We start from the raw sequence: 288,358 nt of genomic DNA on the forward strand, positions 1-288,358 counted from the left end.
ATTGCATAGATAAATGTGAGCTTGCCCAGTCTGCATCTGTGTAACCCAAAGAGAAACATATTGCATAAAATTCGATGTTAGGTTTTGTTGATAGACCAAACCAAAATTTGTAGTGCCTTTTAAGTATTTCAATACACACTTTGCTTCAGACCAATGCTTAAGAGAAAGACGTGCAAGATATTTTCCAAGACAATTAGCAACAAACAAAATATCAGGGCGAGTGTTTATGCCAACAAACTGAAGACATCCAATCAAGCTAGCATAAGGTTGATTTGTGACAAGTTGACCACCACTGTCAGAAGTGTTCTTTGTAGAACTCACAAGACAAGGTATGTTGGCCAAATGTGTTGATTCCATACCAAATTTTTGAATAGTATCTGTAATAAACTTTGATTATCAAAGGAATAAAATACCTTTGTGCAGTTCCTTTGAATCCAAATGCCAAGACACGAGTGAATCTCTCCCAGATTCACCATATCAAATGCAGAAGACAATAACTTTTTCACTTGCTGAAGAAATCCCAAATCATTGGAAACAAGGATACGATCATCCACATAAAGAGCAAGAATCACAAAACTGCTACCTTGGCACTTTATGTATAAGTTGGGGTCTAAAGAGCAACAAATGAATCCTTTAGAGGTGAGAAAAAGATTAAATTTTGTATACCAGGCTCAGGAAGCTTGTTTGAGACCATATAGTGCCTTATGGAGTTGAGCAATAAGGTCTTCGTTATCTGGAATAAGAAACCCTTATGGCTGTTCCATATAAATTTCCTCTTCCAAGTCACCATTAAGAAAAGCAGTTCTCACATCTATTTGATGAGCTTCTAAATCAAATTGAATATCAAATGCAATTAAAACTCGAAAACTTGTAATGTGAACAACTGGTGAAAAGGTCTCTTGATAATCAACACCAGCAACTTGAGAGTAACGTTTTGCAACTAAACATGCCTTGAACTTGTCAAAAGATCCATCTTCTTTTACCTTTGTCTTATACACCCCCTTATACTTAATAGTTGTACGACCAGCAGGTAGTTCAATTAGTATCCATGTACCTTAAGAGATAAGAGAGTCGTATGTTGATTCCATAGCCTCTTGCCATTGATACTTTTGTGGTGAAGAGATAGCTTAATTATAAGTAACGGGATCTTCAAAAGTAGAGAAAGCGTTATCAACAATATCGTCATCATAAACATGACATGAGCCATGTTCAAAATCAATAGGCTAATCAACAAAAATATCAATATCATCATTGGCCACATATGGAATGGATGGTTGTGAAGAGGAAAGCTGCTCTATAGGAAGAGTCTCATCATCTGAAAGAAATGGAAAAGCCTGAAGCAATGATTTTGTATCATCAAAATCATCCATGGACCATGAGCCTCCCATAAGCTGTTCATTAAAGGTAGCACCACGATTCACGATTACTTTCTTGAAGGAAGGGTCATAGAATTTGTAGCCTGTGGAGGTGTCATAATATCCAATAAAAATAACTTTAAGACCAAGAGCATCAAGATTTGTTCGTGTTTGTTTGGGAACATGAATCTAAGCAATACATCCGAAAGTTTGAAAATGAGATAGAGAAGGAATGTCACATGTCCATGCTGTGATGGGTATTTTACCAGAGGGTGCAGTAGTAGGAAGATGATTCTGAGTAAATATTGTTGTCAAAGTAGCTTCAGTCCAAAAAAACACTAGATGAGCCAGAATAAATCAGCATACATCTTACAGCATTGATAATAGTGCGATTCTTTTGTTTAGCAATGCCGTTCTGTTGAGGTGATATGGAATAGTGTGTTCATGATGAATTCCAATGTCAGCACAGTAACTCACAAACTCTCGAGAAACACATTTGTCTCCATTGTCACTACAAAGATTCTTGAGGCGACGACTAGTTTAAAGTTCTGCAGCCTTATGGAATTGTTTGAAAATAGATAAGCCCTCAGATTTTTGTCTAAGTAGAAATATAGTCGTATATCGTGAGAAATCACAATGAAGGTAATAAAGTAGTGATATTATGATCTCAAAGAAGGTAGAGGTCCACATATATCAGTATGAACATTCAATATGTCATGGGAATGAGTTGTATTTAAGAGAGAAAAGGATTTAAAATTATGTTTTCCAAGAGCACAAAACTCGCAAATTCCCATCTGTGGATGAGCTTTAAGATCCATTCCATGAACAATATCGCAACTGAAGATCAAGGAGTTTTGAGAAATCAACATGAACAAATTGGTGATGACATACTTTGCAATCATGATCACTTGGAGCAATGACAACATTTGCTACAGCATCATTGAGAGAGAGTTCAAAAATTACCGTTTCAAGGAGCAGTGGCTATAGTTTGTGCATCTTTCTCAATTCGGCAGTTAATATGATCAAATCCAACATAGAGGCCAAGATCAACAAGTTTAACAGCTGAAAGAAGACTATATTGAAGATCTGGTACATGTAATACTCCTTGCAAAATTCAAGTGGAAGAAGATAAGGTACTCCAATACCCTTTACTTGACAAGATGTATCATTATCAAGATAAACAACACGTTGAACTGGTAGTGGATGGTAGTTATAGAGTCACTTAGAGTGATATGTCATATTTCCTGTAGCACCAAATTGACACTAAAAAGTGATCCATCACGTACATGAAGTATTATGTCTGCGCAACTAAACATAGGATGCAGCTTATTTCTGGTACACTATTGTTTCGATGTTCAGTAGCATATGCTCTATTATGATCTGTGTCAAATTGACACTTCTAGCACATATGAGTGGGATGATCGGATCATTTATAATATTCACAAGAAGAAGAAGAATCTCTAGATAAACGTGGTTGTTTAGTGATAATATTGTGTCCTTCATCATATTGACGTGCCCAACAATCATCTTCGGTATGAACATTTTTGTTGCAGTAAGAACATTTCTTATTAGGGAAGTTGAGACGAGAGAAAATATTACCACGACGACCACCTCTTCGGTTTCCTCGTTGAAATGGATGCCTTTGAGCATAAAAAGCACGTTCCATCTGTTGTGACTCATTCTCCTCTTGTGAAATCATAGTTGTATCATGACCAGCATTACGTCGTTCTTGACGTTGAGAGTATTCAATTAAAGACATGCAAGCTTGGTCGAAATCGAGATCATCTTTATTAGAAAGAATGGTAACAATGTTATCAGAAGAGTCCTTCATCGTGTCCAGAAGAAGTGTAATCAATTGTTTTTGTGGAACAGGATCACTGGCAGCAGTAAGTTGATTAATAATGGATTTGAAAGACTCAATATGTCCCGTCATGGCAGCACCAACTTCATATTGTAACATGTTAAGCAAACCTCTCAAATAAAGTATTTTTGTAACAGATTTCTTCTTAAAGTTTGCAATAAGGTACTTCCATACATCGTGGGAAGTAGGCAGTTCATACACATCAAGCAAAAGGAAATCAGTAAGAGCAAAAAGAATATATCAACGAGTTGCTTTATCACGTCGTTGCCAATTTGTATATGCAACATGCCAATCTTCACATAAAGGTCCTTCAGTGATATGCACGTTGTCATGATCCGTATCAACCGGTTGAGGCAAACATACACAATTTCCAAGGAAAATATCAGAGAGTTCATCGCCTTCAAGAAGTAACAACATATTTGCTTTTCAACATGAAAATCCTTGGCCTTGGAAAGAAGGAACAGAACGTTGGCCAGAAGGAAAATGGTTGACGAGAATAGTCATAGCCATATCTGGTTGTGAGAAGACGTATAAGATAAGATCCTAGAATCTGCACATCATATATGGTGAAGGCTGCAATTAAGGATGAGAGAAATATCATGACTGTGTTCAGTCAATAATAAACACAAGAAGGATTCTCAATAAACGTCAAAATATGTGAGCAACGTCACCCAAAAAAGCAAGGAAAGAAGATGTTGATAATAAAAGAGTCATCAAAATAGAGTGACATGAGACGTGACGTGAGACTAAGATTGACGGTCAAAATATGAATTAAAAAAAGCTAAATTTATTGAAAAAAGTTGACACCAAAATTTAAAAAACAATCACAGACGCACGAGGACGAAACCTGTGTCAAGCTCGATTGTAGTAAAAACAGTATAACTTTTTGTTGTGAACTCCTATTGATGCAAACTTAGAACTCAAATCAAAGAGCTCAAGGAGACGAACAAGTTTTGGATGAAAAGTGCCATTGTACTACGCTCCATCATGCTTTTTTTGTTTCTCCAAATTTTGAGCAAAAGACCCTCGAAAATTGAGACGAAGTTGAAGGTGTCAAAAGATAGATCAACAAGAAAACATAATCAACAATTCATTATATCGATTAGCAATAAACTTCACAAAAAACACTCATCATATTCTTCTTAATATAAAACAACCACAATCAACAAGAATCAATCCTAAAAATAAGATTTGTAGCAATTTTGAATCTTACATGCGAATTGCATACACATACTCTGTTTTGTCACCATGAATTGAATTGTGGCGTGATTGTTATTGATACCATGTTGAGATGAAGAGAGAAAGAGAGAGACAAGACAAGAGACACACCATGTACACTCCCAAAGACTGATTCATATTGAGGACAAGATACAAATATATAGGTGAGACCAAGTTGAGTAGAGTGGGCCATATATAGCTCCAGCAGCCTAAACCAACATAGGAGTTCATAGACATGTTCATCTAGCTTAGGATCAACCCCCTATCAAGCCTTGTAAGACCATATTAGGTAAAGTGGGTCCCAATTCCAAGATTGGACAGCTTTCAATATATCATGTACAAGGTGTTGACGTTTTGTACTAGACTAAACATTTGAAGGAAACATTGGCCAAGAAAAACTATGGTTTTGGGTGGTTGCACCATCAAGAGACTAGTACATTGATTCCATTTTCATTGTTTATACTCTATTGTCCTACCTACAACTTATCTTAACATGGAGACATTGGTTTGAAGGCCCACAACTTGTTCAAGATAAGGTCAAATGGAGTACCTGAATTTTTAGTTCAAGGTCCACCACTTGTCCAAGCTAGCACCCATTGAGAAATAAACCCACTTGTGCATGACATCAAAGCAACACACACCTCTAATCTAGAAAATATTCACTTAAGGTACGAGCCATTTATAAAATGTGTAGCATATGTCAATTGCAACATAGGAGGGCTAGTTTCAAGGTGCGTTTGTCTAGGATAGGCTATGGAGGAATGCAAAGTCCACTTCTTATCTAAGCTACAATTAGTGAAAGGGTAAGCCAACGTGTTTACATAAAAATTTCTCTAAGTACTTCTCTGTTGCAACATAGAAGGTTTAATTTGAAGTTCAAGAAATTAGGCTAAAAACATATATAATGAAATAAATACTACTCACAAGAAAACATTAAATATGTTATTTTATACCAAATTGGAGAAGTTAACATCCAGAAGCATCCAATTATTCATAGACCCTAATAAAGGTATGCATGCATACATTGAAATCTCAATACATGCACTTAGACTCCATGGTTATCCTCTCAGCATATTTTAGTTTCCAAAACTCTCTTACATGGAGGATGTAAAATAACCATTTTTTATTCAAACATTTTTCTCCACAAACAAGGTCTCTCACACAATTCAAAGTCCATGATTTCTTTTCTCCCAATGCAAACAATTAAACTTTATATTTTTCCTTTCAAAGACCTGTAGGTTCTAAAACTCTTTTATATGAAGGACACAAAAATAAATGTTTTAGGCAAACATTCGTGCCAAGACCAAGATATTTCTTGCACATCCATGAATTCTCTATTCCATACTTGTAAGGTTTATTTTGATATCAAATATAAGTTTCTCCTAGTTACAAATCATGGATGCAACCTTGAGATGGAATGGTATAGAATTTCTAAAGAACAAAAATAATTTTTTTTAAATACATCATGATGAAACACAACCATAATCTAGTAAAATAAGTCCCCAAAAACAAGGTGCAATCTAGAACTGCATTGAAATCTCCTTAGACTTGAATACACTCTAGTAATATAGTGAAGTCCCCTTAGACTAGGGTACAATTCATCGACACATTTTTGTTCTAAAGCAGGATGCTTTGTCATTCCATTGGATTCTCCTTGTAAGTGGATACACTCTAGTAATACATGGAAGTCCTCTTAGAGTAGAGTCCACTCCATTACAAGTCCCTTAGAACATAGCATGATCCATCACATAGGATTCTCCTTATAATAGCATACACTGGAGTAATACATGGAAGTCCCCTTAAAGAAGGGTGCACTCCGTGTACAAATAACTTTCTTTATAATAGGATACCCTATAGAATACATGCAAGTCCCCTTAGATTAGGGTGCACTCCATGCAAGTGTTCATCAAATTGACGCGTCTTTGTTTAAAAATAACCTTTGAATTATATAGTAATACAAATACACATCATACTAAAAGGACATCATCTGGCCATAAAAAGGATCATTCTCAACCTTCTTTAATGTTATCGCCTTGGCACATACACATGGAGTACATGATTTGTCTCAAGATCACTATATTGATTACAATTGTGTTACGAGTATAATCTCTCTTGTCTCTTGTATAGAACCATCCAAGTAACCATGGAATAATAATTTCTTGCAAGAATATTTGAAGCTACTCAGGTGTTTGCCTCCACATCTTTGGAAATATAAGATATGTTCCTGTCATATTCCACATCATCCTATATGGACTATCATCAAAAATCAAGGTATTCTTTGCATCGAAGTCCTGAGTCAAACATCTTCCAAATATCGCTCAAGTTTTTATGATAAACCTTTCTAAATCCTAACATGATGTTTGGATTTTGGCAACACTTGTTACTCATAAAGATCTTGAACTTGCTATAATGCTTTGGGAAACATTTTTGTGTGAGTGTTGCACTCTTGTTAGGTTATAGCAACTCCATATCCACAGCTCACAGTATTCACCACAGAAATCCAAAAACATTTATGCGTCTAGGCGCACTACATGATAAACTTCATCTTTGTCCTCCACAAGACGCATCTGTTGAGCCCAAGATGGCATAGAATCTCCATTTTTTGTTTCAATTGTCTTCAAAAGTAGTCCTTCAAGGTCCAAAACAAGCACTCTTTTGATATTCTTGACAACAAGTGGCAGGTGACAAGGAGGTGATTGATATATACAACAAGGCCTTGGATGAGGCTGGTTGGGTGCTTCAAAACCTTCCTTCAAATCATGCCTACAGATAGTCGACCCACTTACCTGTAGTGATGACTTTGCAATTGAAAAACAAGAAATTTATTATGTTTCAAAGAATACAAACAGTGTCTACATTTTCTACACTATGGTATTATTAGATGCCAAAGTCCATCTTCAACTTCCTCATTGCTATAAACAAATCCCAATTGAAAATCTTACAAAGCTTCACCATTTCTCCAAGCTATGCCTCTTTGAAGCATGGAGAAAAGTAAGGTCTACCACCTGGCTAGGCTAGGCTCCACTATGAATGGGAGAAAAGTAAGATCTACCATAGCTCCAAACTAGGCTCAATGATGAGGGGTCTGTTGTTTCAAGGTCTACCACTTGTCCAAGCTACACTTCATACAATATAGTGGTGGATAGCTAGACTCAATTGGGAATGGGAGAAAAGGTGCAAGGTCCACAACCTGTCCAACCTCTTAGGCTCTTTGTTTAAATGTTTTCCTTCTCACTGCATGGAGGACTTGTGATATGTTTCCCATGAGGGGCTTTACCAAAAGGTCCACCACATGTCCAAGCTTGCTCCATGGAATATCTAGAAATATATTTTTTTGAGATCTACAAGAAGAAACAAAAAGAAAAATTTGATACCATGCACATGTATATTCAAGTATGTGAAACAAGGTTCAAGTCATAAAAGGTACCTTAGGGTGTTTTATTTAGCCTTAGAAGATTGTTCTCAGCTTTGACCTTGTTTATATAAGCCTTTGTAGTGGTTGCCTTCAATGGCCCCTTTGTAGTACATCCCAATTGCCTAGCTAGATTGATCAATTGTGTTGCCTTCATGCTTTCAACAGTTATATGTTTCTTTTCGAGTATCTCTTGTACTTGGGCTCATCTAGTGTCATTGTTGTCGGTTTTGTCACTTGCTCGATTGTGTTTGCCTTCAAGGATAGCTTCACCTTTGTCATATTTTGCAAGAGTTATCCTTCTTGTAAAGAACACCTTGGCTGACCAAGCATCATTTTTTTGCTTCCAATTATCTTTGATTTCTTTATATTCACTCTCATTTGTCAATGCTGGTTGTCCGTAATGACTAGAGGCAATGAAATTCCGCACATCCTTTGTCTCATCCAGCTCAAACAAGTAGGGAAACAACTCCTCCGAGAGCATATTGTCAACCAGTTTTTCACCACCAAATTGGGAAGGAAAAATACAATTATTTGCAAGGGAAATGAATCCCTAGTAAGGAGAGTCATCAATAAGCACTATTCTTTGTGGGTCACATTCATACACCATGGCAATTTTAGCTAGAGGCTTGAACATTGCTTGAAGGGTTGGATTGTCAGGTCTAAATAATTTATTGCTTTGACAAGTGTAGCAACCTTCTTGATTCCAAATTACAAAGAAAGGCAATGTACCTTTTGCTAAGCTCTCTAGTGCTTTAAGAATTTGAAGCACATTGTTCCTAGTAGCCGTTGACCAAATTGCAACATTAAACCTCTATAATATAGTCTTCAAGAATTGAATGCAACTTAGCCTAAGTATAATATATCTTTTTGGATCTAGTTGCACTGATTGGTGGTGTGAGGACCGATGAGGGGAATGTTTCAATAGCAGACCATTTAAGTCCAAAATAATTATGAGTATGGACTTCTCAACATCTGCACTAGATGAAGTAGCAACAAATGGAAGTGGCTATTGAGCAGACGTTTTAGTCTCTTTTAAAGTAGGTTATATTGTTGGAGTAGGCAATTCTTTATTCTCACTGTTGCAAGCTTGCTCAAGGTGCACATCACCAGACTTTGGTATAGACGTATCATCCACCTTGGGCATGTCAGAAATAATAGAATCAAGGGGTTCAACTATTGCGGACTCAACCACAAGGGCCTTATCTATCCCAATTTGTGAATCTAAAAAACACAAATAACATTGGTTTCTTAAAAATCACTAGAATTTACATCACATGTGGAAGTTGAACTAGGAGTTTATTCAAGGTAAAATCAATATTATAATCCTTGCAACTATTGGTACACAAGGCAACACTAGTCTATACTACAATCTTTTGTGGCAAACTTGTACACTCTACACCTTTAATAAAAATTAGTACTTAAGTGAATACTGAAGGCTAGATAAAGTTAGCAACAACCATGATTTACTGGATTGAGATTTGATCCATTAAAAGTCATATTAACACATGTAATTAAGACTTCTATCCATATAAATACTTGAAAACATCAAATAAAGTCATAGTTAACAAACTATGTGTCTCCTAATAGTCTCAACACATGTATAGCCATAACCTCTCGAATTAATGTCTAAAGATAAGCCTTTATCCAAAGGTGTTAATTTTGGATGAAATATATAGCTACGTTTTGGACACTCGTACGATGAGAGGTATTTTTGTAATCCAACACGTTTCCCTTTTCTACAAATTTACAAATCTATGCCTAGTTATTCTCTCTCTTCTTCTATATTCAATTCTTCTCTCAATAGAGACCTTAATAGAAGCAAGGTCTACCACTTGTCCAAGCTAGTGCAAGGAAATGGCTATTGTTTTAAGTCTACCACAATAGACTCCACAGAAGGTTCACCACCACACTTGTTTGAATTAGCCTCCATGGAAGGTCCACCACTTGTCCAAGCTATATGGGGTCATTTGAAGATCTAACACACTTCTTGAGATTGGGATCTATGTATGGTTCACCTACCCATGCTATCCTTGAAGGTATAAAATAAAGGGGATAGTACGAGGTCTAAAACTCATCAATTCAATCTCTTAAGTCTAGACTGGTGTGTTTTTTTAATCTAAGGGTTCATCATGTTGGAATTAGGGTTGCAGAGAAACGCACACAGCTTGGAGGAGACGAAGGAAGCTCAAGGTACACAATAGAGAGTGTATTACTTAGTGTGCAATGGAAAGATAAATAGCCCTAGAGTGATGGGCGTATATACAATGCACGGGGGAAAAAACCTCCTAAAGAGGGAAAAAATGCCCCGGCGGTCCTAGTGTGTTCACACACATCACTACCACATGTATATGGTAACAAATCCCCCCTAGAGTGATGCGGTGAATGAGAGTTGGCACATGAGTAAAGGGAAGTGCCATGCCCTGAGGACATGATCAGTCCACAAAGGGGAGTAAGCCCAAAGCTTTGCGGAAAGCTTCAAGCTTCTCACGAGACAATGCCTTTGTGAAAAGATCTGCAACGTTGTCCTATGTTGGCACATAAGCCAAGCTGATCTCTCTTGCTGAGAGCCTCTCCCTGACATAGTGGTACTGCACCTCAATATGCTTTGTGCGAGCATGAAAAACTGGGTTCCTTGCAACTGCCAATGCGCTCTGACTATGAGTGTAGATAGTGTTGGCAATGTCCTATCCAACACCCAAATCAGCCATAAGGCATCTGAGCCATACACACTCAATTGTAGTTGTGAAGACTGCCATGTACTCAGCCTCACAACTGGAAGTGGCCACAATAGGTTGCTTCTTGCTCAACCATGATATACATGAACTGCCAAGCATGAAACAAAAACCACTTGTGGACACTCGTGTGTCAAAACAACCAGCCCAATCTGAGTCCGAAAAAGCATGTAAGTCTGGCGGCAATGATCCCCCCTTGGGATAAAACAAGCCATGGTGTAAAGTACCACTAAGGTAGCGGAAACTCCTCTTGACAACCTGCCAATGCTTAAACCCTGGGCTATGCATGAATCTGCTCACCTGTGAGACTGCAAACTAAATATCTAGCCTCGTGTTGCATACATAAATGAGGCAACCAACATCAGTTTGGTAAAGGGTGACATTAGCAGGATTGCTAGCATCATGTAGACTCAACTTCAAACCTGTTTCCATGGGAGTGGCAATAGGTTTGCGATCCTCAAGTCCAAACTTACATAGCAATGTCTCTATGTAACTTTTCTCACACAAGGAATTACCACCATCACACTACTTAAACTGTATACCCAAGTAATGATGCAACCACCCCAAATCTTTCATCTTGAAAGTAGCATTCAAATCAACCTTAAATTCAGCAATATGTCTCTCATTTGGTCCAGTGATCAGCAAATCATCAACATAAAGAACCAAACGAGAAGTACATCACCCTCACGCTTTACATACAATGTGCTTTTTGTTGGACTGTTTTACGAAAGCCTCGTTTAACCAAATGAGTGTCAGCTTTCTCACACCAAGCACAAGGAGATTGCTTCAACCCATACAAAGCCTTCTTACATTTTCACACTTTGTCCTCTTGTCCTTTTATGAAAAAACCGCGAGGCTACGTTACATAAACTTCCTCAAATATGTCACCATTCAAGAAAGCAGTAACAATGTCTGATTGACGTACATCCCAACCAAAATGAGCTATTAATGCACATAGAAAACGCACATTAGTCATACGAAAAGTGGGAGCAAAAGTCTCTTCATGATCTATGCCTTTTTTCTATGCATAACCCTTTGCAACAAGTCGAGCCTTATGGCGATCAATCTCACCATCCGACTTGCGTTTCGACTTGTAAACCCACTTCGTACCAATGGCCTTTTGCCAGGAGGCAAATCACATAAAGTCCATGTGTCATTTTCTATAAGTGCATCATATTCTGATTGCATGGCAGCCATCCAATTTTCTGAATTCTATCCTTCATCAAAACACAGAGGCTCCTCAACATCATGTAAACTAGACACAGCCAAAGCATAACAATCTGATGCATAAGATGTATGGCGAGAGCCTGAACGAGTATGACTAGACAAAGGTGCATCCAATTTACTGTCACTCAAAGTGTGCACCAGCCATTTTGGCATACCTCTAGCGTGCTCATTTTCAGCCCTTTCCTCATCAAGTACATCATGTACATCTGCATCAGTAATAGGTTGATCTGTAACATTTTCAGAAACCCCCATAGGCTATACATTTGCCTCATTGGAAATTACATTCATATTTCCACCACTGAAAAGAGGCAACAAAGTGTTATAAATGTCATGTGAGCTTACTTTACTGTCTCTAGTACATGACAGCAAGGGCTGAACAGAATCTCCACAAACACTACATCCCGTGAAACCAGAATACGTTTTGTTTGCGGATGATACAACCTGTAACATTTGCTTTCAGCACTATAACCAACAAAAATACATTTGACAGCCTTATCATCCAATTTTCTGCGCTGTGTTTGTGGCACCAAAGCATATGCCAAATAGCCAAAAACACGCATGTGCTCAATAGAAGGCTTTCTATCATGCCATGCTTCATATGGAGTAATAGACTACAAAGCCTTCGTAGGGCATCTGTTAAGTACATAAGTGGCACACATGATAGCCTCAAGCCAAAAAGAATGCGACAAAGCTTGACTTTTGACCATACATCGTGCCATTTCCGTAAGTGGCCCGTTTTTCCTCTCAGCAACACCATTTTGCTGAGGTGTATAAGGCACTATACATTGGTGTTTTATCCCACGACTAGCCAGAAATGCATTAAATTCATGAGACATATACTCCCCCCCTCGATCGGAACGAAGGGTGCCCATAGTACATTTTGAGAGATTTTCAGCCATACCCAGAAATTGTTTGAAGCACATAAAAACTTCGGACTTCGCTTTAAGCGGATACCCATGCATGCCTGGAGTAATCATCAATGAAAGTCACGAAGTACAGCTAATTGCCCAAGGACGGAGTTTGCATGGGCCCACAAACATCACTATGCACAAGCTGCAACCTGCATGTGGCCCGAACTGAACCATCCTTTGGCAACTTAGAACACTGCATCTTACCCAAAATACAGCCTTCACAAACATGTTTGACAGGTGCTTCAAGAGGCGGCCAATAAGCAACCATATCAGATTTCTGCAAACGCAGCAAACTGGCAAAATTCAGATGACCAAAACGTGCATGCCAAAGTTTTGCATCTGAAATAGCCCTTGAATCTGCAACAGCATTTGCAAAATTTTGTCCACACTTGTCATACAAAGTGAGCTTATACAGCCCACGGCACAAAAGGCCAGATGCAACAATTTCATCACCAAAACTGAGATCATGAACTGTACATCTGTCATCCACAAATTTGACTACAAGTCCAATTCTAGCAAGTGCGGATACAGACAAGAGATTCTTCTTGATCCTACGTACATAAAGTGCATCAACAAGTGTGAAAGAACTGCCATTAGCAGCAGTAAGCACAATCTTTCCAACTCCCTGAACTGGATAAGAGGCATTGTTGGCACAAGTGACTGAATTCCCATGAGGGACAGACTCGAGAGAGGTAAACAATTCACGATGTGAGGTAATGCGCTTTGTAGCACCACTGTCAAAATACCACACATGTGAATCTGCAGCAACTGACAAGCATGCATCATGGACAGCAGGATTGTAAGTGCACTCTACGCTAAAAGCCCATTCTACATCAACATCAGCATTATAGTCTCCTTTCACAGAAGACTCAATAATGGCTGCATTTGTAGTGGAACCAGCATTTGCAGTGGAACCACCCTCTTTCTTCTTAGCCTCTTTGGCCTTCAACTTAGGACACAACTTGATCAAGTGATCATTAGCTTTACAATAATGGCAACGCATCTTCTTTTTGCCCTTATCACCAGAATTTCCAGACGAATTGCTGCCAGCAGAAGCATTAGGAACAGAATTTTTGCCACTCGCAGCAGAACCATAAGAAGTGGTTGCATTACTATTATTACCACCCTTTCTTTGAGAAGCAATAAAAGCCTGTTCAACTGCACGCTACCTAGTGCTGTTTTTTTTAGAAAGTGACTCTTGCAACAACAATGTTCATAATGCATCAAACTTGACAACTTCAGGATTTCCTTGGGTCATCAGTCTTCAAGTACTAGCAAAAGTCTGCTAGGAATCTGGTAAGGCATCAAGAACAGTCTACACAAGGGAACTGTCTGAAATGACTTCACCTGCAGAAATAAGTTGCTCATTGATATCCTTGAGACTAGCAAGGAAAGTGTCCATATCATCTTCCTCATGCATAATCTTCAACTCCAGCTCTTTACGCAGCAAAGCAATTTTAGCCTCATTGCGACTTGCATAAAGACCTGCTAGAATATCCCAAGCCTATTTTGCAGATTTTGTTGAACGGATGTGAGGAACAATGGTGCGCTTCACAGACAACGCAATCAATGCATGAGCCTGCGCATCCTTTATATCCCAACGAGCTTGTTCTATCGTAGGCAAAACAACTCTAACAACAGCAATCCTTGTAGCAAGACCTGCAACATCCTCAACATCGCCTACATCCTCAGAACCAGGACGTACATCAATGCCCTGCACAATGTTCCAGACGCCCTTTGACACAAGAACATGTTGCATCATATAAGCCCACATAGGGTATTTGTCCCCATCCAACCTGTCCTCAACAGCAAACATCTTGAACACATCTGTGTTGTTGTTGTCAGCCATGGTAAATGCTGCACCTGATGTGAAAACTATCCGAAAATAGGAAAAACGGAGCGGGAACAACACGTGCTATATAGCATAAACCGTAGAAGACTATAAGGCACTTGTTATGCAGAAAACGGCACTGACAAAAACTTTGCACAAAATGACAAAATAGCTTGTACAGTACTGCCTGTAGTGGAAACGGAGGCGAAAATGAGCCCAAATCAAAAATCGGAGCAGACCAAGCTCTTCGAGCGAGCCCGAAATATTTGTTGACCTGTGAAAGAACGCTCACCAAAGCTCACTGAAATCAAAGAAAGTGAGAAGGCATGTACTGGAGCAGCTGGAAACTAAGCCCGGGAGGATGCAACCTGCTCTGATACCAATTTTTCGAATTAGGGTTGCAGAGAAACGCACACAGCTTGGAGGAGACAAAGGAAGCTCAAGGCACACAATAAAGAGTGTATTACTTAGTGTGCAATGGAAAGATAGATAGCCCTAGAGTGATGGGCGTATATACAATGCACGGGGGGAAAAAACCTCCTAAAGAGGGAAAAAATGCCCCGGCGGTCCTAGTGTGTTCACACACATCACTACCACATGTATATGGTAACACATCACTCAAAAATTGTAATATTATTCTCTACATTTAAAGCTTTAATTCTTGAAGATGAAAAAGATGGACTCAAAAAGTACTACATAAAACAAAACCTAACATTAAGAGTATCAAATCAACAAGAATAGATGTTAACATATACAAGAAGTTCAAAACATACGTCCTTCCATTTCCAAGTAGGCCTCCATTGACAAAGGAGGTTGGTCTTCTTCTTCTTGTGGAGAAATCTCTTCTCCGATGGTCACATCGTCAGCTAATCGCAAAGTAGGTTGTTGATCTTGAAGGCCAGCCCACTTTTCTATATCAACATGGGCCTTAGCAAATTCGAGAAGCCTGGTTGCTAAAGTTCCTTGCTCTTGCACGCTCTCAACTAATCAGATGACATCTTTTTTTTTTTGTAATCCTTCTTGTGCAACCAGAGAGCCATCACTAAAGAGATCTACAAGCTTGCGATATTCAAAACAATATGTATGAATGTAGTGCTTGACGAAAACTCTTTTTTTGGCTCTTAAATATTGCAAATCTGACATGCCTTCATTTTCTACTTGAAGCAAAGAGCAATCAATTGGCATGGGATGTTGTTCTGATCTCCTTCTCATGTCTTGAAATGTATTACCTTGTCCCACGAAGGCAATAACCACAAGGAATTGAATTGCTCCTTTGCAAGGTGCAAATGGAAAGTGATGCAAGGCACCACAACAATGGTAGCTCACATTATCTCCCATACTCAGGAATTCACATTGCAATTTTGTGAGTTTAGAGAAATCTATAAATGCAAGAAACACAAATCCAGGATCAATTGAGCCTCCAAAAATAGCCAACATCCCATCCAAAGCATTGCTAAATATCTCCTCACTCCATTGCAAGTTGTCCCCATAGTGTTTTGTCAAGTCTAAAATGCATAAGCCAATAGGAATTTGGTTGTTGAAGTGGCACTTCAAGTAGAGATTTCCTTCCATCTGTAGGTTCACCACATAGATGGACCATGGAAAATCAAGAGACTCAATTTTCTCCTTGTGAAGGTGAATTGCCCATTGCCATTTCCTTCCATCTGTAGGTTCACCACATAGATGGACCATGGAAAATCAAGAGACTCAATTTTCTCCTTGTGAAGGTGAAGCAATTTTTGAGCCATTGCTCACATAGCATTAGAATGGTTTTATAAAATGCATCATTGATTTTATACATGCTGACTATTTCCTCCCAATCTTTACATGGTGATGACTCATTCAAAGCATTGAACCCTTCAAGAAGTGCGTCTTGAATGAGTTTGTCTTGTCTGAATTGCTTGATTCGATCATACATATCAATTACATCACCATCTTTTGCACTCTTTGACAATAAAACCTTCTCATCTTTAATTTCTTCTTCAATGATCTTTACCTGTGATTCCTCAAGACCGCAAAGAAATCTGAATACTGTTGTTGGGGGTTTCTTGTTCTCCTCCTCAAGCCTTTTAATAATTTCTAGCCAACAATCATAAACTTGATCGGAATGTGTACCCATGTGTGCCTGTTTAGAAATCCAACTTGGTCCTGCATTCATTCTTGCCAATTGAAGAAAAGTCTAGAAAGAAATATAACACCAATGAGAATATTGAACTCAACTGTTCAATTAAAGACAAGAAGAAAGAAGAAGAAAGACACTTACATCCCATCCAGCACGAGATGTATGTCCCTCTACAAGTCCAGTTGCTGTCCTTGATGGTCATCTTGAAGAGATCCATTGACTTTGCAAATGCCGCAATATTTGACTGTAAGGTTGCTTGACATACAATGCTTTAGCCTCATCATTTGCAATGACAGATATAGAAGTTGCAACCATTGGAGGAGCATTTACAACAATACGAGCCTTTCAAAATTTATACACGTCAATCAATCTTTAAAATATCTCATTGTTTTTTTGTTCATTGTGAAGCAAAACTTTTGCAGCATAAATTGAATGTTGGCCATCAAGAATCCAATAAAGATAATCTTGTAGTTTGCCCTCTTGTACCTATTCTACTGCCCAAGGTATACCCTTCTTTGCCTTTGCATTTTGAACAGGCATTAAATATGCACACGCTGCAGGCTTAGTTATACTCCGATGCCCCAAACCATCCATGGTAATAGAGATAGTAGCTACACTCCATTCACACATTGACCTTGAAACATTAGAGATAGCTTAAACAAGTGGTCCACCTTGAAACCACCCAGGGCTAAAACCTCCATAACACAATGGATAGTAGGTTGGACAAGTGGTGGACCTCTGCCCCATAATATCCATGGTAATAAACATAGTAGTTACACTCCATTCACACATTGACCTTCAAATAATGGAGATAGCTTCTTTCAATAGACCTAGCTTGGACAAGTGGTGGACCTTAAAACAACCTTGGACTAAAACCTCCATAACACAATGGATTGTACGTTGGACAAGTGGTGGACCTCTACTCCAAACCATCCATGGTAGTAAACAAAGTAGATACACTCCATTCATACATTGACCTTGAAACAATAGAGATAGCTTCTTTCAATGGAGCTAGCTTGAATAGGTGGTGGACCTTCAAAAAATCTTAAGCTAAAACCTCCATACCACAATGGATAGTAGGTTGGAAAATTGGTGGAGCTTTGCCCCAAACCATCCATGGTAGTAAACAAAGTAGCTACACTCCATTCACACATTGAATTTGAAACAATAGAGATAGCTTTGTGCAATTTATCTAGCTTGGACAGGTAGTGGACCTTCTAACCAACCGCGGCTAAAACCTCAAGAACACAATGGATAGTAGGTTGGACAACTGGTGGACCTCTCCCCCAAACCATCCATGGTAGTAAATCTAGTAGCTACACTCCATTCACAATATGACCTTCAAACAATAGAGATAGGACTAGTCATTAGAGCTAGCTTGGACAAATGGTGGACCCTTAAATCACCTTGGGCTAAAACTTCCATAACACAATAATTAGTAGGTTGGAGAAGGGGTGGACCTCTGTACCAAGCCATCCATGGTAGTAAACATAGTATCTCCACTCCTTTCACACATTGACCTTGAAACAATAGAGATAGCTGCTTTCAATAGATCTAGCTTGGACCCCGGGGCGGTCACTTATCAAAAGCTTCCTATATCACGTGCATTCAAGAGGTTATTAATAATACCTCAATATACATACTATATTTACACTACGTGCCTATTTTAAAAAAACCCACCCCCCTCTGTATGTATACAGTTTGATACATTTTGATCTTTTAATAATCCTCTCCGGTTAACTCACGTGATAGCATACACATTCTAAAAAGTGACCGCCCCGGGGCTTGGACAAGTCGTGGACCTTCAAACCACCTAGGGAAAAAACCTCCATAACACAATGGATAGTAGGTTGGACAAGTGGTGGACCTCTTTCTCAAACCATCCATGCTAATAGATATAGTAGCTACACTCCATTCACTCATTGACCTTAAAACAACATAGATAGTTTGTTTCAATAGAACTATCTTGGACAGGTGGTGGACCTTCAAACCACCTTGGGCTAAAACCTCCATAACGCAATGGATAGTAGGTTGGACAAGGGGTGGACCTATGTCCCAAACCATCCATGGTAGTAAACATAGTAGCTACACTCCATTTACACATTGACCTTCAAACAATAGAGATAGGACTATTTAATAGAGCTAGCTTGGACAGGTGGTGGACCTTCAAGCCACCTTGGTCTAAAGCCTCCATAACACAATGGATAGTAGGTTGGACAAGTGGTGGAGCTTTGCCCCAAACCATTCATGCTAATAGACGTAGTAGCTACACTCCATTCACACATTGACCTTGAAACAATAGAGATATCTTGCTTCAGTAGAGCTAGCTTGGACAAGTGGTGAACCTACAAACCACCTTGAAGGTAGGTTGGACAAGTGGTGGACTGTATTATTTAGTAACAACTAAATGCATTTTTTTTTCCAAGAAGATATGGCACCAAAAAGAAATGTTACAAGGGTGGCTGTCTCAGTTGACTATACTTATAATGATCAAAGGAATTGGTATCTGGATATACATGGTATGGAGGGTGCACAATTTCATAAGGTGCATTTGTTTATTGCAAAGAAAGAGAATGACATTCTATTTGAAGATGTTGGCCAAGTAGTGGAAGCCTCTATCTCTGCAGTTGATGGTCATCCACCACAGGTGGAATGCATTGATATTGTAGTCCCAATGAATCAAGAATTCCAATTATCTCCAGGAGCATATGCATTTTCACTCATGTCTCAAATTAAAGATGACACAATGTTTTCTCAAGGATGGAAGATTGAAGAGTCAACTCGAGGTGGCACAGCAGATCAACTTACTACCATGGATGGTTTGGGGTAGAGCTCCACCACTTGTCGAACCTACTATCCATTGTGTTATGGAGGTTTAAGTCCAAAGTGATTTGAAAGAACACTACCTGTCCAAGCTAGCTCTATTGAAAACTTCTATCTCTATTGTTTGAAGGTCAATTTTTGAATGGAGTGTAACTACTATGTTTACTACCGTGGATGGTTTGGAGTAGAGGTCCACCACTTGTCCAACCTACTTTCCATTGTGTTCTGGAGGTTTTAGCCTCGGTTAGTTTGAAGGTCCATCACCTATCCAAACTAAATTTATTAAACAAAGCTATCTCTATTGTTTCAAAGTCAATGTGTGGGAATGGAGTGTAGCTACTTTGTTTACTACCATGGATGGTCTGGGGTAAAGATCCACCACTTGTTCAACCTACTATCCATTGTGCTATGAAGGTTTTAGCCCAAGATTGTTTAAAGGTCCACCACCTGTCCAAGCTAGCTCTTTTGAAAGAAGCTATCTCTATTTTTTCAAGGTCAATGTGTGAATGAAGTGTAGCTAATTTTTTTTACTATCATGGATGGTTTGGGGTAGAGGTCCACCACTTGTCCAACCTACTATCTATTGTGTTATTGAGGTTTTAGCCTAAGGTTGTTTGTAGGTCCACCACCTGTCCAAGCTAGCTCTATTGAATAGTCATATCTCTAGTATGATCACTTGGATGGTTTGGGGTACTTGTTCAACCTATTATCCATTGTGTTATGGAGGTTTTAGCCCAAGGTGGTTTGAAGGTCCACCACCTGTCCAAGCTAGCTCTATTGAATAGTCCTATCTCTAATCTGATCACGTTGACGGTTTGGGGTAGAGTTCCATCACTTTTCCGACCTACTATTCATTGTGTTATTGAGGTTTTAGCCCAAGGTGGTTTGAAAGTCCACCACCTGGTCCACCACCTGTCCAAGTTTGATCTATTGAAGAAGCTATCTGTTTTGTTTGAAGGTCAATGTGTGAATAAAGTGGAGCTACTATGTTTACTACCATGGATGGTTTGGGAAAGAGGTCCACAACTTGTCCAACCTAGTAACCATTGCATTATGGAGGTTATAGCCCAAAGTTGTTTGAAGTTCCACCACCTATCCAAGCTAGCTCTATTGAAAGAATCTATTGCTATTGTTTGAAGGTCAATGTTTGAATGGAGTGTAACTACTCTGTTTACTACCATGGATGGTTTAGGGTAGAGGTCCATCACTTGTCAAACCTACTAACCATTGTGTTATGGTGGTTTTAGCCCAACGTGGTTCGAAGGCCGAACACTTGTCTAAGCTAGCTTTATTGAATAGTCCTATCTCTACTCCAATAGCGTGGATGGTTTGGGGTAGAGGTCCAACACTTGTCCAACCTATTATCCATTGTGTAGCTGAGGTTTTAGCCCAAGGTCGTTTGAAAGAATTTATCTATATTGTTTGAAGATCAAAGTGTAAATGGAGTGTAGCTACTATGTTTACTACCATAGATGGTTTGGGCTACTAACCATTGTGCTGTGGAGGTTTTAGCCCAAGGTGGTTTGAAAGTCCACCACCTGTCCAAGCTAGCTCTATTGAATATTCCTATCTCTACTTTGATAGCATGGATGGTTTTGGGTAGAGGTCCAACACTTGTCCAACCTACTATCCATTGTGTTATGGAGGTTTTATCACAAGGTGGTTTGCAGGTCTACCACTTATCCAAGCTAGATCTATTGAAAAAAGCTATCTCTATTGTTTAAAGGTCAATGTGTGAATAAAGTGTAGCTACTATGTTTACTACCATGAATGGTCTGGGGTAGAACTCCGCCATTTGTCCAACCTAGTAGCCATTTTGTTGTGGAGGTTTCAGCCCACGGTTGTTTGAAGGTCAACCACTTGTCCAAGCTAGCTCTATTGAAAGAAGTTAATGAGCTATTGTTTGAAGGTCAAAAGTTAAATGGAGTCTAGCTACTATATTTAATACCATGGAGGGTTTGGGATAGAGGTTTATCACTTGTCCAACCTACTAACCATTGTGTTATGGAGGTTTTAGCCCAAAGTGGTTTGAAGGTCCACCACCTGTCCAAGCTAGCTCTATTGAATAATTCTATCTCTACTTTGAAGCGTGGATGGTTTTGGTTAGAGGTCAATCACTTGTTCAATTTACTATCCCTTGTGTTATAAAGGTTTTAGTCCAAGGTGGTTTGAAGGTCCATCACCTGTCTAAGCTAAATCTATTGAAAGAAGCTTTCTCTATTGTTTGAAGGTCATGTCCAAGCTAGATCTATTGAAAGCTGTTATCTCTATTGTTTGAAGGTTAATGTGTGAATGGAGTGTCTACTATGTTTACTACCAGGGATGGTTTGGGGCAGAGGTCCACCACTTGTCCAACCTACTAACCATTGTGTTATGCAGGTTTTAGCCCAAGGTAGTTTGAAGGTCCACCACCTCTACAAGCTAGCTCTTTTTAAAGAAGTTATCTCTATTGTTTGAAGATCAATGTGTGCATGGAGTGTAGCTACTATGCTTACTACCATGGTTGGTTTGGGGCATAGGTCCATCACTTGTCCGACCTACTAACCATTGTGTTATGGAGGTTTTAGCCGAAGGTGGTTTGAAGGTCCACCACCTATCCAAGCTATCTCTATTGAATAGTTCTATCTCTACTCTGATAGCGTGGATGGTTTGGAGTAGAGGTCCAACACTGCTCCAACCCACTATCCACTGTGTTATCGAGGTTTTAGACCAAGGTGGTTTGAAGGTCCACCACCTGTCAAAGCTAGATCTATTGAAAGAATCTATCTCTATTGTTTGAAGATCAATTTGTGAATGGAGAGGTCCACCACTTGTCCAACCTGCTTACCATTGTGTTAGGGAGGTTTTAGCCCAAGGTTGTTTGATGGTCCACCATCTGGACAAGCTAGCTCTATTGAAAGAAGCTATCTCTATTGTTTGAAGGTCAATGTGTGAATAAAGGGTAGCTACTACGTTTACTACCATCTATGGTTTGGGATAGAGGTCCACCACTTGTCTAACCTACTAGCCATTTTGTTATGGAGGTTTTAGCCCAAGGTGGTTTGACGGTCCACCACCTGTCCAACCTAGCTCTATTGAATAGTCCTATCTCTAATGTCATAGAATGGATGGTTTCGGGTAGAGGTCCAACACTTGTCCAACCTACTATCCATTGTGTTATGGAGGCCTTAGCCCAACGTGGTTTGAAGGTCCACCACCTGTCCAAGCTAGCTCTATTGAATAGTCCTATCTCTATTATTTGAAGGTCAATGTGTGAATGGAGTGTAGTTACTATATTTACTACTAGGGATGGTCTGGGCAGAGGTCCACCACTTGTCCAACCTACTAACCATTGTGTTATGGAGGTTTTAGCCTAAGGTGGTTTTAAGGTCCACCACTTGTCCAAGATAGCTCTATTGAATAGTCCTATTGTTGGGAGAAGAGGGGGAGATCGACCGCTTAGAATATTCAACACAAGCTTTCAAGCCATCACCATCAAACTGTCCATCTCTTCTTCCAATTTCCAAGAACACACACTCACATAGACTATGACACACACACACACACACAAAGTAAACATAGGATTGACATAGACAAACTTGTAAGAGAGTGTAAGAGAGGTGTAAGAGATGGAGACTAGATTAGAGAGTACACAGCAAAATAACCATAGCTTAAGAGAGTAGAGAAGAGAATCTACAAGAGAAAGGCCTAAATCTAACCCCAAACTCCACGGCACCTCTCTTGTGGAGTTGGTATTTAATATATTACTTTGAGTTTAAGGTGCCAAAAATTGAGGCCCCTCTTTTACAACCACTTTACTTTTGCAAATAAGTGAAGCTCATTAGTTCTTGCATGACCCATAAGGGGAGTTCCCACTACAACTATTTACAGAGCCATAGTGGCTTATTGAAATGATGTTCTAAGATACTGTGCAAATATAAAGTGGCCAAGAGTAGTTGTCGTCGCCTCTTCATCAACTCCCTGCATTCCACCCTACAAAATCATCATCAACTCAATTAGTAAAATAAATAGATAGCACATAATTAACCATTACGCCTAGCTATCCCAATTGCAGCTAACCACTACAACAGGAGGGTGCCCAGTCTCGTAACATCCCTCCCACCGGGGATAGCAACTGTCCTCAGTTGCTCATTAGAGAAATCAACTGGACCGTGAGTGATGGAAAGTGTGGAGAAGGTCGGGAAAGTTGCGAAAAAACTTTTCAGGCATCCATTTGGCATCCTCTCTAGGGTGGCCCTTGAAAGTCAAAAGGTAACGCTTATAAACCATTCCAGTGCGTGTAGTGGTGGTCTCATGGTCAACTATTTTGTCAGGGATGAGTTTCTCTTCTTGGTCTACAAGTGAAGGTGGGTCTTCATAAATGTGGTGTGTAGGTAGTGGTCCTGGGTATGGGCGTAAAAGACTAATGTGAAAGGCATTGTGAATGTGCTAATGTGCAAGTAGATCTAAACGAAAAGAAACATCATTAATGACAGCTGAAATTTTGAAAGGTCCATAAAAACGAGGAGCAAGTTTAACAAAGACATTAGTATCAACACTTTTGATCCTTCGTTTTTCGATGCGAAGTAAAACATGATCACCTTCTTTGAATTGGTGTGCCTTGCGGTGCTTGTTAGCATGCTTGGTGTAAAGTTCTTGTGAGTGTTTAATGGCAGAATGCACACTTGCATAAATATCATGAAAGTCAGTAGTGAAATCATCAGCGGTAGGCACAACATTAGAAAGATGTGAAGCAGGAGTAGGAAGTGAGTGACCATATACAATTTCAAAGGGAGATTTACCCGTGGCAGTGTGAGTGGTGTTGTTGTATGCAAATTGCAAAATATGTAGGTAGTCATCCCATTTCTTAGGTTGAGAGGAAACATAAGCCTTCAACAAGTCAATAATAGTGCGGTTGGTGACTTCGGTTTGACCATTAGATTCAGGATGAAATGCAAAAGTGAAGTCAAGTGTAGTGCCAAGATTTTCAAATACAGTAGTCCAAAAAGCACTACAAAATTTTGAGTTTCGATCAAATATAATCACTTTAGGCAAACCATGATGTGGAAAAACAGTCTTCAGAAACAAAAGTGCAGCTTGATGTGATGTGAGTGTTTTCTTACATGGAACAAAGTGCGCTTGTTTAGAGAAACAATCAATAATAGTCCATATCATGTCATGTTTGTGTGTTGTGAGTGGGAAACCAGTAACAAAATCCATGGAAATATGTTCCCAAGGTCTGGCAAGAATGGGGAGAGGGTGTAAAAGTCCCAATTTCTTACCTGTAGTAGCTGCTTTGATTTTTTGACAAATCAAAAAAGTTGACACATACTGTTTAACATCCATTCTCATAGCAGGCCAATAGAAATCACGACATAAATTTTGAGAAGTTGCGGCAAATCCTCTATGTCCAGCATAAGGTGGTTTGTGCAATTCTTCAATAATTAATGTACAAAAAGGTTTAGTCACACACAATTTTTGTTTGAAATAAAGGAAGTTTTCTTGAATAGTGTATTCGAGAAATGTGTGTACAGAATTATCAAGCATGTGCAACCATGTCGTTTTGAAGTCATCATCATGTGCATAAGTGTCAAGCATAGTGTCAAAGGAAGTTCCCGTAATGGTTGATAGATGATTAAGTGAGGGTCTTCTACTCAAAGCATCAGCTACAACGTTTTCTTTACCAGGTTGGTATTGAATGTTGGGCTGGAAACTTTGAATAAAATCGGCCCACTTAATATGTCTATCATCTATTAAGGGCTGAGAAAGTAAATATTTGATACTTTGTTGATCAGTTTTAATGATCAAGTCAGTACCCATTACATAATGTTGCCAAATTTTCAACGCATGTACCACAGCAGTCAACTCTTTATCATAAGTACTGAAATTTGTTTCAGACGGTTTGAATTTACGACTTTCGAAAGCAATTGGATGGTTATCTTGCATAAGGACCGCACCGATACCTTTCCCACTAGCATCAGTGACTACCACAAAGAATGGTCTTTCAAAATCAGGCAATTGCAATACAGGTGCATTAGTCAAAGCATGTTTAAGTGCATTAAATGAGCTTTCTTGCAAATCATTCCATTCATAAGGCGTGTTTTTCTTCAATAAGAGAGTCAAATAATGTGCTTTGTAAGCGAAATTACGAACAAATTTCTTGTAATAGCTACAAAGACCAACAAAAGATCGTAGCTCATGCAAGTTTTTGGGTCTAGGCCAGAATTGAATGGCTTCAATTTTCTTTGGATCGACATGTATTCCCTTACCCGATACAATATGTCCCAAATATTCAATTTCAGATTGGAAAAATGAACTCTTTTCAGGATTCAAATACAAGTGATTTTGTGTAAGCAGATCAAATACACGTGTTAAATGTTGCTTATGCTCTTCTTCAGATTTACTGAATACCAAAATGTCATCAAAAAATACAATCACAAAATCTTGATGGTCAATGAAAATGCGATTCATCATGCGTGTGAATGTAGCTGGTGCATTTGTCAAACCAAATGGCATAACAAGAAATAGTGTCCAGTTTGTGTTCTGAAAGCAGTTTTGTCGACATCATGTTCAAACATTTTGACTTGGTGATACCCTGATTTAAGGTCAATTTTACTAAAGATGTGTGCCCCTTTCAGTTTGTCTAGTACATCATCCACTCTAGGAATAGGAAACCTATTCTTAATGGTGATCTTGTTTAAAGCCCTGTAGTCGATACACATACGAAAGGTTCCATTTTTCTTCTTGACAAGAAGTACTGGAGCTCCGTCTTGTGAACTACTATGTCAGATTAGGCATCGGTCAAGTAAATCAATGATTTGAGTTTGTATTTCCCTGTGTGCGGTAGGATTTACACGATAAGGTGCTCTACAAGGAGGTTCGCTACCCGGTATGATGTCAATTTTGTTGTCTTCGAGGTGTGATGGTGGAATTCCAGGTGGCAGATCACGCATGAAACAGTCTTTAAATTGTGAGAGAAATACATCGTGTGTGGAATTACGTGAAGTTTCAGTTTCAGCAGAAATTTGATTTACCAATACTAGATATGTTTTTCCCTGTTTTCGAATTGCTCGTTTGGCTTGAGTGTGAGAGAGGAGTGGAAATTTTTGTTGTGCCAGTGTTGCTTGGATGGAGAAAGTTTTATTATTATGAGTGAGAGACATTGTACGTGTTTTATAATTGATCAACGGGTCAAATTCATGACGAAATGGCATTCCCAAAATCATATCAAGACCATGCAATGGTGCTACCAAAAATGTACGTGCTTGTGTGAATTCACCAACGCAAATTCAACAGTGACTTGAGTTTTACAATTAAAACGTTGATTATTAAAAACAGTTTTGACCTTATGAGGTGATGAAATTTCAGAGAGTGATAGTTGTTGTGCCAATCGTGTGGAAATGAAATCATGGCTACTACCATCATCTAGCAGAATGGTGACATTTTCACCCTTAACAGTGCCTTGCACTTTAAACAAAGTGTGAGGAGATATAGGAGTACCTGAGGATGGGTTGTCATCGTTATCATAATCAGAATCATATCCCTCACCGTAGTTAACTTCCACTTCGTTGTCGTCGGGTATAGCATCTTCGATGAGGTTAAGAGTAGCTCCGTTGGGGCGGTTGTTGTTGAAGGGTTTCTGGTTTGAATTCCTGTTGACTCCATTTGAATGGCCATTGGATTGACCATTGCCCTTAGCATGACCATTTGGGCACTTGTCTGCATAGTGACCATATTGAAAGTATTTAAAACACTTCACCTTTTTGTTACCATTAGAATTTGGAGGAGAACGCTGATTGAAAGGATGTTGGTTGCCTCGTTGCTAAGTGTTGTTGTGGTTGTTACTCATATGAGGTTGAGCAGTGGTAGGAGGATTGTCAAATCTTCGTCTTTTGAAAAAGGTACGACTTTGGTGTTTACTTATGTCAAAGTTAGGAGAAAAAGGAGGTCTCTTGTTGCGGTTAGTGTTAGCAGGTTGATCAGTGTGAGAGGAATGTCCACCTTTCTTCTTTTCTGCGTTGAGAGCCAAGTTAATGGCCTTTGACAGAGAATCTGGTTCGAACATATCTACCTCAGCACTAATTTGTAGTGCCAAGCCTGATATGTACTTATGCTTCAATTTCCTGCGACTGACATGTTCAATAGCTTGCAATTGAATTAGACAATTCCAAAAACGGTCAATGTAACCCTGTACATCTTCATTTCTACCCTGTCGAATTAAATCCCATTGACGTCGTGCTTTAGCTTTGTAATGAGTGGGCAAAACTTGAGGTAAATTTTTTTTTTTAATGCATTCCATGTGCGTGGTCTTCTTCCATGTTGTTTGGTGGTGTTCCACCACAATGCAGTGCTGCTAGTGAGATGATTGGATGCACACTTTACCATTTCACGCTCGGAAAAGTCTTCATCATGAAAATAGTCATCTAGTTGACTAACCCATGCTAGAACCGTGCTAGCATCTTTAGTGCCATCAAAATCTTTGAAAGTGAAGGCTTTTCTGCTAATTTTGTTTTTCTTGGGTGCCGGTGCAGATTCGGTGCGTGCAGAATGCAATAATTTATCTTCAAGTTCTTGCCTTCGCATGCGTTCATATGTGAGTGACTGCTGTAAATTTTGAAGTTGCTCTGCAATCGTGGGTGCATGAGGAAGATGTGCCATGATGGCGTGCTTTTGTTTTTCTTTTCTTTTTTTTCTTTTTTTTCTTTTATATATATATATATATATAATAAATAATTAAGTGGTAATCCTTAAAAAGGCTATTTGGTGATATTCACAGATGCAATGTGCGGAATAAAATAAAATAAATAATAGAAATGTAATGTACTTAGCTGAGAACGAGCGGTGGCGTCCAGTCCAAAATGGCGATGCGCTAGGAAATTGCCAGAGAATAGACAGTCCGACGATGCATCACCGAGCCAGTTGAATTTGTAGCGTCCGGTCTCCCTTACCCCCAAAATAATAATACACTGACAATTTTACGTTATGGTCACTTCCTGATTTGTGCCCAGTCTCGTGGCGGATGGTCGTTTAATTACACCCGGCCTTTGATCGCCTCCAGTTTCGAACTTGAGATGCAAGTGATTCAATTTGGCTCTGGTCAAATCGCCAACTTTGACTTTGCAATGGCCGAGTAATGATGATGTATGGGTGCCCTTCAAGAATGTCGGAATTTTTAAATTTTTTTTATTTAAAAAAACTTGGGGCTTTTGGCGGTGGACGTCCGAGTAGAGCAGTGGGTGGCCAAATTAGGAAGGGAGTGCTTTAAGGATTTTGAGCAAAGCCTTGGAGGATAAGTTTGTTTTTCTTTTTGTTTGTGTTTTGTAAAGGTTTGAGTATTGGGCGGCCGAACAATTGTAGGCCACTCTTAATTTTTTTTTTTAAGGTGTGTGGGAATGCCTTCAAAAAGCCTTGCATGGCGAATTCAGGAGCTGCAGGCAGCGCACAGAGACGACAGACGCTCAGAACGACGCACAGAGCGGGTCTCGGACCGCGAGGGGGTGATGGCCTTGACCCAACGTGCCTAGGCGACGCCAACTGAGGCGGTTGCAGTTGTTTTCATGCAAGTCGACTTCTCGACTTAGGGGTCCTTCCCACGGCCGAAAACTTCGAGCGAAACTTACTACTAGGCAGCCCTTCCCACAGCAGAATTGAACCGGTGGAGTTTGGGAATGAGGAAGCTCAAGGCAAGGAAGATTACCGAATTTTCAAATTGCCGAACTTAAGAGTGTCAACTACTCGTTCGAAGCCAAAAACCGTCCGATTCTCCAAGCTTTTTACCTTCTTCTTGCCGATTTCAAAGCCTTGCCTATTTCTTTTGAATTGTGGTCGACATAGCTGTCTTTGATCCTTGAGCGGATTCGACAATTCCTTGCTACTTTCTTCTTGCCTTCACAATCTGCAATGATTATGCATTAAATTGGAAAATTGAGACTCGACATACCGTCTTTTGACCATCATGAAGCCGAAATTGAAAATCAGTTGCTGATTAGCCACCAATTAACAATCGAGTTTTCTTCTGCGAACTCGATCAATTATACTTCAAATTTCCACGAGCCCTTGAATTCTTGAATTGCAAAGTCGATGAATTGCAATTGGGGTTTTGTCGATTAGAGGAAACTCCTTCTTAAAACTAAAATCTGGTGCCGATTAATCCTCGAGCACCTCGCTCTGATACCACTGTTGGGAGAAGAGGGGGAGATCGACCGCTTAGAATATTCAACACAAGCTTTCAAGCCATCACCATCAAACTGTCCATCTCTTCTTCCAATTTCCAGGCACACACACTCACTTAGACTATCACACACACACACACACACACACACACACACACACACACACACACACACACACACACACACACAGTAAACATAGGATTGACGTAGACAAACTTGTAAGAGAGTGTAAGAGAGGTGTAAGAGATGGAGACTAGATTAGAGAGTACACAGCAAAATAACCATAGCTTAAGAGAGTAGAGAAGAGAATCTACAAGAGAAAGGCCTAAATCTAGCCCCAAACTCCACGGCACCTCTCTTGTGGAGTTGGTATTTAATATATTACTTTGAGTTTAAGGTGCCAAAAATTGAGGCCCCTCTTTTACAACCACTTTACTTTTGCAAATGAGTGAAGCTCATTAGTTCTTGTATGACCCATAAGGGGAGTTCCCACTACAACTATTTACAGAGCCATAGTGGCTTATTGAAATGATGTTCTAAGATATTGTGCAAATATAAAGTGGCCAAGATTAGTTGCCGTCGCCTCTTCATCAACTCCCCGCATTCCACTCTACAAAATCATCATCAACTCAATTAGTAAAATAAATAGACAACACATAATTAACCATTACGCCCAGCTATCCCAATTGCAGGTAACCACTACAACAGGAGGGTGCCCAGTCTCGTAACACCTATCTCCGATGTGATAGCATGGATGGTTTTGGGTAGAGGTCCAACACTTGTCCAACCTACTATCCATTGTGTTATTTAAGTCTTAGCCCAAGGTGGTTTGAAGGTCCACCACCTGTCCAAGCTAGCTCTATTGAGTAGTTCTATCTCTATTGTTTGAAGATCAATGTGTGAATGGAGTGTAGCTACTATGTTTACTACTAGGGATGGTCCTACGCAGAGGTCCACCACTTGTCCAACCTACTATCCCTTGTGTTATAAATGTTTTAGCCCAAGTTGGTTTGAAGGTCCACCACTTGTCCAAGCTAGCTCTATTGAAAGAAGCTATCTCTATTTTTTGAAGGTCAATGTGAATGGAGTGTAACTACCATATTTACCCCCATGGACGGTTTGGGAAAGAGGTCCACCACTTGTCCAACCTATTATCCATTGTGTTTTGTTTTAAGGTCCACAACTTGTCCAAGCTAGCTCGTTTAAAATGAAACTGCCAAAATTTAAATAATCCCGTCTAATTTTGAATAAAACTGCCCAAATTTAAATAGTCCCGTCTAAATTCAAATCAAGCCGCTCAAATTTAAATAGTCCCACCTAAGTCTACTTCACCGTCGCCGCTTAAATTCAAATTTTCCCATCCAGATTCAAATTTGAAAGAAAGTTTAGTTAAAAGGATGTCTTTGTCTCGCCTAAATTCTAATATGCCCTTGTTGAATCACATTTTTTGCATCTATAGCCAAACAAGGTCCACCACTTGCCCAACCAGTAACACCAAGAAAAACCACAACATTATACATCCACCAAAATTCTAGCTCACATATTTCATATTTCAACCATTTCAAAGACAACAAACAAAGAAAGTAGCCATCAGCAACAACTAAACAAATACCAACCATTTGGCCAAACCAAGATTTAAGCAATTGACACAAGTAAGTCAACTTGTCATTCACGTTTATTGTTAATACACTATGTATTTAATATTACACAAATAATATATTTGCATATCTCTGTATCTTTGAAATATGTATATTTGCATAGTAATACAATTGTGTATTTGCATAATAACAATACTAAACCATAAAACCTAAAAACGTAAATTATATCTCTCTGAAAAAAGAATGACAGAGAATTGATGAGAGAGAGTGCGAGAGAGGGAGAGAGAGAGAGACAGAGAGGGGGGGAGGAGAGAGAGAGCGAGAGAAAGATGTACCTATTATGTTGTGTCGACCTGTTTTGCTGTGTCAATGTGTTCCACAATAGCGACCTGCTCTACAATAACGACCTGCTATGTGATTGTGCAACCTGCTCTGTGATGGAGACCTGCTCGACGATGGCAATAGCGACTTGATTTTCTTAGATGGTGATGACGAACTATTTTGCGGTGTCGACTTGTTTTGTGATGGCGATAGCCGGGGGATTCACCATGGAAAACTTATCGCACCACGTAAGTGCAGGGGAGGGGGGTTTTTTTAACAAGTTACATAAGCGTATAAGTTAGGGGTAGGCCCCCAATAATTTATCTCCTAAGCTTAAAAATAAGGGAGGGGGTATCATATTTAGGGGGGTGGGGGGGGGGGAGGGATTGAGAAAAGGGAAAAATGAAAGGAAGTTTTTGTGTTTCAAAGTCATGCATCCCAAAAGAATCTTCCCTCAAATATGTGAGTCAATAGCTACCAAGATACATGCAAGAACCAACATTGCTTTCTATCAATTGCATTTTTTGCTATTATAGCTCATTTTATGAGGGATGAAAGCTATAAAGAGCTTGTATAGATGCAAATTTACACGGAGAATCTAACACAACTTTATAACCATTTTTTTGAGTAGTTTAGATGGGTCAGAATTGGACGAGTAGCTAGAGTGCAGGCTGAATGGGCACATAGTTTGAAAGTCAAACTAAGACACATTGAGGGTATATCTAGTTATCAACAAAAGTGGTTCCTTAGTACATTGCTAGTCACTATGCTACACGCTCTTTGACTAGTTTTACTTAGTTAGATCATGTGACACCTAAATTTTATATGTAAAATAGGGGTATGATAGTTTTTTGCATTGCATTTCATATAAGCGTAGAAAAGGGGGTCATATTCCCTAATATGAGTCGTATATAGGGGTTTTATCAAAGTTGTCCACTCGCAGGTGGCATCCCATTTTGTATATAGAGTGAATCCCCCGGGTGGCGATACCACCTGCAATAGCGAACTGGTCTGCAATAGTGACCTGCTCTACGATGGCGACCTGCTCAATGATGGAAATAGTGACCTATTCCTCTGATGACGACCTCTGCAGCAATACCTATTTCGTGTTGTGCGTGAAAGCGACCCTAGGTTTGTGTTTTTTGTGTGTGAATGCCATGTAAGCAGCGAACGCGTCCATCCTAACCCTAAAAAGTCTAGAGAGACACAAGTTTCATACAGTTTCAAAGGCCACCTGCATAGAATTAAAGCACAAAAAGGGACAATTAAGTTGTTCATATTCCCAAAAGCTATCACATGGCTTCACTTGAAAACCAATCTAGTAATGACGTGATGAAAGGACGAATGGTCAGGGAATTGGTGGAAGCAGCACCGCTCTTAAACCTTCCTATAGCATATAACTTCTTGGCCAAAAGGGTAATCAAAATAGAGACAAGTCACATTATTAAACCGGTCTTAAACTCTTCCATGACTGCTTCTGTTGCTTTCCAAGCCCTTCCCATCGAAAAACAAGATCTTAGCCCAAAACCTACACGACTCACTTGTTCAACATGTAGTCTAACATAGTAGGCCTAGTCCATTATCTGCCCCATCGGGACCCACCGTCAATTGTCCAACCAGTTTGTTATTGAGCATTGGCTATTAAAACTAAGTCCACCACTTGTCCAAGCTATATTGTGGCAATACCCTATCCATTGCCACCACTTGTTCCGCCTGCCAACCACTTTGTTTTTACATTAGTAGTTCACCTTAGTCATGGACTTAGGTCCACCACTTGTCCAACATAACACTATCCGCCACTGGGTTCCACTGCCAATTGTCCAACCTTTTTGTTCTTGCATTAATATTTCACCTTCGACATTGGCCTTTTAAATCAGGTCCACCACTTGTCCAAGCTATACTTCTAGTAGGCCTCGTCCACTTCCACCACTTGTTCTACTCGCCAACCACTTTGTTTTTGCATTAGTAGTTCACCTTAGTCATGGGCAATTAAAACTAGTTCCACCACTTGTCCAAGTTGCACTACTCTAAAATAGCACTATCCGCGAGTGGGTTCCACCTCGCCAATTGTCCAACCACTTTGTTCTTGCATTAATAGTTCACCTTTGGAATTGGCCATTAAAACTAGATAGTAAAACCGGTCCACTATCCACCACTTGGTCCACCACCAACCAACTCCTTGCATTTGTAGTTCATTGTTGGCATTGGCCATTAAAACTAGTCCACCACTTGTCCAGACTATTTTCTTAGTAGGCCTGATCCACTTTCCACCGCTTGGTCTTTCCACCAACCATTTTGCGTTTGCATTAATATTTCACCTTAGTCATTGGCCATTAAAGCTAAGTCCACCACTTGTCCAAACTATGCTTGAACATAGTAACCCTAGTCCACTATCCACCACCAACCACTTTGTTCTTGCATTAGTAGTTCAGCTTCAACAAGGGCTACTTGGAGATTGGAAATTGAAATTGGTCATTAAAAGTAGGTCCACCACTTGTCCAAGCTATGTCACTAAAATAGGGAGGGGTTCTTGAGCCAATATCCACCACTTCTCAAACCTCGCTTCCATTGAAAGAATTAAGGCCTACTTGGACATTGAGATGCAAGTTCTATAGTAGTTTAGTGATTACATTAGAACTAGGTCCAACCTACTACCCGTTATCTTATGGAGGCTTTAGCCCTAGGTGGTTTTAAGGTCCACCATCTCTCCAAGCTAGCTCTCTTGAAAGAATCTATCTCTATTGTTTCAAGGTCAATGTGTTAATGGAGTGTAGCTACTATGTTTACTGCCATGGATGGTTTGGGCAGAGGTCCACCGCTTGTCCAACCTACTATCCGTTGTGTCATGGAGGCTTTAGCACAAGGTGGTTTGAAGTTCCAACACATGTCCAAGCTAGCTCTACTAAAACAACCTATCTCTATTGTTTCAAGGTCAATGTGTGAATGGAGTGTACCTACTATGTTTACTACCATGGATGGTTTGAAGTAAAGGTCCACCACTTGTCCAACCTACTATCCACTATGTTATGGATGCTTTAGCCCAAGATGGTTTGAAGGTCCACCACCTGTCCAATCTAGCTGTACTGAAACAAGCTATCTCTATTGTTTCAAGGTCAATGTGTAAATGGAGTGTAGCTACTATGTCTATTAGCATGGAAGGTTTCAGGGAGAGGTCCACCACTTCTCCAACCTACTATCCATTGTGTTATGGAGTATTTAACCCAAGGTGGTTTATTGAAGTTCCACCACATGTCCAAGCTAGATATTTTGAAAGAAGCTATCTCTATTGTTTCAAGGTCAGTGAAAGAATGGATTTGGAGCTACTATGTTTACCATGGATGGTTTGGAGCAGAGGTCCACCACTTGTCCAACCTACTAAACACTGTGTTATGGAGGTTTTAGCCCAAGGTGGTTGAAGGTCCTCCACCTATCTATTGAAAGAAGCTATCTCTATTGTTTCAAGGTCACTGTGTGAATGGAGCTGAGCTACTATGTTTACTACCATGGATGGTTTGGGGTAGAGGTCCACCACTTGCCCAACCTACTAATCATTGTGTTGGAGGTTTTAGCCCATGGTGGCTTGAAGGTTCACCACATGTCCAAGCTAGTTCTATTGAATAGTCCTATCTCTATTGTTTGAAGGTCAAAGTTTGAATGGAGTGTAGCTACTATGTTTACTACCATGGATGGTTTGGACAGAGGTCCACCACTTGTCCAACCCACTATCCATTCATGTCCAAGCTAGCTCTATTGAAAATTCCTACCTCTATTGTTTGAATGTCAATCTGTGAATGGAGTGTAGCTACTATGTTTACTACCATGGATGGTTTGGGGTAGAGGTCCACCACTTTTCCAACCTACTAACCATTGTGTTATGGAGGTTTTAGCCCAAGGTGCTTTGAAGGTCCACCACCTGTCCAAGCTAGCTCTTTTGAATAGTCCTATCTCTATTGTTTGAAGGTCAATGTGTGAATGGAGTGTAGCTACTATGTTTACTACCAAGGATGGTCTGGGCAGAGGTCCACCACTTGTCCAACCTACTAACCATTGTGTTATGGAGGTTTTAGCCCAAGGTGGTTTTAAGGTCCACCACTTGTCCAAGCTAGCTCTATTGAAAGAAGCTATCTCTATTGTTTCAAGGTCAATAGCTAAATGGGGTGGAGCTACTATGTTTACTACCATGGATGGTTTGGGGCAATGACTACTTGGACACTAGGAAGCAGGGTCATGCACTAGTTCACCTTGGAGATTGAGTTTTAAAACTAGGTCCACCACTTGTCCAAGCTATGCCACTAATATAGGGAGGGAGTTCTTGAGCCAATATGCACCACTTCTAAAATGTTGCTTCCATTGAAATAATTAAGGATTACTTGGACATTGAGATGCAAGTTGGATAGTCATTTAGTGATGACATTAGAACTAGGTCCACCACTTTGATTGTCCAAGCTATGCCACTAATATAGGGAGGGAGTTCTTGAGCCAATATGCACCACTTCTAAAATGTTGCTTCCATTGAAATAATTAAGGATTACTTGGACATTGAGATGCAAGTTGGATAGTCATTTAGTGATGACATTAGAACTAGGTCCACCACTTTGATTGGGGCTCCTCAAATTGAAAGTCGCCAGACTATTAACATTCATAACCCTTGGAAATTATAAAATTTTGCTCAAAGAGAAGTACCTATGAGTATGAACTTGACAACGTATTTTTTTTCAAAAGCATTTGTTTTCAAAAGCCAGCGCTTGGTCCTCGAGAAAAGCAGCCATCATAATTTTCACAAATCCGTACTGTTGTCCACGTCGCATGTTAGCGCGAAATACGGCCGTCCGTACAGCTGCCACGTCAGCAGGCCATTGCCATTCATGGAAGACCGTACAGTTTCTGCCACGTCATCTACCGTGGGCAATCTTGCCACGTCATCAATTTGTGACATACCCCCCTCTTGAAAGATTGTAATCGCCCTCCATTACACTTGCAAAATCAGACACTAAGCCATAAACCAGTTTAGTAGACATTGACTCTAAGTACCGACGCACTAGACGACACAAATCCATCACTTGTACAAAGACGACAGTCACATCACATTCACATGACATTCAGATCATATCACATAGAATCCATTTTGATCTAGGACCATGATTCCTGGCAACGTATTTAGCAATCGCATCTAGATCCACATTGGACCTCACTGATGTCGGATTAACTAATCCTTATTGCGATCATGTCCATAAATTTCTCGAGATTGAAATGCTGCAATCATTTCGTTAATCATTCCATCTACACTCAAACACAATCATGTGTGAGTAATCATTTTCGGAAATTCCAATTCATCAATCAGACATTGAGTTCATAGCTAATCTCCCCTCCCAGGAGTAACACTTCGGTATCTTCACCGCTAGGATTGTTTAACTGCCGTCCAGCATGTTCCAAACAGGGTCGTATTGAGCTTCTGAGATTGTCCAGTTCAGGGCACTGTATCAACAGGTGCGTAAGTGACCTTGAACCTTCTTCCATTCCGCACAACGGGCAAGTCCTCGACTGTGCCCGTTCAATCTTATCCTTAAGCATTAAGCCATCCACTCTTGCTAGTAACAAGACTTTCTCCTCCATCCCACCGGGGTTCTTCCCAATGCTCTGCCTAAAGAGGTATCCACGCGTGTCCTCATACTTCCTCTCGATATAAGGATCCAGGGAGACACATTGATGTGAGTGTTCCCAAAGCTTCCAGCTCTCCTGTCTTGCGGTTTCAACAGAAGCGCCGTTGATATACCTCTCCCCCCAAAACTTTGTCCTTTTACACCAAGTCCACTTCTTGAATTGGTTCCATTCTGGTATATTGTTAACCAAATCTGCAATCCAAGTCTTTAGACCTGCGTATTTGGTAAAAGCTCGTACCCTCTTTCCTGCACAATAAGTTGGTACGGGGGGGAGCCCTAACTCCCGATGAAGAGTTGCTGCTGCCACAGAACTCGACTTCGCGGCCTTACCGACTACCCACCTCATTCCAGTTGCTATAAGCGTCTCTAATGGGTTCAACTTCCTCATGTCATGTGAACCCATAATCTCCGCTCCATAAGTCGCCACTGGGAAGACGCACGCCTTGAGAAAGGCCAACCTTGACCACATCGGAATTTTCTTAGAGCACAGAAGATGTTTATGGGCATACAAAGACTTACGTGCACTTTCAATCCTATCCTTAAGGATAGTATCGATCGAGACTTTGTTGTCTATTAATATACCCAAGTACCTATACTCCGAAGCTACCTGAATCTCCTCAAGTCCGATGTGAGGCTTGAAGGCAATAAGTTCCTCAAGGTCCCCGTTGAACACGGTCGCCTGGCATTTCTTTATGCCGAACTTCATCCCCCACTTCTCCGCCCAACTATGCAATCTATCTAAACTAGCCTGCAACTCCTCCTTAGACTCCGCAAATAAAACTAAATCATCTGCAAAAAGCAGACCCTGGATCTTCAGGAGTAGGCCTGGAATAGCCACCCCAAGGTCAGTCGCACTCTCATCCAAGATGTCATTAATGAATATATTAAAGAGAGTAGGCGACGCGAGACACCCTTGACGCACGCCACGGGCGATTTGGACCTCCTCACTCAACTTCGCTCCCACCCGCACTCTGACCTTGGAAGATTGGTACAAGGCTCGAAAGAAATTCAAGCAACGACCTCCAATCCCTATGGCTTCCATCTTTAAAAAGAGCGCCTCGTGTGGCACTGTATCGTACGCCTTTTCAAAGTCAATATATGCCACAAACGTCGGTTTCTTAACAACCTTTCGTCTGAGCACAATCTCTCTCAAGGCAATCACTTGTGCCACACATTCCTCCTGAGTCCGAAATCCGGCTTGACCACGCAAGAAGAAGTTTCTTTCCTCAAGTTTCACTGAGATCTTATTGATCACGAGTGAGGTCAAGAGCTTCAGAGAGATTGGAATAAGAGATATCCCTCTGTAGTTGTCCGGATTAGAAAGATCACCCTTCTTCGGGATATACACCACTACCGAGGTAGATGATGCCTCCAGCAACTTCCCTGAATCAAACCAAGTACATAGCAGTAGGGTGTGGATTCTAAAGCCTTGCTAACCACGGGATCGTTATGGACCACACCCAGATCAAGGACCCGCTTGTCCCTCGGCCTCGCCCACCGATTGAGAAGCAAAACGTTGTGCGGATTGTACCGATACTACATGTGAATCCACGAGTTTAGAGGATGGAGTTGATTCGTGAACACGTTGGCAGTTGTGACCATGAAATCTTACATGCAGGACAACCACAGTCCGGAAAGTGGGTTGTCGATCCCCCGGGAACGACATACCTAACCCGGACCCCTCCAAATTAAAGGTGAGCAACCTGTTCGTTAAGTATAGTCGTGCATTTTCTATGAATTCACAACCATATTATATAAACGATCCAGGAGCACCAGTTAAGGGTACCTGGGCTGACGTGGAAGAGGGCTGCTACCAGGTACCCTCGGGGAGGCGAGCGCTGGGCTTCTCCGAGTACTGCGAGCGACAGCACCCCAGAAAATGGGGAGCGGGACCCCGCTGGTCGCTGCTACGATGAACCCGAACTCACAGAAACCGGGAAGGACGAGATGAACCAGTGCGTAGCGGGGCAGCGAAACTCACTAGCTATGGCTGAGACTGGACGCCTCACAGTTAACTCGGAAGGGCAACCATCTGAGGAGCTGAAGGGCGGGGGCATAGACCAAGATGGACCGAGCTCAACAAGGGAAGTACGGTACATTGAGGTCATGAATGCCGATCAACTTCAAAACAACAGGCTAAGATCGTTGTCGATACCCGAGATTGACCCGGTCGCCGCCCCAAGCAGACCGGCTAGAGAGGAACGGGTAATGATGAGAGGCAGGCTTGGGAGGGGTGTTTCAGAAGGGACGGTTGGCAAGCTGTGCATTTGGGGCACTAATGAACACACCGAAGTGTCATTCAACAAGGCCTTGAGACGCGCACTAAGACCAACCTCCCTGTTTGCAAGTATTGAGCTTTTGGATCGATTCCTTAACAATCGGACGGGGAGCACCCGCTTTGATGTTTTCACTTCTAGTAAACAAGCAGCCCTAGATATCCTCCAGATCATCCAAGCGGAGAGTAGGATTAGGTGGTTTGCTAAGATCTCGCTTCCTTTCGTTAGGAGAGACAGGAACCGTTTGAGGCCGGTGATGGAAGTGTTGAAATCGCCGATCTTTGCCACGCTTAACATTAATGGACTCCGGTCGAAGCGGGGGGAGTTGGAGTACGTAATGTTACAAAAGACTTGGAATGTGGTGGGTCTCCAAGAGACTCGACTATTCCAGGGTGCATGGCCCCTTAGAATGGCGGGGTATTCGACATTCCAAGTGCCAGGGTCTGATAAGCCAGGGGCCAGGGGACTTGTGACCTTGGTCTCCCAGGAACTCAGAGCCTTTGAGTTGGGAATGTCGGACGTAAACTCCTAACTCTTTCCTTTAAATATGAAGGATGGTTGGATTTATGGAAATGTTTATGTCCCGCAGAGGCAATTAGTGGATGAGCGAGCAGACGTTTTAAGCGCGTTAGCTTCAAAGCTTCGTAGGTTGGGCAGAAAGGGCCTTCCTCTCCTGATCGGAGGGGATTGGAATCTTAGACGGCACCCGATGAAGAGATGGTTGGGGAGTGAAGACCTTGATTTTAAGATTGTCCAAACGAGAGGCTCTGGACTCTCGTATCACTCTTCCCGTGGTAAAGGGCGATCAGACATTGACTTCTTTTTGGCCAATGATCTGGCCCTTCAGTTCCTCGGCCATGCCAGTGTCCAGAGATCGGTGGATGTGTCGGACCATTGGCCTGTTAAGGTGAAGTTGGTTTGTGATGCGGTGTGTGCGGAGCCTCCCCCACCACCCCCCCCCCTCCATTGATGCGACTAGAATTGAGCTAGCGGCTCAACTCTTTTTGCACCACAACTTCTGGGATTCCCTACCAGAAGCAACGGAGGAAGGGGAAATCACGCAGGCGGCGGTGAACCGCCAGTCGAAGAGCTTTGAGGAGGCAGCTGAAAGAGTCTCTCGAGATGTTGGTGCGTTCTCCGTAAGGCCTCCCAAGAGGCCTAATAGAGGCTTTAGGCTAGACCCGAGAGCCCGGAGATCCATCAACCGAAGACGGGAAGCTTGGAAGTCTCTGCGGGATGCAGAGAGTGATTCCTCTAGTGAAGATAGGGCGTGGAGGAAGTTTGTTGAGTGCCGAAAAGAGGCGCGAGCTGAAACGAAGAGAAGCGAGAGAGAGGCTCTAAAACGATTCATGCTCAAGAGCGTCGAATTGGCAAGACGCAAGGAGTGGTATGCTTGGTGGAATCATATGAAAGCCGTTCTAGGGGGGAGCAGAAAAGGAGGGCCCGCTCAACCCCTAAGAGACCAGAACGGCGAGCTGCAGGCGGACGAAGAGAAGATCCGAGACATTTGGAAGGATCATGCTTCTCGCGTCTTCGCCGATCCCTCCAGATTCCACATGTGGTGGTACAAAGATAGGCCAAGGAAATGTATCTATACTGGTGGAGAAATGTTCGAAGGATGTGGTGCTCCCTTTTCCTACAATGGATACTACATCTCTCCAAAGCTCATTATGGAGTGCCGTTCGATCGCCCAAGCTTCTTTTGCAGTCTTCCATGATAAATGACAACCCAATTGACACAAATGAAAGCTACAGTGGTGATGAACAAGGGTATCAACCTCATCCTCTACTTATAGATGCAATACCTATAGCAAGCCCAGAGTTTGAAACATTGATACGAGAATCTTGGAGAAATCAAAGGGTACTTTTAAAGGATGACAAAATGATGCAAATTGTACATGAAGGGACCATCTTATATGTATTTCCAAATGATTATGTTAGCTTCCATGTACTTGGTGATGATTCTGTGGGTGTGGGTATTGAAAGGGAGAATGAAATTAGTCAGAACATGCCTCATGTGGCTAGCATCACTTTGGTAAAGTGGCCCATCAAGCAGACAACCATGTTGGATGGAATCCTATTACAACGCTTTGTTCCTATTAATGGGATGCATGCTAGATGTGCAGAAACTAATGTATCCAATGATGATAATGCTAGAAAATATGGTAATGGGAATACCATTGCTACATCATTAAGGAAGCGACGCTACACTTTCAACAGATCTCGGAAAACAAGAGCAGCACCAGCTTCTGCTTTTTATCTTGCAGCTGAGTCAATTCAAAGGGTTTCATGTATTGATTGTTGTGGACAAAAATGCTGTCAGTTTGCAGATCGGGATATGCTGACAAGGTTACGACAAGAATTTTGGGGAGAGTCTCAGAAATCACGCACTAATTATGTTTATATGTCCTATCTATATGCTATCAAAAAGATGAAAAGATGCGATATCAATTCAAGATAAACGGCTCGATTGTTTATTGTAGAGCATGGTATGAGCTACATGGAATACCAAAGACATCATTTTACCGCTACAAGGAAAATTTTGAAAATGGTGTGCGCCATTATGTGCATGGTAACACATGCACATTGAGACAAGGACTTCAACATACTAATTTAGCAAGAGCATTACTAAATGAGTTTGTGGATAACAACTCTGAGAAGATGCCACGCAGAAGTAGAACACTACCAGATGGCTCAAGAGACACTCACTTAGTGATTCCATTAATGTACAAATAGGTTGACATTTGAAGCAAAATCAACACGACACTTGACCAAATGGGTTATGAGAAGAAGTTATCTCAGTCTTCTTTTGGTAGGATGTGGAACAAAGAGTATCCACATGTCACTTAAACAAAGACAAGTGAGTTCTCTAAGTGCAATGTTTGCAGTTCAATCAAGGCAAGGCTAGGAGCTAAAACTTCTCTTGATGATGAGAGATCTCTTCTCTTGAGAGAGAGAGAGAGAGAGAGAGAGAGAGAGAGAGAGAGAGAGAGAGAGAGAGAGAAGTTCACATGGCACAACAAAAGAGTTGCAAGAGACTATATTATGCATGGTGCACATATTCAGAAACTCAACCACAAAAGTATGTATGCATAATTCATGATAAGATGGATCAAAAGAAGACTGCAGTTCCTAGATTATGCGTTGTTCCTAAGGGTGTGGACTCCGGATACAATTTGCAAGTGGCATTGATAGGTATGATCACTCATGGACATGGAGAAGGTCATTACGGTCACTTTGTCTTGAATGGTTTGTGGCCAGCTGATCCAAATCTTACAATTGGCTCAATTGCTAATTGTTTACATAACCTAGAGAGGATAGATAAGCATCCTCTTGGTGATCTAGCAACCAACGGACTACCAAGGAGCTCTATCTTACTACTAAATGCTTTGAACTCAAGGGATGCTTTGGACTACCACAACTTGAGTGACGAAAAAGAGCCCATTGTGCAAACATCAAAAACTATAGACGAGGAATTGGGGTCATCATGTTGCAAGTTACCGGAGAACTTGTTACTACAATTAGATAAGTGTGTAGGGGAGAACAAAAATCGATTCTTATTTTCCTATTTGTCCATGCTTGTTGCAAAGGGAATTTTCAAAACCATTCAACTAGGATTTTTGATGGTTGGGCATACACATGAGGACATAGATGCAATGTTTAGTAAGTTTTCAGAGAACTTGAGGGTTACACAAACTTATACTTTGCCTCATTTGATGGATACACTAAGGAATAGCTCATCTTCATCTCCAGCTCCATTTATGCTCACAAAGGTCCCTGATTTCAAGCAATATTTTGATGGCTATCTTTGTGATGGACAAGACATACTTGTTGGCCATTCCAAATCTCTTCAATACAGGTTTTTTATGCAAGATGAGACACCCATGATGCAATATAAGGCACATGTAGGTGTATCAAATTGGAGTGGAAGTATTCGCCTTTGGAAAACTGACATAGAAGGAAATCCAATGTTACCACATGGAGATCCACCTTTGGTACCAATGTTACCACATGTTACCACATGGAGATCCACCTTTGGTACCAATGGCAGAGTATGTCAAGGCCCATGAAGAATTGATTTCAGGGTTGAAGAATTATATTAAGTTTTGGCAAAATTTAGGAAATGGTTCAAGTGTGCCACGATATTATAGGCCCGTGATAGATTACTGGACTAAGGTAATTGACAAGCTTGGTAGAGCAATCATATCAGAGGGCGTCTTGTACGAACAATTTTGGCCAAAAATGCAAGAATCTTGTCACGAACAATGCACCACAAGGAGCCGAAAGATTCCTAGGTCTTGAAGAGCTAAATGATCATTTTTGTGGTCCTCAACGAGATAGACCAAGGGAAGAGTTTGACCCTCTATCTGATGTGCACCAAGGTTACTTTGTTATGATACTTCCAAGTGACATGGATATCTATCTAGTTTGGCTTGCAATGGCTTTATCAAACATTGACAACGAGCCTACATCACCAAACTACAGAAAAGTTTTGATTCAATATTGGGCACCTTGTGCAAGAAAGAGTGGGATGATAGATACTCGAGCTTACACTAATTGTTGGAAGGGTTTTTGGGCTGTCAACTATAAGGACCCGCAAGTGTGGGAATCTGTAGATGCGATTGTTTGGTCTTGGAGACCCAACAAAGAAGGTCCATTTTCAAGGATTAAGATTCCAGAAAGACATGCTCTAAAAGCTAAAACTGGTCTTGCTCGTGCACATCATCAACCACACTTGGATCAAAATTTGGACATGGCATCCAATTTGGAGTAGATTATATGGAGCTTCTATTGTTACTATAATGGTTTTAAACAAGACCTTTGATTGTAGTGATCTTTCTTTCTTTTATTTCATTACTAGTATTTATTCAAATTCATGCTTTGTGCATCCTCAAATTTTGGTGTTTATCAACACCACAATTCTTTAAGATTTCACTCTACCCCATCAACAAGTATATCAACATTTTTCCCACTTTAAATAGAAAATTCCCAAATTACATGAATTTAGTCAATTTGGAGATTCCCATAATGAGGGATTTTTACCATAATACCTAATATGGTCTTTTGTAGCTGTTGGGTTAGTAGTGGTTGCATTACAATCCCGTTTTGGCATCTTCATCACTATGTTGCATTGTCGTTTTCGTAGGTTTTTCACGATGAAGTAAGCATACAACAAGGAGGGAACATGGTGACGAGCCTACCTCTCATGTCTAGCACCGGTCGGTGTCTTGTGTGCGTCGTACAAAGCCATCAAAGTTCACACGCTCTAGGTCTCTCTAGCTCTCTCTCTCTCTCACTCTAAATGTAGTAGAAATGAAATAGTAAGTGGGGCCCAAAATATCTTATATTGGTGGTCCTCGGACCCCTTTCCATGAGATTTGACATGTGCTCCTATCTCGTCGTGAAATGCACTTTAGGCTCAATTTTTCCAATTTGGACTTCTTTTGATCCATTTTTGGATAATTTGGCTTTTGTCTAAAAACTGGCCGGATTGGGCTTTCGCAACCTTTTTTCATAATTGCACCCAGGCTTCACCATAGGATGTTCATTACTTATTGATCACTCGTGTATTTTTTTTTGTCGTTCCGACTCCATCTCACTTGCTTTTTCTATTTTCTTTATTAATTTTTTAAAATGAAAATAACTAAAGTAACTCAAAAAATACCAATAAATTAAAAAAAACAAGAGACCATTATGTACAATCATTTCTAATATTTTTGGCCGGATTGCTTTATTTTTCTCCCCTTTATGTATAAAAACTGTTACTTTTACATATATACACACACTTAGAGGCTCATTACTGGCGTTTGTCCTCATGTCTTTGTAGAATCACATTAGATAAGGGCATATATACTTGAGTTCACCAAATTTTTGCAATCAAACGCAATCAAAACCCAAAAACATAGAAAACTGTGCTCTTTTAGTACTTTTCTTAGTTTGTCGGGTTTGCATTGAGAATGCCTCCCCCCCTCCTAGTCGGAGTCACAACTCTCTCTCTCTCTCTCTCTCTCTCTCTCTCTCTCTCTCTCTCTGCTTTCGCATCGTTGACTTTGATATGGTATCAGAGATTTGGTTGAGAAACAACACGCATGGAAGAAGAGGAGCTTTGATCCTCATTTTAGGCGGCTCTTGGATCCCTTACTATCGACATTTTGGGCAGCTCTTGGATCTCAAGCATTTTGAAATGTGGAGATCAGTATTGTTCTTCAGTAGCATTTCCGAACAGCGCTCCCTTGTGGTGGCTTCTATCATTAGGGTTTTAAAATGTTGGACTTAGAGGCCCCTCATCAACAACGCCTTTCCTCTCCAGCCTTATGTTTTGAAACGCGGGTGCTTGTGCTACTGAGCGACGGTGACGATGACGATGACTTCCCCCTTGATCACGTTTTGAGATGAATAGCGGCAACTGTGTCCAATTTCAAAGGCATTTTGAAATGTCAGCTAGATCAAGACACCGATTGCTACAGAGGATCTTATTTACCAGTGGGTGGCTCTTTGAAATGTTATGGCCCTTAGTGGCTTGGGAGGTAGGGACAGTGGTGCCCAATTTTTTTTTGAAAGCATAATAAAAACCCTCTTTTGGAGTGGCTTGGGGGGTTTTTGGAGGCCTTTTGGATGCGACGAGGAAGACAATTTTTTTCTAGATCTTGTACCTGCAAAATGGCACCCCCTTGCTCAAGCACCAACCACATATTGAATGAGGATATATGCTCATTGAAACTTAATCATGCAACACATTGCAAAGGTGATGTCAACCATTGCAAAGTTTTTCATGAAGGTAATTTCTCTAGCCATACAAACTTTGAAGATTGCCAATTCAATGTGATCCAAGCTCATGAGAATGTTTGATTGAGATTCTATGATGCGAGCGGTCACCCTCCTTGGACATTTATTTTCCATCAAGTTTGAAACTGAAAGTTCCATGCAGTTTTTTTCTAATGAAGGCAAATGTTACTCATGATCAACTATTAACTATGAAAAGTGCATTGACTAATATTCAATTAGCTATGTACTCATGAAATTTCATGAGGAGTGTGAAACAATGTCTAGGACACTACGCTTGCAAATCATGAAGGCAAGCCTGGAATTCGACGATCTTAGCTCTTTTCTCATTGAGGAGGAAGCTATTTCAATTAAGGCAAAACTCAAATTTCTAACAAAGGTGGTGAAGCAGTTGCTGCTTTGGATTCAAGAAAGAAGTCCACTAGCCGTTGTTACAATTGTGGAAAGTGTGATCATTTATCTTGGGATTGTAGATCCAAAGACACAGGCAAGCATGATGAGGAAAGCGGTGACAGTGACTTAGGGAAGGACACAAGGGGATCTGCCAATGTGGTAGAGACTACATTGTCAAGGGATCCGGCCTTCTAGTAAGGTGGTAGTAAGGTTGTCGTTGCCACAACTAGCTTTAGCCAGAGGCAGGCTTGTGAGTGGCAAAGAGGGGCAAATATAGCTCCCTACAAATGATTTGGACCCATTCAAGTTATCGATGTTCGAACCCCCGGGTCAAAGTTCAAGGCATATGCATCTAGCAAGGAACCAACACGTCTCATACAAAATGAAGTGCACGTGCGAGAGCGTGTGTGTGTGTGTGCAGCAATGGAGAAGAGAGGAGACACATTCACCCTCTTTTTGTTTGAATCTATGAATTTGTGAGAGTGTATTGTGAGCTATGCACTTCAGGCCTTCAAGCTCAGTGTTAGTTCCCGATCGTCTCCGGCCGCCCAACACTTAGGTGCGGCACATTGGGCTTTACCACCCCAACAACCTCCCACTTAAAGGACAATGTGCCTTTAAGTTGGGGTGACAATGTATATATACATACAATACAGGTAGACAATGACCATGATCATCTACCCAATGCCCATGAGTGCCCGATAATGTGCAAACCGCTCTGAAGGTAATCCCTTTGTCAGAAGATCAGCAAGATTTTTAGTGGTGTGAATCTTGGCAAGCTGCAATCGCTTGTCCTCAAGCACCTCACGAATGAAGTGATACTTCACATCCACATGCTTTGTCTTTGCATGAAACACTGGATTCTTTGCCAATTGTATAGCACTTTGGCTATCACGATGTAACACATGCATCTCAACATTGATTCCCAAGTCTCTCACTAGCCGACCAAGCCATATAGCTTCCTTGCAAACTTCTGAAGCTGCAACATATTCAGCCTCTGTAGTAGACAAGGTAACACAATCTTGCAAACGAGATCGCCATGAAACTGCACCTCCAATGAATTCAAAAACATAGCCCGAAGTGGACCGTCTCTTGTCCAAGTCTCCTACATAATCTGCATCTGTGTAACCCATTACACATGCTTCCTTTCTTCCAAAGCAAATGCACATATCTTTTGTACCATTCAAATATCGCATAACCCCTTTTACTACCTCCCAATGTTTCTTTCCTAGATTTGACATATATCTGCTAACAACTCCCATTGCAAAAGCAATATCAGGACGTGTAGCAATCATAGTATACATCAAACTCCCGACTGCAGATGAATAAGGCACTTGTGCCATTTCAGCCTCTTCCTCTTCAGACTTAGGCCAATCATTTTTAGAGAGTTTCACATATGGAGGCAATGGAGTACTCAATGCCTTCCCCTTCTCCATATTAAAACGCTTGAGCACTTTAGCAATGTACGTAGATTGAGACAAATAAACCAATTTCTTGCATCGGTCTCGCTTAATGTGCATGCCAAGGATATGGCTTGCTTCACCCACGTCTTTCATTTTAAAGTTTGCATGTAACTCTGACTTCAAGGCTGAAATCTCATCTCTGCATTTCTCGGCAATTAACATATCATCCACATAAAGGACCAAAATCAGCAAACTACCATCTTTAGCTCGCTTAGTGTAGAGGCAATGGTCCATAGCGCTATGTTTGTAGCCTTGAGAGAGCATGAACGAGTAGAATTTACGATACCACTCCCTTGATGACTGTTTTAGACCGTAAAGAGTCTTTTCTAACTAACACACCAAGTCTTCATTGCCCTTCTCAACAAAACCTTCTGGCTGCTGCATATAAACTTCTTCTTGAATATCATCATGCAAGAATGTCGTCTTGACATCCATCTGGGCAAGTTCCATGTCGTCTTTAGCAACCAGCACAAGTACACACCGTAGAGTAGTCATCTTGACAATCGAAGAAAAGATCTCATCAAAGTCAATACCCTGCTATGTTGCTTAAATCCTTTAGCAACAAGTCGTGCCTTGTACTTGGGTTTATTATCATAAGGTGTAATTTTTTGCTTATACACCCATTTGCATGGCAACGCTTTTTTATCGTTAGGCAATCAAACCAACTTCCAAGTTTGATTCTTATGCAATGAGTCCATTTCTGATTGCATAGCTTTCTCCCACTTTGCCTTGTCATCCATTGGCATGGCTTCCTTATAGGAAGGCTCTCTGCAATCTGTCAACATAATGTAGTCCAACGAGGGAGTAAATCTATCAGAAGGCCTTGAAACTCTTATAGACCTTCTAATAACTGCTTGAGCCGGTTGTCCCTCAGCAACATCTTGTACTGCGGGAGGATTCTGTACTTGTTGACTGACATTAGGCACTTTAGCCCTATTGTGGACAATTCCATCTTCTTGGAAGATAACTCTCATGACCTCCACTGCATGCACATGCTTCTTATGCATCTTTTCTTCATTGAAGTATACGTCATTACTGCGAACTATCTTTTTAGCTTCAGGATCCCATAACCAAAATCCCATCTCGCCAGGATTGCCATAACCAAGAAATATGCATTTCTTTGACTTAGGAGCCAACTTGCTTCGAAACTCCTTTGGAACATGACAATACGCTTCACAGCCAAAGACTCTAAGATGGTTGTAAGAAGGTGGCTTCCCACACCAAAGCTCTTCAGGTACCTTGTCATCTAAAGCTTTGTTAGGAGATCTATTAATAAGATGGAAAGCAGTTGCTAACGCTTCTGCCCAAAATCCATTAGGCAACTCTGCATTAGACAACATGCTACGTAACTTCTCTTGTATGGTACGATTCATCCTCTCAGCAACACCATTTTGTGGAGGGTTATAAGGAGCAGTCAACTCTCTTTTGATGCCTTTGGAATCACAAAATTTTTGAAAGGCTTTAGTGACATACACACCACCATTGTCTGACCTTAAGCACTTGACTTTCTTGCCAGACTGATTCTCCCCTAATGCCACAAAATTCTCCCTTTTGAAACATATGTCCTAACCGGTAATGCCACAAAGAAACACTTGGCTGCTCGGTTACACAAACTACATGGTTTTTAACATTGGATACATGTAGCATGTTCAAAGTCCCAAACTTTGAACCATGTGCTACCACTAAAGATCTTCCACGAACTATTACCAAATGTGCAATAATATCCTGCGTCATCCAATTGTCCTATACTAATCAAGCTTTTGGTAAGCTTCGGCACATGTCTCACATTCTTGAGCATGAATGAAGAACCATTCTGAAATTTCAGCTGCACATCGCCGACACCAACTATGTCGCAAGCAAAATCATTCCCAAGACGAACACGACCTTTACGGGCTGCATCATATGTACTGAACCACTCTCTGTGAGGAGTCATATGAAACGATGCACCCGAGTCAATAACCCAATCCTATAAAGTATAGTCATCAGTGGAAACAAAAAATGCTTAATCCATGGCATATGTGAGATAAATGTCTCCATCAGAATCTTCAACAAAAACATTGTTGATCTCTTCAATCTTTATACTGCTTTCCTTAGTCTTGCCTTTACCTTTCTCTTGTTTCCACTTTTGACAGTCTTTCTTCATATGACCCTTTTTGTGACAATGATAGCACTCAATGTCTTTTCGGCCACGTGATTTGCTACGAGATTTTCCTCTCTGATTCTGCTTGACCTTTTCTTGTGATCGACCACGAACAACGAGAGCATTGCTAGTACCACGAGAAGTATCAAGATTCTTCTTGCTAACCTCTTCAGTAAACAAACTGCCCTCAACATCAGCACATGTTAAACCATCAGGAGGTGTTGAGTTACTTATGGCTGTGCGAAAAGTATCCCAACTTTCTGGCAACGTAACTAGCAAGAACATTGCTTTGGCCGAATTGTCAAAATTGACTCCCTGCGTAGAAAGCTGGCTGAAAATTGTGTTGAACTCATTGAGATGATTGCACATGGGTGTGCCCTCATCCATCTTCAAATCAACTAACTTTTTCAGCCAATAAACATGTGATGCTACACTTTGCTTCTCACACGGGTCACATAACTTCTTCCACAGCTCATAGCTAGTCTTTTCCATGTTCACATTGAAGTACACATTCTTTGACAAAGTCAACATGATGGTGGACCTGGCAAGCTCATCCAACTCCTGCCAATCATACTCATCCATATCCTCAGGCTTTATCCCTTTCATCTTTATCGATCGGACTTGCTTCTTCTATACTAAGACATTGTAAATTTGTTCCTTCCAAAATGGGAAGTTAGCGCCATCTAACTTCTCAATGTTGAACAAAGAGTTCTTCGATGATGAAGCCATCACTCGACAAGGAACAAAAGTAATAGATCCGCTGCACTAAAGAAGATGATAGAAAACCTGAAAAAATTTCGACAGAGTTTCCCCTACAAAACTGACTTCTGAACCCAAAATAAATGTGTACAATGACTGAAACACTGATCAAAGTGGCTAAATTGGCAAGATAGAATCTCAAGAACTATCACTGTCAATGTCTCCAACTCTAGAAGAGTGTATGTGACCAACTGATCACTGTCAAACGCATATGCATAAAGATGATAGCAATGCAGACAATCGTGGCAGATGCACACCAATACTGCACTAACCGCATAAACATACATCCTATGTCGATGCCGAAACTATGGGGATGTCGGAGGCTTGCTCCAAAACCTGTATCACCGAAAGGATCTCCACATTTGAGAATCCCCCAGCTCAATAAAACCTTACCACGACCCTCAACAATAGGCTTTGCATATTTCTATGTTGCTTCTCCGTCTGCCTCCCCGCTAAGCTCAAATGGTGCTCCCAATCCCTGAGCTCTGATACCAGTTGAAGTGCCATGCGAGAGCGTGTGTGTGTGCAACAATGGAGAAGAGAGGAGACATAGGTTTGGGTGGACTCCAAACACAATAGTGTTAGGGTTATGAGTCCTTATTCTATTATGTAGAATGAATGGTCAGTGTTAGTTCCCGGTAGTCTCCGACCGCCCAACACTCAAGCGCAACACATTGGGCTTTACCACCCCAACACAAAACACTATGGATGTGCGCACCAATCCATTGTTGTTGGCCAGATTATGGACATGATGAGTTCCAAAAGTTCATTGTCTAGGAATGTTTGGGACGTGATGTGTTCACAGTTCACGAATGGGAATTCTTGGATGTAGTGTGGTCTACAATTCATTTTTTTGAAAGGCAACTGGTGCTCAAGATGGTATTCTTCTCATGTGATAGGTTGGTGGTAGCAAATCCTAGCTGTATCCAAATGACAACTACTTTTGGGGTTTCCATGGTAGCTTCTTCATTGACTTGGTTTTCCTACATATGTCCACTATGAGTTGCAGAGAGGGTGTTAAAGTTATAACATCTCAAGTGAATGGCCCAATGTGATCCCGATATTTATTTTGGATTAAGATATTTATTTTTACTTATTTTTCAAATTCTTGGGTAGGGATATTTGCTAAGGTGAGTATATAAGCACACCTAGCCCACCCCATTGTATAATCATCAATTCATCACTCAATTGGTTGGGTCAATAGTATTTCTCTCTCTCTCTTGGCTTTGCGCTTTTGCATCGTCGACTTTGACACAGCTTGCTTCGTGCTCCATACTCAGAGGTCTCGAAAGATATCTTCTCTCTCTTTTTCTTTCTCGTAGACAACATGGCTCCATGGCCATTAATTTGCTTTGTTAAGCTCAAGGTAGAGGGACAATTTTAAAATTCAAAGGCCTATGTTGTAAATGACTATGATGCTTATACTTTATGCTTTACTATGTAAAGCTTGACGGGATGTGTGTGGTCCGTATTGAGATTGACAGGGAACGACCCTTGAAGTCTTGCAATCAACATGACTACCTACGACCTTCTACGATCCTTGAAGTCCCTATTGCACCTTCCAAACAAATCAACTCTCTAGGAGAGAGTTGTCTGTAACAAAGTTGACTAACAATTGCAACAATTAAATTCACCTAAAGCTATAGTAAGTTGTAATTGCATCTCGCCTTTCTTTTTTCTCTTCGAGGTACCAAGGATGAGGTCCAAGGAGGTAGCACACGATTCTTCTCTTGCTGTAAGCAAAGGGAAAATCAACCGAAGATCTAGAAGGAATGGACAACAATATGTTTCCATCTCTACATGATCTGCAAAGTTATAAATATCTCATCTTCACTGTTGTAAAATGTTTCGGCATGCAATGCAACGTGCATATTTGCCTACACCAAATCGAATGTCCTTACGCTAAGATAAACCCTGTATAATACCTTGTAGTAAATTTGATATTGTTTGTACGTACTTGCTTACATCAAATAAAATCTCCGTGCGATAAGATAAGCTTTGTATACTATGTTTGTATGACTTTCTTGTAAGTTGCTTCGATTACCATTTTTTTCTCCATGAAGCTGCTTGAGTATATGCCCAACGGAATTGGATATTATTATTATTATAGCCAATCTTTTACATGCTTTAAGAGAGAGAGAGAGAGAGAGAGAGAGAGAGGGAGAGAGAGAGAGAGAGAGAGGAAAGTTGCATGTGGACATAGAGTCCTCTATTCGTTATAGTGCCCATCTCAATACGCGAGAGAGAGAGAGAGAGAGAGAGAGAGAGAGAGAGAGAGAGAGAGAGAGAGAGAGAGAATGAGAATCTATGTAGATCCCCCCTCTTATTTAGCATAGAAAGGAGCCTCATGAGGCCCCTATATAATGTAATGTAATTAGTTTATCGTAGCCGACCATTTATAGGCAGGCCTTCTGATTTCATCACGTGTTCTAAATGACACTAAATTTTGTAGGTTTCAGGTGGACTACACTAAACCTACGAATAGTTTGAACTGGCTAGCCGAGGTCCTCCGGGCTCCTACCTAGACGCTTTAATTTCACGTGTGAAAGCCATGCGCCAGAGTAAAGTGGAAGCGAGCCCATGAATTGGTACTCAAAGCGATGCACGGATTGCACGGGTTCCTGCTTGTCGTTGTCCTGTCTCTTAGTATTACAAAAGCTCTCGTCTTCTGCATATTGTGAGATTTCCTCCTTTGCTTTAACGTAGCCTGCCGCCCATTTTTACCGCAAAGAGCAGCAGCACTTTCTTGAGCTCCTTCCTGACTGGTGGTACGTGGAGTTTTATGTGTCTCAATTTTTTCTGCGTTGAGTGGTGTTGTGCTATGATGATACTGGCTCTTGCAGTCATGGATGAGCTCTGGAGAAAGAGGCTCTTCGGAGGTGGTAGCTTGAAGGAAGTGTCGAAATGGACAGGGTTAGTAGCAGCCATCTGGGTCCAAGCTTTCGCAGGAAATTCAGCTGCATATGCAAACTATTCGTCCAAGCTAAAGTCAGTTCTAAGCCTGACTCAGGTGCAGCTCAATTACCTTGCACTTTGCAAAGATTTGGGAGAGAACGTGGGCATCTTGGCCGGTCTTGTTTGCAATAAAGTGCCTCCTTGGGTTATTCTCTTAGTTGCTGCTCTCGAAGGCTTTCTTGGTTTCGGCTCTCTTTGGCTTGTGGCTAGTGGCACTATCGACCCTCGTCCCCTTTGGCAGGTAACTTTTCCAGGCCATTGCATTTGTCCACTTGGGATTGTTCCTCCGAGTTGAACTTTGCAGGGGTCACTTCTACTTGTTTTTTTGGCTTGAAGTCTTGCAAGTTACTTTGGCCTATCTCAATTGTTGGAGCTATTTAGTAATCATTGCATCATTTTTAAAGCATTTGTTGAGTTATTGTAGTTCCATCGTTTGCTATCGTGTATGACGTATAGCAATATATTCTGATAGTATGCCTTTTCCATCTCTACTACTTCTTTATGGAGCATAAAAATTCCAAAGAAGGAGAGGACCTCCACGTGTCACACATTGGTTCTCTTAAAAAAAAAGTAAACTTTACAAAACATTTAATCTAATCAAAAGTGAGGGGTCCTTTACAAAACATCTAATCAAAAGTGAAGGGTAAAAAGTGGTTTTTTTGGGGGTGGGGGTGAGGGCAAGGCGCGCAGTCTGGACCACTAGTTTCTTTTATATGTATTGATTTGCAATGAGTGCAATACCTTCATTTGCCTTCCTTTTTGGATGTACAATCTATTGAGACTAGCGATTTTGATTATTTTGCTGGAGGCATCACATGTAGTTTTCATGTTGTTTGGAGCTGAAGTGGATTTCTGCAATGGTATCTCTCCAAGTTGGGAATCTACCACAACACAGATGAGAAAATTGAAAGAACTGAACAAAACTAAGAGAGAGACGACACGGCATGGCGAAGTTCCGCTCCGAGAGAGATTGGCCCCAAAGATTGGTGGTGTCCCTTTCGGTATTTCTTTATTATTAATGCTTCACAAAGTACAATGTCCGAGGGTCCTCGTCTCAGTAGTGCTCCCAAGCTTATCTGCTTGAGACTGAGGCCCTGCCACTTTATTTATAGGCCCTGGGCCTTTCAAAAGCAATGTACATAAAAAGCTTCAAGTCTAAAAGCATCTGGGTCCCAAAAGCTAGCACTTGGGCAGCCAACACGTTTTGCGGAAATCCGTACAAGTACCACACCAGCAGCTCAAATTGTGGAGGTCCGTACAACTACCACGTCATGAACCTTTTACGCATGTCTTTTTAGCCTTTGTCCCTTTTGGGCCCCATCGGACATGACTCCATATGTTGGTACAACTTATAAAAATAAGTGTCCTTTTATTTTTGGCCTCTCGGATTGGTTTTGCAAGTTGTCACAACTTCTTCTGCATCTTTCAGTGGGGCTTTGATCTCTTTCTATCCGGAGTTTGTCCTGTAGGTCATGCCACATCATCACTTTGTGACTATGTAATCGCCCTCGATTTCGCTTGCAAAACCAACATAAGCCAATAACCGACTCAATATATATTGACTCTCACTAGACAATACATATCGAGTACTTGCACGAAGACGACATTCACTAAACATTCACATCACTATCCCTATCAAGATCTTTAATGAGAATCATGATCAGTGTAATGTATTCAGTACTCACATCCAAAACTTATCGATCTCTAGCAGATGTCAGGATTGACTAAATTTTGTTACTATCATACCCGTCAGGTGAATAAGACTGAAATGTTGCAGTCATTTTTGTCTTTCAATCATGCACTCAAACATCACACACATGAGAGAGCACATCTATCAAAATCATTTAAGGAATTCCCATTTCAAAGTACTTCTTTTCTTAAACTCATACAATAGAATATTGTCAGCCCATCAGTACCCCTAAAAACTGAAGAGAAATCAATGATTTTAATCCATCAGGGTAATTTGTGACAAAGGAGTGGAGTAACTCCCCTCTTGTGCATTCGACACCGCACCAGATTCATCCCGTTGATCATCGGTAACTCTTGGAATAGTTGAAGCTAGACCAAAAGCCTCAAGGTGAAGCTCTAAAATCCAAGGAGTATCTGCTAGGTCCTCCTTCTCCATCATTTTGCATCCAATGCCGGATAGTTCTTGAACTTGATTAAATACCGGTGTAACAGCTTACCTTTCACTTTCCTTTCCTTGTGAGCCAGTATCCGTTTTGGAACCAGAATCTCCTCTTCTCTCTTCCACTTCAAATTGCTCCTCAGTTCCCTGTCCATTGGCACCTCACCTTCGAAAGGTTTCAACAGACTCACATGAAATGCATTGTGAATCTTCCAAGTATTTGGTAACCTCGGTTTGAAGGATACATCGTTTATCTCTTAGCACCCTCAATGATCTCAAATGGCGCCTTGTCCGTAGACATATGCACTGTGTTGTTGTAGGCAAACTCCACCAAGGGGAAAAAAATTCTCCCACTGAGCTTTTTGATCAGAGATGTAAGACTTCAACAAGTCCAGAACCACTGAATTTGTAATCTCCGATTGCCCATCAATCTACGAGTGGAAATCAATTTAGCCAAATGATCTGGCTTAATCGTCTTCTTGACCGGAATAAAGTGAGCTTGCTTGCTAAATCTGTCGATGACTGTCCAGATACCATCGTGTCCACTCTAAGTCTTGGGAAGATAAAAAGAAAATCCATTGCTATACTTTCCCAAGGTCGGCTAGGTAAAGGTTGCAAAAGACTGGTGTCACAAAGTGATGACGTGGCGGACAGCAGAAACCCTAATTTCTGGCTGAAACCCTAAAATTCCTGCAAACCCTAATTTCTGCCAATAATCCTAATTTACAGAAACCCTAACCCTAACTGCTGGCTGAAACCCTAATTGTGGTGGAAACCCTAATTTGGCAGCTGAAAATGCCACGTGGCAGCAGTGTACGGATCTCTGGAAATTTCGGCGTGATTTGCGGTGCGATTTACGGCAGGCAGCTTTTAGGGCGTTGCTTTTCTCCATGCTTTGTGTGTGAGAGGGAGAGAGAAAAAGATATTGCTTTGTTTTTTTTTATTAAAGCAACACAGAGAGAGAGAGAGAGTTTGTGAGAAGCTTTTATGCTTTTGGATTTTGAAGCTTTTGGGGCTCTGCTTTTGGGCATCCCTTGTAACCTTTAAATAAGTGGGGAGGGCTTCACTTCTCAGAGCATCTGGACGCGGAGTCTGAGAGTGAAACCCTAGCCACTCTCTTGTACTTTGATCTGATTAATATTAAAAAAAATACCGAAAGGGGCGCCAGTCTTTGGGGCCAATATCTCTAGGCACGGAACTCCGCCGGGCCAGTGCAAATCTATTGTGATCTGTGAATTGTTTTGAAGTGGTTATTTGGTGCTGTCGCGGTTGATTCTTGACTTGGAGTGTCCAAGTCCGTTACAGTGGTATCAGAGCACGGCCGATTTCTCTTCTACGGGAAATCCGATCCCTAATTGTTTTCCCGCGGCACTTATGGCTTCAAGGAAAGACCAGTCGACTCCCTTTGCATCCGGAGATGCGGGAAGGGATCACAACGAAGATTTCGGCAAGGAGTATGGCCCGCCTCTGCCTACTAAAGCGGAGCGTCGAGAGATGGAGCGTCGTCAATCGATCGGCGATGCAACAAAGATGATGCTCAATTTTGTGAAGGACCCAAAATTTGCAAAATATATGAGCGAGACTTCTTTTCAGGAAGTGCACGAGCAGTGGCAAAACACCACACCACCCCCGAAACCCGCCCTCAAGAAACCTTCTGCTCACAAGAAATATTCAGATAAGGAATTAGAAGAGGTGGTTGATGCACGGAATTGCTCAGCTTTTTGACGTGTAGAACAAAGCTAAAAAGCACGGCAAAAAGTAGAAGAAAGGCACTGACTTCCCGGGTTATTTGGGTCGTCAGTCGACATTTGATAAGGCAAAGAAACAGAAGAAGCGTGTTCGATTTGAAGGAGTGTCCAGTTCTTCTTCTTCTTCTGGCAGTTCTTCTAGCTCTTCGGATTCCAGCGAAGAAGACAGAAAAGGCAAAAAGCGAAGCAAGAAACAACTTCGGAAAGGGCAAGAAAAAGGCAAAAAAGTCTAAATCTCGCCCAGTGAGAGACAGTTCTACGGAGGACTCGTCTACAGACAATTCAGACTCTGATGAGAGCAACTTTTATTGCAAAAAAGAAGAATTTTTACAAAGCCAACCAATATGCTTTCTTGAAGACAAAAGCAAGAAAGTCCGAGAATTTAAGGAAGGGGTGGATAGTCAATTAAATTTGACACGTTTTCGGGATATAGAGATGCTTCGAAGGCTTTATCTTTGTCCAGCAGTTTGACATCGCTTTCGCGGGAGGATGCTACTCCGAGCACTCTTAAGATTCGGAGAGCTGCCTCTTACTTTGAAGGGAATGCTCGAAGTTGGTGGTCCATGCTTCTTTTAAACAAGACTGCGCCAATTAAATGGCTGAAATTCAAGAGGCTTTTTATTTCTTCTTGGTTGACTGGAGAGTATGAACGTGATATACGAACTGCTTGGAACTATCTTCGGATGGCCAAGAAAGATACAGTGGATGCTTATTTGCGAGAGATTCTGGAGCTCTTTTCTACCTACCTCTTCATTCAAGAAGATCTTGTTTAGAGAACAGATTTGAGCGGTTTACCTTGAGTCTACCTACAGCAATCCGAGATCACTGCTTGGAACAGAAGTCAGCTTCTATTCAGGAGTTGATGAGTCATGCGAAACGGGGTTTTTCCATTCACTTTGGCAGTCTGACCTACCGCACCAATGAGGTCATGACACAAAGAGCCAAACAGACTTCGACGAATGAAAGTAGAAAGAGAAAGAGCAACTCAGAAAAGAAAGATGCACGACCCAAGCTTACTCCTCAGGAGCGGGCTCGCTTCGTCAGGGAGGGGAAGTGCTTTGGATGCGGGGACATGGACATGTCTTTGCGAAGTGCCCTAGCAAGGCACCGAATGAACAGGATGAAGAAAGGCCAGAAAATTCTAAAGCAGCTGAGAGATGTGGCAGAAAAGGCAGATAGATAAAAAGCAGAACTGGTACCACATTGCGTGGGGCGTGAACCGAATCAAGTGAATGAAAGTACAAACTTTGCTGCTTCTGGAGCAAAGTGAAAGATCAGGAAGCTCTTTTGAAGGAGCTAAGGCCAACTTCTTTTGACTTGGAATTGGCGGCTTGATTTGGAATTACGCTCGACAGGCTGAGGCCACAGGCGGAGGTAGTTCGAGTGGCACCGGACGGGATGTTGCCATTACACCGAGCATTGGCAAACTTCGTTTGCAATGATAGGGGTGTTTTAGGGCACGCGGAGTGACGTTCTACTCGAAATCCCTTGGTACCACAAGAACAACGCCGTGGTTGACTACTGGGCCGAGAATGCGACTTTGACAAATGAAGGGCTTAGAGATTGTACTTGATGAATTTCAGTTTCTTTACTCACTTTTTTTTGGGAGAACTGAACGATGAATGAAGGTCGAATATGTTTTGATGTGAACAAAAGAACGCCAAGATTTTCTCCATACTCATACCGATTGCTTTTCAGAGGGCCTGTAAGGCGAGTTACCGCCCGCTCGTCTTGAAGATCATACCATTGATCTGATACCTGGAAGCACACCACCGAACCGGCCACCTTACCACGTGAGCCGAGCACAAAATGAAGAGATTATGAACCAAGTGAAAGACCTCTTGGAAAAGGGTCTTGTCCAGCCTAGTACTTCACCGTATTGCTCTCCAGTGTTGTTGGTTTTGAAGAAAGACGGATCTTGGAGAATGTGCATCGATTATCGAGCTCTCAACAAAATCACCATCAAGAACAGATTTCCGATTCCTAGGATCGATGATATACTCGACAGATTACAGGGATCCTCGTGCTTTAGCAGAATTGATCTGAAGAGTGAATATCATCAAATCAGAATCGCGTCGGCAGACGTCTACAAGACAGCTTTTCGGACTACTTTTGGGTTATTTGAGTTTTTGGTGATGCCTTTTGGCTTAATCAATGCTCCTGCGACATTTAACCGGATGATGGACATGATTTTTCGAGAGTACAGGCTATTTGTTGGCACTTTCTTTGACAATATCATTGTTTTCTCCAAGAATGAGGCAGAACACACAGATAATCTGCTTCAGGTCTTTCAGGCATTACGAGATCACAAGTTAGTGATTAATGCAAAGAAAAGTGAAATTTTCCTACCAGAGATACACTTTTTGGGACACATTGTGTCAGCAGCAGGAGTGCAAATGGATCCGGCCAAGATAGAGACTATCCATGATTGGCCCGACTTGAGGAATGTCCATGAAGTTAGAAGCTTCTTGGGACTGTGTTCGTACTACAGACGGTTCATAAGAAAGTTTGCAGAGGTTGCTTCTCCTTTGCATATCTTGACACAGAAAGGAGTACCTTTTTCGTGGGGACCCACAGAGGTGACTGCCTTTCAGACATTGAAAGAGAAATTGACTACAGGATCAATTTTGACTTTGCCGGACTTGCAGAAGTCATTCGAAGTATATTGTGATGCTTGTGGTCGTAGTCTGGGTGCGGTCTTGATGCAAGAAGGCCATGCCATAGCTTACGAGAGCCGTTTGTTCTCTAGGCCGGAGATGACAGCACAGATCTATGAGAAAGAGCTTTTGGCGGTTATCCATGCTCTTACTCAGTGGCGGCATTACCTACTTGAAGCGGATTTTACTGTCTTTACAGACCATCAGAGTTTGCGCTACTTCTTGTCATAGAAGCAGCTTTCGGAAAAGCAGATGCGGTGGGCGAACATCTTGTCACAGTTCCACTTCCAGATTGTCCACATGCAGGGACAGAAGAATGTGGTGGCAGATGCTTTGTCTCGGAAACCGTTGGTTTTGGCTATTTCCGCGATACATCATAGGAGCTTTGAGGATATGGTCGATCAGTATGCCACAGATACAGATTTTGCAGATATTTTCACACGGATACGGGATGGGGAGATAGTAGCTGGATACTCCCTTCGGGAAGGCTACTTGATGAAAAAGACTATGTTGTGCGTTACACAGCCGTTGAGGGAAAAGGTTATGACTGAATGCCACTGTCCACCTTTTACGGGTCACCGCGGCATTGATACCACCATGAAAGGGGTAGAGAGATACTTCTTTTGGCCGAGACTCAAGAAGGATGTGGAAGAGTTTGTGCGCAGTTGCTTGGTATGCCAGAAGGTCAAGTTTGATAGGCATAAGGCACAGGGATTGTTACAGCCTTTACCCATACCCACCCGCCCCTGGGAAAGTATAGCGATGGATTTCGTTTTTGATCTCCCGAGAACACAGAGTGGTCACGATGGTATCTGGATTGTTATTGACAGATTTAGCAAACAGGCTCATTTCATTCCAGTGAAGAAAACAGTCAAGCCGGATCATTTAGCAAGACTGTTTGTGGCCCAGATTTTTAGATCACATGGCATGCCTGAGACGATTGTCTCCGACAGAGACCCCAGATTTACGAGTTTGTTTTCGAAGGCAATTTGGGAGAACATTGGCACGCGGTTGCAGTTCTCGTCATCGTTCCACCCGCAGATTGACGGGCAATCCGAGATTGCCAATTCAGTGGTTCTAGATTTATTGAAGTCTTATATCTCAGATCAGAAGACTCAATGGGAAAGATATTTACCTTTGGTGGAATTTGCCTACAATAACACGATACACTCTTCGACGGGGAAGGCGCCCTTTGAGATTGTTGAAGGTGCTGCGAAGGTTCCACCCTTCCTGAGCACGAAAGATAAGATCTTTGAAGCGGATGAATATATGCGAGATCTGGATACGGCTTTTGCCAAGGTTCGCACGACTTGGAGAAGTCTCAAGAACGACAGAAAAAGGCAGCGGATCGCCATCGTCGCGACATGAAATTGAAGGAGGATGATTATGTGCTCTTACGTTTTGAGAAGGCACGCCTACGAAAGAAAAAGAGAAAGGAGAGGCTTTTTCCAAAGGTTAGTATGCGATACTACGGCCCTTTCCAGATTACTGAAAAGATAAATGATGTCTCCTTTCGATTGAAACTGCCAGATACTTGGAGGATTCACAATGCATTTCATGTGAGTCTCTTGAAACCTTTTAAAGGTGATGTGTCTGATGATGGGGAGCCTGATGAGCAACCCGAAGTGGAAGAAAATGAAGAGATCCTTGTTCCTGAACAAATTTGGCACATAGAGATACGAAGAATAAGGGTAAAGTTCGAAGGCGGTTCTTGGTTAAGTTCAAGAATTATCCTGCACTTGATGCGAAGTGGATGGAGGAGGAGGACCTAGCAGATACTCCTCAGATTGTGAAACTTTACCTCGATGCTTTTGGTTTAGCATAGTCTACTCCAAATGGAACCCAGAATTCAACTTGGTTGGAGATATGGTGCAGTGGGATGCACAAGAGGGGAGTCACTCCACTCCTTTGTCAACAGATGCCTTGATTTAGATTCTAGAGTCACTGATGTCTCTTTGAGCTTCAGGGATACTGAGAGCTGACAGTATTCTGCTGTATGACTTTATGAAATGGAATTCCCGATTATGATACTGATTCGTTCTTGACTTCTTGTGAGTGCAGGAACTGATAGACGAAATGACTGTAGCATTTTGGTATGATTGATCTCGAATAGACATGGTTGCAATAGGGGTTAGTCAATGGGACATCGATGAGGTCCCGATTGGACCTAGATGTGATTGCCAGCTACATTGCCGATAAATCATGGTCTAAGATCCGAATGAATGTTGAATGTCATGTGATATCCTGTGATGTCTGGTGATGTCCTGTGATGTCGTGTGATGGGACTGTCGATTTTGTACATGTGCTAGATGTGTGTTCCTAGTACGTAGGTACTAATAGTCATCAGTGTCTGCAAAGACGATTTATGGCTTTTGTCGGTTTTGCAGGCGTAATCACGGTCGATTACAATGCTTTCAAGAGGGGCGTATGTCACAAAGTGATGACGTGGCGGACATTAGAAACCCTAATTTCTGGTTGAAACCCAAAAATTCCTGCAAACCCTAATCTCTGCCAAAAACCCTAATTTACAGAAACCCTAATTTCTGGAAACCCTAACCCTAACTGCTGGCTGAAACCCTAACTGCGGTGGAAACCCTAATTTGGCAACTGAAATGCCACGTGGCAGCAGTGTACGGATCTCCGGAAATTTCGGCGTGATTTGCGGCGCGATTTACGGCAGGCAGCTTTTAGGGCGTTGCTTTTCTCCACGCTTTGTGTGTGAGAGATATTGCTTTATTTTTTTTAATTAAAGCCACAGAGAGAGAGAGAGAGAGAGAGAGAGAGAGAGAGAGAGAGAGAGAGAGAGAGAGAGTTTGTGAGAGAAAGCTTTTATGCTTTTGGATTTTGAAGCTTTTGGGGCTCTGCTTTTGGGCATCCCTTGTAACCTTTAAATAAGTGGGGAGGGCTTCACTTCTCAGAGCATTTGGACGCGGAGTCTGAGAGTGAAACCCTAGCCACTCTCTTGTACTTTGATCTGATTAATATTAAAAAAAATACCGAAAGGGGTGCCAATCTTTGGGGCCAATATCTCTAGGCACGGAACTCCGCCGGGCCAGTGCAAATCTATTGTGATCTGTGAATTGTTTTGAAGTGGTTATTTGGTGCTGTCGCGGTTGATTCTTGACTTGGAGTGTGCAAGTCCGTTACACTGGTGCCTTATGCCTGTTGAACTTGACCTTCTGGCATATTAAACAATTGCAAACAAACTTGTCCACATCCTTTTTGAGCCTCCGCCAGTAGAAAAACCGTTTTACACCTTTCAAGGTGGTCTTTATGCCACAATGGCCCGAAAAAGGTGGGCAATGGCACTCTGTCAAAACCTTATTTCTAAGTGTAAGGTGCAGGGGAAGTGAATGTTGAACTTTGCTCAAAATGAGTGCTCCGAACTGTGCTCAAGGTTCCTTTTACTTACGGAAGGGAGAGCCTTCCGTTCCTTTAGTGAGAGAGTGCAAGTGATCACAAACAAGGTGGATAAACACTGTGAATGAAGGTGTTGAGACTGAGAGAAGAATACGACACCGGACAAGTTGTCAAACCCTCCTCTAAGGGCCCCTCTCTCGATGGCGAGAGAGGTCTATGCTATTGATTGCACAAATCTGGTACAAGATGCTGATGCAAGTTTTTGAAGCTATGATGCACTGTTTATCCAGGTTGGAGACGATGGCGACGACGAGAGCGGCGACGACGATGTATGGCTGAAAATGCTATCTGTTGAAAATATTGGATGCTGCTGTCTAGGCTGCTGAAAACGCTGAAGTGCTGCTGATTATGCTGCTGAAAAAACACTGAATTCAGGCTGTCCAAAATACCCGGGGGCAGGCTGCAAAAACGCTGTTTTGCTGTCCATGAAAACGTTGATCTGCTGTCTTTAACAACGCTGGTTTGCTGCCTTTAAAAACGCTGATTTGCTGCCTCTAAAAACGCTGGTTTGCTGCCTTTAAAAACGCTGACTTGCTGCCTTTAAAAACTCTGGTTAAGGGGCTGCTTGGCGATGGAAATGGCTGCTGAAAACGCTCGCTTTGATCAGTTGGAAAAACGCCAGGTCTTTAGGGATTCTTGCTTGAGAAGCTGCCAGGGGTGCGTGCTGCATGTCACTGCGTCGGCACTTTCTTCTTCTTCTGCCAGAATGCACTAGCGCTAGGTTACAAGCTGAATCAAATTGCGCTACCCAGTTCCCAACAAAAGTCACTTAAAAATAATAAGTGAAAAATGGCTAAAATAGGTCTTCTGCACTGTAAAATGCTCGTGATGAAATCTGATGGTAATGCTGATGATCATGCTGTGTGCAACTAGAGGATATGCATCTACTCTAAGTGCCTGGTCATGCACGGTCTGCGAACAGACTTACAAAAATGCCAGAACACTTCCTAAGCTAGGCTAACTGAACCCTTGTCATGAAGTAGCTTGTCCACATGCACATAGGGTTAGATGTGCACGTGACATCCCCTCCTTTTTAAAATGAGGTACTGGTACCAAGCTGCATGGCTTCCTTGTAGTTTGCCAACAACTCTGGGTAATCTTTGAAAAACTCTTCGTCCACCCACACTGCTTCATGGGTTCCTCGATCTTTGAACTTCAAAAAGTACTCTTTTGCTTCTTTCTCCGGCTTCATGACTTTTGCTTCATCGATAATCTCCGGTTCTTCTTCTTCGGAAATGTCCTCCGGAGGTGTGCCCTGAAACACTTTCAATCAAGAAACATGGAAAACGTTGTGCATTGACCATGAGTTAGGCAATTGCAATTTCATTGAAACCTCATTTATCTTTTAAATGACAGGAAATGGACCATACATTCGCAAAGACAACTTTGGACACTTTTTTCCAACTTGCTTAAGACGTTGCTTCATAATTCTTAAATACACCCAATCCCTTCCTTGATCGAAACATCCTGACGATGCGTATTAGCTTGCCGTGACTAAGATTCCTGAGCCTTGCTTAGCCGAAGCTTCACTCTCTCAGAAATCTCATCCAATGACTGAATTTCAGCATTGGCATTAGGCATTTGACTGACCGAGCGAGTCAAAAGTGACTAGAACGGACGGCCAAAAGCTGCCTCATACGGAGTTCGACCAATGGCGGTGGGAAAAGAGTCATTCAAAATAGCCTGAACCAATGGGAGATAGAGCTCCCAATGAGACTGCTGATCATGCACATATGACTTTAAAACATCAAAAGCCAACTGATTATAAATCTCTGTTTGACCATCTGACTGTGGATGAAAATCCGATGAAAAATTCAACTTAGTGTCAAAATTTTCAAAGAGTGCGCGCCAAAAATTGGACATGAACTTAACATCTCTATCTGAAACAATCGATTTTGGCAAACCACAGAGGGGGTACCAATGCTTTGTGAACAACCGTGCCACATCTTGTGCGGTGACTGTGGCCTTACAAGGAATGAACATGCAAAACTTGCTGAAACGATCAACAATTGTTAAACATTGAGTGTTGCTTGAATGCAAATTACGTGGAAGGTTAGTCACAAAATCCATGGAAATATCTTGAAAAAGTCCATCGAGAATAGGTTGTGGAAGCAAGAGGCCTTGCTGAGCTTTTACTTTTTGACAAATAGTGCACTGTGTGACATAACGAAACACATCTTTTTGCATTTTAGGCCAATAAAAGAATCTTTCTATTTTTTCCAAAGTGGGGTTCATTTCCTTATGCCCACTCGTGAGAGAATCATGTGCATCATGCAATATGGTTGGCCTGAGAGAGGGCAACACACATAGATATTGACGAAAATACAACAATCCATCACGAATGAGATAGTTGCTTGGCCCTTCGGAAGCAAGAGCCTGCAACCATTGCTTACCAAACTCGGAATCCGCATACTGGTTCTTCATGCTGTCGAAAGACACACCCTGAAGAGAAACTATGGATCTTGACTCAAGAGCCAAAATCTGTCCTTTGCGACTCAACGCATTTGCAATAGGGTTAGTTTTTCCAGGCACATACTCGATCAAACCTCCATATTGCTCAAAAAATTGTGATCACTGTGCTTGGCGATCACTCCGATGTGCACTAGGTAGGCATAGATTGGAGTCACTTGAGGGCTTGGTGATCTGTGCGAACTGTAAACTCTTTACCATAAAGGAAATGCTTCCAATGCTTAAGAGAGTGAATGACAGACAAAAGGTCTTCATCATAAATTGAATAGTTCTTTTCTGCACTATTGAGCTTCCGACTAAGGAAAGCTACTGGACGACCATGCTGCTGAAGCACAGTGCCTATGGCGACATTGCTCGCATCCGTTTACCTCAAAGGGGTCATCCCAAGAGGCAAGTATAAGACATGGCGCTTCTGTCATCGCAACCTTGAGAGCTGCGAAAGCCTCAATGGCTACCTCGGGCAAGTCTACGTGCTGACGGTGAATCTTTACCCCTTTCAACACATCAGTCATAGGTGCGGCAATGCGTGCAAAATTCTCTATGTGGAAACTATATGCTTGACATAAACCAAGAAAAGAACTCACGCCATATGCAGTTTTGGGCAAATCCCAATTATGTACCTATTCCACCTTCGTGGGGTCTAGCTTGACGCCTTGTGCAGAAATGATAGATAAGTAACTTCAGTGAGAAAAAACTCAAATTTTTTAGCTGCAATTGTCACGTGACACATCCAACCCTATGTGTCCGTGGATAAGCTACTTCATGACATGGGTTCAGTCCAGTTCAGTCAGTCTAGAATAGGAAGTGATCTGGCACTTTTATGAGTCTGTTCGCAGACCATGCATGCCTAGACACTTAGAGTAGATGCATATCCTTTGGTTGCACACAGCATGACCATCAGATTTCCATTAGAACCCATCAGGAGCATTTTTACATAGCATAGACCTATTTTCCCTGTTTTTGACATTTTTCACTTATTATTTTTAAGTGACTTTTGTTGAAAACTAGGTAGGGCAATTTTGCTAAATTTGTATATATAGAAACCTAGCGCCAGCACTTTCTGGCAGAAGAGGTATGAGGAACATTGCTCAACAGGCAACTTCTCAAGCAAGAGTACCCCAAGAACCCCTTGCGTTTCCAGCCCAGAATCCCTAGCGTTTTCAGCATGGAAACCCAGCGATTTACAGCCATTGTAACAGCGTTTTTCAGCCTTGCTGCCGTAGTGAATTCAGCCCCATGACCAACGTTTTTAGACCATCATGACCAGCGTTTTTGGAACCAGCATGTCCAACGTTTTTGGAGCAGCAGAGCGTTTTTTTCAGCAAGCAAGACCTGCAAACTCAGCAATTGAAACCTAGCAAGGGCAACGTTTTTCAAGCAAGAAAACCAACGTTTTTCATCAGCCAGACGGCATTTTTGACAGCAAGACAAAGACAACGTTTTCACTATTCAAAGCCACAACAGCAAATGGAGGTTCGTCGTCGTCGTCACTGTCGTCTTCGAAGCATTCAGTTTCCAGCCCTAGTCTCGTCATCATTGTCAGCACCACCGTCAGCCTCGACATAGCATCACTTAGATTGCATCAGCATCTTGTACTAGTTTGTGCAATCAATAGCATAGACCGCTCTCGCCATTGAGAGTGGGGCCCTTGGAGGAGGGTTTGACAACTTCTTGGTGTCGTATTCTCTTCTCTCTCTATCTCTCAGTCTTAGCACCTTCACGCACAGTGTCTATTCACTTTGTTTGTGATCACTTGCACTCTCTCATTAAGGGAACGGAAGGCTCTCCCTTCCGAAGTAAAAAGGAACCCTTGAGCACAGTTCGGAGCATTCATCTTAGCAAAGTTCAACATTCACTTCCGCTGCACCTTACATTTTGCTTGTTGCGGTCGCACTTTCCCAAAGTCCTCTTGGGTGTGTCGATTCCTAATCGTGTTTTTGAAGAGTGACAAGAAACCCAAGAAAGAAGGGCTTGTCTAGCCTCCCCTTGTTTCTCTTTTCACTCATTGAGAGCGGACCGTGCACTTAGAAGCCGGCCAATTGACGTGAGGTGGGAAAAAGCAACCTTGGTGTGAGCGCAAGGCTGCCAAGGGGTGCACCCGTGGAAAAGAGCAGAACTCGGGTGAAGAGAAGATCCTTCCCTAACACAAATTGCAAGCGAAAGAAGAACCTCAAGAACCTCAAGACCCTCAAGAACTCAAGAACCTCAAGAACCCAAGAACCACAAGAATCCAAGTTCCTCGTGAACGTAAGAACCCAAGACTTCAGTGGATGGTCATCACCCAAAGCGGAATGGATACTTCTCATGAAGGTGGTAAGCATGGGAGTAGCAAAGAAGAATTTTCCCCACCAGGAGGTTTTTTCGACCCTCCCCCTTCCCCATCTACGCAAAGGATTGCACTAACTCCTATGGAGGCTTTCGACAAGGAGCTAGAAAGCGACGAAATTATGGTAGCAATAGAGCGTAGATACGAAGAAAGAATGGCAGCCATAGCGCGTGAGCGCGAGCAAGCAGAAAGAAAGACCAAAGCAAGCCTAGCCGAACTGAATCGCAAGTACGAAGAAAGACGGTTAGCGTATGAAGAACAGAGCACCCGATACATGAAAGAGATGTTGCGACTCTTTTCTCAAGTGCAGGCACAGATGCAAGAGATTCGGGAAAAGGAGACTCTATCAGTCTCTTCTTCTCCCAAGCATGACACACATGATTTGCATGATTATGAGCATGATCATGTGAATCATAATGATAAGCATGATGAATTGAATGACAATGATAAGCATGATGATTTGAATGACAATGATAAGCATGATGATTTGCATGATGATCAAGATGTGATTTGTCACAAGGATGATGGTTTAGTTGATACTTTTTCTAGTGAAGCTAACCTCATTGCAGATTCGATCAATCACGAAGAACTGATCTTGGCTTTCGAGTCGAGGTCCACAGAACCCCCACAGGAAGATTTGGTCGATCACAGAACTGGTCTTGGCTCTCGAGTCGAGGTTCAAAGAACCCTCTCAGGAAGTACTATGTGTTTGTATGATTAGTCAACATGCATTGATCGAGTGTTTCATTCGTGATGCTTTCCTGTATTTTAGTCACCGTCCTTATGTGATCCCTTTTTCTAGGCATGACATATTGTACGTTGAGCACGATTCACTTATGAATGAGTACGAACGTATGCGGATGATTCATGAAAAGCTGAAAAGTATGCATTCAAGGAAGTCACATTCCATGTCTCAACGTTTTTGGAGCAGCAGAGACAGCGTTTTTTTAGCAAGCAAGACCTGCAAACTCAGCAATTGAAACCTAGCAAGGGCAGCGTTTTTCAAGCAAGAAAACCAACGTTTTTCATCAGCCAGCCAGCATTTTTGACAGCAAGACAAAGACAACGTTTTCACTATTCAAAGCCACAACAACAAATGGAGGTTCGTCGTCGTCGTCACTGTCGTCTTCGAAGCATTCAGTTTCCAGCCCTAGTCTCGTCATCATTGTCGGCACCACCGTCAGCCTCGACATAGCATCACTTAGATTGCATCAGCATCTTGTACCAGTTTGTGCAATCAATAGCATAGACCGCTCTCGCCATCGAGAGTGGGGCCCTTGGAGGAGGGTTTGACAACTTCCTGGTGTCGTATTCTCTTCTCTCTCTATCTCTCAGTCTTAGCACCTTTACGCACAGTGTCTATTCACTTTGTTTGTGATCACTTGCGTTCTCTCATTAAGGGAACGGAAGGCTCTCCCTTATGAAGTAAAAAGGAACCCTTGAGCACAGTTCGGAGCACTCATCTTGAGCAAAGTTCAATATTCACTTCCGCTGCACCTTACAGCAATGTACAATTGACACTCATCCAAACGGGTTAGTACCCTTTGACATCCTTTTCATGTTGTTCCCACGATGCAGAATAAATGAGAATATTATCAAGAAAGATGAATACGCATACACCAACCATATCGCCGAGACGGCCTACCATGAGATGATTAAATGTACCCACGGCACCTCTCAATCCAAAAGGCATAACAATATACTCCCATTACCCTCGCTCTGTGCGAAAAGCGATTTTGAAGATATCACCTTTGAATACACATACCTGATGGTATCCACTCTTGAGATCGACCTTACTGAAAACCTTTGTGTAAGGTGCAGCATGTTGTATTTTCTCAAGATTAGTCATCTTTATTGCTCAAGGTTCCTTTTAGTTCTTAGGGAAATAGAGAGCTTTCCGTCTGTAGAGTGCTGTGGTCACGAACAAAGTGAGTGGATATGTCACAAAGTGATGATGTGGCGGACAGTAGAAACCCTAAAATTCCTGCAAACCCTAAAAACTGCCAGAAACCCCTAATTCGCAGCAAACCCTAATTTCTGGAAACCCTAACTGCTGGCTGAAACCCTAATTTCTGGCGCCAGTGCCACGTGGCAAGGGTGTACGGATTTTCCGGAAATTGCGCCGCAATTTCCGCTGGCAGCTTTTGGGCGTTGCTTTTTGCATAAAAGAGAGAGAACTTGCTTTTTTTTTAATAAAAAAAAAAAGAGACTCTCTCTAAGAGAGAGAACTGATGCTTTTGATTTTTAAAGCTTTGGGGCTCTGCTTTTGGGCATCCCTTGTAACCTTTAAATTGGTGGTAAGGGCCTCACTTCTCAGAGCATCTGGACGCAGAGTCCGAGAGTGAAACCCTAACCGCTCTCTTGTACTTTGATGATTGATTAATACAAAAAGAAATACCGAAAGGGGCGCCAGTCTTTGGGGCCAATATCTCTAGGCACGGAACTCCGCCGGGCCAGTGCAAATCTATTGTGATCTGTGAATTGTTTTGAAGTGGTTATTTGGTGTTGTCGCGGTTGATTCTTGACTTGGAGTGTCCAAGTTTGTTACAGTGGTATCAGAGCACGGCCAATTTCTCTTCTACGAGAAATCCGATCCCCGATTTTTTTTTTCCGCGGCACCTATGGCTTCAGGCAATGATCAGTCGACTCCCTCTGCATCTGGAGATGCGGGCTGGGATCACAACGAAGATTCAAATAGAGAGTATGGCCTGCCTCGGCCTACTCAGGTGGAGCAAAGAGAGATGGAGCGTCGTCAATTGATTGGCGATGCAACAAAGATGATGCTCAATTTTGCCAAGGACCCGAAGTGGCAAAATATATGAACCAGACCTCTTTGGAAGAGGTACAGAGGGAGTGGCAGAGAACCACAACACCACTCCCGAAACCCGCTCTCAAGAAACCTTCTGCCTCCAAGAAATATACGGAGAAGGAATTGGAGAACGTGGTTGATGCACGGATTGCTCAGCTTTTCGACGTGAAAAAGAAAGGCAAAAAGCAGAACAAAGGTACTGACTTCCCGGGATATTTGGGTCGTTAGTCGACATTCGACAAAGCAAAGAAACTGAAGAAGCGCGTCAAGTTTGAAGGCCTACCCAGTTCTTCTTCTTCTTCTGACAGTTCTTCTAGCTCTTCAGACTCGAGCGAAGAAGACAAGAAAAGCAAAAAGTGAAGCAAGAAACAACGCTTCGGAAAGGGCAAGAAAAAGGCAAGGAAATCTAGGTCTCGCCCAGTGAGTGACACTTCTACAGAGGACTCGTCTACGGACAGTTCAGACTCTGACAACGGAAACTTTTATGCAAACAAGAGGAATTTTTACAAAGCCAACCAGTATGACTTTCTCGAAGATAAAAGCAAGAAAGTCCGAGAGTTTAAGGAAGGTGGCCAAGCACTTAAGTTTGATACTTTTTCGGGATACTCCGATGCTTCGAAGGCTTTGCCTTTTATACAGCAGTTTGACATCGCTTTCGCGGGAGGACGCTATTCAGAGCACTCCAAGATTCGGAGAGCTGCCTCTTATTTTAAGGGGAATGCTTGCACTTGGTGGTCCACGCTTCTATTAAGCAAGACTGTGCTAATTACATGGCTGAAATTCAAGAGGCTTTTTATTTCTTCTTGGTTGACTCAAGAGTTTGAGCGAGATATACGAGCTGCTTGGAACCATCTCCGGATGACCAAGAGCGATACAGTGAATTCTTACTGTGAAAGATTTTGGAACTCTTTTCTACCTACCTCTTCATTCAAGAAGATCTCGTTTAGAGAACAGATTGAGTGGTTTACATTGGGTCTACCTACAGAGATCCGAGACCACTGCTTGGAACAGAAGTCAGCTTCTATTCAAGAGTTGATGAGTCATGCGAAGCGGGGCTTTGCAATTCACTCTGGCAGTCTGACCTACCCCACAGATGAGGTCACGACACAACGAACCGGACAGACTTCTGGGAATGAAAGTAGAAAAAGAAAGAGCAACCCAAAGAAAAAGGATGCACAACCCAGACTTACTCCTCAGGAGCGGACTCGCTACATCAGGGAGGGGAAGCGCTTTGGATGCGGGGAAACTGGACATATCTCCGTGAAGTGCCCTAAAAAGGCATAGAAAGAACAGAATGACAAGGACGACGAAAGGCCTGAGAGTTCGAGAGCAGCTGAGGACCGTGTACGAAAAGGCAAGATGAAAACAGGACTGGTTCCAGATTGTGTGGGTACTGATCCCGACACCATGGATGAGAGTACAGAACTTTGCCGAGCTTGGGGCAAAGTGAAAGATCAAGAGGCCCTGATTTTCCTTGATGGAGGAGCCAAGGCCAACTTCATTTCACCGGAATTGGCGGCGCGGCTCGAGATTACTCCCGATCGGATGGGGCCACTTGCAGAGGCAGTTCTAGCGGCACCAGGCAGGGACGTAGCCATTACACCTGTCATTGGTAAACTTCGGTTGCATTGTCAGGGGTATTTGGGGCATGAGGACTTCTTCATAATGCCTTTGGAGGGTTGTGATGTTCTCTTAGGGATTCTCTGGTACCACAAGATACAGATTTTGCAGATATTTTCTCACGGATACGGGATGGGGAGATAGTAGCTGGATACTCCCTTCGGGAAGGCTACTTGATGAAAAAGACTATGTTGTGCGTTACACAGCCGTTGAGGGAAAAGGTTATGACTGAATGCCATTGTCCCACCTTTTACGGGTCACCGCGGCATTGCTACCACCATGAAAGGGGTAGAGAGATATTTCTTTTGGCCGAGACTCAAGAAAGATGTGGAAGAGTTTGTGCGCAGTTGCTTGGTATGCTAGAAGGTCAAGTTTAACAGGCATAAAGCATAGGGATTGTTACAGCCTTTACCCATACCCACCCGCCCCTGGGAAAGTATAGCGATGGATTTCATTTTTGATCTCTCGAGAACACAGAGTGGTCACGATGGTATGTGGACTGTTATTGACAGATTTAGCAAACAGGCTCATTTCATTCCAGTGAAGAAAACAGTCAAGCCGGATCACTTAGCGAGACTGTTTGTGGCCCAGATTTTCAGATTACATGGCATGCCTGAAACAATTGTCTCCGACAGAGACCCCAGATTTACGAGTTTGTTTTGGAAGGCAATTTGGGAGAACATTGGCACGCGGTTGCAGTTCTCGTCATCGTTCCACCCGCAGACTGATGGGCAATCCGAGATTGCCAATTCAGTGGTTCTAGATTTATTAAAGTCTTATATCTCAGATCAGAAGACTCAATGGGAAAGATATTTACCTTTGGTGGAATTTGCCTACAATAACATGATACACTCGTCGACGGGGAAGGCGCCATTTGAGATCGTTGAAGGTGTTGCAAAGGTTCCACCCTTCCTGAGCACGAAAGATAAGATCTTTGAAGCGGATGAATATACGCGAGATCTGGATATGGCTTTTGCCAAGGTTCGCGAGACTTTGCAGAAGTCTCAAGAACGACAGAAAAAGGCAGCGGATCACCATCTTCCCGACATGAAATTGAAGGAGGATGATTGGGTGCTCTTACGTTTTGAGAAGGCACGCCTACGAAAGAACAAGGGAAAGGAGAGGCTTTTTTCAAAGCTTAGTATGCGATACTACGGCCCTTTCCAGATTACTGAAAAGATAAATGAAGTCTCCTTCCGACTGAAACTGCCAGATACTTGGAGGATTCACAATGCATTTCATGTGAATCTCTTGAAACCTTTTAAAGGTGATGTGCCTAATGATGGGGAGCCTGATGAGCAACCCGAAGTGGAAGAAAACGAGGAGATCCTTGTTCCTGAACAGATTTTGGCACATAAGGATACGAAGAATAAGGGTAAAGTCCGAAGGCGGTTCTTGGTTAAGTTCAAGAATTATCCTGCACTTGATGCGAAGTGGATGGAGGAGGAGGACCTAGCAGATACTCCTCAGATTGTGAAACTTTACCTCGATGCTTTTGGTTTAGCATAGTCTACTCCAAATGGAACCCAGAATTCAGCTCGGCCGAAGATCTGGTGCAGTGGGATGCACAAGTGGGGAGTTACTCCACTCCTTTGTCAACAGATGCCTCGATTTTGATACTAAAGTCACTGATGTCTCTTTGAGCTTCAGGGATACTGTAACCGGCCTGTTCAATCCAAAAAGGGCGGTAGACTTTACTTTAAACCTTGATTTAGCTTTCACCCATTATTAGTCGTCTATTTTACCTGTACTTGCAAGACACAACAAAGGGGAGAGGGATACAGGCTTCTAGATTGCACCTGTATGAGTAGACGGACACTAGATTGGCCCCTAACTTAGGCGCCCCTTTCGGTATTTCTTTATTGTTCAAAAGAGGGAATAAACGCTGTGGTTCCCTACAAGCTGCCCCGCACAAACTCGGCTGAATTTTCACTGTTCCAGCCCGATTTCGGCAGCATAACTGTACTAGAACCCTTCACAGTCAGTATTCCCACGCATTGGCCGACTTTCCCGACGCATACGGGCACTTTGCAAAACCTGGCGAGAATCTGCAGCACACTGAATTCTCTGTTTTCAGCCCTGAAAATGCGCCAGATCACCTGTACAGCGGTCCCCTTGCGTCCCCGAACCTCTTGGGGGTATTAGGGTCCGTTTAGGGCCAAAACCCTAAACCTGCAAAAATACACAGCAGACTGTAATTTGCTGTTTCGGGCTCCGTTTCGCGTGCCGGTCGCATCCGTAGCAAGTCCTCGAGCTCCCGCACCTGTAGGGCTACTTGCCCTTTGAATCGGACGAAATTTCTAGCGTGAAACCTCTCCGAATTCACCTGTACCTGCGGGGGGATTAGCCGCTAGCTAATCTAGTACCCGTGCAAGAGGCTCTTGCCTCGGCAATCGCGCATGAACCCACACAACTGTACATTGGTCAAATGAAGAGCCCACTAGAGGGGCATAACATATTGCCAAAGGGGAGAGAGAGGGCAGTGCGTAGCGTGCAGGGCATCACTCCTGGCACCGCACTGTGCATAAGAGGGAAAGCAAGTACTACATAGCTCTTAACCTGTGACAAAAGCTGCAAATGAGCCTCTCCCAGCTTAAAATTCAGCGCCAACTCTCTCTTGCATTAGAAATTGCACCAGAATGTGCCACTTGGCACATTTACAAGCATTTTCCTGTTTCGGGGTTGCCGTCTAAAAATATCCCAACCGGTTGCCCAGTTGACTTCACGGCAGAGTAAGAAAATGTTCCCCTTGTCATTCCGGAGGTAATGACGTCAACACATTTTCAGGTCCCAAAATAGCAGTTCCCTAAAGTTTAGGAGATGCTGCCATTGTATCTTTCTAGGTCATCCGACCCTCTTTGTACACTGCGGCCACATCCAGAACTGAAATGTAGCCTCTGTAGCAAAGGATTCCACTTTGGCTAGTCAATGACCCCACTTGGCTAACCATAGTCCTTGTCCAACCTTAGTGCTCTCTTGCCCTCAGGCCTGGACTCCCTCTGGAAAGTTCCACACTAGCTATGCAATGCAGGGCAGTTAGATTTCCCGAGGGGTGTTTCCAAAAAGTGAAAGTAAATAGATAATAAGAAAGATATCAACAAAAAGGATAGATATTAGTCACACACTGGTGACATACCCCCCTCTTGAAATCTCAAACGTCCTCGTTTGCATCTATGTCGTTCATGCTCCTAGTCAACACTGATGTATTCAACACCTGTCGACACATGTACGACACATACATGCTCATTGTCAACCCTGGTGTATTCAACACCTCGTCGACTCATGTATTGCTTGCGTGTGAACCCTGTCCCAATGACATAGTGGTAGCTTCGCACTGTGCCATTGCTTTGAGTCACTAACTTTCCAATGACAAAATGGTAGCTGCACATTTTGCCACTGTCTTATAGTACACGTTGGATCCCGTAACACTTTCGAGCATACCTAAACCGACAGTTTAAGAATGCAGTTACACATGTACTCTTGAATAGAAGCAATCACTGTATCCTTGACAAACTGACAAGAAATACTCACTTCTATAGCACTAACCAAACTTTTGGACATTCCATAAGAGCAATTGCCAAACTGACAATCTGTACAGCTGTAACATTCATGTAACAGGTATTTGATTTGAGCTCACTGTAAATACCATGTACATCATTTGTTTCAGAAGCCATTGTCACACTGACAATCCATTTAGCTTTGAAACTCAAGGGGTCAAGGTAGGTTGCAAATCGAAGGCTTCCAGGTAAAGTGATAACACAGTTGGTGACTCTGCAAGTTCACCTTCTTCCATCCACTTAGCATCCATTGGTGGATAGTTTCTGAACTTTACCAAGTAACGCCTAGCAACCTTGCCTTTCACTTTCCTTTCTTTGTGTGCCAAGATCTGTTCAGGGACCAAGATCTCGTCAAGTTCCTCGACTTCCGGCTGATCTTCAGCTGGCATATCTTCTGGCACATCACCCACATAGGGTCTGAGAAGACTCACATGAAACCAAATCACCAAGTGAATATACCACTTCACGACGGTGACGATCAGCTGCTTTCTTTTGCTTTGCCTCAGTCCTTTCTAAGGCCACTTTGACCTTCTTGTACATTTCATCCATGTCCTGAACATACTTATCTGCTTCAAATATCTTGTCCTTTGTATGCAGTATGGGAGGAACTTTCTTGCCACCTTCAACTATCTCAAAGGGTGCCTTGCCAGTTGATGAATGCACTGTATTATTGTGTGCATATTCCACCAATGGCAAATACTGCTCCCACTTTCCTTTATGCTCTGACACATAGCACTTCAGCAGATCTAGGACAGTAGAATTTGCCTCTTCTGACTGCCCATCTGTTTGAGGATGAAATGACGAAGAGAATTTGAGCGTGGTGCCCATATTCTCAAACAAGCCTCTCCAAAACAAACTTGTCATGCGTGGATCACGGTCGCTAACAATCGACTGTGGCATGCCATGATACTTGAAAATATTGCTCATAAACAAGCGTGCCATCTGATCTGGCTTTATCTTCTTCCTGACAGGAATAAAATGAGCCTGTTTGCTGAATCTGCAAATAATGGTCCAAATACCATCGTTTCCTGTCTGCGTTCTCGGAAGATCAAAGATAAAATCCATAGCAATACTTTCCCATGGTTTATCTGGAATAGGTAGTGGTTGCAATAACCCTGGTGCCTTTTGCCTGTCAAACTTCACCTTTTGGCATATTAGGCATTCTCGCACAAAGGCATCCACATCCCTTCTCAATGTAGGCCAATAGAAGAATGTCTCAACCGCTTTAACTGTAGCATCGATACCACGATGCCCTGCATACGGTGGGACATGACTCTCTTCCATAACTTTGCGTCGCAATGGCTTTGTGACACACAATCTGCCATGCATCATCATGAACCCGTCTTTAAGAAGATAGTGTTCATGACGTTGTCCATCCATTAGCTGCTCGAAGACCCTTGCAAAATCTTCATCATTTGCATCCTGTTCTCTCATATCATCAAGTTCATGATGATAAGGAATTGACACAGCTGAAATTTGTGGCTTCCTTGACAAGGCATCAGCCACAACGTTCTTCTTGCCTTCCACATGCACAATCTGAAAATGGAACATGGACAAGATATTTGCCCCATCGCATATGCTTCTCAGATAACTTTGTCTGTGTCAAGAAGTATCGCAAGGTCTAATGGTCCGTTTGGACAACAAAGTCTGCACCTAGCAGGTAGTGTTTCCAACTTAAGAGCGCATGAATCACAGCCAGTAACTCTTTCTCATAGACCTGCATGGTCATCTCTGGCCCTTGCAAAATTCTGCTCTCATAGGCTACTACCCTGCCATCTTGCATTAGCACTGCACCAATGCTAGTACCGCAGGCGTCACACTGGACCACAAATGACTTCCTAAGATCTGGCAACACAATGACTGGATCTGAAGTCATCTTTTCCTTTAAGAGATTAAAAGCTGAAATCTCTTTTTGTATCCATCGAAAGGTGACTGCCTTCTTTTGAAGAGCATGTAAAGGTGAAGCAATCTTAGCGAAATTTCGGATAAACCGTCTGTAATAGGAGCATAGTCCCAAAAAGCTTCGGACGTCATGCACCGTCTTCAAATTTGGCCATGACTTGATCGCTTCAACTTTTGCAGGATCCATTCTGACACCATCCTTTGAGACAATGTGTCCCAGAAAGTGAATCTCTTCCAGAAAAAACTCACTTTTCTTTGCATTGATGAGCAACCTATGACTGCGTAGCTCTTTGAACACAATGGCCAAGTGATGCCTATGCTCCTCTTCATTCTTTGAGTAGACTATCATGTCATCAAAGAATGTACCAACAAACTGCTGGTGTGGACGGAAAATTCTGTCCATCATCCTATTGAACGTAGCAGGAGCATTTGTGAGACCAAAGGGCATCACTAAAAATTCGTAAAGGCCAAACGTTGTTCTAAAAGCAGTCTTGTGCACATCCTCTGATCTAATGCGGATCTGATGGTACCCACTCTTTAGATCTATCCTGCTAAACATAGCTGCTCCTTCTAATTTGTCCATAATATCATCAATTCTAGGTATAGGGAACCTATTCTTGATGGTATTCTTGTTCAGTGCACGGTAGTCGATGCACATACCCCATGAGCCATCCTTTTTCTGCACCAACAACACTGGAGAACAGAATGGAGATGAACTGGGCTGAATCAGCCCCTTTTCTATCAGCTCCTGTACTTGGCCCATTATCTCTTTCTGCTGAGCCGCACTAACCCTGTACGGAGGCTTATTTGGTGGGCTACTGCCTGGCACCAAATCTATCGCATGGTCCTCGTGTCTCTCTGGCGGTAATTGAGACGGTAATGAATCGGAAAAACAGTCACTATACTGTTGTAAAAACATTGACCTTTCTTTATCTAGCACAGATAAATTTGATTCATGACAATCTGACACTTCACGTGCAAAAACCAAGTACGCAGAAAGATGCTTTTTCATTACAGAAGTAATAGCAGAAGCTGATACAGTAGGAATAGACTCTCCTTTAAGCTTTACATACAGAATGTGAGTCTTTCCCCGGCTCTGTACAGTGATCTTTTTGTTGTAGGCATCTATGATTCCTTGTACACGAAACAACCAAGGAATACCTAGCAACACATCACATCCGTCCAGTGGCATGATGTAAAATTCTTCAGCATCTACATAGGGCTGGATATGTAGACGCAACTTTCCAATGATGGGCGTCACAGCCTCTGTATTGCCAGGACATGCCAAACCTGCCTCTGCTGTATACCCCATCTCTTCAGGTCCGATTCCCAACTTTGAAGCCAATTCTGGGGAAATGAAGTTGGCTTTGGCACCTGGATCAAAGAAGATAAGCACTGTTTGATCCCTGACCTTTCCCCATGCTCTGCAAAGCTCACTTGCATTTGAATTTGGCTTGTCGCCCACCATATCTGGCACTAGACCAGCCATGGGCTTCTTTCCTTTCTTGTCTTCCTTGTCATCAGAATCAGCTGGCCTTTTCTTTGTAGGACAATTGTAAGCAATGTGGCCAGGCTGCTCACATATAAAGCATTTGTTCTCTGTCCTCAGGACCTTCTTTTGCTCTTCTGACTTGCCAGGAAAACGTCTTTTCCATTTCTTTGCTGGTCCTTTTTTTGATTCAGCCGTAGCTTTGTCTTTCCCTGCGTTGGCTGACTCCTGAGTCCCTTTAGGAGCCTCATTGGGAACGTGCTTCTTGGCTGAATTTTTCTTGCCTGATCCTGCCTTGACGCAAGTGTTAAATTCACAATCTTCTCCCTTGAGCAAACCATTGCCAGTGTTTGCTACCTCAATGAGCTGCGTCAAAGTAGTGACTTTTGTCTTCGTGCAGTATTTTCTCAATCCTTTGGGTAGGCCACAACAGTATTTTTCAATCTGTTCTGTCAATGGCACAAACCTATAGGAAGTTAATGGAAGTAGAGCTTTCCAAAATTTCCGATTGTAATCATCCAGATTTCTGCAAGTGGCAGCATTTAGCTGGTGCCATTCTGTCATGACATCTGCTTCAAAGTCATCAGATAACCATGCTGCTGCAAAAATCTGCTTGAAGTAAATCCATGTGGACGGAGCTTGCCCTTGAAGCAATAAAGTTGTCCACCATTGTCCCGCATTCCCTGTCAAGAAAGTGGCTGCCTTGCGGACCTTTGAAGCCTCTGTAAAGTTTCCCCCTGCATAGGCCTTGTCAAACTGCTGGAGGAATGAGAGAGCCTTCTTCCTGTCATCAAACCCTGTAAAGGTCGTGAATGACACACCTTTGCCACCTTCTTTGTATGGAGTTGGCTTCTCCAGCGGCGTTAAATTGTCATATGGAAGTGACTGAATCATGGGAACACTATTAGGGTTCATCTGTGTTCCTTGGCCGCTATTAACTTGACTTGGAAATGCTATATTTGGCTGCTGATTTGTAATTCCAGCCATACCAAAATTTGCTTGTGGCATCCCAAATTGGCCCTGAGTGCTCTGAAACCCTGGTTGCATACCCATGACACTGTACATGGGGTTAGGCATCATCGTTTGAGCACCCCCAAACACTGTTCCTAGCGTGTAAAACTGATTTCCAGGTGCATGACCAGCCATGCTCTGGAATACCGATCCACCTCCAAAATAGCCAGGGTGTACTGAAGGTGGTGGGAAGACCTGTTGCATAGCCTGTAGGTTGCTTCCCTGTGCATTAGAACCAGCTATAGGCTGCTGAAAGGTGGCGGGCTGAACTGGTACAGCTTCAAAGACTGGCATCTCAGCCACCTGTTCTTGCACCTTAGGCATAAGTTGTGGAGACTGCATGTTCTCCGTCAAGTGTACAGGTGTTTCCATTGACTGTGCGGTATGAATCACCTGTGCTCGAGCCTTAACAGGCTTTTGAATATGATCCAGTGACCCAACTTGCTGAGACGGAACAGGAGGTTGCAGAAAGGCTAAAAACCTCGGGTTCTGCATTACTTGTGTGAACAGAGCCACAGCAGTAGCCAACTGGGTCCTGAATATATCGTCATCTGTCTGTGGTGGTCTTGAGGACTCACCCACTTCATGTGTCTGTTGACCCTGTGAAGAGGAAACCTCTTCAGTTACATCATCTGGTCTGTCAGCCATAATTGCAATTCCCTGTGTCTGGTCTATGATCCCCTGTGTCTTCAAGCCCAAAACTGACCAAGGCTCACTTCTATGGGAAAAAGTGATTTAATCCCGTCGATGGAACCATGTAACCGGCCTGTTCAATCCAAAAAGGGCGGTAGACTTTACTTTAAACCTTGATTTAGCTTTCACCCATTATTAGTCGTCTATTTTACCTGTACTTGCAAGACACAACAAAGGGGAGAGGGATACAGGCTGCTGGATTGTACCTGTATGAGTAGACGGACACCAGATTGGCCCCTAACTTAGGCGCCCCTTTCGGTATTTCTTTATTGTTCAAAAGAGGGAATAAACGCTGTGGTTCCCTACAAGCTGCCCCGCACAAACTCGGCTGAATTTCCACTGTTCCAGCCCGATTTCGGCAGCATAACTGTACTAGAACCCTTCACAGTCAGTATTCCCACGCATTGACCGACTTTCCCGACGCATACGGGCACTTTGCAAAACCTGGCGAGAATCTGCAGCACACTGAATCCTCTGTTTTCAGCCCTGAAAATGCGCCAGATCACTTGTACAGCGGTCCCCTTGCGTCCCCGAACCTCTTGGGGGTATTAGGGTCCGTTTAGGGCCAAAACCCTAAACCTGCAAAAATACACAGCAGGCTGTAATTTGCTGTTTCGGGCTCCGTTTCGCGTGCCGGTCGCATCCGTAGCAAGTCCTCGAGCTCCCGCGCCTGTAGGGCTACTTGCCTTGTGAATCGGACGAGATTTCTAGCGTGAAACCTCTCCGAATTCACCTGTACCTGCGGGGGGATTAGCCGCTAGCTAATCCAGTACCCGTGCAAGAGGCTCTTGCCTCGGCAATCGCGCATGAACCCACACAACTGTACATTGGTCAAATGAAGAGCCCACTAGAGGGGCATAACATATTGCCAAAGGGGAGAGAGAGGGCAGTGCGTAGCGTGCAGGGCATCACTCCTGGCACCGCACTGTGCATAAGAGGGAAAGCAAGTACTACATAGCTCTTAACCTGTGACAAAAGCTGCAAATGAGCCTCTCCCAGCTTAAAATTCAGCGCCAACTCTCTCTTGCATTAGAAATTGCACCAGAATGTGCCACTTGGCACATTTACAAGCATTTTCCCGTTTCGGGGTTGCCGTCTTAAAATATCCCAACCGGTTGCCCAGTTGACTTCACGGCAGAGTAAGAAAATGTTCCCCTTGTCATTCCGGAGGTAATGACGTCAACACATTTTCAGGTCCCAAAATAGCAGTTCCCTAAATTTTAGGAGATGCTGCCATTGTATCTTTCTAGGTCATCCGACCCTCTTTGTACACTGTGGCCACATCCAGAACTGAAATGTAGCCTCTGTAGCAAAGGATTCCACTTTGGCTAGTCAATGACCCCACTTGGCTAACCATAGTCCTTGTCCAACCTTAGTGCTCTCTTGCCCTCAGGCTTGGACTCCCTCTGGAAAGTTCCACACTAGCTATGCAATGCATGGCAATGAGATTTCCCGAGGGGTGTTTCCAAAAAGTGAAAGTAAATAGATAATAAGAAAGAAATCAACAAAAAGGATAGATAGTAGTCACACGCTGGTGACAGATACTGAGAGTTGACAGTATTCTGCTGGATGACTTTATGAAATGGAATTCCTGATAATGATACTGATTTGTTTCTTCACTTCTTTTGAGTGCAGGAATTGATAGCCGAAATGACTGCAGCATTTTGGTCTGATTGATCTCGAATAGACATGGTTGCAATAGGGGTTAGTCAATCGGACATCGATGAGGTCCCGATTGGACCTAGATGTGATTGCTAGCTACATTGCCGATAAATCATGGTCTAAGATCCGAATGAATGTTGAATGTCATGTGATGTCCTGTAATGTCTGGTGATGTCATGTGATGTTGTGTGATGTGACTGTCGATTTTGTACATGTGCTAGATTTTGGGCGTTGCTTTTTGCATAAAAGAGAGAGAACTTGCTTTTTTTTAATTAAAAAAAAAAGAGACTCTCTCTAAGAGAGAGAACTGATGTTTTTAATTTTTAAAGCTTTTGGGGCTCTACTCTTGGGCATCCCTTGTAACCTTTAAATTAGTGGTGAGGGCCTCACTTCTCAGAGCATCTGGACGCAGAGTCTGAGAGTGAAACCCTAACCGCTCTCTTGTACTTTGATGATTGATTAATACAAAAAGAAATACCGAAAGGGGCGCGAGTCTTTGGGGCCAATATCTCTAGGCACGGAACTCCGCCGGGCCAGTGCAAATCTATTGTGATCTGTGAATTGTTTTGAAGTGGTTATTTGGTGTTGTCGCGGTTGATTCTTGACTTGGAGTGTCCAAGTTTGTTACAGGATATTGTGCGTGCAAGTGAATGAGACTGAGAGAAGGAGAGAGAAGAGATACGACACCGAGAGGTTTGAAAACCCTCCTCCGAAGGCCCCACTCTCATCAGCGAGAGTGGTCTACTTTGATTGCACAAAGGTGTACAATGCGAATGCAATGGACTGATGCAATGGGACTATGGCGATGACGACGACGACGACTTGGGCTGAAATCTGTTGATCTTCTATATGCTGAATTTCTTGGACTGTTTCGGGCTGAAAATGGACTGTTTTCTGGTGGTGTTTATGGCTGAAAATGATCGCTTCCTTCGGGGTTCATGTTGCAGATGAAAACGCTGATGCTTTGTACCTGCTGAGCTGCGTTTTAGGGCAGATCTGCACCTGCTGAAAACGCTGTCAATGATGAGGAACACCTGCTGAAAAACGCCACCAAAAGGCTGGAATTTGCAGGCTGCCTAGCGTTAGTGAAAACGCCAATGGCTGGCTGAGCCTGTCGCTGACCAAGTGCCAAGAACTGGAGACTTATGGCGATGGTTGGCTGTAGGGAGAAAACGCTGAGGCTGTGGTGTAGATGCAAAAACGCTAGGGATGGTTGAAGATGCAAAATGTGAGGGATGGTCTGAGGGGGGGTAATGCTGAGAAGTTGCCTGTTGAGCGGGGAGCTCCTGCTGCCTCTTCTGCCAGAAAGTGCTAACTTGGGTTTGCTTATATATTAACTTAGCAAAATTGCCCTACCTACTTTTGTTGGAAAGTCACTTAAAAAATAATAAGTGAAAATAACCAAAAATAGGAAAATGGGCTAAATGCACTGGAAAATTCCCTTAACTGCTGCTAATGGATTTTGATGGGAATTCCGATGATCATGCTGTTGCACGATACGAAGAAAGGTAAAGTCCGAAGGCGGTTCTTCGTTTAGTTCAAGAACTTTCCTACATTTGATGCCGATCACTGCTAATCTAACTTGATCGTACTGGCTGAACCCTGCTGTGGTGTAGCTTGTCCACGGACACATAGGGTTGGGATGTGTCACGTGATTTCAAAGTGAGGTACTGGTACCGAACTGTATGGCGTCGAGGGAGATCGCCAATAGCATCTGGAATCTTGGAAGGGACTCTTTGGCGGCCCACTCTTATGTGTGGGTTGTGCGGTACTTGAACTTCATAAAGGTCTACAATGCTTGCTTCTTTGGGCCGCGCTGAAAGCGACTCAAAGTCTTCTGTAGCTCCTTTGATGCTTCAACTTCGTCTAATAAGGCTGATCTGATGCAAAAACGCTAGGTCTTCTGTGGAGAAAACGCCAGAGAAGTCGCAGGGGTTGGTCTTGCTGAGAAGTTGCCTGTTGAGCAAGGTGCTCCTGCTGCCTCTTTTGCCAGAAAGTGTGAACTTTGGTTTGCTTATATATTAACTTAGCAAAATTGCCCTACCTACTTATGTTGGAAAGTCACTTAAAAATAATAAGTGAAAATAACCAATAAATAGGAAAATAGGCTAAATGCACTGGAAAATTCCCCTAATTGATGCGAATGGATTCTGATGGGAATTCCAATGATCATGCTGTGTGCAACCGAAGGATATGCATCTATGCTAAGTGACTGGGCATGCACGGTCTACAAATAGACTCACAAAAGTGCCAGATCATTGCTAATCTAACTTGAGGGAACTGACTGAACCCTGCTATGGTGTAGCTTGTCCACGAACACATAGGGTTGGGATGTGTCACGTGACATCCCCTCCTTTTCAAAGTGAGGTACTGGTACCGAACTGTATGGCGTTGAGGGAGATCGCCAACAACATCCGGAATCCTGGAAGGGACTCTTCGCCGGCCCACTCTGATGCAGTACTTGTACTTGAACTTCATAAAGGTCTGCAACGCTTGCTTCTTTGGGCCGCGCCGAAAGCGACACAAAGTCTTCTGAATCTCCTTTCTTGCTTCAACTTCGTCTAGAGTCCTGCTTGTTTCGTCTTCAAGAATCTCCATGGCTGAAAATTCCTGAAACCATCTCCAACACAAAACCATGAACATACCCATTCCATGTAAAGTCAAGGAAAAAAATATTGTCTTTGCTAAAGACTGTGTATGCAATGTAGATGAACATAGAGACGGAGTGACAACCCGTTCATCAAACACATGCAAACAATGTGCTCGAATCTTTTCTGTTTGATCGAAATCAATCAACTGTGGCAAATCACAATGGAAATGCCCATGCTTGGTGCTCATACAATCATGTGCTCTTTCGGAAACTGTGTCATGCCAAGGAAGAGACATAGAATGTGACTTTCTTACATACAAACTTTTCAGTTTTTCATGAACAATTCGCATACATTCGTGCTCATCCATGAGAGAAACGTGCTCAACATGCAATATGTCATGCCTAGGAACAGGGATCACATAACGATGTTGACTAAAATACAAGAAACCTTCACGAATGAAACACTCGAACAATGCGTGCGTATCAATCATGCGAACACTTAATACTTCCTGTGAGGGTTCTTTGGACCAAGGCTCGAGAGCCAAGATCGCTTCTTCCGGATCTATCGAATCTTCTTGTGGGGGATCTGTGGACCTTGACTCGAAAGCCAAGATCAATTCTTGGTTATTGATCGAATCTACAACGAGGTTAGCTTCGCTAGAAAAAGCATCAACTAACATATCATCCTTGTGAACAATCACATCTTGTTCATGCAATTCATCATGCTTGTCTTTATCATCCAAATCATCATGCAAATCATGGTCAATCAAATCATCATCATGCTTCACACAATCATGCAAATCTTGTGTGTCATGCTGTGGAGAAAGAGACTGAGAGAATCTCCTTATCGCGAATCCTTTCAATCTTGTCCTGCATATTAGTAATGAGAGATGGAGAATGAGCAATGTCCTCTCCATGAATGACAATAGGAGAATCATCTTGGCATTGAGAGTTATAGTGTTAGTCAGAAAATCCATGAGAGCGTCATTATCACGAAACCATCGAATGCCCAAAATCATCACATCCTGAGAGAGGAGAAACCACAAATCTTCTAGTGAAGGCAGTCTGTTGAATTGCAAATAACACATCAAGGCACTCCTCCGTGATGAGAGCGTCCATACCGGGACGAAAGCCAGAGACCTCGATAGGAGATCTCAGACTAACTTCGAGGTGGGCTCTCTCAACAAGAGAGGAACTGATCACATCATGCATACTACCTGGGTCAAACAATATGACAAAACGGTGCCCCGACGTACGACCACAACATTTAATGAGAGAATCATCAATGGGAGGGTCCTGAGAAACTTTGGGCACAATCGTGTTATCATTCATTGCATCGACAGATGTAGTGGGTCCTGTGGGTTCTTTAGATTCATTCGATTCAAGCTTAGGACATGTTCGTTTTATGTGACCCTTAATGTGACAATGAAAACGACCTTCCTTAGAATAAGTGTTTTGTTCTTCCGACGTGATGTATCCTCCTACGATTCCTTGTGCTACCTTTTCATCTGGAGTAATCTTAGGTTTAGCGATTGTGTTAGTCTTACCCTTAGATTCATTGAAGGAATTCTTTGATGAGATACTGTTGGTAGATTGGTTAGAAGAGTTATCATTCTTACCATTCTTACCGTTCTGAGGAGTCTGCGAGGTACTTGTGGAAGTCTTGTTCTCCTTAGGCTTTCCCTTGTTGTGCTTCATCTTCTGTGCGAGAGCAATCGCTACCGCCTTGTTGAGATCGATTGGATCGAGTACCTCGACATTGTACTTGATATACTCGTCCAATCCAAAGAGAAAAGCCTCTTTGCGCTCATCATCCGACATGCGTAGTTGGGTACCTAGCTGCAAAACACGATTAGAAAAAGACATAACCGGCATATCATTTTTCTTGAGAGCGCGCCAATCGTCCTTCAATCGTGCGAGGTACTGAGGTGGCATAAACCGCGCCTTGAGCTTGTCTTGGAAATCAGCCCAACTAAATAAGAGGGGCGTGAAATCGTCGGCTGCCTCTAGGTGCGCGGCTAGCTGTGCCTCTTGCCATGCGTGGTACCAATTGATGGCATCACCGGCAAGGTACATAGTTGCCATCAAAACTTTGCTATTTCCTGTCTTCTTAGTTGTCGCAAAATAAGCATTAAATTGATGCAACCAAGAATGAATAACTGTAGCATCCATCTTACCGTCATACTTACTGAAAGTCAACTTTTCTGTAACTGGATGGTTGGAATCCGCGTCCTGACTTGCGCCACTTGACGAACTTCCACGATCTTTGGGTGGTTCGGTCTTCGAGGCTAGGATTTTGGCAATAAATTCTTGATTGCGAAGCTCCCTTTGAGCTTCACGCTTCGCGTCCTTTTCTGCTTTTCGTGCATCTCGTTCATCGCGCTCGCGTTCGAGAGGAAGTCGATTTTCCTCTTGTTTTGCGGCGAGAGCAATGCGCTCACGTTCGTGAGAAAGTCGATTTTCTTCTTGTTGTGCGGCCAATCTTGCGTTTCTTTCGTCGTGCTCGCGATCCTTGGCTTCTTGTGCACGGTCCTTTGCTGCTTGTTCTTCTGCTTTGCTTGCGAGTTGTGCCAATGCAACTCGATTCGTTTCTTGTTGTTGTGCCATCATGTCCAACATCGACTTGACCATCATCTCCATAGGAGTGAGGACAACTCGTGGCGTAGATGGCGAAGGGGGAGGGTTGGAAAAATCTCCTGGTGGGGATAATCCTTCGTCGCCTCTCTCATGCTCATCACCTGAATGTGAAGTATCCATGCCGCTTCGGGTGACGACCATGCACTAGGATCTTTGGTTCTTAAGTTCACGAGGAACTTGGTTCTTGAGGGTCTTGAGGTTCTTGAGGGTCTTGAGTCTTGAGGGTCTTGGGTTCTTGGGGTTCTTGAGGTTCTTGAGGTTTTCTTTCGTTTGCAAATCGCGTTGAGAAGGATCTTCTCTTCACTCGAGTTCTACCCTTTTATGTGGGCGCATCCCTTGGTGGCCTTGCGCTCACACCAAGGTTGCTTTTCCCCACCTCACGTCGATTGGCCGGCCGCTAAGTGCACGGTCCTCTCTCAATGAGTGAAAAGAGAAACAAGGGGAGGTTGGACAAGCCCTTCTTTCTTGGGATTCCTGTCACTCTTCAAGAAAACACGATTAGGAATCGTCATGCCGAAGTAAACTTGGGTTCGTGCGATCGCAACAAGCAAAAAAATTCTTGTGGTTCTTTCCTTGAGTAATGCAGAACACTTCCAAAGCTCTGATACCAATGTAAGGTGCAGCGGAATGAATGTTGTATTTTCTCAAGATTAGTGATCTTTATTGCTCAAGGTTCCTTTTAGTTCTTAGGGAAAGAGAGAGCTTTCCGTCTGTAGAGTGCTGTGGTCACGAACAAAGTGAGTGGATATTGTGCGTGCAAGTGAATGAGATTGAGAGAAGGAGAGAGAAGAGATACGACACCAAGAGGTTGTAAAACCCTCCTCCGAAGGCCCCATTCTCGTCGGCGAGAGTGGTCTACTTTGATTGCACAAAGGTGTACAATGCGAATGCAATGGACTGATGCAATGGGACTATGCCGATGACGACGACGGTGACTTGGGCTGAAATCTGTTGATCTTCTATATGCTGAATTTCTTGGACTGTTTCGGGCTGAAAATGGACTGTTTTCTGGTGGTGTTTATGGCTGAAAATGATCGCTTCCTTAGGGGTTCATGCTGCAGATGAAAACGCTGATGCTTTGTACCTGCTGAGCTGCGTTTTAGGGCAGATCTGCACCTGCTGAAAACGCTGCCAATGATGAGGAACACCTGCTGAAAAACGCCACCAAAAGGCTGGAATTTGCAGGCTGTCTAGCGTTAGTGAAAACGCCAATGGCTGGCTGAGCCTATCGCTGACCAAGTGCCAAGAACTGGAGACTTATGGCGATGGTTGGCTGTAGGGAGAAAACGCTGAGGCTGTGGTGAAGATGCAAAAACGCCAGGGATGGTTGAAGATGCAAAACGCCAGGGATGGTCTGAGGGGGGTACTGCTGAGAAGTTGCCTGTTGAGCGGGGAGCTCCTGCTGCCTCTTGTGCTAGAAAGTGCTAACTTGTGTTTGCTTATATATTAACTTAGCAAAATTGCCCTACCTACTTTTGTTGGAAAGTCACTTAAAAATAATAAGTGAAAATAACCAAAAATAGGAAAATAGGCTAAATGCACTGGAAAATTCCCCTAACTGCTGCTAATGGATTCTGATGGGAATTTCGATGATCATGCTGTGTGCAACCGGAGGATATGCATCTATGCTAAGTGACTGGGCATGCACGGTCTACGAATAGACTCACAAAAGTGCCAGATCACTGCTAATCTAACTTGATCGGACTGACTGAACCCTGCTGTGGTGTAGCTTGTCCACGGACACATAGGGTTGGGTGGGATGTGTCACGTGACACTTTGCCCCATTGAGCCTATCCAGGATATACTCAATGCGAGGCATCGGAAACTTGGTCTTGACGGTCATCTTGTTCAATGCCCTGTAATCAACACACAAACAAGACGATCCATCTTTCTTTATGACAAACAAAATAGGGGCAGCAAAAGGACTTACACTAGGACGTATGAATCCTCTAGCCACCAACTCCGTGAGTTGCCACTCTCTCTTCTTCCTGTGTCTTGTTCAAACGGTAGGGAGCCTTACCGACTGGTTGTGCCGTCTCCGTAAGCTCGATGCGATGGTCCTCCGGCCACTCGGGTGGGAGACGGGGTGGAAGATCATCCTGCAAAAAGAGATGCTGAAACTTGGTAAACAAAGTTGAATACCTGTTTCGAGCCTGAATGCTCTGGGTATTTGGAGCAGCATAGATGAATGCCGCTTGTGCTCCTCTTTATAATTCACGCTTTACCTGCACATGAGAAATAAGAGGCAAAGAATGCAGACCCTCCTGAGCACGAATGATCATGGGAGAGTCTCTCTTGGCATTTAATGTGAGAGTGTTGTCCTCCCAATCAATGACAAGGTTATGCTCACGAAACCATCTAATGCCCAAAAGTATATGACATCCTGAGAGAGGAGACACGAGAAATTTCCTACGGAAAGCAGCTTGTTGAACTGTAAACAACACATTAAGGCACTCTTTCGTGACGAGAGAGTCCATATTGGGAGCGAAGCCAGACACCTCGAGAGGAGATTTATGACTGACCTCTAGGCGGGCTCTCTCTACAAGAGAGGCCCTAATCACATCAATCACATCATGCATACTACCTGGATCAAACAATATGATAAAATGCTGACCCTTTACATGACCATAACTGTTCATGAGAGACTCATCAATGTGTGTGTCAGAGATATGAGAAGATTCAGCCTTGTTCATTAAAGTGCTTGTGGTTGTTGTGGGTGCCTTAGGTTCTTTAGGTGGGGCTGTCTTAGGACAAGCCTTCTTAATGTGACCTTTGACGTGACATTGATAACATCTACCTTCCTTAGCATAATTCACTTGTTCTTCAGCCGTTATGTATCCTCCTATAATTCCTTGTGCGGCTTTTTCATCGGGGGTTAGCTTAGGTTTTGCAGGTGCTTTAGCTCTACCCTTGGATTCATTTTGAGAGTTCTTTTCCGAAGAATTAGAGGAAGATGGGCTAGAAGAGTTACCATTCTTACCATTCTTTCCGTTCTTACCGTTCTGAGGGTTCAAAGAGATACTTTGAGAAGTCTTGTGTTCCTTAGGCTTTCCCTTATTGTGCTTCATTTCTTGTGTGAGAGCAATCGCTACTACCTTGTTGAGATCGATTGGATCAAGTACTTCGACATCAAACTTGATATACTCGTCCAATCCATAAAGGAATGCCTCTTTGCGCTCAACACTTGATTTGCGTAATTGAGTGCCGAGCTGCAAAACACGATTAGAGAAAGACATAACTGGCATACCATTTTGCTTGAGACCGCGCCAATCGTCCTTCAATCGCGAGGTACTGTGGTGGCATAAACCGCGCCTTGAGCTTGTCTTGGAAGTTGACCCAATTGAAGGAAAGGGGCGTGCCTTCCTCGGCTTCCTCTAGGTGCGCGGTCAACCGTGCCTCTTGCCATGCGTGGTACCAATTAATGGCATCACTGGCAAGGTACATAGCTGCCGACAAAACCTTGCTATTTCCTGTCTTCTTAGTTGTCGCAAAGTAAGCATTAAATTGATGCAACCAAGAATGAATAATAGTAGCATCCATCTTAACGCCATACTTACTGAAAGTCAGCTTCTCGGTGACGGGGTTGTTGGAGTCCGAATCTCGGCTTGCGCCACTTGATGAACCACCAACATCTTTGGCCGGCTCGGGTTTCGAGTTGAGAACCATTCGGACCAACTCTTGCATGCGTTGGTCTCTCTACGCCTCACGCTCTACCTCCAAAGCCGCTCGTCTCTCTTCGGCTGCCTCCTTTCTTGCTTCGGCCACCAAGCGCGCTTGCTCATGCTCACGCTCAATGGCTGCCTGTCTTTCTTCGGCTGCCTCGTTTCTTGCTTCGGCCGCCAAGCGTGCTTGCTCACGCTCACACTCAATGGCTGCCTGTCTTTCTGCATCCGCCTCTTTTCTTTTTGCTTTTCTTTCTTTTCGTTCCTCGGCCGCCAAGCGCGCTTGCTCACGCTCGCGATCCAAGGAGTCCTGTCTTTCTTGGCGTTGCGCTTCTTGGTGTAGCATCATGTCCATCATCGATTTGACCAAAGCCTCCATAGGATGTGGTGCAATCCTTGGCGTAGATGGGGAAGGGGAAGGGTCAGAAAAACCTCGTGGTGGGGAAAATTCTTCTTTGCCACCGCCATGCTCATCACCTCCATGCGAAGTATCCATTCCGCTTCGGGTAATGACCATACACTTGAAGTCTTGGGTTCTGAAGTTCACGAGGAACTTTGGTTCTTGTGGGTCTTGGTTCTTAAGGTTCTTCTTTAGCTTGCAATCTGTGTTAGAGAAGGATCTTCTCTCTATCCGAGCTCCTCTTTCCCGCGGGCGCCCCCCTTGGCGGCCTTGCGCTCACACCAAGGTTTCTTTCTCCCACCTCACGTCGATTTGCCGACCGTTAAGTGCACGGTCCACTCTCAATGAGTGAAAGAGAGACAAGGGGAGGCTGGACAAGCCCTTCTTTCTTGGGTTTCCTGTCACTCTTCAAAAACACGATTAGGAATCGACACGCCTAAGAAGATTTGGGTTACGTGCGACCACAACAAGCAAAAAAAATTTATTTGGTTCTTTCCTTGAGTGATACAGAACACTGCCAAAGCTCTATACCAATGTAAGGTACAACGGAAGTGAATGTTGAACTTTGCTAAAGATGAGTGCTCCGAACTGTACTCAAGGTTCCTTTTACTTACGGAAGGGAGAGCCTTTCGTTTCTTTTAGTGAGGGAGTGCAAGTGATGTCACGTACACATCTAACCGTATGTGTACGTGGACAAGCTACTTCATGACATGGGTTTAGTTCAGTTAAGTCAGCCTAGATTAGGAAGTGTTCTGGCACCTTTGTGAGTTTGTTCGCAGACCGTTCATGTCCAAACACTTAGAATAGATGCATATCCTCTGGTTGCACACAACATGATCATCAGATTAGCATCAGAACCCATCAGGAGCATTTTTACAGTGCATAAACCTATTTTCCCTATTTTAGCCATTTTTTCACTTATTATTTTTAAGTGACTTTTGTTGGGAACTAGGTAGGGCAAATTTAGTAAGCAAGTATATAAGTAAAGCTAGCGCTAGCATTTTTGGCAGAAGAGGCAGCAGGAACACTCTGTTCAACAGGCAACTTCTCAGCAAGACCCCCATCTGCAAACCTAGCGTTTTTGCTACAGCAGAAGCCTAGCATTTTCCCCTACAGCAGCGTGGTGTTTTGCACATCAGATCAGCCCCACCAGCAGCAAGACAACAGATCAGCCGTAGCGTTAGCAGATTTCCACCGCAAGACAGTTTTCAGCCCTAGCGTTTTTGCATCAGCATAGCATTTTGCAGATCCACCGCGACGGAACACCAAGAAGCATCAGCGTTTTCAGTTTTCAGCATTGACACATCGCAGTAAAAGTTCCAATTTCCCAAACCTTACAGATCTCACCTTCCAGCAGCAGATCCTCGCCTCACGGTCAGATCCAGCATAGTTTGTAGATTCAGCCCGGAAAACGCAGATTTCAGCATCTGCGTTTTCAGCGCATCGTCGCCATTGACATAGAGTCAGAATTCAGCAGATAAAGATTCGCAGATTTCAGCCATTAGCATTTTTAGATTTCAGCCCATCTCGTGGTCGTCCTCATCGTTGTCGATATCGTCGGCAAGTCCAAAGCATTGTAGAGATTTGTGCAATGAATAGTAGACCGCTCTCGCCATAAAGAATGGGGCCTTTGGAGGAAGGTTTGACAACATTCTGGTGTCGTATTCTTCTCTCTCTATCTCTCAGTCTCATGCACCTTCATTCAGAGTGTTCATCACTTTGTTTGTGTTCATTGCACTCTCTCACTAAAGGAACGGAAGGCTCTCCCTTCCGTAAGTAAAAGGAACCCTTACTTCCGCTGCACCTTACATTGGTCTCAGAGCTTTAACAATGTTCTGTATCACTCAAGGAAAGAACCACATAATTTTTTTTTGCTTGTTGCGGTCGCACGTAACCCAAGTCCTCTTGGGCGTGTCGATTCCTAATCGTGTTTTTGAAGAGTGACAGAAAACCCAAAAAAGAAGGGCTTGTCTAGTCTCCCCTTGTTTCTCTTTTCACTCATTGAGAGCAGACCGTGCACTTAGCGGCCGACCAATCGACGTGAGGTGGGAAAAAGCAACCTTGGTGTGAGCGCAAGGCCGCCAAGGGATGCGCCCGCGGGAAAGAGAAGAGCTCGGGTAAAGAGAAGATCCTTCTCTAACACAGATTGCAAGTGAAAGAGGAACCTCAAGAACCTCAAGCACCGAAGAACCACAAGAACCCAAGTTCCTTGTGAACTTAAGAACCCAAGACTTTAGTGGATGGTCATCACCCCAAGCATGGATACTTCGCATGGAGGTGGTGAGCATGGGAGTGGCGAAGAAGAGTTTTCTCCACCAGGAGGTTTTTCTGACCCTCCCCCTTCTCCATCTACGCGAAGGATTGCACTAACTCCTATGGTGACTTTCGACAAGATGATGATGGACAAGAAGTTAGAACGCGAAGCAAGGAAGTTAGAACGCGACGCACGAACAACTGAAAGAATGGCAGAAATTGATCGTAAGTACAAAGAAAGAATGACAGCCATAGCGCGAGAGAGCGAGCAAGCATGCTTGGAAGCCAAAGAAAGATGAGCTGAATTGGATCATGAGCGCGAAGTAAGAGAAGTAGCATTTGATCGCACGAACAAAGCAAGAAAAGCAATGAATGACCGACACATGAAAGAGATGTTGCGACTCTTTTCTCAAGTGCAGGCACAGATGCAAGAGATTCGGGAAAAGGAAACTCTCTCTGTCTCTTCTTCTCCCAAGCATGACACACATGATTTGCATGATTATGATAAGCATGATGATTTGAATGACAATGATAAGCATGATGATTTGAATGATAATGATAAGCATGATGATTTGCATGATCAAGATGTGATTTCTCACAAGCATGATGAATTTTCATGATAATGACAAGCATGCCGATTTACATGAAGATGATGTGATTGTTCACAAGGATGATGTGTTAGTTGATACTTTCTCTAGTGAAGCTAACCTCATTGCAGAGACGATCAATCACGAAGCACCGATCTTGGCTCTCGAGTCGAGGTCCAAAGAACCCCCTCAAGAAGAACCGATCTTGGCTCTCGAGCCTAGGTCCAAAGAATCCCCTCAGGAAGAACCAATCTTTGCTCTCGAGCCTAGTCTACAGAATCCCCCCAGGAAGTATTATGTGTTTGCATGATTAGTCAGCATGCATTGATCGAGTGTTTTGTTCGTGACCGTTTCTTGTATTTCAGTCACCGTCCTTATGTGACCCCTTTTCACAGGCATGACATATTATACGCTGAACACGATTCACTCATGAATGAACACGGATTTATGCGGATTATTCATGAAAAGATGAAATGTTTATATTCAAGGAATTAACATTCCATGTTTCTTCCTTGGCATGACACAATATCCGAAAGAGCACAAGAAAGATTAAGCATCAAGCATGGGCATTTCCATTGTGATTTGCCACAGTTGATTGATTTAGATCAGAAAGACAAGTTTTGATTCCATTGTTTGCGTGTGTTTGATGAACGGTTTGGCACTCCGTCTCTATGTTAATTTGCATTGCATACACAGTTTTTTCGAAAGACTAGAATGTTTCTGTCACCAGCATGTGACTACTATCTATCCTTTTTGTTGATTTCTTTCTTATTATTTATTTATTCACTTTTTGGAAACACCCCTCTAGAAATCTAATTGCGCTGCATTGCATAGCTAGTGTGGAACTGTTCAGAGGGAGTCGAGGCCTGAGGGCAAGAGAGCACTAATGTTGGACAAGGACTATGGTTAGCCAAAGTGGGGTCATTGACTAGAATCCTTTGTTACATAGGCTACATTTCAGTTCTTGGTGTGGCTGCAGTGTACAAAGAGGGTCAGATGACCTAGAAAGATACAATGGCAGCATCTCCTAAAATTTAGGGAACTGCTATTTTGGACCTGAAAATGTGTTCGCGTCATTAGCTCTTGAATGACAAGAGGAACATTTTATTGCTCTGCTGCCAAGTGACGCACCAGTTGAGATATTTTTAGCCAAGTTGGCTATAATCGGAAACTGGGCGAGGTGTCACTTTGTGAGCACTTCTGCCACTTTGAGGGGAGTGTACAAGAGGAAGGGGGCGCCATTTTCAGCTGTAGGTGGATTGCAACAGGTTGCAAGAGCTATGGAGTGCTTCCTTTCCCTCTTATGTACGGTGCGGTGCCAGGAGTGATACCTTGCACGCTACGCACTTCTCTCTCTCTCTCTCTCTCTCTCTCTCTCTCTCTCTCTCTCTCCCCTATGAGCAGTTTGTTATGCCCCTCTAGTGGGCTTTTCATTTGACCAATGTACAGTTATGTGGGTTCATGCACGATTGCCGAGGCAAGAGCCTCTTGCAAAGGTGTTGGATTAGCTAGCGGCTATCCCCCGCAGGTATAGGTGAATTCGGAGAGGTTCACGTGCGAAATCCCGTCCGATTCAAAGGGCAAGTAGCCCTACAGGTGCAGGAGCTCGGACTTGCTACGGATGCGACCGGCACGCGAAACGGAACCCGAAACAGTGAATTACAGCCTGCTGTCTATTTTTGCAGGTTTAGGGTTTCGGCCCTAAACGGACCCTAATACCCCGAGGAGGTTCGGGGATGCGAGGGACCGCTGTACAGGTGATCTGGGGCATTTTCAGGACAGAAAACATAGAATTCAGTGTGTTGCAGATTCTCGCCAGGTTTTGCAAAGTGTCCGTATGCATCGGGAAAGTCATCCAATGCGTGGGGATACTGACTGTGAAGGGTCCTAGTACAGTTATGTTGCCGAAATCGGGCCAGAACAGATGAAATTCAGGCCAGATTGTGCGGGGCAGCTTGTAGGGAACCACAACTTTTATTCCCTCTTTTAAAGAATAAAGAAATACCGAAAGGGGCGCCTATTTAGGGGCCCATCTGGTGTCGGTCTTCTTATACAGGTGCAATCTAGCAACATCTATCCCTTTCCCCTTTGTTGTGTCTTGAAAGTACAGATAAAGTGGGCGACAAATTAAATGGGTGAAAGCAAATAAAGTTTAAGTCTAAGGTCTACCGCCCTTTTTGGATTAAACAGGCCGGTTTCATGGTTCCATTGCCGGGATTAAATCACTTTTTCCCATAGAAGTGAGCCTTGGTCAGTTTGGGCTTGAAGACACAGGGGATCATAGACCAGACACAAGGAATTGCAATTATGGCGGACTGACGAGATGATGTGACTGAAGAGGTTTCCTCTTCACAGGGTCAACAAACACATGAAGTGGGTGAGTCTTCAAGACCACCACAGACGGATGATGATATATTCAGGACCCAGTTGGTCATGCTGTGACTATGTTCACACAGGTAATGCAGAACCGGAGGTTTTTAGCCTTTCTTCAACCTCCTCTTCCGTCTCAGCAAGTTGGGTCACTGGATCATATTCAAAAGCCTGTTAAGACTCAAGCACAGGTGATTCATACTGCAGAATCAATGGAAACACCTGTACACTTGACGGAGACCATGCAGACTCCAAAACCTGTGCCTAAGGTGCAAGAACAGGTGGCTGAAACGCCAGTCTTTCAAGCTGTACCAGTTCAGCCAGCCACCTTTCAGCAGCCTATAGTTGGTTCTAATGGGCAGGGAAGCAACCTACAGGCTATGCAACAGGTCTTCCCACCACCTTCAGTACACCCTGGCTATTTTGGAGGTGGATCAGTATTCCAGAGCATGGCTGGTCATGCACCTGGAAATCAGTTTTACACGCCAGGAACAGTGTTTGGGGGTGCTCAAACGATGATGCCTAACCCCATTTACAGTGTCATGGGTATGCAACCAGGGTTTCAGAGCACTCCGGGCCAATTTGGGATGCCACAAGCAAATTTTGGTATGGCTGGAATTACAAATCAGCAGCCAAATATAGCATTTCCAGGTCAAGTTTATAGCGGCCAAGGAACACAGATGAACCCTAACAGTGTTCCCATGTTTCAGTCACTTCCATATGACCACTTAACGCCGCTGGAGAAGCCAACTCCGTACAAAGAAGGTGGCAAAGGTGTGACGTTTAGGACCTTTACAGGGTTTGATGACAGGAAGAAGGCTTTCTCATTCCTCCAGCAGTTTGACAAGGCCTATGCAGGAGGAAACTTTATAGAGGCTTCAAAGGTCCGCAAGGCAGCCACCTTCTTGACAGGGAATGCGGGACAATGGTGGACAACTTTATTGCTTCAAGGGCAAGCTCCGTCCATATGGATTTACTTCAAGCAGATTTTTGCATCAGCATGGTTATCTGAAGACTTTGAAGCACATGTCATGCCAGAATGGCACCAGCTTAATGTTGCTACTTGCAAGAATCTGGATGGCTTCAACCGGAAGTTTTAGAAAGCTCTACTTCCAGTAACTTCCTATAGGTTTGTGCCATTGACAGAACAGATTGAAAAATACTGTTGTGGCCTACCCAAAGGATTAAGAAAGTACTGCACAAAGACCAAAGTCACTACTTTGACGCAGCTCATCGAGGTAGCAAACGCTGACAATGGTTGCTGAAGGGAGAAGATTGTGAATTCAATACTGGCGTCAAGGAAGGATCAACCAAGAAAAATTCAGCGAAGAAGTACGTTCTCAATGAGGTTCCTAGAGCGACTTAGGAGCCAGCCAAAGCATGGAAAGGCAAAGCCACGGCTGAACCAGCAAAGGGACCAACAAAGAAATGGAAAAGGCCTTTTCCTCGCAAGTCGGAAGAGCAAAGGAAGGTCCTAAGGTCAGAGAACAAATGCTTTATATGTGAGCAGCATGGCCACATTGCTCAGAATTGTCCTCAAAAGAAAAGGCTAGCTGATTTTGAAGACAAGGAGGACAGGAAAGGAAAGAGGCCCTTGGCTGGTCTAGTGCCAGATATGGTGGGCGACAAGCCAAATTCAGATGCAAGTGAGCTTTGCAGAGCATGGGGAAAGGTCAGGGATCAAACAGTGCTTATCTTCTTTGATCCAGGTGTCAAAGCCAACTTCATTTCCCCAGAATTGGCTTCAAAGTTGGGAATCAGATCTGAAGAGATGGGGTATACAGCAAAGGCAGGTTTGGCATGTCCTGGCCATACAGAGGCTGTGACACCCATCATCGGAAAGTTGTGCCTACATATCCAGTCCTATGTAGATGTTGAAGAATTTTACATCATGCCACTGGATGGATGTGATGTGTTGTTATGCATTCCTTGGTTGTTTCGTGTACAGGGAGTCATGGATGCTTACAACAAAAAGATCACTGTACAGAGCAGGGGAAAGACTCACATTTTGGATGTAAAGCTTAAAGGGGAGTCTATTCCTACTGTATCAGCTTCTGCTATTACTTTTGTAATGAAAAAGCATCTTTTTGCGTACTTGTTTTTTGCACGTGAAGTGTCAGATTGTGATGAATCAAATTTATCTGTGTTAGATAAAGAAAGGTCAATGTTTTTACAACAGTATAGTGGTTGTTTTTCCGATTTATTACCATCTCAATTACCGCTAGAGAGACCCTAGGACCATGCAATAGATTTGGTGCCAGACAGTAGCCCACCAAATAGGCCTCCGTACAGGGTTAGTGCGGCTCAACAGAAAGAGATAACGAGCCAAGTACAGGAGCTGTTAGAAAAGGGGTTGATTCAGCCCAGTTCATCTCCATTCTTTTCTCCAGTGCTGTTGGTGTAGAAAAAGGATGGCTCATGGCGTATGTGCATCGACTACCGTGCACTGAACAAGAATACCATCAAGAATAGGTTCCCTATACCTAGAATTGATGATATTCTGGACAAATTAGAAGAAGAAGCTATGTTAACATAGCAAGATAGATCTAAAGAGTGGGTACCATCAGATCCGCATTAGATCAGAGGATGTGCACAAGACTGCTGTTAGAACGAGGTTTGGCATTTACGAATTTTTAGTGATGCCTTTTGGTCTCACATATTCTCCTTCTACGTTCAATAGGATGATGGACAGAATTTTCCGTCCACACCAGCAGTTTGTTGGTACATTCTTTGACGACATGATAGTCTACTCAAAGAATGAAGAGGAGCATAGACATCACTTGGCCATTGTGTTCAAAGAGCTACGCAGCCATAGGTTGCTCATCAATGCAAAGAAAAGTGAATCTTTTCTGGAAGAGATTCACTTTCTGGGACACATTGTCTCAAAGAATGGTGTCAGAATGGATCCTGCTAAAGTTGAAGCGATCAAGTCATGGACAGATTTGAAGACGGTGCACGATGTCCGAAGCTTCTTGGGACTATGCTCCTATTACAGAAGGTTTATCTGAAATTTTGCTGAGATTGCTTCACCTTTACATGCTCTTCAAAAGAAGGCAGTCACCTTCAGATGGACACAAAAAGAGATTTCAGCTTTTAATCTCTTAAAGGGAAAGATGACTTCAGATCCAGTCATTGTGTTGCCAGATCTTAGGAAGTCATTTGTGGTCCAGTGTGACGCCTGCGGTAGTAGCATTGGTGCAGTGCTAATGCAAGATGGCAGGGTAGTAGTCTATGAGAGTAGAATCTTGCAAGGGCCAGAAGAGACTATGCAAGTCTATGAAAAAGAACTGCAGGCCGTGATTCATGCACTCTTAAGTTGGAAACACTATCTGCTAGGTGCAGATTTCGTTGTCCAAACGGATCATCAGACCTTGCGATACTTCTTGACACAGGCAAAGTTATCTGAGAAGCATATGCGATGGGGCAAATATCTTGTCCATGTTCCATTTTCAGATTGTGCATGTGGAAGGCAAGAACGTTGTGGCTGATGCCTTGTCAAGGAAGCCACAAATTCCAGCCGTGTCAATCCTTATCATCATGAGCTTGATGATATGAGGGAACAATATGCAAATGATGAGGATTTTGCAAGGGTGTTTGAGCAGCTAATGGATGGACAACGTCATGAACACTATCTTCTCAAAGATGGCTTTATGATGATGCATGGCAGATTGTGTGTCACAAAGCCATTGCGACGCAAAGTTATGGAAGAGAGCCATGTCCCACCGTATACAGGGCATCGTGGTATCGATGCTACAGTTAAAGCGGTTGAGACATTCTTATACTGGCCTACATTGAGAAGAGATGTGGATGCCTTTGTGCGAGAATGACTAATATGCTAGAAGGTCAAGTTTGACAGGCAAAAGGCACCAGGGTTATTGCAACCACTGTCTATTCCAGATAAACCATGGGAAAGTATTGCTATGGATTTTATCTTTGATCTTTCGAGAACGCAGACAAGAAATGATGGTATTTGGACCATCATTTGCCGATTCAGCAAGCAGCCTCATTTTATTCCTGTCAGGAAGAAGATAAAGCCAGATCAGATGGCACGCTTGTTTATGCTTGTTTGAGAATATGGGCACAATGCTCAAATTCTCTTCTTCATTTCATCCTCAAACAGATGGGCAGTCAGAAGAGGCAAATTGTACCGTCCTAGATCTGCTGAAGTGCTATGTGTCAGAGCATAAAGGAAAGTGGGAGCAGTATTTGCCATTGGTGGAGTATGCATACAATAATACAGTGCATTCATCAAGTGGCAAGGCACCTTTTGAGATAGTTGAAGGTGGCAAGAAAGTTTCTCCCATACTGCATACAAAGGACAAGATATTTGAAGCAGATAAGTATGTTCAGGACATGGATGAAATGTACAAGAGGTCAAAGTGGCCTTAGAAAAGACTCAGGCAAAGCAAAAGAAAGCAGCTGATCGTCACCGTCGTGAAGTGGTATTTTCACTTGGTGATTGGGTGCGTCTGCGCTTTGAAAAGGCAAGATTAAAGAAGATGAAGGGCAAGGAAAGACTGTTTCCAAAGCTCAGCATGCGTTACTATGGGCCTTTTCAAGTATGTGACATAATCAGTGATGTTGCATATAGGCTGAAATTGCCTGAGAGTTGGAAGATTCACAATGCGTTTCATGTGAGTCTTCTCAGACCCTATGTGGGTGATGTGCCAGAAGATATGCCAGCTGAAGATCAGCCGGAAGTCGAGGAACTTGGCGAGATCTTGGTTTCGGAACAAATTTTGGCACATCAAGAAATAAAAGTGAAAGGCAAGGTTGCTAGGCGTTACTTGGTGAAGTTCAGAAACTATCCACCAATGGATGCTAAGTGGATGGAAGAAGGTGAACTTGCAGAGTCACCAACTGTGTTATCACTTTACCTTGAAGCTTTTGATTTGCAACCTACCTTAACCCCTTGAGTTTCAGAGCTACATGGATTGTCAGTGTGACAATGGCTTCTGAAAGAAATGATGTACATGTTATTTTAAGTGAGCTCAAATGAAGTGCATGTTACATGAATATTAGAGCTGTACAGATTGTCAGTTTGGCAATTGCTCTTATGGAATGTCCAAAAGTTTGGTTAGTGCTATAGAAGTGAGTATTTCTTGTCAGTTTGTCAAGGATACAGTAATTGCTTCTATTAGAGAGTACATGTGTAACTGCATTCTTAAACTGTCGGTTTGGGTATGCTCGAAAGTGTTACTGGATCCAACGTGTACTAAAAGACAATTTCAAAATGCGTAGCTACCATTTTGTCGTTGGAAAGTTGTTGACTCAAAGCAATGGCAGAGTGCGAAGCTACCACTATGTCATTTGGACAGGGTTCACACGCAGGCAATACATGTGTCAACGAGGTGTTGAATATACCAGGGTTGACAATGAGCATGTATGTGTCATACATGCGTCGACAGGTGTGCGCACACCGGAGTGTTGACTGTGAGCATGTACGACATAGATGCAAACGAGGACGTTTGAGATTTCAAGAGGGGGGTATGTCACCAGTATGTGACTACTATCTATCCTTTTTGTTGATTTGTTTCTTATTATTTATTTATTTTCACTTTTTGGAAACACCCTAACTGCCCTGCATTGCATAGCTAGTGTGGAACTGTTCAGAGGGAGTCCAGGCCTGAGGGCAAGACAACACTAAGGTTGGACAAGGACTATGGTTAGCCAAAGTGGGGTCATTGACTCGCCAAAGTGGGGTCATTGACTAGCCAAAGCGGAATCCTTTTGCTACATAGGCTACATTTCAGTTCTTGGTGTGGCTGCAGTGTACAAAGAGGGTCAGATGACCTAGAAAGATACAATGGCAGCATCTCCTAAAATTTAGCGAATTGCTATTTTGGACCTGGAAACGTGTTCAAGTCATTAGCTCTGGAATGACAAGAGGAACATTTTATTGCTCTGCTGCCAAGTCAACTGACGCACCAGTTGAGATATTTTTAGCCAAGTTGGCTAAAATCGGAAACTGGGCGAGGTGTCACTCTGCGAGCACTTCTGCCACTTTGAGGGGAGTCTACAAGAGGAAGGGGGCGCCATTTTCAGCTGTAGGTGGATTGCAACAGGTTGCAAGAGCTATGGAGTGCGTCCTTTCCCTCTTATGTACGGTGCGGTGCCAGGAGTGATGCCCTGCACGCTACGCACTGCTCTCTCTCTTCCCTATGGGCAGTATGTTATGCTCCTCTAGTGGGCTTTTCATTTGACCAATGTACAGTTATGTGGGTTCATGCACGATTGCCGAGGCAAGAGCCTCTTGCACAGATACTGGATTAGCTAGCGGCTAATCCCCTGTAGGTACAGGTGAATTCGGAGAGCTTTCATGTGCGAAATCCCGTCCGATTCAAAGGGCAAGTAGCCCTACAGGTGCGGGAGCTCGAGGACTTGCTACGGATGCGACCGGCACGCGAAACGGAGCCCGAAACAGTGAATTACAGCCTGCTGTCTATTTTTGCAGGTTTAGGGTTTCGGCCCTAAGCGGACCCTAATACACCCAGGAGGTTCGGGGACGGGAGGGGACCGGTGTACAGGTGATCTGACGCATTTTCGGGGCAGAAAACAGAGAATTCAGCATGCTGCACATTCTCGCCAGGTTTTGCAAAGTGTCCGTATGCGTCGGGAAAGTCATCTAATGCGCGGGGATACTAACTGTGAAGGGTCCTAGTACAGTTATGTTGCCGAAATCGGGCCAGAACAGATGAAATTTAGGCCAGATTGTGCAGGGCAGCTTGTAGGGAACCACAACTTTTATTCCCTCTTTTAAAGAATAAAGAAATACCGAAAGGGGCGCCTATTTAGGGGCCAATCTGGTGTCGGTCTTCTTATACAGGTGCAATCTAGCAACTTGTATCCCTTTCCCCTTTGTTGTGTCTTGAAAGTACACATAAAGTGGGCGACAAATTAAATGGGTGAAAGAAAATAAAGTTTAAGTCTATGGTCTACCACCCTTTTTGGATTAAACAGGCCGGTTTCAGTTTCCAGTCACCTTACATGGAATGGGTATGTTCATATTTTTGTGTTGGAAGTGGTTTCAGGAATTTTCATACTCCTAGATTCTTGAAGAAGGTAGACGCATGACTGTAGACGAAGTTGAAGCATTGAAGGAGCCACAGATGACTTTGTGTCGCTTTCGGCGCGGTCCAAAGAAGCAAGCGTTGCAGACCTTTATGAAGTTCAAGTATCGCACGACCCACACATCAGAGTGGGCCGACGAAGAGTCCTTCCCAGGAATCATCCAGAGGCTGTTGGCGATCTCCCTCGACGCCATACAATTTGGTACGAGTACCTCATTTTGAAAAGGAGGGGATGTCAAGTGCACATCTAACCCTATGTATACGTAGACAGCTAGTTGATGACATGGGTTCAGTTTTAGATTAGGAAGTGTTGTGGCACCTTTGTGAGTCTGTTCACAGACCGTACATGTCTAGACACTTAGAATAGATGCATATTCTCTGGTTGCATGTCACGTGACACATCCAACCCTACGTGTCCGTGGACAAGCTACAACGCGACAAGGGTTCAGTCAGTTCAGTCAGTCTAGATTTAGAAGTGTTCTAGCACTTTTGTGAGTCTGTTCGCAGACCGTGCATGCCTAGACACTTAGTGTAGATGCATATCCTCTGGTTGCACACAGCATGATCATAAGCATTCCCATCAGAATCCATCAGAATCCTTCACTAGCATTTTTCCAATGCATTTAACCTATTTTCCCTATTTTTGACATTTTTCACTTATTATTTTTAAGTGACTTTTGTTGTAAAGTAGGTAGGGCAAATTTAGTAAGTTTGTATATAAGCAAACCTAAACTAGCACTAATTGGCAGAAGAGGCAGCAGGAGCACCTTGCTCAACAGGCAACTACTTAGCAGAACCCAAGAGGCCTAGCGTTTTTGCTCCTCAGCAGACAGCCTAGCGTTTTTGGACCAGATCAGCCAGCGTTTTTGCTTTTGTAGACCCCTGGCGACAAAAGACTCAACAAGAGATCTAGCAAGTTGCACTTGCAGGCCATCCGGCGACAGCATAACCATTTATAGCCCTAGCGTTTTTGATTTGCAGATCAGCCTTAGTGTTTTGCAGATTTACCGCGAAGCAACAAGAAGCATCAGCGTTTTCAGTTTTCAGCCCCTAGACACCGCAGATCAAGTCCCAAACCTCGCAGATTCACCTTCCCGCAACAGTTCCTCGCCGCACGGTCAGTCTCCGCAAGGTTTACAGTTTCAGCCCGGAAAACGCAGATTTCAGCATCTGCATTTTCAGCGCATCGTCGTCGCATCGTCGCCATCGACATCGTCACCGATATAGAGTCAAAATTCAGCAAATAGAAGATTTGCAGATTTCAGCCTTTAGAGTTTTCAGATTTCAGTCCGTCTCGTCGTCGACATCATCGGCGAGTCCAAGCATTGTAGAGATTTGTGCAATCATAAGTAGACTGCTCTCGCCATACAGAGTGGGGCATTCGAAGGAGGGTTTTACGTCTCTGGTGTCGTATTCTCTTCTCTCTCTATCTCTCAGTCTCATACACTCTCACACACAGTGTCCATTCACTTTGTTTATGATCATTGCACTCTCTCATTAAGAACGGAAGGCTCTCCCTCCATAAAAACAAAAGGAACCTTGAGCACAGTTCGGAGCACTCATCTTGAGCAAAGTTCAAACATTCATTTCGCTGCACCTTACATTGGTATCAAAGCTTTGGTAGTGTTCTGTATCACTCAAGGAAAGATGTCACGTGACACATCAGTTCCGTCAAGTTAGATTAGCAGTGATCTGGCACTTTTGTGAGTCTATTCGTAGACCGTGCATGCCCACTCACTTAGCATAGATGCATATCCTCCGGTTGCACACAGCATGATCATTGGAATTCCCATCAGAATCCATTCGCATCAATTAGGGGAATTTTCCAGTGCATTTAGCCTATTTTCCTATTTATTGGTTATTTTCACTTATTATTTTTAAGTGACTTTCCAACAAAAGTAGGTAGGGAAATTTTGCTAAGTTAATATATAAGCAAACCAAAGTTCACACTTTCTGGCAGAAGAGGCAGCAGGAGCACCTTGCCCAACAGGTAACTTCTCAGCAAGACCAACCGCAGCGACTACTCTGGCGTTTTCTCCACAGAAGACCTAGCGTTTTTGCATCAGATCAGCCTTGGCGATTTGTGCACAGCAGATCAGCCCCGGCGTCATCACGACACAGCAGATCAGCCTAGCGCTTTTGCATTTGCAGAACCCCGGCGACAGAAGGACCAATTTCAGCCCCTGGCGTTTTTGGATTTCAGCAGCAAATTAAGACCGGAATTATTCACCTAAAGTGTAGCAAATTCAGCCCGTAAAGACCATCAGTTTTCAGTCCTAAGAAACCTCATTTTTCAGCCAAGAAAACGCAGCCAGAACAGTCATTTTCAGCCACCGAAACAGTCCCAAAATTCAGCGATTAGAAGATCTCAGATTTCAGCCATTGTCGTCGTCGTCATCGTCGTCGTCGTCATCGGCATAGACCAAGTTGCATACTCCATTGCATACGCATTGTACACCTTTGTGCAATCAAAGAATAGACCACTCTCGCCGACGAGAGTGGGGCCTTCGGAGGAGGGTTTTACAACCTCTCGGTGTCGTATCTCTTCTCTCTCCTTCTCTCAGTCTCATTCACTTGCACGCACAATATCCACTCACTTTGTTCGTGATCATAGTACTCTCCATATGACGGAAAGCTCTCTCTTTCCCTAAGAACTTAAAGGAACCTTGAGCAATAAAGATCACTAATCTTGAGAAAATACAACATTCATTCCGTTGCACCTAACATTGGTATCAGAGCTTTGGAAGTGTTCTGCATTACTCAAGGAAAGAACCACAAGAACCACAAGAATTTTTTTGCTTGTTGCGATCGCACGAACCCAAGTTTACTTGGGCGTGGCGATTCCTAATCTTGTTTTCTTGAAGAGTGACAGGAATCCCAAGAAAGAAGGGCTTGTCCAGCCTCCCCTTGTGTCTCTTTTCACTCATTGAGAGCGGACCGTGCACTTAGCGGCCGGCCAATCGACGTGAGGTGGGAAAAAGGAACCTTGGTGTGAGCGCAAGGCCGCCAAGGGGTGCGCCCGCAGAAAAGGGTAGAACTCGGGTGAAGAGAAGATCCTTCTCCAACGCGATTTGCAAGCGAAAGAACACCTCAAGAACCCTAGATTATCACGAATCAAGGACCTCAAGAACCTCAAGAACCCAAGTTCCTCGTGAACTTAAGAACCCAAGACCGCCAAGAACCCACAAGAACCCACGACTTCAGAATGGTCATCACTTGAAGCAGAATGGATACTTCGCTTGGAGGTGATGAGCATGAGAGAGGTGAAGACTAATTTTCCACACCAGGAGGTTTTTCCGACCCTCCCCCTTCACCATCTATGACAAAGATTGCACTAACTTCTATGGAGGAGTTGGACCAAGAAAGAGAAGCAGAAAGAAAAGCCTACGCAGAAGATATGGCAGCCATCGAGCGTAAGTACCAAGAAAGAAGGGCAGCCATAGAAGCAGAATTTTATCGCAAGAACAAAGCACAAATGCAAGAGTTATTGCGACTCTTTTCTCAAGCTCAGGCACAGATGCAACAGAATCGGAAAAAGGAGACTCTCTCAGTCTCTTCTGCTCCAAAGCAGGATACACAGGATTTGCATGATTGTGTGAAGCATGATGATGATTTGATTGACAATGACTTGCATGATGATTTGAAGCACAATGATAAGCATGATGATTTGGATACCAATGATTTGCATAATGATTTGGATGACAATGACAAGCATGATGATTTGCATGAGCAAGACGTGATTCCTCACAAGCATGATGATTTGCATGATCAAGATGTCATTTCTCACAAGCATGATGAGTTGCATGAAGATGATGTGATTGTTCACAAGGATGATGTGTTAGTGGATGCTTTTTCTAGCGAAGCTAACCTCGTTGTAGATTCGATCAATCACCAAGAATTGATCTTATCTTTCGAGTCAAGGTCCACAGATCCCCCACAAGAAGATTCGATAGATCCGGAAGAAACGATCTTGGCTCTCGAGCCTTGGTCCAGGGAACCATCACAGGAAGTATAATGTGTTCGCATGATTGATACGCACGCATTGTTCGAGTGTTTCATTCGTGAAGGTTTCCTGTATTTTAGTCAACATCGTTATGTGATCCCTTTCCCTAGGCATGACATATTGTATGTTGAGCACGTTTCTCTCATGGATGAGCACGAATGTATGCGGATTGTTCATGAAAAGTTGAAAAGTTTGTATGACAGGAAGTCACATTCCATGTCTCTTCCTTGGCATGACACAATTTCCGAAAGAGCACATGATAGTATAAGCACCAAGCATGGGCATTTCCATTGTGATTTGCCACAGTTCATTGATTTCGATCAAACAGAAAAGATTCGAGCGCATTGTTTGCATGTGTTTGATGAACGGGTTGAAACTCCGTTTCTATGTTCATCTACATTGCGTACATAGTCTTTAGAGAAGACAAGATTTTTTTCCTTCACTATACATGGAATGGATATGTTCATGGTTTTGTGTTGGAGATTGTTTCAGGAATTTTCAGCCATGGAGATTCTTGAAGACGAAAGAAGCAGGACTCTAGACGAAGTTGAAGCAAGAAAGGAGATTCAGAAGACTTTGTGTCGCTTTCGGCGCGGCCCAAAGAAGCAAGCGTTGCAGACCTTTATGAAGTTCAAGTACAAGTACTGCATCAGAGTGGGCCGGCGAAGAGTCCCTTCCAGGATTCCGGATGCTGTTGGCGATCTCCCTCAACGCCATACAGTTCAGTACCAGTACCTCACTTTGAAAAGGAGGGGATGTCACGTGACACATCCCAACCCTATGTGTCCGTGGACAAGCTACACCATAGCAGGGTTCAGTCAGTTCCGTCAAGTTAGATTAGCAGTGATCTGGCACTTTTGTGAGTCTATTCGTAGACCGTGCATGCCCAGTCACTTAGCATAGATGCATATCCTTCGGTTGCACACAACATGATCATTGGAATTCCCATCAGAATCCATTCACATCAATTAGGGGAATTTTCCAGTGCATTTAGCCTATTTTCCTATTTATTGGTTATTTTCACTTATTATTTTTAAGTGACTTTCCAACAAAAGTAGGTAGGGCAATTTTGCTAAGTTAATATATAAGCAAACTAAAGTTCACACTTTCTGGCAGAAGAGGCAGCAGGAGCACCTTGCTCAACAGGTAACTTCTCAGCAAGACCAACCCCTGCGACTTCTCCGGCGTTTTCTCCACAGAAGACCTAGCGTTTTTGCATCAGATCAACCTTGGCGATTTGTGCACAGCAGATCAGCCTAGCATTTTTGCATTTGCAGAACCCCGGCGACAGAAGGACCAATTTCAGCCCCTGGCGTTTTTGGATTTAAGCAGCAAATTAAGACCGGCATTATTCACCTAAAGTGTAGCAGATTCAGCCCGTAAAGACCATCGGTTTTCAGCCCTAAGAAACCTCATTTTTCAGCCAAGAAAATGCAGCCAAAACAGTCTTTTTCAGCCACCGAAACAGTCCCGAAATTCAGCGATTAGAAGATCTCAGATTTCAGCCATCGTCGTCGTCGTCGTCATCGTCGTCACCACCGTCGTCATCGGCATAGACCAAGTTGCATAGTCCATTGCATACGCATTGTACACCTTTGTGCAATCAAAGAATAGACCACTCTCGCTGACGAGAGTGGGGCCTTCGGAGGAGGGTTTTACAACCTCTCGGTGTTGTATCTCTTCTCTCTCCTTCTTTGAGTCTCATTCACTTGCACGCACAATATCCACTCACTTTGTTCGTGATCATAGCACTCTCCATAAGACGGAAAGCTCTTTCTTTCCCTAAGAACTAAAAGGAACCTTGAGCAATAAAGATCACTAATCTTGAGAAAATACAACATTCATTCCGCTGCACCTAACAAAAGAACCACAAGAATCACAAGAATTTCTTTTTGCTTGTTGCGGTCGCACGAACCCAAGTTTGCTTGGGCGTGTCGATTCCTAATCGTGTTTTTGAAGAGTGATAGGAATCCCAGGAAAGAAGGGCTTGTCCAGCCTCCCCTTGTGCCTCTTTTCACTCATTGAGAGCGGACCGTGCACTTAGCGGCTGGCCAATCTTCTGAGAGTTCAAGCAACCTTGGTATGAGCGCAAGGCCGCCAAGGGGTGCGCCCGCGGAAAAGAGAAGAACTCGGGTGAAGAGAAGATCCTTCTCAAACACGGATTGCAAGTGAAAGAAAACCTCAAGAACCTCAAGACCCTCAAGAACCCAAGAACCCAAGACCCTCAAGAACCCAAGTTCCTCGTGAACTTAAGAACCAAAGATCATAGTGCATGGTCATCACCCGAAGCGGAATGGATACTTCGCATACAGGTGATGAGCATGAGAGAGGCGACGAAGAGTTTTCCCCACCAAGAGATTTTTCCGACCCTCCCCCTTCTCCATCTATGCCACGAGTTGTACCAACTCCCATGGAGGTGATGGTCAAGTCGATGATGGAGATGATGGGACAACTAGAAAGAAAAGCAGAACGATAGGAAGCCAAGGACCGCGAGCGCGAAGAACGAAACGAAAGAAATGCAATACAACAAGAAGCGGCTCGCATTGCCTTGGAACGCGAGTGCGAAGAACGCAACAAAAGAATTGCCATACACCAAGAAGCGACAGGCATTGCCTTGGAACGCGAGCGTGAAGAACGCAACGAAAGAATTGCCATACACCAAGAAGCGAGTCGCATTGCCTTGGAACGCGAGCGCGTTGAACGAAAAGAAAGGAAAGCACAAAGACAAGAGGAATTTGAAGCAAGACGAGCAGCCTTGGAGGCAGAGCGTGAGGCTCAAAGAGAACTACGCACTCAAGAATTGGTTCGACAAGTACTTGCCTCGAAGTCCGAACCAACCAAAGATCGTGGGAGTTCCTTAAGTGGCGCAAGCCACGATGCGGATTCCAACAACCCAGTCACAGAGAAGTTGACTTCAGTAAGTATGATGGTAAGATGGATGCTACGGTTATTCATTCTTGGTTGCATCAATTTAATGCTTATTTTGCGACAACTAAGAAGACAGGAAATAGCAAAGTTTTGACGGCAGCCATGTACTTTGCCGGTGATGCCATCAATTGGTACCACGCATGGCAAGAGGCACAGCTAGCCACGCACTTAGAGGAAGCCGATGAATTCACGGTCCTTTCCTTCAATTGGGCTGATTTCCAAGACAAGCTCAAGGCACGGTTTCTGCCACCTCAGTACCTCACACGATTGAAGGACGATTGACGCTCTCTCAAGCAAAATGGTATGCCGGTTATGTCTTTCTCTAATCGTGTTTTGCAGCTAGGTACCCAATTACGCAAGTCGGACGATGAACGCAAAGAGGCATTTCTTTTTGGGTTAGACGACTATATCAAGTTTGATGTAGAAGTCTTCGACCCAATCGATCTCAAAAAGGCGGTAGCGATTGCTCTCGCACAGGAGATGAACCACAACAAGGGAAAGCCTAAGGAGAACAAGACTTCCACAAGTACCTCGCAGACTTCTCAGAACCCTCAGAACGGTAAGAACGGTAACTCTTTTTATCAATCTTCCAACACTCTCTCAGAAAAGAATTCTTTCAATGAACCTAAGGGTAAGGCTAACACAATTGCTAAACCTAAGCTCACTCTAGATGAAAAGGTAGCACAAGGAATTTTAGGAGGATACATCACGTCAAAAGAGCAAAGCACTTATTCAAGGAATTTTAGGAGGATACATCACGTCGAAAGAGCAAAGCACTTATTTTAAGGAAGGTCGTTGTTTTCATTCACATTAAGGGTCACATAAAAAGAACATGTCCTAAGCTTGACTCTAATGAATTTATCGAACCCACTTCCTCTGTCAATGCAATCACTGACAACACGAGTGTGCCCCAAGTTTGGAGCACCTTGCTCAACAAGCAACTTCTTAGCAGAACCCAAGAGGCCTAGTGTTTTTGCTCCTCAGCAGACAGCCTAGTATTTTTGGACCAGATCAGCCAACGTTTTTGCTTTTGCTGATCCCTGGCGACAGAAGACTCAACAAGAGACCTAGCCTTTTGCAGTTGCAGGCCATCCAACGACAGCAGAACCATTTTCAGCCTTAGCGTTTTTGATTTGCAGATCAGCCTCAGCGTTTTGCAGATTTACCGCGACGGAACACCAAGAAGCATCAGCGTTTTCAGTTTTCAGCCCTTAAACACCGTAGATCAAGTCCCGAACCTCGCAGGTCTCACCTTCCCGCAGCAGTTCCTCGCCGCACTGTCAGTCTCCGCAAGGTTTACAGTTTCAGCCCGGAAAACGCAGATTTCAGCATCTGCGTTTTCAGCACGTCATGATCATATCCTCAAGGTTGCACACAACATGATCATTAGATTAGCATTAGAACGCATCAGGAGCATTTTTACAGTGCATAAACCTATTTTCCCTATTTTAGTCATTTTTTCACTTATTATTTTTAAGTGACTTTTGTTGGGAACTAGGTAGGGCAAATTTAGCAAGCAAGTATATAAGTAAAGCTAGTGCTAGCATTTGCGGCAGGAGAGGCAGCAGGAACACTCTGTTCAACAAGCAACTTCTCAGCAAGATCCCCATCAACAAACCTAGCGTTTTTGCTACAGCAGAAGCCTAGCATTTTCCCCTACAGCAGCCTGGCGTTTTGCACAGTAGATCAGCCCCGGCAGCAGCAAGACAACAGATCAGTCCTAGCGCTAGCAGATTTCCACCGCAAGACAGTGTTCAGCCCTAGCGTTTTTGCATCAGCATAGCGTTTTGCAGGTCCATCGCGATGGAACACCAAGAAGCATCAGCGTTTTCAGTTTTCAGCATTGACGCATCGCAGTAGAAGTCTTGAACCTCGTAGATCTCACCTTCCCGTAATAGATCCTTGCCGCACGGTCAGATCCAGCATAGTTTGCAGATTCAGCCCGGAAAACACAGATTTCAGCATCTGCGTTTTCAGCGCGCCGTCGTTGCATCTTTGCCATTGACATCGTCATCAACATAGAGTCAGAATTCAGAAAATAAAGATTTGCAGATTTCAACCATTAGCATTTTCAGATTTCAGCCCGTGTCGTCGTCGTCCTCATCATCTTCGACATCTTCGGCAAGTCCAAAGCATTGTAGAGATTTCTGCAATGAATAGTAGACCGTTCTTGCCATAAAGAGTGGGGCCTTCGGAGGAGGGTTTGACAACATTCTGGTGTCGTATTCTTCTCTCTCTATCTCTCAATCTCATCCACCTTTATTCACAGTGTTCATCACTTTGTTTGTGTCCACTGCACTCTCTCACTAAAGGAACGGAAGACTCTTTCTTCCGTAAGTAAAAGGAACCCTTGAGCACAGTTCGGAGCACTCATCTTGAGCAAAGCTCAACATTCAATTCCGCTGCACCTTACAAGTGATCACAAACAAAGTGGATAAACACTGTGAATGAAGGTGCTGAGACTGAGAGATAGAGAGAGAAGAATACGACACCGGACAAGTTGTCGAACCCTCCTCCAAGGGCCCCTCTGTCGATGGCGAGAGAGGTCTATGCTATTGATTGCACAAATCTGGTACAAGATGCTGATGCAAGTTTGTGAAGCTATGATGCACTGTTTATCTAGGTTGGAGACGACGGCGACGACGAGAGCGGCGACAACGATATATGGTTGAAAACGCTATCTGTTGAAAACACTGGATCTGCTGCTGTCTAGGCTGCTCAAAATGCTCAAGTGTTGCTGATTATGCTGCTGAAAAAACGCTGAATTCAGGCTGTCCAAAACGCCCGGGGGCAAGTTGCAAAAACGTTGTTTTGCTGTCCTTGAAAACGTTGATCTGCTGTCTTTAACAATGGTGGTTTGCTGCCTTTAAAAACGCTGATTTGCTGCCTTTTAAAACGTTGGTTTGTTGCCTTTAAAAACGCTGACTTGCTGCCTTTAAAAACGCTGGTTAAGGGGCTGCTTGGCGATGGAAATGGTCGCTGAAAACACTGGCTTTGATCTGTTGGAAAAACGCCAGGTCTTCAGTGATTCTTGCTTGAGAAGCTGCTAAGGGTGCGTGCTGCATGTCACTGCATGTGCACTTCCTTCTTCTTCTGCCAGAATGCACTAACGCTAGGTTTTCTTTTATACAAGCTGAGTCAAATTGCCCTACCCAGTTCCCAACAAAAGTCACTTAAAAATAATAAGTGGAAAATGACTAAAATAGGGAAAATAGGTCTTCTGCACTGTAAAATGCTCGTGATGGAATCTGATGGTAATGTTAATAATCATGTTGTGTGCAACCAGAGGATATGCATCTACTCTAAGTGCCTGGTCAAGCACGGTCTGCGAACTAACTCACAAAATTGCCAGAACACTTCCTAAGCTAGGCTAACTGAGCCCTTGTCATGAAGTAGCTTGTCCACACGCACATAGGGTTAGACGTGCATGTGACACTAAGTGCTCGCGTAACACACAAGAAGTTCTTCCGCATCAAATAGCCTTCCTTGAGTGAATACCCCGTAACTACTTCCCCACTTTGTAATTGGTCAAAGATGTCTGCGAAATTTGGATCTGTGGCGTATTGATCTACCATATCCTCAAAGCTGTGATGATGAACTGCCGAAATAGCCAAAACCAAAGGCTTTCGAGATAGTGCATCCGCCGCCTGATTCTTCTGTCCCTGAACATGCACAATTTGAAAGTGAAATTGTGACAAAATATTTGTCAGGTGCAGCGAAATTGAAGTGGTGAGGATCTAGGTTTTATACTTCCACAATGCTTTACTTCTTTCCTTGCGTTAGTGATTCCTTTTAGCTTGAATGATGGTTCCTTTTACCTTTCCCTGGAGAGAGGGAATGAGAGAATGCAATAGAGATGTATAGACGGAGAGAGAAAGAGAGAGAAGAGCAGAGCGACACGGGATGGGGTCCCAACCAACCCTCTCAAGATCTCCCCACACCATTGCCAATGTGGTATTTGCTTTAGATTGCGTAAATGGAATGTACACATAATGAGAGAAAGAGAGAAAGGGAGAGAGAGGAGGAGAGCGACACTCGATGGGGTCCCAACCAACCCTCTCAAGAGCCCCCCATACTTAGTTTTTAAGATGCCATATTCTTTTTTGTGTAAAGTTGAGTACTTGTTTTAAGTTTTAGCCAAGTAAGTTGCAGCCTTTTCTAAAAACATTTTTAAGTTATTAATGCTATCTACTTTTGTTTCGTAGAAAATAAAGTGATTTAGTTTTTTTTTTCTTTTCTTTTCTTGTGTCCCTTGCTTTTATAGTTTTATGAGTGCTTTATTTCCTCTTATAATTCGTAGTTCAGATTTTTCTGAACTTATGAAGGTATATATACGTGGATAACTTCCAACAGCTCCTCCTCGTAAACTAGTGCAACCCGTTCCGGTCTAGAAAACATTCTACTCTCATAGGCTACAACATTGCCGTCCTCCATCAAGACCGCTCCCAGACTGCGGCCACAGGCATCACAATATGCCTCATATGGCTTTTGCAAGTGTGGGAAAACCAATGCTGGACAATTGTTAATTTCTCCTTGAGAGTCATAAAGACTGCAATCTCAGATGGTCCCCAAGTGAAAGGAACCCCTTTCTGTGTCAGCATGTAGAGGAGAAGCAATCACCGCAAACTTCCGAATGAACCGCCGATAGTAAGAACACTAACCCAGAAAGCTGTGAACCTCATGAAGATTCTTCAAATCTGGCCAATCTCTGATGGTCTCAACCTTGGACGGATCCATTTTGACACCCTCTGCAGAGATGATGTGTCCCAAAAATTGAATCTCTAGTAACAAAAACTCCTTTCCATTCACCACCAACCGATGTTGCCTTAGTGCTTGAAATACGTGTAGCAAGTGCTTTCGATGCTTTGTCTCATTCTTGGAGAATACGATGATATCGTCGAAAAAGGTGCCTAGTAATGACCTATACCCTCAGAAAATCCTATCCATCATTCCCTTGAACGTTGCAAGAGCTTTTGTGAGACCAAAAGGTATCACCAAATACTCCTACAATCCGGTTTTATTTATTCTTACAAGGGTTGCCCCAAAAGCAGAGCCCCAAAATCATTCAGTTCAAAAGCAATAATCCCAAAAAGCATTTGTTTTCAAAAGCCAGCGCTTGGTCCTCGAGAAAAGCAGCCATCATAATTTTCACAAATCCGTACTGTTGTCCACGTCGCATGTTAGCGCGAAATACGGCCGTCCGTACAGCTGCCACGTCAGCAGGCCATTGCCATTCATGGAAGACCGTACAGTTTCTGCCACGTCATCTACCGTGGGCAATCTTGCCACGTCATCAATTTGTGACATACCCCCCTCTTGAAAGATTGTAATCGCCCTCCATTACACTTGCAAAATCAGACACTAAGCCATAAACCAGTTTAGTAGACATTGACTCTAAGTACCGACGCACTAGACGACACAAATCCATCACTTGTACAAAGACGACAGTCACATCACATTCACATGACATTCAGATCATATCACATAGAATCCATTTTGATCTAGGACCATGATTCCTGGCAACGTATTTAGCAATCGCATCTAGATCCACATTGGACCTCACTGATGTCGGATTAACTAATCCTTATTGCGATCATGTCCATAAATTTCTCAAGATTGAAATGCTGCAATCATTTCGTCAATCATTCCATCTACACTCAAACACAATCATGTGTGAGTAATCATTTTCGGAAATTCCAATTCATCAATCAGACATTGAGTTCATAGCTAATCTCCCCTCCCAGGAGTAACACTTCGGTATCTTCACCGCTAGGATTGTTTAACAGCCGTCCACCATGTTCCAAACAGGGTCGTATTGAGCTTCTGAGATTGTCCAGTTCAGGGCACTGTATCAACAGGTGCGTAAGTGACCTTGAACCTTCTTTCATTCCGCACAACGGGCAAGTCCTCGACTGTGCCCGTTCAATCTTATCCTTAAGCATTAAGCCATCCACTCTTGCTAGTAACAAGACTTTCTCCTCCATCCCACCGGGGTTCTTCCCAATGCTCTGCCTAAAGAGGTATCCACGCGTGTCCTCATACTTCCTCTCGATATAAGGATCCAAGGAGACACATTGATGTGAGTGTTCCCAAAGCTTCCAGCTCTCCTGTCTTGCGGTTTCAACAGAAGCGCCGTTGATATACCTCTCCCCCCAAAACTTTGTCCTTTTACACCAAGTCCACTTCTTGAATTGGTTCCATTCTGGTATATTGTTAACCAAATCTGCAATCCAAGTCTTTAGACCTGCGTATTTGGTAAAAGCTCGTACCCTCTTTCCTGCACAATAAGTTGGTACGGGGGGGAGCCCTAACTCCCGATGAAGAGTTGCTGCTGCCACAGAACTCGACTTCACGGCCTTACCGACTACCCACCTCATTCCAGTTGCTATAAGCGTCTCTAATGGGTTCAACTTCCTCATGTCATGTGAACCCATAATCTCCGCTCCATAAGTCGCCACTGGGAAGACGCACGCCTTGAGAAAGGCCAACCTTGACCACATCGGAATTTTCTTAGAGCACAGAAGATGTTTATGGGCATACAAAGACTTACGTGCACTTTCAATCCTATCCTTAAGGATAGTATCGATCGAGACTTTGTTGTCTATTAATATACCCAAGTACCTATACTCCGAAGCTACCTGAATCTCCTCAAGTCCGATGTGAGGCTTGAAGGCAATAAGTTCCTCAAGGTCCCCGTTGAACACGGTCGCCTGGCATTTCTTTATGCCGAACTTCATCCCCCACTTCTCCGCCCAACTATGCAATCTATCTAAACTAGCCTGCAACTCCTCCTTAGACTCCGCAAATAAAACTAAATCATCTGCAAAAAGCAGACCCTGGATCTTCAGGAGTAGGCCTGGAATAGCCACCCCAAGGTCAGTCGCACTCTCATCCAAGATGTCATTAATGAATATATTAAAGAGAGTAGGCGACGCGAGACACCCTTGACGCACGCCACGGGCGATTTGGACCTCCTCACTCAACTTCGCTCCCACCCGCACTCTGACCTTGGAAGATTGGTACAAGGCTCGAAAGAAATTCAAGCAACGACCTCCAATCCCTATGGCTTCCATCTTTAAAAAGAGCGCCTCGTGTGGCACTGTATCGTACGCCTTTTCAAAGTCAATATATGCCGCAAACGTCGGTTTCTTAACAACCTTTCGTCTGAGCACAATCTCTCTCAAGGCAATCACTTGTGCCACACATTCCTCCTGAGTCCGAAATCCGGCTTGACCACGCAAGAAGAAGTTTCTTTCCTCAAGTTTCACTGAGATCCTATTGATCACGAGTGAGGTCAAGAGCTTCAGAGAGATTGGAATAAGAGATATCCCTCTGTAGTTGTCCGGATTAGAAAGATCACCCTTCTTCGGGATATACACCACTACCGAGGTAGATGATGCCTCCGGCAACTTCCCTGAATCAAACCAAGTACATAGCAGTAGGGTGTGGATTCTAAAGTCTTGCTAACCACGGGACCGTTATGGACCACACCCAGATCAAGGACCCGCTTGTCCCTCGGCCTCGCCCATCGATTGAGAAGCAAAACGTTGTGCGGATTGTACCGATACTACATGTGAATCCACGAGTTTAGAGGATGGAGTTGATTCGTGAACACGTTGGCAGTTGTGACCATGAAATCTTACATGCAGGACAACCACAGTCCGGAAAGTGGGTTGTCGATCCCCCGGGAACGACATACCTAACCCGAACCCCTCCAAATTAAAGGTGAGCAACCTGTTCGTTAAGTATAGTCGTGCATTTTCTATGAATTCACAACCATATTATATAAACGATCCAGGAGCACCAGTTAAGGGTACCTGGGCTGACGTGGAAGAGGGCTGCTACCAGGTACCCTCGGGGAGGCGAGCGCTGGGCTTCTCCGAGTACTGCGAGCGACAGCACCCCAGAAAATGGGGAGCGGGACCCCGCTGGTCGCTGCTACGGTGAACCCGAACTCACAGAAACCGGGAAGGACGAGATGAACCAGTGCGTAGCGGGGCAGCGAAACTCACTAGCTATGGCTGAGACTGGACGCCTCACAGTTAACTCGGAAGGGCAACCATCTGAGGAGCTGAAGGGCGGGGGCATAGACCAAGATGGACCGAGCTCAACAAGGGAAGTACGGTACATTGAGGTCATGAATGCCGATCAACTTCAAAACAACAGGCTAAGATCGTTGTCGATACCCGAGATTGACCCGGTCGCCGCCCCAAGCAGACCGGCTAGAGAGGAACGGGTAATGATGAGAGGCAGGCTTGGGAGGGGTGTTTCAGAAGGGACGGTTGGCAAGCTGTGCATTTGGGGCGCTAATGAACACACCGAAGTGTCATTCAACAAGGCCTTGAGACGCGCACTAAGACCAACCTCCCTGTTTGCAAGTATTGAGCTTTTGGATCGATTCCTTAACAATCGGACGGGGAGCACCCGCTTTGATGTTTTCACTTCTAGTAAACAAGCAGCCCTAGATATCCTCCAGATCATCCAAGCGGAGAGTAGGATTAGGTGGTTTGCTAAGATCTCGCTTCCTTTCGTTAGGAGAGACAGGAACCGTTTGAGGCCGGTGATGGAAGTGTTGAAATCGCCGATCTTTGCCACGCTTAACATTAATGGACTCCGGTCGAAGCGGGGGGAGTTGGAGTACGTAATGTTACAAAAGACTTGGAATGTGGTGGGTCTCCAAGAGACTCGACTATTCCAGGGTGCATGGCCCCTTAGAATGGCGGGGTATTCGACATTCCAAGTGCCAGGGTCTGATAAGCCAGGGGCCAGGGGACTTGTGACCTTGGTCTCCCAGGAACTCAGAGCCTTTGAGTTGGGAATGTCGGACGTAAACTCCTAACTCTTTCCTTTAAATATGAAGGATGGTTGGATTTATGGAAATGTTTATGTCCCGCAGAGGCAATTAGTGGATGAGCGAGCAGACGTTTTAAGCGCGTTAGCTTCAAAGCTTCGTAGGTTGGGCAGAAAGGGCCTTCCTCTCCTGATCGGAGGGGATTGGAATCTTAGACGGCACCCGATGAAGAGATGGTTGGGGAGTGAAGACCTTGATTTTAAGATTGTCCAAACGAGAGGCTCTGGACTCTCGTATCACTCTTCCCGTGGTAAAGGGCGATCAGACATTGACTTCTTTTTGGCCAATGATTTGGCCCTTCAGTTCCTCGGCCATGCCAGTGTCCAGAGATCGGTGGATGTGTCGGACCATTGGCCTGTTAAGGTGAAGTTGGTTTGTGATGCGGTGTGTGCGGAGCCTCCCCCACCACCCCCCCCCTCCATTGATGCGACTAGAATTGAGCTAGCGGCTCAACTCTTTTTGCACCACAACTTCTGGGATTCCCTACTAGAAGCAACGGAGGAAGGGGAAATCACGCAGGCGGCGGTGAACCGCCAGTCGAAGAGCTTTGAGGAGGCAGCTGAAAGAGTCTCTCGAGATGTTGGTGCGTTCTCCGTAAGGCCTCCCAAGAGGCCTAATAGAGGCTTTAGGCTAGACCCGAGAGCCCGGAGATCCATCAACCGAAGACGGGAAGCTTGGAAGTCTCTGCGGGATGCAGAGAGTGATTCCTCTAGTGAAGATAGGGCGTGGAGGAAGTTTGTTGAGTGCCGAAAAGAGGCGCGAGCTGAAACGAAGAGAAGCGAGAGAGAGGCTCTCAAACGATTCATGCTCAAGAGCGTCGAATTGGCAAGACGCAAGGAAGGGTATGCTTGGTGGAATCATATGAAAGCCGTTCTAGGGGGGAGCAGAAAAGGAGGGCCCGCTCAACCCCTAAGAGACCAGAACGGCGAGCTGCAGGCGGACGAAGAGAAGATCCGAGACATTTGGAAGGATCATGCTTCTCGCGTCTTCGCCGATCCCTCCGGGCACAGCAAGGACCCAGAACACTGGCATAACCATGCTGTGCGACTTTGGCCTAGAATAGAGGGCATCAATGACTCTATTAGGTGGACTGAAGTTCGAGAGGTATGTCGCAAGATCAAGCGACATAAAGTAGCTGGGATAGATGGCATTCCCCCTGAATTTTTCAAGATCCTTATGCAAGATAAGGGAACTAGATCGGATCGATTTAAACCAAATACAGACATGGGAAGAGCAGTCTTCAAACTGCTATGTACTTGGTTTGATTTAGGGAAGTTGCTGGAGGCATCATCTACCTCGGTAGTGGTGTATATCCCGAAGAAGGGTGATCTTTCTAATCCGGACAACTACAGAGGGATATCTCTTATTCCAATCTCTCTGAAGCTCTTGACCTCACTCGTGATCAATAGGATCTCAGTGAAACTTGAGGAAAGAAACTTCTTCTTGCGTGGTCAAGCCGGATTTCGGACTCAAGAGGAATGTGTGGCACAAGTGATTGCCTTGAAAGAGATTGTGCTCAGACGAAAGGTTGTTAAGAAACCGACGTTTGCGGCATATATTGACTTTGAAAAGGCGTACGATACAGTGCCACACGAGGCGCTCTTTTTAAAGATGGAAGCCATAGGGATTGGAGGTCGTTGCTTGAATTTCTTTCGAGCCTTGTACCAATCTTCCAAGGTCAGAGTGCGGGTGGGAGCGAAGTTGAGTGAGGAGGTCCAAATCGCCCGTAGCGTGCGTCAAGGGTGTCCCGCGTCGCCTACTCTCTTTAATATATTCATTAATGACATCTTGGATGAGAGTGCGACTGACCTTGTGGTGGCTATTCCAGGCCTACTCCTGAAGATCCAGGGTCTGCTTTTTGCAGATGATTTAGTTTTATTTGCGGAGTCTAAGGAGGAGTTGCAGGCTAGTTTAGATAGATTGCATAGTTGGGCGGAGAAGTGGGGCATGACGTTCGGCATAAAGAAATGCCAGGCGACCGTGTTCAACGGGGACCTTGAGGAACTTATTGCCTTCAAGCCTCACATCGGACCTGAGGAGATTCAGGTAGCTTCGGAGTATAGGTACTTGGGTATATTAATAGACAACAAAGTCTCGATCGATACTATCCTTAAGGATAGGATTGAAAGTGCACGTAAGTCTTTGTATGCCCATAAACATCCTCTGTGCTCTAAGAAAATTCCGATGTGGTCAAGGTTGGCCTTTCTCAAGGCGTGCGTCTTCCCAGTGGCGACTTATGGAGCGGAGATTATGGGTTCACATGACATGAGGAAGTTGAACCCATTAGAGACGCTTATAGCAACTGGAATGAGGTGGGTAGTCGGTAAGGCCGCGAAGTCGAGTTCTGTGGCAGCAGCAACTCTTCACCGGGAGTTAGGGCTCCCCCCCGTACCAACTTATTGTGCAGGAAAGAGGGTACGAGCTTTTACCAAATACGCAGGTCTAAAGACTTGGATTGCAGATTTGGTTAACAATATACCAGAATGGAACCAATTCAAGAAGTGGACTTGGTGTAAAAGGACAAAGTTTTGGGGGGAGAGGTATATCAACGGCGCTTCTGTTGAAACCGCAAGACAGGAGAGCTGGAAGCTTTGGGAACACTCACATCAATGTGTCTCCCTCGATCCTTATATCGAGAGGAAGTATGAGGACACGTGTGGATACCTCTTTAGGCAGAGCATTGGGAAGAACCCCGGTGGGATGGAGGAGAAAGTCTTGTTATTAGCAAGAGTGGATGGCTTAATGCTTAAGGATAAGATTGAACGGGCACAGTCGAGGACTCGTTTGTGTGCACGCGAAGCAAAGGCAGTTCCTTGCTGGCTTGCCGGCTCTAGCCCAAAAAAGTAAAAAGTAAAAGTTCATATTGAACAGAGTGTTTCAATCATTCAGTCCTAGTCATCTTTTCGTTGTGTCGCCTTCTCATCCCTTGGGAACTTTTGATGCGCTCACGACAGTTTCATTCAATCATTCATCACCAGTCATCATCACGATTCTTATCGCGATCGGGTTCATGCTGGAGCTGTCATTGCTCCCAATTCGTCATCATCTCATTCTTGAGTTTCACATGTTATTAGTTCACAAATAGCAAGATCTTCCATAAAACATTAGTTTCATACTTAAATCAAAGTCAATCTTCCAAAAAGTACTATTTCAAAATTATTCATTCATAAATTCATAAAGCCAATTCATCCATAATTTTCTATCTAGTATCTGTTCTGGAGTGAGTATCTCCTCCCCCAGTTTTATTTTCAATCTATCAGTTATTCTCACTCTTGTGCCTTTTTGGAGCATCGTGCATATATATGTCCTTGTTCCCCACATTCTAAATACTTTCCCGTTTTGAGATATTCGTCTTTCGCTTCCTCTGTTAGTCGAGGTCGTGTATCTTTCTATCGTGTGCTTCTGTTATCACTTGTTGAGGTTGATTTGATGGATAAGTCAAGTTACCGGAATGTATAGCAAAGCCTTGCTTAGCATGTTCCATCAACTGTTGTATGGACTCAGATTTCTATAACAAGCAGTAGTCTCGTATCTCTTTGGGCATTCCACAGCAGAATTGCTCGATTAGCTGCTTGAAGCTGATCTTTTTAAAGGATGAAGCAGGTAGGAAAATATCCCAAAATCTCTCATAGTAAGTATCCAAAGTTTTAGCCTTGGCCATCCGAAGATGATTCCAAGCAGTAATCGTGTCTTGTTTGTACTCTTGAGTGAGCCACAAAGAAATAAAGAGTCTCTTGAACTTCAACCACTTTGTTGGTGTTTCTTTTCTTAGCAAAAGGGTGGACCACCATGTTCGTGCATTTTCTTTCAAAAACGATGCTGCCCGTCTAATCTTGGAGTGCTCTGTATAGCGGCCTCCAAAAAACGCTAGGTCAAACTATCGAGTAAAGGTTAAAACCTTAGGAGCATCTTGAAACCCTGAAAAGGTTCTAAACTTTACTGCCTATCCACTCTCCTTGAATTCCTTGGTCTTTTTTGCCTTGTCCTCGAGAAAATCATATTGGTTGGTTCTGTAAAAGTGCTTCCTCTTTCTCTTTAAATAAAACATATGGTCATTGGAGTTTGAACTCTCAGAAGAGGATGAATCCTCATCAAAACCGTCAGGTGTGGAGTGCAAAGTGCAAGAGCTCCATCTCCTTCTCCAAGCTTGTTGAGAAGTGGAGAGCCTACACCAACACTCTTGGCTATGGAATGCAAATCCAACCAAGAGCCATGCTGCAATGCTTAAGCTTGCCATCTTCTTCATCTTCATTACTATGCTATTATGCTATGCTAAGCAAGAAGAGTGATGATAAGTGAGGAACTATTTCTTTCTCCTATGGATGATTCTTCTTCCTCTTTCCTACCCTCATTCCCCGCTAGCTCTCTCCACCTTCGAAGGTGTTTGAGGCCTTGGAACTGAGGCTTGGGATAGTTAATGCTTTTTGCAAAGTTTATGTTAAGCTTGTGATGCATGAAGCTTTCCATCTTCATAGCATCACCAAGGTCACAAGGAAGTGTCAGGATCTGCTTTTCTTGGCCTTCTTCTTGTTCTTTCCCAATCTCTGGTTTTTTTGCCGTTTCTTGCTCTTTCTGTCCTCATCACTCGAGTCAGAAGAGGATGAGCTATCCGAGCTGTCATAAGAAGATGAGGACAAACTGGACAATCCTTCGAAGCGTACATGCTTCTTCTATTTTCTTGCATTTGCAAAAGAAGATTGACGGGGCAAATAAACAGGGTAGTTGGTTCCCTTGTTGCATTTCTTCAGTTGCTTCTTTGTCCCCAGAAGTTGGTTGGCTCGTCTTTCGACAACGTCGTCAAGTTCATCTTCAGTAAACATCCGTGGTATAAGAGGTTTCTTGAGGGCTAACTTCGGTGGGGAATCCATGGCTTTCTGCCAATGGGAATGCACTCATCGATCGGGTGCCGGTAAAAAAATTGGCGTACTGGGGATCCTTTGTAAACTGCTTTGCACAATCATCAACCAGCTCTTGACACTGCATCTCCATCAATTGATGCTCTGTAGGCCGTTGGGGCCCGTACTCTTGAATAGATTGTCCCTTTGAATTTTCCATACTTTCACCCGATCTGGAGTTGTTGGGTGGGTTCGTCTGATTCTTGCGGGATTCGTCGTTTGAATAAAAAATTTGCCGTACTGGGGATCCTTTGTAAACTGCTTTGCACAATCATCAACCAGCTCTTGACACTGCATCTCCATCAATTGATGCTCCGTAGGCCGTTGGGGCCCGTACTCTTGAATAGATTGTCCCTTTGAATTTTCCATACTTTCACCCGATCTGGAGTTGTTGGGTAGGTTCGTCGTTTGAATTCATGTGTGTCGTGGTAAGAGGATCGGATTTCCCGGTAGAAGAGAAATCGACTGTGCTTTGATACCATTCTTACAGTCGTGGGCACCCCCAATTCGGGAATCTGACTCGACATACGAGAGAATCACGTACAATACTTCACACTTTAAAATTTGAGTCGACACGGCTCGGCGTAGTTCCGTGCCCAGAGTTATTGGCCCCAAATCTGGTGCCCCTTTCGGTATTTATTTTTATATTAATGCTTGAGTAAAGTACAACACCCGCGGGACCTCCGCTCTCAGACTCTGCGTCCAGATGCTCTGTAGAGTGAGGGCCCAAGGGTCTTATTTATTCTTACAAGGGATGCCCCAAAAGCAGAGCCCCAAAATCATTAAGTTCAAAAGCAATAATCCCAAAAAGCATTTGCTTTCAAAAGCCAGCACTTGGTACTCAAGAAAAGCAGCCAACGTAATTTTCGCAAATCCTTATTGCTGTCCACGTGGCATGTCAGCACGAAATGCGGCGGTTCGTACAACTGCCATGCTTCAATTTATGACACTCCATTCTTCAAAGTTGCTTTTCTCGCCTTGTAGTCGATCACCACATTGTTCTTGTGAAACCAATGGATTCCCAAAAGGACATCAGACCCCTCCAAAGGCATGATGTAGAAGTCCTTGTCCCAAATACCCCTGACAATGCTACCGAAGTTTGCCTATGGCAGGTGTAATGCAACATCCTGTCCGGGTGCCGCTAGAACTGCCTCAGCCGATGGTCCCATTTCGTCTGGCGTAATTCCAAGTTGAGCTGCCAATTCAGTCGAAATGAAGTTGGCCTTGTCTCCTTCGTCGAAGAAGATGAGGGCTTCTTTATCTCGCACTTTGCCCCACGCTCTGCAGAGCTTTATACTTTCATCCATTGCTCAAGGTCGGTCCCCACAAAATTTGCTTCCCGTCCAGCTTTGGTCTTTTCCTTCTTAGCTCGCTGCTCTGCTGCTCTAGAACTCTCAGGCTTGTCCTCTGGCTGTTCTTTTGGTGCCTTGTTAGGGCACCTTGCTAGAACATGTCCGTGTTCCCCACAACCGTAACATTTAATGTTCCCCACAGCTGTAACATTTACCCTCAAAAATATTTGGCCGAGCAACAGGGAGGGCTTGAAGGTCTCCTCTTTTGTTGCTTTACCTTCCTTTTGTTACTGTTGTTTGTATCTTGTCCTGTCCAAGCTGTGATCAATCTATCTGTGGGGTACGTAAGAGTGCCACCATGCATTGCAAACTCTTGCTTTGCATGATCCATCAGTTCTTGCATGGACTGAGACTTCTGCAACAGACAACAATCTAGTATCTCTTTAGGTAGACCACAACAAAATTGCTCTATCTGCTGCTTGAACGTAAGAGTGCCACCATGCATTGCAAACTCTTGCTTTGCATGATCCATCAGTTGTTGCATGGATTGAGACTTCTGCAATAGACGATAATCTAGTATCTCTTTAGGTAGACCACAACAAAATTGCTCTATCTGCTGCTTGAATGTGATTTTCTTGAAAGAAGAGGCCGGTAAGAAAGTGTCCCAAAATCTCTAACAATAAGTATCTAGGGTGTCTTCCTTGGTCATCCTCTCATGATTCCAAGAGGTAATCACATCACGTTTGTATTCTTGAGTGAGCCATGAGAAAGTAAATACTCTTTTGAACAGAAGCCACTTTGCTGGTGCCTCCCTCTGTAGAAGCAGGGTAGGCCACCAAGTTTGTGCGTTTCCCTTGAGGTAGGATACTCCCCTCCAGAATTTGGATTACTCTGAATAGCGTCCTCCGGAGTATGCAATATCAAAATGTTGAATAAAAGCGAGGGCTCTGTGAATATCCTTGAAGCCAAAAAGAGTGTCAAACTTTATTGCTTGCCCGCCCTCCTCAAAATCTTTGGGTTTCTTTCCTGTCCTCGAGAAAATCATATTGGTTGGCTCTGTAAAATTGCTTCCTCTTTGCAAACATCGGCTTATCAAACTCTGAACTGTCTAAGGAAGAGGAATCCTCGTCTAAATACTCAAAGTACTTCTAAGATCTTCTATGGGATCGACTCTTCCTTGCCTTCTTCTTGCCTCTGCTGTGTCTCCGGATCTTTCTCCTCTTGGCCTTTCTTCCCTCATCACTGGACTCGGAGGTCGAAGAACTCTTAGAGCTATCGGAAGAAGATGAGGACGAACTAGAATCATCCTCAAATCTAACTCGTTCCTTTGCCTTCTTGGCATTTTCAAAAGTAGATCTCCGACCCAAGTAGCGTGGATAGTCTGCTGCTCAACTCTGCCTTCCGGGCAACTTCTTGGTCTTCATGAGTCTGCTGACTCGTCGTTCTATTGCTTCTTTGAACTCATCCTCTGAATACACCTTGTGGGTAGGAGACCTAGGTGTAGTTGACTTCTTCAACGCCGACTTTAGAGGTGATCTGATGACGGAACGCCATCTGGAATGCATCTCGTCAAGCGGGTACTTGGCCAAAAATTTCGCATACTGTGGATCTTTGGAGTACGGAAGCATCTGCTGGGCACAAGCGTCAACTTGCTGTTGCTGCTGCATCTCTATCCTTTTGTACTCAATAGGAGGAGATGACCCATATTGTTCTGAATCTTCAGAAGATGGAGGATGTCCATTGAAATCTTCATTGTTCTCGTCGGGTCCGAATGGTCGGGCACCACAATTTCCTCCTGATGGGATTTGTTGACTGAATCCATGCGTGTTGTGAGAAAGGGATCAAATCGTTCGTAGAAGAAGAATCAACTGAGCTTTGATACCACTATAATAGACTTGGACACTCCAAATTGAGAATCTACCACAACACACGTGAGAAAATTGAAAGAATTGAACAAAACTGAGAGTGAGACGACACAACACGGTGAAGTTCCGCGCCCAAAGAGATTGGCCCCAAAGACTGGCGTCCCTTTCGGTATTTCTTTATTATTATGCTTCACAAAGTACAATGTTTGAGGGTCCTCGTCTCAGTAGTGCTTCCAAACTTATCCTGCTTGAGACTGAGGCCCTGGCACTTATATTTATACGCCCTTGGCCTTCCAAAAGTAGTGTACATGAAAAGCTTCAAATCTAAAAGCATCTGGGTCCCAAAAGCTAGCGCTAGGGTAGCCATCTCTACAATGCTTTGGACTTGCCGACGATGTCGACGACGATGAGACAGGCTGAAATCTGAAAATGCTAAGGTTGAAATCTGCAAATCTTTATCTGCTGAATTCCGACTCTATGTTGGTGACGATGTCGATGGCGACGATGCGACGACGACGCGCTGAAAACGCAGATGCTGAAATCTGCGTTTTCCGGGCTGAAACAACGAACTTTGTGGGATCTGACCGTGCGGTGAGGATCTGCTGTGGGAAGGTGAGATCTGCGAGGTTTGGGGGTTCTACTGCGGAGTCTGACCGCTGAAAACTGAAAACTCTGATGCTTCTTGGGTCTTGTCGCGATGAATCTGCAAAACGTTGAGATTGCTGCCTGATCCAAAAACGCTAGGGGCTGAATTGTCTTCTGTTGCAAAAACGCTAGGGATTCTGCTGTCTTGCTGCTGTCGTGGCTGATCTACTTTGCAAAAACACCAGGCTGCTTGTCTTGATCCAAAAACCCTGGCTGATCTGGTCCAAAAATGCTAGGTTTCTGATGTGGAGCAAAACCGCTAGGCCTCTTGAGAAGTTGCTGTTGAGCGAGTGCTCGTGTTGCCTCTTCTGCCAGAAAGTGCTAGCGCTAGGTTTCTACTTATACAAACTTAGTAAATTTGCCCTACCTACTTTCCAACAAAAGTCACTATAAAATAATAAGTGAAAATTGTCAAAAATAGGGAAAATAGGTCTATGCACTGTAAAAATGCTCCTGATGGGTTCCGATTGAAATCTGATGATCATGCTGTGTGCAACCAGAGGATATGCATCTACTCTAAGTGTCTGGTCATGCACGGTCTGCGAACAGACTCACAAAAGTGCCATAACACTTTCTAAGCTAGACTGACTGGACTGAACTGAATCGTATGGATTTTTCGCGTTTTACGTTGGCTGTTGACGTGGCTTGGCTGTATGGATTTCCGCAATTGGCGTTGGCTGCTTTTGCTGGCAGATTTTAGCCAAAGATGATTTCGGAGCTGATTGCGTTTGATTTACTGCTTTTGGGGGCTCTGCTTTTGGCATCCCTTTAATACCTTTATAATGGACCCAAGGGGCTCACTTCTCAGAGCATCTGGACGGAGAGTCTGAGAGCGAGCACCCGCGGGTGGTTGTATTTTCTTAAAGATTAATATAAAAGAAATACCGAAAGGGGCGCCAATCTTTGGAGCCTATCTCTCTTGGCACAGAACTATGCCAGACCGTGTCGTCTCTTATTTTTGTGAAGTATTTTGAAGTGAATCTCTGCTGTGTCGTGACAAAATCTTGACTTGGGGTGTCCAAGGTTGTTACAGTGGTATTAGAGCACGACCGATTTCTCTGCTTACGGAGAAATCTGATTCCTTTTCTTGCAACACTTATGGATTCCGAAAAGAACCAATCAACCTCTTCTGCAACAGCTGAGGTGGGAGGAGGCAATGTAGAAAATTCAAATGACTTAACAGAAGATGAGTACGGGCCACCTCGGCCTACACAGTATGAACTTTTGGAGATGCAACGTCGACAACAGGTTGACGAGTGCACAAACCAGATGCTTCAGTTTGCTAAAGATCCCTAGTTTACAATTTTTTTGACTCAGCAGTTCATGGATGAAGTGCATACCTAGTGGCAGAAAGCCACCGAACCACCAATCAAACCGGCAATCAAGAAATCTCCTACTCCGAGGATGTTTACAAAAGAAGAACTTCAAGAGGTGGTTCAAACCCAGATCAAACAGCTTTTGGACATGAAGAATCAATCGAAAAAGCAATTGAAGAAGCGCAAGAAGGGCACTGACTACCCCGGCTACTTGGGCCCTCAATCTTCTTTTGCATCTGCAAGAGAGCAAAAATAGCGTGTGCTTTTTGAAGGACTACCTAGTTCTTTTTCCTCTTCTTTCGACAATTCTTCTAGCTCTTCCGACTCGAGTGAGGAGGACAGAATGGGCAAGAAGTGAAGCAAAAAACAAAGCTTCTGAAAGAACAAGAAAAAGGGAAAGAAACTCAGATTTCGATTAGTTTTTGATAGCTCTACAGAGGAGTCATCCTCTGACAAATCGGACTCTGATGACCACATGTTTTACGTGAAGAAGAAGCACTTTAACAGAGCCAACCAATACGATTTCCTCGATGCAAGAAGACTAATGAATTGAAAGAGGGTGGACAATCAATCAAATTTGAATCTTTTTCTGGATTTCGAGATGCTCCGAGGGCTTTGGCCTTCATCCAGCAGTTTGACATAGCCTTCTCTGGAGGGCATTACTCAAAGCACCCCAAGATTAGGAGAGCTGCATCTTTTCTAAAAGGAAATGCTCGAACATGGTGGTCCACTCTTCTTCTGAGGAAAGAAGCCCCAGTTAAGTGGTTGAAACTCAAACGACTTTTTATTTCTTCTTGGTTGACCTGGGAGTATGAACGAGATGTAAAAACTGCTTGGAATCATCTTCAGATGACCAAGGGAGATTCTTTGGACGCATATTTCGAGAGGTTTTGGGATTCTTTTCTACCGACCTCTTCGTTTAAGAAGATCACCTTTAAGGAACAAATTGAGCAGTTTTGCTGCGGACTCCATACAGAGATCTGAGATTACTGCCTTGAATAAAAGTCTCTTTTCAAGCACTAATGGGTCATACGAAACGGATTGCCCATCTGTCTACGGGTGGAATGATGACGAGAACTTGCAACCTGTGCCAATGTTCTCCCAAATAGCCCTCCAAAAAAAACTCGTGAATCGGGGATCTCTGTCAGAGAACCTTGATTTAGCTTTCACCCATTATTGGTCGTCTATTCTACCTATGCTATAATGACACAAGAGAGGGGAATGGGATACAGATGCTAGAATGCATCTGTATGCGAGTCAGACACCAGATTGGCCCCTAAATAGGCGCCCCTTTCGGTATTTCTTTATTCTTTAGAAGAGGGAATAAAAGCTGTGGTTCCCTACAAGCTGCCCCGCACAATCTGGGCTGAATTTCTTCTGTTCTGGCCTGATTTCGGCAGCATAACTGTACTGGGACCGTTCACAGTCAGTATCCCCACGCATTAGATGACTTCCCCGACGCATACGGACACTTTGCAAAACCTGGCGAGAATCTGCAGCACGCTGAATTCTCTGTTTTCTGCCCCGAAAATGCTCCAGATTACCTGTACAGCGGTCCCCTCGCGTCCCCGTACCTCCTGAGGGTATTAGGGTCCGTTTAGGGCCGAAACCCTAAACCTGCAAAAATACACAGCAGGCTGTAATTCACTGTTTCGGGCTCCGTTTCGCGTGCCGGTCGCATCCTTAGCAAGTCCTCGAGCTCCCGCACCTGTAGGGCTACTTGCCCTTTGAATCGGACGAGATTTCGCACGTGAAACCTCTCCGAATCACCTGTACCTGCGGGGGATTAGCCGCTAGCTAATCCAGTACCTGTGCAAGAGGCTCTTGCCTCGGCAATCGCGCATGAACCCACACAACTGTACATTGGTCAAATGAAAAGCCCACTAGAGGGGCATAACCATAAAGAATAGGGGAGAGAGAGAGCAGTGAGAGGTATGCAAGTCATGACATCCTGCATCTCACTGTACATAGAGGGTAAGCCAGCACTCCATTGAAGCTCTCCCACCTGTGACAGCACTCAAAAACGAGCTCACAGCTGAAAAATCACGTTTTTGCCTTCTCTTTAAGTAGTAAACTGGCCTCAGAGTGCCAAGTGTCACTCATTTGTGCATTTTCCCGCTTTAGACCCTCGGGTCTAAAAATATCTCACCTGCAGCCTCTGTTGACTTGGCCACAGAGTAACAAAATGATCCCCATGTCAAACTGTACGTAATGATGTGAAGGCATTTTGCCCTCCAAAAATAGCAGTCCCTAAAATGTAGGAGTTTCTGCCATTACATTCTTCTAGGTCATCTGACCCTCTTTGTACACTGCAGCCACACCCAGAACTGAAATGTAACCTATGTAGCAAAGGATTCCGCTTTCGCTGGCCAATGACCCCACTTTGGCTAACCATAGTCCTTGTCCAACCTTAGTGCTCTTTAGCCCTCAGGCCTGGACTCTCTCTGAACAGTTCCACACTGGCTATGCAATGCAGGGCAGTTAGATTTCCAGAGGGGTGTTTCCAAAAGGTAAAACAAACGAAATTCCCCAAAGAAAGAGAAAATAAACAAAAATGGAATTGCCACTAGTTGGTGACATACCCCCCTCTTGAAATCTCAAACGTCCTCGTTTGCACCTATGTCGTACATGCTTACAGTCAACACTCTGGTGTATTCAACACCTGTCGACACATGCAGGACACATATATGCTCATTGTTAACCCTGGTGTATTCAACACCTCGTCGACACATGTATTGCCTGCGTGTGAACCTTGCCCCAATGACATAGTGGTAGCTTCGCACTCTGTCATTGCTTTGAGTCATTAACTTTCCAATGACAAAATGGTAGCGACGCATTTTGCCACTGTCTTTTAGTACACGTTGGATCCAGTAACACTTTCGAGTATATTCAAACCGACAGTTTAAGAATGCAGTTACACATGTACCCTTTAATAGAAGCAATTACTGTATCCTTGACAAACTGACAAGAAATACTCACTTCTATAGTACTAACCAAACTTTTGGACATTCCATAAGAGCAATTGCCAAACTGACAATCTGTACAGCTCTAACATTCATTCCTCGACTTCCGGCTGATCTTCAGCTGGCATATCTTCTGGCACATCACCCACATAGGGTCTGAGAAGACTCACGTGAAACGCATTGTGAATCTTCCAACTCTCAGGCAATTTCAGCCTTTATGCAATATCACTGATTTGCATAGTGAGCATCGAAAACAATCTTTCTCTGCTCTTCATCTTGATCTTTGGAGATTAACCTGTGATCTACCCTTATGCTGTCACTTTTATTGGGCTGAGAATTCTCTTTTTGACCCAATTTTGGCAGCATATCTGTAGTAGAAACCTTCACAACCGAAAATCCACATATCCAAGTGATTATCCACGCATAATAGAGCACTTTTGCAAACCTGTCTTGGAAATTCAGTACGCTGAATTCTCTGTTTTTAGCTCCTAAAGTGCTCTAGATCACTTGTATTATTGTCCTCTAGCTTCCCCGAAGCTCTTGGGACAAAAAAGCATCAAATAGAGTCAAAACCCTAAATCTGCAAAAAAATACAGCAAGGTATATTTTCTTCTTTCGGGCTCTGTTTTGCGTGCCAATCGCACCAATTCGTAGCCTTTGATCTTCTGCATCAGTAGGACTACTTGCCCTTTGATTTACACGAGATTTCTCGCAAGAAATCTTGTTAAATCATCCTGTACCTATTTTGAATTAGCCTTTAGCTAATTCGGTACCTGTATGAAATCATTCCAAGTGGAAGGAGTCTGTCCTTGTAACAACAGTGTATTCCACCACTGACTTGCATTTTTTTTTCCAGAAAAGTGGCAGCTTTCCCGACTTATCCTTCCAACAAATGCTTTGTCAAACTGTTCGAGGAAAGAGAAAACCTTTGTCCTCTCATCAAAGCCATTGAATGTGTCAATGGACTCACTGATCATCTTCTTTGTATGGCTTTAGCTTATCCATTGACTCCAAATTGTCAAAAGAGACAGTTTGCATAATGGGTACACCTGTGGGAGCCATCTGTACTCCCTGGCCAGTAACATGTTGATGTGCAGGTGTCATATTCACTGATGGGATTGAAAAACTAGCCATACCCAAGTTGTCTTGTGACACCCCAAACTGACCTTGTGTGCCCTGAAATCCTGGGTGCAAACCAATGTTTGCATACATGGGGTTGGGCACCATGCCTTGCATACCCCTAAACACTGTTCGTGGCATGCCAAAACTGCCTTGAACTTGATGTGCTATTGATGAAGATTGTATGAACTTCATAAATCTTGGATTCTCCATCAATTGCTTGAACATGGTCACAACAGTAACAACCTGCAAAGCTTTCTCTGCTTGGCCTGAACTCTCGCCAATTTCATGTGCAATTGGAATAGGCTGTCTATCCTTTGAAGAGGAACCCTCTTCCTTGTTGCCATCCATCCTGTATCCAAAAAAAGACTCGTAGCCTTTCTCACGTGTATCCAAAGAAAGACTCTCGTAGCCTTTCTCACCTGTAAATCCAAAGAAAGACTCGTAGCCTTTCTCACGTGTATCCAAAGAAAGACTCTTGTAGCCTTTCTCACCTGTAAATCCACTCGATCTACTTTCAAACTCTCTGTGTTTTCAAGGTCATCCCAAACTCTCTGTGTGTCTTTAACCCAAACTGACCAAGGCTCACTTTTTGAGGAAAAAGTGATTTAATCCCGTCGATGGAACCATGTAACCGGCGTGTTAACTTCAAAAAGGGCGGTAGACTTTACTTTAAACCTTGATTTAGCTTTCACCCATTATTAGTCGTCTATTCTACCTGTGCTATAATGACACAAGAGAGGGGAATGGGATACAGATGCTAGAATGCATCTGTATGCGAAGACCGACACCAGACTGGCCCCTAAATTAGGCGCCCCTTTCGGTATTTCTTTATTCTTTAACAAAGGGAATAAAAGCTGTGGTTCCCTACAAGCTGCCCCGCACAATCTTGGCTGAATTTCAACTGTTCTGGCTTGATTTCGGGAGCATAACTGTACTAGGACCCTTCACAGTCAGCATTCCCACGCATTGGATGACTTTCCCGACGCATACGGACACTTTGCAAAACCTGGCGAGAATCTGCAGCACGCTGAATTCTCTGTTTTCTGCCCCGAAATGCACCAGATCACCTGTACAGCGGTCCCCTTGCGTCCCCGAACCTCCTGGGGGTATTAGGGTCCGTTTAGGGCCAAAACCCTAAACCTGCAAAAATACACAGCAGGCTGTAATTCCCTGTTTTGGGCTCCGTTTCGCGTGCCGATTGCATCCGTAGCAAGTCCTCGAGCTCCCGCACCCGTAGGGCTACTTGCCCTTTGAATCGGACGAGATTTCGCACGTGAAACCTCTCCGAATCACCTGTACTTGCGGGGGATTAGCCGCTAGCTAATCCAGTACCTATGCAAGAGGCTCTTGCCTCGGCAATCGCGCATGAACCCACACAACTGTACATTGGTCAAATGAAAAGCCAACTAGAGGGGCATAACCATAAAGAATAGGGGAGAGAGAGAGCAGTGAGAGGTGTGCAGGTCATGACATCCTGCATCTCACTGTACATAGAGGGTAAGCCAGCACTCCATTGAAGCTCTCCCACCTGTGACAGCACTCAAACACGAGCTCACAGCTGAAAAATCACGTTTTTGCCTTCTCTTTAAGTAGTAAACTGGCCTCAAAGTGCCAAGTGTCACTCATTTGTGCATTTTTCCGCTTTAGACCCTCGGGTCTAAAAATATCTCATCTGCAGCCTCTGTTGACTTGGCCACAGAGTAACAAAATGATCCCCATGTCAAACTGCACGTAATGACGCGAAGACATTTTGCCGTCCAAGAATAGCAGCCCCTAAAATTTAGGAGTTTCTGCCATTACATTCTTCTAGGTCATCTGACCCTCTTTGTACACTGCAGCCACACCCAGAACTGTAATGTAGCCTTTGTAGCAAAGGATTCCGCTTTGGCTGGCCAATGACCCTACTTTGGCTAACCATAGTCATTGTCCAACCTTAGTGCTCTTTAGCCCTCAGGCCTGGACTCTCTCTGAACAGTTCCACACTGGCTATGCAATGCAGGGCAGTTAGATTTCCAGAGGGGTGTTTCCAAAAGGTAAAACAAACGAAATTCCCCAAAGAAAGAGAAAATAAACAAAAATGGAATTGCCACTGGCTGGTGACAGAGACTATTGGCTCAGGCATGTCTGAGACTATTGTCTCAGGCATGCCATGTAATCGAAATATCTATGCAATGAATAGTCTCGCTAAATGGTGCGGCTTGACTATTTTCTGCACTGGAACAAAGTGAGCTTGCTTGTTGAATCTGTCAATGACAGTCCAAATGCCATCGTGCCCACTCCGAGTCTTTGGGAGATCAAAGATGAAATCCATTGCAATACTTTCCCAGGGGCGGGTGGAATGGGTAAAGACTGTAGTAATCGTTGTGCCTTATGCATGTCAAACTTGACCTGCTAGCATACCAAACAACTGCGAACAAAGTCGTTCACGTCCTTCTTGAGTCTAGACCAAAAGAAATATCGCTCCACACCTTTCAAGGTGGTGTCGATGCCGCAGTGACCCGTAAAAGGTGGACAATGACACTCAGTCAAAACCTTTTCCATCAACGGCTGTGTAACACGCAACATCATCTTCTTCATCAAGTAGCCATTCCGTATGGAATACCCTGGCACTATCTCCCCATTCTGTGTCCGAGTGAAAACGTTGGAAAAATCCAGATTGGTGGCGTACTGATCAACCATATCCTCGAAGCTTCTATGATGGATCGCGGAAATAGCCAAGACAAGGGGCTTCTAAGATAAAGCATTTGCCACCAGGTTTTTCTATCCCTAAACATGGATAATCTGGAAGTTAAACTGTGACAAGATGTTAGCCCACCGCATCTGCTTTTCCGAAAGCTGCTTCTGTGACAAGAATTAGTGTAAACTCTGATGATCAATAAAGACTGTGAAATCGGCTCCGAGTAGGTAATGTCGCCATTGAGTAAGAGCATGGATCACTGCCAATAGCCAATGTCGGGACGAGTGGCAACCATAGCATGCATAAGAGAACCACAAGCTGATGCATAAGGGATTCCCTTCATTGCTTTCAATGCCACCTCATCCTTTGGGCAATCTGCTTTGCTAAGCTTAGTGTATGGAGGTAAAGGTACTCCAAGAGGCTTAGCATTAGCCATATTAAATCCGTCAAGTACTTTTGCAATGTACCTTTCTTGAGAAAAAAAAGTGTCTTTTAATACGCATGGCCAAAATATGCTTTGCATCACCCAAATCCTTCATAGCAAATGCTGAATTTAGCTTACGTTTCAGAGCATTAAGACTAGTATGATGGGACTACCATCTTCATCCCTTTTCGTATACAAATAATGATCTGCATGGCTGCGTTTAAAGCCTTGAGACAATAAAAGTGTCAAACTTCTTATACCACTGCCGTAATGATTGTCTCAAACCATACAAAGCCCTTTTCAGTTTGCATACAAGTTCCTCGCGTGTAGGAACTACAAAACCTTCAGGTTGTTTCATGTATATGTCCTCTTGAATGTCACCATGCAAAAACGTTGTCTTTACATCCATTTAATTCAATTCCAAATCAAGCACTGCAACAAGAGCAAAAAGGACACGTAAAGTTGTAAACTTTACAACAAGGAAAAAGATTTCTTGAAAATCAATTCCTTCTTTCTGTGCATATCCTTTTGCAACCAATCTTGCCTTGTACTTGGGTTTTTCGTCCACAATCTTAATCTTGTACTCCCATTTGTTAGGAAGAGCCTTTCTCCCTTTAGGCAATGGCACAAAATCCCAAGTATCATTTGCATACAAGGATTTCATTTCCTCTTGCATTGCAAGCTCCCACTTACTGCTTGACTCACATGATTTGGCCTCTTTATATGTAAGAGGTTCACCCTCATCTGTCAACATTACATGATCCAAAGAGGGGTTAAATCTCTGCGGTTGCCTTCTCAAACGAGTTGACTTGTGTACCCAATGATCTACATTCTCAGGCAACTTTTCTACATCATAAGGCAACTCATTTTCAGCTATATCATGCTGCTGAAAATCATTTTCAGCCAATCTAGGTGGCTGTCCATTCTCATTAGGAGCATCAATATCATGGCCTACCTCTTCTGGCTCAAGGTTAGCCGGCTGATTATCAATTTCAGCTTGCGGTAATGCATCATGAGGCCCTTTTTCAACATCAACGAGTGGCACGGAAGGCTGAAATCTGATTGTTTTCTTGTCAGCATCAGATTTTGTAGCATTCTTAAGCAATTTTGCCTCATTGAACACTGCATCTCGGTTGCGTATTACCTTTTTAAACTGTGGTAACCACACTCTATTGCCCATTTCACCTTCTTCCCCATAACTTAGGAAGACTCCTTTAATGGACTTCATATCAAGCTTTGTTCTCAAGTCATTGCGTACATGAACAAAAGCTTCGCAGCCAAATACTCTCAAATGATCATAAGAGGCAGGTTTGCCAGACCAAACCTCCTTTGGAATGTCATTTTTCAGTGTACTATTAGGAGAGCGATTGCAAATATGAAATGTAGTTTTCAATGCTTGTCCCCAGAAAGATTAGCGGTGGACAACATGCAATGCACTCTCTCGCATAAAGTACGATTATACCTCTCAGCCACACCATTAGAAGACAGATTATAAGGGGTTGTCAACTCCCTTTTAATCCCATTTTCATTACAAAAACACTGAATTCAGCAGATACATACTCTCCTCCATTATCAGATCTGAGACATTTAAGCTTAGTACTCTTTTGCGTAGTGACAAAAGCATGAAACTTCTTAAAAGCATTAAAGTCTCACTCTTGCTTTTCAACAAATGCACCCATCCTTTCCTGTACAGTCATCAATGAATATAACAAAATACAATGTACCACCAACAGACTTAACAGTGCATACATCGGAGTGAATAAGATCAAGAGGATTAGCTTTCCGAGAGACGCCAGAGTAATAAGAAGATTTCTTTTGCTTTCCATAAAGACAATCGTTACAAAAATCCAAGTTTTTGCCTTTTACATCAACCCTCTTCAGAGAGTAAAGCACATCAATACCCTTTTGGCTCATATGGCCAAGTCTCTTATGCAACAATTTCGTGTGTGAAGCAACTTCAACAACAACAAGAAACTTGCCAGGAAAAGCTTTGCATCGTAAATAGTACAAAGTATCTCTTTTAGACCCTTTTGCAACAAGCATAGAGCCCTTAAGCAACTTCCATGAACCCCACCAAAGATGGTAGTATAACCATGTGCATCTAACTGGCCAATAGATAGCAAACTTTTCTTAATGCCTGGTACAAACCTGACATCATTCAACACGAGCTCTTGACCATTGTTAAGAGCCAAACGCATGGTATCCATTCCCTCAATATTGCAAGAAAAATTATCACCAAGGTACACCTTGTCATAATTGCCTGCAGCATATGTAGCAAAACACTCCAAAGATGGAGTCACATGGAATGAAGCACCAGAATTCACTATCCATGACTGGGATAGGCCATCATTAGTACTAAGCAATGCATCAATGACATCTTTCTTCGAGATAAGCATATCTTCTGCATTAGCTATCACCAAATCTGAGGGGCAAGAAACCGCAGCCAAAATTTCCTCAACGTTTGACAACTCCTCAATGACCACACTAGAGGATACAGTTGCATTCTCAGCATCCCTGAAGGAATCACCTGCTGATTTTTCCCCTTTCTTCTCATCTTTCTTCTTCTTATTTTGCGTTTCTTTCTTCCTCTTTCTTGAAATACATGCAATCGGGTTTCTTGTGACCCTTTCTGCCACATTGATAACAAGTGACATCCTTATCCTTTGTCTTGCTCTTTCTTCTATTTTGAGTCGTGTTGCCCGCATCACGCTTTTGATTTCTACCTCTTGCATTGTAGGTAGAACTGCCACCTTCCCCACTAGACTTGCGTCTAATCTCTTCATTGAGAATAGACCCTCTCACACCGTCATACGTAAGGGTGGGGCTGTTGCTCAAGGACAACCAAGGTTTCCCTAGTATTTGGCAATGTCATAAGCAAGAAAATAGCTTTTTGTTTGTCATCGAATTGTTGAAGCCCACTTTCCTGCCAATTGACTCAACACACCTGTAAAAGCACTCAAATGCTTAGTAGTTGACTTCGAGTCATCAAGCTGCATATTCACCAACTTTCACATTAAATGCACCTGGTTCACAGGCGTGGTGTTCTCATAATTGGCCTTTAGCTTTTGCCATATTGCATAAGCAGAGTCCAAACGCTTGATGTCCGTCAAAATGTCATCATTGATAGCCATTTTGATGTAGACCATAGCCTTCTTATTTAACCTGGCCCACCCCTGGTGGCTTATTCTGTTCCAATGCATCTTCACAATCCTTTAAGAAAAGGATACCTTGCATGCGTTCTTGCCCCAATGATTGAAGTACGTGAAATCAAACGTTTGATGGAAATCAAACGTTCCTCTTGCGTTCTTGCCGGTAGGTGCGCGTCGCGATGTAGTGCAGGATTGGGGCAAGAAGCAAGAGGCACAGTACAGCAGAGAAGCAGTGCTAGGGATCGAAGCAGAGAGAGAGAAGGTACGCTCGTTTTTGGGGAACCCACAATAATGGTTTTTGTGGCCATCCCACTTTTATTATAAGTGACTTTAAAAGTGGGATGGCCACAAAAATCATTATTGTGGGTTTCCCCAAAAAAACGAACGTGCCTTCTCTCTCTCTGCTTTGATCCCTAGCGCTTCTTCTCTGCTGCACTGTGCCTCCTTCTTCTTGCCCCAATCCTGCACAACATCAGTGCACCTACCGGTACCCTCTGTTTCGCGCTTTCACCAAGCAATGAACGTGTCCAAGAAGAGATCCAAGATCTTTTGCCTAGTCCATGTAGATGGTCCTGTGTAAGCAAGTGGTGGCGTGTCGAGGTCAAGTGGCAAGTGTCTGTCCACTCAAGATGGTGGTGTCCTCTCTTGGAATTTCGGAATCCCATATGCCATGAGCATGGCCATATCTCGTGTGAACTCTTTGATGAGTGCATAGGTGTGTCCAAAGAAAATCACAAGTCACCACGTTCTCTGGAGTGTGCAACCACTGAATGATGGGTTGGAATGAATGGATCTCCCAAGGATCGTACGCCCATAGGTGATCAAGCTGATGTCGAAGATACCGTGTACTACAGCAGTCACTGAGAGACTGCACGGACCACCATCGGATGGTGTCCTAGTAGGAGGTAAGTTCATCCTCTGTGAAAAACACAAACCATATAGCTACTGTCCACCCAAAAACACAACTGCGAGTGAAAAACGTTGCTGTCCAGCAATTCCAGCGTACTCGCTCCCGGCAAGGTCCAGAGCGGTGCAGAGGGTGTAGGGAGGGCGGGGAATCAATGTCACAACCCCATGTGGGCTGAAAACAGAGAAACAACAAGTGTATATGGCTGAAAACAGCAGATCTGAAGAGGATTCTCGCCGGCAAGGCACCGAAGCCGAGCCGGTGGGGCAAAGATCTGAGTGGGCTGATGTTGGCGCTGCCCCCCTTTGCTGAAAATGCAAGGTTTTCCACCAAAAACGCAGGTGCTTCCCAAAAACGCAAGGGGCAACAAAAAACGCAAGTGATCTAGTAGGGTTATCCGCGACAAAAATGTCCAGAAATGGTTGGCGCTGGCAGCCAACAGGTGATCGCCAATGGAGGAAGCAAAAATGCAGGTGGAAATGGGGATTCGTGTGACAGAAACCCTACAGGAATCTTCACTTGCCTGGCAGAATGCTGATCGCTGGCTGATGTAAAAACTCTGGTTGATACTTACAGAAAACGTTGCTAATGTGATCGCTTGGGAAGGGGTACCAGATGCGGAGATGTGCCTTGGAACATGGAAGAGCCTGAAGCTGCTCATACCATGTGAGTGCACGTGTACGAAAGCGTGAGAGAGGAGAGAGAGAGAGACAGTAGGCCACAAATGCAAGATATGGTGAAGGGGGGGCAATCAACCCCCCATGACTACCTTGAGCAGAAGACCCAATACATAATAACCAGATGATGGAAGTGGATACCCCCTTGGCCCTATAAATTGGTGCCAAGGGGAGGTAGGGCAAGGCTTGATAAAAATCCCCATGACCCAACAAAAAAATGATATATGGAAATATATGAGGGCGACCTGGCAAAGGTGGGCGGCCGGCCACAAACTCGGGCGGCGGACTAGGTATAACCTAGACTATGGGTGGCCAGCCTGGAGACATACTAGCAATACATGTATGCCCTAGACCTATGAAGCAATAGAGTGATGTAAATCTAACACCAACCAACCCTCTCAAGGGCCCCCTACACTGTTGCTGATGTGGTATTTGCTTTAGATTGCGTAAATGGAATGTACACACATGCAATACCTCAAGTGCAGACTCTGTTGACTCGAATGATGACTGTCGCCGCGGTAATTCCTCAAGACGAGGCACCTCCGGGGCTGATTTGATGCACCTTTGGATCCTTCTCGATGTGGGATTGCGGATGGCCACCAAGTGGTAGATCTGGGGCTGATTTGTGCTCCAAATGCAAGAGGAATGAAGGACTGAAAGCTGGCTGCAAAAATGCAGACCTCAAGCGTAAAACACAGCAGATCTCTCGTGTGAAGCAAGGCTGAAAACGCATATCTCGATGACAGCGATGATGGACAACAATGGAGCACTCGATGCCGGCGAGGGAATGGCCGAGGGGAGGCTTGAGCCTTGATGGGCTGCTGAAGTACCGCACCGCAATGAAGATGGCTAGTGATCACAGTTGCGGGTGTGATCCAACGAGGGAAGGGCTGCAAAGTGAAACGCTAGGGCTGACTCTGCAAACCTGGTAGCGCTATGGCTGAAATCTGAAAATGCTGGCTGCTTGGCTGCAAAAACACTAGGCCATATCTGCTCCTCATTTAGCGCTACCAAATTTGCTTTCAAATGCTAGGCCAAGTGCTCCCTTTATAGGGTTGGAATTTGGGTATAGATCAATTAAGGGCTAGGTAGGGCAAACTGTCCACCAGACTTAACAAATAAATCATAAAAATGATTTATTAATACGTTTGGCCAGGGGGTCAGTTTCTGCGTGAAATTGTCGCACATCTGCCCACCCGGAAATCCGATCGACGTGGGAATGGCTCGTTGCATTCCTCTAATCTAAAACTACTTGCATGCCATGTCAGATGCCGTGATAACACGTGTCAGAACACATGTACAGACCATTTATGCAAGAGAGTTCCAATGTCAAAGGTGGCAACAGAAGATGCAATGAAGACAAGAACTGGCTCCTCGTGATTCGATGGGCACCTCGACTCCGATCTAGAACACCTGCAATGCCAAACACATGAACAAGGCACACCTATGTAGAAGAGAGATCACTGAGGTAGAAAGAGACAGGACATCTGAGAAGAGAGAGAGAGAGAGAGAGAGAGAGAGAGAGAGAGAGAGAGAGAGAGAGAGAGAGAGAGAGACTCTCCATGCCGATAACAATCTGCTCATACAATTGACCAAGGGTGGTCCGGCATAGAACCGACATGCCAATTGGATAGACCCGAGGTGCACACAACTTCAACTGCTACTGACGCAGCCAATTGGTCCTGCACATGAGACCACTGTCACGGTCTCAACATGGGCTGCCCTAGCCTCGTGAGAAAGCGAGGCTCTAGCGGGATCTCCTCCTAGCAAGAGAACCGATCTAGAGAAAAGAGTGAAAACATGTCTCGTGTAGAGAGCATAGAACCTCCTCTCCGGTGCCTGCACCTTTGTTGCGGTGCTCTGCATCGTGGTGATCACATCACCTCCGTGTAGATGCTATGAGAGGAAAAATGCTAGGGGAATGCCCCTACTGCCCATCATTTGCCTGATGGTGCTGCCATGCTCACTGTGGAGAAAAATGCTAGGGATGGGAGAAGCCAGCAAAAATGCTATGCATGCTATCCCCCTTTGGCTGCCATACTCCTCCTAGGGCTACCCAATGAGGGCATCCTGGACCACAAGGACATTGGATACACTACTTCCCAAAGTGCCCCTCCTCCTGCCTATATACCTCCATGAGCCTGGGTCGGCCAGCTGTCCACTAGCTATCATTGGCTTGGGCACCCCAAGTCGGGAATCGGGCACACGGGAGAAATCACTTAAAATACTTCACAAACTTAATCACAAATAAATAGAGAGTCGACACAGCCCAGCGTAGTTCTGTGCCCAGAGAGATTGTTCCCAAAGGTTGGCACCCCTTTCGGTATTTCTTTTATATTAATGCTTGATCAAAGTACAACTCACGCGGGTCCTCGGCTCTCAGATTCTGCGTCCAGATGCCCTGAAGAGTGAGGTGCTTGGGCTCCTTTTATTTTTACAAGGGATGCCAAAAGCAGAGCCCCAAATGCAATCAAACTTAAAAGCAAACTGCCCCAAAAGCAATTGGTCCTCAAAAACTGCCAAAAAGCATCAACGCAAATTGTGGAGATCCGTACAAGCTACCACGTCATCAACTAGCGCAAAATCCAGGTATCTGTACAATCTACCACGTCAGCCTGCCAGCGTGTTTTGCGGGAGTCCGTACTACTGCCACGTGGCACTCTACCACAGACTGGGTCATTGTGTGTGTGTGTGTGTGTCCGGGCAGTGTAGCCATGTCATCATTTTGTGACATACCCCCCTCTTGAAAGAATTGTTTCGCCCTCGATTACGCCTGCAAAATCAGACATAAGCCATAAACCAGTTTAGTAGACACTGACTAAGTACGGATGCACTAGACGACACAAATCAACTCTTGTACAAAGACGACAGTCACATCACATCACATTCACATTGAATCTAGGACCGTGATTCCTGGCGACGTATTTAGCAATTGCATCTAGATCTGTACCGGGCCTCATTGATGTTGATTAACTAATCCCATATCGCGATCACGTCCATGGATTCAATTCTGATCTAGGACCATGATTCCTAGCAACGTATTTAGCAATCACATCTAGAGTCATCCCAGATCTCACTGATGTCGGATTGACTAATCCCATATTGCGATCATGTCCATAGACTTTTGCACTCCAGCACTGTCGTGTGCGAGTGATCATTCCATATGTACTCCAGCACTGTCGTGTACGAGTAACCATTTTTGGGGATCCCAATCCATCACTAAGTTCATACTGAACAGAGTGGTCCAATCATTTAGTTCTAGTTGTGTGGCCATCTCATCCTGTAGGAACTCTTGATGCGCTCACAATAGTTCCATCGAATCATTCATGATTCAAAATTCATGATTCGATATCAGGTTCATTCGGGTGCTGTCACTGCTCCAAAATAATCATCATCTCATTCTTAATTTTGTTATCTGTTCACAAATAGCAGGTTCTTCCATAAAACATTAGTTTCATACTTAAATCAAGATCATCTTCCAAAAAGTCCTATTTCATTCATAAAGCAAATAATGCAAGTTCATACATAATTTTCTATCTAATATTTGTTCTGGAACGAGTATCTCCTCACCTCGTTCTATTTCCAATCTGTGAACCATTTTCATTCTTGTGCCTTCTTGGGGCACCTTGCAACCTTATGTCCTTGTTCTCCACATTCAAAACATTTTCTTGCTTTGAAATATTCTTCTCTTTCGTCAATCTTTGTTCTTCTGTTAGTCGAGATCGTGTATCTCTTTGTCATCTGTTTTTGTTCTGACTTGTCGATGGTTCATTTGGTGGGTAAGTCAAGTTACCCAAATGTATAGAAAATCCCCGCTTCGCATGTCCCATCAACTGCTGTACGGACTTGGACTTCTTTTCAAGACAGTAGTCTAGAATCTCTTTAGGAAGTCCACAACAGAACCGTTCAATTTGCTCCTTAAAACTGATCTTCTTAAAGGATGAAGCGTGTAAGAAGACATCCCGAAATTTCTCACAGTAGGAATCCAAAGATTCTGTCTTGACCATATGAATATGGTTCTAGTCAATAATCATGTCTCGTTCGTATTCTTGTGCGAGGCATGAGGAAATAAGAAGTTTCTTAAATTTCAACCATTTTGTCGGTCCTTGTTTCCTTAATAAAAGAGTGGACCACCATGTCCGTGCATTGCCTTTCAAAAAGGATGTTGCCCGTCTGATCTTGAAGTGCGCTTATAGTGGTCCCCAGAAAATGCTATATGAAATTGTTGGATAAAGGCCCTTGGGAGCATCTCGAAATCCTGAAAAGTACTCAAACTTTATTGCTTGTCCTCCCTCTTTGAATTCTTTGGCCTTTTTGCCCTTGTCATCGAGAAAATCATACAAATTGGCTCTGTAAAAATGCTTCTTTTTTGCCCTCTCTGTCCTTCTCACTCGAGTCAGAAGAGGAAGAGTTGTTCGAGCTGTCAAAAGAAGCTGAGGACGAAGTGGACAATCCTTTGAAGCGTACACGCTTCTTCTGTTTTCTGGCGTTCTCAAAAGAGGATTTTTGGCCCAAGTAACTGGGGAAATCAATTTCCTTGTTACGTTTCTTCAATTGCTTTTCTTTTTGGACCCCAATAGTTGGTTGACTCGTTTTTCAACAATGTCCTCGAGTTCATCTTCAGTAAACATCCGTGGAACAGGAGGTTGCTTGAGGGCTGCCTTGATTTGGGTATCGATGGCTTGTTGCCAATGCGTATGCACCTCATTGATCGGGTGCCTGGTCAGAAATTTTGCATATTGTGGATCCTTTGCAAATTTGAGCATTTGTTTTGCACAATAATCAACTTGTTATTGATGCTGCATCTCCATCATTTGATCTTGCGTAGGCCGAGGTGGCCCATATTCGCGATTTGCTTATCCAATCAAATTTTCAGTACTGTCTATCGTTTCAGATGTATTCAGAGGGTTCGTCTGATTCTTGCGGGATTCGTCGTTTGAATCCATGTGCGTCGCGATAAGAGGATCGGATTTCCCGTTAGAAGAGAAATTGACCGTGCTCTGATACCACTGTCACAGGCTTGGGCACCCCAAGTCGGGAATCGGGCACGACACACGAGAAAATCACTTGAAATACTTCACAAACTTAATCACAATTAAATAGAGTCAACACGGCTCGACGTAGTTCCGTGCCCAGAGAGATTGGCCCCAAAGACTGGCGCCCCTTTTGGTATTTCTTTTATATTAATGCTTGAACAAAGTTCAACTCCTGCGGGTCCTCGGCTCTCAGACTCTGCGTCCAGATGTCCTGAAGAGTGAGGCCCTTGGGCTCCTTTTATTTTTACAATGGATGCCAAAAGCAAAGCCCCGGAAGCAGTTAAAATTAAAAGCAAACTGCCCCAAAAGCAACTGGTTCTCAAAAACTGCCAAAAAGCACCAGCGCAAATTGCGGAAATCCTTGCAAACTGCCATGTCATCAGCCTGCACAGAATTCGGGTTTCCGTACAATCTGCAACGTCAGCTTGGCAAAGCGTTTTGCGGGAGTCCGTACTGTTGCCATGTGGCACTTTTGCCACAGGCTGGGTCACTATGTGTGTGTGTGTGTGTGTGTCCGGGCAGTGTTGCCACTTCATCATTTTGTGACACCCGCCCCCATGACAAAGAAAGAAGGGAAAATGGAAGGAATAGGCACGGATGCCCACTAGGGCCATGGGAAAAATATCGGCAAGGCTGGGAAAAATATCCCCAACGTGCAAGAACGTAATGGCCATGGAACCAAGGCAAAATCCAAGGCTAAACATAGCTAGACACAACCCGACACGAGAAACCTACCTCACACTGGCCGGGCATAGTCACAAAACAGCCCTCACTCCCTAACACCTGTCCTTGGGAGAAACTGGGACCAATTGGACGAATCCACAGAGATGCGTGAACTCTTAACATCCAAAACTAGAAAACCTACTCTAATGGACTCGTTCGGACATGCAAGTCTTGCGAACAGGCTCACAAAATTTCCGGTACTAATCCTCCTAGGATTCTTGGCTCTGGACATCGATGAAGCATGTCCATGTGGCACACAGAGCCATGTGCACGTGACATCCCCTTGTAAGGTGCAGCGGAAGTGAATGTTGAACTTTGCTCAAGATGAGTGCTCCGATGCTTAAGGTTCCTTTGACTTACGGAAGGGAGAGCCTTCTGTCCCTTTAGTGAGAGTGTGCAAATGATCACAAACAAAGTGGGTAAACATTGTGAATGAATGTACTGAGACCGAGAGATAGAGAGAGAAGAATACGACACCAGAATGTTGTTAAAACCCTCCTTTGAAGGCCCCACTCTCTATGGCGAGAGCGGTCTACTATTGATTGCACAAATCTCTACAATGCTTGGACTTGCCGACGATGTCGACGACGACGAGACGGGCTGAAATCTGAAAATGCTAAGGGCTGAAATCTGCAAATCTTTATCTGCTGAATTCTGACTCTTATGTTGGTGATGACGGCGATGATGACGATGCGACGACGATGTGCTGAAAATGCAGATGCTGAAATTTGCGTTTTCCGGGCTGAATCTGCAAACTACGCTGGATCTGACCGTGCGGCGAGGATCTGCTGCGGGAAGGTGAGATCTGCCAGGTTCGGGACTTCTACTGCGGTGTCTTGGTGCTGAAAACTGAAAATGCTGATCTAACTGATGACTTTGTTGCGGTAGATCTGCAAAACACTAAGGCTGGTCTACAAACCAAAAACGCTAGGGCTGAATTCTGCTATCTGATGCAAAAACGCTAGGCTGAATTCTGTCTTCTTGATGCAAAAACTCTAGGGTTTAGGGTTCCTGCTGTGTCTTGCTGCTGCTGGGTTGATCTGCAATCCAAATCGCTAGGGTTGATCTGGGTGAAAAACGCTAGGTCTTGCAATGCAAAAACACTAGGTCTTCTGTCTTGAGGGGTCTTGCTGAGAAGTTGCATGATGAACACAGGTTCCTGCTGCCTCTTCTGCCAGAAAGTGCTAGCGCTGGGTTTTCTTATATACATGCTTAGTGAATTTGCCCTACCCAGTTTCCAACAAAAGTCACTTGAAAATAATAAGTAAAAAATGTCAAAAATACGGAAAATAGGTTTAATGCACTGGAATATACTCTTGATGGATTCTGATGGTAATGCTGTGTGCAACCAGAGGATATGCATCTACTCTTAAGTGTCTGGACATGCATGATCTACGAACAGACTCACAAAAGTGCCAGAACACTTCCTAAGCTAACTGAACTGAACCCTTGTCATGAAGTAGCTTATCCACGTACACATAGGGTTAGATGTGCACGTGACATCCCCTCCTTTTCAAAGTGAGGTATTGGTACCAAACTGAATGGCGTCAAGGGAGATCGCCAACAGCGTCTGGAATCCTGGAAAAGACTCTTCGCCGGCCCACTCTGATGCGTGGGTCATGCGATACTTGAACTTCATAAAGGTTTGCAACGCTTGCTTCTTTGGGCCGTGCCGAAAGCGACACAAAGTCATATGTGGCTCCTTCAATGCTTCAACTTCGTCTATAGTCATGCATCTACCTTCTGCAAGAATCTCCGAGGAGGAAAATTCTTGAAACCACTTCCGACACAAAAACATGAACATACCCATTCCATGTAAAGTGACTGGAAAAATTCTAGTCTTCTTTGAAGACTATGCATACAATGTAGATGAACATATAGATGGAGTGCCAAACCATTCATTAAACACACCTGAACAATGGTGTCGAATTTTGACTTTCTGATCTAAATCAATCAATTGTGGCAAATCACATTGGAAATGCCAATGCTTAATGCTCAATCCTTCTTGTGCTCTTTCTGATACTGTGTCATGCCAAGGAAGAGACATAAAATGTGAATTCCTTGGGCGCAAACATTTCAGCTTTTCATGAGTAATCCGCATACATCTGTGGTCATTCATAATTGTATCGTGTTCATCATACAATATGTCATGCCTATGAAAAGGGATCACGTAAGGACGGTGACTAAAATACAGGAAAGCATCACGAATGACACACTCGAACAATACGTGCTGACTAATCATTCGAACATAGAATACTTTCTGTCGGGATTCTTTGGACCTCAACTCGAGCGCCAAGATCGGTTCTCGTGATTGATCGAATCTGCAATGAGGTTAGCTTCACTAGACAAAGTATCAACTAAACCGTCATCCTTGTGAACAATCACATCTTTATCCTGCAAATCATCATGCTTGTGAGTAATCACATCTATATCATGCAAATCATCATGCTCGTGAATAATCACATCTTGATCATGCAAATCATCATGCTTATCATTATCAAGGAAATCATATGTGTCGTGCTTTGGAAAAGAAGAGATTGAGAGAGTCTCCTTCTCTTGAGTCTTTTCAATCTTCGCCTGCACATTAGAAATGAGAGATGAAGAATGAACAACTTGCTCCCCACGAATAACAATGGGAGAGTCATTTTTGGCATTGAAAGTGAACGTATTTGCCGTCAATGAGAGGGTTATGCTCACAAAACCATCGAATGCCCAAAAGCATATCACATCTTGAAAGAGGAGAGTACAAATTTTCTGCGGGAGGACGCTTGTTGAACTGTGAATAAAACATCAAGGCACTCTTTCGTGATGAGAGAGTCCATACCGGGGAGAAGTCTGACACCTCGAAAGGAGATGTCTTGGTAACCTCCAAGCAGGCTCTTTCGACAAGAGAGTCATGCATACTGCCTGGGTCAAACAGTATGACAAAACGCTGACCCTTCACATGACCATAATACTTAATGAGAGACTCATCAATGGCAGGATCATGAGAAACTTGGTTTACGCTCATGTTCTCATTTATTGCATTGACAAAGGAAGTGGGTTCTAACTTCTCTCGGTTCTTTAGATTCGTTAGAGTCAAGCTTAGAACATGTTCTTTTTATGTGACCCTTGATGTGACAATGCAAACAACGACCTTCCTTAGAATAAATGCTTTCTTTCGGCTTGATGTATCCTCCTAAAATTCCTTTTTCTGCCTTTTCATCTGGAGTGAGCTTAGGTGTAGCAATTGTGTTAGCTTTACCCTTGGGTTCATTTGAAGAGTTCTCCCTTGTTGTGCTTTATCTCTTGTGCGAGAGCAATCGCTACCGCCTTGTTGAGATCGATTGGGTCGAGGACTTCGACATCAAACCTGATATAGTCGTCCAACCCGAAAATGAAAGCCTCCTTGCGCTCATCATCCAATTTGCGTAATTGGGCGCTGAGCTGCAAAACATGATTAGAGAAAGACATAATTGGCATAACATTTTGCTTGAGATTGCGCCAATCGTCTTTCAACCGTGCTAGGTACCGTGGTGGCGTAAACCGCGCCTTGAGCTTGTCTTGGAAGTTAGCCCATTTGAAAGAAAGGGGCACACCTTCCTCAGCTTCCTCTAGGTGCGCGGTTAACCGTGCCTCTTGCCATGCGTGGTATCATTTTAGTTGTCGCAAAATAAGCATTAAATTGATGCAACCAAGAATGAATAATCATAGTAACTATCTTACCGTCATATACTGAATGTGATCTTCTCGCTGACGGGGTTGTTGGAGTCGGAATCTTTGCTTGCGCCAGAACTACCAACATCTTTGGCCGGCTCGGACTTCGACGTGAGAACCTATTGGACCAACTCTTGCATACGTAGGTCTCTCTGTTCTCACGCTCTAACTTCAAGGCCGCTCATCTTTCTTCGGCTGCGAAGCGCGCTTGTTCACGCTCACGCTCAATAGCTGTCTTTCTTTCTGCTTTTCTTTCTTTTCGTTCGTCGGCCGCCAAGCGCGCTTCGCATTCCAAGGCAACGCAATTCGCTTCTTGTTGTGACATCGTGTCCATCATCGACTTGACCAAAAGCCTCCATAGGATTTGGTGCAATCCTTGGCGTAGATAGGGAAGGGGGAGGGTCTAAAAAGCCTCCTTCGCCACTGCCATGCTCATCAACTCCATGCGAAGTATCCATTCCGCTTCGGGTAATGACCATACATTGAAGTCTTGGGTTCTTAAGTTCACGAGGAACTTGGGTTCTTGTGGTTCTTGAGTTCTTGAGTCTTGGAGGGTCTTGAGGTTCTTTCTTTATCTTGCAATCTATGTTAGAGAAGGATCTTCTCTTACCCGAGCTCTTCTCTTTCCTGCGGGGGCACCCCTTGGCGGCCTTGCGCTCACACCAAGGTTGCTTTTTGCCACCTCACGTCGATTGGCCGGCTGCTAAGTGCACGATCCGCTCTCAATGAGTGAAAAGAGAATCAAGGGGAGGCTGGACACGCCCTTCTTTCTTGGGTTTCCTGTCACTCTTCAAAAACATGATTAGGAATCGACACACCCAAGTGGACTTGGGTTACGTGCGACCGTAACAAGAAAAAAATTTATTGTGGTTCTTTCCTTGAGTGATAAGAACACTGCCAAAGCTCTGATACCAATGTGAGGTGTAACGGAAGTGAATGTTGAACTTTGCTCAAGATGAGTGCTCTGAACTGTGCTCAAGGTTCCTTTTACTTACGGAAGGGAGAGCCTTCCGTTCCTTTAGTGAGAGAGTGCAAATGATGACAAATAAAGTGGGTAAACACTGTGAATGAAGGTACTGAGACTGAGAGAGTGCAAATGATGACAAATAAAGTGGGTAAACACTGTGAATGAAGGTACTGAGACTGAGAGAGTGCAAATGATGACAAATAAAGTGGGTAAACACTGTGAATGAAGGTACTGAGACTGAGAGAGTGCAAATGATGACAAATAAAGTGGGTAAACACTGTGAATGAAGGTACTGAGACTGAGAGATAGATTACTGCCCACCAGCTATTCTGGAGCTGTTCCGGTTTGGCCAGGCTGTCCGGAACGACCATCCGTTCCAAACCGTTCCATACAATCCTCCACCTCCAAAACATCGTTCCGGCGTTCCACACCCCTAGAATCCCGTTCCTTGGTAACTATGGAAAACATGCCTGCTGAAAAGAAACTATCACAGTAGGACATTCATGCGTGATTGAAGAATATATGTCTGGAGCGACTCCAGAAATCGTAATGGGATGTGTTGGAATAGCTCTAAACGTGCGCTCTTCACAAGAGAATCACTAATTACATCATGCATACTGCGAGAATCAAAACAAGATCACTATGCGTGCACCATTCATATGACCATAACACTTAATGAGCGACTCATTAAGATCAATAGAAACTTGGGGCTCATGACTTGGCTCATTTATGACACTAAGAGAAGATATGGGTGCTGTTGGTCAATCTCTTTTCATGCGACCTTTAGTGTTACACTTAAAACATCTTCCTTCTTTTCCATACTTGGTTCGTTCTTCAAGACGTAACCAACCTCCTAGGAGTCCTTGAGTAGATTTTTTATTAGGTGTCAATTTAGGCGTTTCCGATCGAGAAAGAGAGGAACTGTGGTTCTTACCATTAGTGGCTTTCCATTCACAACATGCTCAAGATATGCGGCCATCTGTGCCTCTTGCGAGTCTTGATACCAATTAATGGCATCACCGACAAATACATGGTAACAGTCAAAACTTTATTGTTAGTGCTTTTCTTGGTAGTAGCAAAGTAAGCATTAAATTGATGCAATCAAGAGTAACTCATAGATGCATCCATCTTACTATCATACTTATTGAAAGTCTTTTCCTTGATTGGATTGTTGGAGTCGTCGTCTCTACCCGGTCTATGTGATGACGCCCGCCTCTTTGGGTGGATCTCTCTTGGAAGAGAGAACTTGAAATACCATCTCTTACATGTGTTGGTCTCTCAGTGCCTCACACTCAAGCGCAATAGCTGCCCTCTTGTCTTCTGCTGCTATGCGTTGAACTTTGCGTTTCCTTTCTAGAGCCATTATTTCCCTTTCGATTGGCCCCTTGAGCCTCTTGCTGTAACATAATCTCCAGTATGGACTTCATCAAAGCCTCCACAGAGTCTGGCGCAATATGTGACGAAGATGGGGATGGAGGAGGTGCGAGAAACGGTCCTCCTAGTGTAGGGACTTCTTCTCCAACTTCACTCTCATCACCCCAAAGTATCCATTCTACGGCGTATGATGACCATGCATTGAGTATTGGGGTACTTGGGGTTCCTGGGTGCTTAGGGTTCTTTGGGTACTTGGGTTGCTTGGTACTTGATCCTTTGTACTGCTTGCAATTTGGCTTAAGAAGGCTTTTCTCTTACCCAAGCTCAACTCCTTCTTGCATGTACACCTCTTAGCGGCTTGCACTGTAAGGTGCAGCGGAAGTGAATGTTGACTTTGCTCAAGATGAGTGCTCCGAAGTGTTCTCAAGGGTTCCTTTTACTTACAGAAGGTGAAACCGGTCCGTAGGATGGTAGACGTAGGCTTTCACCCGAATTCTTTACTTTAGACTTTAGGACACAAAGGAACTTTACGAATAAGCCTGTGATTGGAATTGAACTTCAAGACAAACCACGGCCTGGCAGCTAGAGTGCTACCAAGCAAACAACGACACCCTGTTGGCCCCAAAGACTGGCGCCCCTTTTGGTATTTCTTTATTCTTATTAAACTTGAGAGAAACCTGTAAACTTCTACAAGCTGTCCCACTTTTATTGGGCTGAAATTCCTTTACTCTAACCCGAGTCTCCACGGACAAAATTCCAAGTAAACATTGGCTTTCCATGCACTTTAGAGCTCTGTGCAAAACTTGGCGAGAAATTGCAGCTCGCCGAATTCTCTGTTTTGCTTTCCGATCCGCTTGTCGATCACTTTTGTGTATAGCCCTTGAGCTCTCGCACATGTAGGGTCACTTGCCCCTTGAATTAGATGAGATTCCTCGCGGGAAATCTCTCTAAATTGTCATGTACAAGCACCCAATGCTTTCCCTAGGCTCCCCTGGCAAATAAACGATCCGAACGCTTCCACCTAACCCTCACCAAGCTGTCCATGGCTGTAATCGCAGGTTTTTGACCCAATTCCGCCAGCATAATGGCGCAAAAACAGCCCTGTAGGTCAAAAGTACACGTCAAGGACACTTTCCCTTGCGATATGGAAGCTTTCCAGTGAGCTGCAGGTCAATTTCAGCATGCTGTAATTTTCTGTTTTGCCATTGTTAGGTGCCTACTGTCCTGTACACGCATCCCAAGGCCTTTTCGAGGCTCCCATGGCGATTCCCTGCAGTTTAGGTGCAGAATCCTAAACCTGCAGAAAAACACAGCAAGTTGTAATTCTCTGTTTTGACCGTTTCAAGTGGAGCGAGCATGCCTGCGCGTATCTCAAGTGCTCCCGCATGTAATGGGACAGTTCCCTTTCAAATTGGACGAGTGTTCACGCGAGAAAACTCTCCGTTTTCGCATTCCTTCGTGATGGAACTCTGCGTACCTGAAGGGGATTAGCAATTAGGTAATCCGGTTCCTGTACAGAGGGCTCTTGCCTTGGCAAACGCGCATAAAACCCCCAGAACTGTACATGGTCATATGAGAAGCCCAACTAGTGGGGCATTACCATATGTGCAAAGGGGAGAGAGAGATGCGCGAGAGCAAATCGTCGCGCTACATAGAGCAAGGGAGAAGGCAAGCTTTCCATTAAAGCTGTGAGCACCTGCACCCACTACTCACACACACACACACACACTGTAGCACACACTTCAAGTCAAATCAGCCCCCTCTCTTGACTTGGGCACCCCCTCTTGCTGATGCTTCTGGCAGATGCATCTGGAGCCGCCATATGTCTAGTTTGCCTCTTTTGAGTTAATTTCCTAGTACCCACCAACTTATAAGTGTCACGAGGGGCCTAAATGACTTTGAACTGAACCTAGGCACCCTTTTACTGCTTGGATTCCAGTGCGGATTGACCCGACCAACTCGTTGTGACCTGCCCTTCCCGATTGCGAGTGAAACTCTCGGCCGTCGGTCGTTTCACACTGGCCATACAATGTCCGACCATTTGCAACTTAAAAAAGAGGGTCCCAAAAATTAAACAAAAATCATCGGAAAGAAACCAACAACTCAAGTTAGCAATTGCCACGCCCTTGTGGACAGAAGGGAGAGCCTTCTGTTCCTTTAGTGAGAGAGTGCAATGATAACAAACAAAGTGAATGCTACTGTGAATGAAGGTGTTGAGACTGAGAGAGAGAGAGAGAGAGAGAGAGAGAGAGAGAGAGAGAGAGAGAGAGAGAGAGAGAGAGAGAGAGAGAGAGAGAAATGAAATGTTATATTAACGTCTTCAAAAGGCCATAGTGACCTATGAGACCAGAAAGTTACAAGGTGGTGGATCTGATACAAAGTCAGAGTAACAAAATAACCTAATCAACAGTACAAAACAAAGATATATATTATGGGATTCTAGATAGGTCGATGTGAGCTAAGCCGAAAAACTGAGCAAGAATGGGCGGCTAGTTGGGATAGCTGAGTCACAAAAGATCTAGCATCGGTCGTTGGCGGATCTCATCAATTTCCTCCATGGTTAGTAGTCTGATCGGGCGTTGTGCATGCCTGGCCAGCGTGCTCTGAATCTTTTGACGTAGCCTCCGTCGATGCTGTGTAGTCCTGCGCAGTCGTGTGCGCCTGGATTTCCCCAGTTCAATCGCTCGGTCAATCAATGTGCCTTTGGTGTGAGGGGGGGGGGGGGGGGGGGGGGGGGGGGAGCTCTGCTGTGGGAGTGGCTGTTGCGGTTGTCCCGTGTCTGCTCTGAAGAAGTCTGTAATCCGTCTTTGAGATTGGTTAGCCTCGCCATTCATCAAGCTCTCTCTGTGTCTGCGCAGAGAGAGACTGTGGTGTACCTACATCAGGCGTCTGTAGATTCCGTCCATGTATACAGAGTCCGTCTCCCTTGTGAATGTGTAGCGAGTAGGGGGTGCTACTCGTGGCCTGTGTGCTACACTGAATTGGAAAGAGATGGTCATTGACACCAGAGCATGATCCACTGCCACCCCGACCGGTCTGGGCCCAACTGTGAGATCCTGGATACTAGAAATGAGATTCGGTTGTGCCATGACATAGTCCACCGTGCTGGCTCCATGTCTGTGTGGGAAGCATGTAAAACGTCCTGCAGTAGGAAATCTCTGTAGGCTGTTCAAGATGGCCAATCCATGTGCAGTGCCCATGTCTATCAGGTGTCGCCCATACTCAGTGTATTCCTTATCGTGTGATAGTCTGGAAAGGCCCGTATCTGCCACATCTATCTCTCTTAGCATCTCCTCTGAAGAGAGAGAGAGAGAGAGAGAGAGAGAGAGAGAGAGAGAGAGAGAGAGAGAGAGAGAGAGAAGAATACGACACCAGACGGTTCTCAAACCCTCCTCCAAGGGACCCCCTCTCTATGGCGAGAGAGGTCTATGCTATAGATTGCTTAAATCTGGTACAATGGTCTATATGCAATGGACTTGCCGATGATGTCGACGACAATGATGACGACTACGAGGACGGGCTGAAAACTGAAAACGCTAGAGCTGAACTGCTGATGTGAGGTGCAGCGGAAATGTTGAACTTTGCTCAAGATGAGTGCTCCGAACTGTGCTCAAGGGTTCCTTTTACTTAACGGAAGGGAGAGCCTTCCGTTCCTTTAATGAGAGAGTGCAAATGCTCATAAACAAAGTGATTGACACTGTGAATGAAGGTGCTGAGATTGTGAGAGAGAGAGAGAAGAATACGACACCAGAATGTTGTTGTCATGTGAGCAATTATTGCTACATGGACATGCTGTTCTCTCCATATTTTTCCAGCATTTCCATTCAAAAACATTGTCAGAAAATACCCAAAATTATTGTAGACCAGTTGGGTAGGCCACTGGCCATTATAAGCCCAATCTGGTATTTTATCCATGTAGTAGGAAGGTCGTGGGATTTTGGTGTTTGCCCGACCTCCACTTTGTAAACTATAAGTAGGTAGCATGTATCCACAGTTTTAAGCATCTGGCACTTGTGCTCTAGGCACTTGCTTGATCAGCAGTAGGGTCCTTAGGGCCATTGCATCTATGCACAACATGTAGGTTTCAGCATTAAGAAAACTAAAGCATCAGTTAACTCCAGCGTTTCTCTCTTCTCATCTGTTAACTCTAGCGTTTCTGCCTACAACTTAACTCTAGTGTTTTTCAGCAGTAAACCTGAGTATTCAGCAGTATGGACAGCAGCTTTGTCATTCTTTGCAGTGTAGGTGTTCATGTCCTGAGCATTCAATCGCTTCCGCACGCTACAGTTGTCAAACCCTCCTCCAAGGGCCCCCCTCTCTATGGCGAGAGAGGTCTATGCTTTTGATTGCACAAATCTGGTACAATGGTCTAGATGCAATGGACTTGCCGACGATGTCGATGACATTGATGACGGCAACGAGCTGGGCTGAAATATGAAAACGCTAGGGACTGAAATCTGCAAATCTACTAACTGCTGAAATCTGACACTGTGTCGGCGAGGACGGCGATGGCGACAACGCGACGACCATGCGCTGAAAATGCAGATGCTGAAATCTGTGAACCACGCTGAAACTGAAAATGTTGGCTGATCTGACCGTGCGGCGAGGATCTGCTGTGGGTAGGTGAGATCTGCGAGGTTTGGGGCTGCTATTGCGGAGTCTAAGGGCTGAAAACTGAAAACGCTGATGTCGAGAGAGTGCAAAAACACTGATGCTATTTGCAGGTTGCATAAACGCCTGGCTGATATGGGGATTTGTAAAAACGCTAGGCTCTCTGTTGCAGAAACGCCAAGGCTAATCTGCTGTAGAAAACACTGGATGGTCTTGATGGCTGAAAACGCTAGGGAGTTCTGCTAGTCTTGCTGAGAAGGTGCACTGCAAGTGTAGGTACTTCTTCTGCCTCTTCTGCCAGAAAAGTGCTAGCGCTAGGTTTCTTTTATAGAGCTTAGCAAAAATGCCCTACCCAGTTTTCAAACAAAGTCGCTTATTAATAATAAGTGAAAAATGGATAAAATAGGGAAAATGGGTTCTGTGCATTGTAAAATGCTCATGATGGGTACTGTCTGTCATGCTGATGATCATGCTGTGCGCAACCAGAGGATATGCAACTACTCTAAGTGCTTGGGCATGCACGGCCCTACGCACAGGCTCACAAAGGTGCCAAAACACTTCCTAAGCTGACCTGAACCCTGGACCTGAAGTAGCTTGTCCATATGCACATAGGGTTAGATGTGCACGTGAAATCCCCTCCGTTTTAAAGTGAGGTAGTGGTACCGATCTACATGGCTTCGAGGGAGATCGCCAACAACGTCTGGAATCCTTGGAAGGACTCTTCGCCGGCCCACTCTGATGCGTGGGTCGTGCGATACTTGAACTTCATAAAGGTTTGTACTCCTTCCGAAAGCGAGACAAAGTGATCTGTGGCTACGTCAATGCTCCAACTTCTGCTATGGACGTAGGTCCACCTTCTTCAAGAATCTCCGAGGAGGAAAAGTCCTGAAACCACTTCCAGCATAAAAGCATAATCATACCCATTCCATGTAGAGTAACTTGAAAAAGAGTATTCCTCCTAAAAGACTCTGCATGCAATGCAGATGAACAAAGTGGCGGAGTGCCAAACCGTTCACCAAACACACACAAAAAATGGGGTCGAAACTTGACTTTCTGATCTAAATCTATCATCTGTTGCAAATCACAATGGAAATGCGGATGCTGGATGGTCAATCTTTCTTGTGCTTGTTCGAAGACTGTGTCATGCCAAGGAAGAGACATGGACTGTGAATTCCTTGAATGCAAATTTTTTTCCTTTTCGAGAGAAATCCGCATACATCTGTGCTCATCCATGAGTGAATCATGTGCATTGTACAATACGCATGCCTGTGAAAAGGGAACACGTAAAGACGCTGACGAAAATACAAGAAACTGTCACGAATGAAACACTCGAACAATGCGTGCTGACTAATCATGCGAACACATAATACTTCTTGAGTGGGTTCTTTGGACCTTGACTTGAGAGCCAAGATCGGTTCTGCATGATTGATTGTATCTGCAATGAGGTTAGCGTCACTGGAAAAACCATCATCTAAATCATTATCCTTGTGAACAATCACATCTTTATCATGCAAATCATGTATGGCATACTTAGGAGAAGAAAAGACTGAGAGAGTCTCCTTCTCCTGTTTCTTTTCAAACTTCGCCTGCACATTAGAAATGAGAGGTAAAGAATGAACAACTGCCTCTCCACGAATGACAATGGGAGAGTCACTTTTGGCATTGAAAGTGAGAGTATTGTCTTCCCAATCAATGAGAGGGTTATGCTCACGAAACCATCGAATGCCTAGAATCATATCACATCTTGAAAGAGGAGACACTACAAATTTTCTGCGGAAGGACGCTTGTTGAACAGTGAATAACACATCAAGGCACTCTCGTGTAATGAGAGAGTCTATACTGGAAGCGAAGCCCGACACCTTGAGAGGAGATGTCTTGTGAACCTCCAAGCGGGCTCTTTCGACAAGAGAGTCACCAATCACATCATGCATACTACCAAAATCAAACAAGACCACCATGTGTTGACCAATTACATAATCATAACACTTCATGAGAGACTCATCAATGAGAGGATCATGAGAAACTTGGGACATACTAGTGTGCTCATTTATGGCATTAACAAAGGATGTGGGTTCTATGGGTTCTCTAGATTCGTTAGATTCAATCTTACGACATGTTTTCTTTATATGACCCTTGACGTGACAATGATAACATCAACCTTTCTTAGAATAAATGACTTGTTCGTTTGCCGTTATGTATCCTCCTCAAAATTCCTTATGCGGCTTTTTCATCTGGGGTGAGCTTAGGTTTAGCAAGAGTTGGCACATCGTGTAAAGGGAAGTGCCATGCCCTAAGAACATGATCAATCCACAAAGCAACGCAAGCCCAAAGCTTTGCGAAAAGCTTCTAACTTCTCACGAGGCAATGCCTTTGTGAACAGATCTGCAAGGTTGTCCTGTGTCGACACATAAGCCAAGTTGATCTCTCTCGCTGAGAGTGTCACGTGACACATCCAACCCTTTGTGTCCGTGGACAAGCTACAACATGATCATAAGCATTCCCATCATAATTCATCAGAATCCTTCAGGGGAATTTTCCAGTGCATTTAGCCTATTTTACTTATTTTTGACATTTTTCACTTATTATGTTTAAGTGACTTTTGTTGGAAAGTAGGTAGGGCAAATTGAGTAAGTTTGTATATAAGCAAACCTAGACTAGCACTATTTGGCAGAAGAGGCAGCAGGAGCACCTTGCTCAATAGGCAACTTCTCAGCAGAACCCATCAGAAGGCCTAGCGTTTTGCAGATTGCAGGACCTAGCATTTTTTTCCCATCAAGATCAGCCAGCGATTTGCTTTGCAGATTCCGGCGACAGCAAGACCACAAGCCTAGCGTTTTGATCCCAGATCTTCACCGCAAGCATACCCCACCTAGCGTTTTTGGAGAGTTCAGCATGGCGATTTTCAGTAGACACAACCTCAGCAATGCAGCATTTTTCAGCCATAAGAAACCTGCAAATTCAGCCCTAGAAGAGTAGCAGATTCAGCTCCAGAAACCTCAGTTTCCAGCCTTATAGTAGATGTAGATTTTCAGCCCCAAAAACTAGCGTTTTTGGATTGTAGCAGATTTCAGCCCATAGCGTTTTTGGACAGTAGATAAAAGATTGCAGATTTCAGCCCTAGTGTCGGCCTCGTCATCCCCGTCGTCATTGTCGACATAGCCTAGACTTGCATCAATCACATGCATTCTGTTTGTACCGGTTTGTGCAATCATAAGTAGACCACTCTCGCCGATGAGAGTGGGGCCTTCGGAGGAGGGTTTTACAACGTCTCTGGTATCGTATCTCTCTTCTCTCTCTATCTCTTAGTCTCATTCACTTGCACGCACAGTGTCCATTCACTTTGTTTGTGATCATAGCACTCTCTCATTAAGAACGGAAGGCTCTCCCTTCCATAAGAACAAAAGGAACCTTGAGCACAGTTCGGAGCACTCATCTTGAGCAAAGCACAAACATTCATTCCGCTGCACCTTACAGAGAGTCTCTCTGTGTAACAGGAGGGCACCACGTGCCATTGGAAAAGAAGAGACTGAACAGACTTTAGACGCTTCAAAACAATTGAACTGAAAGAGATGCTTGACACACGAGACGGAGAGTGGAGGCGGAAAAGGTTATTGCTTGCCGGTAACCAACAAGGGCATTGTTGATCCAAGAGGCAGTCCATTGTTTGCGAGTAGATGCATCATCACCATCCTTGTGTTTTGGACGTTTCCACATCCCCCGGGGAGCCTCTCTCTCTCTCAAAAGTCGCTGTGGAGGGCAGCATATAGAAGAAACTTCATGCGAGACCATCTAATGGCGTGCATGGAGTTCGGGACTAGTACCTCATCTTAAGCAGAGACTAGGCCCGTTCCATACACAGTGACTTTGGACCCGTTCCATACACAGTGACTTTGGACGACCAGAGAACTGTCTACCTTGGGCGTAGTTGACAAGGTGCCGCTAGGTGGAGGACTTTACATTTAGCCTGGATTTTGTTGTGGTTCATGTTTCCCAGGTTGAGGGCGGCTTTCCCTTGCTCGGTAGACCATGGTTGCGGCATGCTAAAGCACTTCATGATTGGGGAAACGATGCTATGTGGATACATGCTCCTCGCTCACCAATGAAACTCATTTGACTTGAAGGAGGTATGGACCCAGTAGTGCAACATAGTTGGAGTCCCACCCCCTTGGAACAACCTACCCCACCAGATGGACGAGACAAAGACTTACTGGAGTGGTTGGAGGCGACCAAGTCTATTGCATGCTATGTGGTCTCTACTCAATCCTTGCGTGAAAATACTCCCTCTTTTGGTGTTCCTTCAGTAGGTGCGTCCAATGCCCAACATTATCCAGCAGCGTGGCAATCACTGAGGATGATAACTCAGTTGCCCGATTGGTGGAAGCCATCGGCCTTGGTGAGCCTATCAAGCACCATAACAAGGGTAAGAAATTTCAATTACAGAAGTTCACCCATGCCTCAACTCTTACCTCAGCCTCCTCTGTGTCTGACTCTCCGACCATGCATAAACTCTCTTCTTTGTGATGAACTCCCCTTTGACGAGCTTCCACAAGGATGGTTGCATGAAGAATATGCTGATTTTCATATCGATCAGACACCAGCCCATGGTGTCTCATAGCTCCAAGAGGTGGCACAATCTTCATCTTCTGTGGTGAAAGACACAACAGAGTCACTACTTTCCTTGCCAGTATCAGAGAGTCAGCAGACTAGGGTGACGAACCTTCCACGACGCTCCGTCTACTACCACCCCTAGTTCTGCTGGGCCAGGGCTCTGCTTTGCTTTTTCCAATCATTCTCTTCATGTCCCACCTGTGGCGTCTTCCTCACATGCTCCTCTAGGCTCTCCGTATGTCTCCCATCTTCACTCCTACCACAGTGACTGCCTCCCACACCCCGCCTGTAGTTACCTCTTCCCCTATACCTCTTTGAGCTACACCCACTATGCATGCTAATAGCTCATCTGCTGTGCCCACTTGCGAGCCCTTTACCACCAGACACCTCCGTTGGATCTTCTACGATGGTCGCAAATCTTGGGTCTCTAGAGTACTTGATCAATCTTTTCACACACATGTCAACCTGCATTTGACACTTGTACTTTGCTCTAGCAAACTTCTCCGTCGAAAATCTACCCAAATCTTCATTCTTTTCTTCAGTTCCCGTGCCGGATTTCAACTTTTCTTTGCCTCCCCCCTGAGAGGTGTTATCTCTGTCAGATTCTACGCGAGAACCCATATGTAATGTTATCTTCTAAGACAAAGCGATGAAGACGGGACCGTGCTCGATGCGCGATGGACGAAGGGCTGGAGTGGCTAATAAGTCTGGTGTTGGGACACGAAGATTCTTTCACAGACGAAATCTTGTCTGCTCTGTCAGGTTCTCGTCTAGAGCGTGTGTGCTGCAGAAGGGATCGGATCCTCTGTAGAAGAAGAATTTGACAGAGCTCCAATACCACTGTAACAAACTTGGACACCCCAAGTTGAGAATCTGATGCAACACACGTGAGAGAAACTGAAAATACTTAATCACATCTGAGAGAGACGACACGGCCCGTCGTAGTTCCGTGCCCAGAGAGATTGGCCCCAAAGTCTGGTGCCCCTTTTGGTATTTCTTTTTGTATTAACCTTGGCGAAGTACAATGTCCGAGGGTCCTCTCTCTCCGCTTAGTGCTCCCAAGCTAAAACTGAGAGAGAATGAGACCCTAGAAATCCTTATAAAGACTCTTCGCCTTCCAAAAGTAGTTACATGAAAAGCTTCAGGTCCAGAAGCATAGGGTCTCAATTCCCTAGTGCCAAAAGCTGCGAGTGTATATTGTGGAAATCCGTACAGACGCCACATCAGCAGCCAACGCAAATTGCGGAGCTATCCGTACAGTGCTGCCACGTCAGCAGGTTCATGCAAAATTGGGTCCTTGCTTTTTTTTAATGTTCTTGTGTCCCCTGGGCCCCATCGGACGGGACCCCACCCCATACAGCTTATAACTTTCTAATTTGTTAGTTCCACTGGGGTTTATTCGACCGGACATGCCGCGTCAGCACTTTGTGACACATACCTTTGTAGAAGTGATGATTGGTGGGGGAGAATGCCAATGGAAGAGTCGCCATGCCTCGCCTGAGGTCTCGCACCATCATGCGGTGCGTCTTTCCAAAACCACTACTCTCCCTCCTCTGTAGAGAGCAATTTTCCCTTTCTCCCTTGCTGCCTTGATCTCTGGCATCAGCCCTTGCATGTGTGGTACTTGTGTTAGAGTGAGGTCATCATCCAAAAATATCCCAGTTTGCTTGAGTGTCGGTCTCTTCTTCAAGGACTCCTTCCTAGCTTCCAATGTAGGGAAGCATATAATGAGTGCTCTTTCCTTTCTCATCTTTTCCCTTCTTTCCCACTCTCCAAGCACTTGTGTGTGTGTGGGTTCAGAAATGCCCATGCGCTTCAAGAGTTCTTTCACTTCTACTTTTCCAGTGTCTTTGAGACCTGTAACATGCACATGAAGTGCTCTAGTCTTCCTTTTTTGCTCCTCCTCAATTGTCATATTGATGATAGTGGATGTCGGTGTGGCTTCATGCTTTTCTTTCTTTGCGCCCTCGATCCACTTTTCAGCTTTATCAACCTTCTCTTGTGTTTTGAATTGATGCTCCGCCCATGAAGTGGCTGTTCATGCCTTCTGCTCTTCCTCTTCACGTAGAGTTTTCACCTGCTTCTTAATGCCTTCGAGGGCCGGGAGAGGGACCTAAACTTCTAAAAATATCAAAAGATTGACCTCTAGTTGACTTCCGAATATTGCGCTAACATGTTGACAGGCAGGCTGTACGGAATTCTGTGTTTTGCACTGCAGATGCTGATGTGGCAGGCTGTACGGATTTCCACGTTGTGCACTGCAGGCAGTTTTGGGCAGCTTTACGGGAGCTTTTGAAGCCAGTTGCTTTTGGAACCTAGTGCTTTTGGATTAAGTGCTTCTAGGGCTTCGCTTTTGGGCATCCCTTGTAGTGTTTATAAGTGCCCTTGGGTCACACTTCCGTTGAGCATCTGGACTAAGAGTCTCGGAGAGAGTTGGACCCTTGGGAGTTGTACTTTGCGTAGTGAAATAATAAAGAAATATTGAAAGGGGTGCTAGTCTTTGGGCCTTGTGCATTTTGGCGCGGAACTCCGCCGTGCCATGTTGACTCCTTCTCTCTCTCTCTCTCTCTCTCTCTCTCTCTCTCTCTCTCTCTCTCTCTCTCTTTCACTATTTTGTAACTGATTGGTCTCATAGGTCATTTTGGCCTTTTGAAGACGTTAATATAACATTTCATTTCATTTCATTTCTTTCTCTCTTTATAATATATATATATATATATATATATATATATATATATATATATATATATATATATATATATATATATATATATATATATATATATATATATATAGATATAGATAGATAGATAGATAGATATAGATAGATAGATAGATAGATATAGTCAAGTTCAGTGATTTTGCGGTTTCCATTCGTGTGTTGCTATTGATTTCTCACTTGGAGTGTCCAAGCTTGTAACAATATCAGCCTCTAAAACATATGCTCTTTGGGTATTGCATCAATAGCCATGTGGAATGCACAAAGCTGCAATATAGCCGTCCACCTCTTGCCTTGGCCTGCTCTATCATGTGCATCTGAGTGTAAAAGTTATGCCTGAGCTCAGCCTCGTCCTGGTGCGTGCAGCCCTTCCAGCTTAGCATACAAACTCAGCTTCCTCTACAGAACTGCCCTATACATTCTGGCCAGCACGTGGCCTATCATAAAGCAAGTGGCTTATGATAAAGTTAGCTGGGTAATCAATCTGCAGCTTTTTATGTAATGATACTTAGAGTACGAATGGTCAAGCTGTAAGAGAAGCACTCTGCAATTGTCTTGTAAAACAGGTATGGCCCTATGTATGTTGTTCACGGTGAAAGCACAAAGAACCCAGCTGAAAGTAGCAAGGGGAACTTGCCACATATGGAGGCTTCCAACGTCCACATGACAGCTGCAGTGTGCACCAGAGTGCCAGGCTGTCTGTCCTTAGGCAGCAGTGTTTAGGTAGAGATTGACATTTTTTACTGAGTATCAGGGTGACAACCATGGTGCATTAAAGTATGAAAGTTGGATATTCCAATAGTAATGGGAAAGAGTAAGCAACCATAGGGCAGAGTTTCTTTTGGTACCAGTAAATCCATGCCGAGGAAAGTTATGAAGTCCTTGCTCGTCTGTTCAATCGGGTCATGTGTGAAGGATTACCTGAATCTTGGAAATTATCTACTATCGTACCTATTTTCAAGTCAGGGGATCCTATGATACCTGGGAACTACCGTACCATTATGGTGGGTCACACACTGACCCGACTGTACGCATCCATTCTGGAACAGAAATTGAGTAGATGGGCAGAGAATGAAGGCATAAGGGCAACAGGACAAGCTGGATTCAGGAGGGGTTATTCCACTTTAGATCATATTCTTACGCTCAGAGCCATTATTGAGGAAGGAAGAGCAAGCGGGAAAAGGATGTATTGTTGCTTTGTGGATTTTCGGAAAGCTTTTGATACAGTACCAAGGGCCAGATTGATGCGCAGAATGCAAGAGTTAGGGGTCCCCAAAGAGATTATCTGGGGGATCATGGCCTTATACGGGTCAGTAACTGGTTATGTACGTACTCCAGAAGGGGATTCCGACATTGTTCATTCCACCGTTGGAGTAAAGCAGGGATGCCCACTGTCCCCTACTTTATTTGGTATGTATATAGATGAGGTATCAGATTACATTGATAGAGAGGGTGACAGAGGTGCTCAACTTGCAGGGTCATGGATCCCTTTGTTGTTGTATGCAGATGATATTGTATTGATAGCAGAATCACCAGATGGAATGCAGAGGCAGTTAGATGCATTACATAAATTTGCGGAGGACAGCGGACTGTCGGTAAATTTGGGTAAAACCGAAGTTATGGTGTTTAATACCACACCGCAGTGGGTTAGGAGATCGGCACCTACATTTGCATATGGCCAGGATACAGTAGAGTACACAGATGCATACACATACCTTGGTGTGGTATTTACAGGACCGAAGTTTACTCTTAAGAAAGCAGCGGATGCTAGATTGTCCAGAGCCTCTGCGGCCTTGGGAGGGTTGGAGAGGATGTGTTCACAAGTGCAGTTTCAGGAACCACGAACGAAACTTTGGCTCTTTGATACTGTGGTGGCTTCGGCTATGCTCTATGGGGTCCAAATTTGGGGACCATCTGTGGATCGGGATAATTGGAAGTCAATGGAGAGACCTTTGGTATCTATGATTTCCCGAATGATTAGAGCCAAGGCCTCCGTACCACACGCGATTACCCGAGCGGAACTAGCTGCCCCTCCGATAGAAATTGAAGCTCTTACCAGATCAGTGTCCTTTATACATGGTTTGTGGGATACAAATAATGGCCGATATACTAGATTGGCCCTCGAATCCTCTCGACAATTAGCAATGAAAGGAGATACATCATGCTGGTATGCGCAACTGTCCTCGTGGTTTCAGAGACACGGGTTCAGTATGGAAAGATTACCCCCCTTCCAATACTCTCTTGAGGCTCCATCACTGGCAATCACACGAACGGAGATTAATAAAATCATCCGCTAGGATCTTATACAGCTGGACACTAGGAGGACATGGATAGACCCTACACAAGAATTGGGCATGAAGATGGCCGACTACAAAGAAAACTTCCTACAGCTATCTGAAGATGGTTTTGTGATTCGCCCGAGCTACATGGATACCCACCTGTCTCATGGTTTGAGATGTGCTATTGGTTAGATTCGTACATCCTCACACCAACTGGAAATTGAATTTGGCAGATTTAGGGGAATCCCACCTGAGAGCAGAATTTGCAAGTTATGCGGAATGGAGCCAGAGACAGAATTACACTACATATGCCATTGCACCGTATACTATGAGATACGTGGGCGTTTCCATTGCCTATTTAAAGAAGCCTTTGGACCTCTAGATAGAGTCATGCAATACCAGGATCAAAGATGCTTAGGCCTGTACCTATTGGAACTACATCGGCACAGGGATAATCTAATGAGAAGACAAAGAGCACTACAGCCTCAGAGGCAGATCACAGATTTCTTCGGATCGAGAGAAGCAAGAATGGAAGGAGAAGCAAGAGGCCAGCAGCGAGCACAAAGGAGTACCCACATTCATACCAAAGGCACCCTCATTGACAGGGCGATTGAGCTTAGGAAATCGAGACGACCACGACCGAGATGCAGAAGCACACTTCACCGAAGGAGACTACAACAAAGGATTAGAAGAATTCTAGCCAGACACCCAGAATGCTCCTAAGAAGTTTATTTAATACTTTGTATTTAGTTTTCACATTTATTTTCACACTTTCACACTTCTCACACTTAGTACTTTAGTACTAAGGTACCCAGACATTGTAACAGATTCACCACTTTTGTATCAGTTTGGTCTCATAGGTCATCCTGGCCTTTTGAAGACGTTAATATAACATTTCTCTCTCTCTCTCTCTCTCTCTCTCTCTCTCTCTCTCTCTCTCTCTAGATGAGTTAGCGGCCCCCCCTATGGAGATAGAGGCGCTTACCAGATCAGTCTCCTTCATGCACAGCTGCCCTCCCCCCTCCCTCCTGTGCCCTGTGCCGCGCTGCCCTCCCCTGCCTCCCTCCCCCTCTGTCACGCTCCCCTCCCACCCCCTGCCGAGCTCCCACTCCCCGGCCTCCCTCTCTCTCTCTGTCAAGCTTCCCCCAACCCCTCACCTCCCTCCCTTTCTCTGCCAGATCGAAAAAATTACATAAATTCAGATTCTCAGCTCACAAATTTCAGTTCAACTTGAGAAATTTCAGATTTCAGGTGCAGAAATTGCAGGTCAGAAATTTCAGAAATTGCAAAGATTGTTGATAGGCATGCAATGCACCTGTGCCCTGTGCCGCGCTGCCCTCCCCTGCCTCCCTCCCCCTCTGTCACGCTCCCCTCCCACCCCCTGCCGAGCTCCCACTCCCCGGCCTCCCTCTCTCTCTCTGTCAAGCTTCCCCCAACCCCTCACCTCCCTCCCTTTCTCTGCCAGATCGAAAAAATTACATAAATTCAGATTCTCAGCTCACAAATTTCAGAATTTCAGTTCAACTGCAGAAATTTCAGATTCAGGTGCAGAAATTGCAGGTCAGAAATTTCAGAAATTGCAAAGATTGTTGATAGGCATGCAATGCACATATATGGACGATGTGGAGAGTGTAAACCAATGTGGAATGACCATGTAGGCATAATGTGGAACCACACATGTACAGTGTGCATTTCTCTCTCTCACGAACTTTCTCCCTCTCCCTCTCCCTCTCAAACATGAAGAAGCAAAATGGCAAGGACGACCCTCTGGAGGGTGCCATTCAAAAATGCAAAGAAGAGATGTGTGAGACCATTAACAAGATTAATCGCAACCTCCGAGGCGCAATAAAGATACTGGAAGAACGCGTGTCGGTCCAAGAAAGCACAATACACACACTTGAGAATCAGGTGACAGCCCAAGATGAGGAGATAGTGTTACTCAAGAAGGAGCTTGCAGAGATGCAATCATGACACACACTTGAAGAGGGAGAGCTTCAACCCTCAGTAGTGAAGGGAGCGTGTGTAGCAGTTGAGGTAGCACTAAGGTTTTTTGCAGACGACGAGAAAGAGAGAGAGTACGCTGGTTTTTGGGGTAGCGTGTCAAAATTATCACACGCCTTACTTTTTTATGTTATATGGGTACAAGTATGAGGATCGCTTTAAGTGACCCTAGAGGTGGTTCACACCCAAAGAATAAAAAATATATACAAGGGTGGCCAAAAAGCCTTTAGACCCAACAACCTCCCACTTAAAGGCCCGATGTGGTACCTTTAAGTAACTCCCACTAAGTGTAAGCAATGCTGATGTTGTGTCTTAGCAAGACACTTAGTGAGAACATCTGCAGGGTTATCTTGTGTTTTGACTTTTGTCAAAGTGACCAAGGCATTATCCAGTACCTGGCGTATAAAATGGTATTGCACATCAATGTGTTTGGTACGAGCATGGAACATGGCATTCTTGGCTAGGCATATAGCACTCTGACTATCACAGCCAAGCACTGGAGCATGAGCTGGCAGACCAAAAGTCCTCACAAGACGGCCAAGCCAAAATGCTTCCTTTGAAGCCTCTATGACTAAAATATATTCAAGCTCTGTAGTGTTCAACGCAACAATTTTTTGCAATCTTGAACACCAGGAAATAGCTCCACCAGCTAATGTAAAGACATAACCACTGGTAGATTTCCAAGTGTCAAGATCACCTGCCATGTCCGAATCACAAAATCCCCGCACAGACAATGTACCCTTTCTATAACATAAGCATGTGTCCTGTGTACCTTTCAAGTACCTGAAAATGCTCTTCACTGCCTTCCAATGTGGTTTGCCAGGGTTAGACATAAACCTGCTAACAACTCCCACTGCATAAGCAATATCCGGTCGTGTAGCAACCATGGCATACATCAAAGACCCACAAGCTGATGCATAAGAAATACCTTTCATAGCATGGGCAATTGTATCATCTTTTGGGTAATCTTGCTTGCTAAGCTTTGAGCAAGCTTTGTGTGTGGAGGTAACGGCACACTAAGAGGCTTAGCATCAACCATATTAAATCTCTCAAGCACTTTCTTGATGTACTTGTCTTGAGAAAGGAATAAAAGACGCTTCTTTCTATCCCTTGCAATGCGCATACCCAAAATATGTTCAGCTGCACCAAAATCTTTCTTAGAGAAAGCTGAATTTAACTCCTTTTTCAATGCATTCAAAGTTTCCTTATGCTTGTCTGCAATGAGCATATCATCCACATATAGGACTAGCACAATAAGACTACCATCAGGAGCCTTTTTAGTGTAAAGACAGTGATCTGCATGACTGTGTTTGAACCCATGGTTGAGCATAAAAGTATCAAACTTTTGTACCATTGCCTAGGGGCTTGTTTCAGCCCATACAAGCTGCGTTTCAGTTTGCATATCAAATGCCCTTTCCCTGGAATGACAAAGCCCTCAGGCTGCAGCATGTACAGCTCCTCATCAAAGTCACCATGTAAGAAAGCAGTAGTTACATCCACCCGGAGCGTAGTCATCTTCACCACAGGTGAAAAGATCTCTTGGAAGTCTGTCTTCCTTCTGTGCATAACCCTTAGCAGCCAAACGTGCTTTACTTGGGTTTGTCATTACCACATTTGACCTTATAAACCCACTTGTTAGGAATAGCCTTCCTACCTTTAGGCAAAGGTACAAGCTCCCATGCATTATTTGCATGTAGTGACTGCATCTCAGATTTCATAGCAAACTCCCACTTACTTTTGTCTTCACAAAATTGGGTCTCTTTGTATATAAGAGGCTCCCCTTCATCTGTCAACAAAATGCAATCCATAGATGGTTGAAACCTCTGTGGTTGCCTTCTAACACGTGTAGACCTTCTCACCCAATGATATGCATCAACTAGTAATGGGTCTACATCATCCGTAATGTGCACACCATCAATTGGCGATTGATTATCAGCATTCCCTCACTGCTGTAATTCATTTTCAGCATGCTGGCCATGTGGTATAATCCCATTTTGTGCATCTATTTGTTGTCCATTGTCTTCTGGCAATTGCACAATAGGTTGCTGCTCATTTTCAACATCAAAAGGAGTCAACTTTTCAGCCAAAGGTGACTTTATGGCTGGCTGATTTTGCTAAAACTTCACCTCTTTTTGTCAATGTCTACATGTGTAGCATTTTTCAGCAATTTAACCTCATTGAAAACTTGTACTGAGGTATCCAAACTCGGTAACCCATCTCTCCCTCATCTCCATATCCCATGAAGATACCCTTGATAGATTTCATGTCAAGTTTGGTCCTTTGATCAACAGGTACATGCACGAATGCATCGCAACCGAAGACTCATAAATGGTCATCTGAAGCCGGTTTGCCAAACCAACCCTCTTCAGGGATTCCATTATCTAAGAGAACTTCACTTGCTTTCTACAGATACAATCATTACAAAAATCAAGGCCAGGGCCTTTTACATCAAACTTCCCCAAAGAGGAGAGAACATCAAGACCTTTTTCACTCATATGGCCAAGTGTTTTGTGCCAAAGCTCCTTGTGAGAATGAACTTCAGCTACAACCAAACACATGCCAGGTAATGCCTTGCAATGCAAATAATAAAGAGTTTTCTTATTGCTGCCTTTTACAATCAGCATAAAGCCTTTAAGCACTTTCCAAGAGCCACCACAAAACGTAATAACCCTTCACATCTAGTTGCCTAACCGAAAGTAGACTTTTCTTGATTCCAGGTACATACCTAATATCATGCAAAATCAGCTCTTGACCATTTTCAAGCGCCAAATGTATAGTGCCAACGCCCTCAATCTCACATACATGGTTATTGCCCAAGTAAACTTTACCCAGACTACCTGCAGAGTATGAAGCAAAAGACTCCAAAGATGGAGTAACATGAAACGAGGCACCACTGTCTACTATCCATGATTGTGATAAACCATCCTGTGCTGAAAGTAACGCATCAATTACCTCTAGTTTTGTGATATACATATCACTAGCCATTGCCACACTATCATCATGAAGGCATGAGTCAACAACAAGTACACCATCCGTATCAACAATTTCTTCAATGACAACACTCGAAGCAACATTTGCCTTTGCAACTTCCTTGGAAGAAGAGTCATGATCATCACTTTTAGCATCACTAGAATCCTTCTTCTTCTTGCCCTGCTGTTTCTTTCTTTCAAGTTCCTGGTTGTAGTATCTGCAATCGGGCTTTTTATGCCCTTTGCATCCACATTGATAGCATGTAACATCCAGGGACTTACCACTTCTCTTACTCCTGTTCTTGCCTTTATTGTTTGCATTATTCTTCTTTTCAGACCTGTCTCTTACATTATACGCTGATCCGCTGTTGTCACTGCTAGTCTTTCTTCTAATCTCTTCATTGAGAATAGAACCTCGTACACCATCAAATGTCAAAGCAACATTGTTGCTCAAAGCTTAAAGCTTCCCATCTGTCAGGCAAAGTAATCAATAAGAAGATAGCCTTGAGCTTATCACCAAAAGGCTGCAAACTAGAGTCTTACAATTGACTCAAGACACCTGTGAAAGCACTCAAGTGTTCAAATGCAGGCTTGGACTCATCCAACTCCATGTTTACAAGCTTTCGCATAAGATGCACTTGAATCACAAGAGTTGTGTTCTCATACATATCTGTCAATTTCTTCCAGATAGCATAAGCAATGTCAAGACGCTTAATGTCCATGAGCACATCATCAAACACCTCCATCTTGATGTAAACAATTGCTTTCTTGTTAAGCCTAGCCCAATCATCATCTGACAAAGCTGCAGGTTTCACTTCCAAAAGTGCATCATCACAATCTACCAGGGATAGGATTCCCTGCATTCTATCTTTCCACAAGTCAAAGCCAGAGCCATCAAACCTTTTGATTTCAAGGAGAGACTTTGACTCACGGCCATTTCGGTGCAAAATGACTCAAAAATTGACTGCTGTAGTTTTATGACAGCAAGCTAAAAACTGAGATTTTAGCCTCTTACAAGTCAATACGCACTGTAGAAGAGCAAGAGATGGTACCAGAGTGTTACCAGCACTTTACCACAAGTGTATAGCAATAAAGAAGGATGAATTTCGGCAGTAAAAGCTGAAATTTCAGCACACAAATAGGAAAATACAGTCCTTGCATGAATACTCCCACTTCAGCAGTATAACCAAAATGCATATACATCAACCTCAAATCTGCAAATGGATTGAAAGCTGCTGTAAAATGTATTTTCAGCAATACATCAACTCAATGGCGAGCACCCTGCATGTAAAATACATAAATATGGGCAACATAAGCTTTTCGATGCGTATAAACCTGCGTTTTCACGTAATTTCTTGAAAACTCAAGAATAAACCTCAATTTCCCTGCTCAAACTGTCCACAAATTGCAATACATGCACAAATGTTTGCAAAGTAGTGAAATTTCAACAAAAGCCTTAGATTTTGACGGTCTAATTTCTAAAATTTCTGTAAATTTCAGTAATTTCAGCAAAAGCCCCAATTTTTCCTCGACCTGTAAATGCAATTTCCACCTGTAAAGCATCAAAATGCTATGAAATTGCTGAAATTTCAACCACTTGTAAAATCCCCCTTTCTTCTGTGATTGATTTTGCGTGCTAATCCTTGCTGTATCGCGAAATGAGACCCTCACAGTCTCAAAGCTTCATCAAGAAGCTGTAGGCTGTAGTGAGAGGAGAAAGAAAGAGCATACGGCTGAAAATCATAGTGACAGAGAGAGAGTGGGCTGAAATCGAAGAGAGAGAAAATGCCTGCTGTTTGCTTCCTGACGCGGAAACGTACGCGAAGCTGCGCTCTGATACCAGTTTGAAGGGAGTGTGTGCAGTAGATGAGGTAGCACTGAGATTTTCCGCAGACAACGAGAGAGAGAGAGAGAGAGAGAGAGAGAGAGAGAGAGAGAGAGAGAGAGAGAGAGAGAGAGAGAGAGAGAGAGAGAGAGAGAGAGAGAGAGAGAGAGAGAGTACGCTAACGTACGCTGGTTTTTGGGGTAGCGTGTCAAAATTATCACACGCCTTATTTTTTGATGTTATATGGGTACAAGTATGAGGGTCAATTTAAGTGACCCTGGTGGTTCACTTCCAAAGAATAAAAAATATATACAAGGGTGACCAGAGGACCTTTAGACCCAACAAAAGGAGTTGACGAACTCAACAATTAAAGAACAAATGCGGGCCATCAAAGAAGGGGAGAAACAACACAAAGAAATGACGACTTCGTGAGTAGATGTTATTACAAAGATCCAACAAAAAGCCTTTGATGTCGAGAAATGGATCAAGATCGCCAAGAAAGGAAAAGGTAAGGAGATACTCCCACACCCACCACCATTAACTTGACACTAGAAGAGGAGCAAAGGAGGCATGTGCGTGCCTTACATGTGAGGTTAATGAGCCAACGCATACGAGAGCTTGGAGAGTGTGGTAGCACTAGGGAAACCTCAAAGGAAAGGGCACTTATTTTGTGTTTCCCCTCCATGGAAGCGAAGGACATTTTGAAGAAGAGACCAACTCTTAAGAAGACAGGTATCTTTCTTGGAGATGACCTCACGCTTTCGCAAATTGCTCACATACAGGAGGTAATGCCGGATATTAGAGCGGCGAGGAAAAAAGGTAAGATTGCTTTTTATCGAGATGGAAGGATAGTGATATTGGAGCAACGCTCCACATGACGGTTTGAGACCTATGGGACCACACTAAAGATGGCAGCATGAAATTGTAATGGGTCACCTCGTCTTGATGTAGGGGCATTTGAGGATAGCCCCCCCCCCCCCCCCCCCCCCCCCCCCCAAGAAAAAGATCCTTACATTAGTTAATAAAACTGCCCATAGGGCTACAAACCACCTCTACTAGAGACGGCTACATCCAGGGGAGACTCTCCCAATGAGTAAACAAAATATGTACAATGGGGCTAAATCACAAAATGGGAGGAGAAAAGAGCCACACAAGTGGCTGGTAGTGCCATCTAGCGCACCCTCGACCATGGTGAAGGAGGGCTCTGGGCGCCAGAGTCACAGGAAAGCCTCTCTGAGCTCCCGCATGCGGTTGGAGCTGCCCTGAAGTCTCTCAAACTGACCCCTCAGAGTATGAATCAACTCCAACTAAAAGTCACAAAGAGTCTCCGCCGGTGGGATAGGGCGAGCCTCGAAGATGCGGAAGCAACGGGCCCGCCAAATGAGCCAAAGTGTCAGGCCGCAGATGAGCTCCCAACACACCTCTCACTGCACCACTCCTGGGGGGTAAGCTTTGTGGCAAGCTGAAGTGTAGGTCGATCCTGCTACTCTACAGGCTAGCTCAAAATCGAGTGCACGGCCCGTGAGGGTGGACCAAGCTACAGCACCCCAAGTGTATTGTCGTGCTATGGAAAGAGCTGGCATCAGTTGAAGTACCCGAAGCCGAACTTGTTGTGCCATGGGGCAATCCCACAGACAGGGACACTGACTCTCCAAAGGATGGTCACAAGCTGCACACGTGATGCCAGTATCTGTCGCCCTAGTCAAACAGTGTACTAAAAGAAGAGGATCCCAAGGTAATCGGTTGAAGAGAAGGGGTCTCTCAAAAACCACTCTCCGGGGTCCCACTACACTCGTGCCACAGGACAGCTCTCCTAAGCCCAAAGTCGCCAGTGGCCTATCTCAAGATCTATTGGGTCAAGATCTAAGGCACAAGCCCTCCCACAAATGCCCACTACGCGTATCCTCTGAAAACAGCACTCTGCTACCTGTGGAGCCTCTACTAAGACTCTGTGTAGGCGACCCTCTCCTTGGATCTCAAAGAACATTGGGGGTACGGACTCTGAGCAAGCACGAACTGCGATGAGGACCTCCAGTCGCGTGAAGGACCCTATCCATCTGGGAGCTGCTGTCTCTAGAGGGGTGATCCACTTAGCTAGTAAAGCCTCTGTAGTGTCTTGGCACATGCTCTCCACCTGTTATGTCCCGCTCACAGGAGAGGGGACCTAGCTCAGATGCCGTCGGGATGGACGTCCAGTGTCCGGGCGGACGTAGTGTGAACTCGGCCAGTGTGGCCGGCCATTATTATAAAAGGGGGGCCAAGGCTTCATTTGCAGTTATCGACCCCCATTGGCAAAGTGCAAGTGGTTAGCCCGCGAAGCTAGGAGTGCGCAAGGTCACCTCGAGGAGGTGAGGCCGGGTGGTATGGGACGCTCAGTCTTACAGGTGCACGCCTACGTTCTCGGATGCTGGCCCCAGCACGGGGGAGCTCGGGTGGTTCGTCCAACGCGTGTCTGTAGGCGGTCCGTGTAGTCGGGAGATCCTTTCTCCTCGTTCGTTTCATGGTATCAGAGCCGGCTTGGCTGCACGAAGGACTGTGTGCACACCTACGGACTGGTTCGAGTCGGGTAATCATTGTTTTAGGTAATTTTTGATGATATAATTGTTTGATCGATTATATTCTTCTCATGGGCATGTTTGCAGGTGAAATCTAATGAGCTGCTCGCTGATTTTTGATAAAACTCAGCAATTTAACATAGGGAAGTGCTGGAAATCAGAGGATTTTTACTGAATTTACTGGTTTTCGATGAAAATCAGTGTATTTATCGTTAATTTGCTGGTTTTAGATTAAAATTCAGCATTCTGTAACTTTTCAAATCTCTCTGTAATCTCCTTCTCTGTGCGAAGCATAGAGAGAGAGAGAGAGAGAGAGAGAGAGAGAGAGAGAGAGAGAGAGAGAGAGAGAGAGAGAGAGAGAGAGAGAGAGAGAGAGAGAGAGAGAGAGAGAGAAGTACCTCCCTCTCTGTAAGCAGGGATTTCCTATGTGAGCGTGGGAAGACAGACAAGTGGCGATTTTTTGTTTCCCTAGCATGAGGATCCGAGTTGGCTCCAGCAAGGCATGCGATTAGCAAGGCAAAAATCGCATGCTTGGCACAGGTCCGCACACGCTTGTGGGAAGGGGAAAACTTGCCACGCGTTGTGCTCTTCTCTCTCTACGCACGCGTTGCTGTAGATTATTTTTTTTAACGCTTGGCAGCTTTTAGGCCTTGCGTTATTCTTTTTAAACAACACGCTTGTTTGTTTATTATGCTAGGTGGTCTTTTATTTAAGAGGCCAAGGACATTTTTTTTTAAAAAAAAGGGCCTGGACACTTTGCGGTTTTTACGTGTAGTCTAAAACCTGCATATTATAAAAAAAAACTCACTTACAGAGTTGCAGAGCTTACAGAGAACTCAAATTTGGTCCTCCTGCTTCTCTCTCGAGTCTACTCTCTCACATCTGCTCGTGCTCTCGCGCTCCCGCCATCACCTGCTCGCCTTCAGACGCTCACGCCGATGCGTGGAGCTCTTCGAACTTCAACTTTTCGCGATCGAAAAGTGCAAAAAGGCCCCGTTTCGCGTGAAATTTCTAGTTTTTCACGCACTTTGCAATGGATTCCTCCAGCTCATATGTGCAACGTGACGACGCGCCAGGTAATATCCAAATTCCATTCACACATGCTCTCTACACATGGATCACAAGTACTTTCCAGAGTTTCGACCAGCGTGTTACCGCTCTGGAAAACGCGAACGTTCAGACAAACATTCACTTGGCCTCTCTCGAAGGGGTCATGCAAGGGCTCAGTTCCCGACTCTCTACTCTCGAAAATATGGCTCAGTCGACGTATTTCCGAGGGCGAAACCCATCTCCAGCAATTGCGGATGTAGATTGCTGCTTTTGGGCGTTGACAAGGTGGTCCGACTGCCACGATTCCGTACAAAACTACAAATTTCTCAAGGGAAGAGGAGTGTACGGAACTGGCCGTAAATAATTGGTTGCACCAGTGGACCACATACTTTGATCTCCATGGGGAGCATGATGAACGGAGGATTCAGATGATTCTTCTCTATCTACGCAGTAAGGCGCTTACCTGGTGGCGCGACATGACAAGAGAAGCCTACGACGTGGGCTGATTTTTGTGTGAAATTCAAGAGGGATTTCGCTAAAATGGACCCTTTGAAGGCTTATGCCAAACTGTAGAGTCTTTCGATGAAAACTCTGTCTTTTGATAAATATACGACAGCTTTCAAAGATGCGCTCACCTTCTGCAAGGTGGATTCTACGCACGCAGTGCACATGTACCTGCTGGGACTACATGAGGATTACCTTTGGGCCTTAATCAAAGATAAAGGTCCGACTCACGTCAAGGATGTAGTGGCAAAGGCCAAGACGTTTCACTTAATAAATGGAGCGAATTATGAGAAGAAAAGAACTGCAGACCATCAATCCGGTGAGGGTGCTTCGAGCAAGCGACCCCGATTCCAGCATAAGTCCAAATCACCGTCGAGATCTTCTCAGGAGAAGAAGAAAGCCAGAAATGCTTCAGTTGCTCATGCAGTGAAGAAGGGGGCTTGCTTCGGATGTGGCCAGACGGGTCACCAAATCAAAGATTGCCCCAAGAAGAAGACGAAGAAACTGCAAGGCCATCCTTCGGTTCAAATTCACGAGATCTCAGGTAACTCTGATGTTGTTCAAGTTGAAATCCATCATTTAGCGCACAGTTCATGCACTAATTGTACTTTTAGCACCAAAGTGTTTGATAAGCACGATCTTCTCCATTTCCCGAGGAAGATCAATGGCCACGACGTGACCGTACTCCTTGATAATGGAAGCTCACACTTTTGTGGATGCAAAATTGGTGCAGAAATTGAGCCTTCGATCGCGGGACAGTGACCATGAGTATCGCGTGAAGATGGCTTGTGGCGTGGATACGGATGTATGGAATCGGATGGTTCCAGACTTGTCGCTCGAGCTGGTTGATTACAAAGAGAACCTGGATTTCGACATCATGCGCCTTGACAGAGCGGATGTTATTTTAGGAATTCCATGGTTTTATGATAAACAAGACTCATTGTATATAAACTATGTACATCACTGTCTTGTTTTTGTTAAGCAGAACATGCCTCATGTATCTGTGTCGCTTTGTAATCAGAAGTCTGTAAATAATGGTTTTGCAATACAAGTTATTACAGCTTTGGAAATGTATAAAGAAATAAAGTCTTCTGATGTTGACTTTTATCAATGTGTACCATCTGCTTGGTTTGATTCATTAGTGCTTGGTACTTCTGTCACATGAGTGCTAACATTTGAAGGTGATAGGGGAGCTCTGTTCAAACACATGACAGACTGAACATGTGAAGTGTTGGACGGATGCATGCTGGGCCAAGAGAAGCTAGTTTTTATGTGCACGTGGCACTTGTTCAATGTGCCGCCCCCATTCAATTTGAAGTGCTTGTGTACGCATATTCTGAGCTTTAACAAGGGAAGCCACCTACGAACCAGAAAGGCGGTGGTATTCCCATACTGATGGCAAGAGTTCAAACATTAGTAGAGAGATGGATACGTACCAACCTTTGGACAACCAACCTATGGACCATAAGGTCTCACAGTAGGACAGTAATTGAGTGGACCATCTTTGTGAACTTTCTTAGAGTTCAGCAATTTGTTCCATTCTTGCATGTTTGAATTTGTTGTGTTTTTAGTTTGCTTGTGGCTTTCTTGCCTGTGTCTGAATGCTGCTAGGGTTGGGATTCAGCTTTTTAGCAACTTGAGAGTATGTAAATCCAAATCACGCTGTAATTTGTATGTTGGCTGATGTAAGTCATTTTCCATACTTTTCAGATGTGCATTGCAATCTTTGTTGGCGGAAACAGTACGACATGGTTTAACACAGCAGTGCTGGTCACCTGCATGAGAAACTTCCCAAAAAGCAGGGGCACTATTGTCGGGTTCCTCAAGGGCTTTGTTGGTCTGAGTGGGGCAATTTTTATGCAGATATTTTTCTCGCTGCTTGACAAAAATGCAGTCCACCTTCTACTTTTCCTGGCTGTGGGTCCAACCCTTCTTTGCTTACTCTGTATGGGCTTCATCCGGCCTGTCAAGACTTCCCCAGCTGGTGCCTCTTATGCGGAGGTGGAAGAGGAACAAAAGCAGTTCCGTATTATATATATTATCTGCATTGCTCTTGCCATCTATCTGTTTGTTGCAGCTTTCTTGGACCAGTTTGTGACGAACCAGTCAGTCTCTTTGATAGTTGTTATTGTAATGTTTCTCTTCTTGGTTGCTCCAAGTTTTGTGCCGATGAAAGCGCTCATGCGGGTTTTGGTATCTAAGGAAGTGAGGAAAAACAATGCATCCACCGATGATCCCTTACGTCAGCCCTCTGAGATTTCTGGTGAGAAAAAGAGTACTGTTCATGATGAGAGGGCTGCTCTCGAAGAGGCTGACAATAAGGTGAATCTAAGAGGTCCTAGGGTGCTTGAGGTTGAAGAAGAAGATGCAGAGGTCCTCCTAGCTCTTGGTGAGGGAGCTGTAAAGAGGAAGAAAAGACGCCCTCGCCGTGGTGAGGACTTCAAGCTCAAACAGGCACTAATCAAGGCTGATTACTGGCTCCTCTTCCTCACCTTCTTCTGTGGGGTGGGTTCGGCCATCACAGCAATGGATAATTTGAGCCAGCTTGGTCAAGCACAGGGGTACACGGATGTGTCAATTTTTGTGTTGCTTTCATGCATCTGGGGCTTTCTTGGACGACTTGGAGGAGGATTTTTGTCGGAGCACTTTATCAGGTTGGCATAGTGTTTATACAAGTTTGATTGAGGCTTTGCTGTTATCTTCCTTGGTTTTATGCAGCCCTATTCTTTTGGGTTGCCCTAACATGCATATGCGACATTGCCATGCAGATCAACAGCCACTCCTCGATCATTTTGGATTGGTGCGGCACAAGCTTTGATGATTGTCGCTCACTTGCTCTTTGCCTTTGCTCTTCCCCTTACACTTTATCCTGCGGCTTCTATTGTTGGTCTTTGCCAGGGAATTCAGATAGCTGTGACTGTACCAACCATTTCAGAGATATTTGGTTTGAGACACTTCGGAATCCTTTACAACTTTATCATCTTGGCAGATCCTATTGGTTCACTCTTGTTCTCCACCCTTCTTGCAGGCAATCTGTATGATTATGAAGTGTTTAAAGAGTATGGTACGGCTTCTACGGATGTGTCATGCACAGGAGCTCATTGCTTCTGTTTGACATTCTTAATCATGGCAGCGGTATGCTTAGTGGGGGTGGTGGTTTCCATTATATTGACTGTCCGATTGAAGCCTGTCTATGTCACACTTTATGGAAATCCGGATCAAACAAATGCATCTTATTCTTCACTTCCTTCTGGGGCCTCCTACACATCACTCCCGTCGGTTAATGCGTCTTCGTCCTCACTTCCTCCTGCACAATTTTTATTTCCGCGTGTGCCATCGACTTCCACGCTTTCGGATTCTGACTTACATTAGCTTAATGCATCAAAGGGGTTACTCTAACCCTGCAGATTCGAGAATAACAGGTGAGCTTCATGATAGATTTTGGCCAGTCACTTTTTTCAGAGGTATTGATCCAACCCCAGTATGGTTGGCTGACTGTTCAGTTTAAAGGCGAGCTTCAGAGCAAGGAAGACGGGGATGTATGCATCCGCTTTCTCCGGGTGCATGAACAGAGGAAGCATGAGATGTCAACCCACCAATTTTCCTGTTCCTATAGCTATGGAAAAGTCAAATAGAAAGATTGCAAGGTGATAGCCCACTTGTGCAAGGATAACTGTTTGTTGTACATCTAGGGTTTCACTGAAACAAGACCTACTCCCAATAGGTTATAAAATGTGCTCTTCCATCCTACTTTTTAATGGAAGAGGCAAACTGGGAGCAGATTTTTGTGGTTATGTTTGTAGCACATTACAAATTACAAAACATAGAGGTTCATTTCAAATGGGGGGTGGGGGATGGTTTGGTTGTCTCGGGAAGTGGTTCTCTTCATTTTTGTGGCAAGAGGGGGGATTGGTATCACTCTCCTCTTCAGTGCTTAACCTTTGGAATGGAAGAGGTAAATTGGTAGGTTATTTAGCTTTAAGAGTATTCAAGTTGAGATGTCTTCAATATATAACCTTGACTTGATGCCTGCACATGTTACTCTTCGTCGCTCATCCACAAATTATTTGCATTAGTAATGTACCTTGACCCGAGAACATAAGTGTTTGAATTTAAAAATCCATATTTCTACCTGATAGTTTGCTAGCATGTATTGACAATTTGGAGGAGAACACAATGATTTTAATTTTTTCCTTTTGAAGGGAGCATACATCTCAGGCCTCAAAGGTTGGGAAAGTGGCAATCCCAAGCAAAAAATTAAAAAGCTTAACAATCATCTATCATGAGAACCTTAGATGGGAATAGGCAGTGAACATCAAAGAGGCCCATTTTTGTCATTTGAAATGTGAGCCATAGTTAAATACATCTTCATGAATGCCATAAGGGAATGTCAAGGCCTTTGTTGACCCTGAAAAGAATCTCCTAAGGGGTAGGATGGTGAGAGCTGCAACATTGGAGGAAAACTCTTGAGAGTAGTCTACCAGGGAGGCTAAGAAAAAGATGGTAAATGGTGTCAAAGCCTTTGCACCTAGGACTGGAGCCTTGCTCAACATTAGATTTAAGAGCTCTTTCACCAGTCGAGAGTCCTTTATGCAAGATGAGCCATCTGAAAACATTGTGTTGGAAAAGCCCATGCACACTTAAATATGCAAATCCACTATTTGGAGCTCCACTGGAGGGCCCATCTTAATATTCCTGTGAGAAGCATAATGCTTGGAAGTGAGATTAATCATATTTGCAATCAAGACAACCACTAGTAATATTGAGGGTGTTAATATTGAGAAGCATAATGCTTGGAAGTGAGATTACTCATATTTGCAATCTTGCAAAGCACCAAATTAAGACAACCTACACAGAATTCATTGAAGGGGTAAGAAACCTACACAGAATTCATGGGTTGACCATCCTTTAAAACATCCTTCCAAGTCTTGATCTTCTGCTTGAAGCATTTGTGGGATCTGATTGATGGAGAAATGCCTTTGGTAAAGGAGCAAAATCAGTCTAGATAGAGTCTTGGAGGAGAAAGGAGCTGGAGCAGAAGATGTAGCTAGGAGCTTTCCAAGCAGCTCTGCAGAAAACCACAAGGACCAGAATCTACAAATAAGTGGAGAGCCTGTAGGCACAATATGATAGGGGGAGGCGTTGACATCCCATAAGGAGAGATTAATCCAGTATTTGTAGGACTTAAAATGAAAATTTGGAATGTTTTTAAATATGAGACATGCCCAATAGATAGTCATTGGAAGAAATAAACACATCTGGTTGTTTTTTAAAAATTCCCAAAACGGTTCTCTCTCTAGATTGTAGGGGGGAGAGAGAGAGAGAGAGAGAGAGAGAGAGAGAGAGAGAGACGTTTTAGAACACACACACACACAAACACGTACATACATACATCTCAACAATTCTCTCTTTTTGGCTCGCTTAAAGGGTACAGCCTTAGTGTTGCCTCACCTTTCTTGGGTTTGGCCAAAATTCTAAACACCCACTACCCTTAAACCCCCCCCCACCCACCCAAAAAAAAAAAAAAAGGCACCTCATGTCCATCCTCAATTCCTCACCTCTCCCCCAATCATTTTGAAAAAGGTACAATCTCTCTCTCTCTCTCTCTCTCTCTCTCTCTCTCTCTCATGTGTGTCTTTGTGGGTGTGTGTGTGTGTGTGTGTGCACTAATAGAAAGAGGAAAATGGTATGACCTTTCTATCACCCAAGTGTGGTAGATTGGTTATGCCATTTTCCTCTTGACTAACAGATCTCGAGTTCAACACACCTCGTCGGCTAATCTTTTAAGGTCTCTTGGGATAGTTTCCTACGACGTTAAAACAATCTTCTTCTTCTTCTTCTTCTGTCTCCTTTCTTCTTCCTCTGTTCTGCTTGTCTCCCAAAATCCATGCAGGCAAGGAAGGTAAGCAAGAGTAGAGGAAAAGGATGTAAATATAAGACATGAAATCCATGCAAGCAAGGAAGGTAAGCAAGAGTAGAGGAAAAGGATGTAAATATAAGACATGAAAGGTTCATCGACAATGGTGCTGCACAACAGGGTTGGGGAAGACCTCTCTCTCTCTCTCACACACACATCTTTCTGTATATGATCATTGAATCAATCTTCTCTCTTTCTCTCTCATACACACACGTGCATGGTCGTTGAGTCTCTCCTCTCCCTCTCTCCATCTCTCTCTCTCTCTCTCTCACACACACACACACACACACACACACACACACACACACACACACACACACACACACACACACACACACACACACACACACACACACACATCTAGTTTGCTACCTTTTTTTGCTCAAAGTTTGCATTTGGCTTCAAACCTGGAAATACACACATCTAGTTTGCGACATTAATAGATGTGTGTATTTCCAGGTTTGAAGCCAAATGCAAACTTTGAGCAAAAAAAGGTAGCAAACTAGATGTGTGTGTGTGTGTGTGTGTGTGTGTGTGTGAGAGAGAGAGAGAGAGAGAGAGAGAGAGAGAGAGAGAGAGAGAGAGAGAGAGAGAGAGAGAGAGAGAGAGAGAGAGAGAGTGAGAGTGAGAGTTTTTATTTGATTTGAACATTAGGCTATGACGTCTTCCTCTAAAAAGCCAACAATGTCTTTGGGAATGGTGTAGATCACAATGTCACCAGTAAAAATAATGTTCCATGGGTAAGAGGTTTGGAACACACAGACAAACACACCTTCTATTCTTGACATGGTTACAAGGGTCGTCTCAGTGATCTAAAATAGAATGACACAAGACCATGGTAATAGGGTGTGTACGAAAAGCGATGAATGCGTGCAGGCAAGTATGTGTTGAGTGCAGGGCAACATTGCGTTTCCTAATTTTTTCCTGTCATGTATAAGAAAAATTGTTCTTGAGGATGCAATTTGTTAAAGAGGCATCAAATTTCTATTCTTTCTACAAAATATTTGTATTTATGCATGTTATGCAAGTACCTCTTTTCCATAATCACTTACCTTCAATGCCCATACTTGGGATTTTATCATTAATTTTGTACGAAAGATAGCATGAGTGGGTGGACAAAAAAGCTATGTTTAGGACATAGGTTTTTTTAAAAGTGATTGACCAAAATGAAAAAATATAAGGCATGTTGTATATCATTAGAGATAGCTTTTCAAAAGGAGGATCTAAATCTTTAATGGATGAAAAATTTAGAATTTTTGCAAAAAATTAAAAAAATAGCTAATGGAAAAGTAGCTTTCAACTCATAAAAGTGTACCGCCCATTCGTGCTTTCACCCACCAGTGATGTAGTCTTAAGTAGTATCCTTCTTAGTTGTGTACTTTGTCCAAGGCCAACTACATTTAGTAAAACCCATATTTAGTCCAATGTATGCAATAGTGCATTTGCTTTACTTTTTTTTTACTCAAGGTGAAGAATGGATTTCATGTTTATGAGGACAAGGGTAATCACTTCTAGTTAACCACCCAACCATCTTCATATAGGCTTTCTTTAGCCATATAACCCCTTACCTAGGCCACAACCAACCTTGCTGGCCCCTTGCCCTTGCCTTCACGCTACTCCCCCCTTCAAGAATAGTTTTTGTCCTTGAAAAAAACGAGTAGAAAATTGTTTTTTAATCACCCTAATGTTTTTCCTGTTACCATATATGTGGTAGTGATATGTGTGAACACACTTAGGACCGCTGATACATTTTATCCCTCAGTATGACGTTTTTCCCTCCGTGCATTGTATATACGCCCATCATTCTAGGGCTAACCTATCTTTCCATTTGTGCACTAAGCAATACACTCTCTATTGTGTGCGTTGAGCTTCTTCATCGTCTCCAAGATATGTGTGTTTCCCTACAATTCTAATTTTAAAAATTGGTAGCAGAGCAGGTTGCATCCTCTCGGGCATAATCGTCAGTGTGACAAACACCACCCGCCTGCTCACTTTCTTCGTGTGCGCGTATGTCGCGTGTGTCGATGCAAAGAACTTGCCGATACACCCTGTGCGAGCCACAAATGGCTCCAAGCACACAACAAGCCTAAACTAGTAAGCTCAAAGATGGCGATGGTGTGTCACTCACCGCTCTACGCTTCCTGTCGTGGAGGATTCCTCGTCGCGAAGAAGAGGGAGACGCCGCAACGCCGCGCTCAACTGCCTCGCCGTCGTTGTGCCGCCACAATGCTCGATTGCACACACACTCTCTCTCTCTCTCTCTCTCTCTCTCTCTCACGTACACACACACACACACACACACACACACACACACACACACACACACAAAGAGATGAAGAAGAAGAAGTGGAGATGGAGCAAGAGCACTCTTCAATTGCACAAATGAGAGAATGAGTGAATTTTAGGTTTAGTTGACTTTTATATGGGCTCACCCCATTCACACATGGGCACCCATGCTTAGCCAACTAATCCCTTGAATGTTCCAGTTAGAGTACGCCTCTCATCGGCGATCACTCTTACCCTTTTCCTATTGGACTGACAAGCCCGGTACCTGACTCTACCAAGTAAATAATACAACGTTCATCGTAGGTGATAGGGTGTCCGTGAGCCGTGAGGGTTAACATGCCCCCCTTTCTGATGTAGATTCCGTCCTCAAAAGCTATTGAGTTGAAGCTCGTTCTTCGAGGTGGAAGAGCATTTGAGATAAATGTCCTTAGCCTTCTTCAGTCTCACTGCAAAATCAAACAACATTGGCATAGTAATTGCATTCTCATAAGCAATTAAAAAGCATATGCAGTTGTAGGCAAACAATTTGATTGGTAACAAAATTTAAACCATTTGTCAGCAATAAACATTAAATTGCAATATAATCAAATGCATAAACAACTGTAAAGGTAGAAAATTAAACAAGTATGGGTTCTCTAATTTAACGATCGAAAGGCACTAAAGATCGACTATTAATACCATAGGTAAGCTTCTTAATTTTCTCTAGTCAATTAAGTTGTGTAATCGCGAGAGCCAAGTATTTCATGTTCGAGGGCTGACTAAAGGCTATACCTAGAAGACCTTGTAGTTAAGCTACGATAAAAGGAATTGCTCATAAAAATCATCGCTTGACTTATTTCCTTTTCTTTGAGCCCCCAAGTCTTTTCACAGTGATTCAATTTTGATGTGTGTGCTTATTTTGTATGCCTTGGGTTTTTTGCTTTTCAAGGAAAAGTGCCCACACTGGGAACCTCTAGGGCTCTAGTACCATAGGCGATACATGTGAGTGAAGTACCAAATCAAGCTGAGATTTCTCTTCGAGCTTAAGATTTTACATTGTGGCACTGTGAATTTTTGTTTATTCATTTTCAACATTTTAATTTTGTAATTTTGGGGGGTCATATAACACTATTACCCTCCCCAGGCTCATCACATTATTAAACTCCCTTTATAATACTTAAGCTAAAGGTCAATAGGGACTAAGCCCACTAGAAAACCCTAGTACATTTCACACAATGCTGCAAATGGGATTAAGAACCTAAGTAACCATTGATTATTAGAAAGGCATTCCCCATGATATTAAGAGAAGATCTCTAACACCTAGCTTGGGCAAACTATCTTAGTCGGACTGCTTGATTTTTAAACCTAGACAAGTGATTATGACAAAAAATTACATTGAATTTAATGTTTGATACTAAGCAAATGCACTGAATATTATGCTACTTATCACAATTAAAGCAGACAAACATGGATGCAAAATAGATAAGGGGCAATGCTAATGGACAAGAAACACCAGTTTGTATTGATGGTCGCACTTGATTTGCAGTGTGAATGAGAGAAAGATTCCATGAAGGTCCAAATCCTAATAACAACAACACGTTCCTATACACACTAGGAAACACAAAGAATACCTCTAGGAGGCACATCAATGGAAAAAAAGGAACTTTGCTAATCATTCAACTATAAAACAGAAACACTCCTATCGTACTAATTCTACCTACCCTCCATCACTCGAGTGATGAGGATCAAAGGTGTTTTATGACATAGGTCTTTGTTTCAGTGTACCGGATGTGAATGTGTAGGTCTGGGTCAATGTTTTGACTTTTATTGTGCATACTCGTTTGCTAATTGCTCTTGCTGTTTTTTTTTTTTTGGTGAGTATAAAGCTTTATATATACATTCCCTAAGATTGGGAGATTGAGAGGTCAGGGAGGAAGGTTGAGAGGGAAGCAAGTGAATGATGACTGTCAGCAAACACTCCCCCCTTCCTTGGGTAGATCATACCGTTTGAAATGAGCTTGTCATCCTTTGAAACCAATTGTTCCAGTTGGTAATAGGTGAGGATTTTTGCCAGTAGTGTTCTACTACCTTAGGTGCCTCATCGAGTTGCAAGGGTGGTAAGGTACTCTCCCAGGATCGAAGTTGAAGTGGTTCATCATGTGATTCTTGAACACTGGGAGGTGTGGATTTCTTTATAGCTTTATGAAGGTCCACTATTGTAGGTGGAAGCTGTGGAGAAGCTTTTACCTCTATGGATTCCCCCCTTCCTGAGCTAGGTGGAACAAATCGTTCTTTCTTTGGAACCCAAACTAGCTCTGGAGCAAGTGTGTAGCATTCCATGGTTTTTTCCTTTCCGCGATCTTCAATTTGTTTTGGAGCCACAAGATTGAGCTCACATGGGCCCGGTGACAAGTAAGAGCACAATTTACGTTTTGGCACCCAGATTTGATCATTTCCTTCATAGTAGCCTTGGGCTTCCAATAGTTTTTTAGGAATCCAACGCAACGTTTCTTTACATTTCTTGGGACGAATGGGACGTCTCTTACCAGGCTTCTGTCTTTTAGCCATGGCTATGGTCGCTAAAGAAGCTTTAGGGACCCACTTGTATGTTTTCTTTGTTATATTGGGATGGGTCTTGTGTGTCTCAAGCTTTATTTCAGCTACATCAATTGAAGCTCTAGAGACTTGGGCTATGGGGACATATGGTTCAACCTCTTGGACATGCAATGTTTTGGGTTTCATTTCCTTAAGAGGCAATATCTCAGGGAGTATGGCTTGAGTGGCAGGGCTAAGAGTTGGTTTCTGTGTTGTGACACCCCCTGTCACCCAATCAATAGTGCATTTGGTGGCTATCATCCACGTTCGTCCTAGATTTATATTACCCTCCATAGTTCCAACAGGCATGACCAAAAAGTCTTGAGCTACAATCCCATTATCATAACTGACAGAAGTGTGCCAGATTCCAGAAACCAAAGTTTTTTTCTTGTTGACACCCTTGACTTGGGTAATACTCTCAGATAGAGGTGGCTTCCCTAACTGACACCACACCCCATATGATAGCAGATTATATTTAGCACCCGTGTCTAATAAGGCGTTATATAGCACTTTTCCATAGGTGCTGTTTAGCTCAATAGGGTATCGTAGAGGTGTATCAGAGTTCAACCAATCCTTGTTGGTTTCAACGTGGAATGCATGTGTGACTCCAAGGTTAGCCTCTCGTTTTCGTCTTATACGTAGTTGTCGCTCCTTAGCCTCAGCTTGAGATTGTTCTTCTTTAATTCTATTTGTGCCTTGGCTATCTTTTTTGTATGGATGGCACGCAGCTCCTCTTGGCTTAAAGGATCATAGTATCTTTTAAATTTTCTCCCATTGAGGAATCCAATGGTTTCAACTCCATCAAGAGTATCCACACGAATGGTTCCTTCTGGGGTGATCTCACATACTCTATATGGTCCTTTTCCCGCATATTTCAACTTTTTCTTTTCGTTATGCACTCCATACATAAGGACTTTATCACCAACATTGATATCTTTGTTCTTTAGATGACGGTCAAACCATTTCTTCCTCCTATCTTTCTCCACAAGTGCATTTTGCACAGCTAATTGCCTCTCTTCATCTAGCCTTTCAAGGATATATAATCGCTCAACTAAGGGGTTACCATCCCAACCTTCTTCAGAAGCTACTCGAAGACTAGGAATGACAAACTCCCATGGCATAACCGCTTCTTGGCCATAAACCATCTTGAATGGTGTGCAGTTAATGGCAACTTTGTACGCAGTACGATAAACCCATAGAGCTGATGTAAGCTTTAAATCCCAATCTGTGCGATGAGCTTCCATCGTTTTAGTCAAGATAGAGATTAGGGTCTTGTTGGTGCTCTCAGCTTGGCCATTTGCTTGTGGATGATAAGGTGTGGACTTATGGTGAGCTATCATAAAGTTGGTAGTGAGTTCTTTTATTACTCCATTTATAAAACGAGTACCATTGTCACTCACAATCTCAAAGGGACAACCAAATCTTGTAATAATGTTCTCAAAGAGAAACTTGGCAGTTGACCTCGTATCGGCCTTATGTGTCGCCCTGGCTTCCGCCCACTTTGTCACATAGTCAGTGGCAACGATAATATATCGAGATTGAGTGCTACGAGCTGCTGGACTAATTGGGCCTACAAAGTCCAAACCCCATTTTTCAAATGGTTGAGTCACTTTAACAGGATGTAAGGGCATCCTATCGTTTCGTTGTGTAATCTTGTAACGTTGGCATTCATCACATCCTTTTGCAAAAAGTGATGCATCCTTAAATAAGGTTGGCCACCAATAGCCTGATTGCAACACCTTTCTCGTTGTTAGTTCCCTTGAGAAATGTCCTCCGGCTATACCCATGTGGGCTTCTTTAAGTATGTATAAATACTCATCCTCACGGGCACAACGTCTAAGAATATCATCCTTCCCTAGCCTGTAGAGAGTTCCTGCAATGAGAGAGTAAGGTTCACATTCTTTTAACAGTTTTGGAGATATGTCTTTACGAAGCTCTTTGGGTGGAAAACCATTAACTAGAAAGTTCACAACTTCTCACTCCATTCGGGTATGGTTTCGACTAGGAATAGAGAAGTATTGGGCAACTCATCATCGACTCCAGTAGGGGCTTCACCATTGGGTATGCGAGACAAATGATCCGCCATGACATGTCTTTTACCAGGTCTCACCACAACGGTAAAATCAATTGATGATCAACATAGAACACAAACTTGTTGGCCAAAAGGTAGTAGTGAAATTTTTTCATTGCATAAATCATACCTAAACCTTCTCGCTCTGTAGTGGTGTAGTTTCTCTCGGCATCATTCAATTGACGACTTGCAAAGCTAATGGAGTAGTCCAGTCTATGTTCTCCTGGTTGAGCTAGAACACACCCAATAGCAAAGTTTGATGCATCAATATGCACATGGAAAATTACATTCCAATCGGGCACTCGTAGAATATCTAGTCAAGGTCTTTTTCAATGACTCATAAGCATGGTCACACTCCTCAGTCCATTGGAACTCAGTAAGAAGCTTGTACAAAGGACGAGCTATCTCGGCAAAGTTTAAAATAAACCGTCGGTAATAACCAACAAAGCCCATGAACCTTTGAACTCCTTTATAGTTTGTAGGTGGTGGCAATTCAGCAATGGATTTAATTTTGCTCTCATCTGTGGAAATCCCATTTTTGGACACTATATGCCCTAAAATGACTCCATGTTCAACCCAAAATTGGCATTTGAAAGGGTTTAAGGAGATGCGATACAATCTACACTTCTTAAATACTTTTTGTAAGCATGATAGATGTTCTTTCCAAGAGGAATAGACACAAAGGTCATCTAAGAAAGCTTCACAAAACTCCCTCAAATATTCTCTAAAAGCAGTGTTTATTAATCTTTGAAAGGTAGTAGGGGCATTGGTTAAACCAAAAGCCATAACACGAAATGCAAACACTCCAAATTCGATTATAAAGGCTGTTTTAGCTTGGTCCTCCAGCACAATTGTGATTTGATTGTAGCCAGAGTACCCAACTAAAAAGCTATAAGCTTCCTTCCATGCAACTCTTTCAAGCACATGTTCTGAATATGGCAAGGGGTAATGGTCCCTCCTAGTGGCGGCATTGACCTTCTTGAGATCCACACACACTCTGAGTTTCCCATTCTTTTTTGACACAATCACTATTGGAGACACCCATTTTGAGTGCTCAATAGGGTATATGAATCCGCATTTCACAAGCTTTTCAATCTCTTCTTGAACGATTTTGGCATATTTAGGATTCATTGGGTAGGGTCGTTGCTAAACTGGTTTAGCCATGCTATTCATGGGGATTGTGTGTTGCACCACGGAAGGTGGAACACCTTTCATATCATGATAAGTCCAGGCAAATATATCCTTGAATTCCTTGAGAAGTTCTTTAAGTACACACTCCTCAGTCTCTGTAAGATCTTGGGCAATGAAAACAGGTTTGGACTCTTCTCTTGGGTCTGCTAACTCTATTTCCTTAACTATCACTGGACCGTCATAGACTCTATTTCTCCCATCGAGACAGGTTTTCTTTGTGCCTTTTTATACACAACCTTACGTTCCTCTATGGTATAGGATTTGAAATGTTCAAGTGCAAGGTGTAAGTCTGTGGGGTCCTGTTGTTCTGTGGACTGTGATTTCACTTACGATTCCTTTTCTTGTTGAGCTAACTCTCGATTTTGTCGTCTCCTTACAGCACGGCTCAACTTTGGCTTCTTTGTAGCCTCTATTTGTGCGATGTCAATGTGTTGTGGACTACACCACATAACGCTTTGAAGGTATTCACCCCAGTTATCTACCAACTTTCGATGAGCATCACATGCCCCTATATAATTAAGCCATTCTACGGTAAATTTCTTTTCATTTATTCTAGCACGCACATTTTATCGATATCGTCGTCTCTTATATCTCTTACTCTTCTTGTTTAATTTTCAATTACAACAGATCTCTAGTGAAGAGTCACTAGATGAATCACTACTTGTGTCTTTTGCTCCCTTGGATAGATTGTCATCTAGGGTACCACCGGGCCCTGAATGGTTTGTCCCCACATTTGCACTAAGATTTAACTTAGATTCTTTGTCCTCAGAGTCAATTTCAATTGATGATTCTGACCCCAAATCGTGTGGGCTGTAGTCTTTTGAGGCGCTACTGGTTCCAGTGCCAGTCAAACTTTCATCTTGTAGATCATTTACCCAGGTTGTCGCCCTATTTTCCCAAGTGTCTATGGTTGCTGCTAGGTGGACCCAATCCACATTGTCCGACTCAGTCATCCCAGGTAGTACATCCATGTAAGGGGAATCTTCCCCAACATCAGTGTCCGCTTTACACGTGTAACAATACTGCAATGGGGCCGAGTGAACTGTGGTGTCAGATCTATGATCAATGATAAACCTGTTTCCTAGAGGATGTGCTCGACCAGTCACAAGATCCACTCGAATGATAGAATCTTGGAACTGCAAGTAGACATGGTTTTTAGACCAATCATGTACCATTTTTGCTTCCCTCATGAAAGGACGTCCTAAGATAATCTCCGATGCCATAGTGTGTTTGGAGAAATCCATAACAATGAAGGTAATCCTTATTTTATATCCAAAGACCTTGATCTTGAGATCTTCTAGCATCCCAATAGGTTTAACAATAGACCCATTGGCCATCTTCACTACTATGGTTGTGGTCGCAAGGTGAGGTCTTCCCATAGTTTCCCATCAATTTTTAGTCACAATGCTAACCCCAGCGCCACCATCAAGGATTCCCTTCACAGTTAATCCCTTAGTAGTGATTGGTATGGTCGCATTGGATTCATCTCCCTCAAAGTATTGTCCCAACTTGTTAACAGGTATTTCTATAACAAGGTTCTCATCTAGGTTGGGTTGTGGATCTAAGTGTTCCTCCTCTGTTGGCATCTCCCCAGCTCCATCCATCTGAGCAAATTGTGGTAGCCCAAACTTCAGTTCTCCATTGAGGAAGGCTCGAAGAGTTGAGACTAGCTCAGGGTCTTTATATAGTTTGGACATGATGGTGGTTCTAACTTCTGAAGACAAGAAATCCATCAATTTGGCAATGTTTAACGGAACCTTTTGGACTTCAGTCCCTTGACATGGGGAAGATGGGATCTCCATTTCTTCGATAGGATCAAGTAGTCCCTCTGTAAAAATTATTTCCATCAAGAAGTGAGTACGCCCACTTTCCCATGACTTAAGTCACTTTCTTCTTGGATGACACTGGGTATAGCTAAGGGTCTATGGACTTGGTGAGGTTGTTGTTGCATAGAGAACACGGTGTCTGTAATCTGGATCTGCCTAGGTGCTGGTTCTAGATCCCTTTGGGTATCTTCTACCAAACTCCTTAATTGCTTGACTTGCTCAATCTCCTCTGTAGGGTTTGGATAAATTCCTATCTTCTTCTTGGATCCCTGCCATTGTGGCTCATGAAGATCTTCCTTGTTGGTTTCTATCTTAGTGGTTGTTTTGGTCTCCATGGTTTCACCTGAATCAGAATTCTCTTTAGCGTTGTTCATATATACGGGGTCGTCACCAGTCCCTATGTTGGTCTTTGAACTGGGGTTTGACTTTGCTACTTTTTGCGATCTCTTCCTTCGTGTTTTCTTCTTTTTCTGAGATTGGGCAATTGATGCCGTGTCTCTTTCCTCAAGAAAATAATTTTTTTTTTAGAGCATCGATCGTGTGAGTACGTTTACTGGTACCACAGGTGTACTTGGTGATGGCTCCTTGGTAACTTCAATCAAGTTTAATGGCGTGATCTTCGGTGCATTTGGATTGTTGGGACATTGGGCAATCAAATGATCTATGCCACATCGATTACACATGAGTATCGGTATTGTAGACGTGCTCGCTTGATTGGTTTGCATTAGTGTGGCGTTCTTTTGTAGCCTAATAGGACACTCGGCTACACAATACGGACCTCCACACTCATAGCATTGAAGAGGTGGTCTCTTAGGAGTGTAATTGATATTTTGGCCTCTTGCCGCAAGAGCAGCTACTTGATATACAGGTTTGACTTGTCCCCAATAGTCCTCCAAATAGTATTGTGGACTTTCTTCAAGCACATCCATTCCATAGGCAATATTAGGATCTATATCTTCCTCACAGCCTTCCAAATAAGCAATAGATGACTCACAACCCACTTGATTCACAGAAGTGATTCTCGGATGTGGTGGTTGCGATCCTAGTAGTGGAGGTGGTAAGGGTGTTGTTTGAATAACATTTTGGGCCCTAGGGACCATGTGTTGTGCTGTTTGTTCAAGAGGTGGGGCCGGCATCAATGCAGGCACTTGAGGTGTGTCTGTCCATGCTAAGGTTGGTCTATTGGCCATCGCGCGCTTAAATACTATGCAATCCTTAGCTTGATGACCATACCTCCCACAGGCATTGCAGTTCCCATTGAATTTTACTCTAAAAGTAGGACATTCACTGGTACTATGCGGTCCATAGCATATTGAGCACCATTGTTGGTCCCTTCTCGGATACATATGATTGTTTTGCGGAGCACGATTGTCTCTAAGACTCTCTTGAATAGTCTTGGTGAGATCTGCTAAAGTCATCTCAAATATCTTTGGCTCCTTAGCAATAGGCTTTAAGGTCATTGGCTGATGCCCTGATGCTTGCGAGCTAATAGATTTAGGCTCAATAGACACTCTTTCTCCTTGAATCATTAAATTATCCTCCAATTGGATCTCATTGGTGGTGACTACTTCCCAAGTGGTGATACGTCTAATGACTAAGCCATTGTAGATATCCTCATGTCGTAACCCCCTGATGAATCTATCAAGAAATTGGTTATTGGTGAAGCGCTCATTTGGATTACAACGAGAATTCAAATGCTTCAAGCGACTAATAAAGTCTCTCACCGACTCTCCTTCCTCTCATTGGGCTTTCTGGAGCTGAGAGGCTACACCCCAAAGCACTCCCTCTCGTATGTATTCTTTCAAGAACAGTCTCCTAAGAGTAGGGTAAATGGTTTTTTCTTCCACCCTTAGGGTTCTATACCAATCCCCTACCTTCCCACTTAAGGTTAGGCTTAAAGCATTACTCTTATGCATGTCATTGTGTTCTCCTAGAGAATCGCATATTTGTTCAAACACTTCGATATGATTTCTCACATCCCCGTCTCCACTAAATTTTTGTGTGAGCTTGGCTATTTGTACTGCCTTACTTCTAGGCTCTCTATCAGGCGTGTTACGCATATTCTCAGCAATAGATCGACCAATAGCTTGAGAAAATGTTGCCAAGTCACCTAAGTGAGCAGGCACCGTGGGTGAATGAACTCCAGAGACTACATGTGGAGTAGGTATTGGCATTGGGCTTGGCGCATAGGAAGCCCTTGGGTTCCATGCTGGGTACGATGTTGTGACATGCTAATGCTAGCTGGTATGGTCCCATGTAAATAAGAACTTGGGTGTTGTGGTTGGGGAGCATAGGTAGTTGAAACAATGGGAGGGGTAGGGACTACATGAGTGCGATGACCCATAGGTGCATACGATTGGTACACACTTGTAGGTATTGTTGCAGGCATTGAGCTACCATGTAGTGGTGCTTTACTAACAAATGAGGTCCATGGCGTGTTTCTCGGCATGCCCATCATTGGGGTAGGCATGGTAGCCGTGGTGTCATCAAGGGAAAGATGAGCTAGACTTGGAAAGGTGAAGCTATCACTTGTGGGATCAAATTGCACTGAGACCCCTAGAGAAACAATATATGGAGGATCCATCGGACTTACCGAGGGAGTCTCCATTTGTGATAAGGTCGGTTGTTTAGCCTTTCCTGTATCTAAGAATCTCATGAGACACGTTGGAGGCATGTTGATCCCCTTGTTCTGTCTCTCTAACTCAATGACCCTATGGATGACCTCACAAACTCTTTGTTGTTGATCCTCCACACTAGTAGCACCCATTGTGGATTGTAGGACATCTAACCAACCCACGTGATAGGTGTGACCTGTGTATAGGTTGGTCAGAGTTTCTGTTTGTAGTTCGTACTCCCAGTTCTCATTTAAGAACACTCCATCTAGGATTGAGGTGCTAGGGGTGTCCTTTGAGCTAGATGCAATGTTGCTTTCTAGGGGTTGGCCCTTAGCGGTTGCTAAGTTAGGAGCACTTGATCGCTCTCTTAGCAAGGATATTGACATAGGGGCTTTCGCTTTTAACTCTCTTAGTTGCTCCGCCTTGCGTAAGCTCTCGACTTCCTTTTCCCTCGCTGCAAGGATATACCGCTCAACCTCTTGCACTTCGGCAAGTCTTCTACCATCGAGTTATACGACCTCGGAGGGAAATAACTTTGAAGAGTCAGGAGGTGCAGTGAATGAAGTATTCACGTGCACATTCTCTAAGGGTATAGGGTCTACGTTGGTCATGAATGGATAATTCACTTCCCTACCCCCTCATTTACATCATTAGCTCCATGTTCGGAGTGAGTGGCTCTACTAAAGGTTTCCTTCAAGCGGCTAAGCACACTCGGCCCGGACCGTGGGTCCATGGCATGCACGTCTTGGCTTGAGCTATCAGGATTAGGCATTGGGAAACCCTCCATGACGTCGTAGTTAGAGGAAGAGTCACTAGCCGCTATGTTCGGGTCTTGGTTTGTACTACCTTGGGTCCCCGCCGAGGGCCCGGAACCTAAAGTAGGTGGATATTGAGAACTCCCGTAAGTCAAAATTCTCTCTACTTGCTCCGTCTCTAGCACACGACCAGAGCGCAGATGCATGTGCCTTTGCACCCTACAAGCGTCGGCGAATAACCTCGAAGGTTAACCGCTTACTTTTTTAAGTGTCCGTTTTCACTCGTGTTTTTTACGTTTTTAATATTTTTGAATGATCGGTTTTTTGATTAAAGTGTGTGATAGCTCAAAACGAGCGTATCACTTAGAGGGTCGCGATGTGCTTTACATCACAATTTTCGGTCATTTGAAGTTCCGTTGGTCGGTATAGATGCCTAAGCTTGTGTGTGAGCGGGCTTGGGTCTGGGAGATATTCTCGATCCTGGTCCTACCTTTAAATTTTTATTTTTTTATTTTTTTATTTTTATTTATAAAGGATAAGGTCGCCGCGGCCTGCGCGAGAGTACACACACACTCTACCTACCTACTTCCAACTAATACACCTACTGTTACACACTAACACACTCTATTAGCTCTCACAAATCTACTTCCTACTTACTGTACATTACATTACACAGAACTAACAACCTTAATACTAACACCTTACACAGAGAAAAAAAACACAGTACCTTTGAAAACTCCATTAACAAAAAAAATACACAGTAGTAACACAATTCCTTCTTCTCAACACACACACCCTCCTTCCTTACCTTTCCTACAATTGAAATTTCACCATGAAAGAAGCACAGAGTGCCATTCAAGTTTAGTGTATGGCATTTCCCAGCAACGGCGCCAAAAATGTGCGCGTATGTCGCACGTGTCAATGCAAAGAACTTGCCGATACACCGTGTGTGAGCCACAAATGGCTCCAAGCACACAACAATCCTAAACTAGTAAGCTCAAAGATGGCGACCCGCTCTACGCTTCCTGTAGTGGAGGATTCCTTGCCGCGAAGAAGAGGGAGATGCCGCTACGCCGCACTCAACCGCCTCACCGTCGTTGTGCCGCCGCAATGCTCGATTGCACACACTCTCTCTCTCTCTCTCATGCATACACACACACACACAAGGAGATGAAGAAGAAGAAGATGGAGATGGAGCAAGAGCACTCTTCAATTGCACAAAAGAGAGAATGAGTGAATTTTAGGTTTAGTTGACTTTTATATGAGCTTGCCCCATTCACACTTGGGCACCCATGCTTAGCCAACTAATCCCTTGAATGTTCCAATTAGAGTGCACCTCTCATCGGTGATCACTCTTACCCTTTTTCTATTGGACCGACAAGCCCGGTACCTGACTCTACCAAGTAAATAATACAACGTCCGTCATAGGTGATAGGGTGTCCGTGAGCCGTGAGGGTTAACACTTCGATTTGGTGAGCTTTGGTGATCATCAATAGGTCGACAAATACTTTGGGTGAACTCAAAGAACTTATATGGTACTTGTGCAGGCTGTTCTTGATGCATTGCTAGATTCTTACCAGATTTTTGCTAGTACTTGGAGACTTATGATCCAAGGAAATCCTTAAGCTGTCAAATTTAATGCATTATTTGTTACCATATACATGTGGTAGTGATGTGTGTGAACACACTAGGACCGCTAAGGTATTTTTTCCCTCTTTAGGAGGTTTTTCCCTCTGTGCATTTATATACGCCCATCACTCTAGGGCTATCCATCTTTCCATTGCATACTAAGTAATACACTCTCTGTTGTGTGCCTTGAGCTTCCTTCGTCTTCTCCAAGTTGTGTGCGTTTCTCAATAACCCTAATTCCAACAATTTGGTATCAGAGTAGGCCACGTCCTCCCGGGCTTGGTCGCCAGCGTCACCAGAACACCCCTGCTTGTTTTCTCAGATTTCAACCTCCGTTTCCACTATAGCCAGGTCTGCACATGCATTTTGTCATTTTGTGCAGAATTTTTGCTAGTACCAATTACTACACAACAGGTCCCATACAATGTATTGCGGGTTGTGGTATATAATACATACTTGTCTCACTCAGTTTCTCCTCCTTTTGTACAGTTTTCACATAGGTGCATGCAATTTCCATGGCTGACAACACATAGACGTGTTCAAGATGTTTGTTGTTGAGGACAGATTGGATGGGGACAATTATCCTATGTGGGCTCACATGATGCAGCACGTACTTGTATCAAAGGGAGTTTGGAACATTGTGGAGGGCATTGATGTACGTGTTGGAACTGTGGATATAGGCGATGTTGAGGATGCTCCAGGTTTTGTTGCCAGGGTTGCTACTGTTAGAGCTGTTTTGCCTACGGCTGAGCATGCTCATTGGGATGTAAGAGATGCACAAGCTCATGTATTGATTGCATTGAGGCTAAAATTGCTTCGGTGCGTAAAAAGATGGAATCAAAGATTATGCATGAGGAAGATGAAATGGACACTTTCCTTGCTGGTGTCGAGGATGTTAATGAGCAACTAATTTCTGCAGGAGAGTCATTCCCGACAGTTTACTTGTGCAAACTGTTCTTGATGCTTTGCCAGATTCTTACCAGACTTTTGCTAGTACTTGGAGACTTATGACCCAAGGAAATTTTGAAGTTGTCAAGTTTGATGTATTACGCACATTGCTATTGCAAGAGTCACTTTCTAGAAAAGACAAGACTAGGTAGTGTGCAGTTGAACGGGCTTTTATTGCATCTCAAAGAAAAGGTGGGAACAACAATGTAAACACTTCTTATGGTTCTCCCTTTCCTCAAAGGTATTAGTAGATTTACTCGGGGTAGGGTTTATTCCTTGAGTGGTAGCGAGTTCTATTGGGATAACCCTAGTGGCTATTAATCTCGCTACCTCTCATTTTTCTATTGGCTTATACTCACTTCAAAGAAAATTAAATTTTCAAAAAAAAAAATAAATTTCAACTTTTCCCTCCTTAAAAGGTCTCCAAACTTATTTCATGGTCAAAAAAGTATTTTTGACCTCCAAAAGTAAAAAACGTGCACTACTAGAGGAGGTCTCCAAGGGCTGGCCAAAGGTCTCAATCCTCGTACTGGTAGAATTTTCACCAACCCCGATACTCCAGGTTGTGGTGACTGTAGATTGGTGCCCTTCTTTGGGTATGTTGATCTTCTGGTCGTCTTTTTGCTTGGTCATCCATGATCAGGTCTTGCGGCTTCTCTCCCCTTTCTTCCTCTTTCTTTAAAGCCTATGGAAGAGTTGGAGTGCCATAAATGACTTCGAAAGCCTCTTCTATTGGATATCCAACATTAAGGAGGTCTTCATAAGTATTCATGTCATTCTCCTCCTTATCTCTTGGTGTCAGTCCAGCCTCCGATGCCTTCTTTGGCAAATCTATTTTTTGCAATGTAGAGAGATTTGGGCTTGGTGGTTGAGAGGTAGGCCCCGGGCAAGGTGTTGGTGGGGTTGCCCGTCCTTCATTCTTGATGTATTCTCTTTCCTTTTTCTCTTGTTGGCCCGCTTCTAGCTGCTCTTGAAACTTCTTCTTTATATCTTGTACTTCCTCAGTGGTGCATGGCTCTAGATTCTGTTGTTAAATCTAGCACCCAATACTCCTCAAAGTATCCCTTAAGTGATTGTTTAACCTTGAATCGCTCAATCAATCTCTCGTTTTGAGCCGCCTTTTGACTGGTGGTTTCTGCTCTTTGATCATTTCCATTTTTCCTTTCTTATTTAGTGGCTCTTTAGAATTTCTCTAGTTTTCTCCTAAGTCGTGTCACGGCAGGTGGTGCCACCGGTGGTTCATCTTCTGTATCTTCTTTAAGTCTCAACCACTCATTCTGGGTTGGTGGATTTGGCCATTGTTCTCTTGCTCCATTAGCTTCGTATACAATCTTTGTTAAGATTTCTCCACCTCCAATGTACTTTGGCTTGTCCATTCCCATTCCGATTATTTGCTCATGTAGGTACTAGGCATAATTGACTCCCTTGGGCACGTTTCTTCTCAATGCCCATGTGATGGTGGTAGCTACTGCATGTGGCGGTGTTGTATACTTCTGCAGCTGCTTGCTGCATACATGAAAGTATTGATTATATAACTTGCAGATCTTTGGTACCCTTGGATCCTCTAGGTCTTCAAAAGTGGGGTTGGTTTTCTTGTGAGAATAGACCTTCACTTCATCTCTTCTTTCTCTGACTCAGCTACTAGCATTGTGTAGCCCAAGCATATGTAATGATTTGAGGGGTGATTATCACCTCAGTATTTTGGCCATCTAAAGCAGTAATCACCACGTTGTCATTGTTTTGAATGGATCTGGCTAGCTCATAAACTCTTTGTGTATCCACACCCGTTGGTTGTGCTGTGAAGAAGTTGTGAAATCAGCTCCCTCAACTGGTTGAGGGTCTCTTCTTTATTGGCACAGTCCATGATTTCTCTTGGATTCATGGGGATATCCACGGTGTTTCCCTGTGGGTCTCTGAATGTGCCTTGGTAAACTGTCATTCCTTCATTTTCTAGAGTTCCTTCATCCACCCAAGCCTTTGCTACCTTCAGTATCTCATTGGGGATTGTATAGGGCTCTACTGCTGCAATTATGTCTCTCAAGGAAAGTCTTTGCCGGCAATTTACTGGCTTCCACTGATCCTCTATGCACTCCAATTCCAAAAGTCAGCGTCTTTCATAAAATTTGGCAATTGATCAGCTTCTAGCTATCCAAATGACTTCAAAATTCAAACATAAGCTAATTCAGGCCTAAAGGTTCTATGCATGTGGTCAAAAGTGTATTTTGAGTGCAAATTTATGTTGTGAGACATCATACACATATGATATCCAAGTGCTCAAAATGAGGTGATTTTCATATGTGCATAGCTCATAGTATATACATCATAATATATGCCTAGATTTTAATTTGGATGTCATTTGGGCAAGCTGTGACCATTAGAACTCCTTTCACGCCTTGAAGTTGGATTTTGGATTAGTTTTGAGCAAGTGAAGTTCAAATGGGATGAAACTTGGTAGATGCTCTCACAATCATGTAATGAAGGGTTAGAATAGGTCAAGTTAGCTCCACGGTTTATCTTCAGGCTATGGAGACATTATACGCATATGATGCCTACTTTGTCAAAAGGGGCTCAAACTTGTACTAGAGTTGGGTTTTAGCTTGGCATAGACTCATGTGGTATCATACTTTGATTTGGAAATGTTTTCATGCGCTTGAAGCCAAAAATCAAGTATAGAGATTTTGAGATCTAAATCTTGGGTTGGATGGGTATAAAGAGTTGAAACTTGATGGAACTTGAATTGTGAGCTAAGAATGATGTGATAAAGGCATTGGAAGTGAAACATTCCCCCAAATTGGTCACTTTGGCCTCTGGAGACATCATTTCTCTTTTGAGATTTCTGGCCCAAATTTGACTTGTACGATCCCCAGGTGATGGGTAACTCTTTGATCACCTTAGATTTTGATTTAGAGGTGGATTCAAGTGGTTGGATCTATAGATTGTGTCTTAGGCCAAGATTTTTTGATTTTGGGGTCCAAGTGGTCACAAGCTTACTCAAACTGGTCTAGATTGAACATATGGCTTTTGTACTATGTCGTGAACATGCTTATGATGAAAAATGTTGAGTTTGGTATCTGCATGCGTGAATAGACATCATACACATATGATGTCTCCTGATGCAAAACTACTTGAAAATTATGGGATAAGATGTCCATAGCATGCGTATAGCCTCATATATGAAATTGAGCTTGAAAATGGATGTCAAAAGCCATGAATGGGGTTTGTGCATCTATATTTTTTCCTTGTGGGTAAATATAGGTCAAATGATATCTAAATGTGATGAAAATTTGATGGCAAGCTAATAACAATGTGGTAGAAGTGTTGGGGTTGTCAAAAACACAACAACGTCTCAATTTAAGGGATCTAGACATCGTACACATATGATGTTTAGGTTGGTTTTTTGGCTCAAACTTGATGTATAGATTGCTTATCATGTGTACATTACTCTGATGTGCGTAAATATGAATTTGGACAAGTGTTCATATGCCCAAGGCCATAGAATGTGTTTTCAACTCTTTGATTAGAAAAATGGGGAGTATGATGATCAAAACATGCCCAATGGTGCCTAAACTTGGTGTAGAGGCTATGTGTGCCATGATATACAAATTTGGATACCCAAACTATTGACAAAACCACTTTATGACAGGTCTAGATATCATATGTGTATGATGTCTAATCTTGTAGAATGAATATTTGAGCATTGGGGTATGATGTATATGCTATGTGCATAATTTGTGCCAACTTTCTCTGAGTTTGGAGACTTTATCTAGTGGACAAATCCATATTTTTCCCGAGGGCTCCAACTTAGCGGTTTTTGGCTAAATGGTGGCTTGGCGTGGTCCAATTTGCACGAGACTTGGTAGGTGAGCTGTATGATGCATAATGAAGAGACCGGTGTGGTAAAATAACATCTACATGTATGAAAGTGGTAGCCAGACATCATACGCGTATGATGTCTAGAATGCAGAAATTAGGTTTTGATACCTGGGGAAGATGTGTGCCAATGCCCTAAACCCTAATTGCTAGTTTTCAACTTAAAAAGTTAGATATTTAGCATAAAAAATTCCTCTTTGTCATTTCAGGCTCTGAAATGGATTTTTTCATTTGGAGATTACTTTCTGTGATGATTCTTCTTGAGCTTGATCACCTAAGCTTATAGATGCAGTAGGGTACCTTTCCATGGCTTCAATGTAGCCTTTGTCCTTACGGATATAATTTTTGGTGATGTCACTCAAATTACGTCTTTTTGTGAGGAGATGTTCTGCGATGATTTTCCTTGATGTTCGACCATATGTTTTGGTTTTTGATGGTATGTTGATGATGCTCGTGAAGTTTGGTGGCAAACAGACGCACCGTTTGGCCATGATAGCCAAATGATACTTTGCGTGTCCGAAGACACAAGATTTATTTTTTGACCTACTTCTGGTAGTTTGACCATAGAGAAAATTACATGGGCTTGTAGACAACCTCGAGGAGCGCTTACTCATGAAGTTTGGTGCCAATCTAACGACTTGTTCTAGATTGACTTATGTAGGCTCCGAGAAGTTAGGGTTTTTCTAGCTGATCTAAACCAACATAGGAGGACATAAACGTGCTCATCTAGACTAGGGTTAACCCCCTATCAAGTCTTGTAGCTATGGGGTTAGCGGTTGTTGAGTTAAAATGCTGTTTTAGTCTCTTCCCCGTGATGCCACATTGCCGCTTTCGTAGATTTTTTGTGTTGATGTTAGCATAGAACAAGAAGAGTACATGGTAATGAGCCTTCATCTCATGTTTGGTGCTGATCGGTGTCCTGTGTGAATTGTACAAAGCCGTAGAAGTTCCACGCGCTCAAGGTCTCTCAACCTCTCTCTAACTGTGAATAGTGAAAATGAGGTAGTAAGTGGGGCCCAAAGTAAGTGGGGGTCCTTGGGCCACTTGCCACAAAATTTGACATGTTCTCCTATCTCATCGTGAATGCACATTCGGCTCAATTTTTTTTCCATTTGGACTCTGTTTACCCCATTTCCAAAAAAATTGCCATTTCATCCAAAAATTGACCAGATCGGGCTGTCCGCAAATTTTTCCATAATTACACCCAGACTTCACCATATGTTCCCCTTGAATTGCTGATCACTCCTGTATTTTTGTTTTGTCATTCCGTCTTCATCTCACTTGATATTTTTGTTTTTCTTTGTTTTTCTCCCAAAAATTAACAAAAATAAAAGGAAAATAGCTAAATTAGCTCGAACAATACCAATAGATCAAAATAAATAACAAACAACACAATAAACCACTATGTACAATCACTAGTGATATTTTTGGCTAGGTGCTCCGTTTTTCTCATTTTTTGCATAAATATTGCTACTTTTATACACACACACACACACACACACACACACACACACACACACACACACACACACACACCTAGAGTGTCATTTCAGGCGTTTGTCCTCATATCTATGTAGAATCACATTAGATAAGGGCGCGCGCACGGGCGCGCGCGTGCGCACACACACACACACACACACACACACACACACACACACACACACACACACACACACACACACACACACACACACACACACACACACACACACACACACACACACACACACGCACGCACGCACACCCCTCGAGGCTCATTTCTAGCATTTGTCCTCATATCTCTGTAGAAACCCCTAGAGGCTCATTTCTAGCATTTGTCCTCATATCTCTGTAGAATCACATTAGATAAGGGCATATATACTTGATTTCACAAAAAAAAATTGCAATTAAATGCAGCAAAACCCAAAAACATAGAAAACTGTGCCCTTTTAGTACTTTCTTAGTCTGTTGGGTTGGCATTGAGAATGCCTCCCCCCCTCCTAGTTGGAGTCCTCATGGACGCCAATGTGTTGTGCATAGGTATCACTGTGTGCTAATCGAGACCATGTAATGCTGCCCTATATGCATACTCGATCAATGCAGGGGAAAAATTAATGCTGTGCGAGAGGAGGGTATAAACAATTTGCTCATTGTGGCATTCAATGTTGAGGTTTCCTGTTAAATTAGTACCAATAGGTTAGCAATGAAATAATAATCATTCTAATTGGCTGCTTGTTGTTTGATTGACAATGGGTGCTTGTGTACTCCTGGTCCGTGTTGCCGCTTTTGTCGTAAATCTTGTTTGAATCCAAGATCCACATATGGAGTTTTTGTTGGACTTTGTTTAAGTATCCCAAACTGAGTTGGTATTTTTGAAGTTGGCTCTAATTTCTTGGGTACCCAATTCTACTTCACATTTTTTCTTTGGGCAGATGGCTTTGATGTTGGTGGGACATGAGGGGTTTGTATTGAAGGGAGTTCCTTGTTGTGTCAGTTTGGAATCCAGATTTATGCTTTATTACCTTGGGCAACAATCAACTTCTTTGATACCCATACGTAATTTTACCATTGAGTGTGTTTTTGCGGTTTACCATTTGTCTTTATTGAGGTAGCTGTAAGCTTGGTCTGCTTAACTTGTGCAACCTCTACTTCTTAACCCATACTTGCTTAGGTGTTGTTTGTGATTGTAGTGGTGGTTGTTGCTTGGTGGGTTTGTCGGAATATAGATCCCTTGGACTATTCTCGGTGCTCGGCTCTGTAGTAGTAATCTCCATTGTTTTGAGCTTTAGAATCCATTGCTGATCTGTTTGTAAGGAAGGGTTGTTTGCCCTTAGCTTTTACGTCCATTACCCATGGTTTGTTGTTTTGTTCTAGTGCAAATGGAGCCACTTGGTTTTCTTTTGCATGATGAATGTTGACTGTATCAAAGTTCTAATCAATTTGTACATTGTACTTTCTTAGCCATGGCTGATTGAGCAATAAAGGATGCTGCAATGGCTTGATTTCTACCACTTAAAACTTATGCAGATAGAGATATTGCTTAATCTACACATGCATCACCGTCCATCCTATTGTCTTGATTGAATGCTTTGAATAAATTTGAATGTCCTATTGTGTTGTCTTAAGTGCTTCCTCAAGGGTTAGTTGCTTGTATAGGATGTAGGAAATAAGATGTCCTTGAGCTTTGGAATCTAGGATTGCAATGGCCTCTGCTTGATTGCCTTCAAGCTTGAATTTTTTTGTTGGATCTACCGTATGCTCCTCTTCAAAATCTATCACTGATTACATTGATATGTAGTGGTTTTCCTTGCTGTTGTTGTTGTTGTCATAGAAGCTTTCATTTCTCCATGCACTCCTTGGCTTTGTCTTGAGATTGTTTGACCGTGTGCTGCTTTTCTTGAGATTGTTTCTTTTTCACATGTATTTGTTGAAGCATGTTTTGGGTTAGTGGTAGTTGATACTTTTTAAGCCAACAATCACTAATCCAATTAGACATTGCTTTGCCATCTAATGTAACAAGCTTGACAGTCCCATTTGGTGATATTTTGGTGATCACCAAGGGTCCCATCCCTCACTTTTTAAGTTTTTTTTGCATGTTTTTTCATTGTATAAACCAATACATAGTCTCCTATTTTAAACTCTTTTGAGCGTACATGCTTGTCAAAAAATTCCTTTTGTCCTCTTTTCTAAGCGTAGATAGAAGAGAAGCTACAGCTTTCACACGAAGCTCATCTAGTTTTTCAAGGTCATCAACTTTTGAAGACAATTCATGGCCTACCCACTCGAGCCGTTTTGCTACTCTTAGTGTTGGGATCAAGGACTCCATAGGCAAGATTGCATTAAGACCAAACACATGTTGTACGGTGTTGTTCCAATAGATGTTTCTAGGCTACGCTATAAGCCCACAATGTAGAGTGTAAATGTTGCTCTCAATTTGCTCTTAAATTTGATACTATTTTGTTCAAGATAGTGCATAGAGTCTTATTTGTAGCTCTAGCTAGCCTGTGGATGGTATAAAGTAGACTTCCTGTGAACAACCATGAATTTTCCTAAAAGATTTTCAATAACTTCATTGATGAAATGTGTCCCTCGATCATTGGCAATTTCTATGGGTAGACCAAATTTAACGAAGATACTTTAATATAGAGATTATGTAGGGGTCCTTGCATCTGCTTTCTGTGTGGCCTTAGCTTCAATCCATTTTGTGAGATAATCCATAGCCACAATGATATATTGGGCACAAGTTCTATAAGTGGGGGGTGAAATTGGTCCAAGAAAATCTATACCCTAGTTAGCAAATGCTCTCGCTCCCATCATTGGCCTTAAGGGAGTCTCATCTCTCCTTACTAGACCTTTGGTACATTGACATGTATCACATCTCTTAACTTATTTTCTAGCATCTATGTGTAATGTAGGCCACCTTTTTCCAACGGTTAAGACAATTTTTGTCGTCCAATCCCCTAAAAAATGGCTCCACAGAGTCCTTCATGTGCGTGCTCTAAGGCTGGCAAATACATGTTTGGTCGTACATATCCTAGGCTGATTGTCCTTTCCTCTCTTATACAATTAATTTTCAATTAGTGCAAAATCTTGAACCTCTATTTCTATGGTCCTTTGCCATGCTCTAGAGGTGTTTTTAGGAAATTTCCTCGTTGTCAGGTAGTCAATTATTTATTGTCTTCATTTGGGTGCAATTGTTACCTGAAAAAGTGCAGCATGTTCTATCGGTGGTTTAGTTCTGCAAGTTGCACAGTTAAAAATGTACATATGAACATCAATGCGCATAATCAGCCAATAAACTTCAGTCTATTTTGAGCACTGGTATGTTTTGTTTGCAAACAATGAAATGCTAAGTCCTAAACATATGCTTCTACAACATAGAAATTACTAATCATAAAATGTTATCTGAGCATAAATGATACAAACACCTGCCAAGCAATTGGAAATACCTTGATTGTCAAATTGTTCATCGTTTACTTTCTTGCCTAGTTCTATCAAGCTCACCTCCATAGGATAGTAAATTGACTAGCTCCTAAGACCATTTTGTTATTAGATCAATGTTGAAAAGGTATGCGTCAGGGATGTCATCATCTAATCCTTCTAGATCTTCTCTATTTGGAAATCTGGAAAGGTGATCTGTTGTAGATGCTTCTTTCCTTTTTTAACCACAACAATAAAACCAAACTCTAGCAATATGATAAACCATCGTATAATTCTTCCGATATTGCATGGTTTGTTTACGAGGTATAAGAGGGCTTGATTATCCGTGAAAAAACAAACTTGTTTGCAGAGAAATAATGCCAAAATTTCTTAACAGCATATATCATCCCTAGCCTTTCTCTCTCCATGGTTGTCTAGTTCTTTCAACACTATTGAGTTGCCTGCTTGCATAACAGACTAGGAAATCCATATTTCCTTCTCCTCAATGGGCCAAGATGCATCCAATAGCAAATGCCGAAGCATTAATATGAACATGATAGATCTTCTCCAAATCTGGTGCTTTCAATATTGGGTGGGATATGAGTGACTTCTTTAATTTTTCAAATGATTCCTCACACTTAGTCGTTCGGTCTGAGGACCAAGAATCATGGCATTGTTTTTCAACCACTTATCTTTGCAAGATAAAGAGATTTTTGACCAAGTCTCTGAATATTTTTGCATTCAAGCATCCTCTTGGTGGTGAGAGTTATTTTGTTGTGATAGCATGCTCACTTCCATGTATGGTTTGAGTACTAAGAGCCCTATGACCATGCTTACTTCATGGATTAAAGTGTGGTCATGCCATTGTCTTGCAAAACCAATTGCTCTCGTGTGGAGTTGTGAATAGAGTAGTCTCATACCCAAGAATGAATAATTTGGGCATGGTTATGTGATCAAGGATGCTAACATAGTCCCATGATCAAGCATGCTATTGAGCAACTATTACTACAAGGATGATCTTGGGACCATATTCACTTTGTGAATTTGGGCGTGGTCATGTGACCATGCATGATTTTGAAAAACTATTTCTACAAGGATGGTCTTGGGGCCATGCTCACTTTGTGAATTTGGGCATGTTCATGTGACCAAATTTGGGCATGGTCATTTGACCACCAACCATGCTAAGATATTCCCATGACCAAGCACCCTTTTCAATAATTTGGGATTTTCAATGTGACAAAGCATGCTAACATTGTCCCATGACCAAACATGCTATTGAACAACTATCACTACAAGGATGGTCTTAGGACTGTGCTCATTTTGTGAATTTTACTACTACAAGGATGGTCTTGGTACCATGCTCACTTTGTGATTTTGGTCATGGTCATGTGATCAACCATAAAAATAGTCCCATTACCAAGCATGCTTTTGAACAACTACTACTACAAGGATGGTCTTAGCACCATGCTCACTTTGTGAATTTGAACATGGTGGGCATGAGAGCACCAACCATGATTGTAGACGACTGTATAGTCACTATGTGGGAACGTCTTCTTAGAAGATGGGCAGCGACTTACTTAGTAATTACTACAGTAAACCCGAAGTGTATAAATAGGGTCCATTACATTGTTATTGGGTTGGCAATTGTTATCACTTGGGTTAGCGCTTTGGCTATAATTGTACTTGAGCATTATTGGTAGTATTGTCGGCTGTACTTTCTCTCTGTAATCATATTCGTTGTAATCTTGATCTGTAATCCCAATCATGGCATATATTTCAGTTATACTTATTTCTCGTCCAGTCTTCTGAATCTGAATCTGAATCTGAACCTTATTTCCAGTACATAAGTCTGATTCTTATTTCAGTATCCACATTTCCGTCTAGTCTCTGATTTCTGTCCAGTTTGCTGTCTGAAATCTTCCCACACTAGTAGCTGAAATCTTTCAACACTGGAATTAGCTGTCTCAAGAGATCAGCTCCAATTCCATTTTGGCGATCACGGTGGCTCGAGCTGAAGCTCGTTGACTAAATGACTCTTCTCCCAGTTGAAGTTTTCAACAATGGCACCAAAGTCCAATCGTGGCCGGAAATCTACCAATCGTGTGGACCCCATTCCTTAGGAGTCAGGAAGAGAGTCTGACCCCAAGCAAGAGAAAATGATTGATACTGAGGCTCAGGAGGAGCATAGTCACGCTGATGAGGCGCAAGACTCACAACACTCGAGTCATTCTCGACACCGACGGGCAGAACGGGAAGCACGGAAGGCAAAGAGTTCCAAGAGTTCTCAGTCTCGCCAGAGAGATGAGCATACCAAGGGCAGTAAGGGAAGTCACCAAACTTCTAGCAGACAAAAAAGAGAAGATACTGATACTGAGACAGAGACAAAGATTGATTGGGATGCTGACACTGACAATTGCAAGAAGGCTCCCAAGCGTCATTCTGAAGCCAAGAAGAGAAGTGGTGGGATCAGTAGTAATCGAAATGATTACACAGCTTCGCTGAAGATTTCCTTTCCAATATTCAAAGGTGGGAAAAAGGATGATCCATATGTTCACATACAAGCTTTCGAGCAGTATGCTGAACTAAAAAACATTGATGAAGATGATTGGGGGGAATATTTTCCACAAACCTTGAAGGAGGCAGCAAGGAAATGGTATTACCATTACCCTGCATGCCAGCTGAGATCATATAACAAATTGCTTAAGGCCTTCAGGTTGGAATATTCCGACAATAGAGGGGACGAAGATATTCTTTGTGAATTAGATAAGATCAAACAGAGGAATTTGTCAGTCTGCAGCTATGTGGAAAAGATAAAAGAGCTAACCAGGCAGTTGCAAGAACCGCCGTCTGAGAAGAGATTGAGGGCATGGTTTCTGAATGGTTCAAAAGCAAGAAGCTTAGGGAACAAGAAGTACCAGCCCCTACAAAAAAATTCAATGATCTGATCCAAAGGGAATTAAAGCTGGAATAGCAGGCTAAGAAGGAGAAGAGCCACAAGAAGCAAAGGACCAGTAGCAGTAGCTCTGCTACTGAAACTTTTGATTCTAGTGAAATGTCCAGTAGCTCCGAGAGCAGCTCCAATGAAAGGACAAAGGAGAAAACAAAGAAGGGATCATGGACCAAGAAAATTGAAGAGATGGCTAGGAAGATTGCAGAAATTAGCCACACAAGACAGCCAGTCTGAAAGATGGAGACTTGGTGTTCAAGATGCAAATCCAAGGACCACATCTCCACTGAATGTTCACAATGCCCCTACTGCAAAGCCTTTGGTCACCTATGGAATAATTGTGGCATCAGAATTCACCATTTTAAGAGAGGGAAGGATCTATCAGTGGTTGCCTACACTGAACCAGTGAAGGTAGAACCAGTGAAAGTAGCTCAAGAGGAGAGACCAGGTACCAGTGGTACTGGTCAAGGACGTGGCAGATACCAACCAGGAATGGGTAGAGGAAGAGGAAGAGGCAACTTCCAGAACAGGAGCATGAATTGCTATACTTGTGGGAAGTATGGTCATTTTGCAGCCCAATGTCCAGATGCATCGGTAACGACTACTACTCAGGCTAAGGCACCAGAGCCAGTCCCAGTCAGGGTGGTTACCAGGAGCAAGGGAGTAGTCATTGAGGAAATTCCAGACATTTCAGAAGTACCAGTCAATCTTAACAGCAACAAGTGGGCTCAACAAAGGGAAGTTTGGAAAGCCAAAGGTAAAGAAAAGGTGGTGGATGAGTGGCAAGAACAACGGGAACTAGCAGCTTAAATCACGGAGGATTTAGCTAAGAAGCTGCCAAAGCAGCCAGAAAGTTCCGAAGCTAGAGTCATTCAGAGGATACTAGCCCAATCGGCTGATAAAGATCAGTCAGTACCGGCCATGACAGAGACCATGCTGGTTGTGGTACATGGACTAACTGATGAAATGGGAGTGGATGGAAAGAGTAGAAGCACTGCAAAAGAAGAGTGGCAGTGTGAAGATATTAGCTCTTCAAGCTCTGACAAGTAGTCTGACCAAGAGCGAGAAGAAATTCATGTGAAAATTTGTGATAGAATCCAGAAGCTGACTGTAGAACTCGAGGATATAAGCAAGACCTTGCTTGAGGTGGCCAACTTTATCAGACAGTGCAGGAAGACTGAAGCAGAGGCCAGATCAGTAGACCCGACGGCGGTCCGGGATGATGAAGTTCCACTTATTCAGGTAGACTACAAGGTCAGGAAGCAGTGGGAACCTCTCTCAAGCATCATACTGGATGGAGGGGCAGGAGTCAACATAATGGGAGCCCATCTTCAACAAAGAATGGGTATCACTAATATGAAACCCACACCATTCAAATTAAGAATGGCAGATCATAGAGTCGTACAGGCGACGAGCATGATTGAAAACATGCAGATAAGAGTTGGGAGGGAGAAATTCAAAACCAGTTTCCTAGTCCTAGATGTGCAGGGAGCATATGGAATGCTACTAGGGCGCCCATGGTTAAGAACAACACATGCTGTTCATGACTATGCAAACCAAACTTTGACCATAGAAGGGGCTAGTGGCAGAATCCAAATCCAGACCAACAACACCAAGAGCTGGAAAAAGGAACTGAGGCCGAAGGAGTTGTGTCAGAAGTACAGAGCCAAGAAAATTGAATGAATGCTAGAGGCTATGAACATAATCCCTTTGGCAGAAATCGACTTAAATGCAGTCTTGATGAACAAAGAGCACGATGACAAGCAGAAGAGACAATTTCCTCATCAGTTTACCGAAGTCAATTCAAGGGAAAGAACAGTTCAACTAACTGGAAGGATGAGGAACCAGCTGATATTGGTATAGTAGAGAAACCAGTATGTTCTGAAGAGTACCCACTGGATTAGAATAATGATTCAGAAATGAATGGACCATCCTGGGACTACGTTGAAAAATCGACCAAACGAAAAGGAGGCTGACCAAACTGGTTGCTTCCAGACGATCAGGAAGTAGAAGAGTGGAACCTGGGATCAGAGGAAAATCCCAGGATGATCAAGGTTAACAAGCACCTTAACTCGACAATGAAGGAAAAGGCACGGGAAATGTTCCAGAACTATAAAGATATGTTTTCCTGGGAACATACAGATTTGAAGGGAGTAGATCCTGAAGTCTGTCAGCACCGAATACCACTAAAACCAGATGCTAGGCCAGTAAGATTGCAAAGGTACCGAATGAACCCCAATTATGCAAAGAAGGTCAAGGAGGAGATTGATAATCTTCTCAAGGCTGGGTTCATTACGGAAGTAGCAAGCAGTGATTGGGCCCTATTTCCCATAGTCGTCGTTCCTAAAAAAAAAGGGAAATTAAGAGTTTGTGTTGACTATAGGAAACTAAATGCTCAGACTATTAAGGATCCATTTCCCTTACCTTTCACTGATATGTTGCTTGATGAGATCGCAGGATATGAGATGTATAGCTTCATGGATGGTTATAGCGGCTATAACCAGTTACAGATGGCTCCTGAAGATAGAGCTAAGACCAATTTCATCACTGAGTGGGGAGCTTTCATGTATCTGGTGATGCCTTTTGGCCTGTGCAATGCATCGGCTACTTTTCAGCGGTGTATGATGGAGATGTTTAATGAATTTCTTCATCGGTTCCTCGCCATTTTCATGAATGACTTTACTGTCTATTCAGATGAGGACCAACACCTTTTATTCCTAGAGATGGTTTTTAAACGCTGTTTGGAGAAGAGAATTTGTTTAAATCCATTCAAATCTATTTTTATGGTATGGAAGGGATAGCTACTGGGACATGTGGTTTCCCGCAATGGAATAGAGATGGCCAATGACAAAATACAGTGTATCCAGCAAGCTAAAGCACCCAGAACTGCTTCAGAGTTGAGTTCTTTCTTGGGTTATGTGAATTTCTATAGAAGATTTGTACACAAGCAGTACCACTATATGAGCTTACAAAGAAGACCAGTAAGTTCAATTGGACTGCTGAGTGTGAGGAGAGTTTCCAGAATTTGAAAAAAGACATTACCAGTAAACCAATCCTTAGGCAGCCGAATTGGGATATTATTGTTCACGTACATGTGGATGCTTTAGGATTGGCAATGGGGGAAATATTAGCTCAGCCAGATGGCAGAACAAACTATCCGGTCTATTTTGCTAGTCGCAGATTCAGTCAGACTAAACAAGGCTATACGACTACTGAAAGAGAAGCCCTTGGAATGGTTTTTAGCGCCACGAAGTTCAGGCATTACCTATTGGGAAAGTTATTTCATTTTTATGTGGACCATCAAGCTCTTCTGTTTTTGATTAACAAAGTCATTATTCAAGGCATGCTGATAAGATGGATGATGTTCCTTATGGAATTTGAATTTAGAATTTTCCATAAGCCTGGCCGAAACCACTGTGGAGCTGACTTTCTTTCAAGAAGTACGGAAGGATATTCAGAATCACCCTTGAGAGATGAGCCCGTGGATGCTGATTTATTTCAGTTAGAACCACAAGAATCAGTGGATCCTGAATGGTATGATATTTATCAATTCCTTTCCCAAGGTACCTATTGGAAGCAGAATCAGAAGAAAGCTCTGATCATAAAAAGCCTGAAATTTACCATCATAGGGGGATTACTTTATCGACTAGGTGTGGATGGTATACTTCGACCATGTGTCCGTATGGAAGGAAGAATGCAAGTGATTTCAGAAGCGCATAATGGTGAGTCTGGTGGACACTTTTCCAATGAAGTAACCTATAAGACTTGTGACATATGCCAAAGAATGGGCCGACCAACAGCTGTAGATATGACTCCCTTAATGCCAATACAACCATTGGGAGTATTCATGAAATGGGGACTGGATTTTATGGGACCTTTTAAGAAGGTGACTCCCAGGAAGAACAAGTACATCGTGATGGCTACTTGTTATGTTACCAAGTGGGTTGAAGCTAAGGCTCTTCCTGACAACACAGCCAAGTCAACTGCAAGGTTTCTGTTTGAGAATATTGTCTGCTGATATGGATGTCCAGTAGAGATCGTGACCGATCAAGGAACACATTTTATCAATGACACTATGGAAATCCTATTGGATATGCTTTCAATCAAGCATCGGAAATCTACTCCTTACTATCCCAGATGCAATGGACAGGCTGAAAGTAGCAATAAGACAATAAAGACTATTCTCACTAAGGTGGTGCAAAAGAAACCAGACCAGTGGGATTTGAAACTTCGGACTTCTCTATGGGCTTATAGGACATCTTACAAGGTAACTACTGGAATGACACCATTCAGAATGGTGTATGGTACTAAAGCTGTGGTTCCTATGGAGTTTGTAATCCCCAGTCTGAGAATGGCTGTGAAGTATGGATTAGACTTCAACCGTAATCTTAAGAAAAGGCTGGATGAATTGATGCAGCTAGATGAACTCAGGCAGAGGGCTATATTGGAACAAGAAATTGTTCAACAATGAAGGAAGCACTGGCATGATCGCCGAATTAAAGCTCGAGAATTCCAGAAAGGAGACTCAGTGCTTCTATATCAGTCTACACTAGGTCCAAAGAAGCCGAACTTGAAGATTGGCTGGGCAGGACCTTTTGAGGTCTATTGGGTCTTCTCCAATGGCACAGTCAGATTGAAAGATTTATCTGGACTGATGTTGGCGGGAGTATATAATGGATCAAAGATCAAGCTCTATTATTCAGAGACCAGAGAAATTGGGTCGGAACAAGGTACTAAGGAACTGGAGGTTGCTGATCAAGAGATACGGGAATCAGATATTTTTGGACTTTTTCATGTGCAACCAGTTCCAGTTTCAGAACCAGTACCAGAAGAACCAGATCAGACTGACCTTAGAATCAGTACCAGTATGGTCCAGCCAGAATGGGAATCAGTTCAGAACTAGTATGGACACACTTTCCAATTTTTAAGTGGCCAACGGTCAAATAGCACGCCAGTGGTAATTATTACAAGGATAGGTCGCAGTCTTGTCCAATGCATGTTTGCCACGACAGCAACGGCGCACACAAGTCTAGGAGCGGCGACTAGTGGAGCTTTTATGGCGCGAACACGTATAACAGTCAGGAGAGTTAGCATTTTTCTTCATAAATCTCCTTCGCGAAGCTTCCCTCCTGTCAACCATTTGCCATTGCCGAGCTCCGAGGTTTCTTCAATACAGCCACAAACTTCGACCTCTGATGAGACAGTTGACTGTCAGATAGTCTTGCCAGCGACACCAGGAAACGGCTTCGACACAACAAGTAAGTCATCTTCTCCTTCGCTTGTTTTATCATCATCGACCTCACAATGTATGGGTAGAAAGAAACGCTCAGAGAAGATGCATGAGTCTCTTGAGGAAACCCAGGCTATAGTTGCTGAGGCAAAGGCAAGCCTTCCCGTTCTCCCATACAGTAAAATCCAACGTTATGTATTTACTGATCAAGCAATGACTCTGCTACAACTATGGGATCTTTGAGTTGTGCTGCAAGCTACAAGGATTGCTTTTGATTCAGATATCATCAAGCAAGTTCTTGATTCCTTTGATGTTGAAAGTGGCAGTGCCATGGTAAATAGTAGGAAGGTGTCAGTAACACCAGAAGCCATAGCATTTGCATTCCGGATGCCCAATGAGCCCAAACCTTCTGTGGCAACTACACAGAAAATAACTATCGCTCTGAAGGAGGATGAAACGGCTAGAAGGAAGTGCAAGGCAAGTGCTCAAGGAGTTCCAGTAGTAGCAGGACTGGAAGCCTCCGCTGCTTACAGGTTTGTAGTTGAAGTAGTAAGCCTTAAGAACAACCCAACGTATGTGTCAGAAAATTGTTTGCTATGCTGTTGGCCAAGATTCTGGATCCACAAGTTCATATCAACCTTTGTCAAATTCTCTCGCATAATGTACTCCAGCAGACTGCCAAGCTAAAATCTCAAACTGTTTTCAAGGCCTGGTATGTTTGGCAATTCCTGTATTGGGCTACTGCTACAGATGTTAATGAGCAGGTAAAGCAGGCTTTGAGTGAGAAGCCAATTTTTGAACCAAAGAGAATTGAACTGTCCTCAGACGATGAGGAAACAGAAAGTCAAACCATTTCCACCGACCTGAAAAGGAAAGCCACTGCAGATGAAGCTGGCAGTTCAAAGAAACCAAAAATTACACAGACTAAAAGCAGTGAGTTTTTGAAACAAATAGAAAGCTAGGTCAAGGCAGTAAGCACTGAGAAAGCTGAAGTGAGTCAGACTGAGCAGAAATCTGCTCAGATGACTGTGGTGGCTGACCAGTCAGTTGTAAAAAGTACAAATGCAACGGGGTCTGGGAAAGATTATGTCAAACCAGTCAGGGGACAAAGGCAAGAGTCAACTGGACAAAGGGAAAGGTCCAGCGTTCTCGACTGTTATTTGGTCTTTTATCTTCTCACTGTTGAGAAGATAACAGACCAGTCAAGAGACAAAGGCAAGAGTCAACTGGACAAAGGGAAAGGTCCAGCGTTCTCAACTCGGCTTGGTGGAGTTCCTATAGATACTGGAAACCCTCTGCAACTGGTAAAACATGATAAGTTGCAGCAAATGTAGACTCAAAAATTGAGAGGGCATCTTATGCTCAGCAAAGCTGATTATGCAACTCTACCCTACGTGGCTCCAGTGGCAATATATAAGCCTATTGATTCTGATCCGACCACAGTCAAGGACAGATGTTCAGACCTTATACAATCTCCTTGGAATACCATTGTCAGTTGTATGGGACAATTGGTGGAGGCTGCTAGATCAGAAGAAGAAGTTAAAAAGCTCAAAGCTGACTTGAGAGAAGCACAACATCAGATTGGAACGCTCCAGAAAGCCCAAGAAGTGCAAAACATACAACACAGGGTACTGGAAGCTCAATCAGAAAGGACTCATGAGTTGTTAAACAAAAAGATAGCTAAGGCTGAATCTGAAATCATGATCATCAAGAGTCAAAGGAATGAAACACTGAGAGTTGCCGAGCGAGCTGAAACAATGCTCAGGATGAAGCGGGCGGAATTTAGAAAACTGCTACCGCACCATAAAGCTTTGAAGGCTTCGTTGACTGAAAGATACATCTGCAATAGCTTGTCTAAAATTTTAAACCCCTCAGGAAATGCTATTTTCAACTTAGAAAATTTAAAGTCTTTGATGGAAAGTATGCAGAGCGATTTGCAGGACAAGGTGGGTGAGTTCAATAATGTTCTGATGAACCAAGCTATAATGGATTATATTGAGCAGCAGACTTCTCCGGATGAGGATGAAGAAGATGAAGCTGATCAGGAGGAGGATGATCAAGAAGCTAGGCATACAAAGGATGATGATGATGCCCCACCACCATCTCCACCTCCAGGACCTGGTATTGGTGGGACAGGGCCAAATGAAGGAGGCTAGTCACAGCCAGACCAGCCAGACCAGAATGAGGACCAGCTGGAAGGACAGGACAAAGAGCACCAGTCAGATAATCAGCAGACTGAAGAGCAACAGCCCAGTCACACTGGGAATCAGCCAACTGATTAGTCCCATCTCAACAGATATGCTAAAGGGAAAATGAAAGTACAGAATGAGGGACTAGTTTCTGATCATCAGCATTCACTGCAGCTCATTACCCTGAATAGGCAACTGAGACATCAACAGGCCTCCATCACCAGACATTATCTGGAGGATGATGATCTCTAGACTGACTTGGAAAGATTTCAAAGACTATATGTGGGAGCCAGGGAAATGGTAGAACGTTGAAAATCAGCAGCTTTCCATGATAAAGAAGCTTGTAGACTACCTGCGCATCCCAATACAGTCCAGCTGTTGGAATGAGTTCTTGAATGGATACTCAATGCTGATGAGAGAGTGGCAAACACGCACTGGCAAAGGCAGTCTACTTCAGATTGCCGCTCCCTAGCTCTAGAACTGGAACTTCTGCTGGGTAACAAACCAACTTACCGCTGTATGAAGGATGTTAGGGTTCAACTCAAGGAAGTTTTGATACAAATGCAAACTGCCAGAGGTGTTTTGGATCAGAGAGTCAAAGCCATTCTTGAGGATCAGACAAGCACCAGCAGAGGACCTCAAACGCGAATGTCAGTAGGAGCACAGGAAACTGCTCTCCGAACATTGTTTCAGCTAGTGAGAATCAAGAGAAAAATGATGCAGCAGGAGAACCAGGCTGTTCTCAATTTCTTAGAATTTGTGTCTGATTCTCCAGTTCTCTTATATGCTGTTCCAGCAAGAGAAACCGAGCTGCCAAGATTCTTTCCAACGCTATATCCTCAACATCAAGAACCAGTTGATCGTTTCACATACTTCAAAATTACTGATGAGCTTCAGGATTGGTATGAGCGGTCAACTGTAGAATGGAAGACTTGGAAGACGTTGCTCAATGATGCCCTCCAAATCAATGAAATTCAGGCAATGAAAGAGGAGCTGCATAGGATCCAGCTGTGTATGGGCCAGTGGAAGATTCAAGTCAGAGGATTGACCAGGATTACTAATCAATTGCTACAACTTACGATCGAATCTTCCAAATTGCCTGAAAAAGAATTGCAGCAAAGCCGGGTCTAGCACCACAGTACAGGGAGATGGCTGAGATTCTTTTCGAAGCTCGAGTCAAAACTAATCAGCCTCTTCCAGAAGGATGGATCCATACTGCTTTGCATTGTCATAAGCTGGCCAGAACCAGACTGAGTAAGGGCAGGCGTACACTCTATGATCCTGATACCAAAACCTACCATTATCTCACACCTTATGAAAAAGAGATGACCACTGGTCGGCGGGATCAGCTTGAGTAGGAGGCCATTTACCGACTGATTCAGAAGGAGAATGCTCATGCTGAGACTTCTCAGGCACCGTCCCGATCAAAGAGCAAAGGCAAAAGGAAGACAATCCAATGGAAGGATACTGGGTAGTTCCATCTCAGAATTCAGTGGTGGCGACTTTTCTTTTCAGTAGGCAGGGAGAGATGACAGCTCTACCTTGGTGAGAGCTCCACCTTGGCCTTTTCAACTGCCTCTCGCAATCCCTGGTCCTTCTTGAACTCCTACTTGTAATCTTTGAATGGCCATTCTCTCAGTGGTCAAGCTGGCATACCAACATCAGAACCAGACGATGGATTTTTTAGTCTCACATTAGGTTCAGACAGGGAATTTTCCAGGAATTTTGGAATCTTGCCAAAATTCAAGAAAGAAGGGAAGGATGTAGACAGCTGGATAGTCACTATGTGGGAACGTCTTCTTAGAAGATGGACAGCGACTTACTTAGTAATTACTAGATTAATTACTACAGTAAACCTAAAGTGTATAAATAGGGCCCATTACATTGTTATTGGGTTGGCAATTGTTATCACTTGGGTTAGCGCTTTGGCTATAATTGTACTTGAGCATTATTGGTAGTATTGTCGGCTGTACTTTCTCTCTGTAATCATATTCGCTGTAATCTTGATCTGTAATCCCAATCATGGCATATATTTCAGTTATACTTATTTCTCGTCCAGTCTTCTAAATCTGAATCTGAATCTGAACCTTATTTCCAGTACATAAGTCTGATTCTTATTTCAGTATCCACATTTCCGTCTAGTCTCTGATTTCTGTCCAGTCTGCTGTCTGAAATCTTTCCACACTAGTAGCTGAAATCTTTCAACACTGGAATTAGTTATCTCAAGAGATCAGCTCCAATTCCAATGATAACATAGTCCCATGACCAAGCCCACTTCCATGTATATAGATATAGTATGGACAATCCAATCCAATTATTAGCCAATTCTATCTCAATTTTAAGGGTCTCAATCTTGCTTGTTACATTTTCTTTTTATTGCTTGTTTTTTGTAACTATTATCTATGAAAAAATGGTATCAATACCTGTATTGCATCTTTTCTCTCTCTCACAGATTGAAGGATGCCACCCAAAAGAAATCTTAATATTCCAGCTAGATTAATCTGGCTAGCCAGGTCCTTAAGTGTTGATACAGAGATGTCTATGATGTGGAGGGGAACCCATTACCATGCTTGCATCTTTTTGTCAGAAACAAAGAGAGTGAGAAAGAATTTAAAGAGCTTGGACAATTTAAGAGTGTTTACATTTCTTGGCTGGACTCACATCCAAAAGTTAAATGTTAAGATATCACAATGAGTGGAAAATTTAAGAGTGTTTTCATTCAACTCACATCCAGAAGTTAAATGTTTAGATATCACATTGGATAGAGGAAAGTCCTTTCATATTCAATGAAAATCATATGCAATGGATCATGTGTTAGTAGAATAGAATGATACCTTGTTTACTAGAGGATTAAGATATGGAACAAAATGTAACATGATTGCTCAAAATTGTAGGAGTAGCTATTCTCTTTTGTGTTGTTTAGGGACAAGAAGGTTGCTATACTTATGGCAATAAGAAATTTTTTAGGCTAGAAAATCCAAGTGTGAAGGCAATGTTTAAGCCCATAGCAAAATTATGTAAATTCTTTGGGTTTGATCCAAGGAGGATGGTGTTGATTGATGACTCTCCTTACAAAAGCAATGTTACTCTTGTTTACAATCGCATCTTTATAGACACATTTGATGTAGACAAAAAGGATGATTTTGTAATCTTGGGACAACTACCACCGTACTTGATGTGCCTTGATGTTGTTGATGATGCAAACATGATCATTGATTGTTTGCATTTTCGTCAACCAAATGATTGAAGGTCATCCTTTATTTTTCCTTGTTGATGATGTTGTAGATTATTGGAAAGAAGAAAATGAGAAATGTTAACAACATATTTTAAAATGTAAGAAGACTTTTAGTGCAAAAAAGGTAGAGAATATCATCAAAATGATTCTCAAGAAAAGGGCATCAACACCTAAAGAATGTAGTTTCTGGTCCTTTAGAGGGGAAAGCTTCAATACAAGAAATTCTAAGGATCAAAGGACCACATGTATTGAGCATAAAGCCTGTACAATTGATGTCTCTTGCCAAGAGATTAGATTGTAAGGGAACTAATACAAAGGCCTAATCTATAAGAGCATTCATAAACAGGATTCTTAATGAGCATGTACTTATCCTATTCAAAAAGTAAATCAAAGGTACTATTTCTCTGCATACTTTCCACACATCTATTTATATGAAAGCATATTTTCTAAATATTAGTCTTTTTTTGTGTAGAGTATGTATAGATAATAAGGAATCAATTGTGGACACGTGAAGCATATATCGTATCATTTACTTTGGATTTCTAAAGTATATAAAAAAGAAGGTGTATCATTATCATGCTGTCTCAAGAATGTAGTGTCAAAATTTCACGATGGATTTGTGAAGTATGTCAAGAAGAAGGTTTCTTCTTTGTAATTTTGTTGTACTTGAAGAACCACCCCAAAGTACAACCTTCTTATTGTGTGCTCTACAAAAGAGAACACCTCTTGTAAATTTAATTGAACTTAATGAAGTACATATTTGTGTAACCTTTTGTGCAAATGTTCTGGCTTGATTTCATGTGCATCCTACTCTAAGGGGCATGAAGAACTTGCAAATTTTTATCGCCAACTGCATCCTACTTTAAGGAGACTTGTACAACTTGTGATATTACGGTATTTTACAAAGTCTTGATTCCAATACTTTAGGATTTTTGAAGAATATTTACTATTTTGTACTAAATTTTGTCCATAGAGTTTTTTTCAGTTTGAATAATTTCAATCAATGTACGTCCCATGAATACTTTGTGATATTTTCATATTCCTATGATTGTGTACATTAAGGGTTTAAGCTTACAATAACATTTTTAGAGGATATATGATAATCATGATTGAAAAATTTTCCAATACATTCTAGAGTGGGTATTTTACAAAGTCTTGATTCCAAGTGCATCCTAATTTTAAGGATATTTGAAGGATATTTTTTTTGTGTGATAGATTTTGGCTATTGAGATCTTTTTGAGTTTAAATAAATTCGATTGATGTACATTCCATGAATACTTTTGATATTTTTATATTCCTATGATTGTGTACACTAAGAGGTTAATATTACAATGAGCTTTGTAGAGGATATATGATAAACATGATGAAAAAGTTTCTAATACATTCTAGAGTTTGTGTCTGATCTATTTTGTAGCTCAAATAACATATTCAGATCAAGGTTTTAACCATTTAGACCATTTCAAAACTTCAACATCACATGGGGACCTATGTATTGATCCCTTGCATGGTAGCTTGGTCTTGCAACCACATTAACTTGTCTAATTTTAGACTCTTTAAACCCACCATTCAAGCATAAAGATAAGGTCTTGTGATAGTGTTCATTGTTTTGAAATTCAAGCATGGTATTTGCACCATTCATGGTAGAAAGGATGTCGGATCATTGTGCAATGAAAAATCAAGCATAGTCCCATGACAACGAATCCTAGAATGGTTTGAATACCAAGAGTACTTTTTGGAATGACACTTAACATGCTTGCATGGTCCAAGGACCAACTATGCTAGTGATTTCTTCACACCCATCATGATGGGACCATAGTGCAATGAAAAATTATAGCATCATCCCATGACCAAGAATCCTAGCACGGTTTGAGGACTAAGAGAACTCTTTACAATCAAGCACAAGACTAGATCAATTTTTGTCTTGACACTTAACATGCTTTCATGTTAAGGACCAATTGTACTAGTGATTACTTCAAACCTAGCATGCTAGCATGATTTTATGACCATGTTGACCTTGCAATCCTCAAGAGGTAGCACGGTAAAATAATCAAGCTCTTGGCTACAAGCATTTTTGGAATGGTTTAAATGTTAGGACTATCTAACTTAATGAGTCACAAGACCAAACATCCTTTTGAAAAATTTGGGCATGGTCATGTGACCAAGAATGCTAACATAGTCCCTTGACCAAGCATAGTTTTGAGCCACTACTACTTCATGGATGATCTTAGGAAAATGCTCATTTTTTGAATTTGGGCACGTTCATGTGAACAATCATGTTTTTCAATAGCCATTGCTACAAGGATGTTCTTGGGACCATGCACACTTTGTGAGTCTAGGCATGGTCATGTGCCCAAGCACACTAGCATAGTCCCATGATCAAGCATGCTCTTGAATAATGACTACTACAAGGATAGTCTTGGGACCAAGCTCACTACCTAAATTTAGGCATAGTGATGTGACCAATCATGCTAAAATAATCCCATGATTATGATTACTTTCATGTATTTAGATATATTGTAGACAGTCAACACTTTTTCATTTAGGCATGGTATTGAAATCGTTTTGGAATGAGGATTCTCACCATTCAAGAATCTTGATATTGATTCCTTTATGGTAGCATAGTCTTGTAACCAAGCATCTTGGCATTATTTTGCAATTAATTTTCATATCATGCTTTATATTTTATTTTCAGGTTGCTAAATAGTTCATGCATTGATGTTCTTGCGGTGATATATTGTGTTGTAATACCATGCTCACTTGTATGTATGGTTTGAGGACCAAGAGCCTTATGAATTTTTCCACTTTGTGGATTCAAAAATGGTCTTACAACCAAGAAACAAACTATAGAAAACTCATAGAGATTCTCGCAGTAAAAGAAGAAAACGGGGAGGATGTTTTATGATTGTTATAACAAGCACCTTATTGTACTTAACCCATTGTTAAAACTAAGAGATAGAATTTTCTCGTGTCTCAAGATTATGTTTTTTAGTCCCCTCAATGTTCCTACTCATCGTTTTTTCCAATGCATTAAATTTAGTGTAGTAAAGTATCTTGTAGAACCTTTTAATAGAACAAAAGTACCACAAGAATGGTCCCATGACCATTCTAGCATCTATATTACTACGTTCATGTGCTTGTTAGAGAGAGAAAATAATGGACACACAATGGTTTTGTGCCTATTATACCCGTCATTTCTTTAACCTAATAACCTTAGTTTAAATGAATTTTGGTATATTAATCCTCTAAATAAACTCAAGCTGGGAATGGGATTTTTCCTGCTTTGTCTAAAATGGAATTTTATTCGCATCATTCTAAAAAAATCTATGCTATGAAAAACTATAAATATATACTTACAAAAGTGGCTATGTAGCTGTGATTATCTATGAGACCCAAGTGAGACTAGATTTTGTGGTAAATCATAATTATCTCATTAATTTAACCTTGAATGATAAAGACATGATAGTAGCACTTTTTGAGGACCACACTTAAACGATTTATCACAAGGCTTTGGAAGCTTGGATGCTTGGCCCTGGGACCAAATTTGTTCTATAGCAACAAGGATGGTCCCAAGAGGACAGTTGAGTAGATAAATTGTGTTGGTCTCCTATGCCATGCTAACATGATTGGTCCTAAGGCCATGCATGAATGCAAAGAGTGGGCATGGTTGGTCCCAATATCTTTGTCCCAAGGACATGATTGGATGCTTGATCGAAAAGCCAATTCTGGATGATTCATCCCGCGATGATGCTTGAACTTGAATGCACAAATTTTCCATGGTCCCATGACCATGCTTGGGTGCTAGCTCTTAAGACCATGATATGATGCTCATTTCCAAGACCACACTTAGATGCTTGGTTCTAAGACCAATCTTTTTCTCTTGGAGCAAAGATGGTCCCAAGGACATGGTTGAGTGCAAAAATTGTGTTGGCTTCATATACCATGTTATGTTGGCTTCATATTCTCACAATAATTTGAAGTCTTGGATGGTTGGTCCTAGGAACAAGGTTGTTCTCTTGGAACAAGGATGCTCCCAAGAGCATGGTTGAGTGCAAAAATCATATTGGCTTCCTTTACCATGCTAGCATGCTGGTCCAAACGCCAAGCTTGAATACCAAGAGTGGGCATGGTTGGTCCCAAGATATTTATCCCAAGAAGATGGTTGGAAGCTTGATCCAAAGACCAATATTGGATGCTTTATCCCATGATGATGCTTGGACTTGAGTGAAAAAATCTTCCATGGTCCCATGACCATTCTTGGGTGCTACTTCCTAAGACCATGATATGATGCTCGTTCCTAGTGAAATACAGTTTAGAATGGTCAAAATGAGTCCAAATTCAATTTTAAAAGAAGATTTGGGATCTCTGTGACACTATGAACACCCCTGTATGGTCAAAATTACAGTTGGACCCTAAAAGTGGCATGGAGACATCCTACGAGTAGGATGTCTTTTTGCTCAGAATTGAATAAAATTTCGTCTAGAGACTCCCCTTGGTGTGTTGAACCCACACGTATCCTCACTTTTTGTTTCTAACACCTTTAGGCTGGTCAAATGCTCAAGAATCTGTTTCAGAAGCTAGATGTCCGATCTCGTGAATTTCAAGTCAAATCAGCTCCAAATTGGACCAAACTTGACTAGCAGGCTTATATAAGGCTATACAACACTATGGTATGGTCATAGTAGGGTTTTGGCCTCAAAATCATGCAAGACACATCCTACGTGTAGGATGTCTATTTGCTCAGAATTGGCCCAAATTTGAACCTAAGACTCTCCTTGGTGTGTTGAACCCATAGGTATGCTCAAATTTGGGTTTGGATGCCAAAAGCTCCCAAAGCTGGCTATTCTTGCCTTTGTCTGGTAGAAAACGCTAAAGTCCGCTTAATCTTCAATTTTACTCATCCAATTGAGATGAAACTTGTCACATACACTCAATACAACATTTAGAACATACATATGATGTCAACTTATGGTTTGGTCTCAAAATCACCACTTGTACACAATTTGGATAGGATGTCTGGTAATTCGCATCTTTTGCCTTTAATCTGTCAAAATAAGGTCAAATTCTTGGTTTAAGAGAATAAACAGGGTAGAACCTACCTTCTAATTACTCTGGTGACCTCAGAATTGCAAAATTATGCCCAGATCACCCTGTAGACATCCTACGGGTAGGATGTCTACTGCCTATTTTTTCAGATTGAAGTGCTCCTGATGCTTCCTTATGGTCACAGCAAGTGCTAGTAAGCTCCACAAATATAAAAAAATGTGCAAAAATTACTCACTTCAAGCACTTTATGATTTTTTAAGTTTTTTGACTCCGCCTTTTGACTTTTGGACATCAAAAACATGGCAAAACACTCAACTTAACACGTACTTCGGGTAAAACCTACCCTCTGAACACACTAGTGGTCTCAAAATTCCGAAATTCCTGCCCAAAAACCCCCTGGAGACATACTATGTCCAAACTTTTTTCTGCTCAGAATGAAACAAGATTTGGTTCAAAGGTTCCCCTCGAGTCTAGCAACACCTTGGTATGCTCAGAATTTCAATTGAATGTCAATATCACTTCAAACAAGCAATTTATGAATTTTTTGCTTTTTGATTTCGCCTTTTGACTTTTGGACATCAAAAACATGGAAAAACACTCAACTCAACACGTACTTAGGGTAAAACCTACCCTCTTAACACAATGGTGGTCTCAGAATTCCCAAATTCCTGCCCAAAAACCCCCTGGAGACATACTACGCCCAATTTGTTTTTGCTTGGAATGAAGCAAGATCTAGTTCAAAGATTCTCCTTAAGTCTAACAACACAGTGATATGCTCAGAAATTCAATTGGATGTCAAAATCATCCAAAACGGCTCTTCTGGACACAATCTTTCCAAAAACGCTAAAGTCCACTTCACCCCAGTTTAAGTGTCCAAATGAGATGAAACTTGGTAGACACCCTTAGAAATACTTTTAGAACATGTGTATGAAGTTAGCTTATGGTTTAGGTCTCTCAATCACTCCCCAACATCAAATGGGTAGGATGTCTGGTATTCACCGTCTTTTACCTTTTTGAAGCCGAAATAAGGTCAAACTGCTCGTTTCAAGGTGTACATAGGGTAAAACCCACCCAATGAACACTTTGGTAGCCTCAAAATTTCCAAATTCCTGCCCCAAATGGACTTGAAGACATCCTACGCCCAAATTTTCTTCTGCTTAGAATGAAGCAAGATCTAGTCCAGAGATTCTCCTTGGTGTGTTGATTCCCAATATGTCCAAATTTGGTGATTTTGACGACTTTGAGCTAGTCAAACACTCAAGATTTTGCTTCAGATTCTAGGGTTTCCTCAAGCTATTTACCCATTTAAATGATATCCAATATTGTCCAAACTTGGTGTGAAGGCTTCTTTTATGCTAAGAAACACTTTAGTTTGGTCAAAAATTGGTATGGGCCCCCAAATCTAGCCTTGAGACATGCTACGCGTAGGATGTCTATTTGCTCCAAATGATCCAATTTTTGTCCCACTTAATCCCCTAGATCCTGGAAACACTCTGGTGATATCAGTTTCGCAAAATGTTGCCCCAACATGGCCCTAGAGTAGGATGTCTCTTGCATAATTCTCCTGACTGGAGTATTTCTGATGCTTCTTTATGGTCTCTACACTTGATATCAATCACAATCAACACTAAAAAGCACAGAAATCACTCAAAACAAGCACTTTATGAATTTTTCTCACTTTCCAGCTTCAACTTTTGACTTTTGGACACCAAAAACATGTAAAAACATTCAACTCAACATGTTCTTAGCATTGATGTCTCTATCAATGATCATTTATTTAGGTGAAATAGGCACATTGGCGTTTGCAGCGGGGGCTGCATTTCCTCTAGGAGGCATGGTAACTTATTACACCATCTCAACCAAGGTATTCTTAGTAAAATATTGTAGTCCTCTCGAAGTCCTCTTAGCAAAATAAAATAGATAGTGGAGAATAAGACAAGAGAGTAGCATAAAAAATAACGAATAAATTAAATCAATTCTACATCGCAAAATGTTCGAGGTTCAATACCTACAATGTGTTTCAAAAGTTTCTAATAAGTGCTAATGGCTCTGATATAATGCACTCTATAGTAGACATTGTGACATCCTTCCACCAATGTATCATAGCTATCCCCATTTTGGAAGTATATCATATGGGTGATCCCAATGATCCTTCTTGATCGTTGGTTGAAAAATCTTGTCTTTGGCATTTGAATCGTACCACTGTTGAGTAACTGAACGTTTGGTTATTGGTACTCCCATTTTGCTATAAATTAAGGCCTTCTTGTACTCAAAGTAATTGTCAAAGTAGCCAGAGTCTTTAGGAAACACGTCCAATGTGTCCCATCCATTAAGCTATGTATGTTTGCACAATATGTGAGGCACTGAGGTCTCTTGTAGAAATTGTACAAAATTTTTACATGGTGAAGATTGTGGATCATGAATTTCCCAAGCAAGTCAAAGAATAACTTCCAAGGTACTAGGTTTAAGGAATGTTTGTTGTTGGTCTAATATTGACTGCCCTATACATTGAATATGACAATGCTGAAATATCATGTGACTATCACTAAGGGTAGTATATTCTTGGCTATCGAGGTTCCTTTTGTCGATCTCAGGGCAAGTTTGTAATCATTTATATACAAAATTTGGTTATTAAAAATGATTTCCTTTCCCAACTTGGATTAAACCCATTTAATACTCCCAAACGGTGAGGGTTTATGTCCGGGTGTCTAAACTTTGGGTTCCTTGCAGTGTAATGGTACCAAGCTTGGCATGTATTTGGCACACTACAATCCATGGATAGTAACCTTATCTTCTTTGTCCCACCTTGCGTGTTTTGTGAAAATTCATTGCACTTCCACTCATGTCTGAAGATGGTCTTCCACAAGAAGGGGGGACATTATATTTACCCGTAGTAAAATGTCAGTCATCTACACACACACACCCCATTTCTTAAAATAGTTAGAATGGTAAAAAAAGGTGTAAACTCAAAGATTATGACCATAAGACAATTTGAATTATATCAAAATCAAATTTTTATAACCATAAGAGTCAAAAAGATACATACCGCTTTAAGTAAGATACATAGATGCAAAAAGGTCCTATGAACCAAATATTGGTTCTTATAATCAAGGTTCTACCCTTGTATTTGTTTACATCTTGGGTCTCAAAGTTTAGAACTTCTATTTGTGCACTAAGATTCGCATCCTCCTTCTCATACCACTCTTCCCCTCAACATACGTCTGTGAATGATATTCCACTGAAGCAGTTTACATGAGTGTGTCTCTCATTTACATCAACCCTATTAAAATACCTACTTGAGTTCACTGCCATTGGATATGTTTGAGAAAAGTCACTAATGCATCCAAGATTCTCATAGTCATCAAAGATGTAGTGACATTGTGATGATTAAACTTAAAAATAGGTATGTAGACTCTATTGAACCAGTCTTGAGGTACATATAGAATCAGTTGCTTCCATTTAACTTCTTCCAAACCTTGATTATGACTTTTCCACAGAATCCATATTGTTGATTAAGCATGAGGGACTTTCTCTACTAAGAATACTCTCTCAACTTGTTATGTCCAGAAGCAAGCACATGTTAAGGTAAAGAACATATCTTTGTACTTTGACGTCGCCTTTCTAAATCTTCTCCTTGACCTAGAGTTGTGGATTGACCATGTACCTATCAGGAACTTGGGTCTGATGTCTAGGATGTGCTTCAACATACAATTCCCATGCTACGTAAGTGTTTGAAACAATGTAGTCTCTAGCCCTCTTTGAAGCTCGAACCACTTCAACTCCCCAATAAACATTGAATCCAATAGCATAGTTGAAAAAGACATTTTGTGCAAAATCACTTGGAAGTTCATTTAGTGATCAAGAAAATCCATCTAAAAACAAGACAAGGAGAAAGAAGACTTGGTACACGTGTAGATCAAAACCGAGTCTATGCTCTTTATTCATCAAAATCCGATTTTTATGCTTTCATTACAACATTGCTGATGTTTTGGAGCCCACTCTCTAAATATTCTTTTAACTCTCATGAGTGGGTATTCTCTTAGAGCTCCCAAACAACAACATGGTCTATAGTTAGATTCTAGCTTATCTTTCCCTATGACAGCTGCAAGTGCTTCAACCTTCTTGGAAACTTTGGTAATTCTTAGCATTTGAGAGCGCATTGCCAAGTAGTAGAACATATCCTAACCACATCCTAAGGTAAAGTAGCCTAAGGTTGGAAAACCAATCTATCGGAATATCATTAATGTAAATAAAGAACTGATGGAAGGGTTCTGATGATGAGCAAGGTAACTACGATCAATACTCTTCCAAAAAGTTATGTTTCCTAGAATTGCAAAGACTTTGGTCTTGATTTCTGAGTAAAAGAGTTTCCTTGTACCTCTTGATAAACCGCGCTGCCATATTGTTGAATACTATGGCCAAAACCTTGTTTCCCTTTCTAAAGCATTCAGACGTCACATTAGGAGCCATTTCTTACCACAAAACAAACATTCAAATAAATTCTTAATACCGTTGTTGAACACTTCAACCACTTCATCATAACTCAAGACCACATAATCTCATACAAGAAGACAACTCAAGAAGGTACCACTAATCAATGTCACTCATGATGTATCCTGAATACACTATCCTTCCTCAAATAGCATACATGAATGCGTGCATGATGCATAATGAACCCAAATATTATCAGGCTTCAGGCTATTCCCATAACCTTAAGCATATGCTTTGATACCAGGAAAGAGATATCCCTCCCCAGGGCTCTATGCACAAAATACAAAATATACACTTTTATACAATTTACCATATACGATCTTCAATACACATTTTTCAATATACATTGGAGTTCAAAGTACATCAAAGTTGTGGAAGCATTAGGCATAGGGGAGGATTCCTCACCATCCAACCTAGCATGGAGTGTAGGCCATGAGCCGGACTGCACCCAGAGGCACCTAGCGATTTGTGCTATCTTTGATATGAATGAAAATGTACTTAAGAAAAATAACATTTTGGAGGGTAAATGTATTTGTACACCGCATTGTGAGAATAGACAAAAGGGTAGAGAAAGAGATTAGTGAAGGGTGAATAAGAGTGTGCAGAGATGCATGAGAATGACAAAAGAGAATATGTAAATATCCCATCTAAATGACCCGAACAACCATGTATTAATGCAATTAAAAAATCTGGGTATACCATAGCATCAAAAGTACAGCAAAATGGCTAGCAAAACATCGGAGCCTATGTCGGGATCGATCGGTCCACCCATCCACTTCCGCTCTAGTATGGACAGAGAGAATTTTAATTCACTGAGAGCGATCCATAACACCTCCAACGTACCTGAGTCAGACATAAGTTAAGGCCGCTTTGCCTTCCTCCATGAACCCTAGCTCTGAAAGGATCCCAAATACCAACATATAGTAGGGTATCAACACCAACCATACCAATTTAGGTGCCACGCCTCTTTGATGTCCAGAATCGGGTCTTTAGGCAAAGCCAAGGTAAGATCCCCGACGCATTCACCGTGTAGGTAGCTCAACCCCTAATGCACTAATCGTGTAGATGAGCCTAGCAAAAAGAAGACATAGGCAACACCCCCAATCCAACAAAGCCCGAGGTCAATGACCCTTTTGTCTAAGGCTAAGAAACGTAGGTGTTCTAGTTTTATAACGATGTTTCCATGAGAAACATGACACATGAGTCCAATCACAATAGCATCTTCCATATGCACAAACAATCTTTTCTAAGCAGTTAGACTGTAGAGGGTCTTTTCCCTTACACGTCCACCATAAACCATCAAAATCACTTCATGATCCATCCAAATCATAAACCATAATCCAATCACATCACATGGGTGAGCACTCTACCGAACTCAAGGTGATGTACAACCAATCATGCAAAAAAAAGACTTTAGAACATAACAAGGTTGCAAAATTTTTGACAACATTTTGACAGTATAACTAAATGGGCGATGGTAATGCATGTGTTAGTCTCCACCCAATCGTGCTATCTTATAGCCTCCCCCTAGCGTACACATTGTCTGGCCGCCGGTGGCCTTACCCGTAGGACCATGTCCTTTCATTACCCCCCTTGGAGAATCATTTTCGTCCTCAAAAATGAGTGTAGGAAAATGTTTCTTAAGTGCGGAGACATTGTCCCATGTAGAACTTTCTTTAGGTCTATCTAGCCATTTTACCAACACCTGTCATCTGACATGATGTTTGGTGTAAAGCTCATGAGAATCCAAAATCTTTTTGAGCTCATGAGGGATGCTTGGTGATTCAATAAGGTCAACTAACACACCTGTGTCAATGACATTATCATTTTTTCCTAGCTGTTTTTATAGACGGCTAACATGAAAAACAGGATGAACTCGTGAGTGCTCTAGAAGAGCTAAATTATAGGCCACTTGACCTATACGTTTGAGAATGGTACACGGTCCACAATAGCGTTGTGGAAGTTTAGCAACTTTTCCTGTCTTTAGACTTTTTGAATGCTTTGAAATGGAAAACCTTGTCTTCTTCTTTGAAGGTAGCAAGATGACGATGCTCATCTGCGTACTTCTTATATCGATCTTGAGCTTGCTTAACATTCTGTCCAAAGCAACTCAAAGCATGTCAAAATGGTATTGTAGAAAATCCTTTGCTTGTTGTATCTTCTCCTTAGCCAACCCCACCATAACGAGTGATCTATGTTGAAATCCATATAAAAGCATAAATGGACTAAACCTTGTAGTCACATGCTTTGAACTATTATAAGAAAATTCCAATATAGGTAAGTAGTCTTCCCAATCGGTTTGCTTCTTGCTAATGTACACTTGTAGAATATCCTCTAGCACTTGATTAACTCTTTTGGTTTGACCATCTATTTTTGGATGATCAGCCATACTTAGATTAAGTTTAGTTTCTAACTTTTGAAACAAAGCTCTCCAAAAGTGATTATCAAACTTTCGATCTCTGTCACTAATGATATTAGCTAGAAGACTGTAGAGTCTATGTATATGCTCTACAAATAGCCGTGCTAATTTTGGTGTCTCAACGGTAGTCTTAGTGGGAATGAATGGACCCATCTTTGTGAGACAGTCTACAATTACCCATATGGCATCATGGCCATGATTTGTAGTAGGTAGTCCTAATACAAATTCCATAGAGATAGTCTCCCACTTACCTTGTGGAATCTCTAAAGGATGTAAAAGTCCACCTACCTTGAGGCGCTTTGCCTTATTAACTTGGCACTATTGGCAGTTTAGTACAGACTCTTGAACATCATGATGTAACCTTGTCCAATAAAATTGCCATGGAACTAAGACATACGTCTTACAAACACCTGAATGACCAGCACTTGGACTATCGTGACACTCAAATAAGATTTGGTTCCTTGTGTCTGAGTCCTTTGGCACACATACTCTACCCTTGTGGAGTAAGTAACCATCATCAATGGAAAAATTCTTCCATCACTTAAGCTCTTCCTAAGTAGGGGTGGAGCTTTGTGTGTTGGAGTTTTTATCTGCGCATGCAGAGACATGTTGATCTGGCTGTGTGGAGACATGTGAGTGTGAGGGATCTCTTTTCAAAACTGCACTCCACACTTTAGCATATAATTGATGGTGTGCACACTTGCCACATAATGACTCCAAAAATACACTCTTTATTTCCATGAAAGCAAGTGAATTAATCTGAGCCATCCGCATTAGTGCATCCGCTACTACTTTATATCACCCCTTGCGATATCGTAGCTTACAATCATAATCTTGAAGGATTTATGCCCATCTAGCTTTATGGCCCTTCAAGTCCGTTTGAGTAGTAAACCATTTGATACTCTCGTGGTCAATAACTACTTCAAACTCGGCACCATATAAATTGTGTTGCCACTTTTGTAAAGCATGAATTATGGCATAGATCTCTCTCTCATAGACATAATAATTATGTTGAGCTCTATCTAACTTTTTACTTTCAAAGGCTATAGATCTTCCCTCCTAGAGTAGAAGTACTTTATTGCTAGCATCAGTCTCTATCACAAATGGCTTAAGTGGATCAACAATTTCTAGGATGAGAGCAGTGGCTATAGCCAACGTATTTTTTTGGCTAAATATTGCTAATTTGGCTAAAAGCACAATTTGAACCCAAGGTTTTGGCTATAACTAGGAGTGAAATTTTATATACTATTGCCAAAAATATGAGCATTAGGTAAATGTATAAACTTTTATAGCCAATTTGTAATGTTTTATATAGAGTACATATTATAAATTATAAAAAATATGCTAAGACTTAGAAAATTACCTCTTATAAATGAAAATCATACCACAACATATTAATCGTTTTAATTTAAATAGTGTTTGAGAAGCTAATTTTGTTTCTAATTCTATTATAAGCCTTGAAAAAAAATTTGACAATTTTTCTCCAAAACTTATAGTTTATTGCCAAACAGTCGAGCAAAAATCTTAGGGTCGTCCCAAAAAAATACATTGGCTATAGCTACCTTGAGCTATTCAAAACTGCACTTTTGGGCTTCTTCCCAAGAAAAGTTATTACCTTTTTCTTTAAGTTGATCCATCGTAGGAACAATGATTTTGGCATAATCACGGATTTACTGTCAATAAAATCCAGCCATGCCTAAAAATATTTGAAGCTCCTCAACCGTGTTGGGATGTGGCCATCGAAGAATGGCAGCGACCTTGTCAGTGTCCATCTTGATGCCAGAATAAGAGATCACATGACTGAGGTAAAGTATCTTTGTTTTCAAGAAATCACACCTGCTTTACTTAGCATATAGAGTGTAAGCTCATAGCTGTTTGAACACTAATTGTAAGTGTTCTATGTGTTCATCTTCAGTCTTACTATAAATGAGAATGTCATCAAGGAAACCACAACAAATTTTCCAAGATAGGGACGTAAGACACTATCCATGAGTGTCATAAATGTAGTTGGAGCATTGGTTAAACCAAAAGGCATAACCAAAAATATAAAATGCCCGAACCGTTTTCTAAAGGCAGTTTTGGAGATATCTTGCAAAAGGATATGCACCTGGCGGTATCCTGAACGAAGATCTTTAATCATGATAATCTAGCACATGTGCATAGTACCATCTTTATTTTTTACCATTAGAATTGGTGATGCCCAAGGCGAAGTGTTAGGTCTAATGAAACCACGGGCGAGGTAGTCAGCCAACTGACTCTCAACCTCCTTGGCTTCTTGAGCACTCATACGATAAGGTGGTTTACTCATCGGTTGAGTGCCTGGCAAGACATCTATTCCATGCTACACATCATGTGTAGGGGGTAAATCTGACGATAAATCAATTTAGATTACATTATTATACTCCATGATTAGGTGAGTTAGATTTTACCGTGCAAAAGGAGAAAGTAAACTAGAGTTATGCTGGGATGGAGAATCTTGTAATTCCTATTATGTTTGTTTTACAACAGATGCACGTTGCTCAATAGAATTAGAATTGAGAGCACTTTGCTCATTAGATTTGTTAAAACTTTTCTTATCATTAGAATTCATTGCACTTCGCATACCATTACTAGAATTCATAGCACTTTGCTCTTGAGAATTCACAAGACTTGGAGACAAGCAGTAACACAAAAAGACTTCATCTGCAAAATTTGCTTTCTGCAAAATAGAAAGCTCGATTGTACATATAAGAGGTGTAGATGGTATATTTTTCTCACCAAGCAAAAGCACATGTTTACCATTGGCCATAAAGGATAAGGAGTTGTGCTCATAACTAGTGTGCAATGTGTTTCCTAAACCATGCAGCCACCCCCGCCCTAAAACTACATCAGCACGGTCCATGTTCATAACTTGGAAGTCAAGGGTCATTGTATGATCTTGAATAATAAGCTCAACCCCTTGAGCTATCATGTCCCATACTTCTTTATCATTCCCAAACATTTGTTTGACCACATACTTGTCAGAGCAGGGAGTCTGTGTAAGCTTCAATTTCTTGACTAGCTTATAGTTCAAGAAGTTATGAGTTGCACCATCATCCACTAAAATGCAAACAGGTTGTTCGTTAAAAGTGTCATGCACGCGAATCAAATCATGGGGGCCAAAGGTGGTCTACCACATTGAAGCAGGAGCAGGAACACAACACTTGTGCTTTTCTTCCATATAAAGAACCTCTACAATACAATATTTAGGAGACGAATCTAATGTGAGGTGTGGCACCATGTGCATGGCCTTTTATTTGCCTTGCAAAAGAGGACAATCCTTCTTGATATGTGTGAGGCCAAGGGCCACCGTGGAGGTCAAGGACCGCGGGCCAAGGGCGGGCTGCTAATGGAGACAGGGATCCTAGAGGCAAGGTCTATAAAAGGGAGGTTGGACAGAGGATCAAGGCTATGGCAGTCCCAAGGTTTTACTCTAGTATCAGAGCTCAAGGCAGGGAGGAGCTATGGAGGAAGGGGAAACTTTTCATGCTTCGGCACAACTTTGCATGCTCTCTCTCTCTCTCTCTCTCTCTCTCTCTCTCTCTCTCTTCTATGCGGGAAAGGTGAAACTAGGTATGATTTTTCTAAAATCTTTCTATGTCGATATGGTAACACGTAGGCTTCTCCAAGGGGGGAGTAATGTCACGCCAAGGGCCACCCTAGAGGTCAAGGACCGGGCCGGCTGCTAATGGAGACAGGGATCCTAGAGGCAAGGTCTATAAAAGGGAGGTTGGGCAGAGGATCAAGGCTATGACAGTCCCAGGGTTTTACATTATGTTGGTCTGACATTTGAAACACAAATTGTGTTTCTTTGCATGCTCAAAATCAGCAGTGTTGAGAGACTCGCATGGAGTATCTTGTGATTGCTTAGGCTTCTTAGCCTCTTGTGGGCGTGGAGAGGTAGATTGTCTCTTATTCCTCTTGGAACGTGTGGGAGATCTACCTCGCCATTGGCTCTTAGCCACATTGCTCTTAGCAAAATTATTCTTAGAGTAGGGAACATTTCCCTTCCTCTCTTATTCATCATCATATCTTTGGGCATGATTGATGGTTATTTCCAGGATGTTGAGTCTTGACATGAAGATGATAGTCTTTGTCAAGACCCCTTTTAAAACCCTGTATCTTTTGGAATTAATCTAGACCTTCTAGTTTTAATATGATTTCCTGGTACTTCAAAAGGTACTATGTGAGAGAGAGGCCAGGCATGCGGCATGCATCCTATGCTAACAAATTCTTAACTTCTTCATTGGAGTCCAAAAACTCTTTGGAGAAAGAAGCTTGAAACGTAGCCCAAGACGAACGACAAGCATCTATTGGAAATTTCATCCACCACTTATAGGCCTTGTCTTTAAGAGATAGACTTGTTTCCACACTGTCTTTATATCCGGGGTGTGTCTCAATCTATGAATATCACTCCATTTGTGTAAGAACGTATTGACCTCATCCTTGTTGTGATCACGCTCTTCCCCGTGAAACTCAAAAATGGTGATATTCTTAAGCAATGCATTGCTACCTTCTACATCTTCTGAATCACTTGTATCTTAGACTCTTTGAGTTGTGTGAGCTTGGTTTCCTTGAACCATGCCACTTGTGGCTGCTTGAGCCATTTGTGAATTCATAAATTTCACAAGTAGCTCACTAAGATTTGTAACATTTGCATTGAGTGCATAAAGGTTGCGTTCAAGTATGCTTTGGTGATTTTCCAAAATCTTGAAAGCAGCCATATTTACAAAACTATGATCTCCTAGATCATCATCGTCAAGCATATTAGTGTCGGCAGCACCCGTGGTGCCTTGATTTTGATCTACGTGCTCAAAATCACAAGTGTGCGTAGGTGGGATATCCTCACTGGGCCATGGTAAACACACACTAATGTAAAGAGAGAAAAAAAAACGTCAACTTGTACCTTGTAAAGCTTGAAGTCTTTGTGTTTTTTATGCTCAACGATTTGCATCGCATGCAAACCTTGCCTTGCAAAAATTGTAGCGCTTCATGTGTCTTTCGTTCGTAAGAACACCTTTGTGGATTCTTCACAAAAACTCGTCGATTTTGTGAAGGCTTTTGTTCACTTTGAAGCTACCTCCTTGAGGAAAAAAGAAATTTTGGAGGAAAACTTGCCTTCCTCCAAGAAGTGAAAGGAAGGGTGAAATTACTTGAAGTTTGAAGCTTTCTCTTTTCTTCTTGTGAGATCCCCAACCCGCCTATACCAAGATTGGAATGGGGTCCTTGACAGGTCTCTAGGCCTAATAAAAATCAGAGTCTCTAAACAAGAAAAATTCAAGGAATAGACCTTTACCATTGACAATGGCTTGGGTCTATAGCCCTAGAAGAAGACCTAGTCCTGTCTCGCAGCGGAAACGGGACAATATACTAAAAGTCTAAAAACTATTTCGGTCCTATAACTTCCACAAGTTGGATTAAGTTATTCTCAACCAACGCTTTTTTCCCCCTAACAGATGTGAGGGCACAGCCGCGTTGGTGAAGTCTTCTTCCAATTGAACAAGTTTACTAAATACTTTTAGTGCGTGGGAATGGATAGTTACCTGACTAATCAAGTCCACCCGTCCATGATTGACAACCTTAGTCAATCCCCACTTACCACCCTGCACTCACACATGATTCTTTTATTTTCTAATTACTATCACATTGTTTGAACATTTAAAATAATAGTTTCTTTTAGCTTTTCATCACAGTGATTCCTTCAATCAAGTATTGAAGACAGTATTGAAAAGCATTCTTTTAGCGAGCAGACATCTTTAAACTTAAGACAGGGTACTATCAATCAAAATATTGTCCATAATAACCATGACCAATACTCTTCTTGTCTCAAGACCACCTAAGGGTGAAAAAACGGCACCCATTTCTTATTCACAATCCAAAGTGGATAAACCCCCACCCAAGGTTCCGGGTGCCCATACACCAAACCAGTTGCCCATACAACTGGGCGGCTCCCCTAGGATAAAAACGGTATCCTAGCTTATGTAGAAACATCAAGACATGACACGTAGTAGAAACTCATCGTTCATTGGGTAACCAACTTATCCATGGTGGCTGGAAAGCCATCATTATCATCAATTTATACCAAGGAGTCGGAGGTGCCGTGAGACAAGCTGTCTTAAGGATGATCAATCATAACTTTCCTAATTAAATCAGCCTTAATCCAAACAATTCTTTCCTACTTTATAAACAATGCATGCTAGTTTCTTGGAAGTTACCTTCAGTTTTCGACCAATTATTCCTTTTTTGATTCTTACTCACTCCTTACGTATGCAAATGTTAACTTATAAAAGAGCTTAAACTATTTAAAGACTTAATTGAATAATGGTAAACCCACCTGGGACTTATCAGCCATTAGCTGCTGCGCTGATGCCCGAAGACTCTCTTCCGTAGGCATACTACTAGGCCCAGCTTCGTCGTCGTGCGACGTTCTAGTTCTTTTTGGAGCTACGTCCTTATCATCAAATGTAGGATTTGCTCAAGTTCTATTAGGTGCCATAAATTCTTATCCTTATAAAAATGACATTTAATCATTAGGTAAATTATTCAAAAGCTAAACCTAACCTTTGTATTCAACCGTAACCCATCCAAGGCTAAATTTGTAGGTTTAATTGGAAAATTCTTGACCTAGTAATTTCTTATTTGTCTATATAAGCATGATAACTTTTTCCAAAGCTTCCCTAAGGGTTTTCTAAGCTCTCCTAATTTTCTTATAATTTTCTATATCGTTTTCTTAATTTTCCCATCGTATTTAAAGCTTGGAATGTGCTTATTTTGAGCTTAATATTTATTCTATTTATTTTATCTTAAAGATTGCATTTCCTCAAATTTATATCACACATTTTACACTTACTATAATTTTTCTAAAAACTTTTGACCACAAAGTCTATTTATTTTAATTAACTTTTTGCTAAAAATAGGACTTTTGGTCAATTATAATTTCCTAAACTCACTAATTAGCTATGATATAATTATCAAAAGTAGATAAAGATATTTGTGACCTTTGGTAATTATCCTTCAATTTTCCAACTTAATTATCTAATTTTCATCTTTAATTTTTAGCTAAAATTAGTATAATTTGACTTTGATAAATATCTATACTACTTTTCTAACTTTGACATAATTATCACAGCCTCTTTATCATGTAATATAACTTTGATAAATAGCATGATTTACTAATTTTTCCCTTTAGTTTTCAGCTAGAATTAGTATAATTTGACTTATATAAATATATATACTAAGTTTTTAAGCTTGAAATAACTATCATGGCTCCTTTATGATATAATATAGCTCTAATAAATAGCATGTAATCATCTAACATGATTTACTAATTTCCTCCTTTACTTTTTAGCTAAAATTAGTATAATTTGACTTAGATAAAAATATATACTAATTTTTTAGCCTTGACATAATTATCATAGCTTCTTTATTAAGTAATATAACTCTGATAAATACCATATAATCATATAACATGATTTACTAATTTTCCCTTCTAACTTTTAGCTAGAACTAGTATAATTTGACTTAGATAAATATCTATACTAAGTTTCTAACCATGACATAATTATTATGGCTCCTTTATGATGTAATATAGCTCTACCAAATAGCATGTAATCATCTTACATGATTTACTAATTTTCCCCTTTACTTTTACTCTCAAAAATAGTGATTTTCTACTAAGATAATTAGCTAAACTAATTATTGGTGGTTAAGATAATTATCATGAGTTTCTAAAGATGTATTTTAACTCTAACAATTATCTCAAAGCTATTTTATTTAATTTGCTAATTTCTCCCTTTCATTTACCCTCAAAAATAGTGTTTTTCTACTAAGATAATTAGCTAAACTAATTATCTATGGTTAAACTAATTATCACAGGTTTCTAAAGATGTATTTTAACTTTGAAAATTATCTCAAAGCTATTTAATATAATTTGCTAATTTCCTCCTTTAATTTACCCTAAAAAATAACGTTTTTCTACTAAGATAATTAGCTAAACAAATTATTTGTGGTTAAGCTAATTATCATGGTTTTTTAAAGATGTATTTTAAATCTAAAAATTATCTTAAATTTATTTAATTTATTTAATTTAATTTAATAATTTACCATAAGAAATAGGATTTTCCTACTAAGATAATTAGCTAAACTAATTATCTATGGTTAAACTAATTATCATTGGTTCTTGAAAATTTATTTTAACTCTAAAAATGATCTCAAAGCTATTTAATCTAATTTTCCCCTTTAATTTACCTTCAAAAATAGTGTTTTTCTACTAAGATAATTAGCTAAACTAACTATCTATGGTAAGCTAATTATCACGGGTTCTTAAAGATGTAAACTAACTTTGATAAATGATATATAATTATCTAACATGTGGATGACGGTGTTCAAGAAAAGCTACCAGAAGAATGCAAAGATCTACTTGAATCATGTGCACCCAAGACTCCTTGAAGATTGCAGGTTCCTCTTCCACAAGGTATATCAAGCCCCTTCATCTTGTGGGGAAATCACTACAAAGTTTGCGCGCTGCTATGCTTTTGAGAGATGCCATGCGGAAACAAAGGACCCTGCACGCCATAAAGTCGCATGGGCGAGGTTTGGAAAGGTAGTACTGAACTTGTGTGCCAGCTGCCCGGGAGGGTTGGAGCGGAAGGTCGAAACTTGGCGAAGGGCAAACGGTGCCTTCCACGACGGTTTAGGGTCATCTACTAAGAAGCCCAGCCTTACGCAAAGTGGTAGTAACCTCTGTATAGAGTTAGACCCCCCACAGCTTCCTAATTATTTCCTTTAATATATGACTAAAAACAGCTACATTCTGCTTAAATAATTACAAAAACTAATCAAAAAATTAAGAGATAATTTTCCTAGCATCTTGATAGTCTAATATAGCTCTGATAATTATCTTATATTAATATAAATTTAATTAGTATAATTATCATTAATTTATGACTAAAAATATCAATTTCAGTCCTAATATAGCTTACTAATTAATTAGATTAATGTCCCTAAGCTTAGAGAATTAAGAATTAGGAGAGTAATTTAGAGTGCAAGTAAGTTTAATCTTCTTAATTAATTAGATAATTAAAAAAATATATGTAAATTAGCATAATTTTGCAAATTAAAAAGGTTAAACTAATTATCGTGGATTAATCAACTAGATTTTTTGCTCTCTAGTGATTTTTGGGTAGAGTTCTCTCTAGGTGAGAGAGAAATAGCCAGGACTCCGAATCTGTTTAAAATGTGAAGCAAGGGGTCTTATTTATAGGTTTTTGGGCACTTATAAGCTCTCATAAGCTGAAAATGGCAGATTCTTGCAGCTCAAGCAGCCCTATAGCTCAAGATGGCACCCCCTGCTGCTAACTGTATCCCTGGCAGGTCAGTGATGACCCCTCCCATTACCTGCCAACTTTAAAATATCAATTCTGCTATATTTTGACCTATTTTTGCGTAATTGGTAAATATCTTGTAAATACATGGGAGGCCTTTAGTAAAGTCTATGCTTAAATGATTACTGCAACCATTTAATTTTTCTTAATAATTTAATTTAAATTGAATCTTCCGAACGGACTAGCGGGGTCAGTTTTTGTCTGAATTTAGATATGAAAATTTCTAGCCCGGGGTTTGTTGTGCTTAAGATTCCAAAAATACCATTTTTAATTGCTTTTGAGATAGTGCTTTACCTGTTTGTAAGTCCAATGCTTTCCCCTAAAACTTTGAGTTCATCCCTTGCAACTAGAAAGATGGAGACCTTACACTTCTAGGTTTCTCGTCAACACAAGTATGCTATATTTCCTTGTTATACACAAGAAGGCTCAATAGCTTGATAGTAAGGTGTTGCCCTCTTACCCTCATGGGGTAGGTTCAAGCCTCCTTCATGCAAGGGTTAACCGGGCCTTCCTACGCGTGCAACCAATGAAGCCTTCGGAGCCTCGGTGCCTAGGGTTGCCGGTCGAGTTTGCCTTGGTCGCCTATTGTGGAGGGCGTTGGTGTGGCCAGCTGTCGGCGTTCGCGCATTGCGCACAAAAAAATGTGCTTGCCGTCTTTTTCATGCACGGTAGCGGAGACGTCGCTGCCTGTGGATCATGGGGGAGAAGCAGCACGTGGCATGCACATGCAACCCGCTTTTCCTCTTTTTCCAAAAATAGCTCGGATACCAATGAAAGGGCGGTGGTAATACGTGTGCTAGTCTCCACCCAACCATGCTATCTTATAGCCTCCCCCTAGTGTACACAATGTCCAACCGTGCCGGTTGCCTTGCCCGTAAGACCCATGTCCTTACAATAATCATATCCAAAAACAAGATCTAAGAGCCGCACGGTCTTCCACAACCGTAATCCATGAGGGATCTCAGTCCTTGACCATAAACTATATTCCATATTGAACCAACTCCCACATTTGGAGTTTGATATATCCACTGCATTCAAACTTATCACACACACATGGCCTTCAGACATGAACCTTCAAACAAACCAACCAACCGATAATAATTCCAACCAACCAACCTACCAATAGACTAAACATGACATCCAAATAGTTCCAACTACTAAACATGACATCCAAATGGAATTTCAACAATATCCAATTATACATAAGTGATGTACCATATCTGCACTTCACGCCTCTAGCACATAGAGATAGTTTTGACCTAGAAATGTGAAAAACAATCATACACATGCACATGAGGAATCTATATCTATTGGTGAGGTTACATACCTCGTATGATATCATTTCATCAACATAAACATGATGCAAATCAGCTCCGACACTTAGGTCGACCATAAACCATAACTACACATATATGCGAATAACAACTTTTTGCCATTTTTGGATGCATGCATAACATGATGCATCAAGCTCAGCTCCATAATATAGACTAACACCTTATCACATCACTTTGCCCGTATAATACGCATGTGTCAAGCGGTAACATTAAAAGAAAGCCACTTTATTCATATCTGCCCATACGATTCAGATTGGCTAGCCATATACCCTCACATAATATAACACTTGAAATCAACTCACCACAGTAAACCATAAACCCTATATAAATAGCTCGGTTAACTCACGACATCATATGGTACTCCCCCTTGGTAGCACCCCTACATGAGTAGGTAAACCCGGTCATGGAATATTTAATAACTCGCATGCACGAAGTGATATCAGAGACCTAAATACATTTGCAATCAATCTTTTTGGTTGGCTAAGTGGGTTTGCTCATCCGGTGAATCTATATAGTGGTTCTCCAAGGAGCATGGGGTCCAAACATTTGATCGTGCAGTGGGACAAGAAGTTTTTTTTTTACGATAACTTTTAGCGCATCCATGTTTTTCGCATGACACCCAATAGAGAAAATGTTCTAAATGGTGTATTTTATCTTTGATTTAAAGCTGATTCATAACAGTTTGTGAATATTGACCAAAATATTGTTCCTATTCGTATACATGACGTGAAACAAAAAGCTCTTTTTATGTACACGTGTGGCCAGAATCACATTGTGTATATAAATCAGCTTTCTAAACATGTTGAAATAAGCATGGAGCAACTCCATACATGCACTTGTATACAAAAAAGCAACCATCGAGAGGGTAACTACTCAAAAAAACGACATAGAGAGAAAGATGATGGCTATGGAGTTAAGAGATTCTCATAGTGCTTAAGCATTGATTAGGGGTTGTTGAAAGGCTTCTTGCCTTGTTGTAAGAGGGTGGTGATGAGAGCTATGTAGAGGTTTTAACCACGAAAGCCACCAAAGAGCGCGTACACTACGGAAAGAGAGAGAAGATAGTAAGCAAGTAGAGAGAGAGCGTTCTTCTTCTTCTTCTTCCCGCAAACAAGAGAGAAGAGCTTATGGAGATGGTGATGAAGAGCTTGCACCACTCCGTATAATAGGTTCGTATTACCTTGTGCTAGTAGACGCAACTTACGGCACTGAAATACTCAAGGTTGGAGTGAGTCCCAAGCCAAGAACTAGCACTACCTCTCTGGCTAGTCATAGTTGCATAGCTTTTAGGCACTTTGCTAAAAACATGGCTTAGCTTTTGATAATCAACTCTCTCAATTTTTCTTCAATTTTTACTAAAAAACTAACTTATTTGACAACATCAGGGAAACTAATGAGACCATAACTAGACTATACCATATTGTGATACCCCGACATAATTTATGACCTTTTCGTACTGCCCTGATGTATTTATCGCTTTTTATAAAAATAATTCTCATCAAAATTTCTTTTAATTTCATTTTTTTCCTCCAAGTGGTCATTTTTAAATCTGACGGAGACTAAAAATAATATTTTTATGTTTAAGTCATTTTAAAAAGCATGTTGCTTTTCAAAAACGCCAAAAAACATGAAAAGCTAAAAATAGTTTAAAAGTTTTTTTAAAAATTTCTAAAATTTAATGACGGGTTCCCCTTGTCCACAGGAATAAAAAAATGAACTCGCTTTTCACTAAAAAGCACTAAAAATCATGAAATGCTAACAATAGCGTAAAAAGCGCTCGAAGAGCAGATTTTTATAAAAGTGAACCATAGCTTCCTTAGGACTCGGATATTAAGGATCGGATCCTGCTTTTTGCAAAAAAAGCACCGAAAAGCATAAAAAGTATGAAAAAACTTTTTTGAAAAAGCGAATTTTAAAAAAACTGTACCAAACGTCTGTCTGACTTATTGGAACATGGAAACGACCTTGTTTTCCACTTTAGAACCTTACAACACTGCCAAACAAGCATTCTAAACCAAAATTTGACGAAAGAGATATTGAAATCTATTTTTCTTATTTTTAAAAGAGACCCAAATTTTGGGGATCTTACAATCTATGTGAAATCTATATATGCTCTCCAACAATCAAAAGTACGCAAACCCGCAAAATCAGCTCTTCTTTCAATTCCAGTTGTCAGCTCTTAAATGATATGTCTCCAGGAAGTGTTATGTCTGAAAAGATCATTATGATCTTTTTGGGGCAAAAATCATTATTTTCTCTCTCTACTTCTACTTATGACAACGTTTTTCAAATTTGACTTGATAGGGGTGACCCTTGCATCAAATCTTGCCCCTACTGAACCAAATCTTGGTAAAAGATAATTCTTCTTCTAGAAGGTAGCTAGTGCAAAAATTGCGATTTTCTACCTACCTCCTACTTTGGGCAACTGTTTTCAATTTTTTCCAATTCTCAAGTGTAATACCCTCTTTCAAGAGTACACTCACCAAATTTCCTAATGTTTGGTCAATTGGTTTGAGTTTTATCCCAATTTTAGCAATTTTTGAGTATGAAAGCTGAGATTTGACCTCACTCTCACATTATGTGTCCAAATTCAGTTTTGATTTGATGGTTTGCTTTCTTAGGTCAAGTAGAATCTTTGTACTCAATGTTGTCAAGTTTTGATTCCTATAGATAATAGTTGGAAAAAAATGTGATTTTCTTCCTTTGTTGCTACTTCTGTGGTAACTTTTTTCAACTTTGACTTGATAGGGGTGGTCCTTGCATCAAGGCCTACCACTGACCCAAGTCTTAATCAAAAATTATTTTTCTAGCTAGTAATTAGTACAAAAATTGCAAATTTCTCCTGCTAGTCAGCAAAATTACAATTTTTCCAGATTTCACTTTTCCATAAGTTCTTGCTATCACTTAAGATCCAATGTGTCACAAGAAATCAAAATTTCACAAAAAGGTGAACTCTTTCAAGCAATGATTTAATATTTACGTGATCACGTGAAATTTTTTGTGATTTATTATTACATTCACATAATCACAATTACGTGATCACAAAAAAGCGGGTAAACGGTGACGTGGCAACCCACCAAAACCCCATTGGAGTATGTGTTTTTCTCGACAGGCCCATTGGAAAACTATAAGAACACTAAACCGGGCCCACCAAGAAATGAGACAACCCAAGTGGACGTACTAAATTGGACAATTTCTAAAGGTTAAAGGAAAGTCACGTGAAGATCTAACGTGATCATGTATTATGAAATGTAATCACTCAAAGTTATTAACGTGATCACGTATTTGTGATCACATTAATGAAATCCCTAACTCCTTGGGTTAATTTCCCTCTTTCCTCGCTCCTTTCTGTTGATTTTTACTTGAAGCACATGCTAACACAAAAATTCAGCTAAAATGCGAATAAGCCTCATCCAGAGATGCATTTACTTACCCTACTCCTGAAACAAGAGAAAAGAATGCTAAAAAACAACAACTTACTACAAAAAAATTGAAATATAGGTTTTTCTACGTTTTCAGTCTAGTGTAGACTTCATTGCTCTAATAGCCAACAAAGCTACACACCAAGCTCTAAAACTATTCTCAATACTTTACTCTATCTTCTAACTACTCTTCTGGCAAGAAACTCACTGAAAACACAAAGATCAAGGTGCCTCGATCTCCACTTCTACTCTACTCTATCTGACTAGTCTATCCAAGGTAACTCATGTGGCTTTTGTATGTGTTCACACTAGTCTAGGTACTCAATTCCCGACAACGGTGTCAATGTCTAAAGGGAGCTTTTACATCATATGTCACATCTCACAAAGAGACGGTCCCAATACTAAAATGTCAATCTAAGGGAGCAAGTGGCTCGACTAGGGCATGTAGGCATGCCAAGAGGTTGTCAATATCTTGTTTGAACACAATACACTCCATGGAAATGCTCTATGGACTCTTAAATTGCAAAAAAGTCAATTTCTATCTCTCCGATCTAAGTACACATCCACATGCAAAACTAGCAGCAAATCAACTCCGATCAACACCAAACTTGGTAAGTGCATTCCTTACTAGGTCAGAAACACTTCTGGACCAGCAAACCTGAAATTTTCACAGTGGAAAAAACTATGATTTTCTCCAACATCAAAATTACAAGTCACCAAATTTGATGTCGAACACACCTACTAGACGCCCCTAAGCAGTGGGTTTCACATGCAACTGACGAAATCTTAAAACGATGTTGGGATAGTGAGATATTTCTCCTGGAATGTCATGGGATTCGGTGCTTGGATCTTTCCAAATGCTTGCAATGTAGATCGACGTGTAGAACTCCTCAAGGCTAATGCAATGATGCTCTCGGTTTGTGGATATGAAAACCATGTGGTGCGGTGCAAAGAGATGAAATCTTAATAGCAAGAGGGAGCTCACGACATACATAGAAACTTTATCTCCTTTTTAACAATAATAAAACTTGTCTTTCAAAACCTACAAAAATTCATTTTATACCTTGGCTAAGGGTCTTATATGTACAAAGGCTAAAAATACTTGAAAATTAAGTGGCCTATCCGGGAACCTTGTCTACTTTATGATACAACTTGGAAGCTCATAGCCCCAGATTTTGCATAAATGAAAAGTGAACAAAGATCTATTGGTTTTTTGAAGAGAAATTTAGATTCAACTTTGTGTTATGCAGATTCAAAAGACCTTTTGAGCATCTCCTTATCTTGAAAAAGCATATACTGTTGGAATCTTCCAATAATAGTACTCACAAATACCCATACATCAGAATGCACTATCTCCATTTTACATGCTTATCTTGAGGAAATGATGCTTTTTCCTAGTTTCCAAACTTGCAAGCCTCACAAACCTTACATATTTCACCCATCTTAAACACTCACAAATATGCACAAGCTCTTTATTCTACATTGTCTTCAACCTTTGCACATTTGCAAGTCCAATATGCTTATGCCAAATGTCAATATCCTAATCCTTGTGCAAACATGGAAGCTTTTATCTTTTCTACACATACATCAAGAGTGAACATTCTTCTCACCTTTTTGCCTTGTGCAATGAGTCTTCTTCTATTCCTCTACATAGAGGCAATCAAAATTAAGCATGACCCATGAATCTTGCTCAAACATTTTCCAAATAGACAACAAGTTTTTTGTAACTTTGGGCACATGAAAAACACCGTCCAAATAATTTACTTTTCCATCCTTCAATGACAATGACACACTTCTTAATTTTTCAATAGGATGTGTTGTATCATCCCTAGTTTCAGCATAATCAAGATTGTCCAAGCTTTGCATGTCTCAAAATAACAAACAATCTTTCTGGCGCGTCCATAATCTACTAGTACCTACAAAGTCGTTTTGTTTCCTTCATTGTGGACAGTCAAGCTTGAAGTGGCCTTGACTGCCCATTATTTTGCACATTATTTTTGTGAAATTTTCCATGACCCTACCTTGAAAGTTTCCTCTACCCCTATATTTTTCCTTTGATTGTGATTGACTTAATTCTTATGTTCATGAGACCATGGCCACATCCTTGGCCTACACCACATCCTCTACCTCTAACTCTACCTCTATTTTTGTGTTGTAGAAGAACTATTCCAAATCACCTACACTTTGTGAAGATGAGTTTTCATTAACTTTCTTCTCTTTTGTAATTAAAAAATGATACCAAATCTATGAAACTCAAATGGTTACTTGAGTCTGAATAGAGGTCTTGAACCGCTTGTATGTTGGCCCGAAAGCATGCAAGCATGCTTCTCCCTTGTCATCATCATCAATTGTAACATCAACTGATGCAAGAAATTCACATAATTACTTTATTCTCAAGATATAATCATTCTCTAATACTCCCATATTCTTCATAGTGCTAAGCGATGTCTTCACTTACTTAATTTACCTTCAAGATATAATCTTTGTCTGATAGGCCCATCTTCTTCATAGTGTTAAGAAATGTCTTCAGTTGCAGCTTCCTTGTCTTATTGATGGTCACATCTAGTAATAACAAACTGTTCCACACCTCTGTAGGAGAATTGACATCTTTTAAATGCTCTCCACATGAATAAATAACCCATACATGACTTTTTGTGGTCCTTGAGAGAGAGAGAGAGAGAGAGAGAGAGAGAGATCCAATCTTTTGAACATTTTCACTTGTTGAGGAGTAGAATTCTCCTTGAGGAGCATTAGTGTGTCTTTATGTTAACCTTCATCGTACTTCCCCAAAAACCTTTACCCATGTTAATTAACACTAGTCTAGTCTTGTCAGTGAGCCACAAAAGTGGCTTGGGCCACTACATTGGCTCATGCTAGCTTTTAGTAATTTGAGGATCTTTTGCATATGAACACAAAACTTCACAAAACTTATTGAGCATGCATTTTAGATGCATAGACATCTGTGAGGTACAAAATTCAATCAAAAGTCTAAGAATGTAAAATTCACTTTTTCCAAAAATGGTATTTTGTTTTTTTAGTAAGAGTGCATTGCTCTACCTACTTCGAATGGGTTTTCAAATGTTGTCAATTTTTCTTCCAATAATAAAGAAGGTTCATAGAGCCATTACAAACATGTTTATGTATTTTTTAGAAAAGTTTGAGCCAACTTAAAATTCTTGACTATATTTTGGAGAGAATAGTAAAATTCTGTGTGTTTGGAATGATTAGTCCTTAGAGATGGTTACAGATTGGAAACTTCTACATCACTAGATTTTTCTCCAATTTTTATTCAACTCATAGTATGTATAGGGCATGTTTCTCTGAAGCAATTTTTATTTTCATCTTCTCACAAATTTTGCTGGATTTTTTACAAAAGTCTCCAAAAGCCACTAAAGTGGCTCATTCTCTGACAAGAGTAGTGTTGAAAAATAATTTATTATAAAATCTCAAACATGGAATTTGTTCTTGTCAAGCACACCATTGATTCCATCATTTTTAGACATGTTTGCAGAAAATCAAAATTTTGTACAAAACCTGTAGTGAACCAAAAATAGCATGTACCCTCACAAATTGTGACTACACTATGTTCATATAGCACTTCACACTACTATACAATAATTAGGAATATTGCAGCACCAAGTAAACTTTTGTTATGCAAAAAAGGCAGATTTGGCCTCCCAAAAATCTTGGGGGTGAGTGAAGTACCAACGTATTATTGGAGAAACCCGTATGCTTGACCACTTCCTCCATTGCTCCTATGTGTTGCTCACAACTTCTTAGCCACAAATAGGCTCTAATATCATGTGAAGAGAAATACAAGGACAGAGCTTGAGCTCTTGCAAGGGCACACATGCACAACCAAAAAATGGACGTGCAAAGCTGCACTCTCCTTCTTCACTACTCAAAATGATGATAAGGTCTACAACAACATAATAATAACTATGTACAATAGTCAATGTGAAACCTTTAATGAGTGCGCTATCAAGATAAGTGACCATCACTCTTAGTAGGTAGATTAAGTCGATGAAGTCCAACTATAGTACCATTGGCAATGAACCTCATGCCTTCTACCTCATGCTAGTGATAAATGGAGGCAAAACGTCATCCAAGTGTATCATCTATTGAGTTTGATCTGTGTGTGTGTGTGTGCGCGCGCACGTGCGTGCGTGCATGCGCACTTGCATGTTCCCTCCTTGTGCAAACAATCATTTACAGTGCCCTTCTCTTTGTGTCATATCCACCCACATTAGTTATGGTCCATTAATGTTTTCCATACGGCTACCTACCCCCCCACCCCCCCCAACACACACACACAATTTTTTCACCAATTGTGAGTCTATGTGTTTTCTATTCATCACCCGTGGAGCTTATATTGGAGATCTAGAGAATTATATTTATTCTCCAATTGCTCTTTGAGACATCAAAATTAAACTCAAGACCTTGTCAAAATGCAAAATGTGATCAAAATTTAGTACGAATCTTTCTTTCTTTATTTTGGAAAACTCACAATTTGAGTAGATTTTATTAACCCGACAAAAAAATTACAAGTTCCTACCATGCTCAAGCTGAGCCATGATAGTTTCCCAGGTCAAACTTACATCGGCTGAAAGGGGAGCCACCCCATTGCCAGTGATAAGACCACCCTTTCACCCAAGAGGGACAGACGTATCGGAGTGAACTACTTTCTAAAGACCATGACCAGCTCCCTACTTTCTTGGACTATCTCCATGAATTTTGATGATTCCAATGTGTTCTCTAAGATTTGACCACTTCTTGCCTTCTAGACGTGATGGAAATAAAAGAATCTCACAACTTGTGTGACTATGAGAAGCACTTGATTCTTGAACACCTTCCCTCCCGAGAACATGTTATTCTTAGAAAATACTCTTTTCCACGTTTTTTGGACATTTGCATATTTTTCCTGCTAGGCCACAAATTGCTAGGCACTACTCCTTAACACAGTTGGTATGGCTCCCCATATAACCTTCCACACCAAAACATCCTATACGGCCATGACGGGTGCCAAATATTGTTCACAACTATCTCCCGTCTTAACTCTGACCAATTCTTGCCCCATTTCTTATGAAGTGGGGTGGAGCCAATCTTTTGAATACATAAGTGTATAGTACACTTTCTTAGTTTGAGTTTTAAGAAAGTGCTTGTTCTTAGGCCACTGCCACGCTTTCCAATCAAACTTGGATTTGCAGTCCGATAAACACACCTTGTTTATCCATTCCAAAGCTTTACTCATCAACCACCTTTTTTTCCCATTTAGATTATACTAAAGAGGCAACTGGATCGTTCCTTTCCAATTACATGTGATGTGATCTCAGAGTTGACCAAGCCGTTTGATACCTTTGTTATTAGCTTTACTGGCAACTTCTCTCTAGAAAGGGGTCAGCATGATGCTTTTGGCCTTGGAGATCCAGGGGGACCAGTGAGTTATAGAATTATGAAAGCACCTAATCAACTCTCCCCATTCCAAGGACTCCGTGGCCTTGTTGAATTTTTGAGTGAGTTCGTTAGTCATACCCCCAAGTTTGAAAATGGCCCACCAAGGGGTAAGCAACTTGTCGTGGACTTCAAGCCCTTTCCATAGGCCACCTTCCAAGCTTATCTTAGAGTTATTTATCATATCCTTAGCCATAATAGCCCATACTTGGTCCTGTTTTGCAAGTGCAACCACAAACTTTGTGCATAAAGCTTCCGCATGAATGTTAGGATCAAGAATCCCAAGACCACCTTGCTCCATTGGCCTGGCAACGGTCTCCATTTAGCCCACCAGGGTGTTGAGCCTTTATTGTTGGTCTTACACATGAATCTCTTAATTGGATTCAAGAACACTTTCCAATTGCACTTGCTAGCTTCAACAACGGCCCATTGAAAGATAAATAGGGGAGCAAGAAGGAATTGATAACCTTAATGCTTCTTGGAAAGGGGAGGAGCACATACTCCCACCTTCACATCTTGCTCTTCACCTTCTTCATCACCCATAGGAATATTTTCTTGTGGGTAACATCCACACCTAGGTGCCAAAATATGTTTTCTTTGTAACAATTTCCATGTCCACATTGAAGAGTGGGATGAATCATCCTCAAAGAGAGAGAGATCAATCTCAAACTTTTCAATGCTACACTTTGACCCCGATGCTAGAGCAAATATATGTACAATTAGAGCCTTCTTGATGACTTGAGGGCATGCTTTGAGAAAGATCAAGGAGTCATCCGCAAAGAGCTTAGCCAGAAGTTGGTCATTGTTGTTAGGAATAAAATTAGCCCTTGAATCTCCCCTTTAGCCGCACTATCTTCTAGTAATGTAACTAGAGGATGGAATACAATGGCAAACATCAGAGAGGCAAGGGGGGATCCCTGCTTAATAGATCTTTTTACCTCGAAGGCCCCCACAATCCTTTCATTAAAGAGGATCTCCGACTGGCTCTCAGCACAAAGAGTGCTAAAAAGACGACACATCCACGGCCCAAAGCCTAGAGACTTCATCTAGCATCTTTCACCTCCTAAGAGTGATCCTCAGGCTGATCTATGATCTGGCAAAGGTGGTTGAACATAAGGTGGGCCATTTCATCCGGATCCTTGACCTTCTTTCCAACACCATCGGTGAGTGAGGGAACCAAACCCCTATTTATTTTTACTTTGAGGGCCCTAAAGAAGTGTGCGTGATTGGACTCCTCAAGCTCTAGAAAGGTTTCTCTAGGTAGGATTCTAGCCTTCCTCACATCCTCCAGTTGGTGGTCAATTAAGTCCCCTTTAGCTTCGAGCCATTTTTTGTGATCTACTTCCAAAGCATATCATCCTTCCTATTTTTTGATGGTGAGTAGATCCACTAGATCAGCGAGCTGCTTGACTCGTCCCTCTTGGTATTTCTTCCTTCTTGGGGTTGTGGTTTTTTTGTCTTTTTGCATACTTTTGGTAAAGATATCCCAAGCCCTAGGGCTTCTTAAATCCACGTTTTTTTGAAGCTTACTGACAGCTTTGTAGGTGAGGCTTTTGAAAAGTGGGTCCTTGAAGAGGTGAGTCCCCGACGAGAGTAATTTTTTAGAACCTTGAGGGAAATGATCTTCCCACTCCGTTTTTCTAAACTTGATGCTTAATGGCTGGTAATCCGACATACCTTGAGAGGTTACCACCTTTAATTCTATTCATGGGGGTAGCCAATCTGCTTGGTGAGAGCAATAGCAGCGGTCAATCCAAGAAGCCTTTCCGGCATATTGAAGACTGGTGTAAGTGAACCCATGCGTGTTGCTCCAAGTTAATTCCCACAAGTCCATTAAGGACCATTTCTCATAGAGGCTTAGCCATTTGGATCTTTTGGATTCAGCTAACATGTTAGACGCACCAGACTTGTTTCTCCTCTTTTCCACCATATTGACGTCCCCTAGCAATAGCCATTCCCATTTGACATGGGAGACCTTAATCTGCCCCTAGAGCTTGGCTCTATCCTTTTCCAAACAGGGCCCATATATGTTAATTATGATGATTTTTTTATCTGCTCACTTTCTCTTCACCGTTAGAGCTCTTCCAGAGGGATGATTCCACACTACTTTTGGTTCTAAGTCTCTATCCACCACCAATAAGATACCATTGTACCCACTAGCCTTTTCTCCATAGAAGACCAGCTTGGTTCCTATAGCCTGTGGTCTTTCTCTAGAACCATCGAGATGATGTTCCTTATCACCCAACAGTTAACTCCCTTGTCTTTTGTGACTTCCTCCAAAAAAAGAATTCTCTTCTTCTGGGTTTTAAGCCCCTTCATGTTCCATGAAAGTAGAACCAACTCTTTCATCACTAATATAGGGGTACAAACTCTTCCACCTCCAAACTACCTACTTTTTTGCCCTTTGGCCTATCGTTCTCCTCCATCAAATCAATCCCATTCTCCTCTGTAATGTAAGGTTTTCATAAGTAACGTCCCAAAGAACCTCAAAGATGTTATCATAGAGGAGGGAGGATTTGGGGATATCTGGCAAGGCTTCTTTAAGCAGCCCCACTGTCCCAGCCTGGGATTTGAATTGTTTACATGAGAAGTGGGAGACTTGATGCCATCCTGTCTCTTTCTTGCTAAATGAAGGGGGAAAAACAATCTTCTGCACCAAAGGGGATGCTGGTTTTCTCTAGGCAATTGCCATGAAGCAATAATGGGAGGTGGCTTCAACGTTTCCTTTGGGTAGTTTCCGTGAAGCGATAATAGGGAGTGGCCTTAATGTTGCCAATATGGGCTTTGATAGATCCCCTACCGAGGCCATGCTGCCCATTTTCATAGGTCTTCTCAACATCCTTCTTGTAGACTAAAGGTTAACTTTAGTACGAATCTTACATGTGAATAGAGACTTGCACAATTGTTGTTTTGTGCAATCGAAGTAGAAAAGAAGAACAAAGATAAGAGAAGCTTCTTGAGCTGAAGGCATGGTAATGAAGAGGGACATGGGATAACCAATCTACCACACTTGGGTGCCCGATTGGTAATCCCACTCTTTGGTGATACATAAAATATGATGTCGCCCAATATTATCCAACAGTAAAAGTAAAATTTAAAAAAATTAGAGTTTGAAGGATTGCTTAAGCTTTTGGCGTGAGATCAATTCAAAACTTTGGAAGAAAGAAATTTAAGGAAACATAAAACTGAAGAAGAAAAAAAATTGTGTCTTAAAAGTTGAAGCTTTTTCAATGGGACCTCCGATCATGAGAGTTAAAAAAATATTTAGAGAGTGGGCTCCAAAACATCAGTAATATTGTAATGAAAGCATAAAAATAGGATTTTGATGAATAAAGAGCATAGAATCAGTTTTGGTCTACACGTGTACTAAGTCTTCTTTCTCCTTGTCTTGTTTTTAGATGGATTTTGATCTTCTAGATGAATTTCCAAGTGATTTTGCACAAAAAGTCTTTTTCAACTATGCCGTTGGATTCAATGTTCATTGGGGAGTTGAAGTGGTTCGAGCCGCAAAGAGGGCTAGAGATTGCATTGTTCCAAACACTTACGTAGCATGGGAATTGTATGTTGAAGCACATCATGGACATTAGACCCAAGTTCTTGATAGGTACGTGTCAATCCACAACTCTAGGTCAAAGAGAAGATTCAGAAAGGCGACGTCAAAGTACAAAGATATGTTCTTTACCTTAACCTGTGCTTGCTTCTGGACATAATAAGTTGAAAGATTATTCTTAGTAAAAAGGCCCTCATGCTTAATCAACGATATGGATTCTGTGGAAAAGTCATAATCAAGGTCTAGAAGAAGTCAAATGGCGGCAACTGATTCTATTATGTACCTCAAGACTGGTTCAGTAAAGTCTACATACCTATTTTTAAGTTTAATCATCACAATGTCACTACATCTTTGATGACTATGAGAATCTTGGATGCATTAGTGACTTTTCTCAAACATATCCAATGGCACTGAACTCAAGTAGGTATTTCAATAGGGTTGATGTAGATGAGAGACACACTCATGTAAACTGCTTCAATGCAATATCATTCATAGACGTATCTTGAGGGGAAGAGTGGTATGGATGCGAATCTTAGTGCACAAATAGATGTTCTAAACTTTGAGACCCAAGATGTAAACAAATCCAAGGGTAGAACCTTGATTATAAGAACCGATAATTGGTTCATAGGACCTTTTCGCAGCTATGTATCTTACTAAAAGCGGTATGTATTTTTTTGACTCTTATGGTTATAAAATTAGATTTTGATATAATTCATATTGTATAAGGTCATTATCTTTAAGTTTAGACCTTTTTTTTACCATTTTAACTAACTTGAGAAATGGGGTGTGTGTGTGTAGATGACTGACATTTTACCTCGAGGGATATGGGTAAATATACTCTCTCCCCTTCTTGTGGAAGATCATCTTCAGACATGAGTGGAAGTGCAACAAATTTTCACGAACACGCATGGTGGTACAAAGAAGATAAGGTTACTATCCATGGATTGTATTGTGCCAAATACATTCCAGGCTTGGTACCATTACACTGCAAGGAACCAAAAGTTCAGACACCCGAACATAAACCCTCACTGGTTGGGAGTATTAAATGGGTTTAGTCCAAGTTGGGAAAGGAAATCATTGTTAATAACCAAATTTTATATATAAATGATTACAAACTTACCCTGAGATCGACAAAAGAAACCTCGATAGCCAGGAATATACTACCCTTAGTGATAGTCACATGATATTTCACCATTGTCATATTCAATGTATGGGGCAGTCAATATTAGAACAACAACAAACATTCCTTTGAATTGCTGGGGAAATTCATAATCCACAACCTTCACCATGTGAAAAATTTGTACAATTCCTGCAATAGACCTCAGTGCCTCACAGATTGTGCAAACATACATAGCTTAATGGATGGGACACATTGGACATGTTTCCTAACGACTTTTGCTACTTTGACAATTACTTCGATTACAGGAAGGCATTTATTTATAGCAAAATGGGAGTACCAATAACCAAACATTCACTTACTCAATAGTGGTACGATTCAAATGCCAAAGATGAGATTTTTCAACCGAAGATCAAGAAGCATCATTGGGATCACCCATATGATATACTTCCAAAATGGGGATAGCTATGATACATTGGTGGAAGGATGTCACAATGTCTATTACAGAGTGCATTATGTCAGAGCCACTAGGACTAAGTAGAAACTTTCAAAACACATTGTAGGTATTGAACCTTGGAAAATTTTGCGATGTAGAATTGATTTAATTTATTCGTTATTCTTTCTACTACTCTCTTGTCTTACTCTCCACTATCTATTTTATTTTTCTAAGAGGACTTCTAGAGGACTAGAATATTGTACTAAGAATGACCTTGGTTGAGATGGTGTAATAAGTTACCATGCCTCCTAGAGGAAATGCAGCCGCTGCTGCAAATGCTAATGTGCCTATTTCACCTCAAAAAATGATCATTGACGGAGACATCAATGCTATGATTTTCAAGTATTAACCTAGGAGCTTTAGGGAGAAGGAAAAGATGTAGGCAAATTTCTTGAGGATTGGACTGAGTCCATTGATGACTACCTCAATTTGGGTCATTCATCTGCAAATAATGAGGCTATTATTGTTAAGTTCAAGTTAGAAAAGATGGCCAAGCGTTGGTGGAGAGACCATTGCACAGAAAATGGTGTTGACCCTAATGAAGCAATTTGGGATTATCTCAAGACTCAACTCAAGTAGAACTATCAGAACAAAGTATATCATTTGGACCATATGAATGAGTTTCTTGATTGTACTTAAGGAACCAGAGATCTAGTCATATGATCAACATTTTTGGACTCTTGTCAAATATGCTCCAGTAGAGATGACTCAAGAATTCAAAGTAGCTCGACTCATATCAGGATTACTTAATCCTATGAAGACTAAACTTCAGAGTCTTTGTCTTACCAACTTTGTAGATGTCCTTGATGCGGGCAAACCTATTGAGCTAGACTTATCAAATAGTGGAAAGAGAAAACTAGAACTTGTTCATATTCATGAAGAAAAAAGACCTTGTCTCGAGGAAGAACAAAGGTACGGAAATTCACAACAAAGAAGAGAGGACTTATTATGTATGAATGCCAGACAAGATCATCTATGTTACACTTGTGTTGATCTTGACCATCAATCCAAAGATTGTCCATTCAATAACTCAAGCTTTGTAGGGTTGATGGACAATTATGAACCTAGAAACTTCAACCCAAATTGGAACTTTTGAATATTTAGACCTAGACTGCTTGTAGCTCAACCTAACTATAACCAAAATCAAAGACAACCTCAAAACCAAGGAAATTTTAGACTAGGAAATACCCCTTTTGTTAGAAATGGACCACCCACCACCGCCACCAACAACAACAAGAACAACAACAACCACAATTAACAACAACAATAACAACGAAAATAACTTCAACCGTCAACCTTGTCTAGGAGGAGGAAGAAATCAAAGACCTCCAAGAAGAGCTCAAGCTAACAGATCTCAAGGTGCTAGAAGTATTGGCCTACACCAAAATTAGTAAAGGAAGTATGTGGCTTTCTTGGTTTAACATGATAGCATCGTACTTTTATTGAAGGTTATGCTAAGATTGCATCTCCTTTGACTAATACACTTAAGAAGGCTAAACCCTTTTACTTGGAAAGAACGTGCTCAAGCTAGTTTTGAAAAGCTCAAAGAAACCTTGGTGAATGCTCCAATATTACAACTTCCACACTTCTCAAAGACATTCACTTTACTCATTGATACAAGTGGACAAGCAATCGATGGCGTTCTATCTCAAGAATGGAGGCCAATAGCTTATGAGTCTCATAAGTTATGTACATATAAATTGAACTATCCTGAACATGACTTGGAATTATTGGACGTTGTTCATGCTCTTAAAGTATGGTGACATTATCTTCTTGGAGTGGATCTACACCCAACCCGACCTTAATATGCAAAAATGGAGATGGATGGAGTTATTATGCAAATATGATTTTTGAATTGAATATAATTATGGAAAGGAAAACCTTGTGGCCAATGCTTTAAGTTGTAGAATCTATCACAACCTCTGCTCTTTAATTGACCTGATTCAAGAAGGTATACTTCAAGATCAATACTATAAAAAGATTAAATATTTGATGAACTTGAATACTTGCACAGAGAAGCAAGAAAGGAAAATAAAAGACTTCCATGTTGAAAACAATGATCTTTACTTCAACAACCTTCTTTGTATCGTAAATCATGGTGGGATCAAATTTTAAATACTACAAGAAGCTCACATTGTGCCTATTGCAAGACATCGAGGCTACATTAAGACTTACACTACGATAAGGAAGAGTTTCTTTTGGCCAAGATTAAATCATGATGTGTTGAAGTATCTTACAAGATACTTAACATGTCAACGTATTAAAATTGAACGAGTTCAATACCCTGGTAAGCTTGAATCTATTGATGCACCACAAATGAAATGGAAATGCATATCCATGAATTTCATTACAGGACTTCCTACATCTTTGGGATATGACTCAATTTTTGTGGTGGTTGATATGCTTACAAAAACGACTTATTTATTTTCAGCTCGATAATATTTAGAGCTAAGGATATAGCTCAAGTTTTCATGAAAGATGTTTTCATGTATCATGGTTTACCTCGCCGTATAATTTTTTAATTATTGTGATACAAAGTTCACCTCAAATTTTTGGAAAGCTTTATTTTCAGCTATAGGAATCTAGTTAGCCTTTAGTACCGCTTATTACCCTCAAACTGATGGCCAAACAAAATGGACCAATCAAAACATTGAAGACATACTAAGAGCTTATTGTATGCATGAGTAGGGTAAATGGACCAGATATTTGTATGGTTGAATTGGCGTATAAGTCCTTATTCAAACACTCAATTGGGATGTCTCGTTTTTAAGCATTGTATGGACAAGGGTGTCTTACTCCATCAAAATGGATAGACCCTCTATTAGAGGTTCAAGCATCCAAAGAAATGTTGGATGAAATGCAACTATAGACGGACCTTATATGACAAGATATTAAGATTGCTAAAGAAAGACAAAAACGTTGCGTTGACCCTAAACGATCTATTCGACTCTTTGAAGAAGGAGAAATGGTATTTTTAAGAGTGAAACCCAAATGTAGCTCTTTATCAATGGGTTGCTACCATATACTTGTGGTAGTGATGTGTGTGAACACACTTAGGACCGTCGCCCGCAATTTTTCCCTCACTGGGAGGTTTTTCCCCCCGCGCATTGTATAAACACCCATCACTCTAGGGCTATCTTATCTTTCCATTGCACACTTAGTAACATACTCTCTGTTGTGTGCCTTGAGCTTCCTTTGTCTTTTCCAAGCTGTGTGTGTTTTCCTGCAACCCTAATTTTAACAATTGGTATCAAAGTAGGTTATGTCCTCCCGAGATTAGTCGCCAATAGCTCTAGCACATGCCTACTCACCTTCTCTGATTTTTGTGAGCTTTGGTGAGCGTTTATAGGTCACTAAATTTTTTTATTTGGGCTCATTTTGGCCTCCACTTCCACTACATGCAGTATTGTGCAGGCTATTTTATCATTTTGTGCTAATTTCTATCAGTGCCTTTTTTTGCATAATAGGTCTTGTACAGTCTTCTATGGTTTGTGCTATATAACACATGTTGTTCCCATTCTGTTTCTCCTCTTTTTGGGTGGTTTTCACATCAGGTGCAGCATTCACCATAGATGAAAACACCACAAATGTGTTCAAGATGTTTGTTACTGAGGGTAGGTTGAATGGGGACAATTATTCTATGTGGGCTTACATGATGCAACTTGCCTTTGTGTTAAAGGGAATTTGGAACATTGTACAGGGCATTGATGTATGTCCTGGTTATGAGGATGTAGGCAATGTTGAGGATGTTGCAGGTTTTGTTGGTAGGGTTGTTGCTACTAGAGCTCTGTTGTATGTAAAAGATGCACATGCTCATGCATTGATTGCATTGGCTGTGAAGCGTACTATTACTCCTCACATTCGTTCAACAAAATCTACAAAACAGGCTTGGATATTCTAGCTGGTTTTTATGCAAGTCGCAATGAGACAAAAATTGCATTGCTGCGTAAAGAGCTGGATTCAAAGACTATGCATGAGGAAGATGACATGGAAACTTTTCTTACTGGTGTCAAGGATAGCAATGAGCAGCTTATTTTTACAGGTGAAGTCATTTCAAACAGTTTCCTTGTTACTTGGAGATTCATAACTCAAGGAAATCCAGAATCTGTCAAGTTTAATGCATTATACACATTATTGTTGCAAGAGTCACTTTGAAAAAAAATAGGACTACACAACATGCAAGTGTAACATGCCTTTATTGCTGCTCAAAAAAAAGGTGGTAACATCGATGTAGCTACTTCTCATAGTTCTTTTACGAGTGGTAAATGGACTTTGCATAATTCTTCTACTCTCATCAATTTGGTACTTTAATAGTGGTGCTACAAAGCACATTACCTCTCATCGTGACTTGTTTACCTCTCTTGAGGATATCCCTCATGGAAATTCAATCACTTATGCCAACAATGCCTCTTATCCGATCAAGGGAGTTGGAAAGATTGTGCTTACTGCTACAAATGATATTTCTTTCACACTTGTTGATGCATTGTATGTACCGTGGATCAAGAAGAACCTTTTGTCTGTATCTACACTTGCTAGACTTGGTCTAGTAGTCAAATTTGTGGATGACAGATGTATTGTACATGATCTCAATTTCAAAGATGAAATTGTTGCATCTGACATTTTATGCCATGGGCTGTATAAGCTCACTTTGTATGACAAGAGTGGGAAAACTTTTGCAAAGGCAGTTGTAAATTCTAAGGATATTTTAAATGCAAAACTTTGGAATGCATGTTTGGACCTCTAAATTTTGCCAATTTGTTGCGTTTGCAGAAATATGATATGGTTGCTTCTTTGCCACCTCTTGAAGCACCTATCAAACATGTTTGTGAAGATTGTATTTTGGGTAAGATGCAGTGTTCTAAGTTTCCAAAGGATGGTTCAGTTAGGGCCACATGCATGTTGCAGCTTGTGCATAGTGATGTTTGTGGGCCCATGAAAACTCTGTCCTTGGGCAATTACTCATACTGCGTGACTTTCGTTGATGATTACTCCAAGAATGCATGGGTATATCCTCTTAAATCTAAGTCTTAAGTGTTTTTGTGCTTCAAGAAATTTTTGGTATGGCTGAAAATTTTTGGAAATGTACTATGGGCACCCTCCGTTCCGATTGAGGGGAGGAGTATATATCTCATGGATTTAATGCATTTTTGGCCAGTCATGGGATAAAACACCAATGTAAAATTCCTTATACGCTGTTGGGCGCATTTCTGACACCCGTTTTTGCTAAATTTGTACATACGGACATGACACCTGATGTCAAAAGGGCGTGTGGGATTTATTTTTGTGGGTTTTTAGCTTGCTTTAGCAAGAACATGTACATGCACTGCAAGTCGCTAGTATAGTGACAGCTGTCGGGCTACTGTAAGTGCCCGTGAGTGAGTTTTTTGAAGAGAGACTTGTATATAACTAAAACTCATGTACAAACTTAAAAAAGTTCAGCCAAAGTTTAGAAATTTGCAGGTTTGTGGTCGTTTGGGCTTCTCCATGCTTTCTGATGCAGTTTTTTGCCCCGACTAGCCTTCTCTACGTGTAGTCGTGCTGGGACAGCTTTCTGTTTGCGTCAATTTTTCTCATGGCGGTGTATGGAATCAATTTTGGTCATCTTCATCTTTCTCTCCAGTCATTTTTCAAGATTTATCTCAAGCTTTAAAGTGCCCCAATTGGAGTTGTGCTCTTCAGGTTACGACTAGTTCTCTGCAGGGTTATGGCTATGACAGCCTAGTGGCAAATTGTGTGTAGACAGATTCGGAGGGCATGTATCTATGAATTGTGGAATTGATGTTGAAGTTATGGGTTTGTGATGCTTGATTGTAAAAGGAGAGGCTCTTGTCTTCATCTGCATTAGTCGGCGTGTGCTGTAAATCCGTGCTTTGACAGGGTTTTGCTCCTATGTGACATAGTCTCTTGGGTGGGCGACGGCTAGTAAATTCCCAAGGGTCTACTCCTATTGGACTTGTGGTGTTTCAAAAGGATTTGGCAAAGATTTTGGTGTCTTGTAGTTCTCTTTCAACGCTCTTGGGTGACATCGCTATAGAGGTGTTTCAGTTTGCTTGTTTCCCAACAGTGTTTTGGTGCCCGCCACCGAGGATCTTCTTCTGGCGACCTTCAATTGACAGCTTTGATGGCTATGGTGATAGAGTTTCCAAAGTTCTATGGTCATGTAGGTGAGGATGCTGATACATTTTTTTGAGAAGATGGAGTTTACTTGTTTGATTGCAAATAAGGAAGATCCAATGATTATGCTCAAGATTTTGTTATTTTTCTTGAAAGACGATGCAAGGACATGGTATGATGAGTATGAGTTTTGGTTGAAATCATCTCAACCTCTACAGGTGATGACTTATGATGCATTAAAGAAGGCTTTTCTTGAGAGGTTCAGGAAGGTAGAGGACCCAACGGATGTATGGCACTCCATTGAAGGACTTGTGCAATGTGATGGTCAAAGTGTAGATGCTTTGTCAAGGAGTTCAATGCCTTGTGGAAGAGATGGTGTGTTTCTTTGGGCAGTGATGTTCCTCCTCTTATGCTCAAGAAGTGTATGTTTATACAAGGTTTAAGGGCTGATTTAAGGTTGAATGTTGAGCTTAAAAGGCCACTTACATTTGATGATGCAGTAAAGGTTGCAAAGCATAAGGAATGGAAGCTAGAGAAAGTGAGGCAGCAAGAAGATGTAAAGTCAAATGTATCTTATGTTCTAGACATAAATATGGACAACATATGTAATGCATACTTCCATGTTTCTCATTCTCTTGAGCATGTGAAAGAAGAATTCCATATGCACAACGAGATCAAGAAGAATGCTCAATGTATGCCATCTTTGTTGTTTAAGAGATTTGATGTCAACCTTCATGTCAAAGATGATGATTCTAGTAAGGTGGATGTAGATAAGAAGGCTACCATGGTCATGAAAGAGTCTCAAATGCAAGGAGATGATCATTTTGAATGTCCAAGTCACATGGCTAATGCTTCTCATATAGGTTACAATGAGGATGAGTATGCTTCTGGTACGAATGTTATTGCTGTGAGTTCTTCTCTTGTAGATGAGGTAGTCGAGGATCACAGGATGGAGGTCAAGGAAGATAAAAATGACAAAGAGGGTGATGTGTATGATGAGGGCTCTTGAGTATCTACTTTGGGTGATTGTGTGCAAAAGGGTGATGCAGAACTAAGTATCCTACTTGTGTTGTTGATGAGGACCCTATCAACGAGAAGCTTCATGGCGTGCATGATGGTGTGGGTGATTCTGCCTTAATTGATGAAGAGAATATTGAGTTTTTAGAAGATGTGGAAAATGATGGAGATTCTCTTGTTATGGCTGATGTGAATATGGTTGATGCTTCCTTGCTTGATCCTTATGCTGAGAATAGGAAGCTATGTGTAGAAGATGTCTTACCTACCAAGCATGATACGATTAAATTGGATAGAAGCTTCATGAAGTGTGGGGATAATGAGATGGATATTCAAGAGGATATGAAAATGGTTGAGTTAAAAGTTGAAGACTTTTTGGATGAGATGTTAAAGGCTTCCTTGCTATAATGATGAAAGGCTTTCTGTGTGTGGTAGCTGTTGAGAGTACTTTATGCCTAAACAAGATTTTGATCCTACATATGGTTTATGCTTTGATATTGGGAGTGACGCAATTGAAATGGTTGGTGTTTCTTCATGCATTGTTTGCTTATGTTGTATGGCCCTTTGATCCAGGTGGACAATATGCTTATGCTACTGCTGAGCATGAATGCTCTAGCAGACTAGGGGGTTGGCAAACTATGTTGGGCGCATTTCTGACACCCCGTTTTTGGTAAATTTGTACATACGGACATGACACCCGATGTCAAAAGGGCGTGTGGGCTTTCTTTTTGTGGGTTTTTTAGCTTGCTTTAGCAAGAACATGTACATGCACTGCAAGTCGCTAGTCTAGTGACAGCTGTCGGGCTACTGTAAGTGCCCGTGAGTGAGTTTTTTGAAGAGAGACTTGTATATAACTAAAACTCATGTACAAACTTAAAAAATTTCAGCCAAAGTTCAGAAATTTGCAGGTTTGTGGTCGTTTGGGCTTCTCCATGCTTTCTGATGCAGTTTTTTGCCCTGACTAGTCTTCTCTACGTGTAGTCGTGCTGGGACAGCTTTCTGTTTGCGTCAATTTTGCTTATGGAGGTGTATGGAATCAATTTTGGTCATCTTCAGATTTCTCGCCAGTCATTTTTCAAGCTTTATCTCAAGCTTTAAAGTGCCCCAATTGGAGTTGTGCTCTTCAGGTTACGACTAGTTCTCTGCAGGGTTATGGCTATGGCAGCCTAGTGGAAAATTGTGTGTAGACAGATTCGGAGGGCATGAATCTATGAATTGTGGAATTGATGTTGAAGTTATGGGTTTGTGATGCTTGATTGTGAAAGGAGAGGCTCTTGTCTTCATCTGCATTAGTCGGCGTGTGCTATAAATCCGTGCTTTGACAGGGTTTTGCTCCTATGTGACATAGTCTCTTGGGTGGGCGACGGCTAGTAAATTCTCAAGGGTCTACTCATATTGGACTTGTGGTGTTTCAAAAGGATTTTGCAAAGCTTTTGGTGTCTTTTAGTTCTCTTTCAACGCTCTTGGGTGGCATCGCTATAGAGGTGTTTCAGTTTGCTTGTTTCCCAACAACGCCTCAACAAAATAGTGTTGCTGAGAGGAAAAACAGGTCACTTACAAAAATGGCACGATGTATGGTCATAAGTCAAGCTTTTCCGCATTTGTTTTGGCGTGAGGATATTATGTGTGTGTTATAGCATAAGCCGCACATTGAGGTCCTACGGTCTTGCGGATGTCTGGACATTGCGGACTAGGAGTCATGCGGCTTTGGGACAGATCTTCATGGGATATCATGAGACAGGATGGGGTTTTGCACCGTTCTCAATCTGCACTGGAGCAGCGGGTGTATATTGGGGCATATCAGTCTTTGTGGCTCTCTCTATCTCATGTCATCAATATATTTCCCTCTTGTAACTCTGTGTTCTGTTACATATCAAACAATGAAGAAGACGGTGTTCTGTTTCTATGAATTGTCTTCTATTCTACCTTCATGTCTTTGATGTTTATATAATGTAAGGCAGTGTGAGGGTATACATTCCCGTAATGCTTATTGCTCCATTATGGGAAATAGACATTACATCTGGTGACCACGATGCGTGATGGGCGACCTACTATGAACATGCATGTGCACTAGGTCACAGGTTCCTCCTGACCCTGTGGTTCCAATTGTGGGGAGATGTCGGAGGAGAAGCGGTTCCGATGAATTCGTTTTTTCTACACCGCAGGCTGAGGAACATGTGTCTCCGTCACCAAGTCCGATGCGTGGTAGGTGTATTCGGCATGCGCGACATACTCCACGTAATCAATCATGTCCTCCTGCCATGCACTCACCCTCACCCACTCATGTTGCTCCACCACCGTCTCCGGTAAGCAGTCCTGGGGTTTCACCACCATTGTCCCCACCTCCTAGTGTTCGACAGCTTTTTCCAGAAGGGGGTACAGTTGGGCAACGGACTCTAGCACAACCATTGGCGGGTGGTTAGATTAAGTATAGCCGCTTTTGAGGTCTTTCAAAGGAAGACCTTGATGCATATTTGCGACAATTTAATAAAGTGTATGGATTGAATCATCCTGGCGTGGTGGTTCCTCTTCATCAACAATCAATGTTTGAATCTACACTTTCAGGGAAAGCTACCAAATGGCTGTCAAAGTACCCTGACGATCACTTTCAGACGTATGTCAAAGGGTCTAGAGCATTCTTGTGACAATTTAGAACGGAAAAGACGGTCCCTCAACATTTGGAAAAGCTTCGGATGCTACGCCAAAAGTCGTTGCCAGTGGATGATTATGCTGCAAAATTCCGGATGCTTTTGCAGCGGGGACCTCAGGCACATAGGCCAACAGTCGAGGTCGTGAATGATTATTGTCTGCGAGGACTCAATAAGGATCTCAAAACTGCTATGGAAACAATGGATAAGGTAACCACTCCATTGGATAATGTAATTGCAAGGGTTGTTGTAGCAGGAGAAGCTTTAGAGGATACAGAATCCCCAAAGAAGTCAAAGAAAAAGGATCGCAAGAAATCTCATTGTAAGTCTAAGTGGAAGTGATAGTTCGGAGTCGGAGACTGCAGACTCAGATTCCTCAGATTCAGGCAGCAACGGTTTGATGAAAGAATCGGAGGAAGCACCTCGGAGAAAATCCCAGTGTCAAGGGAAAGGTGTTCCATCCAGATCGTCAGAATCTTCTATGGTTGTTAAAAGTCTAAAGGAACAGTGGTGTACTCAGTACCTGAATCCGGGACATGCCGCTCAAGAGTGTGCAATGAATCAGAAATGGTGTGTGATTTGCACAGTCAACACCCATAATACAGTGGAATGTTATTACAATGGTCGGAATCGTAGGAGTCGGAATTCTTCTACATGGCACCCACCATAGTCTGGGCAGGGACAAGAGCCTGCGGTGGTGATGGTTCACGCTCATACATCAGAGGCGACCTTTCAAGGACAAGCAGGTAGACGGGGTCAAGGAGGGGATCGCGATCACGGAAGAGGTGGCCGAGATCATAATCGACCCAAGACCTACCTTTTCTATTTGGGAGGTGGGCATTGGCGGTCCAAGTGTTCAGAGGCTATGGAATATGATCGGAAGAAACAAAAACGTGCTACTCAAAAGCAGCCGAGTGTTGCTATGGTTCAAATTGAGGGGCTGGAGGAATCAGATCCGGTGGTTTCGCTAATTACAGGTTCTGGTAAAAATGTTGTTCCAACAGCCGATGTTAACCTTTCGGATTGGGAAACTCAAGAAGATGTACGTAAAAAGACTCTGACGTGGATGCCACATTTAGTACCACCATTGCAATCATTAGGACCATCGACCTCTTGTCTAGAAACAAAAGAGGGGAAAGTCCGATAGAAGGTTGATACTATGGAAGTGGATAATTGGGATTTAATTTGGAAAGAGGTTCTAGATTTGCCATTACAAGTACCTTTGGGTTCATTAATGAAATTGGTTTTGAATTTTCATAATGTTTGCTAAGTCCAAAGCAATGACTGAGATGGAAGTTGACATTGTGGTAGTTGAGGGTGAGTGGGACGAGTCAGCCCCATTGCCAGCAAACTAGGATCATGGATACTCGCATTTCAGAGCTTTCAAATCAGATATCATGACACATACATCAACAAAGTACTATTAGATGGAGATGCGAGAGTGAATATTATTACTCAAGCGGCTTGTGAGAGTTTTTGGACTTAGTGATTGGGAATCTGCACCCTTTGTAGTTCGCGTGGCAGATCAGAGAAGAGTACAGCCAGTAGGATTACTCCGAGGCATTGTCCTGGATGTAGCTAGCTTGTCTTTTTTTGTTTCCTTGGTAGTCTTAATATTGAGGATCACAGTCAAGATTATCATATTATTTTGGGGAGACCATGGTTACATCAAGCCAGGGTAAAGCATAATTGGGAGTCAAATATGCTTATAGTTAAAAAGGGTCGTAGGAAAGTTTGGGTGATGTTGGGACATGCAGACAACCAGTTCAGGCAACATGGCCTATGATAGCAGAGATAGTGAATATGGTGGAAGGATTAGAAGAGGATGAAGAGGAGAAATTCCTGAAGGCTAACCCGGATTTAGTTTCTTTATATTTTGCAGACATTTCTATGATTTCAGAGGGGAAATCTTTAGGGGTTTCAAGAATTTCACCAGAGACAGGGGAGCAAGAAAAAGTCTTGCCTAGTCCCGAATCATTGGAGGAAATTATTAAGCAAGAACGTGCGTTTGAAGCACAGATTGGGAAAAGTTACAAGGGTCAAGGAAGATGAACTAGAGAAGGTCTTTCTAGGGGATCAAGCGAAGTCTCAGTCCATTCATATTAATAAACAGCTTGAGGCAAGTTTTTGAGGAGACTTGATTAATTTATTGACAGAATTTAAGAATGTTTTCACATGGGAGTATGAGAATATGAAAGGATTGGATCCAAAGTTTTATCAGCATACAATTAATCTAAAACCAGATGCGGTGCCAGTGAAGCAGCATTCATATAGGATGAATCCAAATGTAGCGAAGCAAGTTAAGGTGGAAATTGATCATCTATTGCAGGTGGGTTTTATTACCCCTATTGATAATCCCGAATGGATTTCTCCCATTGTGGTGGTACCAAAGAAAAACAAGCAAGTTCGCATTTGTGTGGATTATAGGAAGCTGAATGCAGCTACGATTCCGAATCCTTTTTCTCTTCCATTTCTGGATTCTATTTTGGATGATGTGCTAGGACACGGGATATATTCTTTTCTGCATGGGTTCAGTGGATATAACCAAATTCAAATGGCGTTGGGTGATCAGCCTAAAACAACTTTTATTACAGCATGGGGCGTTTTTGCATGCACAGTAATGTGGGTCGGATTAAGGAATGCGCCCTCAACTTTCCAAAGGGATATGTTTCAAATTTTTGGTCCCTATTTGACACATTTTATGCAAGTTTTTCTGGATGATCTCAGTGGTTTTGGAGCGCAATTAGAGCATTTGAAGCAATTACGGTTATGTTTTATGAAATGTCGAGAGATGAAATTTAGTTTAAATCCTCTAAAATGTGCATTTGCAATTCGAAGTGGGAGGTTATTGGGTCATATAATCTTTGAGGATGGCATTTCTGTGGATCCAGATAAAATAGCCGCAATTATGGAAGCGCCTCTGTCGGTGAATTCAAAACAGTGTGCAATATTTCTAGGGCCGTTGGCATGGGAGGCATTTGAGGTTTGTCGTGCATTTGACAATCCCTATTAATCAGGCAGAACATGCCAAAGTTTTTGAATGGACGCAGGAATGTGATCTAGCTTTTAGGAGATTAAAAATTTAGCTATCCAAAGCTCTGATTATGATCCCTCCGAATTGGGGTCAGGATTTTCATGTATTTGTGGATGCTTCTGACCGGGCCATTGGCAGTGTGCTGATGCAGGAACAAATTCAGTGGGTAGTTTCAGCTTGTCTATTATGCCAGGCAGAAGATTATCATCCACAGAAACAAATTATTCAATGACAGAAAGAGAATGTTTAGGGATGATTTATTCGGTGAAAAAGTTTCGTCATTATCTGTTGGGCCGGCGGTTTTTCTTTCATGTGGATCATTCGGCTCTTCTATACCTGGTGCGCCAACAGGATTTGATAGGAAGATTGGCTTAATGGGTGCTCTTGTTACAAGAATTTGATTTTGAGGTAATACATTGTTCAGGAGCCTAGCATGCGGTGGCTGATTACCTTTCTAGGCTAGATTCCGGTGAGCCGCCAACAACGGGGATGGCTGATGAATTTTTGGATGCGTCTCTCTTTTTAATAGAAGCTATCACGAATGATCTTACAGTTACACAACAACTTAGAATGATGCCCAGCATTCCATGGACTTGGTATGAGGAGATGTTCCATTTTCTAGACAGTGGAGAAATGCCTTCATTCTTGTCCAATCTCATCAACGGTGATGGATGGCTATTAGAAGCAAGAATTTTGAGATTGTCATGGGGAAGTTGTATTATCACACGGTTGTGGAGGTATTTCTCAGATGTACTCTACCACAAGAACAAGGATCTATTCTAGAGGAAGTCCATATCGGCATTGCAGGGGGCCACTTTGCGGCATTGATCACGGCAAGGACAGTTCTACAATCAAGATTATGGTGGCCGACATTGTTTCAAGATGCGAGAAGCTTTCTATGACAGTGTGATGTGTGTCAGTGGTTGGCACAACCTACTAAAATGTCCAGAATGCCTTCTCAGCCAGTATTACCTTTGGAGCCTTTTCAAAAATGGGGATTGGATTTTATTGGGCCTTTTAAACTTGTAGCAGCTAACACTGGTAATAGGTATATTTTAATAGCCACGGATTATGCAACTAAATGGGTGGAAGCATGGCCTTTGAAAGATAATACATCGGTTTCTGTTGTTGGTGCTTATATAAGGATGTTTTTTCCAGATATGGTTGTCCTATTGAGCTGGTTAGTGATCGGGGTAGCCATTTCTTGAATAAGGTGATGGAGAGAATGCTACGATTTTACTTTGTATTGCATAGGAAATCTTATCCATATTACCCTCAAGCAAATGGACAGGTGGAATCAACTAATAAGCAATTGGTTCGTATCCTGACAAAGCTAGTAAATATGCATAGAACGGATTGGGATGTGAAACTTCCTTCCACATTATGGGCTTATTGTACAGCATATAAAGTGGCAACAACACTGACTCCTTTCAAGTTGGCATCTGGTATGGAGGCAATTACCCCAGTGGAGCATGTGGTTTCGAGTTTGCAGATGCTTATTGCGGATAGGCTTCTTCTGGAAGATTCCATTGTTAATCATTTGGATGTTTTGTAAGAATTAGATGAAGAGTGATTGCGCAGTTTTGCTGTGTTGCAAGATCTACAGTCCCGACGGAAGAAATGGTTGGATCGCCCTAAAGCACGGCAATTTTTACGGGGCCAGTTGGTCCTTGTATTTAATTCTCGCCTTGGGAAGATTCCTGGGAAGCTAAAATTACGGTGGTCTAGACCATTTTGGAATTTTAAAGCATGCAGGCCTACCTCTTTTTATTTGGCTAACTTGCGGGGGGCGGTGATTTCTGTGCCGGTGAATGGGTTTCAACTACGCCATTATTTTTCACCTACCTCGATTCAGTGCCCCTTTGCTTTAGTACAAGAGCCGGAGGCTGCCCTAATCATGATTGGAAATTCTTTTGCATGCAATCTTGAAAAGCAAGAAAAGGGCGATGATGATTGTGACACCGTGGCACGCCCTATTTTGAGAACTCTTTGTGAGTGGTTTAGTGGATGCAGTAGATACCTTATACTCTCCTCTTGTTCTTTGCAGCACGTTCGCAAGGCTCCACTGCATCATTCTTTTGTTCTTCTGTGTATTTTTGCCACCATGATAGCCTCCTTGTTATAGTGTGTTCCGTTTACTCCGGTGCAACAGCAGCTGGCTCTACGCAGGGTGGACGCTTGGTTATAGGATTTGCATCTGCGTGTCTTTGCCAACCTGAATTGGCAAGGTATTCCTATTCGTCCGTAAGGCACGGCATTGATTGAGCAGCTAGCTATTGATGATGTGGTGCATATTAACAACCAACAGATTCAATTCACAGATGAAAGAATTTCTAGATGCTACTGCTTGCCAAGTGATGGTGTTGTGCGAGCATCACACGTTATTCCTGTTGCTGCAGAGGTAGAACTAGAGTTTGGCTTGAAAGTGAAGGGTCAATATAAGTTATCAGGCTCACTGATGCAGCGATAAGGGATGCATATCGCTGGTTCCTGGAGGCAATTTGGTTGCAAGCCAAAACCTATACAATTTCTGCTAAAGCATTCGGCCAACTTTGGGCCGATGGCTTGGGCGACGCTCGTCAAAGAACGATTGCTAGCAGAATGTCAAAGAGTGGTGGGACAGATGGGGCATAGCACCCCAACAAATACCAAGTCCGGGAAGCTTCTTACTATGTGTTTCCCTTGAGGGAAGTTTTTCCTCTTACCCTTTGCCCTCTGTGCCACGTTGAGGATAATCAATTTCAGCACACGGTACTACACAATTGGCACAAACTCAAAGTCAGGAAGTGCCTGTTGTGGGGGTGTCTCAAACACCTGCTCGCGTGGATGCGCCGGGTATGTTGACTGCAGTGGTAGCCTCTAGTGCACAGGAGATGGTCACTGTAGGAACATCAAGCCGAAAGTGAGGATGGGAGTAAATCCTATTTTCCACACCACCTCCTGCTGCGACATCAACTTTTAGGCTCCCAGAGGATTGCACCGTTGCATGCTGGCGACGCAGAATATAGGAGCAATCGGCAACCTCCACTTCGATTGGGACTGACTCTGCAGATGCGGATACTTCCTCGCAACCAGAAAATCCCGGTGTTAATATAACAGCTGATATGACAGAGGGAACTCTTCCAGCAGTTCTACCCTCGGAGACACCTACCGCAAATCCCTCTGATCAGCTCCAGGCGTGCGAAGCGTTTTTGCAGTGCATTGCGAAGTCATTGCGTTCGGCTTGGCCAGCTCCAGCGATTGAGGCACGAGTCACCGAGCTCAAAACGCAGGTGACGGCTTTGCAGGCTAGCATCACGGAGTTGACAAGTTGAAACGCAGCATTGGCTATAGCTCTACAGCAAACTGAGGAAATTCAGGCACTGAGGGGGGGCTAACTCTGCATTTGTCGCTTCTATTCAAGATGAATCTCTTCAATTACGAACGTAAAATAGCTTGGCCACTTATTTAGCATCTCCTCCTGGTGATGTGATGATCAACATGAATGATCTTGATTCCTTAGCAGTGGAGATGCAGTAGGACCAACACAGTTTTTTGGAAGCTCAAATGCAGAGTTGGAGATCAAGGCTATCTGCTGATGTGTTAACCCAGCAACCAACTCAACAGGTTGTAGTGAGGTAGCCTGAGCCGCTGAATAATGACACAGGTAAGAACATTGTCCAAGAAGGTTTTGATTTCTAATTGGGAGAAAGCTACAGAAGAATGTGCTGAGGCCCAGGCTCATGTCTCTTGTTTGCAGCGAGTGATTCACCGTCTTCGTAGGGAGCGACACCGAGTCTCTTTTTGGGTGGAGACATTGGCTCATTATTTTTCCCTCAGTCTTCCGCCATGTCCACCTTTTTGGCCTCCACTAAACAGATATTTGTCTCGGCATTATCCTATTCATACACCTGTTGCCCCTTTGCCACAGGCACCTCAGTCTGTTTCCTTGCCAACACAGTTCATTCCAAGGGATCCTTGGACGGAGCAACCTGAGATAGATCCACAGCTGTTGGCGGAGGTGTATCGGGCTCATCGGCAAGATTTTCAGGGATTTGGCTACATCGATATTTCCTCCTCACCAGAACAGGAGGAGGGAACAACAACCGGAACCTTCAATACGAAGGTGCTAGAGCTGTGGTTTTGAGCAATCCACCGTGCATGCCAAGTGTCACGGCATAAGCCTCACATTGCGGTCCTACAGTCTTGCGGATGTCTGGACATTGCAAACTAGGAGTCATGTGGCTTTTGGACAATTATTCATGGGATATCATGAGATAGTACGGGGTTTTGCACCATTTTCGACAATTATTCATGGGATATCATGAGATAGTATGGGGTTTTGCACCATTTTCGATCTGCATTGGAGCAGCGGGTGTATATTGGGGGGCATGCGAGTCTTCATGGCTCTCTCTATCTCATGTCATCAATATATTTCCCTCTTGTAACTCTGTGTTTTGTTACATATCAATGAAGAAGACGATGTTCTGTTTCTGTGAATTGTCTTCTATTCTACCTTCATGTGCTTTGACGTTTATATAATGTAACGCAGTGTAAGGGTATTCATTCCCGTAATGCTTATTGCTCCATTGCGGTCAATAGACATTATAGTGTGCCACTTATGTACTTAACACGTGTTCTATTAAAACTTTGCAGTCTATGACTCCATAGGAAGTATGGCATGATAGAATGCTTCTATTGAGCACATGCATGTTTTTGTCTATTTGGCATATGCTTTGGTGCCACAAAAAAAGCACAGGAAATTGGATGATAAGGCTGTCAAATGTATTTCTGGTGCTCAATAGAACGCCTTCTATTGAGCACATGCATGCTTTTGGCTATTTGGCATATGCTTTGGTGCCACAAACAAAGCGCAGGAAATTGGATGATAAGGCTGTCAAATGTATTTTTGTTGGTTATAGTGCTGAAAGCAAAGGTTATAGCCTATATCATTTTCAAACATAGCATATCTTAGTCTCATGGAATGTTGTGTTTGTGGAAGATTCTGTTTAGCCCTTGCTGTCATGTACTAGAGACAATAATGTAAGCTCATAGAAAATTCAAAACACTTTGTTGCCTCTTTTTAGTGGTGAAATCTCGCATGAAAATTCCAATGAGGCTAATGTACGTTTCTAAAAATGTTACAGATCAGCCTATTATTGATGTAGATGTACATGATGTACTTGATAAGAAAATGGCTAAGAATGAGCAGGCTAGAGGTATGCATGCCTAAATAGCTGGTGCATACTTTTTGTGACAATAACTTGGATGCACCTTTGTCTAGATCGTACTCGTTTAGGGTCTTTCGATGCATCTTATGCATCATATTGTTATGCTTTGGATGTGCCTATCTTACATGATGTTGAGGAACCTCTATCTTTTGATGAAGCACAAAATTCAAAAAATTGGATGGCTGCCATACAATCAAAATATGATGCACTTAAAGAAAATGACACGTGGACTTTACGTGATTTGCCTCCGGAAAAAACGCCATTGGTACAAAGTGGGTTTAAAATTCGAAACACAAGCCAGATGGTGAGATTGATTGCTATAAGGCTCGACTTGTTGCAAAAGGTTATGCATAGCAGAAAGGTGCAGATTATAAAGAGACTTTTTCTCCCACTTGTTGATGTTGATGGTCTTGGCTATGGTGGGTGAAGATGAGCCATGGCATAGCTGCTAAAAGCATGCAGAGAACGAGAGAGAGAGAGAGAGAGAGAGAGAGAGAGAGAGAGAGAGAGTCAACAAGTTAACGTTGTTATTAACTAAAAAACACCTTGTACATATGTAGAGTAATTTTGACCATGCAAAATACTCCACTAAACTGAGTCTATCTGCATGCTATAGAGATGTATTCCCATGGGTAGACAACTGAGGAAAAAAGGGCTTGGAAACCCAACAACCCCCCCTCAAGCCCAAACCACTGACAATGGACTCGGGACAGACCATTGTATAGTTCAATGACTTGAAACTATGAGTAGAATTCCCCCCCTTGACAACGACATAGGTGTGTGTATGCACTTTCCTCAAACAATTATCAGTGTGAGACAAACCAAAACTCAGAACCAAACATAAAAAGTTGATCTTACCACTGACGTGTGGCAGTGTCTATAACCCATAAATTTTATTGACAAATGATTGACATAAAAAGAAACATAAAAACAAACTAAAAACTACATGAGAAGCATTGGTGCTTCACCATCTTCATCACTTTCAACCATGTTGATTTGTCGTTTTTTCTTTTTAAAACATTTATCCAAAGGGTAATTGGTCTTTCCATAGTGGATGCAAGGATTTTTGCTAAAACAATCCTTGGTTTGATGATTACTGTGGCCACATATTGCACAAGTTCTAGTGCTGGTAGGAGCTGGTTGAAGTTCTGGTTCTGGTTGCGATCAAAGTGTAACCACGATATACATATGCATTAGGTACGGTAGAACTAACATGTGGTACTCGTTTCTCTTCTTCCTACAATGAATTAACAATACCATACAAAGAAGGCAATGGATCCTTCTCCTTTAAAATAGTGACAATTTGACAAAATTTTGCAGGTAGGCTATAAAGGAAAACAGCTATAAGATCTTCATCTGGGACAGGGGATTCAACATAAATCAGTTGAATGTGGATGCTTTTCAATTTTTTAACCAAAGCTACAATATTCTTGTCATCATGCATAGAAAGAGAAGAAAGTTCCATTTTAAGGCTCATTTTGGAGTATTTGGCTTTAGGACCAAAAACTTTCTCTAGTCCTATCCAATCAGCATTTGCAGATTGCACATCATCCATATAATGAATAAAATCATCCTCAAGAGATGTCAAAATAATACCTAATGCTTGCTCGTCTTTGATTGCTGCTCGACAGATAGCTCTTTTGTAACAAGAGTGGATGTGCTAGCTTCGTTAGTTGACAGGGTCTTGACCACGCTCCAAAGATTCTTGTGCAGTAAATAGCCCTTCACTTTCATTTTCCAAGTGTAGAAACTGGAACCGTTGAATTTTTCCACCTTCGATGCCATATTGTAGTCTATTTTGGCATCTCAAGATGCTACAAGTTTGGTCAAATACTTATTGCACTCTCACCAACTACTTGTTGTAGATTGCTTTTGAGAAGCTATGTAAGATGGCACCTTTGCCTTCATAAACCTTGCTTTGCTATGCCTCCAATAGGATTAACAGCTTGTGAGAGGTTGACGCTTTTCAAGATGTTTGCAAAACGGGAATTGAATTCACAATTTGTCGAGCTTGAAAGTAAATTGTCAAGATCACGAACCAATTTGCTACTGAATAGCAAGCATCGAGGATATGGATGAGGATGTGAATATGCTCTTGCGAGGGTGTGACTACCCACTTGCTTGAAGGGTTATTAGGTTGTCCACTTTGAATAGGTAGTGTGAAAGGAATTTAAAAAAAGGGAAAATGATGTCAAATTTTGTAGCAGAGAGCATTGAGATGATGCATTTGCTTTGCAACGGGCTAAGGAGGCTGAATTAGGAGACGCTCAAGTGTCAAAATTTCACCAGGATGCTAAAGCGACCTTGTTGATGCAAGTTGTGCCCAAATTGGTACATGTCAATATCCTCCTTCTCTTCTTCACAAGCGGCTGCTCTCGCGTTGTTGAATCGAGCGGAGCCCTTGATTACAAACCAAGAAAAGCTCTGATACCGGTTGATGTTGATGGTCCTGGCTATGGTGTGTGAAGATGAGCCATGGTACAACTAATGAAAGCATGCAAAGAACTAGAGAGAGAGAGAGAGAGAGAGAGAGAGGCAACAAGTTAACGCTACTATTAACTAAAAAATACCTTGTACATATATAGAGTAATTTTGGCCATGCAAAAGACTGCACTAAACTGGGTTTGACTGCATGCTATAGAGATGTATTTCCATGGGTAGACAACTGAGGACAAAAGGGCTTGGAAACCCAACACTTGTTGTATGACTACTTTGCATTTTCTATGTGCACTGGCAGCTCATTTTGGTTGGCATGTACATCAGTCAGACATTGTTACTGCTTTCTTGAATGGTGACATATTTGAGGAAGTTAATGTAGTTTGCATCCTCGCAGTTTTGTCAAGAAAGGACAAGAGGATAAAGTGTGCAGATGTAAGAAATCTTTGTATGGGTTGAATCAATCTCCTGGTGCTTGGTATGAAAAATTTGATACTCAATTGGTCAAACAAGGCTTTTGTAACAGTCCTACAGAAATCACATTGTATGTAAAACATGAGAAGGGTGATGTACTTCTCATTGTCGTTCTCTATGTGGATGATTTGCTGATCACTAGACCAAATGAGAGATCTTACATCTTGGCTTGTTTAATTCCAAGGGGGGATCATTGCCGCCAGACTTATATGCTTTTTTGGACTCAAATTGGGCTGGTTGTTTTGACATGCAAGTGCCCACGAGCGGTTTTTTTATAATGCTTGGTAGTTCATGCATATCATGGTTGAGCAAGAAACAACCTACTGTGGCCAATTCTAATTGTGAGGCTCAGTAGAGGGCAATCTTTGTATCTATGGTTCAGTGTGTATGGCTCAAAAGCCTTATGGTTGATTTGTGTGTTGGACATGGCACTGCTATCTCTGCAGTGTTGCTTCCACCAAATTTTGGCATCTCCGCTGAGACGGAACATACCCAACATTGTTTGGTTTTCTTGAGCAGTTCCTATAGCTTTAAAATAGTCGTCCATAGCAACTAACCACGCTTCAATATTTGGCTCTAAAGTGGGTCCCTCTCCCTTGAAGGTAGGGAGTTGGACTTGCTTTAGTAGTAATTTTTTCTCTTGAGTAATAGTGTAAAGGCTATTTACTTGAGTATTATCTTAGGATTGAATTAGTGGAATTTAGTACTAGATGAAAATCTCTCTTACTTATGCTTTTAACTTATCTCATACTCAAAAAATTTGCACATAGAATGAAGACAATTTCCAAATCATAAACAAAACTACTTATAGCATACCCATGAGAACCATAGTATGTACAAGAGTTAATAGAATCTATGAAGATCCTACTATGTACAAAGGCGACGACAATCCTATACTAGAATCTTGTGGACTTTGGGTGGATGAGATATAGGATCAAAATATACATCTTTTGGTCCACTAAAACTAAGGCCTAAACCTATGGGTCTACTTCTACTTTAGACACCTGATCAAACACCCCCACTGATTTTGTGATATTGGTCATATAACTTCTACAATTTGGGCTAAGGTATCCTCAACCAACACTTTTTTTCCCCTATCAAATGTGAGGGCATAGCCTCTAGTGGACTCCTCTTACAAGTGAAGAAATTCTCCAGACGTTTTTAGTGTGAGGGGATGGATAGTTACCTGACTAATCAGGTCCACCCGTCCATGATTGACAACCTTAGTCAATCCCCACTTACCACCCTGCACTCACACATGATTCTTTTGTTTTCTACTTACTATCACATTGTTTTAACATTTAAAATAATGGTTTCTTTTAACTTTTTGTCACACTGATTCCTTCGATCAACTATTAAGACAGCATTGAAAAGCATCATTTTAGCAAACAAACATCTTTAAACTTAAGAGAGGGTACTGTCAACAATCAAAAACATTGACCATAATAACCATGACCATTACTTTTCTTGTCTCAAGACCACCTAAGGATAAAAAACGGTACCCATTCCTTGTTCACAATTCGGGGTGGATAAACCCCCACCCAAGGTTCGGGGTGCCCATACACCAAACCAGTTGCCCATGCAACCGAGCGGCTCCCCGAGGATAAAAAAAATATAGTAACTTTTGTAGAAATATCAAGACATGAATGGAGTAGAAACTTATCGTTCATGGGGGTAATCGACTTATTTGTGGCTAGAAATCCATCATTTTCATCAATTTATACCAAGGAGTTGGAGGTGTCCTGAGACAAGCTATCTAAAGGATGATCAAACATATCTTTCCTAGTTCAATCAAGGCTAATCCAAACATTTCTTTCCTAATTTACAAACGTTGGTTTTTTGGAAGATGCCTTCCATTTTTAAGCCAATTTCACCTTTTCTAATTCCTTACTCTCTCTTTTGCGTATACAACGTTATTACTTAAAGAAGAACTTGAATTATTCAAAACTTAAATTATAATGAAACCCACCTTGGACTGGTCGGGCATTTGTTGTGGTATCGGGGCTTGGACACTCTCACTAGTAGGCCTAATACTAGGCTCGGTTCCGTCGTCGTGCAACGTTCTAGTTCTTTTTGGAGTTCCGTCCTCATCATCAGATGTAGGATTTTCTCAGGTCCTTTTGGGTGCCATAACTTCTTATCTTTATAAAAAAGGACGTATAATCATTAGGTAAATTATCCAAAAGCTAAACTTAATCTTTGTATTCAATCGTAACCTAATCAAGGTTAAATTTGTAGTCTTAATTAGTAAATTCTTGACCTAGTAATTTATTATTTGTCTATATGGATCTGATACTTTTTCCAAAACTTTCTTAAGGGTTTTCTAAGCTCTTCTAATTTTCTTATAATTTTTTATATCTTTTTTCTAATTTTCCATTGAATTTTAATCTTGGAATCTGCTTATTTTGAGCTTAATATTTATTCTTTTTCTCTTAAAGATTTTATTTCCTCAACTTTATATCACTGGTTTACACTTACTATAATTTTATTAGAAAGTTTTGACCGCAAAGTCTATTTATTTAATTAATCTTTTGCTGAAAATAAGACTTTTGGTCAACTATAACTCTCTAAACTGACTAATTAACTATGGTATAATTATCACAAGTAGATAATTACATTTGTGACCTCTAATATTATATTTTAATTTTTTGACTTAATTATCTAATTTCCATCTTTAATGTTTAGCTAGAATTAGCAAATTTGACTTAGATAAATAGCTATATTAATTTTCTAACCGTAAGATAATTATCATGACTTCTCTATCATGTAATTTAAATTTGAAAAATCGCATCTAATCATCTAACATGATTTACTAATTTTCCCTATTAATTTTCAACTATAATTAGTATAATTTGACTTGGATAAATATCTATACTAATTTTCTAATCTTTAAATGATTATCACGACTTCTTTATCATGTAATCTAACTTTGATAAATAGCTTGTAATTATCTAATATGTTTTACTACTTTCTCCCTTTAAATTTCAGCTAGAATTAGTATAATTTACTTTAAATAAATATCCATATTAATTTTCTAACCTTAAGATAATTATCAGGGCTTCTTTATGCTATTTTCTATCTTTGATAATTACTATGTAATTATATAAACTAATTAGCTAATTTCACCCTTCAATTTACTCTTAAAAATACATAATTTTAACCTAATTTATTAGCTAAACTAGTTATCTCGGCTTCCTAATAATGATTTCTAGCTCTAATAATTACTTTATAATTATCTAAGTGATTTAGCTTATTTCTCCCTTTCAATTTATGCTTAAAAATAGAAAATTTTAGCCTAATTAATTAGCCAAACTAATTTTTTGTGCATGACATAATTATTTTGAGTTCTTAATAACGATTTTTAGCTTTGATAATTACTATATAATTATCTAAGCGATTTAGCTAATTTTTCACTTTAATTTATGCTTAAAAATAAATAATTTCTGGGATAATTAATTAGCTAAATTAATTTTGTGTGCATGGCCTAATTATCCCAGCTTCCTAATAGTGATTTGTAACTCTGATAATTACTATATTATTATCTAGGTGATTTAGCTAATTGCTTTCTTTAACTTAAGCTTAAAAATAGATAATTTTGGCCTAATTAATTAGGTACATTACTCAAAATAGATCTAATTTCCCTGGCTTCTTAACAACATAACCAAGCTCTGAAAATTATACTATAATTATTTAGCTTTAAAAACTATTTTTCTTCATAAATCAACCTAAAATTAATCATTTTTAGCTCAATATGTAGTGATTAATTAATTAGATTATTGATCAAGCTTAAGGAGTTAGTGATCAGTAGCCTAATGATAATTTAGAGAGTCGTTAATTATAGGGAATGCTTAATCTCTTGAGTAAATAGTTTGATTAGGAAAATTGAGCATATAATGGGTCAAAAAATAACAGGGTCTATTTGGAGCATATGGGGGCTGTGTGGAGCAGTGATGAGCCTACCCAAGCCAAATTTAGCAGCAGGGGGTGCCATCTTGAGCTTGGGGCTACTTGAGCTGCAAGCAACTCCCATTTTCAGCCTATGAGAGCTTATGAGTGCCAAAAACCTATAAATAGGACCCTTTTGCTTCACAATTTCACACAGACTCGGAATCTTGGCAAAATTCTCTTGCGAATAAGAGAATACCTCACAAAAATTACTTAGAGAGCATAAACTCTTTGTAATTAATCGAGGTAATTACTTTAATTTTAGTTAATTAAGAAAATAGCTTAAGTTTTGACTATTTTTTTAATTAAATTATTAATTAAGGAGTTTAAGCATTCTTTATTATCAATTATTGTTTAAATTATCATTAGGCTGTTGATCACTAATTTCTTAAGCTTGAGCAGTTATTTAACTTATTAATTACTACATATTAAGCTGAAAATGAATAATTTTAGATTGATTTATGAATAAAAATAGTTTTTAAGACTAAATAATTACAGTATAATTTTAAGAGCTTATTTATGCTATCTAAAAGCCAGGGAAATTAGATCTTAATTCTATGAGTAATCCTAATTTATTTAACAAAAATTATTTGTTTTTGAACATAAAATAAAGGGAAAACTAGTTAACATACTTAGATAATTAAATAGTAATTATCATAGCTAGAAAACCTTGTTAGAAAGCCAAAGTAATTAGGCCATGCACAGAAAAATTAGTTAAGCTAATTAATCAGGTTAAAATTCTATGTTTTAAAACATAAATTAAAGGGGAAAATTAGTTAAATCACTTAGATAATTATACACTAATTATTAGAGCTAGAAATCACTATTAGAAAGCTGGGATAACTAGGCCATGAACAAAAAATTAGTTGAACTAATTAATTGTGCTAAAATTATCTATTTTTAAGTATAAATTAAAGGGGGCAATTGGCTAAATCACTTAGATAAGTATACAATAACCAATAAAGCTGGAAATCACTATTAAAAAGCCGAGATAATTAGGCCATGCAAAAAAAATAGTTTAGTTAATTAATTAAGCTAAAATATATATTTTTAGGCATAATTTAAATAGAGAAATTATCTAAATCACTTAAATAACTATACAATAATTACTATAGCCAAAAATCACTGTTAGCAAGCTAGAATAATTAGGCCATGCACAAAAAATTATTTTCACAATTGAATTAGGTTAAAATTGTTTGTTTTGAGACATAAATTGAAGAGAGAAATTAGTAAATCATGTTAGATAATTATATATTATTTATCAGAGTTATATTACATGATAAAAAAGCCATGATAATTATCTTAAGGTTATTAAATTAATACAAATACTTATCTAAGTCAAATTATACTAATTCTATCTAAAAGTTAAAGGGAAAAATTAATAAATCATGTTAGATAATTATATGCTATTTACCAAAGTTAGATTACATGATAAAGAAGACATGATGATTATCTTAAGGTTAGAAAATTAATATACATATTTACCTAAGTCAAATTATACTAATTCTAACTGAAACGTAAAGGAAAAAATTAGTAAATCATGTTAGATAATTACATGCTATTTATCTAAGTCAAATTATACTAAATCTATCTAAAAACTAGAGGGGAAAATTAGTAATCATGCTAGATAATTCATGCTCTTAATCAAAGTTAAATTACATGATTAAAAGGCCATAATATTTATCTTAAGGTTAGAAAGTTAATATACATAATTATCTAAGTCAAATTATACTAATTCTAGCTGCAAATTAAAGAGAGAAATTAGTAAATCATGTTAGATAATTACATGTTATTTATTAGAGTTAGATTACATGATAAAAAATACATTATAATTATCTTAAGGTGAGAAAATTATTATAGATATTTATCTAAGTCAAATTATACTAGCTCTAGCTAAAACTTAAAGGGAAAAATTAGTAAATCAAATTATATAATTACATACTATTTATTAGAGTTATATTACATGATAAAAAAGCTATAATAAATTTTATTATCTACTTGTGATAATTATACCATAGTTAATTAGTCATTTAGAAAATTATCTTTGACCAAAAGCCCTATTTTTAGCTAAAGATTAATAAAAATAAATAGACGTTGTAGTCAAAAGTTTCGAGGAAAACTATAGTAAGTGTAAACCAATGATATAAAGTTGAGGAAATGAAATCTTTAAGAGAAACTAAATAAAATAAATACTAAGCTCAAATTAAGTAGATTCCAATCTTAAAATTCGATGAGAAAATTAGGAAAAGATATTTAAAAAATTATAAGAAAATTAGAAGAACTTAGAAAACCCTTATGGAAGCTTTGGAAAAAGTTATTGTACTTATAAAGGCAAATAAGAAATTACTAAGTCAAGGATTTACCAATTAAGACTACAAATTTAACCTTGATTGAGTTAAGATTGAATACAAAGGTTAAGTCTTGCTTTGGATAATTTACCTAATGATTAAATGTCCTTTTTTAAAAGGACAAGAAGTTATGGCACCTAAAAGGACCCGAGCGAATCCTACATCCGATGATGAGGGTGGAGCTCCAAAAAGAACTAAAACGTCGCACGACGACGAAGCTGGGCCTAGTAGTAGGCCTACACGACGGAGAGTCTTCAGGTGCCAACACAGCAGTAGATGGCCGATCAGTCCCAGGTGGGTTTCCCATTATTCAATTAAGTCTTTACATAGTTTAAGTTCTTTTATAAGTTAACATTGCATATGTAAGGAGTGAGTAAGAATCAGAAAAGGAATAATTGACCGAAAACGGAAGGTAACTTTTAAGAAACCAACATTGTTACCATATACATGTGGTAGTGATGTGTGTGAACACACTAGGACCGCCGGGGCATTTTTTCCCTCTTTAGGAGGTTTTTTCCCCCGTGTATTGTATATACGCCGATCAC

The 288,358-nt window shown here is 42.2% G+C and overlaps 2 protein-coding genes across 4 annotated transcripts; one reads left to right on the forward strand and one right to left on the reverse strand.

The window, feature by feature from the left end:
* Positions 1–36,902: 36,902 nt before the first annotated feature.
* On the reverse strand, positions 36,903–38,267 carry LOC147455166 (uncharacterized). Its single transcript, XM_086513671.1, has one exon. The coding sequence runs from the start codon at positions 38,265–38,267 to the stop codon at positions 36,903–36,905; it is 1,365 nt and encodes a 454-aa protein (XP_086369797.1).
* Positions 38,268–53,580: 15,313 nt separating this feature from the next.
* LOC147455167 (protein NUCLEAR FUSION DEFECTIVE 4-like) lies at positions 53,581–183,339 on the forward strand. Of its 3 annotated transcripts, none has more exons than XR_015188323.1 (5): positions 53,581–53,806; positions 53,882–54,234; positions 181,395–182,338; positions 182,453–183,106; positions 183,188–183,339. XR_015188323.1 is itself a non-coding variant. In XM_086514005.1 (5 exons), exons 2-5 carry the CDS (start codon positions 53,943–53,945, stop codon positions 183,054–183,056), a joined length of 1,737 nt encoding a protein of 578 aa, XP_086370131.1. In that variant the 5' UTR covers positions 53,582–53,806; positions 53,882–53,942; the 3' UTR covers positions 183,057–183,339. The 3 variants fall into 3 exon arrangements, 2 of the variants coding, with proteins under 2 accessions (XP_086370131.1, XP_086370130.1); XM_086514005.1 differs by having other exon boundaries at positions 53,582–53,806; positions 53,882–54,048; positions 54,152–54,234; positions 182,453–183,339; XM_086514004.1 differs by having other exon boundaries at positions 53,583–53,806; positions 182,453–183,339.
* Positions 183,340–288,358: the final 105,019 nt, after the last annotated feature.

This window comes from Adiantum capillus-veneris, chromosome 6 (genome assembly GCF_014529385.1).
Source record: "Adiantum capillus-veneris isolate H3 chromosome 6, ASM1452938v2, whole genome shotgun sequence".
In the NCBI taxonomy this organism is placed as follows: Eukaryota; Viridiplantae; Streptophyta; class Polypodiopsida; order Polypodiales; family Pteridaceae; genus Adiantum; species Adiantum capillus-veneris.

Coding starts and splice junctions, on each gene's coding strand:
- LOC147455167 (XM_086514004.1), top strand. CDS start 53,884: ATGGATGAGCTCTGGAGAAAGAGGCTCTTCGGAGGTGGTAGCTTGAAG. Junction 54,235..181,394: donor ACCCTCGTCCCCTTTGGCAG/GTAACTTTTCCA, acceptor CATACTTTTCAG/ATGTGCATTGCAATCTTTGT. Junction 182,339..182,452: donor TTGTCGGAGCACTTTATCAG/GTTGGCATAGTG, acceptor ATTGCCATGCAG/ATCAACAGCCACTCCTCGAT.
- LOC147455166 (XM_086513671.1), bottom strand. CDS start 38,267: ATGGAAGCCATAGGGATTGGAGGTCGTTGCTTGAATTTCTTTCGAGCC.